Below are 288,358 nucleotides of genomic sequence, written 5' to 3' on the forward strand. Positions count from 1 at the left end.
TTATCCTCTTTTCCTCTTTTCTATCTGTCCTTCCTTCCTCACTTTGATTCCAAAGTTGATACTTCCTTTGTTTACAACCATGAAGCTTTTGTATTTCCTTGATGTTTTTTGATGACTTCTTCTTGAATGCTGCTTAGAATAACAACTTGGAATGTTAAAGGCTTGAAGAATCCCATTAAATGCCAATGTGTTCTGTACCACCTATTTAGACTAAATTGTCAACTTGCATTGTTTCAGGAAACACGTCTTAGTGAAGCAGAAATTAAAAACAAAACAATGGGTAGGTGAACTTTTCCATAATAACGGCGTGGTATAAACATTTAAAGATGCCACCAGTTACCAGGGAGAATGATGAGGAGGGTAGATGGGTTTTAGTTCAACTTAGGACTGATGAAATACTTTTTACAGTTACAAATGTCTATGGCCCTATTCAACCCAATCACACTTTCTGCACCAATATCCTTCATAAAGACACAAAAAGATCCACTGAAAACTTCATTTGGGGAGGTGACTGCAATCAAATCATCAACCCATTCCTCGACTGGCACTCAACCTCTAGGTTTCTCCCCCATAAAACCCATAAATCATTCAAACACACAATCACACACAGCTCCTTTTCTGACTCATGGAGACTAGTACCTCCCACTCTTCAAGAATTTTCCTTCTACTCTGCCTCTTAAGGTTCTCAGACCGGAATTGACTGTGTGTTTCTTAGCAAAAATCAAACCCAAGACTTAGTACATTTGGATCTTGGTCCATGTTTTCCAAGTTACACCACTTAAATCCTGCTGGACGTTTAATAATTACTCATTAACGGATAAAGATTTCCTCTCTTCCTATGAAGGGTTTGTACATGAATATTTTGCAATTAACTACACACGAGAGACATTTTTTCATTTTTTCTGGGATGATTTTAATGCTCCCTCCAGAGGATTTATCATTAACTATGTTTCCATAAAAGGAAAACTATGGTAGAAGAATCTGTTTCCATTTTAATCAATATCAAATCATTAGAACACAAATACTTTGGCCCTGATTTAATAATTTGTTTGCGCCACATCAGCGCCATTTTCTAAAGCAAAAACGGCGCAAACTTACAAAATACAATTGAATTTTGTATGTTTGCACCACTTTGGCATCAAAAAATGACAATAATGTGGCGCAAAAAAAGTATAAATCAGGGCCTTTGGCCCGTATTTATACTTTTTGACGCTAAACTGCGCTAACGCAGTTTAGCGTCAAAAATATTAGCGCCGGCTAACGCCATTCTGAAGCGCCATGCGGGCGCCGTATTTATTGAATGGCGTTAGCCGGCGCTAGCAGACCGGCGCTGCCTCGTGTGCGTGGAAAAAAACCACGTACACCAGGCAGTGCCGGCGTAGGGGAAAATGGCGTTAGGGGGTCTTAAAATGAGGCAAGTCAGGTTGAGGCAAAAAAATCGCCTCAACCCGATTTGCGCCATTTTTTTACGACGCCCAGGCGCCATTTACATGACTCCTGTCTTAGTAAAGACAGGAGTCATGCCCCCTTGCCCAATGGCCATGCCCAGGGGACTTATGTCCACTGGGCATGGTCATTGGGCATTGTGGCATGTAGGGGGCACAAATAAGGCCCCCGTATGCCACAAAAAAAAAATATATATATACTTACCTGAACTTACCTGAATGTCCCTGGGGTGGGTCCCTCCATCCTTGGGGGTCCTCCTGGGGTGGGCAAGGGTGGCAGGGGGGGTCCCTGGGGGCAGGGGAGGGCACCTCTGGGCTCATTCTGAGCCCACAGGTCCCTTAACGCCTGCCCTGACCCAGGCATTAAAAAGAGGCGCAAAAGCGGGTTATTTTAACCCGCCCACTCCCGGGCGTGATTTTTGCGTATAAATACGACGCATATGGGTCGGAGTCATTTTTTAAGACGGGAACGCCTACCTTGCATCTCATTAACGCAAGGAAGGGGTTCACGCCAAAAAATGACGCTAATTCCTCATACTTTGGCGCTAGACGCGTCTAACGCCAAAGTATAAATATGGCGTTAGTTTTGCGTCGAATTTGCGTCGAAAAAAACGACGCAATTTCGGCGCAAACGGAGTATAAATACGGGCCTTTATGTCTAAAAAACAAAGCTGATTTAAACTTCAGGATAGCAACTAAGATTCGATTTAATACATCATCTACAGATAGAGCATGTGGTACACTCCTCAAAATCAATGCTAGATATTATAGGGGTAGAAACAAAACTGGTACCCTGTTAGCTAAACACCTGAAATGCAGAAAAAAATTATCATCTATTAATTCAACCTCCAATGAATCTGGCACTAATCTTTTTCATGAATCGGGCATACACATTGATTTGGCAACTCTTGAGACCCAACTACTAGTGGCATTATTTTTAGAGGTCAAACATCTCCCAACGGGTAAAGCAGCCCTTTCGGATGTGTTCACTGTAGAATTGTTTCTTTATTTTTCAAAATTACTGTTCCCTAAACTATTTAAATTAATGAATAATTTTCTCTAGCTCAATAATTGCTCTGGCTTCTTTACAGAAGCTATGATTTATTTCATTCCGAAAAAAGATTGCAACCTATCCCAGTGCAAAACTTACGATCCCATATCATTGATAAACATACTTAGCCCTGATGACGCAGAAATGAAGGTTTTACATTTATTAGCGCATAAACGTAGTGTTGAAATAATCATGTGTGACTTTAACCGAACTAATAAAGATTGTACGGGGACAAAATGTGCCCTCAGAGTAGTTTGCCAACAATTTATAAGCGTGCTTTATATAACGTGATGTATTAGAATTGCATTAATCCGACATAATCGTAAACGTGTGCTATGATTTGCTTGTTTGAAATGTTTTAACTTAGCCTAACTTTAGTGGAGGCTTCGGCCTAGTTGCCTTGTCTCACGGTTTAGATGCTCGTATTTTTCCAATGTGCTAATAAACGTGTATTCTTGCTTGAAGCTGTACTTTTCCAGTGAGATCGGTTCACATGCTTATCTTAAGGTTTCGTGCCAGCCTGGCATCTTCTTCTTTGCTCCAAGGTCAATCTGCAGGTGCGGACAATGGAAGCTCTGAAAGTGAGTTAATTGGTAAAATATGTTGCAACTTACGTTCCCGACTCCAAGGATAATGTATGCTTAGGTAAAAGCTTGTGAATTGTTGTTTTTGATTGGACAATTTGAAGCCAACCTATGAACCCTCCAATGGAAGCCCCTACTGGATTTGAACTGTTGTCTATTTAAACCAGGTGCACAAGGAGAAAGCAGCCATTACAGCCATTTGCAGCCGTTGCCCGCCATTTGAGAGACATTACGAGAGACATCGCCCATACCCGCCATTTTGCAGGACATTGCAGCCATTATGGCCCATCTTGCAGACATCGTCATTTTGCCGTCTTCTAGAGACTTTTACGTAATTTCTCGCCCTAGAGACTTTAACTTTGATTTGTCCCTTTGCATGAAGTAGTAGTTTTATCTTGCCGCCGTGAGGCAATTGCCCCGTCCACCCTGCCCCTTTGCCCCGTCCCATGCTGATTGAATCCGGTACCTGTGAGACGAAGACTTCCTTGAATGCTGATTGGATTTGGTAAATATGAAAGGAAATTGTACAATTGCATTGTGTTTTCTTTTTAGGTAACCAACTGCTGATTTTTGATAAGAGCCCTAGTTAGGAGTTTTCTAAATTAATGTTGCTAAATTGTTTTTGCATGAAGACCCACATGCTGATGCTAATTTGAGGTTAGATGAGGATTCATTTGATGCACGATGCAATTTGAGACCTTTGTTATGCTGACTAAATGTATGCAATTAGCTCATTACAGATTATAGTTTTAGTGGTTTGTGTTGCTATTATCGAAGGCATTATTATTCAAATGTTGCATAGATTGCATCTGTTTCGCCGTTATGGACAGCTATTAATGTTCATTTACATTTATCATTTGGTGTTGAGACACATTTATATTGTGCTAGCTTTGTTAATATAGGGAAATAAATGCATTAACTTTGAATAAACTGGTGTGGTTATTCATGACCGAAAGGTCATGGTTTCGCCGAAATGTTTTCTGGATTGATTGTTAAGTGTTATGTTGATCAGGGTATTGCTTATGTTCGTTATTGATTATTGATTGTTGATTTGATTGATTATTCTCGGGTGAAGAGTGCCCCACTTGGTCAAAAGATTCATCGACCTAAGAGCGTCCAGATACAGGTAAATTATTAGGTACGGAACGCTCTATCAGTAGATGGTAGCAGAGGACGGTTTCGACTTTTGGGACCCCACTCGAGACATACATGGTGTTGAATTAACGGTTCCGACTTTTGGGACCCCGCTCGAGACATACATGGTGTTGAATTGACGGTTATGACTTTTGAGATTCCACTCGAGAAGTTGGATTAGATTTTTCTTGGGTAAAACAGATTGAGAGAATGATGATGGGCTAAGTCCCCCGCGACTTTCCCGGGATCTCGGAGCTTGCGAATGGAGAGAATGGAGGTGTGGAATCAGCGTTGGTGGTACTAGTGACGGTATGAGTGAAGTTAGGATTTTGCGCTTGCACAGCTTATTGCCGCAGATTGTGTGAAAAGGTTGCGAGGATTATAGAGAATAGCGGAGGTGCGACTCCGAGTGTAGGAGTAGAGAAGTCGTCGAACTTCATAGAAAATAGCGGAGGTGCGACTCCGAGTGTGAGAGTAGGGAAGTCGTCGAACTTCACGTGTATGTGGCGCTTTGTGCAGAAAAAGGTCCACGTGGTTGTTGTTGTTGAGACGGGCCCTGCGAGGTCAAGAGACTCCGGAGTATGTTGAAAAGTGTATGAGACACTTGTTTATGTTGTGGTCTGGTCGGTTTAGTAGGTTGATCGGGCGTGGTCAACGAGTCAGTACGTGTGTCAAGGGAGTGAAAGAAACTTCGACTTCGGGCTTTGACAAATTCTAAGTGCACTAGAATAGATCATTGACAAGTTGAGAGCAGAGTCTGCGGGTCAGATTTGCTTGCGAAAGTGGGGACCGAGAAAGATGGAATAACTGCTGTGGCTAGTGAAAAATCCCTAAGGTCCTGAAGCGATTGTGTTACCCTTCCTGTAGTAAACCGACAGATCTGTTTTATATTTTTGGTTGCTCGCGATACATGCTAGAAGTTGTTACGAGAGGAGCTGAGTGAAGGAGGACAAGCCGCGAGGCTTTGTCAGCCGCAGTGTGTGTGAGTGTGACGTCACTAGGAGCCGCGCTGGGATAGGTTGGTTGCAGGGAAGGGTCGCGCACGGATTGGACGCAGTCCGTGGGGCTCGATTGGAAGGGGAAAGGCAAGCGAAGAGTATTCCGGGAATTAAAGTCACCTATTGATTACAAACTTTGTGAAATAAAAGACGAGAAAATGAAATTTTTTAAAGCGTTAAAGAGTGCGATGAAGGGAGAGTCTTACATTAAAGCGAGCGTAGGAGAGGAGACGCCACCCGAAGGTACACCAGCTTACATTGTAATGGAGGAAAAAGGGGTAGCTCCGTGCCTTTGGCTAAAACAATGGCACAAACTGACAGAGAAACATGGGAGCGTAGCGTTCCCGATCCATGGGACATTCAATATAAGGATCCTAGAGAATTTGAGATTCGCGATGTACGACATGAAGGTACCTCCAAGGCCAGCACAGTTTGAGGCTCTAGCGATTTGGGAACTAATGGCTAGACAGCAACAGCAAAAGAAGTTCGAGACCAGGATGAGAAAGGTAGAAAAGACACTAGCGGACGCTAGGTGGGATAATGCACAGAAGGTGTGGAGGTCAGATGTATTGCAGGGGATAAAATTGTTCCCCGCGATTGCTAAGGAAGAAGAGGAGACAGGCAAGAAAGCTACCTGTAAGACAAACAGGAGGTGTTCCAAAGATAGAGAAGAAGAGTCAGAGGATGAGGAGTTCATCATCCAATTGCTGAACGACCGTCCGCCACCCTATGCAGAGAGTGGACAAGGTCCAAGTACCAGTTCTGCCCCTCCGGCACCGGTACAAAATAATGAAACTCCGAATTCAGAAATGCCATCGGGATCTAAGGACCCGAGTTTACTGTTTACCCCGCAGATACCGCAGGTTAGGAGAATATATCCAGATGTGCCCATATTGAAACCAGCAGAAAATTATCAGCCGCAGGTCCCAAGGTACTACAGCAGTGACAACAGTGCAGGAATGATTCTAGATCCAACCGTAATGGGAGTACAGAATGGTTGCAACCCAACATTGGCACAAGCCGAGTCAACCCAGTTTTTGATGCCTCAGAAGCAGATGCAGGGGGGAAATGCACATGCTCAGATGACGGGGAGTCAGATGGGCATGCCGGCAATGATGACCCATAGTGTGGGAATGAACATGCCTCAGAACCTGGGGAATGGACAGAACCCAGATGCGATAACCCTACCCATTACTGTAGGTCCACCGGTACCTTTGTACACCCAGCCTAACTTAGGTATGAGCGGTCAGGGATCAATGCTGCAGAATGGGACGGAGAGGAGGTGCATAGAAAACACTCCAGAGACAACTCCGATAACGGCTCAGCCAACTGGATCTGGGTCCTTGATGGAGTTTAGTCCCATATGTGCTCAGTCGACAGTGGTGAGGTCGAGTCCCCCACTGATGATACCTCTAACATCGAACACTGAGAGGTTGCCGCAACCATCAATGGCAGTCGATGCGAATGCTACACTGATGGGGTTGAATGCGCAACAGCTAACACAGTGGTTCAACAGTCTGAATTCCACACAAAGCTCAACAAGTGGGAAGGGGGAAGACTACCTGAATAGGGTAAGGTTGAGCATGGAAGCAGAAGAGTTGGTGGAAGGGACTATGGGTGTGAATAGGCTAGAGTCCTACTCGGAAGAAGAGCTGAGGTATCTATGTCCCAGGATTATGAGAGAAGTGAACAAGGTACACAGAAGGTTGCAAGAAATAGCTGACAAAAACGGGATTGAGATAGACAAGACAAAACACTTGAGCAGGAGCTATAGATTGGATTTCGGGACCACAGACTTTGAACACATGAGGTCAGCAGGCATGAAGACGCACCTTAGAGAATTGCTGCAGAGTGCACAAGTGTGGAGGTGCTTAGACAAATGGGAAAGCAGGTGGGCAAAGAAAAAGGAAAAGAAGAAAGACAGTGTCCCAGAGCATAAGGAGAAAAGACCACAGAGTAGTGATGCAGTAACCATGTTACCAATGAGGGAGACAGCAGGGGGAAAATTAATACATGTACCGTGGCACAGAAGCGACATTCAGTCTTTTACGGATGATTTTCCCAAACTGAGAGAGAAACCGATTGAATGGTATCAACAGACTGATAGGTTTGTGAAGCTTGCAAAATGTCTTTGGGAAGACCTGAATACCCTCTTTGAGATTGTGGTTCCGGCAGATTTGTGGGAAGAATGCAAAAGGGCTGTAGGTTGGCCGACAAGTGAACCAGAGAGAGACAGGGATACGGGTGCACCATCACCTATGGTGATGAGCTTGTACTATAAGGTGATTGAGCATTTGAAGACGAAGGTTGCCGCGAAAAATGTGGATTGGCAGAAGATTGATCGGACTGCCCAAGAGGCTAAAGAGTCGATTCATGGTTACTATGAGAGGCTGTTGAAGGCGTTCAAGAACTACAGTGGCACAGAAACAATAGAGGCGAAGGACATGCTTCATTTTGTGTTTAGGTTTGTGGAAGGGCTGAGACCAGAGAAAAGTCAGATGATAAAGACGCATTTGATTTGTTGGCAGTCGAAACCGATTGATGAAGTGTTGAATTATGCGAAATACTGTAGTGACGAGATTGAGGTGAAACAGAAAAGGTTGAAAGAGAAGGTGATGATGATGCAGCTTAAAGCAGCTCAGACAGGTTTGCAAGGGTTGCAAGGGTTTCAACAGCAGATACCGCAGCCGCAGCTGCAGCCGCAGCTGCAGGGAAATATGGTGTTCCAGCCACAGGCGAGAGGCAGAGGCAGAGGAGGTTTTGTGAATAATGGTCCGGATTTGAATACTGTTGTGACTCCGAATGGTATGCAGGCAATGAAAAGGGTGATGCCGTGTCACGCGTGCGGAATTGTCGGACATTGGAAACGTGAGTGCCCGATGGTGGTGCAGGAAGGTGCAGGTGTTGGTCAGCAAAACAATGATGTCAATGCATTCCAGACAATGAGGGGACCGAAAATGAGAGGTCCAAACCCAAATTTTCAGACCATAAATCAGCTGCAGGGATTACAACCTATGCAGCCGCAGCAGATGCAGATGCCTCGTATGCAGATGACGCAAATGCAGCCAATGCAACAGCAGTTTCCCATGGTACCTAATCAGCAAATGCAAATACCTTTGGCACCAATGAATCAGCAGCAAGTGATGGTTCCTCCACAGGTCTCGAGTCAGGTGATGAGTACAAATGGCACAGTACAACAGTTTCCATTACACAGTGAGAATGGAATAAACAATGTATGGGAGAGTGAAAGTTCAGATGAGGAGGGAAATTGTGTGCTTGCAGCATCCTTGGAAGTTGATCAAAAGGGTCCATATGTAGAGGGAAAAGTTATGGGTCATCGTGTTTCATTCTTAGTTGACACAGGAGCCACACGCTCAACTGTTAGGAGCATTGAAGTACCAAATTTGCCCCTCTCAGGGAGAACAGTTCAAGTGGTGGGAGTAGAAAACAGGTACCTGACGAACCCAATCACAGATCCAGTACCAATCAGCATTGGTAACTACCAAGGGTTACATAATTTTGTGGTATGTGACTCAAGCCCGATAGCACTGTTAGGGAGAGACCTATTGTGCAAATTGGGATGTTCGATTATGTGTTCGTACGATGGAATTAGAATTCAGACGAGCAGTGATGGGGAAGAAGAGGACAGTGTAGAAGGGGACGAGATGGAAATTGTCGATGAAAAATATCCTCTGATTAACCTTCTTCCGATGTTAACTGAAGAAGATATTCCAGTTGAATTACGGGAAACGGTCGGAAAAGAAGTGTGGGATATGACAGGAAAGGAAGTGGGATTGGTGAAAGGAGTGGAACCAGTGAAAGTGACAGTAAAACCCAATGCAACCTTTCCCCAGACCCCACAATACCACATGGCACAAGACACCCTCATGAAAGTCGCCCAACTCATTGACGAGTTTGTAAAACAGGGAGTACTGAAAGAAGTGTTGAGCAGTCCATGTAATTCACCAATCATGGGACTGATAAAGCCGAGTGGAAAGGTCCGAATAGTGCAGGACTTGAGGAAAATAAATGACATCATAGTCAAATGCTGCCCTGTAGTACCGAATCCAGCTGTGATAATGTTTCAAATCCCTTGCGATGCCGAGTGGTTCTCAGTCATCGACTTGTCACAAGCATTCTTTTCAGTGCCTCTTCATGAGGACAGCCAATTTCTCTTTTGTTTCAAATTCTTAGACAGAGTTTACAGTTGGTGTTGAATTCCTCAAGGGTTTTCTGAGTCACCGTCAATTTTCAATCAGATTCTAAAGAAAGACTTGGAAGCGTTAGAATTGCCATTCGAGTCAACCCTAGTGCAGTACATTGATGACTTACTGATTGCAGCTAAGACAGAAAGTGGCTGCACAGCCGATACCATTGCCCTACTGAACCATTTGGGAAGGAATGGACACCAGGTGTCTCCTTCAAAGTTGCAGTTCTGCCAGCAGAAGGTGAAATACTTGGGTCATCAAATAGAGAAAGGGTCACGGAGAATAATGAAGGAAAGAATAACAAGTGTACTTCAAATGAGTCCACCAAAGACAAGGAGGGAGGTGAGGAAGTTTTTGGGGATGGTGAGCTACTGTCGCCAGTGGATTCCCAACTTCTCGACTCTAGCAAAGCCTTTACTGAAACTGACCCAGAAGGATGCATTGGATGAAATTGAGCTGAAAGGAGATGAGATGGATGCTTTCATTGAATTGAAGGAATGCATGTGCAGGGCTCCAGCTTTAGGTATGCCTGATTACACAAAGCCTTTCACATTGTTTTGTCATGAACGTGATGCATGTTCTTTGTCTGTCTTGACCCAAGCCCATGGTGGCATAAACAGACCAGTAGCGTATTTTTCTGCTACTTTGGATCCGGTCGCAGCAGCACTGCCAGGGTGTTTGCGCGCCGTAGCAGCAGTTGGTATCAGCCTCACTCAGAGTGAAGGAATAGTGATGGGACATCCAGTAACAGTCATGGTCCCTCACTCAGTTGAGATACTTTTGACCCGCTCCCGAACACAACACATGACTGGAGCAAGACTCACAAGGTATGAAACAATAATTCTGGGCTCACCGAATGTGCAGCTGAAAAGGTGCACTACGTTGAATCCAGCAACCTTGCTTCCCGGAGAAAATGCTGAAATTGAGAACGCTGAAGACGTCGAGCATGACTGCCTTCAGGTGACTGAATTTTGCACAAAACCCCGACCTGACATCAAGGATACTAAACTTGATGAAAATGACCAAATTATTTTTGTTGATGGGTCATGTTTAAGAGATGCAATGGGAATTTTGAAAGCAGGATATGCTGTATGTACTGTAACAGGTGTCTTGGAAGCGTCCTGGCTTCAAGGAGTCTATTCTGCACAAGTAGCAGAGCTTGTAGCCCTTACAAGAGCATGCCAACTGTCCACATTGATGAAGGTTACCATTTACACTGATAGTCAGTACGGGTTTGGAATTGTGCACGACTTTGGGCAACTATGGTCACAGAGAGGTTTCCTGACTTCTTCAGGGTCCCCAGTGAAAAACGGGGAGAGAATAAGGGAATTGTTACACGCCATTCAAATGCCAGCCGAAATTGCAGTGGTAAAGTGTAGTGCTCATACAAAAGGACAGGACTATGTTTCTCTGGGAAATGCATATGCGGATCAAGTCGCAAGATTTTGTGCCTTGAACTGTATACTGCTCAGGGATGAATGGAATTCGATAAGTGAGCCAGAGCTTGAACCAGCTGAAGCATTTGCCTTAAAGGTCGTGGATACAATGGATGAACTAAAAGCATTACAGAATAGTGTCAGGGAGGATGAAAAGGCTTCCTGGATTAAGTCACAATGTATACAGAGACCAGATGAGTTATGGGTTTAAAATGAGGGAAAATATGTTTTACCAAATTGTCTCTTATCGCAGCTAGCGCGGTTCTATCATGGGCAGGCTCACCTAGGGAGAGATGCCATGATAAGATTGTTCAAAACTGATTGGTTTAACCCCAGATTTCGTCAAGCTGCAGAAGCAGTTTGCCATCGTTGTGTCATTTGCCAGCAGATGAACCCAGGAAAGGGAACAGTTGTGAACGCGAGCCACATTGGCAGGGCGAGTGGCCCGTTCAGCAGAATGCAGATGGACTTTATTGAGATGCCTGTGCATGGAGGTCTGAAGTATGTGTTGGTGATTGTGTGCATTTTTAGTCACTGGATTGAAGCATACCCCACACGTAGAAATGACAGCCTTACAGTTGCAAAACTATTGTTGAGGGAGTTGATACCACGTTTCGGATTCCCGATCTCTTTAGAATCAGATAGGGGAAGTCACTTCAATAACGAGGTGATAAAGTTACTTTGCGCAGCGCTGAACATTGAGCAAAAACTGCATTGTAGCTATCGCCCAGAAGCCTCAGGACTGGTGGAGCAAATGAATGGTACACTGAAATCGAGAATGGCGAAAATATGTGCATCAACAAATTTGAAATGGCCTGACGCATTGCCTTTGGTGTTAATGTCAATGAGAAACACCCCTGACAGAAAGACTGGATTGTCTCCGCACGAAATTCTCATGGGCAGGGCCATGAGACTTCCTGCAGTTCCCGCAAACGCGCTTTTGAATATTACAGATGATATGGTGTTAGACTACTGCAAAGGTCTGGCTGACGTGGTTCGCTCTTTCTCTCACCAGGTGGAAGCAACCACCTTGCCACCGATCCAAGGTCCAGGACACACACTGAAAGCAGGTGACTGGGTCGTGGTAAAGAAGCACGTGAGGAAGTCGTGTCTGGAACCCCGTTGGAAAGGCCCTTTCCAAGTGATCCTGACGACAACTACCGCTGTGCAGTGTGCGGGGGTTCCCAACTGGATTCACGCCAGTCACACAAAGAAAGTGTTGTGTCCCACAGATGAGGAAGTTGAAGCGCTGAAACTGCCAGTATCTGATAATAAAGTGCCGGGCGCTGAGACAGAGCAAAACAGAACTGGAAGCGAACAGGCAGACATAGAGGAGAGAGAAATATTCTCTGAGGACGAAGCAACCGATTCACTTGAGGGAGATCAAGGAGAAACCTCAGACAGCGACGAAGCAGCTGAAGGTGACAAAGAGCCTGAAGCAGCTGAAGGTGACAAAGAGCCTGAAGCAGCTGAAGGTGACAAAGAACCTGAAGCAGCTGAAAGTGACACAGAGCCTGAAGAAAGTAACGGTGACAAAGGGCTCGAAAGAGGTGAAAAAGCAGGAGAGCCTGATCAGAGGAGGGCTTTCCCAGAAGCAGACGGTACAGTAAAAGAAAAAGAAAACGTGATTGTCTCTCCAGAACAAGGGGACAAGGCAGAACAGAACGAAACTGCTCAAACTTCTTCAGAAGAGATCGCAGGTCCATCAAGTGGACACAGTGCAAAGAAAAGACAAAGTAGATCGCCAGTAAAAATAGGAACTAGAAAAAAGTTGAATGACGAAGGGCCAAGAGTGAAAGAGAAAAGAAAAGAAGTGTCTGTCGTGGTACCAACCTCAAGTGAAGGAAAAGACTTGACCAAAGAGGAAAGTACCAGTGAGGCAGAGTCAAAGAGAGATGCAAAATTGAAAAGGAAAAGGATACCGAACAGAAGATATTCCGGTCCTGAATGGGCATATGTAGTCCATGACGATTGGACTGACGAATTTGTATCTCTTAGCCTCGAGAACGAAGAAGAAGAGATACCAATAGAAAAGAAAAGTTTTATGGACACCGTTGATTGAAAAGCTGATAAATGACATTGCTTGCTATAATCTAACGTGATACAACCAGCTGAGACATTGCTAAACCGGATGAGACATTTGCTAACCTGATAAGACTTTGATAACCTGATTGACTCTTAAACTCGATAAGTGAACAACATTGCTAACTGAAGAAAAAAAAAAAAAAAAAAAAAGAGAGACTGAGTTCTGAGTTATTGCCGAACTGAGTTATTGCCGAATTGAGACAAATGCTGCTAACCGATAAGTGACTGGGCTTCTGAAGAAAACTGTGTGAACATTGCGCTCGTTCAGCTTTGTAACAAATTGCTAAATCGTTTCTTTTTACAGGTGCTTCTAGCTCTCTGATTCTATACAGATCATGACTAGGCACGCTACACAAAACAGTAGAATGAAATATTGTAAATATGTGTGTATAGGCTTGATAACTGCATGTGTACTAATAATAATGATAATAGTGCTTGCAATGCATGGTAAGAGTGAGAAGGAGAAAATTGATGCTTCTACCTATGCTCCTGTTACTGTCACTGAACTAACCGCACTGAAAAGACTAGAATTAGATGAGAGACACTTGCATGATAAGAAAGAACTTTCGTATAATGTTTTCTATCGCTTGCTAACAGAATATGTTAAGACTATGGATGCGAAAGATTGTTATGTGTGTACACAGATACCGACATCGGTAACGGAAGGGGTGACTTATCATCACATGCCTCTTACATATGGGATTACATGTAGTATAGTAACTTCTAGATTTTATGGTCAAACCAACATACAGTATTTTTACTCAAATTATGATGTTACCTTTGCATATGTTCCTATAATCACGCAGCTAAGCCAGATTGCTAAAGATTGGGATGCAAAAATAATGAGGGAATTTTTCGAGCCAATGCAACCTTTTGAAACAGCTCACGCTCACAGGGAAAATCTTACCTGCTCGCTATCTGCAGTAGAAATAAGCTTTTTAGATCGCACAGATGATAGAAGGGCACAAATAAATGCGAAATTAGAAAAGGAGCTACATAAGAGGACTTCAGTAGATAATTATGCTTTTGCTGCAATAAAGACACAAGGGAGAATAGCTTTAGATGCTTGGCATGTAGGGAAATTTTGTATATATCGAGGTGAATCTTATTATGATAACATTTTTGTAGGAGCGAGTGAATGTAAACATACGTTTATCTTTAAAGCCAAATGGACATTCATGTTGAACGGACTTGATCCTGTCATACCAGGTGTATATTACATTTGTGGGCATAATGCCTATTATCGTCTTCCAAAAGGATGGTGGGGAGATGTTATTTGGGTATAGTGTTCCCAAAGGTTTATCAACTGGATGACCTATCGATGATTCCAAAGACATCTGGATCCCATCGTATCCAGAAAAGAGAGACCGCAGCTGCTGTGGTAGGAGATATATTTGGAGCCATGATTCCTTCATTGGGAGTTGTGTTGAATTCCATCAAAATAAGAAAGTTGTCTACTATAGTGGATAACATGTTGACGAAGTTTTCAGGTGCTATAATCCTGATAGATGCTGAACTTGCAGCGGAAAGAGCTATGACTCTTCAAAATAGGCTTGCCCTAGACATTCTTTTAGCAAAGGATGGCGGCGTTTGCAAAATGCTTCGTGCGCGCCACTGTTGTACGTATATTCCAGACAACAGTGCAAAGATTAAAACAATGCTTGCTAATCTAACAAAAGAGAGTGCAGACTTGAAGGAATTGAAAGAACCAGGAGTGTGGGAGAAGGTCGGAAAGGGACTTGCTTCAGTGGGAAATTGGCTTGGTGGCATTTGGAATGGAATATTGCTAAAAATAATACAGGGAATATTAATAGTACTGATTTGCATCTTTGGAATTTGGGGAATAAAAAGAGGAATATTAATGATCATGGCAAAAATTAAGAGAAGGAAGGAAGAGAAAATGATGAAAAGAATGACAGAAGAATACAAAGCAAGGACAAGGGGAACTAAAAGGCAAAGAGAACTGACAGAATTTTAATGGAATAAAATTTGTGGGATTAGTTTTGTGTGATGACAAGTAGTCATCAGAGGAGGGATTGATGACGCAGAAATGAAGGTTTTACATTTATTAGCGCATAAACGTAGTGTTGAAATAATCATGTGTGACTTTAACCGAACTAATAAAGATTGTACGGGGACAAAATGTGCCCTCAGAGTCGTTTGCCAACAATTTATAAGCGTGCTTTATATAACGTGATGTATTAGAATTGCATTAATCCGACATAATCGTAAACGTGTGCTATGATTTGCTTGTTTGAAATGTTTTAACTTAGCCTAACTTTAGTGGAGGCTTCGGCCTAGTTGCCTTGTCTCACGGTTTAGATGCTCGTATTTTTCCAATGTGCTAATAAACGTGTATTCTTGCTTGAAGCTGTACTTTTCCAGTGAGATCGGTTCACATGCTTATCTTAAGGTTTCGTGCCAGCCTGGCATCTTCTTCTTTGCTCCAAGGTCAATCTGCAGGTGCGGACAATGGAAGCTCTGAAAGTGAGTTAATTGGTAAAATATGTTGCAACTTACGTTCCCGACTCCAAGGATAATGTATGCTTAGGTAAAAGCTTGTGAATTGTTGTTTTTGATTGGACAATTTGAAGCCAACCTATGAACCCTCCAATGGAAGACCCTACTGGATTTGAACTGTTGTCTATTTAAACCAGGTGCACAAGGAGAAAGCAGCCATTACAGCCATTTGCAGCCGTTGCCCGCCATTTGAGAGACATTACGAGAGACATCGCCCATACCCGCCATTTTGCAGGACATTGCAGCCATTATGGCCCATCTTGCAGACATCGTCATTTTGCCGTCTTCTAGAGACTTTTAAGTAATTTCTCGCCCTAGAGACTTTAACTTTGATTTGTCCCTTTGCATGAAGTAGTAGTTTTATCTTGCCGCCGTGAGGCAATTGCCCCGTCCACCCTGCCCCTTTGCCCCGTCCCATGCTGATTGAATCCGGTACCTGTGAGACGAAGACTTCCTTGAATGCTGATTGGATTTGGTAAATATGAAAGGAAATTGTACAATTGCATTGTGTTTTCTTTTTAGGTAACCAACTGCTGATTTTTTATAAGAGCCCTTTTTAGGAGTTTTCTAAATTAATGTTGCTAAATTGTTTTTGCATGAAGACCCACATGCTGATGCTAATTTGAGGTTAGATGAGGATTCATTTGATGCACGATGCAATTTGAGACCTTTGTTATGCTGACTAAATGTATGCAATTAGCTCATTACAGATTATAGTTTTAGTGGTTTGTGTTGCTATTATCGAAGGCATTATTATTCAAATGTTGCATAGATTGCATCTGTTTCACCGTTATGGACAGCTATTAATGTTCATTTACATTTATCATTTGGTGTTGAGACACATTTATATTGTGCTAGCTTTGTTAATATAGGGAAATAAATGCATTAACTTTGAATAAACTGGTGTGGTTATTCATGACCGAAAGGTCATGGTTTAGCCGAAATGTTTTCTGGATTGATTGTTAAGTGTTATGTTGATCAGGGTATTGCTTATGTTCGTTATTGATTATTGATTGTTGATTTGATTGATTATTCTCGGGTGAAGAGTGCCCCACTTGGTCAAAAGATTCATCGACCTAAGAGCGTCCAGATACAGGTAAATTATTAGGTACGGAACGCTCTATCAGCCCTCAGACTCATCAACCATGCCTGATCTAATTGTTAGTGAACAGTCTGGTTTTCTAAAAAACAGAAATATAGTAGATAATTTGTGTGTTTTTCTAAATATTCTCAGTAAAGGCCCTAAAAGTAAACATTCCCTTGTGGCAATAGCTTTGATTGCTGAAAAGGCTTTCAATAGAGTTAATTGGCCATTTCTCACGGATGCCCTTCGGTGGTATGGGTTTGGGCCGAAATTCTTACAACTAATTTCTTCACTATATTCATCGTCCCGTTCTTCTGTTTTGGCCAACAGAGTACAATCTATTGTCCCTTATCGCTCTTGTTATTTATTCTAGCACCTTTCTCTATAGACTAAATCATTCTGATGGCTTTTCTAGTTTCCAACTAAATAAAGTACAATTAAATTCACTGCTTGCACGGATGACATTCTTCTTTAAACCAGATTCCTCCCCTCCATACTTCTTTGAAGAGTTGAATGCATATTGAAAAGTATATAGATATAAATTCAATGTAGAAAAGACTGAAGTGATGCCTTTGAATAAGTTCTGTTTCATAACTCCTTTTGCTGGGTTGGGCCTATCCTGGAACCCTGACAAGATAAAATGTCTAGGGATCTTGTATCGCAACAACCTTAGAGACACACTGCAATCTAACATGGAAGTTCTCCTTTCTAAAATTACAAAACTTAAGCAGTGATGGTCACAATTTTTGTATTGGTAGGGTCCCCTTAAACACAATCAAAATGATGGTACGATGTTATCTAATAAAATACTTTATAACCATTGATAAGGTTTTATCCTGATTTCTCAGGAATGGAAAATCACCTCATATTTCTTTACACTGCCAGAAACTACCCAAGATCTCTGCAGGGGTTTAATTCCTAATTTTTCTCTTTATCATAAAGCCTTTGGTATTAAGCATTTCTCAGGCTGTTTTCTGCTTCCCCAGATTCCCAATCCAAATTGTGGTTCCAATTGGAGCTATCCATGATTTCTCTTTTCTCCTTACACACATCCTCCATATGTCTCATCCCCCTAAATATTGAATAGACTTAGCTATATCCTTCTCCTGTTCCATTTTCAAGTCATTTTTTGTGTCTGGTGTTTCTTTAAATGAACATGTTGCTCAAAGACCCATTTGGCATAACAAATGGCTCTTGAAAAATGGAAAGTTGTTTAAAGAAGGGTCTACTTATCGTCTCTCAATTACTACCCCATAACAACACAGTTCTTTCATTTGCAACACTTTCCTCCTCATTTAATCTTCTACCTAAGTGTCTGAAATAATATCAACTGCTGGAACCTTTGCTTGCTGCCACACTTGTTTCCTTACGAATGTCTTCCGTTCAGGGTCGTGGTCTGCAGATTTCTCCTATCTCCATCATCGCCTCTTCTAAAGCAGCATGTTCATTTAAAACTTTGATAACACCCCAACAGAAAGAACTAAATCCAAAGTCGAAATTGGAGTTACAATCTAGCTGGCCTATACTCTTGAGGGAAATGTGGGAGAAGATTTGTATTACTGCACACCCAGCCAATCTTACTCAAACATTATACTGCTGGCATTGCAACACTAATCCTGGTACCTACATTCATATGTTTTTCCTAAGTTCTAAGCTATCTCAATTTCGGGAGCATGTCTGGACAAGAATATGGGATATCACTGGCATTCACACTCCATTCTCACTAGTTTCTCTATTCCTGGGTGGTTTGAGCAATCTATGATCCTATAATAAAATGACTCGCAAAATTAGTAGACCTATTATTCATGATTGGTTTTCAGGTGATTACTTCTAATTGGAAATATACGGACAATATTACTCTTCCACAGTGGTGGAACTTAGTATGTCACAACCATCAACTGGGTCAGTGTAATTTAGCATTGTTTTTCTCAGTTATTACGTTGTCTTCTTTGACTTTTTATCGTTAGTATGTTTATACACTGTTTCAGAAAGTTTTAATGGTTGTCTAGTTCTCTTTTTCTTTTCCTTCTCTTTTTCTTTTTCTTTTCCTTCTCCTCACTTTATGTTCTTGCAACTTTTTCTTACCAGTACGTTTTAGGATTACCATCTGTTCAGTCTTGTTTTCAGTCAAGCATTATTATCTTTTTAATAGCTGTTAGAAAATGTTGTATTAATAGCCTTCTTTGTTGTATAATATCAAGGTAGTGGATTGATTTCATGTATGCTTTTACTTCCTTTAATAAACATACTAAAATAAAAAAATAAGAGATTAGTGACAGATAAGTATATATATGTGTGTGTGTATATATATATATATATATATCTACATATAAACACACATATATTCATATTCAGTTTTTAGATGGAAAAAATGGGAAAAAATGAACTAAAGGGGGGCATGGGATGCTATGCCCCTCCCCCTAAAAAAAGGAAAAAAGAAAAGAAAATTGAGTGAAGGTGGGGGAACCCCCACCATAAAAATGGATTGACGAAGCAAAACTGCTAGATACTTGGAGACAAAAATAAAGGAACTAATATTGCATTCAAACGATTTTCTGGTGCAATATTTTTTCCAAAATAATGGAAAACATAGGATCCTGAAATTAATTTCTCAGTGGTTAATCCCTGAGATTAATAAATAAGTATTAATGTTGATCTGAATACAAAGTAGAACAACACTATTTTAAAGATTAAAGAATGTGCATACAAGAATGTACCACTGAATAAATAAAAAAGAAAATAAGCCACACGTAATAGTTAAATAGTATTAATAAATGAATGACTTAAAATAACAATGAAGGGGTGTGCTGATCTATTGAAAATCCAGATGTGAACATCACTTCTTAAGCAAACTCATGCGCCATATAAAGGAATTTCCTTGGAGCTTAGTCAGGACAGAGGTAATTAAACAAAACCTGTGCTTGTGTTAAGTAGCCTAAATTGCAGCATCCATGAAAAATGCTTTTTCCTCAATATTTAAATACTCGAATTATCCAGCCTTTTCTGTCCAAATCATTGGTATATTTTCATGTGATTTTCACAGGATAAACATGTTGTCACAAAGTGGCAAGTAGAAATTAAGGGCCTTCTTTACAAGTGATACAGACCTCTCAATCATATCTATGAGGTGGCGCAAAGCCACCCCTGCATGGCTTTGCATGGGCTCATTGATGTAGAGTAAGGAGAGGCAGTGCAAATAGCTGCGGTGCCTTACTCTATGTCAAGGAGGCTTTCCATGGGCACTGCTGTATCTTTTCCCACTCAACACCTATGGGTTTTGACACATTTTCAAATTTACAAGAATCTGTAAACCTGAGAATGCATCAAAACTGTTCGCCTCCCCAGTGGAAGCGTAACAAGGAGAAATAACTTTATTTCTCCTTGTTTTCCCTCTTTCTATGTGTGTTGCATTCTGTTTTTGTGCAGAAAAGAGTCTCTTCAGCACAAAAACGTTCACACCAACAACACAGACACCCTTGCACCATGGCGCAGGGTGCTTGAATTGGCGTTGGGCACCAAGTTGTGTGCCGGCACAGGCAGACAGAATAGGAAGGCACCATATGACACTAATCGAGTGCCTTTCTGCCCTCTCTTGATGCAGGGCAGTGCAGCAAGAAGCCTTGCGGTGCTGCCCTGCGCCAGCAAATAGTAAATGACACCTTAAGGCTATGTTAAGCTAGTGAAAATACCATACATACATGGCACAACAGCAAAGAGTTCCTAAACCCAGGGAGTCAATGAGGGGTGACTTGCCTCTTTTCTTCTCCCTAATTTATTGAAGCACAAAGAGAGACATTCTGAGCTCTTTTTCACAATCTATTTCCTTTCTAACTGACTCACCACCCAGGCAAATCAGGGGTATTCTTCCACTAAGTAATTGCTGGCGTTGTCCTGTTTGGGGCCATGGGGAGAGCTGTGGTGGAATTAGGAAATATAATTTTATGACATCATTGAGTAAGATACCTAGAAAAAATAGAGGTAAGCAAGCAATTGGAGGCTCGTTTCAGGTTCGAACCAGATGCTTGGTACTAGCTGAGATCAAGGTCTTCTTGGATATTAGTAAAGCATTTTCCAGGCATGCTTTTACAAGGCCAATGGGCATTTTCACCTAGCATAAAGGGGTAGAAAAGGTTAGGCATCAAAACTCAAATGACAATTCAAAATGATAGTATGACCTATGTGGCAACCCAAGGAAAACTCCAGTCGTGAATATAGGCTTTTATTGCAGACTCATGCTCAAATTTATGTAAATGATTCTCAAACAAGACTATAAGGATACAGAATCACCATGGTTTGTCCAAGGCATGGAAGAGGTTAAATTAAACTAACATCAAAAGGACTAAGCACTCAACAATAGCAATAAAAACATCAACAGAATTATCTGATGATTTGAAACTAAGCGCTGTGCAGTTCTTTTAAGCATAAAGACAATTCAAAAGTCATCTAAGTTAGCTAGCCAGGGAAAGGGAAAACCCTACCAATTGGCAACTTTCAAGTTAACATGTGTAGAGATACAACACATGAGGGCAAAAAGTAAAAAGAAAAACAGAGGACAAAAAGAATTTGGAACGATACAATGGGTCACATGTTTGTTCGAATTAGAGCTATTAGATTGTAAATTCCTAACTGGACTTTTCTTACCACTTAAATTGAAAATGAAAACTAAAACAGTTGACGTAAGGGAGCTAATTCAAAGTGCCATGGCCGCCATGAGCTTGAGCGTGAAGGAGAAACACAAAAAGAAAAAGAAGTTCACTTGCAGTCAAACGTATCGGCAATCGTGCAATTATCCATGTAACAGGGGCAGTCTGCAAGGAGTTAACAAAACCGTCCCAAAGAGGGACAACTGTAAACCATTTACCAATGATAAGAAAGGCAATCCCACGAACGAGTGAGTGTGATGGGCATGCGGTGGGTGTGGTTAAAAGCCTACAATACTTACAACAGGTCAAAGCGCTTGCGCGTTCAACCTACAAAAGACATCTGAAGCAAAATGTGGATAATCAAAGTTGGTAAAAAGTAGGTAAAAAGGGAAGGTAACAGCATTTCCGAAGCTCAGTCATGAGTCTTCTCCTTGGGTCAGGGAAACATTTCTAACCCTCAGAAAATGGAGGAGTAAGGGCAGAGAAGTCTGTACCTTTCAAAGTTGAAGAGGATCCAGAAACGAATGCCACTGATCCAACTGGGGAATGGTATATTAAAGTTCAAAATGCTCAATGATGTATTACTCCATCACACCACAGGTATTGGAAGGATTAACTGACCAATCACAGCCCATCATACACCAGTCACTTGAAACTTTACCAAAATGGAAAAACATCCATCTTAGCTTATCTGTACAATTTAAAACAATTGTGTTTCGTTCATTTCCACAGTTCCTCAAAGTACTGAGCTGGAGGTTACTTCCTCAGGCTCACTATGGGTAAAACAATGGGACATCTATTTCAAAGCTAAAATTCTATGGGAATGAAGTCTGAAAGAAATGATGTTAACAAGAATGACTAAACATTTTTCTACACATTTTATGAAACAGCCTTGCAGGCCTCACTTAGTCTAACTAAAATGAATTAAAATCACAGATTCAGTTCTGCTACTTAAAGCACATATAACATTCAAATCATTAATTTATCAATAATAATCTTTCTCAGTGTTCATGTTACAGTAGATTTAAAAACAAAATAACTGTTAATAGATTTCAATAAGTATAATATAGAACTACATTTTTCAACCTTTGCATGCAACATGTAAAATGTTTCCTTCTAAAAATTCATTATCATTTTAGTGGAAACTATTAATTGATATGATAGTCAAAAATATTAAATCAAGTAAATTAATTATACATCAGGTTTTAGGGCTATACCACATCACTTAAAATCACTATTCTAGAGTGAATGCATGTTAATATAGGATTTCAGTGCACCACTTTCCAGTTATCTTGTTAGATCTTCAAATAACACAATGTAAAGATTGTCACGTACAGATGATTATTGTGACATCAAAGTAGCAATAACATTTCTGCTACATCAACATGTAAGCCAAAATCCTTTGGTGTCTGCCATTCACCCTCTTACCTCAGTCACCTCAGAGGCCAGCCCCCAACTGCCAGTTCTGCACATTCTGTCCAGCAATGCACTTATGTTAATTTTGCAGATGGGCTAATAGTGAAGACTATATAGAGCGCTATGAATGTTCTCTAGAGAGATATAGTGGTAATGATTTTTCTCTGAGGACCTTCACTGCACTCTACTGGGTCTTGAGGGGACCCATTCTGCAATTTGACGACCACGCCATGGTGAAGGAAAAATACTAAAGCTTGCATTATATGGGCGCCATGTGGAAGTTTATCGGCTGCGAATTGAAAACCAAAAGCTGAGCTCTGCATTTCACTTGTGAATTGTTACCCCCCGTGGGATCTTCAAGACCTTTTTTATGTTAATCTGTGTAATTGCTCTCTTTGAACATGTAGAGACTCTCCTGAAATCAGTGCTGTTGCTAGGTCAGGGGAAGAAGGTACTTCCAACACTGAAATAGATTAATCGTCCTCCCATAAAATTGTATTTTTTTTTCTGGAAAGTCTTCTTTTTTCAACTTTATTTAACATAACATACCTGCATTTATTGAACAAGGTCTTCTCACGTAGCTCCTTAAAGTATTAAAGACAAAGTATTAATGTTTAATGTAAACCAGGAGTGAGAAAAAAATATCCCCATCTAGTAAATGAAGAGCACACTTTAAAACCAGGAAACCTTCTGCAGGGGAGAAGCTTGCTTATTGTTTCTTCCTTGTGGCACTGGCACAGTAGTTCATTTTAAGGATTTGATTAGTTTCTGACAACACACCTTGAGCTTTTTTTTTGTAATTAGGTAATGGACTAATGATGAAATAAACGCAAATGCAATTTTGGCAGCAGTCAGACTGTCTGTTTATTCACAGAACATGACACAACAACAAAGATGTTTTTGGCTGCAGCTCTGTCACTTGACCTTCTTCAAAGTTACGTGGATGCCATTCTTTGACCGCAGGACCAGCTGAGGTAGCTTTTTAGGAGGCTCCATGTTGCTGGGAGAAAGCTCAAAGCGAAGCAGAGTCAGTGCCACGGCCACTTTTATCTCATTCATGGCAAAGGTCTGTCCAATGCAGTTCCTGATTGAAGAAATGTGACATGTTTAGTGGAATGAATTGCAGTCTCTAGTCCATTCACAACCACAGAGATTCCCCTAGATGTGGAAGCAAACAAAGCACTGCAATCATCGCAGTTACGTACCCTCAGAACTGAATAAATAGCTAAATACTTAAATAGGTGCCTATCACTGGTAACTCTGCTCTCTTATTCTACAGACATATGTTTAATTCATCTCATCTTCCGTCAGTAACAGAGCATATTTACGAGCCATCTGCATTGATGTTGCACCACTTTTTGTGACGCAACAGCAACACAAACCTTTAAATCATGTTGATGAGGCCACACAAAGCCACTTTGCGTGGCTTTGAATCCCCCATAAATATGGAGTAATGCAAGGCAGCGCAAATGGCTGCGTTGCCTTACTCTGCGCTAGGGAGGTGTTCCATGGGTGTTGCGGTGGATGTTCCCACACAACACCCACAGATTATGACGCATCCCCATATTTACAAGAACTTACACCTCCCCAGGGGAGGTGCAGTGAGAAGTATAACTATTTCCTCTAGTTGTTATCTTTTTCTATATGTGCTGCATACTGCAGCACAGATAGAAAGAGAACCAAGCGTCACAGGATTGTATTTAAGCAGGGAGTTGTCCCTTCCTGCACAAAAACAATCTTCCATGCAATGCAGGCACCCTTGCACTGTGGTGCAAGGGTGCTTGCATTGGCACTAGGCTGCCAAAATGGCACCAGAGCAGGGGGAAAGGGCCATAATGCACCGTATGCCATAGATCTGGTGCATTTCTGCCCTTTTCTTTTGATGCAGGGCAGCACAGCAAGATGACTTGATGCACTGCCCTGCCCCAATACCCCATAATATGGGCCTAAGTGCCTTGGTGTAGGCTTAGGTTTGAGCTTTACAGGGGTCTTTGTCAGAGGGGTTCATAGGCCCCCTAAGAGTGGCTGTAGGTGAAGTTGTATGGAGTGGTGATCTGTATGTACTTTAAGCATCATTTCTAATGTGCTATATTATTTTGTACATTTTTATAATTACTATGGAGGGGAGGGACTTTGGAACATATTTATGATACCCCTAGTGCCCCCTTGTGCCACATTTGCATCATTTTTTTTTTACAGAAATGTGGGGTTAATGTGGCATTTCTCATTCACCATATTTACAAACTGGCACAATGCATGCATTGTGCCACTTTGTAAACTCTTGCGCCACATTATATAAGCAAGGGGAGGCGTTCCCACAAAGGGAGACCCAGAAAACAGGCACAGTGAAATTTACTAAATTGCACTTTACCATTTGTAACATCTTTATTAATGCCTGCCTAAGGCAAGCGTTAAGATGACCTTCCCATTGAATAAATTTGCCCTCCCTGTGCTTTGCCGCATTAGCACCATAATTTATGGCACTAATCCAACAAATCACCACATCAGCATCATAAATTATGAAGTTAATGTGGAGACGATCACCATGGTGCACCGTACTGTAAATACGGCACACACGTGGTGTTGTTAGGGGACGCAATGGGGCACTACAAACCTGGTGCATCATGAATGATGGGCCACTTTTCCATACATATGCCCCTTTATTTAAAAGAAAAACATAAGCACTGGATTACGGAGAAGTAAACTAAGATTCACATTCATTCACACATACAGGAATATATAAATCTCACAAAACCAAGAAATGCTTGAAGATATCCCAACATCCTGCACAATTGTAATATTTGTATACTTATGTCAACCTTTAAAAGTGACTGATTTGTATGTCCATTTGGGCACTTAACACATTTAACACATACACACACCTTAACATTTATAATCAGGCACATGCTCCCACACTATCCCAAAATTAATGTAAGTAGGAAATGTGATCTGTAGGTGACGCGGACCAGCTCACACACACTGAGGTAGACACAACCTCCAGTATATGCAAATGTAATATCCAAGCAATCAGAGGTAACTTGGAGCAAGAGATGCACATCTGTTGCCAGGAAAACTGAACTCACGTATTCACACTTGTATACATTGACACTATTCTATCATTGACCACTTTGAAATTCAGGTAAATACCCTTGCTTATATTTTCACATGGTACTATTATGAAGATGTCTATAAACACAGCAACTTATATAAAGCACCCATATGCAGAGTGCTGAAGCCCAAAGATAAATATATGTGACCTAACCTATACCTCAACTACACATGACAATCTAGACAGGACCAATCTAACCTCACCCCACTCACACACACCTCACCCCTGCATTCATTAGAATGGGCAGAAACATAAAATGCATGGCTTTTCTGTTATTGTTTCTTACAGGCATGTTGCAGGTTTATACTGTGTTTAAAAGAATAATAAGTGCCCTCATTTATTTATAGGTTAAGATCACCTACAGATATAAAATGATGTCCACCTATGCATACCACATTTCATTGCAATCAAGGGATTTGGGAGATGTATATGAGATTCCACCTAACATTTCCTCTGTGAAGGGCTTAAAGAAATCTATCATGCCTTTGAGATTTCAATAGAAATACACAAGGTCTACTTTTTGCGTGGTCTTGAGTCCAGTCATGAGGAACATTATGATCCCTACCACAAACTGGTCCATTCCTAGTACAGATTCAAAATCTATACATATTTAAGGTACCTGTCCATAGGTCTTATGAGTGGGCATACCTTTGTCCAGCAAGAAAAGGCAGAAACGCATGAGAGTGTCTGTGGGATGAATTCTCAGGTGAAAATCTGAGTGGATCAAACACCTGCAATACAAAACATCAAGGTAAACATGAGGTGTTCATAGATTGCAAGACTCACAGCTGAATGTCCCACAATTAACCACACCTTTCCTCATGGTGGGGACCCTCAGCTTGCCTTCAAGATGTCAAATTTTTAACACCTTCATCATTTTTGTTCATATTCCCTCAAATATGACACACTTTTATGTCCCCATCCTATTCATGCAGTAGGCAAGGGTGCATGTTACCAAAATATGTCACAAAGAATCTTTGCAAGATTAAATAACTACAAATATCAATCAAACAAGCATTTAATAATTTCAAAAGTTACAAACTGCTTGAAGAAAGAATGGTCAGGCATAGGGTACGATACATATTTTGACTTTAAGTACAATTCTGAAAGTGTATTTCTCTGAACAATATTGCAGCTCCACTGTAAAGCAACCCAAGACACAAACAATACCTCAAATCAAACATTTTTCAGATGTTGATTTCAATAACATGCATTATTTTTCTCACAGGTATAATGAAGCAGTAACTATTTCAAGGGAGACAGTATTCGTTGCCATATGAGTCTTCTTATCCCCATCTTTCAATTCATGGATACCGATTACTAACATTTAAATAGAACTGAATCATTTTATTTTCGTCCAAAATATCCAATGTGTGCTCCAAACATCTTACTGTATGGGCTGTGAAAAAAAATAAGGGCACAAAATAATTGACTGTCAGTACAGTTATAACATTGCATTGTGGTTGCAATAGTATCACTATACATAACACTGCGAAAAAAAACTCTTGGGGTATTCTGAATACATTTATTCAGGTTATTGTAAACTTTGAGCTCAACTTGATTATCAAGTAGTATTATCTCTCAAGTCCTCATGTAGATGGCAGTGATGTGAAATGTGTATTCATAATGTTTGTGAGAAATTGGAGTATTAGTTGAGAGGGGTAAGTAACCACTTCAAGTAATAATCACAGTCCTTGACAGGGTAAACCACTAAAGTAACTAAATAAACCTGAGCTCATCTCCCTGGTAGCTATGGCACAGAATAGATAGGCCAAACTTAGAGGCAATGTGTGAAGTATTTATGTAGTACCAAAATAGTAACAAGAAAAATCCCACATGAATTTAGAAATATAGAGAATATTTTAAGAAACAAATTACACCAGAATAACCAAAATCCAATAAGAGAAACCAGAGTTATTAATGTATAAGTTTTAAATAGAAAAAATGCACTATTATATGTTAAGTGCCAATCATGGTCATCTGATTGCACTTGACTGGGCCTAGATGCAAGTTAAGACCGACCGCGATGGATCGCAGGTCGGATTAAGAAACTAGGTTAAATCCAGTCATACGTTTTACCTTGAGACTTAGGGCCTGATTAAGATGTTGGAGGTAACGGTCCCAACATCGGGTTTCCAACTGCAAACCCACCCACTTCCTTGGTGGTCCGCCCTCCAGATTTAGATGTTGGCGGTCCCCTAGACAATAGCCACCCCAGTCCCACCATTTACACCAAAGGATTCCAGTCTGCGTTGATGGTGCCATAGGAAATAGTGGCTGGTGGTGGGACTGCAGCCACCCTTATCACCAATCAGATTTGGGTGCGCCTTACCAACAGGCCAACTCTGGCAGTCCAACCTCCACATCTGAGTTTGGTTTGCAGATTGGGTGGGAAATAAGGTAAAAACATACCTTTTTCCCAATTCCACTTCTGTTTTTGACTGGACAAAACCTTCTGTCACTGCTGCCACTGCTCCAAGGAGGAAACATGCCTCCCCTATCGCCAGACTCAAAGGTAGGGAGCCCGCATTGCCTGTGTCCATTGAGTGGACACTGCACACGAGGTAGGGACCACTGAAGTAATTTACGTGTCACAGTAATTTTTAACATTTACGGTGACTTGCATATATCAGGGAAACAATGGTGTCTGACATGGATGGGGGCACACTGGTACAAGACATGCATTGCACACATACACAACTGTCATTATGGTGTCAGTATTAATTGCCAAATGAATGCTAGCACCACACTGCCTTTACAATTAGACTTGTCAAGTATGTCCATGTATGCCCAGTGCAAGGGGATCTGTACCTGTTATGTTGTGCGTACAGTTGTGTATATGTGAATCAGTATGTGTCTGTGTGTGTGACTGGACTGGTGGATGGAGCTGGAGTGGGTGGTGTGGTTGTGTTAGTATGTGTGCCATTTCCATATGGGCCTGATGTTGTTGTGTATATTGTGTGTTGTGTTGGTTGTTGTGATTGTTTTTGTGTAGGTGTAGTATGAATGTTGTGTGTATGTTGTGTCATGGATGCATGTCAATGTGTGTTTTCAGCATGTGATTGTTGTGTGGTGTTGGAATGGCAATGGAAATAATGTGTATGTGATGTGTTGTGCAGGTGGACACATATGACTAGGGTACAGTGTGTGACTTATCTCTATTCCAAAGCACTACCATTGTCTGATGTCTATTGGGTCTAGAAACAACCTCCCTCCATCAGCAATCTGCCGTCATACACCGCCTGCAGGACTGTAACATCTAAATAGGGTCAGCGGGAACCCGCCAGCTTGATGGCTAGGAAGAGCACTCTGTTGTGGTGGTGTGCGACTCACCTGCAATACATCTAAATACAGTGGGAGGAACAGCATCAACTTGATGGCATTCTCGGGTCCACTTCTGCAGCAGATTGGCGGTAATACCACCAAGATCTAAATCAGGCCCTTAGTCTCTGAAATGGAATTCAAAACACTTCAACAGGACAAGGCAGCTGTCAGGAATAAGGCTGTGCGCGCTCCAGGTCCCGCTCGAACTCCGCTGCGCGTATTTGCGGCGTTTCATGCGCACCACTTGTCATCCCCTCTTGTTCTAGAAGTGGCCATCAGCATCGCCTGCCCTGTGGTAAAGCTCATGTAGCTGCAGGGTCAGGACATTGGTGGACAAGATGCACTTATCAGTGCTTTTCTAAGAATGGACTACAATTCCCAGGTTTCTGGAGGCAGCGGTCATCTTGGGGTGTGGCAGGCCTATAGAGCCCAGCCACATCCAGGCACATTGCTCACTAGTTTGAAGACTTCGATGCAGTCAGACCTCGTGGGGGTTCCTCTGAAGAAGAGCAGATTTCCTGCATGGCAGATTGACCGCAAATCGGAGTATCCTTGTTTCCATGGGGAATTTAGATACGAGTAGGTCGTACTCGTAGCGGTAAGGTCTTGATGATCCCAATCTTGAAAGGAGTTGTTACTTCCAAAAATAATGCGTCCCTTAGCACAACGAGCAAAGCGCTTCCAGTCCAAAGCGTAAAGCGCTCCTGGCACGATGATAAAAGCGCTTCAGGCCAAACGAGTAAAGCGGCCTTGGCGCGACGATCAAAGCGCTTCAGACCACATGAGTAAAGCGCCCCTTAGCACAACGAGCAAAGCGCTTCAGGCCACACGTGTAAAGTGCCCTTGGCACGATAATCAAAGCACTTCAGGCCACACGAGTAAAGCGCCTTTGGCACGACAATCAAAGCGTTTCAGGCCACATGAGTAAATCGGTCTTGGCACGAGGATCAAAAACGCTTCAGTCCACAAGAGTAAAGCGCCCCCTTAGCACAACGAGCAAAGCGTTTCAAGTCACAAGAGTAAAGCGCCCTTGGCACGACAATCAAAGCGTTTCAGACCACAAGGCGCTTCTGCCCAACAAACAAAGCGCTTCAAGTTCAATGAGTAAAACTTTCAGGCTTTAGTAGTAAATGTAAAAACGTTTTGGAGATAAACAAATTATAGTTTCATTGTTTTTGGGAAACATAATAAGTGAGATTATGAGGCAATGGTGGGAAAGCTCCAAGTGGGAGAAATTTGAATTTTACCCCCAGAAAAGGTAGTTCACCAGTGGGATACTTTCGGCATTTTGCTGGGTGAAGATTTCAATATTCACACTTAATCACTTTTTTGGAGCTCGGATTTCTTCAATGGGACAGGGCTGCAAATTTTCGTTGAATAGGTCTCCAAAAGGCAGGATACAATCTCTGTGAGGTACTGGTGAAAAGGATTTGATGCTGCAGAAAAGTGCTGAGTAGGAGCAACCTGAACCTTTAGGCTAGTGGCAAAGCACCTTCGACTGATAGACTTGGATGTTTTTGAAGCCAAAAAAGTTCTAAGCCCCAGGTTCCAGCTGATGATAGAAGTACACTTTCACACCAGCCAAAGGTCAAGGACATTAGGGGCAACACTTGGGGGTCAAGCCTCACTCCAGCAGAGGCCAACAGGAATGTCCAGAGCAGGTCTAGTTGAAGTTGGTTAGCTAGGCAGTTGCAGAAAAAGGCCCTTTGTAGTTGTTATGTCCTGTAGCTTGAACAAGAATTCAGTCTTATGACTCTTGGAGTCCATGTCTTTGTCCTTGGTGCAAAAGGGAGAGCAGGCCCATTCTTCTAGGCTCTTCTCAAGTCACAGACAGCAGGTCTGGCCCACTTGTTTTCTTCCACAGTTCCAGAAGGACTTCTGAGGGGGCATTGGGGCTGCCACCTTTATGCTTGGCACCAGTGGGAGGGTGGGGGAGACCCGTGGCCACCTCCTAAGCAATGGAGTAAAAGTTCCTAGGGGTGAGCCTGCCCACTTTTGCAGTATTTCTTGCAAACAGTCCCACAGTGCCCCCTCTACCTAAAACAAAGATGGCAGAAACTTTCTTCCAATCTGGAGAACTCCTGTGCTCACCCCAGAGGTGTGGTCATGGAAATGAGCATCCCCTGCTCTGTGATCACAAAAACCAATTCTGAGGGCAAACCCTTTCCGTTGGACTAGCTGAGGGGACAAATGAAAGGGGAAAGCTTTGTGTCAGCTAACATTTGCATGTCACATTTGCTTATCACAGTGGATGCTTCTTTGAAGTTAATTAAGTTCCTTGGCCCAGCCCACAGGCCATCCTGTCAAGAGTACACAACACCTCCTCACACCCAAGCACTTTTGTCCCTGCTCTGGGAACAAGGTCGCACCTCATCAAAGGGGCTATTCAAATATGAGGTGACAGTTGCAGTTCATGCAAATGGGCCTCCAGAGGATTTAGGCAGCGAAAAGATAGCTTTCTGAAAGTACCTTTTCCTTCAAAGTTATTACAAATTCAATTTTACCATTACGTTGGATTTGAAATGACTATTAAAAAGAGTCTCTGAACTATATTTATAGCTGCACTGGTAAATGTAATAATCCAGACCAGTGTTTTCATATGAACCAGTCAGCCTTGTAACAGTGAAAATAGCTTTTGTTTTTTTTAGGGTTTTTCACTGTAGGGACATATAGAACATTAAACATTTACACATCCTACTTTTAAATACCATGCACCCCGTCATATGGGCACTAAGGCATACACAGGGGTGACTTCTTAATATTTAAAAGGAAAAGGAAAACTTTGCTTTTACCCACTAATGGGAAATCTGATCTCTTGCTGGACTCTTATTGACCATGTGAAGTGGGAGCTCTTCCTACTCTTTCCTTAACAGTGAAGAGTCTGGGAGTCAGCAACACATTAATACTATCCATGCAGATCTCTTTAGCAGTCTCTTTGTATTTTTTTTAATTTAAGAATCTCAGAAATGACCTCCTTATCACACTGAGGATGGGAGAGACTGCTGTAGCAGCAATTACAGGCTCCAGATTAAATTATGCAAATCTGCTTTATCTTGTTTTACCTACCTATCAATTGAAAAGGCTACAAGTGGTGCAAAAGGAAGCTGCAATACTTATTTCAAGAGCGCTCAGATTGCTTCAAAGGCAGCACAGGCTTACTACTGGGCAAAAAATTCACTTTTCGTTTCTCTGCATCATTTTAAAGTCCTTCATGACGTATCTCCTAAGTCTGCATCTTGGAAAGACATTGTCGTAGCTGCACACTATACTAGCTTTTCTTTTTGTGCTCCAAGACTCTGGAATCTTGTGCCTCAAACTTTAAGCAAAATCATTTTTGTATTGTTTAGACGAGCTTTGGATTCTTTTCATGAAGGAATTTTTCACTTAGCAGTCACCATTCATAATTTCCCACTAGTTAGCGCCAATAAACCATTTGGTTGCACACGATCTACAAACACAATTATCATAACATAACCCAACTTTTGACACACAATGAAAGCTGTGGAAATTGATTTGAGGTACTACTGTTATGCTGTGCACAGTATTTATGAAAATTTATATTGTACCCATGGTTTAAAAACAAGTTTGTTCTTACAGTCGATTGTTTGTATTCCCACTGTTAGAAATGGGGTTTTTGGTTGGCAGTCAGGTTACCCTCTGTCCAAGCAAGAACCCTCACTCTAGTCAGGGTAAGTCACACACAATCCAAAATTAGCCTGTGCCCACCCTCTGGTAGCTTGGCACGAGCAGTCAGGCTTAACTTAGAAGGCATGTGTAAAGTATCTGTGCAATAAATCATACAATACCAACATATAGCACCACAAAAATACACCACACAGTGTTTAGAAAAATATATAATATTTATCAGGATAATTGTAGGTCAAAAAGAATAAAGTTGCAATGGGAAATTGTAGAAATATCACTGAAAAGTGATATAAAGTGTCTTAAGTCTTTAGAATATAAACAAAGTCTCTTTCAAGCACAAGTACCTGGTTGGGAGTGGAAAAATCTCCTCAGAGGGCCACAAGAGAAGAGGTGCGTGGAAAAAGAGTGTGTGCGTCGATTTCTCCCCAGCACACACGGACTTGCGTCGTTATTTTCCACGCGGGGAAGTCGGGCGTCGTTTTCCGGCGCGCGGACAGTCTCTTTCTGTGGATCGCGGGGATTACCAGATGTCCCGGGTCTGTGCGTGGATTTTCCTGCTTGTTCTCCGGCTGCGCGTCGGTCTGCGGGGCTGCGCGTCGAAATTACGATCTCACGGCAGGCGTCGCGTCGATTTCTCCTCTAGTCGTCGATCTGCGGGGCTGCGCGTTGAAATTACGTTCTCACTGCAGGCGTCGCGTCGATTTCTCTTCTAGAGGTCGGGCGGCGTTGTCCTTCCCAAGAGCGTCGCGTCGATCAGCGTCGGTGTGCGTTTTTCTCGCCGCGGAACAAGCTGGGCGTCGAAATTTTCGGCGCACGGAGCGTCCAAGTAAAAGAGAGAAGTCTTTTTGGTCCTGAGACTTCAGGGAACAGGAGGCAAGCTCTATCCAAGCCCTTGGAGAGCACTTTCACAGCCAGACAAGAGTTCAGCAAGGCAGCAGGGCAACAGCAAGGCAGCAGTCCTTTGTAGAAAGCAGACAGGTGAGTCCTTTGAGCAGCCAGGCAGTTCTTCTTGGCAGGATGTAGTTTCTGGTTCAGGTTTCTTCTCCAGCAAGTGTCTGATTAGGTAGGGCAGAGGCCCTGTTTTATACCCAAATGTGCCTTTGAAGTGGGGGAGACTTCAAAGAGTGGCTAAGAAGTGCACCAGGTCCCCTTTCAGTTCAATCCTGTCTGCCAGGGTCCCAGTAGGGGGTGTGGCAGTCCTTTGTGTGAGAGCAGGCCCTCCACCCTCCCAGCCCAGGAAGACCCATTCAAAATGCAGATGTATGCAAGTGAGGCTGAGTACCCTGTGTTTGGGGTGTGTCTGAGTGAATGCACAAGGAGCTGTCAACCAAGCCCAGCCAGACGTGGATTGTAAGGCACAGAAAGATTTAATTGCAAAGAAATTCTCACTTTCTAAAAGTGGCATTTCTAGAATAGTAATATTAAATCCGACTTCACCAGTCAGCAGGATTTTGTATTACCATTCTGGCCACACTAAATATGACCTTCCTGCTCCTTTCAGATCAGCAGCTGCCACTTCAACAGTGTATGAGGGCAGCCCCAATGTTAGCCTATGAAGGGAGCAGGCCTCACAGTAGTGTAAAAACGAATTTAGGAGTTTTACACTACCAGGACATATAACTACACAGGTACATGTCCTGCCTTTTACCTACACAGCACCCTGCTCTAGGGGTTACCTAGGGCACACATTAGGGGTGGCTTATATGTAGAAAAAGGGGGGTTCTAGGCTTGGCAACTACTTTTAAATGCCAAGTCAAGGTGGCAGGGAAACTGCCCACACAGGCCTTGCAATGGCAAGCCTGAGACAAGGTTAAGGGGGCTACTTAAGTGGGTGGCACAACCAGTGCTGCAGGTCCACTAGTAGCAATTAATCTACAGGCCCTAGGCACATGTAGTGCACATTACTAGGGACTTATAAGTAGATTAAATAGTCCAATCAGGTATGATCCAAAGTTACCATGTTTTAAGGGAGAGAGCATATGCACTTTAGCACTGGTTAGCAGTGGTAAAGTGCGTAGAGTCTAAAAACCAGCAAAAATGAGGTCAGAAATGAAAAGGAGGAAGGCAAAAAGTTTGGGGATGACCCTGTCAAAAAGCCAGGTCCAACACCCACGACTTGAAAAAATCCTGTCCAACAAACACATGTTGGCTATTATGCAGTACCAAAGGAATAAACTGATCCCAATGTCAAGGAAATTCATTTTTAAATGTATAAACCGGAAAATAAATGATTTGGCTATATTACTTTGCATATCATTGTGTAGTGCTCTGATATTGTAAATATGGGACACCGAGGTGTGCTACCAAACTGTGTAATATCGGACCTTTATAACACTGAAAAACTATAAAAGTATGCTTCATAGAGTAGCTAAACTAGATAAAACTAATTAGCTGTTTAATTCTCGTACGTGCAAATACCTTGGCAGTTTTGAGGTCGTAAGCATATTTTAAATTAATTCTTTTGAAAAGGTCATTTACAATTCAAGTAGACAACTACATAGGCCAATAGGCTTTTCTTGAATGGGCTGTCCCTGATAACCGTGTAAAATCTCTGTCCTGGCCTGTATACTTTCTTGAATAAAGTTCCAACAGTTAAAAACAAATCGAAACCTTAAATAAATCAAAATGTTGGAAAACTGACAGTTTGAAAGTTACTTTGAAGGTGAATGTGCTACTTTCTTTATGGAAAGTTTCAGCTAAATGTGCAGTAGTCAAAACAAGTAGTCAAAATAAGAATGATCAGAAGTTGTCTTAGCTTTTGTAAAAAAAAAAATGAGTTAGTCAAGTAATATTTACTTTTTGATGAAAAAACACAGTTTTACCACTGTACATTTAATTTGTTAGGAAACAGTTTAGAGGGCAGAGGAAGCCTGTAGTGCCTTTTGAAATCCTTTCTTGTGAAAAGCACAGGTTAAATCAGTCTTTGCCATTTAATCTCCAGGCCTGGAGAATATTTAAATTAAACTGGCGAGATTCACGAAATTCTCAGACTTTGCATTATGCAAAGTTAGTGAAATTTCTTGAAACATTTTCTTCTTTAACTAGTCTTCTGCCAGTCCCTTGTGTGACTTTTTTGCGTATATGTACACAAACTACATTTCACTATAAAAGCATATTTTGGCGTAATTTAACAAAACTTTTGTGAAATTTCGCAAAACATAATTATGCATTTAGGCACATTTGTGGCATCTCCCCACCAATCAATAAACTTGTAACCGTAGTTATGAGCACACGTATTATGCAATATCGCATTCCAAAGAAAATGTTTCTTGAAACATTTTCTTCTTGAACTAGTCTTGTGCCAGTATCTTGTGTGACTTTTTTGCGCATATGATACAGCAAACCACATTTGACTCTAGAATCATATTTTGGCATAAATTGACAAAACTTTCATGACATTTCGCAAAACATAACTATGCAGTCGAGCACACTCGTAGCAGCTCCTCAATAAATCAATAAACGAGCAGCTACAGTTATGAGCACACATATGCAATATCGCATACCAAAGGAAAGGAAGTTTTACAACAAACTATGGCCATCTATGATCTCACAAAGCGAGCCTGACTAAGAAAGAGATCATATGCAAATACAAAAGCAATGACAAACGATTAGACATTATCAATCATCATGGGAATCATAGTAGAGCCTTTTTTAACACTCAAAATTAAAAAAACAAAAATGCATTGGTCATTACTGCTCACAAAGCACCCCAACCGGCCTCAAAAGGCAAAAGTCTACAATCACTGTTAAATAAAAAAAAATAAAACATGCAGTTGTCATTCCCACTCTCAATCAGTTTATTTCGGAAAAAACAAACCCTTAAAACACATTCCACATAAATTCAGTTACACAATAACATGTAACTATAACAAATATTAAATACAGTACAACTTACAGTAATCATATTTCATTATTCAGAATAAAAAACTCAGATAAAAAATAGACAATAAAACTATTAAAAATTATTCCAATAGTTTTCCATAAAGTGCAAAGTTTAATGCCCTAGGCACAATGGCCCATATTTATACTTTTTTAGCATCGCATTTGCGCCGCTTTTTGATGCAAAAGCGGCGAAACGTACAAAATTCAATTGGGCCATATTTATACTTTTTTACGCAAAACTGCGCTGACGCAGTTTTGCGTCAAAAAGTTTAATGCCGGCTAACGCCATTTCTTTGCGCCACCCGGGCGTCAAATGTATACTTTGGAGCTCCATGGCGCAAACCACGGGTGAGAGTCATTTTTTTTTTACTCAAACCATTGCGCCACGTTGTAAAGAAAAACAATGTTAACGCGGCGTAAATGACTTTAATCCGGTTTACGATGTCGCAAACCGGATACGCGCCATTTTTTGCCGTAATAGCATAAAAAAGCGGTGCAAATACAGCAAAATGTGCTTAGGAGCCCTAAAATGGATCACAGAAGCCATGAGAGACCCCAAGAAGACTCCAACCGACCAGGAACCAGCCAGGAGGACCAAGACAAGACCCAGGAGAGGGAGAAGAAGAAAAGGAAGAGTCCGTTCAGTGCAGAGGAGCAGGAAATACTGTTGAAAGAGGTGACAGAACACCAGCATCAACTTTTTGTCACCTCAAAATTGCCAATTGGGAGGAGAGAGGCAATTTGGCATCAAATTGTGGACAAGGTAAACAGTGTGGCAGAAGTACGGAGAACAGTCACTGAATGCAAGAAACGCTGGCATGACTGCAAGCGCAGGACCAAGGAAAAGATGGCAAGGAACAGGAAGGCAGCACTTCAGACTGGAGGTGGGAGTCCAGCCCCACAGGAGGCCCTGGACCACATGGAGGAGTTGGTAGCAGCCGTCATCCCGGAGGAGATCGTCACAAGGATTCAAGGTCAGGACGGCGCAGACTTCCTGAAAACCACACAGATGCAGGGTAAATTGCATGGGGGACAAAAATGGCTAAGTGTCAACTGTAAGCAGGGCGGGGGACATCCTACTACACAACACATGTCAGCCATGAAAATCAGGTAGTGGAAAGGGCAAAGGGGCACGCCATGGGTGCATGAGCTGTGCAGGGGAAACCAGGGGCACAGCACAACACTACACCAACAACCTTTGCATGGGGGTACTCTGCCATGCCAAGGATGTTGGAAAAGCAAAGCCAGTCCAGGAGGGTAGGGTACAACGTAAAACTGGCCTGCTGTCACACAACAGCTGGTATTTGCGCCTCATGAACTAGGGCTCAATTTCCAGTCTCAGGCCATATCCACAAGTGGTATTTACCATTGACAACAGTTGTCACTACCACCTGTGCTGTGTGTTTAGGTCAAGGAGCTAATGGCAGTTACCAGCCCATGGATCAAACACACCCAAAATAGAGGGTTCAGGATGACAACTTTATCAATCCCCTGTAATTCCTAACAAAGTGCAAATCCTATCAAATGCTCATGTCTTTAGGTGCAATAAACATCAGGTATTGTTATTTACATTATGAAGTACACAGCAGTAATGTCATTCCAATGCTGCACATTTCAGGGTCTACCTTTTGCCTGTGTTACAATAGCTGCAATAGCTGCAATGCCACCTTGCAACATCCCAACTGTCATACTGCTAAGACAACAGCATTGAGGGGGAGGACATATGTGTCCAGCTAGTTAAACACACCCGCACAGTCATAAGAGAAAATGGAACACTGCCAGGACCATCACTGCAATCCAATGTAACACACATTCCCCAACATCAACATTACACACTACCAATGCTGACACCTGTATCGTGCCATGCCAATGCTACACATAGTATATGCTAGGTCTCAGCAACATATAGGTGTATGTGAAATATCTGAGACTGTGTCAGTTCCAGATTGCTAAGTGTGGTGCAAGTGGCATCAGAACACCCACAGCCATTGCAAGGCCTCACCATGATAATGGAAGTAGACGGAGGGTCGAGTAGGACAAGAAGGTGGCAACATACAATTTGGACAGAACCTACACCTAGAGGATGTGACGCAGACAAGTCCCCAAACTGCCCACACTACATGTGACATGCAGGTGGGGCATAGGCCTGGGGGAATGCTAATATTAAAGACAGGAACAATGAACACGAACCAAGATTAAAATGTTCCACTAATAGGAAGTCAGTAACGTCACATTACAACTGCCACAACACAGACACACTAATTGTACAATATCTCATTGCAGAGGACGATGACTCCCCTGGGGATATGCCTGTCCTGGACTTCCCTGATGACATGGATGATGAGCTGACAAACATTAGCCAGCAAACCCTCCAAGATGTCCTTGGAACCCTCCAGACCCCAGCTTCAGTCGCAAAGAGGAGCACAGAAGTAACAGCCATCACATAGGACCCCAATAGTGAACCTGCCAGCTCCAACCCAGCTGAGGACTCTGAGGACACTGGTACCACCTTTGAGAGGAAAGTAGTGGGAGTACAGCGGGAGCTGGCCAAGGAGGTGCGGGTGGGGATGCAAAATATGGCAGCCAGTCTTGAGGGGATGCACACATGCATGATGTCATCTGCTGAACAGGCAGCAGCCATGCAAGCGCTACCATCCATCCTGTAAGGACTACAACAATGTGTAAGGGAATTCACCACAGCAGTTAGGGAGTTACCACAACACCTGGCATCCCAAACCTTTCATTGCGTGCACGAATGCAATCATGACCCCCTCAGGGCCGACCTGGCTGCCTACCACAGTGATGTAGCTGCTATACTAAAGAACCAGCAGCTCCTCCTTGCTACAGTAATGCCCTTAATAGCCCCACTGTGGCCAGCTACCGGGAATTCTGACTCCACATCTTCAAGACTGAAGTGTGTGTTGCCCCTTCAAACCCACCACCACCAAGGGCTGAGGAGATGACACACACATTAGAAGATGAAGACGTGGAACAGATCACCTTCACCAGTAGGAGTACCCGGTAGCATCAGTCCATGCCACATGAGCACTGAATTCCTAGGTCCTGTGCTTGTTAACATGCCAGTCTTGCTACAGTTGGTCACATGCACTGTTCTCCAGCACACTGTTTACCTTGACACTATGCTCTGTGATTGTCTCTCACTACCTCATTGGCAATTCATGTTCCTCTGCAGAAGGCGTCACACTAATGGACTCTCAAACCTGGACTATGTAATAATTGCAGTACTGCACTTTAAAATAAATAGAACTTACACAACCACTTTGTCTCTGTGTAATGTGACACATCAACTGTGTAGGAGATTAGTGATGTATGTCACATGTCAATGTCCATAGAATGTCAATACAACTGTGTTGAAGGAATGTGGGCTGATAGCTATGCACTGGGTTCTGGATTGTGTCATCATCTGCGCTTCCTGAGGCTTATTTCTGAAGTGAAATGAAAACAAACAGTATAATGCTGTGCAGGACAGAAAAAGTCTGCTTCAAGGTATGTATAAGCTGAAACTCAATGTGACCAACATTCCCTTCAAGACAATCTTTATGTATGTGATATCTGACTATAAACTTTCATCACACACACACACCATACATCAGGAATGGATGTGCACAAGTGTATGGACAAATATGTAACCTGGGAGTACATTGTAAGAAATTATAGGTGTTAATTCTGTATACAATACTACATAAGATTATACCATCACTCACCTTATCAGGGTTCACATGAACATCAGGCTGCAGGCAGACGTACCACAGTGCCCAAGATTCAAATTCAGGATTCAAACAATGACAGATTTAAAAACACATCCAAACTTCACAACACATTGGGAACCATGGTAACCTTGAGTGGTGGGTGCAATGGATGGCAGATGCATAGAGAAGTAGTTTTGGTGTGGCTTCCAATGTGCCAGCACATTATGAATTGGGAATAACCATGTCAATAATGGGATTCTGATGCAGGATGGAACACAAATGCAAATACTAAATTGACACTATTCACCCATACCAAGGCCCTGATCCCCAAGCATATGACATATACTATAAAGGAGTACCTAAAACTTTATTTAACAGTAATAAATGATACTAAAACTAGGGGAAGCACCTTAACTAACCTAACCTATCCTAACTACACATTACCCAACAACTGGCCCTAACTACCCTAATCTAAACTTACCTATCACATTTAACTAAACACTCTAAACATCAGCCCCCAACCCCCTTATATGAAGGGAAACATGTAGGACAACATATACTAACCTAAACACATACTATCGTATCATAAACAAATGTGTATCTTTTTTGGATTTTTTGTTTATACACATAAACCCCAACATCATCCCCCACCCACCCATCCACTAAAAAACACATTTAATAATATAACCCCCTCCACCCCCAACCCACTTATGCTAACTAAACGAACAGCCTACTCTAACCTAACACTAAGCCCCCTAAACCCACTAAAGATAACAACCAGGAAAGAGGAGGGAGGGGAGTGAATCATGGCTGAGGATCCAAAAGTCACAAATTGGCCCTCTGAGTGATCTTCTTAATATCCCACAGTCTCCTGCTATTGCGGGACACCTCCTGCTGCAGCCTGTCCATTCTGCGCAACATCCGTTGCATGTCACGTCTAATGGATTGAAATTCTGCATTGTCTATCACAGCAGCTGGGGTTGCCTGTGTTCCACTAGTTGATGCCACTGCTGGTGCCGGTGCCGTGCTTGGAGGGGGAGGTGCAGGAGCTGCTGTCTGTGGGCCTGGAGCAGATGAGGTTGACGGACCTGCAACAGTGGCTGTCATCCTTTGTGCGACTGTCGTTGAAGCTGTTGCGCTGGTGGTGGTGGGCAAGGATGGCCCCCCTTGGGCTAATGCCTTCAAGACCCCTGTGGCTCTCTCATGGCGATAACGCTGTGCCATATTGCGGAACCCAGACTCCACATCTAGTATGTGGCGGTAACGCATTGCCCGCCTCTGGAATTCTTTGATCTCATGGGCATTCATGTTGGCAGCTGTAAAAATAAAGAAAGCCAAACATTAGTGACATCATTGTGTGATACATCTACAGATGATATTGTAACACTTCCTCAAAAATAGCTGAAACAGTCTAAATCACAGTACAGATCATAGAATGTTCCTAAGGAATGACAGGCCAATGCAGGCTACACATCTACTTTCTAACAGCACAGCAATGCACAAAAAGATGTGTACCTACTTAAATGATCTGTGCATCATTGTACTGCTATTAGTCACATAACAAATGCTGCAAGTACTCCACATGTGACAGGCCAACTAATGACTATCTTCTGGATGACAATCAAGGCCCACAAGACCTGTGATTTGTAAATGGAATTGCCAGAACGGTATGCAGTTGCTAATCATGAGGGGGTATCCTAGGTTGGAACAAATGAATGTTGGAATTACATGTCTGTCTTCTACACTGGGATCCCCGCACCTAGGTACACATATTTCATAACCCCAACCCTGTGCCTCAGGGGGGATGGACATGCAACACATACTTTCAAACATCAAGGACAGCCAGGAAGCTTTGGGCAGCTGTCCATGAGTTTAGTCAGTCCACCAGGTAAGGAGGGCTGCCAACTAGGATTAACTCAAATATTGGAAAATCACATCTACATTTATGTTTCTAATTGTTGACAATTGTCAACATCATTAGATCTCACTAATACCTTTCCAAAAACAAGCACTTAGATGCAAGCACCCATCTGGGCTTGAGCTGCATGCACACCTATGACATTTCACTCAAGTGCCGCATAAATGGAGCACAACATGTGGAGCTAAATGCTGCTAGGAATTCGAACATACAGTCCTACATTGTAGTGAATCCTAGTTTGTTTTAAAGGGATAACAGGAGTTAGCTTAGCCTTCGGCTTGCAGGCTCGTGCCCCCGTCACCTAGTGATTTTTAACCTACTTAGCTTGCTCTGTCTAAGCCCATTTAATTATTAAATTCATCTAAGATGGCTGCCTTGTTTATGGTTAGGCCACTTATTATGCTTTGCATTATCAGTGTCACTGCACTAAGGCGTCAAGATTAAGTGACAAAGACAAACAAACAGTAGGTGTTCACACTTAGGGACTTTTCCTCGCTATACTTTCGAGGGATTTGTTTATAATAATTGCCATCCCAAGCATGTCTGTTATCTATTGTTTGGGAACACACCTACGTCAGGAGTCCTGGTAGATCTGTATAAATACATCACACTTGAGACAGATAATCAGAGGGATTCCGACCAGAGGGCATCGCCACCATCGCTGATATCGATGCTGCACGTCGTTTTGACGCTGACCCAGTCTTTGTGTCCCTGCGGAGTCTGAGATAGAGACCTCATTCCAAGGTAATGAGGGTTGGGGGCTCCTATCATGGACATGGCATTGGCAGATTAGGATTAACAAACCCAGCTCTCATTTAGGTAGGAGGTTAGGCCTATCATATTAGGGTATTAGGACATATTACACCTCTTATGTCTTTTACATGCTACTGCAAGATAGTGGAGCTCTTTGTAATAATGACTCTTGTCTTCACAATTCTGTTTCTTGCACTGTTCATTATCCTAATCATTGCAGCCCATGCAACATATCATAGATTGCAGTTGTGTTAAATAAAAACTATTGAAACGTTATTGCATCTTCGTTATTGCCTATGTTTGATTGCGACATGACGTATCTGTGAGAAAGGGGTAATCTCCGTTTAACCACAACATTCCCTGAGATGTCTTATTCTCGAGTCCATGCGTAAAGGCTGCCACAAATCACCTTTTACTATTTGTGTTTTTGGTGAGGTGCTGCTAGTGAGCTGGAAGGGTTGGGACGACAGTTGCGACTTGTAGGATAGGCATAGTCTCCTACAAACATAAGTACTGTCATCCTTAAACCATCATTCTTGCTTAGAGCAAGAGTCCAAACTACGACATGGCGCCACCAACAATGGTGTTTAGGCACTAATTTATGGATACCCCGCCTATCACTGTCTCACAGACAACAGGTACCCTAAGTACCACTAAACGGAGACGTCCGTGGTCTTTGGGAAATTCCTCCTCAGCCGAAAAGGTAACACCTGATTAAGCTGTAGGTTGTTCAAGCTCGAACTCATAAAAGGACTTTACTCCCCAGTTTGTGTTCCGTTTTTCTAAACAAATATGGCTAACGCCATTAACATTCCTGAAAATGCTAGACAAGCTCTAATACAACATTTACTAGCGCATGGTCTTGCAGAGGATGGCGAGGATGTTACTCTGATAATAGAAGCTAATGAAGCATACCAAACAGAAACATTTTATTGTTCGGTCACCTTTCCTGAGGTAGACCAAAGAACACATACATTACACAAATATGAAATTGCAAACGTACCTCCACGGTACCGAGCATACCAGTACCATGAAATATCGCTCACATACCAAGAGCATCAGAACTGGTTTGAAGGCGCTCTACCACACATATTACCAAGAGTGAGGTTAGGTCCTTTAAGTAATGACAGACCGACGTGGCCTATTTTCGCCACATACACACCTCACCCAGACATTCTAAATATGCTGATAGCAGATCTGCGAGATGTATATAATGAATTAGTGACATTATATAGACGATTGCTTCAGTTCGTAATGTGAACATTGAACACCACACCAGCGCTTCCAGCACCCCCAGCACCTGGTGGCTACCAATTGGCTATTGGGATTTATCCACAAACAATACATACAATTATGGGAAAGGTACCCATAGAACGAGAAAAAATACGTGGCTTCATCACCTATATGGGGTCCAGAGAGCACTGAATAATCTGCCAAGACGGTCCTTGGGGGGACACACTCCTTATGAGGTTCTCTTTGGGATACCTATGTATATCCCAGATCTTGATGCCTCTGGTTTGGTGGCAGCAGAAACACCATTTGACATAAATGAAAGTCTCACTGTCTTACAGGAGCTTCAGTAATTTCGTGATGATAAATCATTTACCAGTGCTGCCACCTTAGTAATAAGGGATTTCGCGAAAACTTCGACAGGCTGGATTCCTAAAGTTGGGGATCTGGTTCGTGAGAAGATCACTGTGAAGAAGGAATTTAGTCCATCATACAGAGCACCTGTACATTCACAGTAGACCAAGAGGTCCCTTGGGTGGTTCCCGGTCCCCTCTCACTACCCAACAGGACATACATCTACATAGTAGGATGAACAACACTACTACGGACTATGCAACAATGTCCAATGCTGTTCCAGACACCTCCTCGACCATGGGGAGGGCGGAAAATGAACTTTTGCTAGTTCCAGTCACCACTTCAATGACAACTCCTGTCCAAGATTTGGCTGTTTTTTACACGAACACTTCACAGACTGATGACACTGTCTACCAGGAGCCTCCACGCGATGTGGACCGAAGTACAAGTAATGCACCGGCTCCAGTTTTTGAAGAGACTGCCTCTGGCTATTTCGTAGACATTGATGACTTTTCTTCAGACTCATCCAGTACGGTGATTGACAATGTTCCAACAAGAAGTAAGCTGTGTCAATGGCTTAAAAAGAACTATTTAATCTACCTGTGGAACTATTTATGGTTCTGTTTGACATTTTCAGCATTATTTTTTTGGGTTGGTTTTGTGACTGTTTTCTTTTTGCTCATAAATGGTATTATATTCCTGAACGCTCCTCTGTTGAGTCTGTGGATGAAGTCTTAACTCCATATCATAGCATAAGGTCCAAACAGACTTGTCCCTTGTAAATATTACAGCAATACCGATTTCTGATGGGATTGTGTGGGATAAAGTTCCCTTTGATATATACAGGCCTACAGAGGTTATTCAAATACCATACGTGTTCAAAATATCTATGACAGATGTAATTACACCTGATGTTGTATCTGATGATTGGGATGTCCAAACAGTTGATTCCATGCTAACAGAAATGAAGGACTATTCTGTTTTTGAATGTTATGATGTATATGAACATACAATGAATTATGGGGAAATGTTCTGTTACAACAATTGGGGACATTACTACCTACACTATGCTACTAGACACAGGCCTGTATTAAACTACACACAGTGGGAACACTGTTCAACACCACCAGTGGGGAGCCCAAAATACTATACTGATAAATTTATATATTTTTCTGGGCATGACACGAAAAATGCGGAGTCGTATTATTTTAAATTACCTTCAGCTCAAATTAGGAAAATTTTGCTTACTGATACAAAACTGATTTACTCTGATTCCTTTGTTTCCTGGCTCGCAGTTGAAGGTTACGAGTACTGGAAGAGCACTATTGACTTGAAAAGTGTATGGGGAACGCAAGATTGGCAGATACAGGGTAGGGATGCTTTATTTCGAGCATGCCTGATTCCTGTACAAATGATTTTCTTAAATTACACTATTAAGCAGACATCCTGTCTGGTGTTAGCAAAAATTAAAGACATGAATACGCCCAGTATCCCCACTCTGGCAAGGTTTAAAGATTGGCAATATTTCCTTAATATCACCGGGGAAAGACTAGATGCAATGGTTAGGGCTGGTACCTATAATTCTTCACTTTCCAGTCCCGGCGGGTGGTTAATATGGCCAACTGACACTAATGAGTGTCAAGCACGTTTTTGTAACTCTTCAGGTGGTTTTTCAATTAACAGACCAGACCCTCGCTTTGTATCGGGTCAACATACAGGTATAATTACAACATACAGTGTGGGTAAACTGTGCCAACAATGGGTACAGACTAACACGTTAGCCGCAGTTAAGAAACGTCTGAACACTACTTCTGAGGATGTAGACTTGCAGGATTTTCTGCTAGGTCCTAAGAAACAGGGCTCAAAAAGGTTCCTATATGCTATGTATAATGAGATCTGGAAACTTTCACAGATAGAAGCTGCTGCACGTTTGAGGCATTTAGATAAGGAACACTTAGGAAAGGCTTTAGCAGTTGTTGACAACGGCATGAACACTCTGTCCAACAGGATTATTCACTATCAAATATAGTGTCATCTGCTATTGATATCACTCAGACAGACTTGTCCCAGTTATATCGTGGACAAACACAGCTACGTTCCATCATGCAGCTGGGTTGGACATTACAGACGCTGAAAAATGGCCGCATTCCATGAAAGTATATTAACAGGAGTGAATCATTCACTGCTTTTAACGTGGAACAACAGACAATGGCTAAAAGGGAAGCTAGTTTCACCATGCTTCGCATAGAGAAGTTAAACAAGTTGCCCTTCACGGTAGCAGAGAGTCTTTCAACTATTTGGCTCTTGCATGGCATAATTAATTTACCCATTTCGACCTTTCGTTTCTCAAGCTGCCTGAAACATCTTGCAGTGGGAAGGTACAAGCAACCAGACAATAGCTATATTAAGGAAGAGTGGGAGCTGCCCTTTGATTATAAATGTCTGAACGGCAAAACAGATGTCTTTCTTAGCAGAAGCAAATGTGAGACTACTGTTAGTCATTCAATGATATGTAAGCACGTGTCCCTTCACGGCCTGTGCAATGCGGGGGTCGCAAACTTGGCCTGTTTTCTGAAGGGTACTCCCGTCCCTTTGATTCAACCGGTATTTCATGTACTTTCCAATGGAAGTTATGTGGTACTGAACGATCAAAGTTGTTGCACCATGCGACCAGGAATTGCCTATGCAATCTCGGTCTCGAATGTCGTTACGTGTTGCGGACATGTTTTATTCCACCCCACACAAGAGATAAAAGTATCTGACATGTGGCCCCACATAGACACTATTAATGTGAACTATGACAAGCTGAGCAGGCTAAAGGCGCTATTGTTTCAAAAACAGGTCGCCTTGACATTCGCTAGAGAGACGTTTGCTCTCCAGATAGCGAGATCATCAGCCAAGATACAATCCCTATTAAATACCAACTTCCCCAAGCACTGTGGAAAACTGGTATCCAGATATTCAATGCTTCAAGCACTACTGGGATTGTCCATTTCTTTAAGGCTGTCAGGTCTGGTTTTGTGTCCAACTTCCAGACTGTCTTCGGAGTCATCCCTTCGGCCATCCATTCGCTCTTTTCTAGTGTGTTTGGTGGCTTTCCGATTATTTTGCCATTGATTGGCGGACTACTACTGCTATTTCTTCTGATTCGCAGTGGTTGTTTCTTTCCAGCTACGCAGAGCAATGGAGCCGCTCCCACCAACTCCGCTGTGTCCTCAACGTATGGTTCGGATCTTGAGTGCACCTTTGCTGGTGGAATTGGAGCATGACTTGTCATTGTCATTTGGCCCCTTCTCTGGTGCGTACAACCAGTTTTCCGCTGCGTGTGGTGCCTCTTCGAACACCTGCCTACGGTCTGTCTTGCTGTTGCACCGACATCTCCTGTGGACCACGAACTGCTGATGTCCTCGATTAGGGTTCATACACGGTCATGCCCCTTGAGTTGCTCCGCGAGGCCACCTATGAGCCTTCCGTTCTAAGGCCTACCGTGGACGGCACTGCAGGGGATGACTTTTCACTAGAGACTACTGCTCACTACTGCTCTGTGGATCCGTTAAGTCGAGCCCAGCGCTCAACTTAACATCAAATGATGTTGACTCATTTTTGAGGTCCCTGGTTGGTGACTTCTATGACACTCTTCGAGATCATGATTACAGCAAATGATTTGATGAATTGGCTTGTCATTCCTCGATTAAAAATATGCATTCAAATTGACTTTGCTTTCGCACTCTGTGCTTGTCATGGTTGACATTAACATCTCTGTATGTATTTTTACCTGAACTGTTTCCACTCCTTTTTAACACATTTTAAAGAGTTTTTTAGCTAGTTTTTATGCTTTTAGCTTTTTAGTTCAGAGCAATTTTAGCGTTTGGGTTCATGTACCTTCGTCATAACTGTTGCGGCAATGGGGAGGGTGTAGTGAATCCTAGTTTGTTTTAAAGGGATAACAGGAGTTAGATTAGCCCTCGGCTTGCAGACTCGTGCCCCCGTCACTTAGTGACTTTTAACATACTTAGCTTGCTCTGTCTTAGCCCATTTAATTATTTAATTCATCTGATATGGCTGCCTTGTTTCTAGTTAGGCCACTTGTTATGCTTTGCATTATCAGTGCTACTGCGCTAAGGCGTCAAGATCAAGTGACAAAGACAAACAAACAGTAGGTGTGCACACTTAGGGACTTTCCCTCTCTATACTTTTGAGGGATTTGTTTATAATAATTGCCGTCCCAAGCATGCCTGTTATCTATTGTTTGGAAACACACCTATGTCAGGGTCCTGGTAAATCTGTATAAATACACCACACTTTAGACAGATAATCAGAGGGATTCCCACCAGAGGGCATCACCACCATCGGTGATATCGATGCTGCAAGTCGTCTTGACGCTGACCCAGTCTTCATGTCCCTGCAGAGTCTGAGATAGAGACCTCATTCCAAGGTAACGAGGGTTGGGGCTCCTCTCGTGGACATGGTATTGGCAGATTAGGTTTAACAAACCCAGCTCTCCTTTAGGTAGGAGGTTAGGCCTATCATATTAGGGTATTAGGACATATTACACCTCTTATATTTTACATGCTATTGCAAGATGGTGGGGGTCTTTGTAATAATGACTCTTGTCTTCACAATTCTTTTTCTTGCACTGTTCATTATCTTAATCATTGCAGCCCATGCAACATATCGCAGATTGCAGTTGTGTTAAATAAAAACTATTGAAACTTTACTGCATCTTCGTTATTGCCTGTGTTTGATTGAGACATGATGCATCTGTGAGAAAGGGGTCATCTCCGTTTAACCATGACACTCCCTGAGATGTCTTATTCTCAAGTCCATGAGTACAGGCTCCACAAATCACCTTTTACTATTTGTGTTTTTGGTGAGGTGCTGCTAGTGAGCCAGAAGGGTTGGGACGACAGTTGCGACTTGTTGTAGGATAGGCATAGTCGCCTACAAACATAAGTTTTTCATCCTTAAACCAGCAGTCTTGCCTAGAGCAAGAGTCCAAACTACGGCAACATGTTCATTAGTTAACAGGGATGCTCAAGTCTGTGGGTAAATACTTTGGAATCAGTGGTCTGTGTGAATCAGGGTATGACTTGCTGACTAAACCATGAAACTGGCCACCTCAAAATTAATCAATGGAATACATGTAGCAAAGAAATCACCCTGTTCACCTGCCCATGCCTGAAGCACAGCACTCGACTCCCAAAATATTAATCTCCGCCACAGATTGTCCACCTCAAACATGGAACAAAATGTCAACCTCCAGTCAAGTCACATATCAGATCATGTACCAGCACATCATACCTTGCAATGAGTCCAACACACAGGAGTCAATCACACAACAGCTGCAAACACAGCACAGGACAAACATATCAACACTTACTGGATATGTCTTGGTCCGTAAATCGAGGCACTTCACCAATTGTGTAAGGAGCTGGTCCACCTGTAAAACATGGAAGGGTGAAATGTGCTCAATGTCTGCTCTCGGTACAGAACATGGATCAACAAATGACTGTGTTCGAAATTTTATATGATAGAGCAGCACATCAGGCATGTAGACACCCCGACAGACATACTACTGCAAACATGTATTGACCCTGTCACTCCTGTGAGTGATAGACACACATATGCACAAATGCACTAGCCCTAACAATCATGTGGTGCCAAACATGATTACTCAATTTTGTGCAGAATTATTTCTAGAGGGTACTCCATTTCATCATTTGTTATTATGAGAGGCATGCAAAGCCACATTCCTGGTGCACTGCAATACCAGTCACTCAGGTATTGTGGCTTGTGCATCAAGGGACAATGAGTTACTGTGTGATGCTCATGTGGGTTGAGTTTAGTTCTGGAATTATTGTGCTTTCAATGGTACATTATATGTGTGCCTGTGTTGTATTTAGGTTACATATGCCACATTGGCAGTGTACCCAGAGCCGTATATGCCCCCTATGACACCATGATGGCAGGGATTCTGTGTGTTACTTGAGGACAATGTTACGCTAAACATGGATTGGCCATTTTTCTAAATCAAAACAACAAAGAAATATATACTGACAGTGTCTAATTTGATCATCCGTGACAGAATGAATGGGCACAGGTGTAGTCATTGCACCTGAAATGTGTTACTCTGGGCCCTGTGTACCTACATCAGGTATTGTAGATCACAGTTTGCCACATTCATTATCTTACATTTGCCATGTTGGGTGATCTGTGGTTATACATTCAAACTGACACTGTCCCCTAACTGAAACATGGTTTACAAATGTCCTTCTTCTGCAATCTTGATGATGTAGGTCTCTATTTGTAAGCACCTTGGGAATGGCAGCACTCACAGGAATGCTGGCCTGCTGATCTTAGCATACCATCACGTCTGTGATAGCCTTCATACTGAGAAGTTAACAACTGTACATATGCTGCACTAGATCAGCAGGGGTGTACCAAACCTAAACTATCAAACTATTTTGTCACTTTAAATGTATGATGGAAGCAGTCGGTGGTCCCTTGCACAACATCATGCAAATAAATATTTTCTGACCATGCATTCACAAAGTTCAGGGATCCCATTATGACCCATTAACTTTATAAAATCGTTTGGCTATAAAGTGACACAGATGGCAAATGCACCAGCTCTGTACCAGCAGTTGTGCCCAAGCCAAATATGTTGTTGGGCCATGCTACTCAATGATAGGCATTCTATGCCTACTCCGAAAAGCCACAAGAGGAACCTGTGTACTGCTACTGCAAGCTGGTAGAATCCGGGCACAATTACGTTTGGCCATGTGAAAGCTTATCTGTCCAGATGTAAACACACAGAAACAATGAACTTAGGGCCAGATGTAATGTTATTTTTTATGTGTAGCATTTGCTTCATTTGTTTACGCTACAGCTATGGAAAGTGGCACAAAAAACTGATATATTATCAAGTATGCATTACATTGGCATCCATAATTAATTTAAATGCTGAACAAACCAAGTCGAAATATCAGCCTAAGACATTAACAGAGGTTAGGAAGATATTTGTATATAGGGCCATGAATACTGTGCAGACATTTGTTAAAAAATTGGGGGACTACTTTGGTTACTAGCATTAGCATGTGAAATACATCTCATTCCTGGTACACTCACAGGCCCTGAATAATACTTTTGTTTGTGCCACATTACCATCATCTATTGACGTCAAAGCAGCACTTATTAACAAGATAAAGTTTTCTTATGTAAGCTTTTGCAGCTTTTGCTTCAACAAATGTGGATAATGCGTAGCAAAAATAGTATTCATCAGGGCCACAGTTTCTTCAACTTGCATTCCACATGTCCACAAACATTGCATGCAGCATATCACAAAATCTGCTACTGTCACTACAGAGCATTTAACTGTACACATTTGTCAAATTTTTACTCACCAACAGGGCCACCAATCACCAGACCCAGGTGGTCCAGCAGGTCTTGCTCTCTGGCCACCAGGTCGGCCCAGCGATGTTTCAGTTGGTGATTGTTGCGCTGGCTGTTGAACAGTCTTTTGAGGTGGAACAGCATCTTTGACCACCTGAGCCTCCTAGCCTCGGTGTGATACCCCTGTATGACCTTGCCACCAGCCTCCAACATCAGGGGGAGGAAGAGGCACACCAGCCAAAAGAAAGCCCCCAGCTCCTCCTCACCCATTCTCCCCAGATATGACCTTCCCAACATCTCAAAAATAATAGGGATGGGAACGGGTAAAGAGGGAAATACAGGAAAAGGAGGTATGGAAATGAAACCTAAAGAAACCACAAACAGCCCAACAATACCCCAACTAACAATACCCACTAACACACTCCCAACAGTACAAAGACAAATTTAATCTAAAAAAATTACAAAAACACTTACACTGATTCACACAGACACTTAAAAAAACAACAGATGACAATGGAAATGGCACACAGGAGACAAAAGCACAATATTGACAGACACAACTCTCTACACAGCCACACAGTCTAGAAGAATCACAGACTGCAAAGTGAAAGTGAAAGTACACCCACTGTACCATTTCTGTAAACAGAATATCCTATTACATCACTTCCTGTCTCAAATGCGGTGCGTTTTTATTATGATGCGTGAAATTTTATGACGCTTACGGGCTTTGCGTCAATATTTTTGGACGCATATGCATAAAAATTCCCCCGCATTCAAGGATCAATATCTTTTTTAGGATAACCCATTTCATGGGGTGCAGTGTTTAAATTAAGGCTAGGGACAAATCGATGTATAATGGGCGTGAGCGTCATTTTGTAACATATATGCATCATATATTGACACGTATGTGTCTTTTTTGACGCCTTTGCATCAAAATATCTGTCTATAACTATGTTTGTGTCATTTTTCTTTTTTTAACATACATGAAAGCTATAACTATACAAAGATATGATGTTATGGCCTGCTGTGTGTGTTCTAGTGTTTGGGCACATGTGGCAGACCACACTACTGTGGACCATAATACTCATGTTGTTGTGCCGGATTAGCTCTCTTAACTGACGCAACAGCAACACAAACTTTTGGAATTAAATTGGTATTTCCTAGTTTGAGCAGGTATTGCATCAATAGAAGATACCAAGGCTACGCAACTTAAATAATTCACTCATGGCCTGTGAGTTTATGTCTGCGAATTGGCTATTTCAATTGTTGTTGTGCCTCTGTGTGAACATCACAAGAAGTGTTTTGCATAATGTGCTTGTATGCATGTGTTGTAATTGTGGATAACCATCAGATGCTATTCATTGAGGTACATCAGTCAAGATATGTGTTTGTCATATCTGTTGTGTCTTATGCTGTTCGAACTTCCCTGACTTTGGGGACAAAACATCTCCCATGACAAATTATACACAGGATAGATAGAGGACGGTTGATTATGGCAATGTCAAAAATTTAAGCCATCGCATGTAATGAAATGTTGGATACCACTTCATGGTCACTTGTGTGTATACTACCCAGGAGTCAGGCATTTGAACATGCTAGGCAGGTACAGTGTTTATGACACGGAGTCCCAACTCCAATCCTAAAATGTTTTGGTACACCACAGTTTGACTACTGTAAATGACCTATGTTTCTCCTGTGGCTGTGGAGGACCAGTAGACCATGCTGCATGTGTTCACATATTTCCAGTCGTTCATTGCACAAAGGTGTCCAGTTAAAGTGTGTGGCCATGTGTACCTTGTGTCAGTATTGGCCTCCATGTTGTCATAGTTACGTGCAGGTCTAGTCATGAGTCTATGGAGCCATTCCCTCAATTAACAGAGTATCCTTCAAAGCAGATTTGCCCTAAAGCTAAAGACTAACTAACGACACACATGGTGATAGCCCAGCTATGGCACTGCAGAACTTTAAGAAGGCTTGTGACAGGGCAACCTTGGTGTTCTCCAAAACTTAATGGATCAGTAATAGATAACAGGCAGCTTTCATCACAACATGTGTACACAGGGTGGTCTTGAAAATTCCCACTGCAACAGGGAACATCAGTCCCTCTGTGCTAATTAATCTCACAGCTAGTCACCACCAAGCACCATCAAAAGGTGGCGGCAGAAGTGATTCTGTGTGTGGACCGTCAGAGCACAAACATGTTTTGTCCTCACGTACACATTGGCAAGTCTTGTTTGTTGTGCTGGAGGCACCGTACCAAATCCATGCGTTACAGCCATAGCGCACTGTCACTCTTTTGCAAACATATTTACAGGCAATAACTGCGAAGGGATGGGGCTTGATTAGGCCATTTGAATACATGTCCCAGAACTGATTTCGATGAGTAACGTTATTAAAATATACTATCTATTTGAGGATTCATTGTAGACCTACCAGACACAATAACCCATGAGGCAAGAGAAGGCATGGAAAGCAACTATGAGACAAATGTAGCCACAGGGAACCTCTATGTTTAATGCAAAGACTGGAACCAGTCTGGCTAACAGGATGCAGGCTCTGTCAGGAACAAACATGTACAAGGCAAATACACAGTGAGCAGACTCAGACTGGGGCAAGCAGGAACAACACTGTGGGAACTAAAAACCGTTTGTGCTGTGGTCTGCAACGTTACACAATCCCCCAAGGGCTCTGGTACACAAGTGATTTGTATGCCAATGCACAACAAGGAAATTATGAGACTGGCAGCTTCTAAGCAGTTCCAGGCAGCAGCAAGGGCAGGGCAGAGTCAAATGGCTGGTCTGCATGGTAGTGCGCACAGGTGTGTGCAGCTTCAGTCTCTCACAAGTTGTGGAGTTGGGAATCATGTTCAAAGGGCCAAGTGGACACAAGTGATTTGTATGCCAATGCACAACAAGGAAATTATGAGACTGGCAGCTTCTAAGCAGTTCCAGGCAGCAGCAAGGGCAGGGCAGAGTAAAATGGCTAGTCTGCATGGTAGTGCGCACAGGTGTGTGCAGCTTCAGTCTCTCACAAGTTGTGGAGTTGAGAATCATTTTCAAAGGGCCAAATGGACCTTTCACATGGGAAGCAATGGACAGCTGATTACAGGTCTTACCGACTACCAGGTAGTGCATTATTTTACCTGAAGTCCATGCAGACTGATGAACTATTACTATGGCATGCCATCCTGAAATGGGAAGCACACAGGAGTAAGAATGGGAGTCTGGGTGTGTGTAGCTGAGGAATCGCAGGGTACAGATAGTCCATTTACAGGGCCCCCTAGAAAAGTGTGGGGAGAGACTTAAAACATTGCAGTGGAAGGACTTATTACCTGGGATGGACTGTGCAGGGTATGTTTTGTGAGCAATGCTTGTCATACTTGGGGCACTCGCGCTATCCATTTTCAGCTTAGATTAACTTCTTGTCACACATGCTCCTTGCAGAGATAGGTGATGTCACACTTACTGCTGTCAAGGGTCTGGTCATACATTCCTGTTACCAATGCAATAGCACATCCACTGCCTCATGTATGAGACACTTTGTTTGCCTTATGATTGATGGTGTCTTAGTTGTGTGTCATGTGCTGCAATGGACCATGTTGGCAACATGGATGTGTCTCATAGCTGTGGTCCTCTGATATTGCCCTTCACATGTGAAATAGACAGGCTATATGTCATTTACACTGTGTGTGATGTTGGCTGTACATTCATACCCATCAAATGGGATTTGGCTTTTTCAGTATCACAATCTGTATTTCTGCAATGCTCCATGAGGCTAAACTCTGATTATGATTCCTAGGGATCATTTGATGCATAAAGAATTACCCAGAACATGATTGAGTGATGAAGGTAGGTGTTTAATGAAATGATGATAAGAAAGTGGTGATGGTGACTATAGTTAGAAGAAGTTTTGTACAATGTGTTGTCTGCGACGCAATCTTGCAGCAGTGTTTGGATGTTCCCCCTTCAGTGTCACGGACTGCATACTCCTCTTTCTCCTCTTCTGACATTTGTGGGTCTGGTTTATAGAGGGAAATGTTCCTCCTTACACAAATGTTGTGCAGGATGGCACAGGTCAAAATGATCATGCAGACCATTTCAGGTGAATATAGGAGGCTGCCTCCGGTGAAGTCCAGGCACCTGAATCTGGACTTCAGGATGCCAAAATTCCTCTCAACTATGGTGTGTGTCCTACGATGTGCCTCATTATAGGCACGCTCTGCTGCTGGGCTTGGGTTGGCAAATGGGGTCATGATCCATGGCTGGATCCCGTAACCCTGATCAGTTGAAAGAGAAAAAGAGGGTAAATATTTGGTTGTTGGTTGCACCTTGATTATCACTTTGCATGGCAGTTGTTATCTTGTGTCATCTGTGACTTATCTGTTTTTGTGTTATTGTGTGGGATCCTAGGCTTCTAAGATGTTCTTTCTGCATTGGGCTGTTTAACTATCAAAACTGGTGTTTGGCTGACTGACCTGATATCAGCGGTATATTTGTAAACTTGCAGTTCATTGTGTATCCCCCATGCATTATGTCATGTGAAAGAAGTGTCCATGTGCCTTCACTGGAGGTGACATGATACTTCCACACACACAATAGATTCCACTGTGGTGGTAACACGGATGCACTATATGGGCTGAACATCCCATCCAATTCGACAAATGTAATTGCATGTGAAATACAACAGTGAGGCCCTATGATTTGGCTAGGTGACAATGTACAACACATATCCATAAGTTGGCAGCACTGAAATGTTCACAATTGACAATGCACAATTATCCCATGTGTGACAAGTTCTATGCAAACCTATTTTTGTGCCCTCACCATGTTGGCTCATGTGCAAATGTGTACCTACACTACTGAACCTGCTCCAGGCAAGCTGGCTAACTTGGTTGTGGGGGTGAAGGTTTTAGTGTCAGAAGGTCTATGTGCCTGTAAATCTGTTATGTATATGTGGAATTGTCTCAATCTGTATGTGTAGCAGTGTGCACTTTGAATTAGTGTCACATCCACATGTTTTCACAGCACAGTTCACTTCCTTATTGCTAGCGGGCAATGTCACCCCAGGAGTGATGTGAGATGTTGGTACTGACTCAATGATTCCATGTCACCTTCATTAGTGTCAGCATCATCATGCTATGTGTCTCACGGTGTTTGACCTGCAGCGAAACACATTACACACCCCTTACACAGTACGTATTGCTTGGAAGGGTGTGTGATTGAGTGTTATTGATGTGATATTGGAAGATTCATCTTCCAAGTTGTACTGCCAGTTAAGGCCATGTCATTGTCACTGTGTGGTTTTAAATTGGTCCCTTGTGGCTCTGGAGTGGCATCTCTTGTTATTTGCATCTGTCATTTGTCCAGAGGTGTGTATCCCATTGGGTCAGGATATCAAACATGACTACCAGTGTCACAACCTCAGTGTCTTCCTGGCCACGTGTCAATGTAGTAGTGTATGTGTTGTGTGTCCTACAGGGTTGGTGTGCTGTGTGTATATTGCAAGGTTTCTGTACTTATCAACAAGTAGGCCATTGCCATATCATCCATCCTGGAAGTGGTGATTGATGGTGCTGTGGCGGAAGATGAATGAATCATGTACACTCCCAGGATACTTTGCCATGATGTTGGTGACCCGTTGCAGCAGGCGGCACAATCCGTACATGTGTGCAGTCAATGGCACCAAGCACATGCGGGAAGCCATTGATTTGATAGAAGCCCTGTTTTGTCTCCTGCTGCTTCTGCTTTGTGTTGGGGAAGCTGATGTGGCAGGGTGTGAGGGAGATGATGGCATCAAGTACCTTGGGAAGGAAGGCAGAAAATGAGGGCTGCCACATCCCGGCAACCAGGCCACCAGTGGTTTGAAAAGAGCCACTTGCTGACATGTGCAGGACAGCTAGCAGCTTGGTCTCTGGTGGAATGATGTGGGGTGTCTGCAAGCTGGGTGCAACTGTGGCTCAATGTGACGCAGCAGCTGCTGTATGGCTTGCCAGTTTAGTCTGTACCTCTGGAAGATGTCATGTTCCCTGAGGCCATGAAGGGTTGTCCTGGTCCTGAATATCCTCTCCTCTGTTCGGCGTTGCCTTTGGGGTCCCTGTTGATGTGGTGGAAGCTGCTGCTGTTGCTCCTGTGCTCTGCGTCTTCGTGCATGCCGGATGAATAGCACCTCCATGTCTTCCTTTTTGAGCTCTGATGTTGCTTCTGTGGGTTTTCCTTAAGTACTGGTGTGTTTGCCCCATTTAAACGCCTGCCCTGACCCAGGCATTACATTTTGACGCAAATCGGGATTTGTGCCATTTTCCGGCTCCGCCTCCCAGCTGTGTAGCATTTTTGCGCGGTTGGATAAATATGGTGCACAGGTGTTTAAGTCATTTTTTGGACGGGAACACCTACTTTGCATCTCATTAACGCAAGGCGGTTTCACGCATCCAGAAAATTACGCACACTGGGATATTTTGACGTTAGACGGGTCTAGCATCAAAGTATAAATATGGTGTTAGCTTTGCGCTGAATTTGCGTAAAAACAAATGACGCAAATCCGGCGCAAACAGAATATAAATATGGGCCAATTGTATTTTGTAAGTTTGTGCCGCTTTTGCGTAAAAAAATGACACAAATGCAGAGCTAAAACAAGTATAAATATGGGCCTATATTTTCCTCGCTACGGCCTGTTATCAACCAACCGAGCACCAAACATCGTGAGGCATAGTGTAAAACACGTACACGTGTGCCATTACTAAGAATTCTAAGTGTTTCTTTAGTAACAATTGTTCGACACAACGCAGGTATCCACTTCTGCCTTTGTACTGTGTGGGCTCTGCAAAAAAAAAATATGTGGGCTACTGACGCTTCTTCTGCATGGCACATGGGACAGAGTACAGAGGTAGCTCCCAATTTAGAACATTATCTACAGAATATTTTCATATTCAAAGTGCCATATCTGAGCTGTAAGTAGATTGGTTTTGCTAGTAGGGATGAGACTAAATCCACAAATGCTTCAAATGCAAGAAAAGGTTTGAATCCAAGTACATTTTAAGCCAAAACCCCCCTGCTTCCATAATAGAAATCTCTCCTCCATCTGATAACTTGGGAGAGATTCTTTGACGATATGTTTAGAAATGAAGATCAAATCCTCTGGCTAATACCAGTCTTTCAAGGCCCAGTTTTACAAAACACAACCTGGGAATCTTTGTTCCCTGCTCTACAGCAAACAGGTTCTTTACTTGTCCATAATGGATGACAATACAATAGAGGTCGGCTACGTATTTTCAATATATTATTCCTATGGGTCAAATCTATACAGCAAGGGACTAGAGGGGTACTATGTGGTAATGAGATAAGGGATCTCAAAAATCTGTTCTCTGCAACTGATAATAGATTGCAGTGAGCATAACCCCATAGTTATGGCTTCTGAGTGTGTGGCTTTGAACATCTTCACTAACCTAGACAAATAATTAATTAGACTTAGTTGACCTATATGCATCGTGGAAGCCAAGATAGACCATTAGAAAGCTTAATATCCAGAAAATTAAAGTTATTCAACAGTTCAATCTCTGCTTCGCCCACACTCAGCTTAACTCTAGTGGCCTTTGCTGCATTAAAAATCATAAACTTAGGCCTAAATTTAAGAGGGCCTAGTGCCATTCTAACACCACATTAGCATCATTTTTTTTATGCTAATGTGGCGTTAGAAGGCCAAAAACGCTGCACCATATTTGCATGCATTGCGCCACTTTGTAACCCTTTGCACCACATTATGCCTGTGCCAGGCATAATGCATGTAAAGGGGGCCAAAAAAATGGTGCAAGGATATCTAAAGGATTTCCTTGCACCATTTTTTTCTGCACAGTTAACGCCTGCTCAGAGCAGGCGTTAAAAGGAGGCTTCCATTGGTTTCAATGGGCCTCTGGGTGCTTTGCAGGATTAGCATCTACATTTTTTACGGTAATCCTGCAGTTTCCAGATAAACTGATCAAAAACTGCTGTGAAAGCGGCAGAGTTTTCCATTCCTTTCGGTTGGGCAACCTTCGGACTTCAAGCAAATTTCCCTGATGGTAAGAGTGCTGCAGGTAATCATTGGAGGTGCATGAGACAATTGTTGACGTCAGATGCAGTGTAAAATCGCCCTGCTCATCCAGAACAAAACATCCCCCAAAATAAATGTGCGAAGATCCTTTAACACAGCATCCCTGCTATATTCCCCAGGATTTTGTCCTCTTCATGCCCATTCTATTAGTTTTAAAGGGTTTAAAAAGGAATGGAGTTCTGTTGGATGTGTTAATCTTATTCCTATTCAAGATAAATGAAAGCAGTGTTTTCTTCATACATTCATGAAGGTATTCATTTCTAATTCCCTTCTCTTCCTTTCATCAGAAGTTCAACATTTGTCCACTGTCATTGTCATGTCTAATTGGCACACTTTCCTAGGGGAGCCATCTCCCATGCCACCCACACAGAAAACCTAGAACAACCTCCCAAGAAAAATGCAAGGTTCAAGAAGAAACGTAAGTAAATATATTGTTGCCACTTGTTTCCCCTTTTAATTTAATACAACCTGGATGTCCTACAGGATTTGAGATTTGGGTCCGGGCGGAATCGTTAAGTGTATGTGTAGGAATGCACGTTTCACTGACATTTCTCCCTTAACCACAGCATGACTAGCGTATACAGCAAACGTGCCTACGTTGACAGCTGGAAACACTTTATCAGAACAAAGGGAAACCAACAAGTTAACAAATTCTTCTGGAGGAGAACAAATAGCATTTGTCTATTGTTCCACATGCTACCTTACTCAGACCGAGCAGGAATACCAGTGGTTAGCCTGAAATGAAATAGCACAAGAACCACTGACAGAGGTTCGCATCAAAGATCAGAAGCCCTTCATATTTACCAAGCATTGTGCTTGTTCAAAAACACAAATGTCTGGTATATTTCACATAGGCTATACCAGAATTTGTACAGCAAGGAGCAGGATCTCCTAAATACACTGGGAGCACAGTGGGTGTTTCTACTCCTTTTTTTGGCACCTCTGCCATTTCTGTATTACAAGTGGGGTTGAAAACTCCTGCATAGCCCCCTTCTGAACACCTTTTGAAAACAAAAAAAGCCTTCATCTTTCACTACTGTGCTCTCTCCAGCACATGCTCTGTTTAAAGAGGCTGCGCTTTGCCTGCAGAGAGTGTGTTTTCTTTTTATATGTGTCATTCTTGGTCATCATTAGATACACCCAATGAGGACATGGACAAGGACAGACTAGTTTTTAATATTAAGCATATCTGCATTAGAAATTGACCTATAGCATATCTGGGTTTGCAAGACAGAATTTAAACATTATATAGTTTGCTCCTGTGAAGAACTATTCAAAGAGTTCCACAGAAACCAAGATCAGACTATAGGTCAAAGAACAGGTCCCTCTCTTTTTAGGGTATAACCTACACTACGAGAGGAGTTAGTAGTGCCTAGGTACAACTCCTTCTTTAGCACACATTTCATTCATGAGGTTCAGGCCTATTGGCCTAGTATTACAAGGTTAGAGAATCAATCTGAAGCCATACTAAACTCACAAGATACACTAACTATTCCCTTAACACAAAATGGGGCAGATTTATGAAAAAGTGCTAGATCATTCAGCCTTAAGGTGGTCTTCCCCCAAACTCTTTGCCATCTCCCCTCCAGTTTTGCAGAATTCCTTTTTGTTACCCTTAGGACTCTGTGCACCTTACCACTGCTGATCGGTGCTAAAGTACTTGTGCTCATTCCCTAAAACATGGTAAAATTGACTTACACCTGATTGGCATATTTTATTTATGTATTAGCCCCAAATACAGTTGTATACCACATGCCCAGGACCAGTAGGTTAAGTGCCACTAGTGGGCCTACAGCATTTATTGTGCCACCCACATAAGTAGTCCTTTAAACATGTCTCAGGCCTGCCATAGTGTTTTAAATTACCAATTGGACTTGGCAAAGTAAACCCCTTGCCAGGCCTAAAACTCCCCTGTGAATACATATAAGCCACCCCTAGAATAGGCCCTAAACAGCCAATGGTGCAGGGTGCACTGTATTTGAATTTAGTCCATGCGCTTTTAAGTTTTACCTGCCATGAAGTGAAAACCCCCAAAATTAGTTTTTCACTGCTGTGAGGCCTACCCCTCCTATAGAATAACATTGAGTTACTTTATCACAGTTGCTAAGTGATAACATTTGTTTGGGATCAGGTAGAAATATCATGTTTGGTGTCTAAGGAACTGTAATTTAAAACACTCTTTAATTGTAAAGTAAGATTTTAAGTCACAATTCTGAAAAAGTCACTTTTAGAAAGTTGGCATTTTCTGTTCTAACCATTTGGTACCTAAAGGCTGTTTCTGGGTCACATGACTAGGTGTTGTAGGCAGTTGGCCTTTGTGTATTCCTCCCAGATAGCTGCATAATAGAGGTACTGGGTGTTGGCAGGATGGGCCAACCTGGCAGGATGAGGGGGTGGAGCCATGCCCAGTCCCACTTGTACTTCAAAGACACTGTCTTAGCTAACTTCACACTATTTTGTACACCCAGATATCCTAGGACCAGGGCAGGGAGGCAGGAAATTCCTTTGGGAGGACTCTCAGAGGGCTGCCCTGCTGCTATGGCGTGCTGCATACTTCAGAGGGATGCCCTGCTGCATCAAGGGACTGGCTTCCTGCTTGAAGCCTGCCTTGAGCCCTCAGAGGACTGCCCTGCTTCTTGAGACCTACTTTTTTGCTTGAACTCTTACTTCATTGGTGACTTCAACGGCTAGTTGGCTGGCCTCCCGACCAGATCCTCAGGGACAGAAAAGGCTTAAACCATCTTGAACCCACACCTGGACCCAGCCTGAGTGAGCCCTGAGCCTCAAAGTCATGCCCTCCAGTCCTGGACCTTTGGAAGTGGTGCTAAAGGTGCAGATCAAAAACTTGGCAAAATAAGTTTGTCAAAAAGTGCTCTGATAACCAAGAGGACACCGGAACCTACCTGCGTGCCGATCCACTCAAGATGCATCACCGGTCGGCCTGAATTTGAGGTAGATCTCACTATGTTATTGTTTGCAGCAGCAAATACTCTTCAGCAGCTCCTCGTAGATGGGGTATCCTGACACATCGGGCCCTCACCAGCTGCAGCTTACAGCTTTAACCCACAGAATTTCGACCTCCATAAAAGACACTAAGTTTGAATGTAGAAATCTTTAGTGCCACTTCAACCAGCGGCTCCCAGGCGATGTCACCTCCTTCTTGAACACTGCCAGCTGCCTTACCCCTATAATCTTTACCTCCTCAGACGTTTTTCTTCAAAATTTCTTTTTAAGTCCAAATGTAAGCAAAGATCGGGCTCAATCTACTTTGTTTATTTGAAGGTCACTGTAGGAAGCTGGCACTGTATATACTATATCAAAATGAGATATAGCGTGCACAGAGTCCAGGGATTTGCCAAAGGCTTCACAGAGGCTAAAGTAGATATTCTAATGCTCTCTTTGGAGGTAGTGTGGTCGAGCTGTTAGGCTTATCAGAGGGTAGTGCAAAGCATGTGTTGTACACACAAAGACAATAGAAGAAGCACACACTCAGTGACTTAGTTCCAGACCAATGGTTTTTATATAGCAAAAATATATTTTCTTAATTTATTTTTAGAACCACAAGACTCAAGTTGCAGGTAAGTACTTCAATAGATTCGTATTTCACACATAAATCCATAGCACTTTGTTTGAAATCATTAAATTATACAGTTTTTGAAATATTGGCAAAATCTGTTTTAAAAGTTGACACAGTTCAATTTTCTGAAACAGTTCCTTGGTGTAAGAAATGTTAGTTTGATTTGCCGGTAAGTACAAAACTTACAGTTTCAGTCTACGGGTTTTAGGAAGTCCACTGGTCGTGGTTCAAGTTAACCCCAAACACCCACCACCAGCAACATGGGTGCAGAGGTCAAAGTGGAGCAATTTTAACGTGCGCTCCTATTGAGACAGGGGCACTCGGAATCAGATCTGCAGGCAGGGAAGTGCCTGCATCTTTGGAGGGCAGACTTTGGGGGTTTAGAGAAGCATTGGGGTGGGCCACAAGCAGGCACCAAACAAGCACCCTTAGTGGCACGGGGGTGGCCGGGTGCAGGGTGCAAACAAGGTGTCCGATTTCCAATGGTTCAATACAAAGGGAAGCTGGGGGTCACTTAGCTGCTGCAGGCGAGGTCCAGGGGGTCATGCTTGGCAAACGACAGGCTAGACAGGGAGGTGGGCCACCTGCTGAAAGTAGCTGGCCAGAGGTTGGGTTATCCAAGGCCTGGGGGTTGCGGGTGCAGTGGGTCTTTAGGCGTCAGATATCTTTGTCCGGAGCTTTTGCAGTCAGGGGGGTCCTCGGGATTCCCTCTGCAGGCGTCGTGGTGGAGAGATCCACCCAGGGTGGGCACTTGCTTGCAATTGCCTGGGGATCCTCTCTAGCTGGTTGGGCCACCTGGACATGGGCCGTGGGCGTCAGGTGCAGAGTGATCAGGACTCACACATTCGGAGTGGTGCTGGAGTCCTGGGTTGTTGTTTCTTCTTGGACAGGGCCGCTGTCCACGAGAGTTCTTGATCTTTTTGGGTGCAGGGTAGTCCTCTGGAGCTTGGCAGAGGTAGCTGGTCCCGCTGGACGCGTCGCTGTTCTTATGCAGGTTCCTTGAAGCAAGAGACAAGCCGGTAGGGCTGGGGCAAGTTAGTTGTCGTCTTCCTTCTTGTCTGCTGGGTGTTCAGATAAGCAGTCCTTCTTCTTTCTTGTCCGGTCATCAGGAATCTGACGACTTGGGTTCAGGGGAGCTTTTAAATCCTGGATTTAGGGGCATTACAGTGGTCAGAGGGCAGTAGCCAATGGCTACTGTTCCTGAGAATGGCTACACCCTTCCTGTGCCCACTCCCTTTGGGCAGGGGGCACACTCCTAACCCTATTGGTCCCTGTCCTTCAAACCAAGATGGAGGATTCTGCAGGGAGGGGGTCACCTCAGCTCTTGACACCTTAGGGGGGACCCTAGCTGGGTGGTCACTCCTCCCTGGTTTCCCTAATTTTCCTGTTGGACTTGCTGCCGAAAGTGAGGATTTTGTCTGGGGGGGCGGGTACCTCCATTAGCTGGAGTGCCCTGGGGCACTGTAAGTCTAGGCGTGAGCCTTTGAGGCTCACTGCCAGGTGCTACAGGTTCTGGCCACAGAGAGCACAAAGGCTCTCACCCCATGTGGTCAGAAACTTGTCTGGAAGTGGCAGGCTGGCACAGACTGGTCAGTCCTGCACTAGCAGTTTGGCTAACATACAGGGGGCTTCTCTAAGCTGCCCTCTGGGTGCATTTTTCAAGAAATCCCACACTGGCATCAGTGTGGGTTTATTGTGCTGAGAAGTTTGATACCAAACTTCCCAGTATTCAGTGAAGCCATTATGGAGCTGTGGAGTTCATAATGACAAACTCCCAGACCATATACTCAATATGGCTACACTGCACTTACAATGTCCAAGAATGGACTTAGCCCCTGTAGGGGAATATTGCTCATGCAGCTATGCCCTCACCCTCACCTGTGGTATAGGGCACCCTGCATTAGGGCTGTAAGGTCTGCTACGGGGGTGGCTTACCTATGCCACAGGCAGTGGTTTGTGGGCATGGCACCCTGAGAGGGGTGGAATGTCGACTTTGCCTTTTTCTCCCCACCAGCACACACAAGCTGCAGGGGCAGTGTGCATGTGCTTGGTGAGGGTCCCCAAGGATGGCATAATACATGCTGCAGCCCTTTGGGACCTTCCATGGCCACAGGGCTCTTGGTACCAGGGGTACCTTTCACAAGGGACTTAACTGTATGCCAAGGGTGTGCCAATTGTGAAAACAAAGGGACAGATTTGGGGAAAGAACACTTGTGCTGGGGCCTGGTTAGCAGGGTCCCAGCACACTTGCAACCAAACTAAGCATCAACATAAGGCAAAAAGTGTGTGGGGGGTAACCATGCCAACAATGGCACTTTCCTAAAGTCACTCTATCATGGTCGACCACAACTTTCAACTTTGGCCTGGTCATGCACAACTGTATGTCCGTGGTTTCTGCTTTGATCTTTTAGGTGTTATTTTTCACTTTAAACTTTAAAAATTCAGAACTTCAGTTCTACTGATTACATTTTTGTTGTTTTGCTGTCATAACATTTATTAAAATTTACTCTATGGCCCAGATGTATCAAAATTCAATTTTGCTTTTCCTAAATAGCGACTCCACAGAAATCGCTATTTAGGAAAAGCAAAATTATATGTAGGTAATTACTGATTTCCTAATAGTGATTCCTACAATGTGGGAATCGCTATTAGGAAATAGCAATTAGGAAATCCCATTGCATTCGTCCAATCTGCCGGTTTTGCATTTCCCAAATAGCAATTTCCAAACCTAAGGACGTCTATGGGCAAAAGGCCCCCTGTGATGCACTCCAAAAATAGTGGTGCACAAGTTCAGCACACATATGCACTTGGGGCATGTGTGTGCTCATCTTTGGGTGCTTTTTTTAAAATTGCACAAGGCTACCATCAACTTGGAGTCAATGGCAATTGCATTTCCTAAATTACCATTTTGCATTTAGAAAATGCTTTGTACATGTGCTTTGGAAATAGGAAATCCCTATTTGCAATTTCCTTTTTGGGAATTGCAAAAGGTGATTTCTACTTGGTAGAAATCGCAAAGGGCTTTGTACATGTCAAAAGCCCATTTAGCATTTCTTAACAGCCCGAAATAGGGATTCAGACTGTTAAGAAATACTAAAAGGCTATGTACATCTGGCCCTGTTTCTAAATTATTGTGGGGTTTTTCTTGTGTGCATTGTCACTCTTAAACCTGTTTAAGTACTGCATAAATTCTTTAGACATTGCCTCTAAGCTAAGTTTGACTGCTTTTTTGCCAAGCTAAGGGTTAAGTGCAGGTTAGTCTAGTGATTTTATGTGGTTTACTTTGACAAGGATTGTGGCTGTTCTTTGAGGAGGGCTCACACCCCCTTCAAACCCCTCAACCAACAACCCCAAAAAGTAAAACAGTGCAGCAGCCAAAATAAAGCTGGGGGAATGGGAGACATCGCAGAGCCCCCTATACTAAGAAATGCTGCTTTCACCCCTGCGCCGGCACACAAACAGACTGCCTAGTGCCACGCTTACTTTCAGGCCCCAATGCATCTTAAGTCACAACTCAGAGGGCAAAACTATGAAAGCTGTATAGAAGTTTGTTTTTAATCTGCATGCACCCATGGACGTATGGTTTGCAATCCTAATTTCCTCATTATTTGATTGTGATTGTTTGAATGTTGGGGTCTGGTCAAAGAACCTGCTGTGACCTGAGCAGCAGGTCAATTGATGGAGAGACTGTCTTCAAGTAGTGGTTCAAGCTTACATTTTAAGTGGGACAATGTTCCTTGTTTGGTACTAGCTTTGTGATTATTTAAGTACTTGTAGTTGGTTAAAGTGTGAGTAAAGGGCCATGTAACCTGCCTTAGCCCTAGCTGTATGTTGATTGCATAACCTCCTCAACTGAGCTTTTCCCTCAAGGTTTTAATCCTTGAGGGAAAATCTCATTTTAGTAGATTATTGAATCTACTTCCTACCTCGGAGACTGAGGGTTTCAATTTTCAATCCAGTTAAGATGCTCCTGTAAGTTACTGCACACAAAGCTACCTCAAATTCCCCTAACCTTCTGCAGCTCAAAGTCTGGCCCACCTGTCTGGTCCCTAACCACTGACCATAACAAAAGCCCTCTGTTGATATTGCCTAAGGGGCCTTCTAATAGATTTGCCTCTTATCTTCTCACATGTTAATGCTCTAACTTAATATTTTATCCGGATCCAACCCACTTCTTCAACCATTTTTTTCCAAGATAGAATACATCTGCCATTTCTGCCCTTATTTTCATAGTGATTCTTTAATGGATAGATAAATTAGGCTTAGGCAAAAAAGGGCCCTTTGCAGAGAACTGGAGATCATTGGTCTACAAGCCTGATAATTCTTGGTTGTTTGTTTTTTAATACAGGATTACATGCTGTAATCCATACGTATAAAAAGATAAGCATAACAATACATTACCTCTGGATTTTTCCATATGTCGGGGTCTCTGTGAAGTGAGTAAATGCTCACTGATACAATAGAGTCTGTTGGAAACACCATAACAAGTTAAAATATAGCATTCTGGACATAATCGTCTAAAAAGTAGGCTATTTAACAAAGATGTAAATTTCAGTCATATCCCATTGACCAGTTTAGTGTAAAAACCTTAAACTCAGTAATATAACTTTTTAAGATTTGTACTGTATGTTTGCATGTTTAATTATACAAACATCATGGATATTATTAGGCAATATATAGATACATCATTTTTAGTTTCTGAAGAAATAGTGAGCCCGTACATAAAAATATAAACAACAGTATGTGACTTTGACACAGCCTGATCGTTACAAAAAGAGTATAACTCATACACACATAGTAACACATTTGGTGCTAAATGTGAGAAAGTGGATTCTTAGTTAGGGTGTATGGTAGTCCAACACAAGTAATACTGTCACTATTCTTGTTAAGTCCAGTAAAGGTTTCAATAATTTAAGCCTGAACTGGAACCCAGGTAATTAGGGCCCAGGGCAAACAGGCTTAACTTAAGAAAATGTGAAATGCATTTAGAAGTACCAAAACAGGTAAAATGTCAAAAACAAAACAGAATAAAAATCCCTATCCAAATTATGAAATTAAAGAATATTTTAATGAACAAAATGACACTAAACAACAAAAATCTAATAAGGGGAACTAGAGAGATGACTTTTAATGTCTGAAATAAAAATAATGCAAAGAGTGCAAAACAACAACCGCAGGCAACTGTTTGAGCTGGACAGAGACTAGGGTAGTATTTAAGGCTGACAACTATGTAGCCAGGTCGGATTGTTTCCAGTCGAAAAGTTACTCTCACACTTAAAAAAATTTCAATAATATACAGTCTTCAGCAGGGCAGGGCTACAGGCTGGATCTCACTATCGACAGGTTGATGAAGGACAAGATCTTGATGAAGCCGTCAACTAAAGTGGACAAAACTCTGAGCAAGAAAGACCTGACGTTAGCACCCAGGAAGTTGGCAATCTTGATCAAATACTGCTCAGGGTTGGGTCCGGTGAATACTTCTGCCTTCTGACTTAGACTCATTTCTGGAAGTTATATTTCCTCAGTGGGGCAAGGATGTAAGATGTAGCTGAAGAGGGTTTGTTGTTGTCCGATGCCGGTCCACGTTGGACCGGCTAAAAAGGATTTGCAGCTGTGGATGGGAACTGTTAGAAATGGGGTCTATGATTGGCAGTCAGTTTGCACTATGTCCAAGCAGGGACCCTCACTCTAGTCAGGGTAAGGGGGTTACAATCCTACGACAATCCCTGCTCGTCCCCATGGTAACTTGGCACAAGCAGTCAGGCTTACTTCAAAGGCAATGTGTAGAGTATTACTTATATACCAAACACACAGTTGTCACGTAGATTCTCATTATCCTAATGAGGCGAGTGGATTTGGGTGATAGAATCACCTGTACTGCGGGGGACTGAGTCTGATCCCACACCATGTGACACCTGTGGGTCTAATCCAGGTTTATTCCGGCTAACTAGCAGTGCTTCATCTCCACCCAAGAGTAAGGATGATCGGGGCAACCGAGCGCATGACATATATGACTCCTCAGCAAAATTATGGTCACTCAGATCTCATTTGTTTCTCTCAGTTACATTAGTCTCACTATGCGGGGACAATCAGAGGCAGAGTAAAGTTCAATAAGGTTTTATTGAAGTAACTGCATCTTAGATAATAAAGCATGTATTGCAATAACTAGGACGATGAAGCACAATAAGATTGTAATTGTGGCAAGGAGAGTAAAACACAAGAATAATGCTACCATATGGTCACTAAGGTTTGTAGGGATAGTTTCTACCTAAGCTATGTTAGAGCACATCATGTTAAGCTCTATTGCTGCCTTTCAGGTTCCCCCTGGGAAGACATCATCCCTCATACCTGAGCAAGAGGCCTGTAGTCTACATAAGCAACTGTTGCAAAGCAATCAGCAATCAGCATACAGTCATGGTCATCTGGCTGGAATCTCCTGTAACATACTTAGGTCAAAGTAGTGTTTTTATAATAAAACATCTGATGCTCCAGGAAAGGATCACCACGTAAGAGTGCGTATGTTTCTGTGAACATTGGAGACAAAGCATACCACTTTTGCTGGCAACCCATCTTACTACATGTAAAGAAATGGCTCCCTGTTGCAGTTACCCCCCACTTTTTGCCTGATACTGATGCTGACTTGACTGAGAAGTGTGCTGGGACCCTGCTAACCAGGCCCCAGCACCAGTGTTCTTTCACCTAAAATGTACCATTGTTTCCACAATTGGCACAACCCTGGCACCTAGGTAAGTCCCTTGTAACTGGTACCCCTGGTACCAAGGGCCCTGATGCCAGGGAAGGTCTCTAAGGGCTGCAGCATGTCTTATGCCACCCTAGGGACCCCTCACTCAGCACAGACACACTGCTTGCCAGCTTGTGTGTGCTGATGGGGAGAAAATGACTAAGTCGACATGGCACTCCCCTCAGGGTGCCATGCCAACCTCCCACTGCCTGTGGCATAGGTAAGTCACCCCTCTAGTAGGCCTTACAGCCCTAAGGCAGGGTGCACTATACCACAGGTGAGGGCATATGTGCATGAGCACTATGCCCCTACAGTGTCTAAGCAAAACCTTAGACATTGTAAGTGCAGGGTAGCCATAAGAGTATATGGGCTGGGAGTCTGTCAAAAACGAACTCCACAGCTCCATAATGGCTACACTGAATACTGGGAAGTTTAGTATCAAACTTCTCAGAATAATAAACCCACACTGATGCCAGTGTTGGATTTATTAAAAAATGCACACAGAGGGCATCTTAGAGATACCCCCTGTATTTTACCCAATTGTTCAGTGCAGGACTGACTGGTCTGTGCCAGCCTGCTGCTGAGAGACGAGTGTCTGACCTCATGCGGTGAGAGCCTTTGTGCTCTCTGAGGACAGAAACAAAGCCTGCTCTGGGTGGAGGTGCTTCACACCTCCCCCCTGCAGGAACTGTAACACCTAGCAGTGAGCTTCAAAGGCTCAAGCTTCGTGTTACAATGCCCCAGGGCACTCCAGCTAGTGGAGTTGCCCGCCTCCTGGACCCAGCCCCCACTTTTGGCGGCAAGTCCAGGAGAGATAATGAGAAAAACAAGGAGGAGTCACTGGCCAGTCAGGACAGCCCCTAAGGTGTCCTGAGCTGAGGTGACTCTGACTTTTAGAAATCCTCCATCTTGTAGAAGGAGGATTCCCCCAATAGGATTAGGGATGTGACCCCCTCCCCTTGGGAGGAGGCACAAAGAGGGTGTACCCACCCTCAGGGCTAGTAGCCATTGGCTACTAACCCCCCAGACCTAAACACGCCCTTAAATTTAGTATTTAAGGGCTACCCTGAACCCTAGAAAATTAGATTCCTGCAACTACAAGAAGAAGGACTGCCTAGCTGAAAACCCCTGCAGAGGAAGACCAGAAGACAACAACTGCCTTGGCTCCAGAAACTCACCGGCCTGTCTCCTGCCTTCCAAAGAACTCTGCTCCAGCGACGCCTTCCAAGGGACCAGCGACCTCTGACTCCTCTGAGGACTGCCCTGCTTCGAAAAAGACAAGAAACTCCTGAGGACAGCGGACCTGCTCCAAAAAGACTGCAACTTTGTTTCCAGAAGCAGCTTTAAAGAACCCTGCAACTCCCCGCAAGAAGCGTGAGACTTGCAACACTGCACCCGGCGACCCCGACTCGGCTGGTGGAGAACCAACACCTCAGGGAGGACCCCCGGACTACTCTACGACTGTGAGTACCAAAACCTGTCCCCCCTGAGCCCCCACAGCGCCGCCTGCAGAGGGAATCCCGAGGCTTCCCCTGACCGCGACTCTCTGAAACCTAAGTCCCGACGCCTGGAAAAGACCCTGCACCCGCAGCCCCCAGGACCTGAAGGACCGGACTTTCACTGGAGAAGTGACCCCCAGGAGTCCCTCTCCCTTGCCCAAGTGGAGGTTTCCCCGAGGAAGCCCCCCCCTTGCCTGCCTGCAGCGCTAAAGAGATCCCTTGATCTCTCATAGACTAACATTGCGAACCCGACGCTTGTTCTTACACTGCACCCGGCCGCCCCCGCGCTGCTGAGGGTGAAATTTCCGTGTGGGCTTGTGTCCCCCCCGGTGCCCTACAAAACCCCCCTGGTCTGCCCTCCGAAGACGCGGGTACTTACCTGCAAGCAGACCGGAACCGGGGCACCCCCTTCTCTCCATTCTAGCCTATGCGTTTTGGGCACCACTTTGAACTCTGCACCTGACCGGCCCTGAGCTGCTGGTGTGGTGACTTTGGGGTTGCTCTGAACCCCCAACGGTGGGCTACCTTGGACCAAGAACTGAACCCTGTAAGTGTCTTACTTACCTGGTAAAACTAACAAAAACTTACCTCCCCCAGGAACTGTGAAAATTGCAGTGTCCACTTTTAAAGTAGCTATTTGTCAATAACTTGAAAAGTATACATGCAATTGAAATGATTCAAAGTTCCTAATGTACTTACCTGCAATACCTTTCAAACAAGATATTACATGTTAAATTTGAACCTGTGGTTCTTAAAATAAACTAAGAAAATATATTTTTCTATAACAAAACCTATTGGCTGGATTTGTCTCTGAGTGTGTGTACCTCATTTATTGTCTATGTGTATGTACAACAAATGCTTAACACTACTCCTTGGATAAGCCTACTGCTCGACCACACTACCACAAAATAGAGCATTAGTATTATCTATTTTTACCACTATTTTACCTCTAAGGGGAACCCTTGGACTCTGTGCATGCTATTCCTTACTTTGAAATAGCACATACAGAGCCAACTTCCTACACTACAGCCTTGAGAAAAGCACAGAGTGAAAGAAATGTTTTGTTGAAGAACGCAGTGCTGACCTAGGCAAAGAACAGCTAGATAGAGAAAATAAAACAAGACCGCAAATGTGGCTAATGTTAAAATAATATAACGAAGCTAACATAAAACATATCGAGGTTAAAGTGCACAGCGGCAGGGCTAGTTTGCTAAAATAACATGTATAAAACTATAACTAAAAATGGCTACATAGCACAGTAATACAGTGCAAACACTACAAAATGGACACCACACCAGTTTAGAAAGATAGCCAATATGTATCTAAATCAAACAAGACCAAAACGACAAAAATCTGACATACACAAGTCAAGTTATGATTTTTTAAAGGAAAAAGAGTCTTACTCAATAGAAAACAATGGAAACTTTGTTGTTGCACAAAGTACCTGGTTTGCGTCAAAAATAAAGCTGCACGGGTGAGTGTGCGCCGGATAAGTCAGCGATGCGTTGATTCCTTACTCGCAAGTGAGGCCGTGCGTAGTTTCTTCTCCAGTCGGGTAGGCAATGCATAATTTTTCCCCTCCCGCAAGAGAGCGATGCATCAATTTCCGGATGGGGCACCTCGAATCCACACATGTTCACGTTGATTTTGACGCCCAGCAATGCTGCGTGTGAAATCTGCCCACATGGTGATGTAAGACTGCGTTGCGTGGGGTTTGCGCCGATTTTAGCAGCCGCAAGCGGGTGTTGCATTGTTTCTCCAGTCGCGATGCAGGTTGAGTGTCGATTTCAGCCATGAGGAGGGTGGCGCGTTGTATTTACAGCCGCGTTGCAGGTGGTACATCAAAATTTTCCCTGCACGGCTTCCTGTGCATGGATTTCAGTCCTTGTTCTACCAGCTTCACCTTTCAAGGGCCCAGGGACTAGTTAGGGCACCGCTTGGCAGGGTAGGAGTCGCAGCAGAGAGTCCAAGTGTTGGCAGAGGAAGTCTTTTATGGCCCTGAGACTTCAAATCAGGAGGCAAGCTCAGTTCAAGCCCTTGAAGACTCTTCACAAGTAGGAATATACCACAAAGTCCAGCCTTTGTGCTTTTTCAGTTAGAAGCAGCGACTACAGGCCAACCCGGCAAAGCACAGGCCAAGGGGCAGTACTCCTCCTCCAGCTCCTAAGCTATTCTCCTTGGCAGAGGGTCCTCTTGGTTCCAGAAGTAATCTGACAATCTGGGGTTTTGGGTCCACTACTTATACCCCCTTCTGCCTTTGAAGAAGGCAAACTTCAAAGGAAAGTCTCTGTTGTTCATAAGATCCCGCCTGGCCCAGTCCTGGCTCCAGACTCACTCCAGGGTGTTGGAGACAGCATTGTGTGAGGGCAGGCACAGCCCTTTCAGGTGTAAGTGAACACTCCTCCCGCAACTCTAGCCCAGATGGCCCATCAGGATATGAAGCCTACATCCCAGCTCCCTCTGTGTCACTGTCTAGTGGAGATTCACAAACAGCCCTCCTGTCATTCTGACCCGGACAGGTTATACACAAGCTGGCAGAGTCACATAATGGTTTAAGCAAAAAAATGCCAACTTTCTAAAAGCGGCATTTTCAAACTGACAATTTAAAAAACAACTTTACCAAAAGATGTATTTTTAAATTATGAGTTCAGAGACGCCAAACTATAGATCTCCATCAGCTCCCAAAGGGAAACTGCACTTAAAAGGTATTTAAAGGCAGCCTCCATGTTAAACTATGAGAGAGATAGGCCGTGCAACACTGAAAACCGAATTTGGCAGTATTTCACTGTTAGGACAAGTAAAACACATCAGTACATGTTCCACCTTTAACATACACTGCACCCTGCCCATGTGGCCACCTAGGGCCTACCTTAGGGGTGCCTTACATGCATAAAAAGGGAAGGTTTAGGCCTGGCAACTGGATACTCTTGCCAGGTCGAATTGGCAGGTTCATACTGCACACACAGACACTACAGTGGCAGGTCTAATTCATGTTTTCAGGGCTACTCCTGTGCGTGGCACAATCAGTGCTGCAGGCCTACTAGTAGCATTTGATTTACAGGCCCTGGGCACCTCTAGTGCACTTTACCAGGGACTTACTAGTAAATCAAATGTGCCAATCATGGAAAAGCCAATCACACATATATTTTTTCACAGGGAACACCTGCACATTAGCACTGGTCAGTAGTGGTAAAGTGCCCAGAGTATCAAAACCAGCAAAAACAGAGTCCACCACACAGTCAAAACATGTGAAGCAGAGGCAAAAAGACAGGGGAGACTACGCCAAGGATGCCAGGTCCAACAGGAACATAGTCTGAGCTCTGGCAAAGTTAAGTCCACCAGTCATGCTCTTTCAGCAGATCGGTTGGCAGGTTGCTCCTGGTCCCTTGATGGTCCGTTGACGGGTCCAGGCACAAAGTTAGTTTAACATTTCTAAGTCCCAGGTTTCAAGGTTTAAGCAGGAGGAGTACACTCTGACACCAGCCAAGGGCTCCAGGCCTTCAGGCATTTGGAGGTCAGGACTCACTCCAACAGAAATCACCAAGAGGGCACAAGGCAGCTCCATTGGGAACTGGTCAGCTTGAATGAAGGTGGGCTTCTTGCAGCTTTTGAGACCCTGTACCTTAACAGGATGTCAAGCAACTGACCATTGGAGTCCACTTATTTGTCCTGGCTACAGGTGGGAGGAGGTCCAGCCCTTAGGGTTCTCTTCATAGACCTCAACAGCAGATGCAGTCCTTCTCCTGTCCATGGGTTACACATTTATGCCTAGCATTAGCCTGTGGGTGGGGTTGACTCATGGCCCCTCCATAATCAAAAGGAAAAAAAAATCTCAGGTGTAACCCTACTCACATTTGCAGCAGTTCCTTTGTGCCCTATTGCAAACAATGCCATAGTGTCCCTCTCTACTTGAATCCAAGGTGGCAGATCAATTTATCCCTTGTACGGAGCTCCCGTGCCCACCCTAGAGGTTTGTCCACAGAAATGAGCAACTCCTCCTCTGTGTTGACTCAAAACCAGTTCTGGGATTAGCTCCTCTACCACTGGGATTGGTCGCCGGCAGGCTAGCAGGACACAAGAGGCGGCAGGCCAAGGTGTTGATACATCTGCCTGTGACATGGTAGGCATTTTCGAAGATAATTAAGTTCCTGGGCACTGTCCAGATGGTCATTCTGTCAGAGGAACATACCACCTCCTCACACCCCAGGCCTTCATCCCAGCTCTGGGGCAGGTTTATACCTAATCAAGAAGCTCTTGCAAATGTCTGCACCATCTTGGAGCTAATTCTTGTATTGAGGGCTTAGAATAGAAATTAAACAAATGAGGGACAAGGGTAATCCTTGAGAGACCTCACATGTTATCGGCAGATCCAAAAAATGTTTTATCAAGTTCAGTGGGAGTTCCTGGAGTCCAGAAGCCTCCACATGGCAGAGCAAACAATGTGGTAGATCATGTCTAACGCAGCAGACAGATCAAGTATACTAGTGCAGAGACTATCCCCCCGTCAACATCCCAACTCTGATAAGATCACAGATCCTGTACTTTGTATTCAATGGAACCCGTTATGGATGAGGAAGGTAATTGGAGTTCTGCAATGTTTGTGGGTTACCTTGGCCCCATGGGTTTCTAAATTGTTTGCAGGGTATTGAAGCAATGCCTGATATTTTTTATAGAACTGTTGGATCTTGACCTTGCTTCCCTAACAAAGGAACTTCCATAGCATTTTGTAAAATGATCAGGTACTATGCCCCGAGTCAAAGTTTTATTCAGCACGCTCCTTAAAGGGCTTTTTATTGCAGTTAACTTGGTCTTTAAAATTGCTGGATGACAAGGGTCTAGCAGCAAACCAGATTTATCTTTCATCATCAGCTCTACTAACGGATGTTCATCTAACTTGTGAAAAGATGAATGACAAGACGAAGTTCTGTCAAGTACTATTACATTCCTGGTGGTGGAATTAGGGATATTGCTATTTTTGACTAGTTCTAATTTGTTTAAAAAAAAGTCTTTTAATTTTTGTCAGAATTCTTGCATCAAGGATGTACAATGAGTAATTATCTCACCTAATGAGAGCTCATTCATGATTTTGTACATTTTATAAGTTATACATTTTATTGAAGTACAATGCAGTTTTTATTAGAATTAATGTGCTCTTGTATGCTGTTAATTCCGCTTGGAACTTGATTTTACTATCTTCATTGTAATCTTTATTCTATTGACGTTCCAGGCAGCGAAAATAGAATTTCATCTTTCTTAGTTCTGTTGATAATCAAGGGACTGGCTTGACATGGTTAGTTACTTGCTATTACCGGAGGAGCATGTAAAGCACTTGATTTCCTTAAAATCTGAGAAAAACCCTTTTCCTCTAAAGATACAATTTAACTCAGAGGGCCAAGGTTTTATGGAGTTGTCAGCATGTTTCAGTGTTACTAGTGTTTTTATAGTACCTTGTAGGGATGTTGCATTTATTAGCTACAACCAATACACAGAAGCTTGTTTAAATTAAATAAATTCACGTTAAGTGTCCAGATTAAGTCAAAAGAGTGTCATTTTCAGTGCTTTGGGCTAGTTAGGTGTTAATGAAGCTTCAAATAGCCCATAAATTCCACAAATTTATGATCTTTTGATCTGGCAGCTAATTCATTGGTAATTCAGTAATTGAAATCACTGATTATGAGCATTTGGAAGTAGTTACTTGACAATGAGGAAATAAATGATTTCCTAAAATTGGTGGGGGAATGCTGCCATGTACAAAGGGGGTGATAGGATACTTGACAAATTAGCAAGCTGTTAACCAAATCAGTTCTAATTAATAAGAGACTGACCTCATCAATGGGCCTATTTGCAACAAAGAAACTTGGAGGTGTCGATGAATAGTGACCATGAACTCCTTACCCTTTCTTTAAAATACGGAATTCATCAGGTACGGCCGCTAATACATCAGGTGGTGAAGCACCTGTGAACGTGCAGCCCGCCTACTTAAGTATCCCCCTTACTGCAGGCCTACTGGCAGGTACAGCGTCATCCTAAAGATGGCGCCAAAACAGGAAGTGAATTTCTAGGACAATCATCAGGTGAAAATTGAAAATTGTGGAGGTGCAAGTTTTGAAGTAAAAGAAAAACACAGAAACTAATATCTCAGTCTCGGGTTCCGTGCAATTATCCAAAAGGTATGATTGGTCCATGCATTGACCACTGTTAGAAATTGAGTCTTTGGTTGGCAGTCAGGTTACCCCCTGTTCAACCAATGACCCTTACTCTAGTCAGGGTAAGTCACACACAATCCAAATTATACTGTGCCCACCCTCTGGTAGCTTGGCACTGAGCAGTCAAGCTTAACTTAGAAGGCAATGTGTAAAGTATTTGTGCAATAAATCATGCAATAACACAGTGGAAACACCACAAAAAAGACACCACACAGATTTAGAAAAATACATGATTTTTATCTGATTAATTTAAGGTAAAAAACAAGCAAGATTGGATAATCTCAAGTTGAAAATATCACTTTTGATATCAAAGAGAATAGTTTTAAGTTCTTAAAAGCAACAATTGTCTCCTGCAAGCACAAAGTACCTGGTTTGTGTCACAATTACATGAACGGAGACGCAGAGGAGGAGATGCATGGAAAACAAAGGCGTGCATCAGATTTCCAGGCGCATGTAGACAATGAATCGATTCTTTTTTACGTGGCACGCAGGCTTGCATCCTCCTTGCGATACGGGGTATTTTGACACCCAGGGACAATGCAGAGAAATCCTGGGTGTGCAGGATGAAGTCACAGGGGCTGCATCGTTCCAGTGGGCAATGCGTCGGAGTTTCTCTCGCACGGCAGGCGCTGTGTCAATTCCTCACGCAGGAAGTTGGGCTGCGTCATTCTGGTTCGGCGATGCGTCGATCCAGTGGACTGTGCGTTGAAGTTCCGGTCGCAACACTGCCGCTGCGTTGATCTCCACTTGGGGAGCCAGGCTGCGTTGTTCCAGTTTGGCGATGCGAGGATTCTTTCCCCGCTAAGCAGGCTGTGTGTGGTTTCCGGCAGGATGTGCATCGATTTTTCACTGCACAAGGAGTTCTTTGCAGAGATAAAGTCTTTTTGGCCCTTAGACTTCAGGAAACGGGAGGCAAGCTCAATCCAAGCCCTTGGAGAGCACTTCTCAGCAGAGCCAGAGGCCAGCAAGGCAGCAGGGAAACAGCAAGGCAGCAGTCCTTCTCAGAAAAGCAGTCCAGGTGAGTCCTTTGGGCAGCCAGGCAGTTCCAACTGGCAGGTTGCAGGTCCTGGGCCAGGGTGTCTGTCCCTTGAAGTGTCCACAAGTGTCTAAATTGGTAGGGTCAGGGACCCAGCTTATATACCCAAACGTTCCTTTGAAGTGGGGAAGACTTCAAAGAGTGGTTTTGAAGTTCACAAGGTCCCCTTTCAGTACAACCCTGCCTGCCAGGGTCCCAGTAGGGGGTTTGGCACGCCATTGTGTGAGAGCAGGCCACTGTCCTTTGAAATGTAAGTGTCAGGCCCGCCACCCTTCCAGCCCAGGAAGACCCATTCAGTATGCAGATGTGGGCAGGTGTGACTGAACATCCTGTGTTTGTGGCTGTCTGGGTGAAATGCACAAGGGAGCTGTCAACCAGCCCAGCCCAGACATGGATTGTAAGACACAGAAGGATTTAAGTGCAGAGAAGTGCTCACTTTCTAAAAGTGGAATTTCTAAAAGAGTAATATAAAATCCAACCTCATCAGTAACCAGGATTTTGTATTACCATTCTGGCTATACTAAATATGACCTGTCTATCCCTTTCTGATCAGAATCTACCACTCAAACAGTATATGAGGATCTCCCTAGTGTTAGCCTATGAGAGGAGCAGGCCTCACAGCAGTGGAAACAAATGTATGAGTTTTCCACTACCAGGACATATAATACACCCAGGTATAGGTCCTGACTTTTACCTACACAGCACCCTGCCCTATAGGTTACCTAGGGCCTACCTTAGGGGTGACTTATACATAGAAAAAGGGGAGTTTTAAGGCATGGCAAGTACTTTTAAATGCAAAGTCGAAGTGGCAGTGAAACGGCACACCCAGGCCTTGCAATGGCAGGCCTGAGACATGGTTAAGGGGCTACTTATGTGAGTGGTCAAATAGTGCTGCGGTCCCATTAGTAGCATTTACTTTTCAGGCACTGGGCACATGCAGTGCACTTTACTAGGGACTTAAAAGTAAATTAAATATGCCAATTGGGTATGAGCCAATGTTACCATGTTTTAAGGGACAGAGCATATGCACTTTAGCACTGGTTAGCAGTGGTAAAGTGTGCAGAGCCCTAAAACCAGCAAAAACAGTGTCAAAAAGTGGAAGGAGGCAGGCAAAAAGTTGGGGGGTGACCACCCTAAGGCTGTCAGGTCTAACAACCACCTAACATGAAGTGGTGATCAACATGGAACACTGATAATCCTGGCCATCACAGACTCATTAATGAAGAGTATATCCTACCATTTGAGAACTAAGAATGGGCTCTAGGGGAAACAATCTATAAGTAAACCCATTTGACATGCTTTCTGGTGTTGTGTATTTAGTGGATAAAATTGCCAACCAGATTTTTGCATATGATTTTCATGACACCAGAAGTTGCCTTCTAAGTTAGTACTATATGGAAGTTGTGTTGTATGTTCATTTGGATGGTTGAATATTAGCAGATCAGTTAATGTTTTGATACTATAATCAACTGCCAATGAATCAAGAAACTGTGAACTTAATTTATACCTATGTTATAGAGGACTTCATGTGGCACAGGTGTGGTTTGAGATAGGAGATAGTAACCTGTTTGGAATTGATTTAGAACGTACTTGTGATTAATTATAATGATAGTGGTTCGAGGTCTGTTATTTAATTCTTAAAGTAGTTTACCTTCTGCCTCTGATTCCTGAGAAAGTGTTTAAGCCAGCCCAATCCCTGACCTCTATTGGAGATCTCATGTACACTTCCTATCAGGATGCCACGGTTAAAAGCATCAAATTTGTAAATGAATTAGGATGTGGACGTTGGTGACATTGTCCCCCATTCAAAGGTTTACAGCATCTTCATGGATTAGCTTCATAATCTTTGTCAAGGGTTGCAAAGTATGTATCTCTGCCCCCTTACAAAGCTTTGGGATTCTGGGCCTGATTTAGACTTTGGTAGATGGGTTACTCCATCACAAATGTGACGGATATCCCATTCTCCGTATCACGAGTCCATTATTTCCTACGAACATCGTAATACGGCGGATGGGATATCTGTCAAGTTTGTGATGGGGTAACCTGTCCGGCAAACTCAAAATCAGACCCTTTCTCAGTTGTCTTTTTTATGTTTACCCTTCTTGGTGAAACATGAAATAATTGGAATGTTAATGGCAGGAGTTTCCCCTAACATATTCAGGAGTATTGGTTGACGACTTACAGACATATTTCTATTCACCTTGCCCATTGGTTCCCTCACTCCCTGGCTCACAAAGGTCTTAAATATTTATAAAAGGATACCATTCTCTTATCAACGGTGCCTCAAGGTATTGGGATCAGAACAAGGAGAACCAAAAGCATTTATAATAACCTTCTTTTGAGAAACAAATATTGAAATCTAGAGGGTCTTGAGCCCATCAAAATTGCCATCATAATCATCTTAACCTTTAGCCACCATTTGGGTCTGATACAGCAAAATGAGGGACAGTAACTAATATAACCATATAGGACTCCAACACTTGGCAGAATTTAATGGCACCACATTGGCCAGAATACTAAAGCACAGCAAGATTATCATCTTTGATATTTTTAAGTATGAAGGGGAACTACATAAGACCTAGCCGCCACAGTTACATTTCATCTTTAGATTCAACATTTAAGGCAATTCAGGGGAAAGATGGATACCCCTTTTGGCTGCTCTCCAAAACATAACTCCTCACTAGCAACAGGCCATGCAAAAGGGCCAGGAGCACAATTAGAAATATACTTCACAAATTAGTTTCAATGGAGGTACAATTGCTTTTATTTATTGACTACATTGCTGCATTTATGGGGAATTAGATCATATTTTGCACTGCACATTTCACATTAGAATCTGAGTGATTCTGCCAACTCCCAAACATTTACTGCATATCCGCATCTGAAGAATATGGCACAGAGATCCCAGAACCTACTCTAGTTTTCAATGAACTCAACCTCAAACCAGACTTCACTGTCTATGGCAACCCGTTGACATACAATTAGGGCAAAAAACCTGCGTATTACCAAATATCCAGTTAATACAATAGCCAAGTCAGAATCTGCTTAACAATTGTGTTTAGCCGAACTGTTCACAGCCATCTTCATCATTTAAAATTGAAAAAAATATAAACATTCCCTTTTTAGGTCTGTCGCGCCAGATTATTGTTGTTTTTCAACATTCATGCAAAATATACATACGTACGGGGCTTTTGGCTAGCAGGCTCCATCTTCTGGTCTGTTTGATTGCCATTCACATTTTACTTCCACACATCCACAGGCTCCCTACAGTTTGAGAGACTGTACATAGTCCGTGAATTTTGCTCTCATCTGCCTAAAAATAGCTCATTACATTTCCATGGCAAACCTGGTTTAGTGTGTGGTTCTTATGTAATTATTTTTTATCACTCTTAAATACTGGCTATTTAACTGGATGACCAGTTAGATAGTGATTTATTTTCCTTTTCCTTTTTAGGTTTAGCCACCAACAGCTTTAGCTGTCTGTAACTAGAGCTCTTGTGCACAACATTGCAAAAATAAGTATAAAGAAGTCTATAGAGAGAATGGGGTTTGGATCAGCCCTCGCAAGCCACCAGCTTTTGGGTGTTTTTCATTTTTGGCCATAGAGTGTAGGGGCTGTCCATCAAAGCCATGGCATTTACATATAGTAGCCCTTTAATTAAACTGCAGATGCAACATTTTGTGCAGCTTTCCCCACTTCACTGCCTGTTATTTAATGTATTTATTTTGCTGGCACGATGACATTTCAAATGATATTTCATGACTTTGATGCTAGCTGTTTAGATGCCTAAGGCTATCTTAAAATAAAGCCAGAGTGCCATTCACCAGTCACCTTTAAGCGCTCATTTGCTTTGTTTGCTGTCATAATTACATGTTGGATTTACAGCTGTTTTGGTTCACAAAGTAAAGCTGTGCAAATACATATGTTTTCTTAATGAGTAACGTCATGCAGATCTTCTGTCAAATTCAAAAGTATCACATGTGCAATACTTTGCTGTGCTTTTCTTTTACGTTTATCACTTACAATGCAAACTTCAACTTCTGTCTTAATTTCTTAGCCCTCCCATTTGAGGGTATGGCATAACTCTGCTAATTGGTTCAGCAAAGGGGCCCTTTTAAAAACACTATTATTTTGATTAGTATCAAGGGAACATGTCTACAAGCACATAAACCACTGGTCTGTAAGAAACAAAGTGGTTTATTAAAACAGTACATTTGTGCTTCTCATTAAACCTTTCACTGCTAGGCCTTTTCCCCTCAGCCTACCCCCCCACACTGCGGAACCCATTTTTGGCTATTTGAAGTAGTTTACGCTTAGGCCCCAATAATTTCTGTCCACATAAGCTATCCACACCAAATTTGTGTTTTTTTCCCCAACATCGTGTGGATTCTAAAGCTGGCCTGGGTTTTTGGATTCCCCTGGAGGGGACTGAGAAATTAGTCAAAATACAGCTACATTTGTATTTCAGGGACAAAAGGGGAAAAAAGTGCTGCAGAAGAAAGTGTCCGTTTTTTCTCTGCAAATAGCATCAATGAAGGGTTTGCATTTCTGAAATCACTATTTTCCCAGCTTTCAGGAACAGGCAGACTTGAATCAGAGAAACACAAAACTCATGCCACTCAGCAGTGCCTTATCTGTGTCAATTTAAACACTGCCCCACATGTTCGGCTGGTCCTAGTGCCACCACTGGAACGGATCAAACGAAGGACAATGGGAACTCCTGCGTAGAGACTTCTATTGACCTCAGCTGGATCCATTCCTGTTGCTGGCACTAGGCCCAGCCACACAAGTGGAGCACAGTTTTTATCGCCATGGGTGGGGCAATGCTGGATTAGAGGAATTTTGTGGATTCCTGCAGATTCTGGAAGTTTCCACCACAAGAATGTAGGAGAAATGTGTGACTTTAGGCAAAGTTGGAATTTTGCAGGGCACTGTGGGTAAGAAAATGGTGTGGGGTGCCTTTGAAGCACACCTCCCTGGTCTTCCCCAGATGTCCACTTTTCACAAGTGACTGCCTCTTGTTGGTTTTTGCCAGGTAGCAGGTTAACCAAGCCTAACACGTGCAGCCACTCACCATTGCAAGTGGGAAACTATTGGGAGCTAGACAAGCTCTGCTGGCCCATATGTGAAATCAACTCCCAAAAGAGTCACATCTCTTTTTCCTTGCCTTTGGGATGAGATGCTTCAGTCAGCGGGGGCAGAAAGACTGTGCTCATTTTGGAGGGTGAGGGCATTGCCATGCCCATTCTGGGCAGCCCCTGCCCCTAATAGCCCCTGGCCCCTGAGACAGAAAGACTGTATCCATTTGTTTTTTAGGGTGGGTGCACTGCCATGCCCATACTGGGAAGCCCCCACCCCTACACTAATAATAACAAAATATTCCTTGGTGCCTAGTGGTCTTTCTTCCCCCACTGGGAGCAGATTATGGACTATTGCCCATTTTTCAGGGGATCGGGACATTGACAGGGCCATCATGGCCAGCCCCCACCTCCGCACTAATAATAAAAATTATTCCCTGGTGTACTACTGGGCTTTCTGCCTTTCCAGGGGGGCAGATAAGGGGCAATTGCCTAATCTTCCACCCATGGGGGTAGAAAGACTGTGACCATTTTGTTTTGTGGTGGGGGTATTGACAGGGCCATCATGGACAGCCTGCACCCCTATACTAATAATAAAAAATATTCCCTAGAGTGCTAGTGGGCTTTCTACCCCCTCACCCTCCAGGGAGGACAGATATGGGGCTATTGCCCCCATAGGGCATTGACAGGGCCACCATAGCCAGCCCCCACTCCTGGACTAATAATAACAAATATTCCCTGGTGTGCTAGTTGGCTTTCTGCCTCCCCAGGGGGGCAGATCGGGGGCAACGGCCCAGTCTGACGCCCATGGGGGGGTAGAAAGACTGTCCCCATTTTGTTTTGGAGTGGGAGCCTTGACAGGGCCATCATGGACAGCCCTATACAAATAATAAAAAATATTCCCTGGTGTGGGGGGCAAAAAGACTGAATGGTACCACAAAAATTAGGGGGAGCACAAGCCCTTTCACAAGAGGCCACTCCCCCTCCCAGGTGTCTAGTGGAGTGGATCCTCAAGCAGGGATCCACAAGGTGAGGGTACTATTGGAAGGGGGAGATTCTCCCCTTTCTAATGATACTTTTCCTGTATTGATCGCTGCTTGGGGAGCTGAGTTAACCCCATGAGCACCGATGCAGGGAAAGTGAAAAGAGCCAATTGGTTCATTTCACTTCTCTTTTCATTGAAATGACATCAGCGTGCCACGCGCGCTGATCGTCATTTCAACTAAAACAAAGAAACAGCATCTGGAGTTGCAGAAGCTCTCCCCCACCTCCCGAGAATGTTTCTTTGTAAAGAAATACCTCTGGGACCCACACCAGAGGGATTTCAAGTGCCATGTGCGCGGATGGCCAAGAGCCGTCTGATGCACATGAGCACTGCAGCGTCTTATGGCTCCCAGCTCTGCGACGCACCGAACTGGTTAGCAATGCTATAATGTGTAAACAAAAAGTTTTGAAAATAATTCAAGAGGGCAACTTTTATGTAACAGACAAAAAGGTTATGTCCTACCATTACCTACTTACGCCTAAACTGCTATGCTTAACAAACCATACCTATCAAATATAGCTAGCATACTTAACCTCCAAACTTACCATAGCTACCTACTATACCTAACTCACCATACTTATCTACTATACTTATCCTATCCTACCAAACCTATCTTCCATAGCTGTCCATCATACCTGACCTACCTATCTTTCCTACCTACCATAGTCTACTACAACTCGCCTATCATTTCTTTTATGTCTACAGGACCTAACCTAGTATATACAGCATACCAAACCTACCTACCTCCAAACCTATCTACCATGCTTACCTACCATACCAATCCTATCATATCTACTCAACTTAGCATACATAACCTATGACCTGCAACCATCCAAGTCTTAACTATTTCGACCACTGCAGCGCTTACAGTTCATGCAATCCCTGAGGTGGACGTTTTGAGAAAAAGGGATAAGTTATACCGGTGGAATCTCTAGCAAAGGAATAAGATACAGGCACCTGGGTTCTTTATATCTCCACAAAAATGATGAGCTCAAAACATTGACGCAAGACAGCTCCTGTTTGTCGGAAGAAAGTGCATTTGGCTCACACCTTGCAAATGAATGTTGCATAAAGCAAGATAACACAATGTAGGAAATAGGAAATAGTTTGAAAAATTCAAACCATGATACTATGTCAAAATAAATTCTGAAATAAGGAAGACATAATACCCAGTTTTCATCACCTAAAGCAGAAAAAAGATGAAGAACGACAAGCTATTAGTCATCTTTAAGAGTAGCATGCTCAGCAATTGGTTGACATAGAGTTACATCTTTGGAATATCCATTTTGAAATTGTGTTACTTTGCTGATTTACAGTAAAGAAGTAGTGTTATCATTGAACCTCTGTTATTGAAATAAAATAGAAATAGCAATGCGACAGAGCAATGGCATGGTAGTATAGCAGCACAGAAACACAATACACAGCCTTGACAAGGAGACCTGCCTGAGAAACATTTCTATACATCTCAGAGGGTAGCGATACAGACTTAACAGAAGCTGACCTTTTGGTAAAGAGCGTCCATCACAGAATGTAATAGGAGTGGCGAGCTGCCGGCTCACCATAGGAACCGGTGGATAGAGACGGAGGCTCTCTTTGATGCACATGGTGGTGTATGTCATCTGTGAAAGGTCATTCCTAGAAGTACAATAATATGCAATTGAGTTCCAGTCCTTCACGTCATGAACAACAGATTTACCACTATGAAATCTTAGTGAGCTAAGCACATGCCCCAAAGTATACAGTGCTGCTGACCACTTTCACCTGTAAAAGTTTATTCCTAGAAGTACAATAACATACAATTGAGTTCCAGCCCATCAAGGCATGAACAAAAGATTTAACACTGTGAAATCTTATTGTGCTCTGCACAGTCCCCAAAGAATACAGTGCTGCTGACCACCTGCAGATCTATTGGCAGGTGCAAACCATATTTACATGTGGCTGTCTCTGTATTGTGATATATAAGGGAAATGTCAGGTCAATACTATACTCCATTTGTGGACAATCTTGTCTAGTGAGCATAGCGAAAAGGCTAGAAGACTGCAGAAGCAACCAGAATCAGCTTGGGCTATTCCAGCTATACAGAACCAACCAGGGTAGTTGCTTACATACCCTGCAGACATTACTAGGAAATTGTCCAATTCTTCTGCACCATTTGACAAACACCATAAATTCACAATCGCATACAACATTATCAGAAGAGCTTAGGCATGAAACGGAAGGTACAATTACTCAACAGGAAACAAAGAAATCCACTGATGACATGGCCTCTGGAAAAGGATCGGAAGAAATGGTTACTTGACAGAATTTTGTAAAACGAACAAAGCTTAATTGTCTGCCCTTCTTGGCACCGTGCTGAACTCAATCGAGCATGATAAATGAGTCAGGTGCAGAATATGGAGCCAGGGTTGAAGAATTACAAACCTCTGCAGAAACAATCTAAGGATGTCATCTAACCGCTGCACCCCTCACCTTTCCTCCGCACTCTCTGTAATCCGATCTCACCCACTCTCCAGCTATTCATTTCACCCGCCCTCCGCTCTTCGTTCCCAGATCTCGTCCGCTCATTCATCAGTAGCCAGATCTCATTCACGGTCTGCAGCCTTAATGCGCATGATGGAACTTGAGCCGGCGCCTTCGAAGGCTGTGGTGGTTGCAGGCTGCTTGTTGGCCTCGCAAAATGCGGGAGTTGCATCAATTTAAATACTCTCTATTTGCAGCCTTCGCAGCTCTCCAGTGATTTTGTGATGAATATTAGAGTCGGCTCTATAATTTGCCGAAGGGCCGAAGCGGGTTTATCTGACTGGGGCAGTTAGGGGCGTTTGTGTTCCCTCGTGGAAGGAGAGAGGTGTCTGACCAGGATGCTGCACTGTCTCTCTGGGTGCACAAATCCGTACATCAAACGCTGCGCTTTGTACAGTGCATTCACAGAACTGTGTGCACTACACTATTCGAGCACTACGTGATGCTTTGTGTGTTTCGTGGCCACTGCACAGTGTGACCCTATGTATAGTGCGCACTGCTTGTGGGATCGTTTGTATAGTGCGCGCATTGCGCAGTACCATGACTGAGCAATGTATTCTTGTGTATAAAGGGCCTCTGCACGAGACAATCATTTATTAGGATTCACTGGACCACTGCTCGCCTTCAGATAGATAGGGGCAAGGGTGGGGGAGGAGACAAAATCACGTAGAGATCAAAACACCCCAACGTGGCCTACGCACCCCTGAGAAGCCCATAGTGGGAAATACACCCCGCCATGGCTGGAAATGAAAACCCAAAACTTAGATTGGAAATAGAATTTTTCCCAAAAAATGTATCGCTTTAACAGAAAAGACTGACATTTGCGAGGTCAACCATACTACAGTAAATAGGGCCATTAGAAATGGACAACGCACTATTCCGTAAGGGGGAGTACTCAAAAATTAATCTTTGAAACGTCTATAATTGACCCTCTACTTGTTTAACCCAAAATGGGACTCATTTGCCGTATTCAAGTGAAATGCTCTACACTGATTTCAGGTTCACTTCACAGATCCAGCCGCTCCCCCTCCTTCCCACATGCAACTTCTGGATTTTCGCCTGCATGCGCTCGCCATTCCTACGCTGCCTCTGGGCTGCAAAAGCCACAGACATTGTGCCAGGTTCCTGAATCGCGCCCAGATGCATTATCAAAGCCTTGTGACCAGCACCAACCCTGCTCTCGATTAATAGCACGCCAGCACTGGCCATAGGCCATATCATACCTGCGGGTTGTGGGCGGCATACTTGCTGCATTTCACGTTGTCACTACTACACGCCACATGCACAATCACAAAACCAAGCACGTAGAAGAACTGTGAGTCCTTTGCCATGCCTTAACAGGCATATGATGTTTTTTTACCAATAGTGAACTTTGCTTTTTCAAAGTGATAGAGTCCAACTAGCTACCCGTCATAGAAGAAGTACAAAGATGAAACCTCACAGAAGACTATTAAGTAAATAGGGCAGCCATCTCGAAATGTGAAATCAATCATTCAAGAAAATAGTGCTGAACTGCTGATGATTAATTCCGCCAGTGGAGCGGCGGAATTTATTAGTATTTCCGTGTTACAAGAGTAATGCGGAATTGCAAAATTCCTCCAATTCCACCCACCCACCCCTACTTTTGGTTTACTGTGTGGTATAGGACGGCATCTTCATTGCCCTTGACAGGCTGGGCTCTGACCCACTTTTATAGAAAATTCAGACTGCACAGATGTACTGTGATGGATTCCTCTCAGATCCTTCCTCCAGAAGGCAAGGTACTAGACAAGGTTGCCTGTTTCCCCAGTACTGTTTCTTCTGGTGCTAGCATCTGTTGCAGCAGTGACATACCAGTCTGGTTATCAGATAAACTGGACCACAAGTAAGGTGCTGACAGTGAATTAAACCACCAATAGGATGGCATTTGGCATTTTCCCCTTTTAATGGGATGCTCAAAAATTTAGATACCTGAGTATACTGGAATCAGCCTCCATGTGACTACTACTTGACACATCTCAAATGCCATGTCCAACATCTGGAGGAGGTTGTTCTCAAATTCCCTGGTAGTGGCAATGATGTGCATTCTAAGAAACTGAAAGACCCCAAACGTACCCACACATGGCTGAAAATGAACATTTAATATATTTTCTTAATCACCAAATATCCACCAGAAAATATGGACTCACTTCTTGTCACCATCTACTGGGATATTCAAGACTTCAAGATAATACTGACAAAAGACCCTGTTTAAGCTGCAATAACATATATATGTTTACTAAGTTCCCTTATCCTCATATGTATATACTCATCCATGGTGTACCCTATCTTAGATGCCACAGTTAAGACTTTAAGGGATTTGGACCAGAAAAATTCATAAACAGTTCAAAGATCTGTCCAGTAAAATTGCTTACCCCTGTCCCCACCCAATACCTTTGTCCACATCAGCCACTCACAGACTCCCTTTTCACAAATTATTTCTCAGCAGTTGGTAAAAGGGAACAATGATTGCCACACAGTTAGGAATTCAGCATGAAATTGTGCTCAGAGAAACTAGGTTCACTCAGTTATGACCCATTCTGTAGAGGTTACCTTGTAATAGCATTATTTGTGTGTGGGGATACCAGCCAGTCACCTTATTTCTGGCCATGCTATATCTGCAGACATAAATATACATTACTTTTGATTGGGACTAACAATTTACAGAAAATTATGGTATGGTACTAGAATAGCGTTGACAGATATTGTTTAACCTAAATATCGTGGCCCAATAATAATTTTTAAAAATATCACTTATTAGAGTAAATAGTAGAAAATCTGTTCCAAATGGGAGGCTATTTTATTAAATAATATTTTGGACACAATATTTATGTCAGACAATATTTCTCTGTAGAAAGTTTTTACACACAATCCAAAACAACATAGAGTCCATCTCAAGTACAGCCATGCCCTAGGGACATATAAACAAAGTGGTAAAAAATAGAGAAAGGGGGAGAAGAGCTCATTATGAATTGTAGAAGGAAGATTTTTCATACCATTCAATTGTGTCCCTGTCTCCCAGGATCTCTTTAATCTCCTCGCGACACTTTTCTTGGTGTTCAGGATGCTCGGCCATGCAGTAGAGGGTCCATGGTATTGCGCAACCTGTTGTGTCATGGCCTTCAAACATGAAGGTGTCTACCTCAGCACGCAGGTCGGCATCAGATAATCCTTCACCATTTTCATCCTAGAGAGTGGTAAAACTGTTGTGAGCAGTTATTCCTGACTGAAACCTTATCACAGTATGTTTTACCAGAAAATCATTGCTTGAAATGGACATGGATCATCACAGGGAAACACACCACCCTTATTCCTCACAGTGCAAATGTAAGTTCTTTTTACAACATGTAATTGAAGCGCAATTTACTCTTTCCAAATTGTCTTAGGCTATGAAAATAATTTTCTAATCTGAGTTAAGTGAAGCCTGTGTTAGAAATAACCCCAGAGTTCATGCCAGGGTGTATAAAGGGAGTTTTTCTAGATAGGTTGTGTTGGACTTGGCCCTTCCTGCAGGGCCCAATTGTTTTGTCTTCATCCCTCCTATTTTTGCCAAAATTGTTTTTGTTGGCCCTAGGACTCTGTGCACTTTATCACTGCTATCCAGTGCTAAAGTGCTTGAGCTCACTCCCTAAAACATGGTAAAATTAGTTTATACGTAATTGGCATATTTAATTTATTTTTAAGTACCTAGTAAACTGTTATACCATATATCGATGGCCTGTGAATAAAATGCAAGCATTGGGGCTGCAGCCCTTTTTGAGCCACCCACTGAAGTAGCCCATTACATTATGTCTCAGGTCTTTCAGTGCAGCCTTCAGGCAGTTTTAAACTATCAAATTAACTTGGCAGAATAACCCCCTTGCCAAGCCTTAAACTCCCCTTTTATTGCATTTACATCACCCCTAAGGTAAGCCCCAGGTAACCCTTTGGGCAGGATGCATTGTAATTAAAAAGGTTGGGTATGTACATTTAGGTTTTATATGCACTGGTAGTGAAAACCTCACAAATTCTGTGAGGTCTACCTCTCCTATAAAATAACATTGGGTTGCCTTATTACATTTAATAACTGCTAATGTTTGATTATTAATGGGTAGAGATTTGATGTTTGGTGTCCGTGAAGTTGTAATTTAACATCCTCTTTAATGATTAAGTGGGGTTTTGAAAATTCTACTTTTAGAAAGTTGGCATTTTCATGCCCTAACCACTTGGTGTCTGCAGCTTGTTCCTAGGTCACATGACAGGGTGCAGATGGCAGTTGGACATTGTTGATTTTCCCCAGATAGTCACGCAGTAGAGGGTTAGATGTATCTGGATGGGTCACCACTGTCAGGATGGTGGGGTGGAGTTGGTTACAGCCCCATTTGCAACTCATCAAGCTGTGCTTTGTCGTCACACAAAGGACTTACCACTACTGCATTATTAATGCAGCCAGCCTGGAGTCAGGACAGGGGAGGCAATAAACTTCAAGCACTTCAAACTGAATTCTCTAGAAATGTATCCTACTTCAAAGAAGGCACCAAGTATACAAATAGGACCCACTTTTTAATTCACTTGACCTGCGGAACGACTCTCAGAACACTGCCTGCTGAGGTTGCCTACTGTGTACTTCAGAGTACTGCTTTGCTGCAGCTGGAAGGACTGCTGTGTTGCCTCAAGCCTGCCTTGAACCCTCAGAGGTCTGCCATGCTGCTTGGGTCCTGTTCCATCTCCATGAACCCAGGACTACCAGAGTGACTCCTAGGGCTAGTTCGCTGGCCTCCTGATCAGAGCCTCAAGAGCAGAAGAGGCTTCAACTGTCTTGATCCCACACCTGGACCCAGCCTGAGTGAGTCCTAACTGCCCAAGTGGTGCTCATCCAAAGGGGAATCAGAACTCGTGGAATTCTCATCTGCTAACGCCTTCAGCTTCATCCCACTGGAGATATTTGACTTCCAAAAAAAGAGACTAAGGCACATATTTATCAAGATTTTGTGTCTCCCCTGACCCACGCAAGGAGACACAAGGGTGACGCATATCCTAAAATGAGATCTACCAAGCCACGCAATGCCACCTTGCATGGCACTGTGTGGATTGATAAATCTAGATTAATGCAAGGCTGCGCGAATCGCTGCCTATTGTTACTCTGCAGCAGGGAGGCGTGTAATGGATGGAGCTTGGTGTTGCCACGCATCCACCCATGCATTCTAACACATACACTTATTTACCAACACTGGTAGACTTGGGAATGCATCAAAATTGTACGCCTCTCCAGTAGAGTAGCAACGAGGAGAAATATCTTTATTTCTCCTCATTGTTCCTCTTTCTAAGTGTGCTGCATTGTGCAGCACAATCTGTTTGAGGAAAATGCCTTTGAATATTGTTTTTGTGCAGGAAGATACCCCTTCCAGCAGAAAAACAACCCTGCCTAAAAGGTAGACACGCCTGCGTTTGCAGTAGGTGGCATGTAATGTTAATTACAGTGCATTCATGCCCTCTCCCTTTCACCCAGTGCAGCAAGGTGGCTTGCTATGTTGCATAAAATATTGAATAATATGGGCTTATGTCCGAATGCAGAAATCTTCACCATACTCCCATCCAGCAGCTTCCTGATGACATCCTCTCCTCCTTGCCACACTCAGCTTTAATTCTACTTTTTGCTGGAATTTCTTCTAAATCCAAAGGTAAACATAGACCTGGCCCAATCCTCTTTTTGTATCCAACTTGCACTCCATCACGGTCGGCCTCATTTTCCGACTTTGACCAGGTCTAGCATGACTTGATATCCATGGTTGGCACTTTCATCATTTAGGTGCTGTTTTTTACCTTAAACTTTACAAATTCATAACTATAGATCTACTGATTGTTTTCTTGTTGTTTTGGTGTCATGTAAATAATTAAAATGTACTCAATGTTTCTAAATTGATGTGGGATTTTTCTTGGTCTGTGTTTGGACTTTATTACTGGTTGTGTACTTCATAAGAATGCTTTGTGTCATGCTAATAAAGAGTTAAGCACAGGTTAATTGAGTGACCTTAGCGTACATCCTGACAAGAATTGTGGCTGTTGCTTGAGCAGGGTTAACACCCAGCTCAACCAACAACTCAATTTCTCACAGATAGATACTGAGAATGACTTTGCAAGAGAAATCATGTTTAGTGTGTGGCTGGGAGACAGTTTTAAAGGTATCATGAAGCATCACTGGGAATAACCTGGAAGCAGGAAGATGCTGCTTGCAAGCCCTATAGACTGCTTTGCCTAATAAAAAATAAGACTATCTTCCGTTCTTGTTTGTTTTAGTTGATTGGTTTTGAAGCTAATATCAATCACTGTTTATTAACACACAGTAGGCTTGAGTTTTAGGGAACGTAAAATCATATAATGGCCATTATTAGTGGTTAAATATCATGATATCATTTACATGAAATAAGGGTAGCATGGATCATTCCACTGCCCCTATGATGCTGGTGAAATGACAACACACATACATCCCCTAGTGAAATTGAACTTCTCACTTCAGCTCGAAGAATGTAGTGACCCCTGTAGAAAGAGATCAACTTGGGAGTTGGGGGGGGGGCTGAAAGAAGTGCTTAAAACGGGCAGGAAGTGTCAGCTACTGAGAACCTGCACTTCTTTAATTTAATTTGAATGGTAGAGTACCAGCACTTCTCTGCAGGCATTCAGTATATGTTTATTGGGAGAGTACAAGAATATTTCAGCAGCTAACATCTACCAGGCCACCCATATTTCCACATCTAGCAACGTCTGTAAGAGGGCCTCTTAAATCAACTCACTTTAAAGCACTGGCATTTTCTTCTTGATTAATGAGAAGTGATTGATAAGCATTGTGTTTATATGTTATACACTAAAGTTTACTTCGAAATATTCCAAAAAGCATGTGCAACACAAAGCCAACATTGCAAGCCATGGAAACCACCCTTCAATAAATGAAATGGAGTTTTGCAGTCTGAAGACCAACTGCAAGTTGTCACGGGGGTGCTCATTCAGAATCCGGTGGAAGCAGTGGGACGGTAAAACCACCCAGGGCTAACACTGCTACCGCATTGTCATTGTATTACCACGGGTGGTTTCACTGCCTGATCATCCCTCTAGATTATAAATTCCACCGATAAAAATGGGAAACACGGTGCTGTTTTAGAAACTACAAGCATTACCTTCCTCTGACTTGCTGTCCCCGCACAAACTCCACCAGACGACATCTGGAGGGACCTGCACCCACTTCAGAATGTGAAACTGGGGGCAAACATAATTTTCCACTGACACCTCCCGGGGGGGGGGGGGGTTCTGAATGAGCCCACGAGTATGTACTCATAAAAGCCGCTCTAGGTTTCTGACTTCAACCAGAATATAAACAGATTAGTGAGTGCTGCGTCACTGTGTCTCCTTCACTTCGCATCTGCCATGGAACTGAGAATTGCTTCTGGTTCTACAAATCACCAGTGCAGTGTGCCCAGGGAGCTATGGAGCAGTTCTTATACTTCTCTGGCTCCACCGGTATAGAACACGCTACTCACCAATTCTCACACAACCTGCCCACAGACCATTCTGTTAGTGTACTCCACCAAGTGCCTGCCCTGCACTTATAAAGCCACTTGAAGCCTGTGCCTTTTGCGACAATTGAACTGGCTTCAATCAGTGAAGTGAATTCACAATAACTTAATGAATGCCTTAATTGCGGTGACAACCATTGCTTGTTTCTGGGCCCTTTAGGTCCTATTGGAATCTTAAGCAAACAATTTGACTTGAGAAAGATACAAACTGGTCATCAACTGCGACAGTAACAATATAAAGTACCGTAAGAAATGACACGTCCGATGCGGATCTAACTGGAGAAGCCCTGGAGACTGTAACGCACGGGTTTATTCTTGTTTAACAACTGGTAAAAATCATGTACATCCTATAAAGATATAGGGAGGTTGTTCCACCTAAAACCCCTCAAATAAACAGCAAACCATCCCTCAAATACTCACTTTGGCACACAGAAGGATATCCAGAAAATCCAAGTGCCTCTTCTGCTGAATCTTTTCCAGCTCCTTCTCATTCTTAAGCAATTCTTTTCTCTGCTTAATTACTGTATCTGTATCAATAATTAAGAAATATTTTCAGTCCGCTAATTATATTCAGTTAATAATGGCAAGTAATAGCAAGCCCAGGAAACATTTACGAGGACCGCTTTATGTGAACACAACCACTTACTGACACTCATGTGAGGTGTTTAGCTGTCCAGGTGATACAAAAAGAGTAGAGTTAGAGGAGGTTCATGATGATCATATGTCAACCACTACTTTACATACACAAGCCTCCTTAACAAGTTAACGTCATAGACCTAAAAGGTACAACAATGTCCACGAAATCAGCCCTCTGATTGACTTAAAACCACTGGCCATGTGGTTGCAGCTTACAAGTTAAATACCCATCTGCCCCTTCTACATCTGTCTGCAGATCCACTCACTCCCCCGTGTAATGCCAGGAGGCCTCTACGTTCTTATCGCATTCCTAAAGTATAACAGCGTAGAGGCCAATTCAGTCCCCTCCCCAAACTGATGTGGACTTTTACATATGTGGACATTTCTCGGTTTCTATCAACTTTTTAAAAGTTGCCTTTCCAGAGCCTAACGTGGGTCACCAGGAGAATATCATGGCGACGTTTGTTGTTGGGCTAATAATAACGCTGGGTCATAAAACCTACATTTCAATTATTTTCAGGTTCTAACAGCTAGGCTTAGTAGGCAGCTGATAGGGTAGCACACATTTGCTTTCCCAGTGAGCTGCAAAATTAACTTAGTGATCTGCAACCAATAATGTGGTATTGATGGCTATGTCCATAGCATATGTAAAATGCAACATCATCTACATTGCACCATAGGCAACTATTAGTTGCAGCCAGGAAAGTTTGATGGAAACACCCTGGAGTTAGGCATGTGCAGTGCAAAATCATTTTGAATCTATCGTTTCTTGACAATCTCAGATAAATCATCCCCCTTTTCTTCCTCTCAGATTTCAGCAAAGTTTCCAGTGTGACTTTGCCATGTCCAATATACTGTGTACTTCTGGGACATTATCATTTTGCCACTACGTAGGTTTCGAAGGATAGTTAGCACTTTGTGTGTCTTTGGTCCCTATTGTTACAACCTTAGGTCTTCATTAAGAGCTTAGTTGGTGACGTATAGACCAAAAACTACCCCATTGGGATGAAAATTGGATTTTATAAGCACGCAAGTGGGTGCAGTGGCTACCCTTCCAATTGAGCTCCCACTGTTTCAGTACCTGGGTCTACCCATTTTATTAAGTTGATCATTTGAGCAACCTCTTCAAAATCTGATATACATCACTTCAGTAGATCGGGGGCATACACCGCTTCAGTGTTAGTGTGGCATAGGGATGCAACTCCAGCAAAATGTAATTGTGAAGAAATGCATTGCTGTAAGAATCTGAGTAGCCCTGAGGACTAATATAAAGATACATACCAAGCGCCATCATTATTAAAGAAAATACTTTACAGCATATGCCTAAACTGCACTCCTAACTTACTGAAAGGCCTTCAGTGTCCTAATACTAGAAGCTCATTGTACACAGTCCTCAAAGGGAAATATCTCTAGTGAATCCTCTGGACTCTTCTTGATTTATAAGGAGATGGAAGGGGTAGAATTTGTAGCCCAAACTACCTCATGTGGTCAGTGGTCACAAAGTAATCTCTCTCTCTGCATCACATCCATTCAAGCCCTCTTTCCAAAAACACACCACTGAAGGGGTTAGTGAAGTTGAGATTTTTGTGAAATCTCTGAATTTATTTCAACAATATGGCAAAATTATACCTACTAAACAAAACTAACTTGGCTTGTAGTAGACTGGTTCAAAGAAAACATGTCTCATGGGCGAAATTTTAATGTTCCCATGAAACCATTTTTGCTCAATCCAGTCTCTTGAAGTAAAAAGTTATGAGAAATTGTGCAGTCCAAAAATAACAAAATATTTCACAAAAAAAGACTCAAAGCTGTCAAAAGTTTGCCCATAAACACCCCTACCCATGCATTTTTTGTCAAAGCAGAGCAAATAATGTCCCGCGCTATGCCTAACTTTTTTTCTTCCCTCCCATATCCTTGCAATCCCTCCACTGCCACCCAGCACCTGCCCACCAGTACACATTTCTAACCTGCTCAGAGGACACTCAGAGCTCAAGCTGTACACTGTAACCCTCGCCCTAAATAAACATGCTGCCCATTCAAAGGACATTCCTCTGTGACTGACTGACGGGCGATGTGACTGGTGATGTGGTAATGGTCTTTATTAGTGCTACAGAAGTTTCCTTTGTGGTTGAGTTGGCTGCTAGTGCTTCAGTCTCCCCCACATTTTCAAAACATATGGGGGGAACTGAAAGCAGGCTGAGAGTCTACCATTACACCACAACCGCCTAAATGCAGACAACCTGTGGGGCACACATAGTTACTGTTTGTCTTTGATATAAACACTACCTCAAATGGTCCTTTTCTCAATATGTTGCAGGCAAAGCCTGCCAATACACCCCTGTACTTGAACCATAGATCAGTGTTATCTAAGTGAATTGAAACTCAGACCCTGGTCATACTATTAGCTATCAATATTATTCAGAACTCTTTGGAGATAAAAACTGAAGCAGTGGCAACTTTGTCAGAGAGGAACAATGGAAACTGACAGAATGCCTCAGGCAGAGCAAATCCTCCAGAGCCTGCAGCCTCTAGTGCTCGACCTGCAGCAACAGACATGCAACCTCTCTGACTGCATAAGGTTTCTAGAAAGAAAGGAAAAAGACTTGGAGAGGTGATCAAGGAGGGGTAACTTAAGGATGGTGGGACTACCTGAGGGAGTGGAAGGCAAAGATAAGAAGGAATTCCTGGGTAGAGAGAACGCACCAATCCCCTTCAAAGCCATGCCATGACCTACAGTGTTGAAAGTTCTACAATATAAAGATGGGGACACTGTCCTCCAGGGTGCCAGGATAGCAGGTCACAAAAGAGTAGAAGACAAAAGAGTACTACATTTTCTTGATTATAAATTAGCTGGGGGTAAACTGAATTGCATGAGATGAGCATCATACATGTCTTAATATTCCAAGACAGTCTCAAAATAATGACTGAACAGAAAACCTTATTTTTCCCAATTCATGTGCAGCCTGAGATAGGACTGAGCAGCATGGTCAGATAGGGTACCACAAGAGAAATGGAATAAGTGCTGAAAAAACAGGAATCCGTGCTCCCTAATTAGGGCACACGTTCCTCTGCTTCCACGCAGCAGCAAGCCAAGGAATCCAATCATACAACACTTTCTACAACAGCAGTCTTCAAACTTAGATCTCCCAAAATTTCAATTAGCACAACTGAACCAAACAGCAATTGAGAATCCTGGGATTCTCAGAAGACTCGGATGCTGGTGATCTTCCAAAACTCACTCCTCACACAGCACATGACTATTTGTGGTTACTGTCATAAATGTCATTAGAAATTAGGTGAAATGGAGGGGGGGTAAATTTTACGGATAAGTGCAACACTTGATTTTTTGAGTCAATCAATCAATCACAGACATTTATAAAGCGCGCTACTTACCCGTTAGGGTTCCAAGGCGCTGGGGGGAGGGGGGGAGGAGACTGCTACTGCTCAAAGAGCCAGGTCTTGAGGAGTCTCCTGAAGGCGGGTAGGTCCTGAGTCTGTCGGGGGTAGGTAGGGAGCGTGTTCCAGGTCTTGGCGGCGAGGTAGTTGAAGGATCTGCCGCCGGAGGTGGTTCGTTGGATGCGGGGGACCGTGGCGAGGGCGAGGCTCGCGGATCGCAGTTGGCGGGTCGGTGTGTAGAAGTTGAGTCTGTCGTTGAGGTAGGAGGGGCCGGCGTTGTGGAGTGCTTTGTATGCGTGGGTGAGGAGCTTGAAGGTGACCCTTTTGTCGACGGGAAGCCAGTGGAGCTCTTTGAGGTGAGGGGTGATGTGGCTGTGGCGGGGGGCGTTGGTGATGAGTCAGGCTGAGGCATTTTGGATGCATTGGAGTCGTTGGAGGTGTTTTGCTGGGATTCCTGCATAGAGTGCGTTGCTGTAGTCCAGTCTGCTGCTGACGAGGGCGTGGGTCACTGTCTTCCTGGTGTCGGTCGGGATCCACTTGTAGATCCTGCGGAGGGTGTTGTAGCAGGAGGAGGTGACGCCGCTGACTTGTCTGTCCATGGAGAGTGCGGAGTCAAGGATGAATCCCAAGTTGCGGGCGTGGTCGGTGGGCGTCGGAGCCGTTCCAAGGGTGGTGGGCCACCACGAGTCGTCCCAGGTGGAGGGGGATGTCCCGAGGATGAGGATTTCTGTCTTGTCGGTGTTGAGTTTCAGGCGGCTATTTCTCATACAGTCGGCGACTGCTTTCATTCCTTCGTGGAGGTTGGCTTTGGCGGTGGCAGGGTTGTTGGTGAGGGAGAGGATGAGCTGGGTGTCGTCGGCGTAGGTGATGATGTTGAGGTCGTAACGGCGGGCCTCTTGTGCGAGGGGGGCCATGTAAATGTTGAACAGCGTTGGGCTCAGGGAGGAGCCCTGGGGGACGCCGCAGATGATGTTGTTGGCTTCTGAGCGGAAGGGTGGGAGGCGGACGGTCTGTGTTCTGCTGGAGAGGAAGGATGAGGTCCAGGCTAGAGCTTTTTCCTGGATGCCGGCTTCTTGGAGGCGTGATAGTAGGGTGCGGTGGCAGACCGTGTCGAAGGCCGCGGAGAGGTCTAGGAGGATGAGGGCAGAGGTCTTGCCGTGGTCGAGTTGGCGTCTGATGTCATCTGTGGCGGCGATGAGGGTGGTCTCGGTGCTGTGGTTGCGTCTAAATCCGTTTTGTGAGGGGTCGAGGACGTTGTTCGATGTGGCGTGACAGTTGAAGGTTGACGATCTTTTCTGCGACTTTTGCTGGGTAGGGGAGGAGGGAGATGGGGCGGAAGTTCTTGAGGTCTTTGGGGTCGGCTTCGGGTTTCTTGAGGAGGGCGTTGATGTCTGCGTGCTTCCAGCTTTCCGGAAAGGTGCCTGTTTCGAAGGAGGCGTTGATGATCTTGCAGAGTTGGGGAGCGATGATAGAGTCGGCTTTGTTGAAGATGTAGTGGGGGCAGGGGGCAGTCGGTGATCCGGAGTGGATGGAGTTCATGATTTTGCGTGTTGCGTCGTTGTCGACGTTGGACCAGGCGGTGATGGGGTTATCGATGCTTGAGTTCGAGGTGGTGATGGAGGTGGGCGTGGTTGGGGTGTTGAAGCTCCTGTGGATGTCGGCGATCTTGTTGTGGAAAAAAGCGGCAAGGGAGTCGCAGAGTTCCTGAGAGGGCGGGATGTCGTTGACGTTGGCGCTGGGGGTGGATAGTTCCTTTACGATGCGGAAGAGCTCTTTGCTGTAGTGTGCGTTGTTGTCTAGGCGGTCTTTGAAGGAGGACCTCTTGGTGGTCCTGATGAGGTGGTGGTGTCGGTGGGTTGCGTCTTTGATGGTTGCGTGGTTGTCCGGTGTGCGTTCTTGGAGCCATTTCTTTTCCAGTTTCCTGCAGGCGCGCTTGGAGGCCAGGAGTTCGTCGGTGAACCAGGAGGCTTTCTTGCTGGCGAGGTTGCTGGGGGGTTTCTTCAGTGGGGCGAGGATGTTGGCGCAGTTGTTGATCCATTGTCTGAAGTTGCAGGCTGCGGTGTCTGGGTCGGTGGGCTCGTTCGGTGGGTTCTGGGAGAGGGTGCTGAGGAGTTGTTCTTCGGTGACTTTGCCCCAGTTGCGGCGGGGGAGTTGGCGGCTGTGGTGGTGTGCAGTGTTTTTGTTGTGGTGAAATGGATGCAGTGGTGGTCGGTCCAGTAGGGTTCGGTGGTGTCGTTGATCCAACAGTCAATGTTGGATCAGTCTGTAACATAGACACACTTTGCTTACCTAAAAGACAAACACCACTTTCGTGTATAAGGTAGTGGCTTAAAGTTACTCACTAGTACATCCTGATTATGTTCTTACTTGTGATGGCAACAGTCCCTATGGAGGTCCTAGGCTAAATGGTACATACAGCAGCCACAAGGGGGTGTTAGCCATTTGCATTGGCAAGACCAGTGATACCTCAGTTCCTCCCCATATTGACCCTGCTACATTCTTATGATTACAGGGCCAAAGGTGACCACAGATATTTCTCTAAGGCACACTACATAACTCTAAGCATGCTACAGCATTTAGTAGGTTTAGGGCATGAGGTAGGGGAGGGGTACCTATGTTGGGATGGTAACAATTGTTTTTTAATGATGAGAAGCATTTGTAATGCAGACTAAGCATTACGGCTCAATGGTTACCCCAGAAGTGGATGTCTTAAGACAGAACTGACTTTTTCCCCAGTTCAGAAGTGGCATCATTAGATAGAAGGCAGACTCCATCTGAAAGTTGGGAAACCATGGTTCAGAGTTAAACTTTGCTGCAACTACCATCCTAGCTTAGTAATGTGGAACATCCGGGGTTTGTGGATTTTAACCAAAACGTCTAATGTATGCTCATTCCTTAGAAGATGTGTGATTCACTTTGTGATCCTACAACAACCACATTTAACCAAGTCTGAAAGTGTGAGACTCAAATATAGATGTAAAGTTCAGGTTTTTGTATATTAGCTCCATTCGTACCTGTAATTCAACAGATTGATTCTGAAGGACTGTAAGTTTAGGTGTCTGGTCTACTTGACAGTAAGAAAAAAATACCCTCCTTCAGTCTATATAGTCCCAGTACTGGACAAGCATTGTTATTGGACACTACCTCCACCCTACTGGCAACACTCCCTATGATCATCTCTTAGTAGCTGGAGATTTTGAAAGCATTTTAGATGCAGAACTTGACAGATCCTATACCCCTGTGCCAGGTGCATTGACCTGGAAAATTACTGAACATTTAGGCAAATGGGTAACGAGCTATGGACTAATGGAGATCTGGGGGGTGGTTAACTCCACAGCAAAAAAAAAAATGTTCCCATTACTCATGAGTACATGCATTAAATACATATGTGTTGGACTTTGCCTTTTCTGCAGTGTCACCCCCAAACTTTTTGCCTTCACTCTCATGTTTTCTGAACCTGTTTGTGTTTGCTTTTTAGGATGCTGCACAATTTACCACTGTTAACCAATGCTAAAGAGCTTGTGCTCTCTCCTTTAAATATGGTGAAACTGGCTTACACTCAACTGGCACATTTAATTTACTTGTATGTCCCTAGTAAAGTGGTACTACATGTACCCAGGGCCTTTAAATTAAATGCTACTAGTGGGCCTGCAGCACTGATTGTGTCCCCCACTTAAGTAGCCCTTTTAAACATGCCTCAGGCCTGCCATTACACCCTGTGTGTGCAGTATTGAACTGGCATTGCGACCTAGCAAAATAAACCTCTTGCCAGGCATAACCCTTTCTTTTTAATACATATAGGTCACCCACTAGGGTAGGCCTATACATACAAGAGGGCAGGGTGCAGTGTATTTAAAATGTTGAACATGTACTTTTAACTTTACCTGCCCAGTTAGCGAAACACTCTTAATTTTGTTGTTCACTACTGCAAGGCCAGCCTCTTCCATAGGATAACATTGGGTTACCTCATCAAATTCAACATGCTAACTTTTAGTTAGGAGAAGGTAATTTGAAGCCCTCTTGAATAGTAACGTTTAATTACAGAATCACAATTCTAAAAGTCTGGAACACCCCGTGCTAATGCTGTAGTAGCAGCAGTAGCTCTGGTGGAGTGAGCTCGCAAACCTTCAGGGGGTTGCTTTTTAGCCAGCTGTGAGTCCTTATCCCCCCCACAAGTGGTGCCACGCAGGTCATGGATCCTTTGAAGTGTATGCAAAGGTTTTCTACCAGCCCAGTTGTAGTCCTCTGAGCAGAACCAATGCAGCTGGATGCATCTCTTTGCAACCGATTCGGAACCTCTGCAGTGAATCCCAGTCACCGAACCTTATATCGCAGCCGTAATCTTCTAGAAACCACCACTGCACAACACATCCTCAATGCAAGTTTTCGCATTGCAAGCACCTTGTTGAGGGCATCCTTGATGATAAAGCAAGAACCAGGATTTAAGGCACTCTTGTTCAGTGGTCCTAACTGGGTCCCAGTATCCGACCCATGCTTCATCGCAGTCTGCCTGAACTAGTGACTTTGTCCCAGTCCAGTGCGACCAAATAGCCACAGTTGGTGATTTGTGTTTCTAGGTACTATTTTTAATTGACACTAAAATTGCACATCTCTGATTCTACTGATCAGATTTCTGTCATTATGGTGTCAAATCATTTATGAAATTTCACTTGAATTTTTTCAAATTGGTGTGGCATTTTTCCTGTGTTGTGTTTCACCATATTACTGTTTGACTTTCTGTATAAATGCTTCACACATTGCCTCTAAGTTATGTCGGGCTGCTTTGTGCCAAGCTACCAGAGGCAGCAGTATAGGTCAAATTGGGCTTTGCTTGTGACTTCTCCCTTGCGGTTGCTGCTTGACTAGGGTTTCAACCCTCTCATCCAGTGACCCAAATGCCATCAATATGATTTTCTCTACAGTACAGATTTCGGAACTGCTGCCGACTGTGTTACATCATAACCTTTTACTACTGAGGGTATAATGGGATATACACTTGACACAGTTTACAAACGCACAGAAGAAATAACTAATTTATTTGATATGAACTTGTGATCCACTGGAGAAACATTCATTGAATACAAGACCTTGCACCTCTAAATAGGCAGTTATTATGATGTTTCTTAAATCTAATGGGAATTGGTTAGACTATCGCCATAGAAGGCCTTGTCCATTTTAAATCTAGACATTGAGGGTGACTGCAGCTGAGCTCCTTTATGGAGAGCAAATGCCTTACTGACAGATCTCTACCAGATTACACCCAGTCCTCCCACAACTTGTTTATACAGACAAAATGGTTTTGTCACAAAAAGAAATACAGCATCCAATCTCTGTGTGCTATTTTAAGTCATAGACTAGATATGTAGGGGCAAATCCTTTCTGCCCGTAATAACTATGGATATGGAAAAGTGTTCAATGTGGTCCACTGGAATTTCTTGTTTTGGGTCTTAAAGAGATTTGTAGTTGGAGATGAGATCCTTTCATTAATCAAACTCCTCCATGCCATTCCCACTGCACTAATTAAAACAGGGAGAATTATATCTGATCAATTAACAATAGGACGAGGGATGTGGCAGAATTGCCACTTGTCACTATTCTATTTTTCCTTGTCAAAGGAACATTTTGTAAGCCAAACTCTTCAAATAGAGAGGAACTTGGTTTAGTAATACAAGTCCACACCCATGCTATTTTGTTATAATCAAATGATGTATTGTTATACTTCTTGGATGTCCACACTTGCCTCTCAGTGACTTTGCAGGAATTGGAAGAATTTGGCAAGGTTTCAGGCCTAAAATTAAACATAAAATAGTCTTGCATTTTACCCTTAACAGACCTTGGGGTTCAAGCACTTTCCACAATACATACACATGGAGAGAAATTACGACCGTGGCGGTATAAGGCGCTTACCGCCGCGCAGAAGACCGCCAATACACCGCCGCGGCCCTGGTAGACCGCCACAGCTATTATGACACACATCTCGGAATCCGCCGAAATTCAGACACCCACACAACACTGCCACACCAAAGGTCAGCGATAAACATGCGGAAACAAATCCTCCACCTCCACGCCAACAGAAACACGCCCATGCTATTACGACCCACGAATCCACGCAGCGGTCTTTCAACCGCGGTATTCCATTGGCGGTACGCACCGCCGCGCTCAAAATACACACACATCTCCAAAACACCGCCACATTGGACAATTCAAAATACACACACCTGATACACATACAAACACCAGTCCCACACACCCAATACTATATAAAACACACACCCACATCACACACAAACCCTTACAACCACAATTTCTGAGAGAAGGCCAGAGAGACAGCACAGAATAGAGAACCCCATCACACACAGGCACACTACACCATCACCCACACAACACCCACGCACAAAACACCACATACCACTACACTCACCACACTCATCAACACATACACCACCCCACACATCACACACACCCCCCCATGGCACGCCAAAGACACCCCCGCTTCTCCGAGGAGGAGCTCAGGGTCATGGTCGAGGAAATCCTACGGGTAGAGCCACAGCTATTTGGCTCACAGGTACAGCACACATCAATAGCCAGGAAGATGGAGCTATGGCAAAGAATAGTCGACAGGGTCAACGCTGTGGGACAGCACCCAAGAAATAGGGAGGACATCAGGAAGAGGTGGAACGACCTACGGGGGAAGGTGCGTTCCACGGTATCCAGGCACCACATTGCGGTACAGCGGACTGGCGGCGGACCCCCTCCTCCTCCCCCACAACTAACAACATGGGAGGAGCAAGTCTTGTCCATCTTGCATCCTGAGGGCCTCGCAGGAGTCGTTGGAGGAACGGACACTGGTAAGTCAAATTTCAACTATCATATCCCCCACCCTACCTGCATGCCATCACACACCCTCACCCTCACACCCTCCCCTATCACTCCAAATCCTCACCTATCTACCCATGACACCAACCACCCATCCCAACCCCAAAACCTGCATGACCTAACTAAGCATGGATACCCATCACTAAAGCATGTCCACTGCACAGACCCACAACACCCCCCAACTATCACCACACAAGCCCCCACACAGGAATGCCTGCACTGGGGTACACGCACACCAAAACATTGCACATCATGAAACACACACATGCAATAATCATGTACTCATACCCCCGCAGGAACCCAAAGGAACGTCACCACACCAGAGGGTCCAGACAACACCACTCCACCCCCAGAAGAGGCCCACAGTGACGACAGGAGCTCTGCCCCACTGGATCTTGATGACCAGCCCGGACCATCGTGGGCCTCAGGACAGTCGGTTCCCCTTGCCCAGCCACAGCCCAACACCGAACTGCCACCCTCTGGGAACACCAGCACAGCACCCACCCAGCGGGCCCAAACCTCCCTACCCAGGACAGGTCAATCAGCGGTGTGTCCACTACTACAGGGCACCCAGGCTAACCCACCACCCCAACAACAACAGGGACCTGGGGGCAGTGGTAGTGGGCACACGGTCCAGGGGACGGAGGCACAGGAACACAGGGGAACTGGGAGGGCTGCTGTGCGTCAGAGGGAGGACAGGCCAAGGGAACCTACTCTCAACGAGGCCCTCTCCTCCATCATGGGAGCATACCACCACTCCCAGGAGACGATGGCAACGGTACTGGACAAGTTGCAGGAGACCCTGCGTCTGCAGGAGGAACAGTATTTGGGGTTCAGGGAGGAGCTCAGGACCATCGGCTCCGCCCTGGGCACCATTGTAGGGGTGCTGACGGACATTCAAAAGACCTTGAGGGACACCGTGGCACTTCCAGGGGCCCCTGACACTAGCCACGACGATGAAATGCCCATCACCTCTGCCGGCGCTAGTGGACAGGAGGCACCGCCACAGGACCAACACACCAGCACCCCATCCCCTGCAGACGGACCACCACCACGCAAGCGGGCCCTGAGATCCAGGAACAGGACAGAGCAAGATGGCAAGACCCCCGCCAGGAAATAAGACCACCCTGATCGTCCTCCCACTGTCCCACTTTGTTACCCTGTCCAAATCGGAACTGCCCCAGCTCCACTTCCAATGGCCAGATGTGCAATGTACCTGTGAGACTAATAGACTGGACTCTGCCATGGACATTCCTCCACCATCACCCATCCCCATTTCACAACCCCCCTTCATTGTTATGCACTTAAATAAACACCCTTGAAACACTAATAAAACTGGAGTCAGTCAATGATTGTGAACTTTGTATTGTCAATTACAGTGTTAAAAAAGGTTACCCATTGGAAGGCCAACATACCAATGTCACACATCACAAGTCTTTCAAGGGTGCAAGCTGTTGACACGTAGGTTACCACAATAGTGAAACTGAAATGGAAAGGGGACAACTCAGTTAGCAAATAGGGAGTGAAATGTAGGTACAGGATAGAGGTAGACGTGTGAAAGGTAATAATATGTGAAACATGAAAATGTACTCACCTGTGTCTCACTGAAAATATTGCTGTATGACTGACTCCCTGTTGTCGTTTTCATCTTCATCAGCTTCCTCCTCATCACTGTCCACAGGCTCCACAGGCTCCCCCGCTGCAACAACACCGTCATCTGGATCATCCTCCTGCAGAAAAGGCACCTGACTTCGCAATGCCAAGTTATGGAGCATGGAGCAGGCGATGATGATGTCGCACACCTTCTTCGGTAAGTAGAATAGGGATCCACCAGTTATATGGAGGCACCTGAACCTGGCCTTAAGAAGGCCGAAGGTGCGTTTGATTACCCTCCTAGTCCGCCCATGGGCATCATTGTACCATTCCTCTGCCCTGGTCCTGGGATTCCTCACTGGGGTCAATAGCCAGGACAGGTTGGGGTAACCAGAGTCCCCCAATAGCCATACACGGTGCCTCTGGAGTTGACCCATCATATCAGGGATGCTGCTATTCCGCAGGATGTAGGCGTCATGCACAGAGCCAGGGAACATAGCATTTACCTGCGAGATGTACTGGTCTGCCAAACAGACCATCTGTACATTCTTAGAATGATAACTCTTCCTGTTCCTGTACACCTGTTCATTCCTGCGGGGGGGAACCAAAGCTACATGGGTCCCATCAATGGCACCTATGACGTTGGGGATATGTCCAAGGGCATAGAAATCACCTTTCACTGTAGGCAAATCCTCCACCTCAGGGAAAATTATGTATCTCCTTACGTGTTTCAGCAGGGCAGACAACACTCTGGACAAGACGTTGGAAAACATAGGCTGGGACATCCCTGATGCCATGGCCACTGTTGTCTGAAAAGACCCACTTGCAAGGAAATGCAGCACTGACAGCACCTGCACGTCAGGGGGGATTCCAGTCGGATGGCGGATTGGTGACATCAGGTCTGGCTCCAACTGGGTACATAGTTCCTGGATTGTGGCACGGTCAAACTGGTAGGTCACGATGACATGTCGCTCTTCCATTGTCAACAGGTCCACCAGCGGTCGATACACCAGCGGATTCCGCCATCTTCCAATATGTCCCAACTGACGGTGCCTAAGAAGGGCAACAGCGAAGAAACTGTCACCATTCCTCCAGGTATGTACCCACAGTCACACACAAGACTACAACAGACAATTAATCCATCCGGGAAAGGTTTTGAGTGTAGGCCTCGGTATGTGTGACGCAGTAGTAATTGAAGCCATGTGGGCCCCTGAAATGGCGGCTGCCTGACCTCTAAACTGGGACAATGGGATTGTGGGGTAACTGCGCTGGCGTTGGACACCGTCGCGGTAGGCGGTAGTAGAGCGCGACGCAATGCTGCATTGGTTAACATTGGACCCTATGGGTCACAGGAGCCAATGAACAGGTGCGCCGCCGGTGATGATGCGCACCGCCGCGGACGTCACCCCCGCGGACGTCACCACCATTTTCTATCTCTTCAATCACTAGATACCTGACCTTCGACAGGAGAGGACCTACACTGCTAGTGCTGCTGTGACCTCGGTCTGGAAGCGACGATGGCTGCTGCGTCTGGGGAAAAGGCCCCTGCCTTCACTGCACAGGAGTTGGAGAAACTTGTGGATGGGGGCCTCCCCCAGTACACGCTACTCTACGGTCCTCCAGACCAACAGGTTAGTACACAGGGAGCACGTTGGATGGGCTAGGCTTGGGTGGAGAGGGCTGGGTGGATGAGGGAAGGGGGCAGAGTGCATAGAACAGTTATGCATGGGGATGGATGGGCCACAGGGATAGATTTGGGAGGGGGCCAATCACAGCGACGGTGCAGTAGGTAATGACTGTCCTCTTTCCTTGTGCATGTCATGTAGGTCAGCGCCCACCAGAAGAGGGACATTTGGCGTGCCATCGCCAAGGAAGTCCGGACCCTGGGGGCCCACCAGAGACGGGGCCCCCGGTGCCGTAAGAGATGGGAGGACATTCGCCGCTGCAGCAAGAAGACGGCAGAGGCTCAGCTGGGGATGGCCTCCCAACGTGGGAGGGGTGCCAGTCGCACCATGACCCCCCTGATGTTCCGGATCCTGGTGGTGGCCTACCCGGAGTTGGATGGGTGCTTAAGGACATCACAGCAGACACAAGGGGGTGAGTACTACCTCATCATATGGACTTTGCGTGCAGTGGAGGTGTCTGGGTGGGGGTGGTGGGTTGTGGGTGTCCCTAGGCCAGGGCGAGTTAGGTAGGCAAGGCCCCTCCATTATGTAGGCCATGTGGCATCTCTACCCCAGCTCAAAACAGAGGGAAGTTGATGTATAGTTGCCCCTTTGCCATCCATGTGGGCAGATTACTACCATTGCCATGTAGGCCATTTCCCAGAAATAGCATGTGCAGAGGTCCGGAGCACGGCGTAATGCATGGGGCTGCTGCGTCTGTCTTGTCCGCCAACGGTAGCGGTATGCCATGCACTAAAACTCTCTTTCTTCTGTCTCCCCCCTTTTCCTGCTCTCCCTGTCCTTTTGTACATCAGCATCAACAGGCGGAGGTACAGTGGCACCGGAGCACGAGGGAGCTGCATCCCACATGGCCATGGAGGGTCACACCACAGACTCTGAATTCACCAGTGGGATGGAGGGCGAGGGGAGCTTCACGTCGGCCACCAGATCACCATCCAGTGACACAGACTCGTCTGCCGATGGGAGCTCCCCTGTGGTGGTGGCACCATCTGGGCGCCCCACTTCTACAGGTACAGCTGCCACCTCCCCTACCAGCACCGTCCTCCCAGCAGCCCCTCAGCGTGTGTCCCGTGCCCGCTCACCCAGGAGGGTGGGCATCACCTTCGCCCCAGGCACCTCAGGCCCTGCCCCAGTCACCCCTGCTGCCCTCAGTGAGGAGGCCATTGACCTCCTCAGGTCACTCACTGTTGGGCAGTCTACCATTGTGAATGCCATCCATGGTGTAGAACGAGAGTTGAAACACGGTAATGCATTCCTGGAAGGCATTCATTCTGGTCAGGCTGTCCTTCAGCGAACCCTGCAATCTCTGGCTTCAGCACTGATGGCAGCCATTGTCCGTGTCCAGCCTCCCCCCTCCAACCTCCTCCACCCAGACCCAATCCCCTGTACCCCAGCCCATCCCAAGCACACCTACAGACCAGCAGGCACACAAGTCAACACACACAAGTAGGTCAAGCAAACATAGGCACCACACACACCACAGGCACTCACACAAGCATCACACCCATACAGACACAGCAACATCCACTGTCTCCACTGTGTCCCCCTCCTCCTCTTCTCCCTCCTTCCTCCCAGTCTCGTCTACACACACACCTGCATGCACCACATCTACAGGCACTAGGACTTGCACCAGGACACCCAGAACCACAAGCCACTCACCTGCACTCACCACCTCCACTGCCATTTACACGTCCCCTGTGTCCTCTCCCAGTGTGTCTGTGAGGCCCCCTCCCAAAGTACACAAACGCCGGCAATCACTCACCCAACATCCATCCACCTCACAACAGCCGCCAGTACCTGCACCTGCACCCAAAACACCTAAAGTGACACCTCCTACAACCACCTCCTCTACCTCCACTCCCAGACCCCCTCCAACTACCCATCCCAGTGTCCGTCAGAAACTGTCCCTCTGCCAAATTGACCTGTGTGCCCCCCCCTCCAGTTCATCAGTCCCGTCATAGCGCCTCAGCCAAAAAGCCTCCAATACCAGTGGTGAGTGTTCCAGGTTTTTGGAGTGCACCGTCCACCAGGGCAGGCAGTAGGACCCGGAGCCAAGGCACTGTCAGCCCACCCCCTGTAAAGGCACTGAAATTGGAGAGTGGACGACGGGACCGTGTCAAGACTCCTGGTGGGACAACAAGTGAAATGGGATCCAAGGTGATTGGTGAGTCAGCTGTAACTCCAAAGAAGGTGGGGAAGGTTCCGAGGAAGTCTGCCCAGCCTGTTGTGAGTGTCACGGCGGAGAAGTGCGCCATCATTTCCGGCGGTCCAGACACAACCGCCAGCACCGTTGTTACTGGTCAGGAGACCACCGCCAGAGTCAGTGCCCAGGAGGGCCCGAGTATCGTTACTGGTCCGGAGACCACCGCCAGAGTCTGTGCCCAGGAGGGCCCGAGTATCGTTACTGGTCAGGAGACCACCGCCGGAGTCAGTGCCCAGGAGGGACCAGGATCCCACAGCCCCGCTGGGCTATGATGGAACGTCATGCCACACCCCAATGTCCAGTGTGGAGTTCTTCATGCCACACCCCAATGTCCAGTGTGGAGTTCGTCATGCCACACACCAATGTCCAGTGTGGAGTTCGTCATGCCACACCCCAATGTCCAGTGTGGAGTTCGTCATGCCACACCCCAATGTCCAGTGTGGAGTTCGTCATGCCACACACCAATGTCCAGTGTGGAGTTCGTCATGCCACACATCAATGTCAGTATCTGAACCGCCATCTTATGCTACCGCTGAACAGTCCATAGCCAGCCATGGCAAAGCACCGCTGAACAAGGCCAAGACCGCCATGGTGAAGACCGCTGAACAGTCCATAGCCAGCCATGGCAAAGCACCGCTGAACAAGGCCAAGACCGCCATGGTGAAGACCGCTGATCAGGACAAACACCGTGTGGGATGAATATGCCGCCATATCAGGCATCCTTCTCCCATGTGCAGTGGGACAGTGACAGGACAGGAACTTTCACGGGGAGACTCATCCAGTCTGGCCACCAGTCCCACCAAGTACCAGTTGAGAACTGCATCTACTTGCGTCAATGTGGCTTTGCACTCCCCAGGATGGTCCAGTGGGCAACCCACCCACTGTAAATACTTGAGAGACTGTGGCTTTGCACTCCCCAGGATTGAAGAGTGGTCAACCCACCCACTGTAGAGACTTGAGAGACTGTGGCTTTGCACTCCCCAGGATGGCACAGTGGGCAACCCACCCACTGTAGAGACTTGAGAGACTGTGGCTTTGCACTCCCCAGGATACATCAATGGGCATGGAGCCCCGTCGTGGATATGGCTTTGCAGTCATGTGACTGAGGTGCCCCCCCTTCCCTTCCCCCTGAGGTGCCTGTAGTGTTTCAATCTGATGCCCCGGCAGTGTTCTCTCGGATTTTGGTCAGGTATCTATTGTGGGCCTCGCGGACATTGTTGTGTACATATCTGCACTACTTCTTGTATTGTATATATAAATATGACAGATTTCGAGATATGATTCAGTATATTTTTATATGACATGTATATTGGCACATTACAATATTTGAACGGATCTCGCTTTGTCTTTGCATTCTTCCGGGGGGATTGTGGGTTGTTACTGTTCTTTTTGTGACTGCATTGGTGTGTATGTTGTAATATGCGAGGGTGGGGGTGTTTGGTGGGTGTCCCCCTAACTTTTGCATCTCCCCTCCCCCGTGTCGTAGATGCAGTACTCACCGGTATGTTCTGCGCCTACGTCGCTGTTGTTCGTACAGGAGCAGAAAGACAAGGGCAGGTAGTATTTGGAGTTCCAGCTCCATGGAGTCGTCGTTCCTCGTGGAGCGTGTTGAGGTGAGCGTTTTCCCATAGCAAAGGCTGTTTCCGCCGTGTTTTTATCCACGGAGAATCCGCCCCGGAAAAGGTGGCGGATTGGTGTGTTGTTATAGTGTGGGCGGTACTTTGTCTCCCGCCTGTCTGTTGGCGGTGACCGCCACGCTGTTTGTCTGTACCGCCGTGGCGGGCGATGTGTTAAAGTGGCTGTCTATGTTGGCGGTTATCGCCAGGGTCGTAATTCCCTTTTTTTTTTGCCGGCCTGTTTGCGGTATTACCCCACCTTTTACACCGTCCGCCAGGGTTGTAATTACCCCCAGGGTCTTTATTTGCCTACACATACAATGAAATACCTGGGGATCCACATTTATAGGAAGCATTTCAGGTAATTTAGATAAGGTGTTAGCAGGCGCAAAGGCATCTGTGGACTCTTGACTCTGTGAACTCATCATCCTTGGACAGCGATGCCTTTGCCAAATTGATTCTATTACCACGTCTGTTATACTATTTCTCCACCGTACTTATTGTACCCACAAACTGCTATGCCCATCTTGTAAATACAGTGCTAGGGGTCCTGATTTAGGAGAATTGCAGACATAAAGTAGAGTTAACAAATGTATATATTATACTATATTAAGTGGGATGACTAAAGCTGAGTTCCTCTATGGAGGGAGTCTCTATAAGACACATCTTATGAAGAATCCAAAACAAATTGCACTATGCAGATATTCCTGATATGGGGACGTGGTTGTCATGTGATTACCAATTCATACAAGTCCCTCAAGTCCACACAGTGTAAAGACCTAAGTAATCTTAAGTTGTTTGTAAAGGGGCTGGCAGTAGAACTTACAAACACAGAATAGGTGGCCTGGCTCAGATACGTTGGTAAAAGCTCTAGGAATACTCAACTAAAATGTCTAAAATTCAGTTACCTTGGGGAGGGAGCTAAGATGGCGGTGAGAGCAGATGCGTAAGGCAGAGTTCTGATTGAAGCACAAATGATCCTGTAAAAATCTGACACAAATTCGACCGATCCGGGACAAGCTAGAAAGTCACAATGCACTGAGACTGGAACCCGTGATGGAGAAGGTAATGCTGAACACCAGCCCAAACCCTGACCTAACTCGCGGGCCAGCTGAAGACAGGGAACGGCTCCCGCGTGACTAGGCCGCAGCTGAGGAGGTGGATTACTGAGACTGCCGGTCCATGTAAGGAGACTCAAGGGCGACAGTGCCAAGGGAGTGGAGGGCAGCCGTTGAAGACCCACCATTAGCCAGGGTGCCGCAGCAGATTGGGGGGGCCGAGATGGGCCCGAATCAGAGAAGGTGAGCTGGGAGCAAGGCGAGGATCTCTGGCATGGGCGGCGAGCTGACTATTGCATGTCTCGAGGTCGCGGCAGAGTGGCAGGCCATGCTGAAACATAAATTCTGAAAGACTCGGCACAGGAGGTGATGCGGCCGCCAGTGTGGCTGCCGGGGCGCCCGAGAATGGAAGCCTCTGCCACAGGGCTAGTTCATGGCTGATGGGGCCAGAGGTGGTGCACAGCGGCCTGCACAGGGTCCCGCGGGACTGCCAGCAACGGCCATCCTGAAACAGTGCTGACTGAGCAGGTAAGTCACCAGGAGAGACAGGACATGATGGTGGGGCCCCCCCATCCACGCCTCACAGCAAGGCCAGTGGTGGTCTTCAGCGAAGGGGAGGCCGGAGGTTGGAGGAGCGCGGGTGTATAGTCATTGGTGTCCCAGCGTCCTGACCTGATGGCAAGGCAGCGGACACAGGAAGTCCTCAAGGGAGGCATGGAAGAAGACCCACAGAACAAACATCTACCAGGTAGTGGCACTGTCAACGTGGGGCCGGGGAACCCTGTGAAGTGTCAAACCCCTCCCAAGAGAGCAAAGAAACACCTCGCAAAACCTGCCAACCCGAACCAGAATGAAAGGCCCCAGCCCACAAGGGGGCAGATAGCGGCGAGGCAAGGACAGTCACCAGGCATAACAATTATGGTGAGAAGAGCCCAGCCCTAATTCACCCAGGGTAAAGTAACGGGAGCCCCTGGGAAGCAGAGAGACAATAAGCCAGGGGGGACAAACAGGTACAACAACCACATACAAACTCCTTCAAGGTGAAAGAGGACCCCCTCCCAAGGGACTAGGGTCAGAGGAAGCCAGCTACGAGGGTGGGGGCAGCCCGATCTCATCTACACCCAACCTTAGCCTCAGCTACATATATGAGAATCCAAAGGGGTGAGGGGATCAGGACGCACCACATAAGACAAATAGGCCCAGAAGGAATGGACTTGATCCCACATGCCCCATGGCCGGCCGGTGGCTGAGGCGTCCTTTCTGATTCCTTGCTGAACTGATGGTACAACAGCTGCACTATACAGAGTAGTGACAAAACACCGATTCCCTGGCATTAATTCGACGAGGGACACTATACTCCTGGGAAGCCACCTAGCCTCTCCACCACCCCGTTAGTGAATGAGCCAGGAGGACAAGAGAAAAAGATCAACGGACATCCCGCCAGGGAAAATTGGATAAATATGCGATAGCAGTTGCACCTCTCGAGAAGACATCAGGCAGCCCCCTTCACAGACAGGGCCCAATAATGTGACGCTACTGCAGACCATACAATCCTCTCAAGTAGCCCTGGAGGGGGGCTGGGTGAGGTGAAGTCTGAAGTCCCTCCTCACACAGGACCTGAGAAATGTGGCAGAGAGGGTCATGACAGCAGAGACACGTATCTCTGACCTCAAAGACATGGTCCAATCCCTTAGGAAAGAAATGGCAGAGATGCGCATGGCGATGTAGTTTGGTGGCTGGAAGATCCCCAAAACCAGACACGGAGAAATATCCTATGATTTGTGGGTTTTCCAGAGGGCATAGAAGGGCCGAACATGCAGCACTTCTTAAAGGACAGGCTAAAGCAAACATTCCCACAATACAGATTCTCACTCTGTTTTATCATCGAGCGAGCTCACAGAGCACGAAGTAGAAAGCCGCCTCTTGGGGACCCACACGACTAGTTATAGCAAGATTCTTAAATTACCAAGACAGAGATGCTATACTAGCAGAAGTCTAGAAAATGAAAGTGGTCTGACACGATAACTCCCTAATACAAAGGTTTGCAGACTACAATGGTGAAGTCCAGCACCAAAGGCAAACCTTCAACACTGTCAAAGCCAAACTACGAGCCCTCCAGCTTCAATATATGATGATATTTCATGCCAAATTAAAGTTTATGTCGCAAGGCAAGGCTCACTTTTTTCAAACGCCTGCAAAAGCCTAGTGTTGGTTGGAGGAAAGGCCACATCAGCTGCGGGGGGGGAAGAGAGAACACAATCCTGCCAGAAGCCCTCTGACCAGAAGTGAAACGAAGGTCCAAGAGAAAGGATGGCATCTTCAAAGTACCAGAAGGAAGCAAGGGGAAGTGCCTGACCTGGCGGACTGGGGGCACACCCTGTCTACATCGGAGTCAGAGGAGGACCGACCCATCACCACGAAAAATAGCAAACTTTTTACCAAAACCCTGCCACTCTCCAAACAGGTCTCAGAATTGGAGCAGGATGCCACACCAGACTCCCTGCACCCCCTGGTACAGGTCATTGATCAATTGGAGCGACAGCCCACGAGATCGGGGGACCTATGACCAACAGACAAAGCATCAGATTCGATAGCGACACTATAGAACTGAGTATCAAAAGGGGTGCGATGGAACAGACACAACATATCAAGAGCACTTACGTCCTAGAACGGACCTAGTAAGAAGTTGATTGCCTCAGAACCCCGAGCTGGGGCACTCAGGAGGCACGCCATCTTCACTGGTTGATCTAAATCACAAGTCATAAAGGTTTGGGGAGGTGGTGGGTCTACAGACCTCTCTGATCTCTCTAGTGAGTATTTGTAAGTTGGGGGATATGTATGCTCACAGTGGGGAAAGGGAGAGGGTGGGGGAGTTGGGGAAAGGGATTGCATTTTGCTGAGATGGAAGTTGGCACGACACGGGAAAGATCTAAATACATGTGCAAATCTGGCAGCAAGTACACGCAGATCCAGATGGCACAGAAACTCACAGGACTCATGCACATTGGCAGGAAGGGAAATAAGGTTTCATTCACAGTACTATCCTGGAATGTCAAAGGTTTAGGCAGCAAGGTAAAGGGGGGATTGGCGGCATAAAGAGGCACAAACCAGATATCATCATGCTCCAAGAAACCCACCTTCGAGGCACGCAATGCTCATTCCTGGGTAGAGAGGTATACACACTGTTGGCACATGTGGGCTTTACCACGGGCTCCCGAGGGGCATCGTGCTGATGAGGAAAACACACCATTTACTCCAAAGAAAATCTGGAGGCATCCCAACAGAACATACGTAATGGTTCAAGGCAGGTGGGGGAGGAGGGAAGTTACCATTTGGGAGTGTATACGCCCTGTCTCCTGCAACAGACATGCAATAGCCTGGCAGAGATACTTATAGAAACTAATACATCTCTTTGTCTAATAGGTGGAGACTTCAATGACGTGATACACCCTGATATGGATAGATCAGGTACTCCACAGGCACACATGTAGGAATCCCCCACTAGCAGGATGTGCAAGGGTCATGAGTTTGACTGAACTATTTAGAAGCCACCATCCAGACAATAATCATTCTTCTTGGGGTCGCAAAGCGTTTTCTCCCACTTTGATTATATTCTGGCACCGGCAGGTGAAGTGAGACGGATAGAAGAGGCGGAATACCAGGCCAGGGGACTGTCGGACCACTCCCCCCTCTGGGTGGCAGTCGAAGCCAGACCCAGGCAGAGGCAGGTAGACTAGAGAGTGAATGCATGGGACCTGAAAGACAAGAAAGTAGCACAGGAGATGCGGGTAAAGGCCAAACTATATTTTAAGGAGAATAAAGACCCTGTCACAGCAGCGATTACTCTATGGGAGGCTTATAAGGCAGTGCCCAGAGACAGGGCCCAGAACATAATCACCTATAAGAAGAAAAAAGAGCAACAGGACATGGAATCCCTAGAACATCAAATACTGGAACTAAAAGGGAGGCTGGTGCGGAAAGATGACCCCCCTTTCCCTGCGCAAACTCACGATTCTGCGTACGGAGAACCAAGCATTAGCAAATGAAGTAAAAGCCCAGGCACTGGCGACACTACACCGCTTCTATGAGGCAGTTGATAGGGCGGGCAGGCTCCTGGCGTTGTGAAGTCACCACGAGAGAGAAGCGCGCTGGGTGTACAAACTTCAGGAGGTCCACACGGAATGTCATAATATGGACCAGGGAATAGCAGACGGGTTTGTGAGACTCTTTAGGGAGCTATACAGAGAATGGAAGCTTGCAGATACGTCCCAAATTGAAAGATATCTATTAGGAGTGGGAATCCCATTCCTATCCCGAGGGGATTGGGACTCCCTGGAAAGAGAATTGTACCTAACGGAGGACAGGGAGGTTATGGGCAGACTGAAGTTAGGCAGAACGCCTGGGTCCAATGGCATCCCGGCAGGGTTCTTTAGGAAGAATGCCGGCATTCTCTGTCAATACCTACTTAACATGTTCAATGAAGCTATGGCACAGGGTACTCTCCCATGGGACCTGCAGAGGGCAACGTTAATGGTGATCCCAAAAGCCTGGAAACCACCTACTCAATGTGGTCCCTATCGATCGATTTCACTCTTTAACATTGAGGCAAAGATATTGGCAACCATATTGGCGATGAGCCTAATCGCCGTAATAGGCTCCCTGATAAATCAAGACCAATCGGGCTTCATGCCAAAAAGGTCAACAAGACTCAATCTCCACAGACTTCATAACTGGCTGTCTGCAGTACTGTCACTAGACACCGAAAAAGTGTTTGATATGGTCCACTGGCAATTCATGAAACAAACGATGGTGAGGTTTGGATTTGGACCAAACTTGATTGCTTGGATAACCCTACTTTACACAAACTTGATCGCTACAGTCCGAGTGAAAAGGCCACGTCTGCAGAGTTTTCAATAGAGAGAGGGACAAGGCAGGGCTGCCCCCTCACAATACTGCTGTTTGCCCTCACCTTAGAACCCCTGGTCTGCACAGTCCGCATTCACCCGGACATATTGGGATTCCAAATAGAACAGGGAATCCAAATAGAACAGGGAAAGGGGCATTATGAACGCATATCTCACTTTGCAGATAATATTCTTCAATATATTACCTGACCAAGGGAGACACTTCCACAGATCCTGAGATCTTTTGAACATTTCTATTCCATGTCCGTCTATGGAATTAATTGGCCCAAGACAAGTCTCTACAGGGCGGGAGGACACCTGGGACAGTTGACCCTGCTGAAAACCAAGGCAGAGGAAGAGAGATTTAAATACCTGGGGGTTTACGTGACCCAAGACTCAGAGCGGTCTCAGCGTCGTAACCTCCTATCAGTCCTGGAGGAGCTACGTACATGGAGAGGTGGAGGAAGCTGCTGCTGACTATGTTCAGCAGGACGGCATTATATAAGATGATTGCCCTCCACAAATTAATATACATTCTCCAAAATACGTATGTCAGAATTCCGGTGAATATATTCAACAGACTCATGGGGAACATACGGAAGCTGCTCTGGAGTGGGAGACAGTCCCAGGTCTCCCTACAAACACTCCAATGCAACGCATATAATGGGGGGATAGCTATCCCTGACATCAGGGGCTACTACTGGGCAGCGCATCTCATAGTAAATAATGACTTGCTACATGCGCTGGGGGATTACCCTACATACTTACTGGAAAGGAGCCAGTTTGAGTAACAAACCCAGATGCACCATCTGTACGGGGGAAAGGGACAGTGAAGATCTTGGGTCCCATACAATTAGTGATTGAAGCATGGAAGAGAGCAGGGCAAAAAATGGGCTGGTACACAAAGCTCACACGCAGAACCCCGTTGCTGGAGGGCAGTCGTCTAAGGGAGATAGGAAAGCTTCAGGACTTTGGAAGCTGGGACATGATTTGAATTTTCCGGTTGGGAGACTTGATAGAGGAAGGTCAATTCAAGTCATTCAACAGCCTGCAAGCAGAATACCAAATGCCCCAGACACAGTACTACAAATATCTCCAGTTGGCACACACATGGCAGGCAGAGAACTTAGAGTTGACAGAACTCCTCGAATACGCCCCATTAGAAGAGAGGCTACTACTAGGGGAACTGGACCAGAAAGCAATCTCATGAACCTACTGAACAATCAATAACAATATGCCAAACATGCTGGGAGGCCTAAGAGAGAAATTTGGAACGGGAACTGGGGACCATGGAAAATAGTGACTGGAGGCAGCCTTGGTGCACCCACAGGAGGTAGCAATCAGACTCAGTACAAGACCCTACACAGGTTGTACTACAACAGGGCTAGGCTTCATAGCTACGGGAGGGCAGAGTCATCTGACTGTCAAGGGTGCAGGACCCACAGGGGTTTCTATTATCACACACTCTGGGACTGTTCCTCCATCCAGGCATATTGATCCAAGAACCTGGGAGAACTAAGGTGGATGCTGGGGGTGGAGATCCCCATGGAACCCAGGTATGTGCTTTTGGGGATATCCACAGAAGTGGATCTCCCGCATTCAAAGCTCCTCTTCACCAACCTGGGCTTAGTGGTGGCTAAGAGGGATGTGGCATGACACTGGAGGGCACCCACACCACCCACACCACCCACACCGCGGGATGGAGGTACTGGATGGACATGTACATGATGGCAGGAAAAGTAACATATAAGGCCAGATGAGGTCCGAGGAAGTTCCTAAAGAATTGGGGACCATGGATGCAGTACTATGATATTCCAGAGGGGGACACAAGGGGGAGCTTCAATACCACCAACGGGTAAAAATCCTACAGCAGGGGGAGCCCCAAAGACAGAGCATTACCTAGAGGGAGGGACCTCTAGGCCGCTGCAGTTTTGCTACTGTGTTGATGAAACCCTTGGATTAGAAGTTATCTACACCATGGCTGTGCACCCTTATTAAACTCACTTGGGTGTGTTGCTGTGTTTAGAAAATTTTAAAATGACAATAAAAATATTTATTACAAAATTCAGTTATCTGCACCAAACTTACCTCGCCTCAATTAAACTGCAGAACATGATTCCAACAGTCACTGGTACCTCTTCTAAATGTTCCAACCCTGAAGCCACATTTTTTCATATGATATGGCTTTGTCTGGTTACTGGAAAATGTTGAGGTAAGATACAGAACTAATATCGAGCTGGACAGGTAAACAGTGTTTACCGGAACCGAAGATTTGTCTTCCAGGGCTAATACCAATCCCCAAAACAGGTAGAATGAAATGCAGATTTATTGATTTAGCCCTATTGATAACTTAAAGAGCTATCAAAATGCACTGGACATCACCCCTTGCTCCAGAAATCACCAAATGGAGGTCTGAGCTTTATAAATGGGTAGAAGCAGAAGATACTGTATTTAAACTTTTGCAATATTGTGCAAACAAGTCTGTTGAACCACCTGACTGGGACACTATTCGGATAAACATTTGCCCAAAATCAGATGATAAACCATGGTGATCTGTTCATGCTAACCTTAGCTTGATGTTTTCGTTTTTGATATCGTGTTACAACTGAATTCCTCTAATTGTTCCGTATGAAAATGAACCATGCTTTTGGGACTGACATACCTTCTTAGAATTTAGCCTGTGCTTATTGAACATGATGCCAGAACATGCATCCCTGGTATCTGCAATGGCCTTCTCTCTTTGATTGTTAATGGTTTATAGTGCACCATGGCACTTTCAACAATCTTCTTACTTCTACTCAGACACAAGTCATATTGTAAGTGGTACTTGTTAGATTTAAGACCAATACACATATTTAAAATATCTGATGATAAAAAATGAGGAATACATTAGAGTACTGTACATAAAGTATAGAAAGAAATGGAAGATGCTACTGAATATAAATATGAAAAATGTAGGGCTCACTACTAGCTGTAATGTAATATTTGTTTTCTAGAAACAATATAGATACAGAAGAATATGAATGAAATGTGTATTGATAACCCCTGACCGTATAGTGGTAGTCAAGATTCTGAAGATTATATTTTTGTAGGTCGATGCAAAAAACTTGTTGCTATTGGAATGATCAATGACAATGCACACAACAAGACATTTTTATGCACGAACAGTACATTTTCATACACAAACAAAGTTGGATCCCCCCTGTTGGATTCCCTGTCATGAACTCTTCGTCAACCCCAGCACATAGGTACATGGTCAGGCAGGCTCTGAGACCCAGGCCTGAAGGTTAATGACTGAGAGGTCACAGGTGGAGTAACATTTAGCCATCAGCCAAACGCACAAACATGAAAACTTAGATCAGATCCCACAGATGGGCAGCAACACTGCAATGCTCCCAGATACTGGCTCCGGTAAAACACACATGGCCAGAGGGATGTGTGCAGTCCCAACACACCATAAACTTAGGTGCCACTTTGTTGTTAGGTATACTTAGTCAATCAGGACACAGCACACACAGCACACACAGTGACCATGCACCCTCAGGCCAGACATCTGGACACATTCGTTGGCCCACATTGTGTCCAGGCCATTTCAAGGCCCACCTCCATTCCCTATCTGGAATTGCATTTATGACTCCTTGACAACTGTCAGTATTTTTTAACTAAGGAATGAGTGTTTTTTATGACTTTATTGCACTCAGAGAATGTATAAAACTAGCTTCAATTCATGTACAATGAGAGACAGTCCTCAGACCTAGGTTCTGTAACTGCTCTCCAGGCTGTAATGTTTAATTAAACAAATCATTTCATGTTTTGCCATACACCCCTTATCTTTTTTTTTAAGGTAAATTCTTATTTCGACCAGCAAACGTAAAAACATGGTAGAACAACGTTGATTGATTATTGTTTGAGGAAAGGCACAGTACATTGACATATTTTGCTGCACACTTGCATTTTCTTCCATGAAATAAGTTGATAAAATGGTGAAAATTGCTTTCATTAATTTTTTTGCAATGTTAACTGATTTCTCCATTCACTCCGATCCTTGTTTCTATTTTCTGCTGTAATCAGACAGTTCTCCCTTACTTTGCAAATTTGCAACTTTCTTTAACCTTCACTTTTCTCTACTTCTAGGTTTTCAATTATTATTTAAAGTACTTAGATAAAATATTTGAGAAATGCAGTTTGTCCTTCAATTCAAAAAAATTAGACGCAGGGGGGTGATTACGACTGGTGTAACAGGTGCGGTGGTACCAGGACCAAGAGGGCTCCATTGATTCCTGATAATTGCTGTAGCTTACTACCGAACAGTAGCCAAGGAGACATTGTTCTTGCTTATATCAAGGCCCATGGCATTCTGGTTGCACTGCTTATTATAGGCTCAGGATAAAAACATATCTTTAACGTGGTGAGACAGTTTTGAACTGAAAGCAGCAACTCGAGTTGGATTTCACTAAATAAAATTTGTGAGGAGCAAACATTCAGATTGTAGATGAAATGTTTCAGTACCTGTGTGTGCATGAGCTCTTCGGCAGGCCCTGCGGAAAAGGAATCCATGGGGACTGAGGTAGTATACTAGATCATTATGGTATGGAAACCAGCGGAATCTGTGGTCACTCAGGTAGGCCAGGTCATAAACTGCTTGAACGTAAGAATTCTTGCTGCAGGTAAAGAAGGTGAGTTTAGGTCTTCAGATTAGATGCAAATAAATACTTATCATCCATTTTTGTTATATCCCTCATTTATATTAACATCAAGGCCTTGAGTACCTGCACTTTTATGTGTAGACAATATTTTTAAAGCCTGATTTTCTGCATGGGTGTTGACAGTCGATACAACACTAGGAAAAGTGGCATCTATATAGAAAAATCTTATGGAGAAAGAGGTAAAAGCAGGGAGCTAATATTATCATGTTACAATACACACACACACATATATATATATATATATATATATATATTGTTTAAGGCAGTGGTTCCCAACCTGTGGGCCGGGGACCCCTGCGGGTCCGCGAAGCCTCCTCAGCGGGTCCGCGGCTGCTTAAAAAATGTAATAATATTAGGTCACAGCGATCAGTAATGACTCCTTGGGGGTCCCTGTGTTCCGATAATGATTCAGTGGGGGTCCCCGGGCTCCAGAATTGATAAAATGGGGGTCCACAGAAGTCAAAAGGTTGGGAACCACTGGTTTAAGGAATTATGAGAAATTGGGGTTGTTGGTTGATCGTCAGGCAGCAGCCACAATCCGTGTCAGGGAAAGGCACAAGCAAACCCTAAATCAACCTGTGGTCAACCTCCTGGTAGCTTGGCACAAAGCAGTCAGGATTAACCACGAGGCAATGTGTAAAGTATCTGTGCAGCAACACAGTAGAAACACAGTACAAAAGGAGTCCACTACAATATTAGAAAAATAAAATGATTATTAATAACTAAAACAAGACCAAAACTACAAACATCTAATTAGTGAAACCAGAGATATGGAATTTCAAACTTCTTAGAGAAAATAATGCCAAAAGGTGTATAGCGCCAACTGTAGATATCTGGTCACGCCGGACAAGGTCATAGTCAAAAGTTCAGGCTGACTGCGATGGAGCACAGGCTGTCTTCAGGGACCCAGCTGTGCAAAATTAACAAAGTGCCCTAAATCTTGGTTTTCCGAGAGCTGCATAGATCTGCATTGAAGATGCGTTGCGCCGCCGAAGTGATGCATCAGTTCCAAGACGAGGAAAGACTGCGGCGCTAGGTCCTGTTTGCATCGACATCGAGGATTCCATCGACAAGGGCTTGCAATGGGAAGTCTGGAGTCAGGGATGTGTTGTGCAGTCGGGGCAATGCGTCTGTTGTGAGGAGCTGCGAGGCTGTGATGAGGTGTCCTGTGTCATCATCGAGGCAGCTGTCAACGAGATATGCGAGGGCCTGCACCGAGGATGCATTGTGCAGCAACTGTTTCAAAGGCAATGTGGGTTGCGATGGGTCCAATCCACGCAGCAGCTGAGATGCGTCAGTTCTGCTCGGGGCTGAGCAGCAGAGGGTATATTTTGGTTCCACTGGATCTACAGAGGCTGACAAAGCAACTTAATCCCACTTCCAAGGGTCCAGGGATGGAGTGGCACCACATGCAGGGTAGACTCACAGATGGCAGAGTGCAGGTGCAGATGCAACGTTGTCCGAACCCTGTTATGTCCCTGAGGCTTCAGTTCAGGAGGCAAGCCAAGGAGGCAAGCCAACTAGCCCTTGGAGTCACTCTGGCTTCTAGGTTCAAGAGATGCAGGTGCAGTCCGTTTCACTCAGACAAGAGGACAGCAGGCAGCAGGCCAGCACAGGAAAGCAGGATTCCAGCAGAGTGCAGTCTAGCAGAGTGGCAGTCTTTCAGCAGCACAGCAGTCCTTCCTGGCAGTGTATCCACAGTTCCAGAAGTGTACTGAAGAGTTGATGTCTAAGGTCCAATATTTAGATACAGTTGTGACTTTGAAGTGGGGGAGAAACTTCTACAGGCTTCCCTTTGAAGTTTCCAGGTATCCTGCCTTCTCTGCCCTGCTCCAGACTAACTACAGGGGCTATGCAGTCCTTTTGTGTGGAGGCAGGACAGCTTACTCTGAAAAATGGGGCTGTGCCTACCTTCTCCCTCCCATCCTGCCAGTGATGGCCCATCCAGGTACACCTAAGCTCACTACTGTGTGTGGCTGTCTAGGAGTAATACACAAAGCTCAACTGTCACCTACACCCAGTGATGCAACCAGTGTTGGGCTATAGGCACTAAGGGGCATATTTATACTTCGTTTGCGCCGAATTTGCGTCATTTTTTTTACGCAAATTCGGCGCAAAACTAACGCCATATTTATACTTTGGCGTTAGACGCGTCTAGCGCCAAAGTATGAGCAATGAGCGTCATTTTTTTGCGTGAACGCCTTCCTTGCGTTAATGAGATGCAAGGAAGGCGTTCCCGTCTAAAAAAATGACTGCGACGCAAATGTGTCGTATTTATACTCCCGGGCAAAAATCACGCCCGGGAGTGGGCGGGGCAAAAAACCCCGCATTTGCGCCTCTTTTTAACGCCTGGGTCAGGGCAGGCGTTAAGGGGCCTGTGGGCTCAAAATGAGCCCACAGCTGCCCACCCATGCCCCCAGGGACCCCCCCTGCCACCCTTGCCCACCCCAGGAGGACCCCCAAGGATGGAGGGACCCATCCCAGGGACATTCAGGTAAGTTCAGGTAAGTATAATTTAAAAAAAAAAAAAAAATTTGGGGTGGCATAGGGGGGCCTTATTTGTGCCCCCCTACATGCCACTATGCCCAATGACCATGCCCAGGGGACATAAGTCCCCTGGGCATGGCCATTGGGCAAGGGGGCATGACTCCTGTCTTTACTAAGACAGTAGTCATTTAACTGGCATCTTGGCGTCGTTAAAAATGGCGCAAATCGGGTTGAGGCGATTTTTTTGCCTCAACCTGACTTGCCCCATTTTAAGACGCCCTAACGCCATTTTCCCCAACGCCAGCGCTGCCTGGTCTACGTGGTTTTTTTACACGCACACCAGGCAGCGCCGGTCTGCTAGCGCTGGCTAACGCCATTCCATAAATACGGCGCCCGCATGGCGCTTCAGAATGGCGTTAGCCGGCGCTAAACTTTTTGACGCTAAACTGCGTTAGCGCAGTTTAGCGTCAAAAAGTATAAATATGGGCCTAAGTGGCTAAGGCAAGAGAATGCCAACTCTCTAAAAAAGGGCATTTTCATAATTTGTATTTAAAATCCGACTTCACCATAAGTTGGGATTTTAAAGTGTGATTCCAGAGACAACAAACAGGAACTGGGTATCCATTCCCATTTGGAAATTACACTTATAAAATGTAATAAGGCAATGTTATCCTATGGGAGAGATAGGCCTTGCAGTAGAAAGTAATTTAAGAGTTTTCACTAGCAGGGCATGTAAAACGTAAATGCACATGTCCTGCTTTTTAAAAACATTGCACCCTGCCCTCTGGGCTTTCAAGGCCTACTCTAGGGGTAACTTATATATATATTAAAACAAAGTTTTGGGCCTAGTAAAAAGTTTATTTTGCCTGATTGAAATGGCAATTAAGAACTGCACACATAGACTCTGCAATGGCAGGCCTAAGATGTGTTTAAAGAGCTACTTAGGTGAGTGGCACAGCCAGTGCTGCACGCCCACTAGTAGCATTTAATTTGCAAGCCCTGGGCAGATGTAGTATGACTTTACAAGGTACTTATAAGTAAATCAGATATGGGGTTAAGCCAAAATTGCCATGTTTAGTGGAGACAGCACAAGTACTCCAGCGCTGGTTAGCAGCGGTAAAGTGTTTAGAGTCCTAATGCCAGCAATAATTAGATCAGAAAAATGGAGGAGGAAGGCAAAAGGTTTGGGGGAACCCTGACAGGTCTAACAGCAGTTAATGGTGTATCAAAGAAGAGTGCTGAAGGAGCTAGAAAACTGATACTGAAAATCCCAAACAGGTACATATCCATGGGTCAATCATCTACTGTGAGCCTGATCATTTATAGTTGAACTTCAACGTTTATGTATCTAGAGGTCTGCAAAATTATTTTTCACTGATTGTAGTGTGTTACAAAATTCAATTTTGAAGTTTTTTCAAACTGCAATCGGATACAATTTTCAGTTATGGCGAAATTCTTCCAATTTGGCTGGAAAAATCTCATATAAATGGACTAATTGCTGTATTTTGTCCAGAGGTATTTTTCTTTCAATACTTTCAAGAGGACTCCGTATACCAATTCTGAAATTCTTTACAAAAGTCGTTCCATCTACCTTTAGATTTCCCTTTCATTTTTTTGCAAGGACCACTGTGCATCGAAAAACTTGAAGTGATTATTTTAGAGTTATTATTCCAAATATTACATGGAGATACAAAACAAACTCTGTTTGCATTGCTCATTTATCAGTAAGGTAATTACAATTGTTCATTGATTTTCTAAAAACTCTTGCCCTTTTCTATCTTTAGTGTCCAACCCTGGATACTCAGAGGAGATGATGATGAAAATGGCTTGGTTGGTATTGAAGGAGGTGCAAAAAAGATCCCTTTGGTGTTCCCGAGCAAAGTAAATACCCACAGGACTATGGAACATAAACAGATCAAGTGAGGAAGTCAGAGGCTCGTATGGTTGGACAAGAGAGTGAAGGCTACCTTTGATATAATTAGACTTCCGAGATAACTAGACTCAGTTATTCAAATACATTTATGCCCCATATTTCCATTAAGTAGACATTACTAGTGCTAGCGCAGGTGCCTTAATAAAAATTATTCATGAATGTTTCTATATTTTGAAATAAAGTTTATGTAGAAAATTAAATAACAGAGAAAAATAATGCACGCATTTTAAAATGTGATCACGAAGAATGGCCACAAATATTAAAGAAAGGTACTAAACAATGGTTTTAAATAGTATGAAATGTTGAATATATGCTAGACTAATGCAGTGATATGTCATATTGAGAGTTATGAAGTAAGCTTTAGCTTTATTAATTGTAGGCCTTAACTTAGCGAGTGTCTTGGCCTATTTTGCCAGGCCTCATGTAAAACTGTATTTCTTAGCATTTAATAAAAGTGCTGACCAAGAGTATTAAACTGTGAAATGTCTATTGTATTGTTTAAATGTGCTCATAACGGAAGCTTTTCGTGTGAACCGACTGCTAAAAGATGATGTTCCTGCTAATGCAACATTTTATGTGTAATGTGTTTGAGACTGACTTTTCCAGGACAAGAACAATGAAGATACTGACTAGAGTGGAATCTGCAACAATATTGTTACCTGACAAGCCGGATGACGAGGACATCATGAGACAAACCAATCAACAATATGAGAACAGAGAAATATTAGAATTCATAGATTTGGGATATTAGTGGACAGAGTGTGAACATATGATTAACTGACCAATAGGGAATTAGGGGATAGTTAGGTAACTTTAATATAACAACGCTCATTCTCAGAGAAGGCAGCCATTGCCGGTATTCTTTCTGGCTGAGAGGTTATTACTTTCTTATGCGAGGCGTGCTAACTTTAATGCTCAAATGACTTTGCCCTTTTAATTTCTGATGCTGAAGCCGGATGCCTTGCTGATGAAACTGATGTCCTGAGGATGAAGACTGATTCTCCTTTGCTGATCCATACCGAGGATAAGTATATTCTGAAATGTGATTAATATGCATATTTGATTTTCCTTTCTAGGTACCAACCACTATTTTGATAGAGCCATAGTTAGATGTTTTTCCAAATTAGTGTTACTAACATGCTGATGCTAATCCAACGTTCGTTAAGGATCCCGACTTATGATGACAGAGACTAATGCTTGATGAATTTCTCTGCTAAACTTCATGTAATTCATTTCATTGACGCAGCTGACTTTGCTATTGATTTGCACCATAACTTTAGAATGTGTTGTAGTTCAAGCTTTGATTAGATTGCGTTTCTTCCACCGCTTTGGACAAACAATGTTTTTTCTTTATGTGTTTCATTCAATTTTGAGATTAACCCCTAGGGTGCCCCGGATGAGCTGGTCTCGCCCTCGGCACCGAGGGCGAGACCAGCTCGTCCTGCTATGGGCCCCCGGGGGGAGCGCCAGACTACCCCAGATGGCCGAGCACTCCCCTCTCCTGGGCAGAGATGGAAGGGGAATCGCTTCCCCTTCCACCCGCACCCCTCCTTGTCCCCCCATGGCGTCTGATGACGTCAGCGCACTTTCGCGCGCTGACCTCATCAGAAGCCTTCCCCCCGCCGATCGAAGGAGAAATGCAAAAGCATTTCTCCTCTGATCACGTGGAGGGGGCTGAGAGGCATGAAAGGAGAGGAAAGGCCTTTCCTCTCCTTTCATGTCTCTCTGAGCATTTCTGCTGCCCGATCGCAATGCGATCGGGCAGCAGAAATGCCCACTAGACACCAGGGATTTTTTTTTTTTGTTATATGAAATAAGGGGAGCGGCCCCTTGGGCAAGGACCGCTCCTCAGGGGGCAAATTATTTCTAGGCCTTTTCTGCCCCCCCCAGGGGCAGATCGGCCTAAAATTATCAGGCCGATCGGCCCCCGGGGGGGGCAGAAAAACACTTTTTGTTTTGTTTATTTTTATTTTTTTATGTTTGGGGAGCGACCCCTTAGCCAAGGGTCGCTCCCGGGGGGGGGCAAATTATTATTAGCCCATTTCTGCCCACCCCAGGGGCAGATCGACCTTGTGAGGGGCAGAAGCCACTAGACACTAGGGATAATTTTTTTTTGGTTTATTTTTATTTGTTTATGTTTGAGGCGTGACCCTTTAGGCAAGGGTTGCTCCCGGGGGGCCAAAATATTTTTAGCCCATTTCTGCCCACCATCCCCCGGGGGCAGATCAGTAAACCACAAGACACCAGGAAATTTTTATTTTTTTATACTAACGCATAAGGGGAGAGGCCCCTTTGGCAAGGGCCAATCCCCGGGGGGGCAAAATATTTTTTGGCATTTTCTGCCCCCCTGGAGGCAGACCGGCCTAATATAATTAGGTAGATCTGCCACCAGGGGGGGGCAGAAACCTCTAGACACCAGGGATATATATATTTTTTATTTACTTTATGTTTTTATGTATGGGGAGCAACCCCTTAGACCAGGGTCGCTCCCCTGGGGGGCAAATTGTATTTAGGCCATTTCTGCAGATCGGCCCATTTTTGTTAGGCCAATCTGCTCCCAAAGGGGGCAGAAACCTCTAGACACCATGGATTGGTGTGTGTGTATGTCTGTGTTTTGTTTGGGGGTCAGCCCCTTGGGCAAGGGTCGCTCCCTATGGGGGCACATTACTGTTGGCCATAACTGCCCCCCTTGGGGGCAGATTGGCCTATATTTGGAAGGCCCATCTGCCCCCAAGGGGGCAGAAAGCCCACCAGAGACCAGGGCAGACTTTTTTTTTTAAATAAGAGGTTGGGGGTATGGCCATACCTCCACCCCAAATAAATGGGGCCAATGTTGTTCTGACCACCAGTGGGCAGATTGGACAATTACCCCCGATCCACACCCAGGGGGGACAGAAAGTCTATTGGAAGCCAGGGAATAAAAAAATAAAAGAAAATAGTGGGGTGGTGTTTACCAACCAGTATGGGCCTGGTTATGCCCCCACCCAAACTGAAGGGGCTAACAGTCTTTCAGCTCTCCCCCGCACACTAAAACATCTTATGCCATGGCAAGCAAGAGGACATTTGATTATTTTTGTTTTTTGTTTTACATTTGGGCCATGAGAGCTTAGTAACTCTCAAAAACGTCCCACTTGGAATGGTGAGGGCTGACCTTTTTTTACTTTGGGGCGCTGCCATGTAGAAAAATCCACAAGACCTAGACACATCTGAAAACTAAACATCTAGTTGATTCCAGGGTGGTGTGCTTCACATGCACCCCGCACCATTTCCTTACCCACAATGCCCTGCAAACCTGCAACTTTGCTGGAAAGCACACATTTTTCCCACATTTTTGTGATGGAACCTTCCGAAATCTGCAGGAATACACAAAATTCCTACCACCCAGCATTGTCTCATCTATACCGATAAAATTTCTGCTGCACTTGTCAGCCTAAAAATGTGTTATTTCAAACTGCCCTTTTGGACCCACTTTGGTTCCTCCTCAATTCTGACGTGTTTTTGGCTCTTCCCTGTCACAAAGACTTGGCCCACCTACACAAGTGAGGTATCATTTTTACCGGGAGACTGAGGGGACCATTGAGTGGTAGGAAACTTGTCCTGGTGCGGTAATCCCATACAGAATGTGAGAAAAATATGATTTTTTAACAGGTAGTTTTCTATTTGATCATTTTGATGTGTCCAGATAGTGTTTTGGGGCATTTCCTGTCACAGGCACTAGGCCTACCCACACAAGTGAGGTACCATTTTTATCGGGAGACTTGGGGGAAGGAAATTTGTGGCTCCTCTCAGATTCCAGAACTTTCTGTCACCGAAATGTGAGGAAAAGGTGTTTTTGTAGCCAAATGTTGAGGTTTGCAAAGGATTCTGGGGAACAGAACCTGGTGAAAGACCCTCAAGTCACCCCATCTTGTATTCCCCTAGGTCTCTAGTTTTCAAAAATGCACAGGTTTGGTAGGTTTCCCTAGGTGCCGGCTGAGCGAGAGGCCAAAATCCACAGGTAGGCACTTTGAAAAAAACACCTCTGTTTTCTGTAGAAAAATGTGATGTGTCCACATTGTGTTGTGGGCCATTTCCTGTCGCGGGCACTAGGCCTAACCACACAAGTGAGGTGTCATTTTTATTGGGAGACTTGGGGGAACGCTGGGTGGAAGGACATCTGCGTCTCCTCTCAGATTCCAGAACTTTCTGTCACCGAATTGTGAGTAAAAAGTGTTTTTTAAGTCACATTTTGAGGTTGGCAAAGGATTCTGGGTCACAGAACCTGGTGAGAGCCCCACAAGTCACTACGTATTGGATTCCCCTAGGTCTCTAGTTTTCAAAAATGCACAGGTTTGGTAGGTTTCCCTAGATGCCGGCTGAGCTAGAGGCCAAAATCCACAGGTAGGCACTTTGCATAAACACCTCTGTTTTCTTTGGGAAAATGTGATGTGTCCACATTGTGTTTTGGGGCATTTCCTGTAGCGGGTGCTAGGCCTACCCACACAAGTGAGGTACCTTTTTTATCGGTAGACTTGGGGGAACATAGAATAGCAAAACAAGTGTTATTGCCCCTTGTCTTTCTCTACATTTTTTCCTTCCAAATATAAGACAGTGTGTAAAAAAGACGTCTATTTGAAAAATGCCCTGTAATTCACATGCTAGTATGGGCACCCCAGAATTCAGAGATGTGCAAATAACCACTGCTCCTGAACACCTTATCTTGTGCCCATTTTGGAAATACAAAGGTTTTCTTGATACCTATTTTTCACTCTTTATATTTCAGCAAATGAATTGCTGTATACCCAGTATAGAATGAAAACCCACTGCAAGGTGCAGCTAATTTTTTGGCTCTGAGTACCTAGGCTTCCTGATGAACCTACAAGCCCTATATATCTCAGCAACCAGAAGAGTCCAGCAGACATAACGGTAAATTGCTTTAAAAAATCTGACATTGCAGGAAAAAGTTACAGAGTAAAACGTAGAGAAAAAGTGCTGTTTTTTTCACCTCAATTTCAATATTGTTTTATTTCAATTGTTATTTTCTGTAAGAAAACCCTTATAGGATCTACACAAATTACCCATTGCTGAATTCAGAATTCTGTCTACTTTTCAGAAATGTTTAGGTTTCTGAGATCCAGCATTGGTTTCACACCGATTTCTGTCACTGACTGGAAGGAGGCTGAAAGCACAATAAATTGTAAAAATGGGGTATGTCCCAGTAAAATGCCAAAATGATGTTGAAAGATTGGGTTTTCTGATTCAAGTCTGCCTGTTCCTGAAAGCTGGGAGGCTGGTGATTATAGCACTGCAAACCCTTTGTTGATGCCAATTTCAGGGAAAAAACCACAAGCCTTCTTCTGCAGCCCTTTTGTTCCCAATTTTTTGATAAAAAAACGATATTTTCACTTTATTTTGGCTAAATTCTTGGTCTCCTTCGGGGTAACCCACAAGGTCTGGGTACCTCTAGAATCCCTAGGATGTTGGAAAAAAAGGACATTTTTGGCTTGCGTAGCTTATGTGGACAAAAAGTTATGACGGCCTAAGTGCGCCCTGCCCCAAATAGCCACAAAAAGGCCTGGCACCTGAGGGGGTAAAGGCCTGGCAGCGAAGGGGTTAATTTACATTACCTTAGCATTGTTAATATAGGGAAAAAAACATTCAAAACATTTACTAAAAGTGCGGTTATTCATGACTGAAAGGTCATGGTGTGTGACCATTGTTGACTCCTTTGATTATTGATTTTGTTAATTACTTATGATTGTTGATTATCATGTATTGATTATTGATTATGTACTGGAGCTATGGTAAGAACTTCTTAATTGCGAGTCAAAAGGTTAATCGACCTATTTGGGTCAGGCTCGCTCATTTGGGCCAGGCTCGCTATCTCATTAGGGTCAGGGTCACTAACACTGGCTGTTGGTTTCTTTAACCAAGCTCAAGGTTTAACCTTGCACGAGTAATGCCATCTCATGAAACATATTGAAAGCCCTAGATATCGTGAAATGAAAGACACTTGGAGTTGTCTTGGGGGGTGCAGGTGTTAAAATCAATGTGTTAACCGACTTTATCTATTCCAGCTTCTTCAGGAACCATGGCTTCCATAGACCCACAGCTTCTGACTGCCAGTCATCACAGTACTTAATGCACCGACGAGTGCCCACCACATGTTTGTGTGACATTGATTGATTCTGGTTTTACGTTACTCGTTTTATAGGGTTACATCTGAATAAAATAGGACTGTGACTGTCCCTCATGTTACATACATCTTATAATTTCAGGCTTCTGAACAAGCAAGGCTATCTTCATGCTGCAGAAGTCTCGAGCACCATTGACACAGAAAGCTGAGATATCCCTCAGGCATGTAGTCTGAGAAAAGGTCTAGCCTCGTGGCAGATAGATCTTTTAATTGACTGTCTCAAATCTGAGATGCAGAAGTCCACTCCTTATGGTAAGCTTGTAAAGCAAAAACATAATCAGTGCCCAATACATTTGCATTTGCACAAGGAACATATTTACCAAAGAGAACTTTCAGCATTGGGGATTTGGAAAACTGTATTTTTATGAAGTAGATAAACTGAGCGATATATAAACATTTAGTTGTAATAAGGTATATTGTGACGAGGCACTGCATATAGGTCAAAGCATATAATTGTAAGCTTCCATCACACACACAACATGCAGGGCACAGGGAGCTGCTTGGTAAGTTCCATTCACATAAAACAACCCTAGTGCACTTAGCAGCAACCATTTGGCAACCAGAGTGGGTAGCTCCTGAAAATATGGGGTCTTGGGCCAAAATCTCACCTCACATCGCCATTTGATGTAGGGTTTCTTATACTTTTTAGCTCTGCAGCTGTCAAACACACTTGTTGTTAACAATGCGCAATGACAGGAATTTGAGTCTGTCCATTTCAACCACTGGCATAGTTTATTAGTGTCTTTCAGCCATTGGCTTTAGTCTTTGACACATCTTGGATCCCCCTAATGGAATATTAATCTCTCTCATCAGAGTATTGATTGTTTGGGTGTATCCTTCCACCTCCAATCGTGTGTTTGCATTGAACTGCATGGACTACTTTACATATATAGAATCTCTTTGACCTCTCCGCTGGCTCCCTCCTGTGTGCTTTCCTCTAATGTGCTAACACTGCATGTTTTAGCACATTAAACTCAGGACTATTGGTCTGATGATGCTTGTTTTAATTCTGACCATTGCTTCATTTCTAACTCTACTACTTCAGATCTGTACAAGGACTTCCCTTTCCTGTTGACTGAGTTTGCTATTAGAAAGGTTTAAAGTATTAACGCATATTGGTAAGTTTCTCATTGACCCACTCGGGTGTCCATCCCAGTGGAACACACAGTACACCAGAACCTTATTGTGAAGCAAGGCACATGTTTTTTTAATGACGTACAAGGATAAGTGTGAATGTTTTGAGTTTCTTTGTCACTGCTGAAGAAACGGATCTGGGAATTTTGACCCTTGGTACTTTGAATTTCAGTTCCTGCACTATTTCTACCTTCCATCCCATGTGATACTGTGGCGCTGGTTGTGATTCTCTCCATACTGTGGCATGTGGCCCAAGCAGACTCTCTTATCTGGGAAGCCTTATTGCCCACTTAGTATCTAATTCTGTCATGCTCCTATGTGCTTTGGCGTGATGCTATGTTGATAGAATTGACCATGTTCAACGTGTTGCCTTGGGATGAGGTAAACTGACTCACCACGCCCTCTCACTGTTCTCTCATGTGTCTATGTGACCAGAAAAGGGCTTCTTCTACTACTGCAAAAAACCTACCTGTCTGTCTGGCAGTTGCTCTCGTAGCTGAAAGCGCATTTCATGATGCTGTCAAGGGCCATCAGGCTGATGTGCTCGAAAAGTTCCACAGTGTTATTTTTGTTGATGAGCATTTCCCATTTATCCTAGTGCAATAAAGACATGAAATCCATCACTTCAAATCCTCTTTGCATTGGTATCTTATCATATATGTATCAAATCATAGTGGTTCACAAAATGTGAGCATTTGTTAAAATGAATTATTAGCAAAATACCTCAAGGAAACTTGTTCTGGAGCATGAGCCACAAAACATAAAAAAGGAAGTCAAAATAAGATTGGGACATGTCCATACAGAGTTATGTAATTGAGAGGGGATGATGGTCGCCATGAGAGATATATTTCATCACCCCAAAACCTATAAATGATAAAAAACAAAATGTAGTTCTTTTAAAGAATGTATTTTCCGCCTCACCATAACTTCAGCATCAAACTAAAATAAGTATGTGTGACTTGCCCATACTAACATGGCTGCAAGTAATGATGGGGCACTGACACCATGTGCATAATATGGATCCCTATACCTGCTGTGAGCTGTCTTTCAGGCAACAGAATATATGTGTATGTTTTTGTGCGTTTACGCGTGCTTGTGCGTAAAATAGGTTCACATAGGGAAGCATCAGAAAGTGCTGATATACTCTGGTCCACAAAAATTTTCTCTGTGTATGTGCCAATTTTTCTACTTTTTTGACTTCGCAAACTCCTCAAGGAATTTGCATTGAAAAGTTACACTTTACACTGGTTTCCATGTGGATTTCTTGTGAAATCAAATGATTTCGTTATTTGGAACTCTGCAAAGTAGTAAATACATGTTTTTGTTTCTTTTTTTGTACACAGTGAAACAATTTTTTTCCCAGTAGAAAAACTCCCATCCCTCGCACCCGCCACAAATTTAGGTGTGATCCATTTCCCTTGCCACTCACAGAAAAGAAGAATACCTTGTGAATGCTCAAAACTATGTTTGTGGGTGTTTACAAACTTCTAAAGCTACCCACCTTGGAGCACCCAGGAGCACCATCAATCCCACTTTTTGAGTGGCTTTTACAAGTGTAGAAATCTGAGGTGCAGATATCTCCACACCTATCTAAGTAACTGAGGTAAATTTTGTCATATACACGTTTACGGCTGAATTTATGTTTGCAAATAGGCCCTCCAATTTAGCCTACAGTTATTGAGAGAGGCATCAAAACATCCAATTTGCTTCATAGAGCAACTGTTCGAATGCCAAGCATAGTGCTTAATTTGTGCTTGTTGTTTCCGGTGCGGAGCACCGGTACTTATTTTTGAGGGCCGGCACTTATTTTTCTGCCTCAAGCATTTACCGCGTGCAAAAGACACTTATGGGAAAGACGGTGGAAGAGAAAAATGAAAAAGCGTCACAATGGGAGAGAGCAGAAAGCTGCAAGAGTGAGCTAAAGGGGCAGGGAGTGGCTGTAAATGGATTAAAGAGGCCCGAGATGGCTTCAGGATTATTCTGCCTCAGTATTCCATCTTTGCACATTTAATTGCAGCAGCCGCATGTTTAAGAGGAGGGCTTTGGGCCCCGGCATGCTTTTATTTACAAATTAAGCACTTGCCAAGCATGCATAAAACCGATTGCCTTTTTTAATTTTAAATCATGTTAATTGTATTGCTTGAAGTAGAAACTGGAAGGAAATCATATACAAAATGTGATATTTCGTGCCCAGTTTCTTCCTTATTATGAGCAGTACTCCAGCACCCGTTCAATAAACATACTGCTGAGTGCATTACTTACTAGGTGCAACATTGCCTCTGAGGGCCAGATGTAGCAAAATACCAAATTGCGACTTGCAATTTGCGAGTCCCTGCGACTCGCAAATTGCAAGTCGCAATTTGGTATGCAGAAAGGTGTCTCAGACACCTTCTGCGAGTCGCTATGGGGTTGCAAAGACCCACCTCATTAATAATAATGAGGTGGGTCGCAATTTGCGCCCCCATAGCGACTCTGGGCACTCACGGGGATGGAGGCCTGCTGGGAACAGCAGACCTCCATGTCCGTGACTGCTTTTAAATAAAGCAGTTTTTTTTTTCCAAGTGTAGCCCGTTTTCCTTAAAGACGAGCTGCACTTAGAAAAAAAAACCGAAACCTTTTGTTTCTGATTTTTTCAGGGCAGGTAGTGGTCCCTCAAAAAATATTTTTGGATCCAGTCACAAAGGGGAAGGGGTCCGATGGGGACCCCTTCCCGTTTGCGAGTGGTTTACCATCCACTTCAAGTGGATGGTAACTGCGACTCCACTGTGTACGCGGTCGCAAATGGAATTGCATACCATAGTCGGTTATCTGACAAAATGGAACTAAGGAAAATACAGTATTACTGCACAAGTTGTATTTTCCCGTATCCTCAATTCAAGATTACTGAGTGATTACAGTGAGGGCTGTGCTACTGAACTAACCTATGCTCAAGGACACTTGTTTCATTAGCAGGCCCCAAAGAAAATCAATTTCTGAACCTGTCCAAACTTTGGGCCTGATTTGCAAAGTTAAACTTACTGTAAGTCTATGATTGTATGCTATTCACAAAGGTATTTTACAAGGAGTATATTTACAAGTGAGGAGTCTCTGCACATAAAAAGATAGGCCAGCCCCTTTGTGTTTTAGCCAATGTTTTTGCGGTCTTTTAAAAGTATGTTTTGGGTGCTTTAAAGCACTGGTGGTTGGGTGTTTGTGCTTGTTATCAAGGCGATTTTGGAAACCTGCTTCTTCCTCAGGTTTACCATGAACAGTGTGAAATACAGAATTGCCCATATTAAGGGCGGAAAGCGTTAAGATCTGTAAAATCTGAAGAGCAGATCCCTTGCATTTGTACCATGAATATGTGGGTGAAACTCTAAACCCACAAATGCTAGCAGCCCTTTCTGTGGTGTCACAAGGGGTGAAAAGTACCTTGATATCACTCCCACTACCCTATGATTTTTCTAAAAATGTCTCAACTGCTCAAAGTGCTGTGATAATAGTTCAGCGGTCAGAGCCCTGACAGAAAGATTAAAACATATTTTTTCTATGTATGAATTAACTGGAAAATTAGGTGCCTCACTTTGAGGTATTCTGAAGCCCACACATTTACTCTTGTCACCGTAGGTCTCTCACCCAATTTTTTCCCTTGGTGTCATTCTGAACCAGCCTTTCCCTGCTTCTGTGTAATATTAACCTATGGCACATGGATCAGAAGGAAACCCAGGATAATGTATCATACCAGCATCACTTTCGTCGAATCAGACATCAGTTTCACGTAGGGCTTCAAAATGTCATAGTGAAATCCAGGAGTCAACAGTTTACGATGCTGGTACCACTTCGGTCCAGCGAGGATCAACAATCCATTGCCTAAAAGAAGCAAAAAGTACGTCAGCCTGTGCGTATATATATATTTTTAAATTAAGCTCTGGGGCCCAGTTTTTCAAAGATCAAAGCTACTTTTTATTGACTCCACCGCATGCCTCTGTTGTCCATCACCCAGCATTTCTCGCTGGTCTTTTTCACCCCGGCTCTTTCTTGTAGTTTTCATATGTTTTTCTAACTTATTGCTTCTACCATTTTTGCATTTTCTTTGTCTTGTTCTGGGTCAAAGTCTTATGGTAAAATATAGGTCCTTGTTCCCAAAAAGGAGCGCCGGTTCCCACAACCTGCAACAACTGGCACAATGTAAGCACTGCATGTAATCCATAATAGCACAAAGATAGAGATAGGTCTTTGGTTTCATAACAAAACCTTACAGTTTTTTAATGAGTGACAAGAAAAAAATGTAAAAAAGGACATTTAAATACTTGGTCAAATAAATTGTTTTTTGAACAAGCAGAACATCCTGTTGCCTGCTAGTGATTGTACCTTTCACAGCTGGCATGCACTTCTCTCTTCTTTTCTTTTTAATGTGTTACATGGATAAGAAAGAAGGTATTCCAAGCATTTGGGCCAAATGCCTTTTTAGGCTTGACGTGTACTGAGTATGGCATTCATGTTAGACTCTTCATTCATTAAACATGCCTACAGTCTTCGTGATCCCATCAGTAGTACTCTGAAGCACTTATTGCCACCAGAGTTTTGGTTAACTCAGTTTATGATGAGAGGTGGACTGCATGACTAAAAAAGTAAATTTGGGAGTTTTAGATTTGTATTGTTCTCTAGAACTGATAAATAGGTAAATTGGAGGAGGTGGGATAACTTTGAATTGTCATTGTTGTCACATTTGTGATGCTAACAATTGAAATTGTAATTCCATTTGATATATTTGATCTTAAAATAGAATGTGGTAAACTGTTAAAACCACGTTTTCAACAACAAGGTGTGACCTCCTGTTAGAAATGGAGTCTTTGGTTGACAGTCTGGTTACCCCCTGTTCAAGCAAGGACCCTCACTCTAGTCAGGGTAAAAGAGAATCACCCTCAGCTAACCCCTGCTTACCCCCTTGGTAGCTTGGCAAAGCAGTAGGCTTAACTTCAGAGTGCTAGGTGTACAGTATTTGTACCAACACACACAGTAACTTAATGAAAACACTGCAAAATGACACAACACCAGTTTAGAAAAATAGGAAATATGTATCTAAACAAAACAAGACCAAAATGGCAAAAAACCAACATACACAAGTCAAGTTATGAATTTTTAAAGATTAAACACGAAAATAGCGCTTAGAAACACAAAATGCTTCGATGAGGTGTTAACACCGCGTCATGATGGAGTAGTTCCCAACAAGCCGACACCAGTCGATGCGCGAAGTCGGGGATCGCGGCGCTGTGCGAAACTTTGAATCCGCGCACTTTGAGAGGTGTCGTCACAACATGGTGCGGCGACTGCCACAGAGTTGCGGACTTCAGCGGGGCTGCAGCGGCGTCGGGCCTGCGAAGGTCGTCGTGTTCCAGCAAAGATCACGGAGTCGGTTGCAGGCGGCGTCACCGGATTCAGCAGCGGCAGCGGTCCGAAGTCGTAAGAAGTCGTCTGAAGTCGATTTCCTTGAATTTCCACCAGCTTTCCTTACAAGAGCCAGGGACTGGATAGGGCACCACTTGTCAGAGCAGGAGTCTCTCCAGAGACTCCAGGTGCTGGCAGAGAGAAGTCTTTGCTGTCCCTGAGACTTCAAACAACAGAAGGCAAGCTCTAAATCAAGCCCTTGGAGATTTCTTCACAAGATGGAAGGCACACAAAGTCCAGTCTTTACACTCTTGCTCTGGCAGAAGGAGCAACTTCAGGATAGCTCCACAAAGCACAGTCACAGGCAGGGCAGCACTTCTCAGCTCTTCAGCTCTTCTCCAGGCACAGGTTCCTCTTGATGTCCAGAAGTGATCTAAAGTCTGTGGTTTTGGGTGCCCTTTCCCTTACCCAACTTCTCCTTTGAAGTAGGCCTACTTCAAAGTAAAGTTTCTTTTGAATGTGAAATCCTGCCTTTCCCAGGCCAGGCCCCAGACACTCACCAGGGGGTTGGAGATGGCATTGTGTGAGGACATGCACAGCCCTTTCAGGTGTAAGTGACCACTCCTCCCCTCCCTCCTAGCACAGATGGCTCATCAGGAAATGCAGACTACACCCCAGCTCCCTTTGTGTCACTGTCTAGTGTGAGGTGCAACCAGCCCAACTGTCAAACTGACCCAGACAGGGAATCAAAAAAAGGCAGAGTCACAGAAACGGTATAAGCAAGAAAATGCTCAATTTCTAAAAGTGTCATTTTCAAACACACAATCTTAAAATCAACTTTACTAAAAGATATATTTTTAAACTGTGAGATCAGAGACCCCAAACTCCACATGTCCATCCGCTCCCAAAGGGAATCTACATTTCAATCACATTTAAAGGTAGCCCCCATGTTAACCTATGAGAGGGACAGGCCTTGCAACAGTGAAAAACAAATTTAGCAATATTTCACTGTCAGGACATATAAAACACATTACTAAATGTCCCACCTTAACCAAACACTGCACCCTGCCCTTAGGGCTACCTAGGGCCTAACTCAGGGGTGCCTTACATGTACGAAAAGGGAAGGTTTAGGCCTGGCAAGTGGGTACACTTGCCAAGTTGAATTTACAGTTAAAACTGCACACACAGACACTGCAGTGGCAGGTCTGAGACATGATTACAGAGCTACTTATGTGGGTGGCACAACCAGTGCTGCAGGCCCACTAGTAGCATTTGATGTACAGGCCCTGGCACCTCCAGTGCACTTTACTAGGGACTTACTAGTAAATCAAATATGCAAATCATGGATAAGCCAATTTCATTACAATTTACACAGAGAGCATATGCACTTTAGCACTGGTTAGCCGTGGTAAAGTGCTCAGAGTTCAAAAGTCAACAGGAACAGGTCAGAAAAAATAGGAGGCAGGAGGCAAAAAGATTGGGGATGACCCTGCATAAAAAGTCCAACACCTATAATATAGCAAAGTCTGCTTTTGCTAGATTGAACTCATGGGGACATATTCATGTAAGCTGTGCTCAAGTGAATTTGTATTTATAACCTAATTGATTTGATACTATAACTTTACTAATTTTGTAGTACACTTTTATGGTTTGCAAACATACTTCTGTCTGTCATTACTGTGTGGCAAATCTGCTTCACTAGCATCATAATGCTATTAGATTTGTGATTTCAGCCTTTATTCAAGAAAAAGGTCCATCTTCGTAGTCTTAGCCGAAACATGAGTTGCACCGAATTTGTGCAGAGCACATACCATTTATCTATTCTGCTATCTTTCACAAGTTGAAAGTTAAGGTGGAAGGATTACACAATATCTTTTGGCAAAGGGCAGGCAGGGTCCTTGCCCAGAATTGTTATCTGTAAGGTGGTTACATCATTTTATCACTTAAGAAGGGCGATGGAGGCGTGATTAACATTTATTATCTGAGTTATAGGTCAGCCCTTGGCTTTGATCCTTGATCATTGACTTATGATCTTAAATCTTCGAATGATGAATACTAAGGTTTGCAAAGCTATTGTTGAGCAAAATATGATCCAACATTTTTAAAGATGTGGGAAATGTCGTCTTGTTAACTGGTCTTTTTTATGATGAGTGTGGAACTGACTATTTATTGTAATAATTTTAAGTAATTTGCAATAAAATTTGACTGACTATATGAAATTTAGTTTGTGCACATACATCGCACGGTGGTATGTATGCATGTGGTATTTCTATAGCACAAGCCAAGCCTAACCAAAAGGCAGCAAGGCACTGAGCAGAGTAAAAGACAAGCATGACGTCAACAAGCAAGAGTAGAGGAAGGCTGTGGGCTGTTCATGAATTCTGGATGTAGTGTCCTTTAAAGAGGTGAGTCTTCAGCTAATTCCAAAATTAGAGCAACATTGAGGTGGTACTGCCGAATACAGGGATGTTGTTCCAGATCCTGGGAGCATAGATGGGAAAGGCGTGCTGACTTATTTTCTCTTTTTTACACTTTCTTGTCTGAAGTTCGATGCTATCCTGGCTGTGGGTGGGTCCAGATCCACCAGTGATGGTGAGCATGTCTGCATGATAAGCGGGGTGCTGGTCGTGATGGCTTTGTTAATGATGCAGCTGGTTTTGGTGATTCATCAGTTGTACAAGTCAACATATGCAGGGAGTCCCTCTTTCTTTTTTGCTGTTTTCGTCTTTCACTGAAATTAACTAACATCCTTTTATCACTTATGTAAATAGGCCTCCCTGCTAACTCTTAGGATCTTGTTGCTATTGCCTCACAGTAACAAGTCAATATATGTTTTCAAGAACTAGGGCTATTTGCAGAAGGGATGAACGAGCATTCTTGCATTTCAAACAAAGCATTGGATTCCCTTCTCCAAGGAGTCGGTGCCACCTGCAGTTCTTACTAGTGCAAGAGCGTGAATTAATGACAGAGGGCTGGGATTCTGTTTATTTACACATATGGCTCCAATGTAATCTGCTATCCATTGTAGGGTAAGAAAGTCTGACTTGATGTGTGTTTTTGTACTTTTCAGAGGTTCTGTTTTCAGAATTGTTGTTTGCCTTTTGGAGAAGAGGTTTTCGATGTTTTTGCGGTCTCGCTGCAGACAGCTTCAGCTGTCAGGTGCAGACTGTAGTGTAACTAATACTTCTCAGAGTAGGCTTGGCCTGTCCACTGCTCATGACTGAATAGCTTCCTTATCTATGACCGTCTCCTACTCTTGGTTTCTCCACATTCTTTCTCCTTGTCCTGCCCTCGGAGCATTAAGTTTCACCCTCATTTATGATTCATTCAGTGTACCTTTCCACGCCAATTCAAGGCAATTACTTTTTACAGTTTTAAAAAAAAGTTTCTGACCATGGGAGCTCATTTTGTGTTCCTTTCTCTTCCTCTCTCTTTCTTAAATTCATGGGCTCCTTGCATGCTCTCGCTCTTTGTCTCTAGGCCTGGCATTAATATCATGATTCATTTCAGAGCTTTAGCTGAGAAACATAGGGCTAATTCTCAAATGCATCTATGACTACAAAAGGTGCTACAGGAGAGCTCTTCTGCATACTCTTACACGACTTTCTGAATCGACCGAAACAGCCAACTACTTATTAATAAAAGTGCAAAGAGTGCAAAGTTCTTTCTGGTGGTACTATTTGTATATGACCGACCCCCATTTTATTCCCCTTCTAGATGTTTTGAAGCCAAATAATGACAACGTGTAAAACTACATAAAAGTACTCCTGTAGTGCTATGTCCCATACTCATAAAGAGCCTTATCGACTGGCTAAATTAATTCAAAGTACGCAGGACTTGGATGGCCACGGTCTCCACCTGTATGATGGTTATGGTGTGACATTCCTTTTAAAGAGCCCATGAGGAGGCTGTGCAGATTTTAAATAGAAACTTGTATATCTTTGCTACAGAAGAAACTATTATCCTTTTTTATTCTCTTGAAAGGTGTTTATTGGTAAGCATCACTGTATTCACGGTTTGTCTCTTTGTGCTTAAAGAGTAGGTTATGTTATCTTAAATCTCAATGGCACTCATTTGATCAACATCTGAAGGTTGAACCACTGAGTCGGCCTTGGCGGGATTCAAGCCTATTATTTATCAGTTGCATACAAATCATTGGAGCAAGCACTCTACATATTGAACCCACTTACTAGACTTTTTTTGACCAGGGTTCTTTTTAATAGAACAATGTCGGGTTTTATTTTGATGCATGGGTTTGGTGCTTGGCATCTGTTCTGCACACTGTGGATGTGCAGTCTTCTTTGGAAGCCTTTCAATATGTTGCACTTGTCAGCCACCATGTCAGTGTGTGCCTGGATACTCTGTGACTTTCTCATGGCACCGGTCTGCATGCACCATGCAGAGGTCAAACCTTTTGGCTTTGTCAGTGCTTGTTTATGTGAAATGTGTACTAAACACTGGAATTTCGGCATACTGTTGTAGTGATCAACATTAAAAATTATCAGGCCTTACAAATGGGGGCATTTAAGTTTTTTTCTGACATGGTAGGCAGATAATTTCAGTATGGCTGCCTCACATTTTTTTTTATTCTGGTATCAACGTGCTAGCACCCAGAAAAAATGTGTCTGGCTGAACAGTAGCAGGCTGCTATAGCATGGTACCAGAGGGAAATCTTACTGTGCATAGCCCTACATTTTGCTAACCATCCTACGGTTCGCTGGCCATCAGCCTGTGCTTCCTTCCCTTCTGAGGCCCTTATCACTAGTGGACATTTTACTTCCTGTTACTTTCCTTACCAAGGATGTCTAGAATGAGATGACCCTTTCATGTTTATCCTCCTTGAATAAAGTTAATAAGCAAGTAGAAACACATCTAGATTTTACACAACTCCAAGTGCCATGATACTTTGCCCTGCTTTAACTGGGCATTTCCTTTGTATAAGATACCCCCCCCCCCTCCCAGTGATCAATGCTTGCTATTTCAACTTCTTTTTCAAATTAAGAAGACTTGATATTTCAGAATCTTCAGGAACGTGGATTATTATTTTTCTTTCGCAATCATTGTTAGCGTTTCAGTTTTCATTTGGCATTTTTGAACTCAGATCGAAACTTATCATTGACATTACTTAACAAGCGCCGAAGAAACCGCTATTCAAGTGAATTATTTCATTATTAATAAAACGCGATGAGCTGTGGAAAAGTTAATTTGTTTGGATTTTCAATCACACAGTGAAATTACGCTATGAAGTAAGTGCTGTAGTGAAAAAAGATTACAAGACACTTTCATCCCAAGAAGGCTCTCACTGTGTGGTTATTTCCTTTAGAGGGAAACATTGACTTTTCTCTCTGTACATTTCCTGAAAGATAAATAAGAATCTTATTTTTGGAAAGCCTATTTCTCTTTTGGAAGGAAAGATTTTCAATAAATGTATTGAATTTATCAGTGGCATTATATGTACATATTTCTAGATCATTATTGAAGTTAACATACACACACACACTGCGCTAACCTTTCATACATTTATCATTTCAGGCCTCCTTCGCAGCCGTTCCTTTCTCACCTCCTTCCCTTTGGCTGGCATTTCAGGAGTCCTCTGGTGAATTCATCTAGGAAACCAATGGTGCCTGGAGGTGGGTCCATTCTTAGCATTGTGCCATTCCTGAGAAATGTCAGATTATTTCGAGATAAACCTGATACGCCTGACACAGAATTACCATTACCTGGGCCCAGGTAATTCCAGGAAGCACAATTAATGTGGATTATAATTTACTGGGAAATAATATTCAGCACTCACATTTAGTTTGCCCATTTCCTGATTTCCCTGGTATTCCACCCAGAGAGTTTGGGCCCCATTATGAGTTTGGCGGATGGAAAACTCAGTCCGCCAAACTTCCGACAGCTTGGCCGCCGCCAATGCAGAGACCTCCGTGCCAGGGCTATTATGGGTTTCCTGCTAAGTCGGCAGGCAGAAACCTAAGTTTCGGCCCACTGGCCTAGGGGGAAACAGGCTACAGCATTGTCTCTGGTTCGTATTCGAGCCTGTGGCAATGCTGTCGGCTGCAGGGCGCAGCAGCAAAGCTGACAGTGAACATTGCAATGGTGCTGGCCAGGGGGGTCCCTGCACAGCCCATGTCAAGTGCATGGGCAGTGCAGGGGCCCCTCTGTGGCCCCCTGCACCTGTTCTCCACCAGCTGTTTCATGACGGTGCTACTGCCATGAAACCGCTGGCGGCGAACAAGGTGGTAAACCCAAGGGCAGCGCTGCTTACAGCACTGCCCTGGCAGATTAGGATCTCCGCCACCACAAAACTGCTGGGATTCTAGATTCTGGTGGAGCTGGCAGTTCTCTGGAGGTCCAACCACCAGGGTTGTAATGTATATATCTATAGACCTCCACACTCGTAATGTGGCCCTTTGTCTGGTTGCATGCAGCAGGTAAAATACCCAGCTGCAGTATTCATGCAAAATGTATAATTCTGATGAAGCAGGTAAATCCAATTACCAGCCCCTTAGGGATTTATGGGCCACTCATAATCAAGGCCTTGGGGCTGTACTGCCAAGCCAAAAATCTGTGAATTAATGCTGGTCACTCCTCTCACTTTAGCCAAGGTATTTTTCAGCAGTAATGGTGCACAGGAAAGAGCAGACACTTTTATTAGTGTCCTTGGGTGTTTCCACCAATAGCACTAAATATTACTAGACTCACTTCACTTTTCCCATTATTGTAAAGGTGGGGGCTGGGGTCTGTAGAAAGGAGCTGAAACCTAATGGGTCTCAGCAGGAACCAATGTATTCAGACATTTGAAACCCTGCCAGGGTAAATCTTTCTCTGTGTCAGCCTTATGTTGTCACAGCATATGGCACTCAAAGTCTTGACATATGCTACTCTCACAATAGTGACACAATGAATGTAAGATCCACTGAGGATGTAATGGAATAGCAGTAGATTAGCAGTAGATTAGTCAAGCCTTTATGGTAGCATTTCAGTCAAATCCCCACATGGGTTATTCATTACTTCATTAAGGTGTAGAAAAACATCAATTATTAACAATTTTCAGTATCTGCAGTATTTTTTACAGAAATATGTAATCTCCGTGTCAATGATGTACATACCTATCCATGGTGTTAAGAAATTGTAGGTCCAGGCTTTGGGATCTGAAAATGTGAACATTACAAGTCAGCCTCTGAGTGATACAAATCATTCACATTGACTGCAAAATTTGGTTTTGACTTTTTTTTCCCTGTATTTTCTCTCACTCCAGAGTGGGATTTGAAACACTTATCCCCTGGTCTGTCAGTCTCCACTTTTATTACAAAACTCCTGTTTGGCTATATACAAGGATCTATCAGGGAACTCAGAGCCTGATTTAGATGGGATACCAGTCTAAAGCCGAAAGCCAAAAAAACGATGAACAGATTTAAATCACACTTGTCAGGAATGCAAAACTTTACTCCGAAAGTTTGCTTTTTGATGTGGTGTAAATCCATCCAAAAGGTGCAGAACAGGATTTAAAAGGATAACACTTTAAATTTGATTTTGATTTTTTTTTAGACATTTGGCTGGAAGCCCTCAAGGCCACAATCAGGGATTTTAAACAGTGCTGAATGGAAACAAGATGTAACAAGTTAAGTAACATTTTCACATAGCTGTTATATAATTTTCAATTTTTTTTATTACCAAACCTAAGTATGCCTCCCTCTGCTTTGCAAGGCCTTTAGCTGTCCTGGGCATAGGGGGTGATGGCGGGGCATGTGCCTAAACCCCTGCAACAGGCCCATCCCATGCCGCGCAAGGAACCCCAACAGCTGGCCAACCTCCCTTTGCTGGCCAAACCCCCTTGGCTGCACAATAACTCACAGACATGTACCAAAACTTTTTTTTTTGCCCCACATTTATCTAGGAATTTTGTGGTATTCTCCGGAATTTCCACACTGAGTACTGCAAGAGCACAGTGGGTCTGAAGGGTCTGGGGACGGGGAGGATCCCTCAGCTACCTCCCCCACCCCACAAAGACATGGAATCAGGATGCCCCTGCCCTGCTCCCTTGCAGTTTTTTCTTTATTTTCAGGACATGAAGACCAAATCCCTGGGTCCTAAAATGGAAGCTGCAACAATTCCCTTCATGTTGCAGCTAGCCAATCACATCCTTCTATTCCATGAGACCAGTCTTGGTCTTGCGGACCCAGCCAATCAGTATGCTTCATTTGCCATCTTGTACCTCAGCACTGTCTCAGTACTCCCTTGGTAGTATTGCGTTGCTAGACATTTATACATTTGGAAGTTTAAGTCCTGCAACAAGGCTCAAAGGATTTACACTGAATCTAAAAAAAGTGCATGCATGCTTTCTCGGTGAAAATCTAGGTTTCTGCCAAATTTGGTGTAATTCCCTTCACTCGTTTTAGTTATAGCATTTTCTGTCTCTCACTCTCATTCTATCCCTCTCCGTTTCTCTATAGCTACATAGATCGACAGATAGATAATTCTATAGATAAAACATATGACTAGAATTTCTATGATTTTTTAACATAAAGTATTACTGTGTTACCATACAGAAAGCCACTTTCCTGCTACCCATGACAGTCCCTTTGTCCAACCCCCGCCACCCCCCAGGCAGCCCAACACAAGCTACTCACGGCCTTTGGCCTTAAGTGCTGAAGCTCCTTTCCAAGCCTCCCCATGTGCAAAGCCTTTTCTTTGATATTTGTGGCATTTTGCAATTAAGGCCCGTATTTATACTTTTTTTGCGCCGCATTTGCGTCGTTTTTTGACGCAAAAACGGTGCAAACTTGCAAAATGCCATTGTATTTTGTAGGTTTGCGCCGTTTTACGCCAAAAAGCGGCGCAAATGCGGCGCTAAAAAAAGTATAAATACGGGCCTAAGTCTTCATAATTTTTCTTCCCAAAAATAAAATCTGGGTCAAATTTGTGTTCTTTTTCCCTCATGTTGAATTTATTATGTACAAACATGCATCAATTCATAAGGTGAACTCCAATGGCTATGAAGGAAAACTATGCATTTTTTAAATGTGCCACAGAATCTGAGTGCAGGAGTATTGGTTATTCGTACAGCACTCGAGGAAGCCTACCATTTCCAAACATTGCTGAAAACTTGACAGCTAGAAAAGTCCCTGGTGCTGTGTCCTGAATAGCTCCCACCTATTTTCTTACCTATAATTCCCTACAAATGTCAAACTTTAGCAATGATAACAGACTTTCCTGTGAGAGAGAGTTCTGGAATCGGCAAGGATTGACAAAAACACAACCACCCAGCGCTTCCCCACTTCTGATACAAATGTCACCACAACATCTGGGGTTGGTAGGTTTCCATGTGTGCCCTCTGACCCTTTGTCCAAATACCACAGCTACCTGCAATCCCACAAAAGACAGACATTTAAAGGAAAAATATTAATGTCCCAATGTTTCATTTTGGAGTCTTTCCTGTGGTGGGTAATTGACCTGTCCGCGGACAGAAGATTAGAAAAAGCATTAGGTGGCTAAAACTCTAACACCTAATTGCCTTTAGTGACACAAAAAATGTTAGTACCTACATTCAGTTTTCCTAATTAAATTTGAAAATATTTTAAAATAGTGTGCTGTGTTTGGAGTAGCTTGTTCACCAAGGAGGAGTCACTCTGTTAAAGGGTTCCTGGAGACCATGACAGTATGGTGCTTATTTACAAGCGGCCTGTGCCACCGGTGCTCACTTTTTGTGACTCCGCGGCGGCGCAGGCTGCTGACCCATATCTACAAGGCCATGTAAAGCCAATTTGCATGCCTTTTTATGGCCTTGTAGAAATGGAGTAAGGAAATGCAGTGCAAGTCTCTACATTGTCTTACTTTCCATTGGGAGGCGTTTGCATGGGTGTTGCACTGGTGTTCCCATGCAACGTCCATGGAGTTTGATGCATTTGCAGGTTTTCAAGGTTCTGTAAACCTGGGAATGCGTCAAAAGTGATGCAATGGACGGAAATATCTGTATTTCTCCCCGTTCTTTCCTCTTTCTATGTGGACTGCATTTTACAGCACAAATAGAAAGAGGGAACACCTCTTGTGATTGTTTTGTGTGCAGGAAGGTGCCCCTTCCTGCACAAAAACAATCATGCCCGTGTGGCCTAAATTTGTGCGGCAGCTAAGGGGGAAAAGACAGGAATGTGCTGCACCTTGTAGATATGACACATTCCTGTCCTTTTGTTTTGACAGAAGGCAAGCAAGAAGGCTTGAGGCACTGCTCTGCGTCAAAATGTTGTAAATTAGGCCGTAAATGTTATTTTCTAGACCATAAATGTTTATTTCTTACCTCCTCTGCCAAGTAACGTTTTGGCATAGTCAGCCCGGTTGATGAATAGCACAGGTAAAAAGTTCCCAAACCAGATAGGATGTCCGTATGGATATTGTTCTGACCAGAGGATTAATTTATCTAAATCAGCCCCGTCCTGCTGAAACTGCAAAACACAGAAAACAATATTTTAATGATAAGTATTGTTCAAAGATCATCAAATGTTTCAAATTAGTGATGGGGGCACAGAATATTAACTTGCATTCTGCATTAAATGGACAGGAAAATGACTCCAGTTTCATTTCATTTTGCCTTTTCCTGTTTATGATATTTAATTAGTAAAATAATATGCACAGTAAACCAGCAAAGAAGACAAACTTCAAAACAATATATAGTGATTATTTACATGTTATAAAATGTTTTGACTTGTGCAATAACATTTTAAACGTTTAATTTGAAAAATGTTTGGTATCAGCCAGTTAAATTCATTCCCTTCCTTGAAAAGTTGAGAAACAGCCTTTACGTGAGGGCCGAACCACGCGCTGCACTTACAACACGGTCATTACATCGGATGCGTCTTTACCACACATTCCTTTACCATGCATGTCATTACAACGACATTCCCTACTGTTGCGTAGACTGGAGTTGGAATAGTAAATTATTCGGCTCTAAAGTCCAGTGCTTTCCCTAAGGCATGTCATTGTAATGATATGCGTGGTAAAGGAATGCATGTTAAAGACGCATTCATTGTAATGACGGCGGAGTAATGGCATGCGTTGTAATGGCATGCATTCTTTGGACATACAACTGAAAAGTTATAAACCTACATAGGTTTTTCAGAAAATGTTATGATTGATTACCAAATATCAGGATGTTTTAACAGCCAAGGCTAATTTTATTATTTATTATAACATATCTAGACCCTGATTCAAAGTGGGTCAGAAAGGGAGAATGTATTTATCATACCTGGCAAATAACTCTTATTCCAAGTTTTCCTCAGGACAAGTTAGAATTAAATTCAGAATCTTGTTCTTTCAGCAAAAAAGGATGTTTTGGAATTCACTTCAGTTTTTCTCCTGTAAATTTCAGCGACTTGGACTGGATGAAATTTACCAGGGGAAATTGTGAGGGTGCCATGATTACAGCAAATTTCAGAATTCCAAATTAAACACAATTAGGACTTTGGAAAGGATCAGTATTTACTGGCCCACCAGGAATCAGGGTCATTAACATTTTTTCAAATGTTGGTATTAGTTAAAGGTTCTGTACATTTTCTGTACTATTTTACTATGCAATCCCAATGTTCATAAAATGTATTTTAATTGTGTAAGTTTAAAAAGAAATTGATTGGAAGGAGGTTAATACTACTATTTATAACATTTTAGCAGCCAACACTAGCCTTTTTAAGTCTCTGCTATAGTGAGATTCAGATGTCCCCTGATATCCCCTGGATAATCCCAGATGTGTAAGCCAGGTCCTTCGTTTACAATATACATATGTTGCTGTCTATTTCACTGTCTTGTTCTTCATTACATAACTTTTATCCATATTATTGTGTTTGTCTCCCCCAGGAGCTTTACGTCTCACATCATTCTCCTTGGATGAGTTTTAGCCTTCCACTGCTTAATTGAGGGGGTATTTTATATTTTGCTTTCATCACTCCATGAGAGTAAATGTGTATTCTTGCTTTCTTCCACATGTGCTGCTTCATCACATCCCTCCATCTGCTCCCCCTTAAGCTCATATGTTGCTTTCCACAGCCCATCCATCTTGATTTTTTCTTCATTTATTTTAAATATCCATAATGTATCATTTAATTCACTGCATAACACATACCCTATAATTGCTTCCCCACACTTCCCCTTCAAATTTATTTTTTATTTTTTTATAAACAGATATTATTGTTTTTTAAAAGAAAAATGGAAGGGAAAGCAGCTGGTGAAAGAAAACTCAAAACAACTTGCACAGGTAAGTACATTGAGCTCCAGATCCAGTGTACACTGACATTAAACCAGTCCATGTGACAGATGTCATATCTACTTCCAAGCATAGCATCGGGAGGCACCCATCCCCACTGGTCTACAGGAGTAATCCTAGCCACCCTCCCACACCTTCTAATGATTCCGTGGACAGCCCCTTGACTCTTAGACCAGTTTTTCTTGGTTCACGACCAGTCCACCCCGCCCCTCCATTTCTGAACGGACGGGCCTGTAGATGATTTCCAGGCAGCTGCAATGTCTTTTTTGGTGACCAACGGGGCCGTATCCACAAAAGCACGATTTGCTTCCGTGCCCCTCAGTTCTTCCATCATACCCAATAACACTAGTTTGGCAGACAGCTGCTGCTCCTGTCCCAGCACAGCGTTCAGTTCATGTGTTATCTCTCCCCAATAGACCTGCATCACCGGACGGGGACCACATCATGTGAAACAAATTGGGTGGTTCCCCTGCACATTACCGGTACTGAGCGGTGGGGCGAAGACCCGCCCGAGTCAGCCTGTCAGGAGTCAGATAGGCCCTGTGTAGGTAGTAAAACTGCACCGCGTGAAGTCTCGCCGACACCGCCAGTGCTCTAGGCGCCATCAGTGCCTCCACCCATTCAGTCTCCTCAAACGATCCCACCCACGACTCTCACCTGTTCCTATTTGGCTCCAGACTGCCCGGGGCATTATTGACTAGCATTTTATAAATTTGGGAAACACCTTTCCCCCCTAAATTACCCATGAGCAACTTGGCTTCAAGTGGACTTAATTCTGGTATCGGGTCAGCGGGGGTCAAATGAGTGCCCAGGGCATGTCGGAGCTGGAGGTACCTGAAAAAGTGTGCTAGACAGTTGAAAATCAGCCTGTAGCTCCTGAAAGGATTTCATTGTGTCCCCTTTCCATACATCTCCCACTTATGGTATACCGAGCAAACCAGTCCAATGCCGCTGATTCACTCAGCCACTTCCCATTTCACAGCGGGGTCGGTCGGGTGACAGCAGCATTCCACTGGGTATGCCGCAGTGCCACCCACCACGCAAGGAAGACCACTCTAGTTACCGACTCCATGTCCCTGGGGAGCGACGAGCCATATAGGAAATCTAGGATACGGGGGAAGCCCAACGTCTCCAGTTCCACCCGGTAGGCCGGGTCTGCCCACCCTCCAGTAAACCAATCATGCACAACCAGAAGCTGGGTCGCCAGATAGTATACATATAAATCAGCCATGCCCAGTCCCCCATCATACACCCCCCTCCGACAGTGCCGTTCGGCCACCTGATATCTCGCCCCGTTCCAAAGAAATGAGGTGGTGGCTTTCTCCAAGGCCTTGAACCAAGAACTTGGGATTGGAAGTGGAAGTAGAAAGTTTTGGAATACATACAAGAGTTGTGGTAGCACCATCATTTTATATAGGGCAACACGGCCCAGAACATTCAACGGCAGTGTTTGCCATCTTTGCTAGTCTGCCTTCGTGCTAGCTAAGAGCGGGCCAAGTTTCTGGCCCATGTGAGTTCAGGAAGAAGGGCTACCCAAATACCAAGATATTTAAAACTTAGCCTGCGCAAGGGTACCACACGCTGCCAGTCAACGTAGTCTCGCAAAGTCGCTAGAGGCACCAACACAGATTTAGCTGGGTTCATTTTGAGCCCTGACGCCTCTTCATAACATCGTAGAAGATGGAAGCTTTGCAGGCCCATCACACTGGGCTCTTCCATATATAACAGAACGTCGCATACTGGGCCACTCTGTCCTCAGAGGAAGGCCCCCATCTCCAGCCACGGTATAGTGGATCTATCCTAATCAATTGTACCAGGGGCTCGTTAGCCAAAGCAAAAAGGAGAAGGGACAGAGGGCAGCTCTGGTGCGTGCCCCGACGGACAGAGAGGACCGAGGACAGGGTACCATTGACCTGCACACGTGCCGTGGGGTTGGCGTACAATGCTTGGACCAGGCGGCAAAACCTCATCCCAAAGCCCGCTCGCTGAAGCACCAAAAAAGAGACACCCTGAGTCCACCGTATCGAAGACCTTTCTGAAGTCAATAAATAGGAGAGTGAGGTCCTGGGGCAGCCGGTGGCGCTCAGCCAGGGCCACATACAACCGAAGAACATAGTGTTGTGTGCTGCGAGCGGCCATAAAACCACATTGGTCAGGATGTATCAGCAGGGGCAGCACCTTTTTAAGACTGGGGTCTAGGATCGTGGCCTAAATTTTAACTTCACTATTAATCAGAGATATCGGTCTGTAATCAGCACAATGTGACGGCGGCTGGGTTTTGGGAAGCACCACAATAGTGGCTATGTCCAGCCCCTCCGGGAATGAGCTCTGGTGGTCCACCTCCGCATATAATGCCGAGAGACATGGTACCAGGTCCTCCTGTAACACCTTATAGTAATCCGATGGAAATCCATCGGGTCCTGGGGTCTTACCCGTCCCCAGCGTGGAGACGGCTTCCCTGATTTCTTCCTCACTGAAAGGTTCGTCAAGCAGCTTCACCTCCGTCGGAGGCAACCTCGGAGGGGGATATACTCCAAGAACTGACAGGCACGATCGGGAACAATCGTTGCCGAAGCCTGGTATAGCGCCCTGTGATACCGGGCAAAAGCGTCGGCTATGTCTTGTTGTACGGAGACGCGGACCCCCTGTTCGTTATAAATTTTGGGAATAATCCTAGAATGTTTTTTAAAAAAAATTACATTTATGTTTTTGTTGTATTTGCTGCTTCCTCCTTCCTTAAAATATGCTTTCACACACATTGTTTTAGTTTACCACCCTTAGTGTCAGTTTTTCAAACACGTCATGCACCGCATCTACACAAATATGGTGCTGTCTCTCTCTTCCCCTGTGATGGTGCTCATGCACACACTCTTGCACCATCGCACAAGGGTGTGCGCTTTATATATAGCATTGGTTTTGTACTGCAAGGCTACCCTTTCAGTAAAAAGAACCTATGGTTAGACTAATTTTAAAAACGTTTCCAGCATTGGTAGCGTGCAATACAATAAATTCCACATGCAGTGTTGGAAACGTCAGGAGCAGTAAAAACATTTCACCTTCTTAATGCCTGCTTCGAAGAGGCATTATTTTTCAGCATGAAGTGATGTCTACTATTGTTAGTAGACAGTGCATAGAGTGACAAACCAAAGGAAGCCGCATGGGGAGCACCCATGTACCACCCATGCAATGATCCATTTACGTAGTGTAACAAAAGTAGTGCAAAGTGCTATTTGCATCATGTTTTGGCAACTTTTGCACTGGAAAGTAAACAGTTTATCAACACATTGCACAGGTATGTGTCACTTTTTGTGACTTTATACCAGCACAAAACCTTTATAAATCTGTCTGCCATCTTGGAAAATGAAACAAAATGGCGGCTCTGCCATGAAGCTTCTGCATGTATGTGTCATGTTGCAGGCATGAATGTGTCACACCACATGCTTGCATTTGGAAGAGTCATGATACATGCCAGCAAATGGGTTTCCTCACTAGGAAGCCCATTCCAAAATTTCCAAGCATTTGTCATGATGCATACATTTGTATGCCAGTACTAACATGCATTAGCAAAGCCAATAGTTTAGCCATTTAAAGTTCAGACATCTGGCCTTGCCAATGCTTGTTCAAAATCTGTAAACGCTGATTCTAATTTATTATATACTGCATTGTAACATTATTGCTATTATCATAATATTATTGGTATCACTTAAATTATTATTTTTAGCACTGGCAATAGTATTATTTCACCACTTGATTAATAATCGTTTGACCCTCAGCAATACATAACTGTGTAATTTAAAAAAAATAATGGATTGCAAAACCTAAAGTGTACAATGTGCTGCCAATTTACATGTTCCCACACACTTCCCATTGTATCCTGTGATTCATAATCTGATTTCAAGAATATACTACCCCGCATATAATACTGTTCGATGGACAGCACATCCTGTCTGATGTGGTCCGGTTCCAACAATAAAATGTGTCCTCTGTACCTATGAGCATACACCCTTGTATACCTACCACTAAAATGAAATGCCATATGTTATTACTAGTTTAACGTTTTAAAATGATATCACTATTGTCTACTGTGTAATGCATTTAATAATAGCTGTTATGTTATTTATTTATAATAATAGCTGTTATGTAATTTAATTATCATTTTATTATGGTAGATCAATAATTTATACATACATTGAAGATATTTGGCATCATTCAGAAATGAAGAGCCTTTGAATCTGAGTTATTACTAAAGCAGATTCTCCACTGCCTATCTACCTGGTTTGAAGATGTGAATTTTCATGAACTGAGAATGCTCACAAAAGCAGAATCAGAAGGGGAAACAAATTATTTTCTATGTCTAGTCAGAAAGTGTAAATAATTGGGTGACTGACTGAAGTAAGTGAAAACCTTCTCAAGCACCAACCAAAATTATTCTCAGGATGAAGTCAGAAGCAAACATTAAATTAACCTGCGTGCAACCATTGGGTATCTTGGCACATAACAGTCAGGCTTAACTCAGAAGCAATGTGGAAATTATTTGCGCAACACTTCAAACAGTAACACAGTGAAAACAAACCACAAACGGAGCCCACACCAAATTTAGAAAAATGTAGTCATCTTTAATGAATAAAACAAGTCCAAAATGACAAAATCTAATCAGTAGAACCAGAGATATTTGATTTGAAAGGTTTTAGTAAAGATAGCACCAACCGTGGATATTTGGTTGGCTGGACCAGAACAAAGTCACAAGTTGAGGCCGACCGTGATATGTGTTAGGACATTTCATTACAATTCCAAAGACACCAAACATGAACTGCTTACCTGCTCCCATTTGGACATTACAGCTTGTTAGATGTAAGAAGGTACCTCCAATGTCATCCTATGGGAGAGGTAGGCCTTGCAGTAATGAAAAAACAACTTAAGAGTTTTTCACTACCAGCACATATAAAACTTAAAAGTATATGTCCTACCTTTCAAACACATTGCAAATACAGGTTGCAATGGCAAGCTGAGGCTTGTTTAAAGGGCTATTTAAGTGGGTGGCACGAATAGTGCTGCAGGCCCACTAGTAGCATTTAATTTATAGGCTGTGGGCACATGTAGTCACTATACTAGGGACTTATAAGTAAATTAAATATGCCAAATGGGGATAAGCCAATATTACAATGTTTTAAGGAGGGAGCACATGCACTGGTTAGCAGGGATAAAGTGCAGAGTTTTAAGCCAGCAAAAATGAGATCAGCATAAAATAGAGGAGAAAGTCATTGGGGGGAAGACCACTCTAAATCTGACAGATCTAACAGTGAGTATCCACAGCACAACAACACTGGAACTCATAGTCTGATAAGTCTAGTCAGAGGATGTGGGTACCATTAGATAGCATACACTTACATTTGGAATGTGAAGGGTAAATTATCCAACACATGAAACAATCTAAGGACCTGTCTCCCATGCTATAGTATGCACACACTCTGAGCAGGTCGGTGCACACTACTTCAAAGTGCAACACCTCTATATTGCACTCAACACACAGTGTCACTATTTAATCTCACCTGCTCCTTTATTAATGCACATTGACTGGAATCCCCAACCTTTTTTTGGGGGAGGGGGTTGATCTTCTGACTGGAGGTTCAATGTAGTAGCATACATGCATAAGGCATGGTCCGAAGCTTCGGCTATTTATATGTGCACATAGGAATAAACAGTGAATGTATTGATCCATTACACCACTCTGGAAACCCAGGAGGTTTTGGGGAATCCTTTTGGCCAACTAAAAAAATAAAATACTATATTACATGCTTAAAGGGAAGCAGAGATTTCATAATTTTCATGTGCACAGCACCAACAACATCTAGCTTCCATTCTTAGAAAATAATGATAAGAAAGGGAGCCCAATTTCCTGTCCACTTTTCAGTCCCCATCTTAAGAAGATTCTGGCAGGCCTCTGTCACCTTGCCACTCTCATACTCCCCATGACACAATCCTATTAAACTCTAAGGAAATTACCTGATTTCTCTTCTTACCCAAATACCTTTACCAGTTGCTATTTGGCTACCCCAGCATAGAGATTACCACTAGTCACACGACTGCTGAAAAAGCCTTAGTTGAATCCAGTGACCTAGCATCTTCTCAGTTACTAGCCAACTATCCTCTCTGGCAAAACTAGTGCAAAGCAGAGCAACAACTCAAATGCAGAGTCAATCTCCTAACATTTTAGACCACTGTCAAATAGGTTAGTAACCTAAAATGAGCACCAAATTGGTACCAATTTCAGTTCTTGATGAGATGATACTGAAGACAGATTGCAAATGTGTCGATGCACTTATTTTGTCTATCATTTCAGGTGCATTCAACATGGCCTACCACCCACTTTTCCGTCAGTGCTTTTTGGATCGTAGCCTTCACAGCATACACATGAATAATATGATTGCCACCTTTTGGGGGAAAATAATATGTTGCCTTGTCTTTATTTAAAACTTCACCCAAACTGGTTACGTGGATGTGTGGCCATTGCTTTACAAGTGTTTTCAGTGACCATTTGCTAAGCTTCTGCACTCAAATTTACTGTGCCTTTGTTCTTATATACATAGCAAATACAAATCATGGTGACCTTAAAAGATTCTAAAATGCAACTCTGAACTATCAATATTCAATAACGATCAGCAAAGGAGTACACACTCTTACTTTTTAAGCCCTAACAAAGCTGAAATCCTGTGCACCACAGTAAACACTCCCTAGGCTTTATCCTGTAAGATGTTCAACTCTCACCTAACAATATTTGTGGTTCCTCACTCCTACAGGCAATTGCCTAGGATCCCTCTACAGTCTGAACTCTGAGCAGTCTCCTTTTTGACCCTCCAAAAGATGCTGGTCCTGAAAGATATATACTTCAGACCCCTCTGTCTGGTACATTCAGCCTTCTAGGAAACTGTGAAAGCTTTCAGGTCACGTTTAGGCTCTGACCAACTTCACCAAGTGCCAGTAACCTCTAATTACAGACAGTGAGCGGCAAAAACAGCAGCAACTCTTTTATTTTGAAAAGTGGCACATGTTTGGAGTTCTCTTTGGAGAGGTGAATTTAACCATATGACAATAGACAAGGTGCTTAAAAAAGAGACTTTTCTGATGATAATCATTAGGTGCAGCTGTTGGTAGAGTGTTCCACACGTGTAAAGGAGGTAGAACTGATTGATTACAAAATACACGCTCCGTCACTCAAGAGCAGTGACAGCTAGCAACCACGATAACTACTGCTCATGTCCAACTGTCACCACTAGAATCCCCCCAACACTCACACTCTAAGAACACATTCTATCCCTACAGACCCATTACATCACAAACAATACATCCCACACACCTTCCCCAAATATTATAAAAAACATAAATAAATGCCATGGCAAAATATTGCATGAACAGAAGAAACATAATAGATACTTTTTTCCAAACATAGTTAATAAGAACTGAGATTAACACTCTAAAAAATAACATGGAAATGGTATCATCTCCTCTCAAACTCCTTAAGGTGATTCAGTAGTTCTTTCTCCTTCGCACTCCGAAATACGACATATGACCACCCCATAACTTTTGAATTCCACTTCCATCCGCCACATACTCCTGAACGATCTCACATACTCCGGAATTTAATTCAGTTTCTGGACATACATCTTCCCCCATCTTGTATCCACTCACATAATCATGTATACCACACTTAAATTCACTCCCTGTTCTGACATAATTGTACAAACTCAGATGATGCAAATTCAACACCCTTCCATCCTCACCCTTCTCCACAAATCCAAGCTTCCTCACATGCATATACTGAGCAAGGATATATCAGGCATTTTCTTTTCTTTGTTAAACCTGTTTCTAATTTGCGCCTGATAACCTTCCATGTTTTTGTTCAATCTCTGACCTACCACCTACTTCCTTCTTAACTGTAACCACCATGGCATACGTTTTGAGGAGGGCTTCCTTTCCCTTAACACTTCAAATGGCACTCTACCAGTCATTGAATGGGGGGGAATCCTATATGATAGCAACATGCTTTGAAGAGCCTTCTTCCAGGGAAACCCAGATTTTATCGCCAATTGAATAGCCTCACCGACAACCCTACTGAGGTAGTCCACTTGGCCATTTCCATCAGGATGATACAACGATGCCCTCACATGCTTGATACCACACATTTTTCAAAAAGGACTGCATCTTACTAGATGTTAGCTGCATCCCATTATCAGAGACCAATGTTTCTGAGATACCTTCTCTAGAAAAAACATCCTCCAAGAAGTCAATAACCACATAAGTAGTAACACTGCTGACCATACATACTTCTGGTCATTTGGAATAATAGTCAATAAGTGCAATCGCAAATCCCTCCTTGGACGGTAATGTAGCAAAAGGCCCCAAAAAATCAATTGCCAATTTCCACCATGGTCTATCTGGTAATTCTGCAGTTTACAAAGTTACCACCATGGGTTAACCACTTTGTCACTTACTCTAAAAGCATCACATTCTCTTACCCAATGATCCACCATACCATCCATACCATCCATACCTGGCCACCAAAAATGGTACTCTCAATGTCCTTCATGTCACAACTTGACAATACTCTCTTGCATCCCAATGGGAGGTATAATTTCCCTGTCACTGATAGTGCCTACCGCCATGGTTTTCGTGGTGGTAAGAAAGCCACGAAAACCATGGCGGTAGGAGGGGTCATATTCCCGTAGGCAGCCTAGTGACGGTCGCCGGGCTGGAGCCGTGGCGGTCGGTGTGGTACAATGTGGTTTGGCTTTTTGCCAAACTGCCAATGTCATAATATGGCGGTGTGTACCACCAGCCTGTTGGCAGTACTACTGCCAGTATAACACTGACCCCCAGGGTCGTAGTGACCCCCATAGTCTGTTATGGCTAATAGTGCCACATCTTTTTCCAGCTCCTGCATCCATGTCACCTCTGACAACTCCAGGCTTTTTTCTACTTCCATACTCCTGACACACATTACATCTTCATAAGTGAATGCTATATCACATCCATTCTCATCCATTTCATTGTCATTGCATGTTTCTACTAGTAACCGTGATAACCCACCAGCGACACAATTATCCTTGCCTGGAACATATACAGTGTCATGATGATACATTTCCAATTTTGAGGCTAATTGTGCTAACTGTGGAGTGAGGTTTTTGCCACCAAAGATGCCTTGGTGTCAAAATGTTCCACAAAACGAGAATAAAATGCCATCAACCCCAGGAAGAACATCAATTGTTTCTTACACTTGGGTTCTGGAGCATTAACAATGGCTTCAACGTAACTGATTTATGGATGCATACCATCCTCCAATATAACATGCCCCAAATATTCCACTTGCTATTTTCCAAAATTACATTTTTATTCTGCTTAAGAGCATTTAATACTTTTTTCAAGTTCACATCATGCTCATTTTTGTCCTTTCCAAATATCAAGATATCATCCTGAAATACCTTTGCTCCTGCCATCCATCATAGGACCCTAGACATTCCCCTTTGAAGGATAGCAGAAGCAGCTGCCGAATGGCATTCTTGTGTGCTGGAACAGACCTCCAGGTATTTTAAATGCTGTACAATCCGTTGATCCACCATCCAACTGAATCTGGTGAAACACACTGGCCACATCAATTTTTGTAAGCACTGTAGCCTCTCCAATGGATGACACCAGTTCCTCCAAATTAGGTAATGGAAATGTATCCACCCAAATAGCCTCACTGAGACATCTTAGGTCCACACACAATATTAAATCCCCATTGGATTTAATTGAAATTACAAACGTTGATACCCAGTCTGAGCTCTTAATAGGTTCCATAATATCTTTTTGACTTAAATTACAGAGAATGGCCTTCAATTTCTTCCTATAATTCAAAGGCACATTTCTCAACTTCTGTCTTACAGGCACAGCATTCTCAGACAAAATTATTTTCTGCTCTAAATATTCCATTTTGTCAAACTGGCTACTGAACACACTAGGAAGTTCTTCTTTTAACTTTGCATATTCCATGCCACTCATATTGGACACATTTTATACATCAGTTACGGAATACACAGGAGGATTTGCACTCAGGTCCACTATGATATCAAATTTCAAGATATAGGGCCATCTCAGGATCATCGCACCTTTCTCAGCCACATACACCTCTCCGGAATATTTCCTGTGCCAAATTTCAATTCAGCCTGCATAACTCCCACTTTCGGAATTCTATGACCTGAAAAACTACCGGGTTTTACACTGGTAACCTCCAAGTTTCTTCCCGGCCACAACTGGTCAAACAACTTTCTGCCTATTACAGTATACCATGCACAAGAATCCAACATGGCTTCAGCATGCACACAATCAATATTTAGCAGACAACTGTGCAATCTTACTCCTTTCTTCTCACTATCCTCTTTCTGAATAGTTAAAACCACCTCTTGCTTACTATACTGATCCTCCCCCCCATATTCAGCAACAAAATTAACTTTTGTTTCCATACTCTTGCATACCCGACTAAAATACCATTCTTTCTTGCATGTGCTGCAAACCTTGCTCACAGCTGGCATGTTTTGGAATTTGCCAGATGATTACTAGATCCACACCTATAGCACAACATTCCTTTAGAATTGCTGCTCGATCCATTTTTGTTATTTGGTCCATTCATTCTCACGCCTTTTTCCTTTCTATTTCTCCCCACTACCAACAGCACATACAACCCCATCACTCCTAGTCTCCCTTCTCCTGTATACGTTTTTCAGTCACCTCAATACTTTTTGCAACTTCAGCTGCTTTAATCAGCATTTTCCCTGACAACCAAAATTTCTCCTGTATCTTCTTGGATTTGTTTTTCATCAATAATTGATCCCTTAATCTTTAATCATAAGACATCCACTCAAACACACACATCACAGCTAACCACCTTAAAGCGGCCATGTACTGATCAAGTGTTTCTTCTTCTTTCTGTTCTCTGGAATCAAATTTATAGCATTCCATCACCACATTATTCTTCCTACTGTACCTCACATGCAATTGCTTGATCACACGATGGTAAACATCAGCATCCCCCACATTTTCTAGAGGAGGTAAGTTCTTAAACTCCCTTAATCCTATTGTACCCAATCTGTGCTTTAACAAGGACAGACATCTTTCTTGAGTAAATTCACCATCTTCCAGTAACTCAAAATATGCTTTCCACAAGAAAAAACAGTATGCTAGCCATCTCAATTGGTTACTAAGCAAATTTACAATTTACAAAAAAAGATCACAATACTATAAAATGTATACAACAATATTTTGCAGAAAATGTAATTACATTATATGAACACTACTGAATAAAGTTCTTGTAAGAAATGGTGTGCCAAATACCAGTTGAGCAGCACACTAAAGAGTACAGAAATCCCAATGTAAATTTTTTATACCATTCTTTGCCATGAACTGGCTTGCCACACAGCGTCAGTTAGATCAGGCAGAGTACCCTTTTCCCAGCCCATGAACCAGAACAACGCATGCCCAACACTAGGGAAGCATCACTTAGTTAAGATTCGATACGCAATTATAATACTGCTAGATAATGAGGCACTTCAAAAAAATCACTGATGCTAATGCTGAAAGGATGCAAAAAACTTGCACTTACACTTTAGTGCAAATTTGCAGCTGGACCGCTAACATAATACCTCCAAAATGGCTCCCAGTAATCTGATGTAGTCACACAAGGGCGCTGCAATCTCCAAAAATGTGCCAGTAATACCCCCAAAATGGCTGCTAAGCAGTCAATGCAGTGATACACGGCGCGGCCATCAACTAGAAAACGCCCACACAATACCAGAAAATGGTTGCCATTTACCTGATGCAAAGGCGCTGGAGTCTCCAAGAACCCACACCAGCAATAGATGCTACCACACAGATGGCTGTTGGACACAATGACATCACTCACTGCTGGCCATTTGATGATCTTGTAGAGACTGTTGGGTTGGTACAACATCACTCGCTGCAGCACTGCAGATTAATGGAAAACTAGTATACAGGACCATCCACAGATTACCATTCTGACTCCTTCTACCCTCCAGTCAACCACCTTCATATTTAGGAAACTTCTCCACAACCAAATTGCAGGACGCCAGCCAGTGACTAAAACTGTAATCACCATCGACTGCTTCTCACGCTGACACCGCTCTTGAACATCCTCCTCGCTATTGTTATGAACAGGCTCCACACGTGTAAAGGATGTAAAAATGATTTATTACAAAAATACAATGTTTTGTCAATACAGAGCAGTGACAGCTAGCAGCCACATTAATTACTACTTCTGGCCAACTAAAGCCACTAGAATACCCCCAAACGCTCACATTCTAAGAATTCATTCTGGGCGACATTACAACCCTGGCGGTCGCAGTGGCAGTCAGACTGCCGCCAATGTGGCAGTCCGGCAGCCACATTACCACCGTCAAACGTAAAGTGCCAGCACCACCAAATCACGACTTTTCGTCTGTCTTGCGTTGCTGGCGGTCTTAAGCGGTAGATCTGCCATGTAAATTATGAGCCAGCATCAATGTTGTGGGCTGTTTCCCACTAGCCCAGCGGGCAGAAACTCTGTTCCCGACTGCTGAACCTGCGGGAAACTCATAATAGGGCCCCCTGGTAGGGGCCCGCACTGGCAGTAACCTGACCGCGGGAGTTTGACGGATGGCTTTTTCTGTCTGCCAAACTCATAATGACCACCTCTATCCCTATAAACCCATTACATCACAAATATTACATCCACATTGTGTCTTTTTTACGTTCTATGGCAACAGAAAAATCTTACTCAGTTGCGCATTCCATAAATGCATAAGTAGGTGGCATAGGAGGAGTCTCTTTGGTAAATATAACAGAAGATAGTATAACTTTTGTCACTATTAACTTATTCTAAAATGTTCACTGTTACATAATTTTTACATACGTTTTTCATCAAAACCGCTTATGAATCTTTGCTTTCATTTTCTCTTTTTTGTGAGTAAATGTACATTGACTATCCAGAATACCTAATTTATAAAATGTTATCCCATATTTTCTAATGCTTTGTGCTGGACCTAGCATGATGCAAACCAATGCAAAGCAATGAAAAGCTTTGCGTTGCTTGCAAAGCAACGAGGCTCCACTGTTTTACTATCCAGACTAAAAAGTGTTCTGTGCTGCCTAAGGGAGACTTTTCAAAGAGTCAAATCCATTTTGTGCCACTTTACACAATGGGGGCCTTTTGAGATCAGATCACTGCGAACACTTTGATACAAAGTCAGTTTTACTAAGGCTGCCTTGCAAAACTTTGCATCAAAAACTAACACCTAGTGGAAACAGGCCAAAACAAGGAGGAATCAAATGATTCCCACGGAAACTAGCATGTTGCATGTGTGCTGTAATGCTCAGTACACATCCAAGGCACCTGATCCTTCTGTGGATGTCTAGGCCTGGTAAGGAAATGGGTATTCTTCCAGAACAAATGCTACGCCTTCGTGCCATACTGAGAAGCTGTGCGTAGTGCAAAGCAGCATCTTTGTACACCAACGCAAGGGATGATACCAGCAGCGGGCCAGCTATAGTAGATATTGCACTGTGCAGAGTTTACCTTCTTGTGCAAAGCAGTGCAACAAATTAGTATTATCCGCTGAGCTGCGTGAAGTCTAAGTAAATCTGCCTGTTATTTTCGCCTAGCAGTTTTCCTTAACAAAACGTTAGTGCTGTAGCTGAAATCTGTCGTTGACAGACGATTGTACGCCTTATAAATGCCACCTAAATATTTTCCTTTTTTTTTTTTTTATAGCCCCTTTCTAGGGTGTTTTTGCTTATTGCATGTGTCCAGCGTTAGCTACTAAGATTGTCAACCCAAATCTCAAAGAAATGTGAAAATCTGCTTTTGGAGTATGACGGCCTCATACATGTAGAGATTTCTGCATTGGAGTTTGCAAAGGATTCTGTTATAATTAGCTGTAGTATTCAACAATTGTTATGTTATGTTAAACGCTGTATTTAGGGCACTCTAGGTAACAAGGTGGTACAGCCCTTCCACCCCCTCTTACACGTGGGAACGGACTGGCCCTGTACCGAGGGGAGGCTGCATTAGAACGTTGAGGTGGGAAGCCTGTATCAGAACGTTGAGGTGTGGAGAGGAGAAAACGACATGTTGATGGAAGCAGCAGAGTGAGAACAAATAAAGCCACTTGGTATCTACTTCGTGTTCCTGGTCCTGACTACAACAGATTCCCATGGTCTTGGAACATGTTTCTGCATTCGCACTTGGAACAATAGTTTGTAATGCAATGGGCCTTGCGTTTGCTCGAGTTAGAGCTACTGTATTAGCGTTGTAAATTCCTACCCGGACTTTTCATGCCACATAAATTGGAAATTAAAAGTAAAACAGCTGACATAAGCAAGCGGATTCAAAGGGCCATGGCTGCCATGACCATGAGAGTGAAGGAGAGACACAAAAAAAAAAGAACTTCGCTCGCAGTCAAACGTACCAGCAAAAGTGCAACCATCCATGTAACAGGGTCGATGGCCAAGGCGATAACAAAACTGCCCCAAGGAGGGACAAACATAAGGCATTTACCAATGATAATAAAGGATTTTTGAAAGGCGGGCCCATGAAGAAGTGATATTAATGGGCGTGGTTTAAAGCCCACAGATAGATTACAACAGGCCAGAGCGCTTGCACACTCAACCTAAAAATGAGGAGGCATTTCGATATGCTGACATTTTGTGCCTGGGGAAATTCCAGAGAATTTATGCAATTGGATCTGGACCATTGCTTATTCATCCCAAAGGCATGCGGGCTCTCAGGTTTCCTGCCAGTCCTTATCTTATTCCGCTTTAACTATGTCAGGGTATTTTCAGAGCTTCAACTAATAGAAACTATTGTTAATGTCAGGGCCTTGGAACCTATCAGTGACTTATCAGTGAACTTTTCGTGCCCATTATCCATCGGATATTACTGCCATTCCTGATTCCACCCCAGTTCTGGTGATGATCATTCTGACTCTTTCACTACAAATAATGTGCCCTGAAGCAGAGCTTTCTTCTCCCTCAACACTCTTGGCAGCAAGCCCTGGTATTTCACTCACTCTGCTTGACATTCCCTTGTCACCATTCTTCTCCCTGTGACTTCAGGAGACCCAGATATGGACATCAACAATGACGGTGAGCATATAAAATACATTTCCAGGATAAATTGATTTAATGGATCTCACATCTCAATCATGGGATTGTGTAAATAGGTTAAAGTAAGGTCATTCACATTCTCGCCTACCCCCAAAGAGGCTGGGGTGCTCCAGCCCTATGAGAATATCGTGAATGCCCTTGGAGTCTAATAAATTGTCAATCAATCAGGATTTTTAGAGTGCACTTATCACCGTTTGAGGGTATCCAGGCTCTGGGATCGGTGCTTGGGGATTCAGTCGAAGAGCTAGGTATTAAATCTCTTTCTCTGTTCCTGGAGGGAGGGGGATGTCCTGAGGTGGATGTGGAGGGTGTTCCAGGATTTGGTGGTGAGGTAGGAGAAGGAACAGTCTCCACTGTTGCTCGGCAGATGCAGGGTTGTGAGCAAGAGATAGAGAGGCTGAGCGTAGGGGTCGAGAGGGACAGTGGAAGCCCAGGCAGTAGTAGAGGTATGCTGGTCTTTATTTGTGAAGGGCTTTTTTATAGGCGTGCGTCAACAGCTTGAATTGACATCATTTGTGAACGGGGAGCCAGTGGCAATTCCTCAGGTGGGGGTGATGTGGACCTGTCTTGGGAGCTTTAGGATGAGTCTGACTGCTGAGCTCTGTATAATCTGAAGCCTTTTCATGAGGTGTGCTGTGAGTCCAGCGTGCAGAGCGCTGCCATAATCCGGGCGGCTAGTGACGAGGGCTTGCATGACGGTTCATCTGGTAGAGATTTGGCGGGCCACTTGAAAATCTTACAGAGAATGTGCAGGGTGAGGAAGCAGGCAGAAGAGACTGTGTTGATCTGGTTATTCATGTTGAGTTTGTTGTACAGGAGAATACCGATGTTTCGGGCTTGGTCTGTGGGGGCTGGTGAGGCAGTTCTCAGGTCGGTGGGGGAGTCGTCCCATGGTGAGGCAGTGTTCCCGAAGTTCAGAACTTCTGTTCTGTCTGTATTAAGTGTGAGGCATTTGTCCTTCATCCAGCTGGCAACACTGGCCATACAGAGGTGGAAGTTGGCCTTCTCGGTGGCAGGGTCTTTGGATAGCGAGAGGATGAGCTGGGTGTCATCTGCGTAGGAGATTATGTTTAGTCTGTGGCTTCAGATGATGTTGGCCAAGGTGGTCATATAGGTGCTAAAGAGGGTGGGGCCGAGGGATGATCTTAAGGGGATGTTATAGATCATGTCCTTGGGCTTTGAGGTAAAAGGACAGAGGAGGGCTCTCTGAATTCTCCCGGAGATGTAGGATGCAATCCATTCCAGGGCGTTGTCTCAAATGCTGATCTGGTGGAAGTTCTTGAGTAAGGTGTGGTGGGAGACGGTCTTGAAAGCTGCTGAGAGGTGAGAAGGATCAGGGCAGCTGAGTCTCCATAGTTCAGGAGGGTTCTGAAGTCATCAGTGGTGGCGATCAGGGAGGTTTCTGTGCAGTGGTTGGAGTGGAATCTGGATTGGGTTGTGTCCAGAAGATCATTGTTCTTTAGGTGTGCTGCGAGTTGTAGGTTGACAGCTTTCTCGAGTACTTTGGCTGGGAAGGGGAGCTGGGAGACTGGACTGTAGTTTTTGAGTACATTGGGGTCAGCTGAGGGTTTCTTGAGGAGAGGTTTAATTCTGGTGTGTTTGCAATTGTCCAGGTAGGTGGATGAAGTGATGGGCATGTTGAGGATGTTAGTGAGTTTGCTGCTGATGGTGTTGCTGCCAAGGTGAAACATGTGGTGCAGATAAGGGTCCATGAAGGATCCTGAGTGGATGGAGCACATGATTTTGGCGGTGTTTTGAGTGGTGAGCTGGTTCTATCTGGTGATTCTGTTAATAGGGGTGTCAGCGGTGGTGGGTTGGGGTGCGAAGTTTATATAGGTGGTGAATATCTTGTTGTGGAAGTAATCTGAAAGAGAATTGCACAGGTCCTGGGAGGGGGACGGGGAGAGGAAGGGGGAGGTGTTGTTTTCAGTCGCTTAGGGTTTGGAGAACTCCTTGATGGTGCTCAAGAGTTCTTTGCTGTGGTTGGAACTGGCTTGAATGTGGTTGTCGAAGGTGTACCTTCTGGTGTCTTTTAGGAGTTTTTGGTACTGGTTAAGTGAGTTCTTGAAGGTGGTTAGGTCAGTGGGATGCTTGGTAGCGCCCCATCTCCTTTCCAGTTGTTTGCTGATGCATTTAATGGTTCTAAGTTCCGGGATGTACCAGCTGGCTTGTTTGGAGGGTCTGTTGGGTTTGCAGATTTGCTGGGGGTGACTTTGTTGATGCTGTCGGAGATCTAGAAGGTGAAGTTCTTGATGGTTTTTTCGATGTCCAAGGTGGTGTCTGGGGTTGTGGGGGGGAGTTGAGGGTGTCGGTCCACTGGCTCTCGGATGCTCTGCTCCAACTGCGATGAGAGGTGTTTTGAGGTCTGATGGCGTGGCTGGGTGCCATTGTCTCAAATAACTCTCGCCTCTCAGTGAGACTGCTGGAACTGTTTTGTTTGAAGGTGACTGAGTCACTCGTATGCCAGTTAGAAGCTGTCGGCCCAAACCTCCCAGCTCTCTGGCAGTACCTCACCCAAACCCTAGGTAGCAAAGGTGATTTCTGGCACTCGAGCGCATGGACTCTGGAGACCTCAGGGAAGTCATGGTGTAACAAATCTTACCCCTTTCTCTGGTTAGAAATGAGCCTTTTACACACACACAGGCAATGAAGAAGATACAGGGCGGTTTTCAATATATTTATTGAAAAGACTGCAATCTACGATAAAATATGTGTGCTGCAATGATTATGACAATGAGAAATAACAGAAGCAGAATGATGAGGATAAAAGTGGTAAATATGAAAAACCCCAACATATTGCAATAACATGAAATATGCAATTCCTAGTAATAAGGCCTAGCCATACCCTAAAGCAAGAGCTGGGAATGATAAGCCTAATCTGCCAGTAGAGTGTCCATGAGAAACGCCCCTAACCCTGTTACCTTGGGATGAGATCAAGCCCTTAGTATCTAGATCAGGAATCGTAGAGACATGAGGCTGTGATTCGCTGCAAAGCGGCGTGGAGTCTACATGGTGTATTCTGGTGGAACCCTCTCTAATGACCTTGGTCTTGTGAGATGTTTTTGAAGGTTACATGTTATTGTTTGTGCAGTAATCCTGATGCAAGTATGCACCTAAACATCAGATTGTGTATACAAACTTGTGCCTGCAATTACATAACAAATACCTGACATGTTCCCATTCTGTTCTTGTCAACGTAAAACAAAAGGAACATGATAAAACTACCCAAGTACATCACTGATAATTACGCTTTCTCAGAATAACACTGATTAGGAAAATGAAAACATTTCTCTAAAATGCACGCATCTGAAAACAGTGCTAAAAGGAAATAAATAATAATATAGAATAAAACAGAGCATGAAAATAGGTCAAAAGCTAAGCTATCTCCTGTGCCCAAGCAGAGAACTAAAATGGATCCACTACACTGTTATGTAGGTGAAGTGGACAATGGTGTGGTCTGACCAGGTGAACTCAGTGGTGTGGTTGCCTTTGACTCTATTGCTGGCAGTGAAGATGGGGTCTAGCATGTGTCTTGAGATTTGCGTTGGATCAGTGACTATCTGTGTTAGGACGATGTTGTTCATGCTGTCTAGAAGGTTGGTGGTGTTGGCGTTGTTAGGGTTACTGAAGTAGAAATTGAAGTCTTGGGGAAGATGTAGTGTTCGATATCGATGGGTTGGGGGCGATGAATTTGGGGATAGCATCGCAGAAGCTGGGGCAGGGTCCTGGGTGTCTGTAGGCAAGGGTGCTTTGATGGTGGTTTTGCCATCTACACTGAGCTGGAAGTTGAGGTGTTCAATGATGGGTGTGTAATCATCTGTGGTGGATGATGGCAATTCCACTGCCAAGTTTGTTGATGCAGTCGTGGTGGACGATCTTGTATTCGCTGGGTGTGGCTGTGGTGACGTCGGGTGCAAAGGCGGTGTTGAACCAGGTCTCTGTGACGAAGACGATGGTAGGGGCGACGGTGGTGATGCTGTTCCATATCTCGGATGCATCCTTTGAGAGGAAGTGGATGTTGAGGAGAATGCAGCCAAGCTGGCAGGGAGTAGTCATTGATGGAGGTGTGCAGAGGTAGGGCGCACTTGTGACTTGGTGTTGCAAGTGAACAGGCAGTGGGGGCAGGTGAAGGGACCTGCTGTAGAGCAAGAAGAAGTGTGGCAGCAGTTTTAGTTGCAGGATCTGGTGTTCAGGGCTGTGAGCTCTGTTCTGGAGTAGCGGTGGATGGTGGGAGAACCAAAGCCCCTGGTGCTTAGCACGGTCCGGGCACGGACACCCGCAGATGGGCTTGCTTTTGGTGTGCCTTCAGCATGGCAGCAAAGCAAACTCCATAAGTAGTTGTGGGAGGTGGGAGTGGCTGGCAGAGAGGTGGGGGAGTGTGGGAAGCAGGAACCTGCAGAAGTGGGAAAATGGCAGGTGAGTGTGGAGAGGGCTACAAGCTGCACGAGGCAGAGTATAAACCAGGGATACCAAATAGACTGCAAATAACTACCAATAAAACAAAAGATGCCTGTTAGACCTGACAGCCTTAGGGTAGTCACCCCTAACTTTTTGCCTGCCTCCCTCCATTTTTTGGACACTGTTTTTGCTGGTTTATAGACTCTGCGCACTTTACCACTGCTAACCAGTGCTAAAGTGCATATGCTCTCACCCTTAAAACATGGTAACCTTGAATCATACCTGATTGGACTATTAATTTACTTATAAGTCCCTAGTAAGGTGCACTTTATGTGCATAGGGCTGGTAAATTAAATGCTACTAGTGGGCCTGCAGCACTGGTTGTGCCACCCACTTAAGTAGCCCCTTTTCCTTGTCTCAGGCCTGCCATTGCAAGGCCTGTGTGTGCAGTTTCACTGCCACCTCGACTTGGCATTTAAAAGTACTTGCCAAGCCTAGAACTCCCCTTTTTCTACATATAAGTCACCCTTAAGGTGTGCCCTAGGTAACCCCTAGGGCAGGGTGCTGTGTAGGTAAAAGGCAGGACATGTACCTGTGTAGTTATATGTCCTGGTAGTGTAAAACTCCTAAATTCGTTTTCACACTACTGTGAGGCCTGCTCCCTTCATAGGCTAACATTAGGGCTGCTCTCATACACTGATGAAGTGGCAGCTGCTGATCTGAAAGGAGCAGGGAGGTCATATTTAGTATGGCCAGAATGGTAATACAAAGTCCTACTGACTGGTGAAGTCGGATTTAATATTACTATTCTAGAAATGCCACTTTTAGAAAGTGAGCATTTCTTTGCACTTAAATCCTTCTGTGCCTTACAATCCACGTCTGGCTGGGCTTGGTTGACAGCTCCTTGTGCATTCACTCAGACACACCCCAAACACAGGGTACTCAGCCTCACTTGCATACATCTGCATTTTGAATGGGTCTTCCTAGGCTGGGAGGGTGGAGGGCCTGCTCTCACACAAAGGACTGCCACACCCCCTACTGGGACCCTGGCAGACAGGATTAAACTGAAAGGGGACCTGGTGCACTTCTTAGCCACTCTTTGAAGTCTCCCCCACTTCAAAGGCACATTTGGGTATAAAACAGGGCCTCTGCCCTACCTCATCAGACACTTGCTGGAGAAGAAACCTGAACCAGAAACTACATCCTGCCAAGAAGAACTGCCTGGCTGCTCAAAGGACTCACCTGTCTGCTTTCTACAAAGGACTGCTGCCTTGCTGTTGCCCTGCTGCTTTGCTGAACTCTTGTCTGGCTGTGAAAGTGCTCTCCAAGGGCTTGGATAGAGCTTGCCTCCTGTTCCCTGAAGTCTCAGGACCAAAAAGACTTCTCTCTTTTACTTGGACGCTCCGTGCGCCGAAAATTTCGACGCACAGCTTGTTTCGCGGCGAGAAAAACGGCGCACACCGACGCTGATCGACGCGATGCTCTTGGGACGATCGAAGATCCGACGCACGGCCTCGCAAGGACAACGCCGCCCGACCTCTAGAGGAGAAATCGACGCGACGCCTGCCGTGAGATCGTAATTTCAACGCGCAGCCCCGCAGATCGAAGTCTGGAGGAGAAATCGACGCGACGCCTGCCGTGAGTTCGTAAATTCGACGCGCAGCCCCGCATTTCGACGTGCAGCCGGAGAACAAGCAGGAGAATCCACGCACAGACCCGGGACATCTGGTAATCCCCGCGATCCCCAGAAAGAGACTGTCCACGCGCCGGAAAACGACGCCCGACTTTCCCGCGTGGAAAATAACGACGCAAGTCCGTGTGTGCTGGGGAGAAATCGACGCACACACCCTTTTTCCACGCACCTCTTCTCTTGTGGCCCTCTGAGGAGATTTTTCCACTCCTAACCAGGTACTTGTGCTTGAAAGAGACTTTTGTTACATTCTAAAGACTTAAGACACTTTATATCACTTCCCTGTGATATTTCTACAATTTTCCATTGCAACTTTATTCTTTTTGACCTACAATTATCCTGATAAATATTATATATTTTTCTAAACACTGTGTGGTGTATTTTTGTGGTGCTATATGGTGGTATTGTATGATTTATTGCACAAATACTTTACACATTGCCTTCTAAGTTAAGCCTGACTGCTCGTGCCAAGCTACCAGAGGGTGGGCACAGGATAATCTTGGATAGTGTGTGACTTACCCTGACTAGAGTGAGGGCTTTTGCTTGGACAGAGGGTAACCTGACTGCCAACCAAAAACCCCATTTCTAACATTGGTGATCAGCGGTGAGGATAGGACTTGTATTTGTGCAGTGACATACAGTAGCTAAGTATTTCACTACCTACCCACAGTAGTTTTCAAAAACTAAATCCTCACTCAACATGTCTCTGACTGGGTCTCAGACAGGGGACTTTGACCTAGTCCAGTTGGATACATACACGGTCAAACAACTAAGAGGATTCTGCAGGGCATTAAGGGTACCCACCCAAGGGGCCTCCAGAAAGGAGGACTTTCAAGTGGCGCTGAGGGCCTGGGCAGAAGCCCATTTAGAGGATGATGAGGAAGAGGAGCCAGAAAATGGCCCCTCAGAAGGATTTTCACTATCTATGGATGGTGTTACCACTGCAATTGTGCACCCTTCCAGACCAGGGAGCAGTGTCTCCATGCAAAGCCTGACCGCAGAGGAAAGGAGAGAGGAAAGGGAGTTCCAATTGCAAATGGCAAAACTGAAAATGGAGGCGCAACAGGAGGAGAGGAGGGCAGAAAGAGAAGCCAAACAAGCTGAGGCTGAAAGAGCAGCCAAACAGATTGAAGCTGAAAGAACAGCCAAACAGATTCAAGCAGAAGCTGAAAGGGCAGCCAAACAAGCGGAAGCTGAAAGAGCAGCCAAACAAGTGGAAGCTGAAAGAGCTTTGGATGAAAAGAAAATATTGTTGGCTCATGAACTGAGTCTCAAGGAGCTGGAGATCAAGGCAAGACAGTCTGAATCCAGCAATAATGGTGGCAGCATACAGACAGGACCTGCTGGAGAAAAGAAGGTTTGTATACCCAAAAATGTGGTGCCCAGTTTTGTGGTGGGAGATGACATAGATAAATGGTTAGCTGCTTATGAAGTTGCACTAAGGGCTCATAAGGTTCCTGAAGGGCAATGGGGGGTAGCTATGTGGGGTTATGTGCCGCCATTGGGGAGGGACACACTTCTCACATTGGATCCACCGGATCAAAACACATACCCACTCCAGAAAGCCACTTTACTTGCCAAGTTTGGGCTGACCCCTGAGGGATACCGTCAGAGGTTCAGGGACAGCACCAAACAAACCACACAAACATGGGTAGATTTCTTTGATTTCTCTAGTAAGGCACTGAATGGATGGGTGCGGGGCAACAAAGTAGCAGATTATAAAGGTTTATATGACTTGATCCTGAGAGAGCATATGCTTAATGTTACTTATACAGATTTACGCCAGCACCTAGTGGATAGTAAGCTGACTGATCCCAGGAAGCTTGCTGAGGAGGCGGACCTCTGGGTTAGCACCAGAGTGTCCAAAAAGGTACCTGGGGGGGACTCCCACAAAGGTGGTCAGGGTTCCCAACAGAAGAAAGAGGGGGGAGATAAACTTACAGATAAGGAACTCTCTAAAGGCCCCCAAAAGAATTCCCAGGGAGGGGGTGGCAACCCTTCCTTTTCCAAATTTGGGAAAAAGCCAGGGACATTTGACAAGTCAGGGAAATCTAGCCCCAAATGCATGGAGTGTTACCAATATGGTCACTACAAAGGCGATCCACAGTGCCCCAAGAGGGCACCGTCCACTACCGGACAGGCACCTGGGTTGACTAGTGTAGCACTCGGGGGGAGATGGACCCAACTAGCTTTGGGGAGCAGGTAGAGATTTCCCTAGTGTCCCTGGGAGAAGGAGAAATGGTGCCCAAGGCCCACATGCCCAGAAATACTTCCAAGTACCGGCAGTGGGTCACCATTGATGGGCAGAGGGTGGAGGCTCTGCGTGACACAGGAGCCAGTATGACTACTATCAAGAGTCAGCTGGTGTCAGCAGAGCAGATAGTACCTAATACATTCCACCAGGTCAGAGTCGCTGACAATCGCGAGAGTCACCTACCGGTGGCTCTGGTTCCCTTTGAGTGTGGGGGGGTCTCTGGTACTCTGAAAGTAGCTGTGAGTCCTCCCATGCCTGTAGATTGTCTGTTAGGCAATGACATTGAGCACACTGCTTGGAAAGAAGTGGAGCTCAGGTCTCACCTGGAGATGTTAGGGTTACCTGAGTGGGTCTGCATGACCACACGGTTCATGGCTGACCGAGAGGGAAGTCAAGGGCATCTGGAGCCTGGAACGATGGCCCAGAGAGCTGCCAGAAGGAGGGACCAGGGGTGCGGGAAACCGGCCCCAGCTGTTCCCACAGTGGCTGACGGGGCTCCTGAGGAGGAGGCTCCCGAGCCAACTGGGGAAGACATTGCCGCCCTAGGTGACTTACCTGAGCTTGCTGGCTGGCAAGTTGAGGGTGGACCCACCAGGGAGGAATTCTGCAAGGCGCAGAAAGAATGTCCCACTCTGGAAGGTTTGAGGAAACAAGCCTCAAACCAGGCAGCAGGCGACGCCTCTGGCGATCACCACCTATATTGGGAGAATGATCTCCTCTACAGTGAGCCTAAGGTTCCGGGCTTTGGGGCAGCACGTATGCTGGTGGTCCCCCAATGTTACCGAACCTTCCTACTGGGTCTGGCTCACGACATTCCCCTGGCAGGACATTTGGGGCAGGGCAAGACCTTTAACAGGCTTGTCACCCACTTTTATTGGCCCAAAATGAGGACACACTCAGACAAGTTCTGCAGATCCTGTCCTACCTGCCAGGCCAGTGGTAAAGCAGGAAAAAGGGTTAAAACCCCCCTGATTCCACTTCCTGTCGTTGGCACCCCCTTTGAAAGGGTGGGCATCGACATTGTTGGTCCCTTGGACCCCAAAACTGCCTTAGGCAACAGGTTCATCCTGGTTTTGGTGGACCATGCCACCCGTTACCCAGAGGCAATCCCTCTGAGGACAGTAACTGCACAGGTGGTGGCCAGAACCCTGATGGGGATATTTACCCGTGTGGGATTCCCCAAGGAAATAGTGTCTGACAGAGGCACTAACTTCATGTCTGCATACATGAAGTCTCTGTGGGATGCGTGTGGTGTAACTTACAAGTTCACCACACCCTATCACCCCCAGTCGAATGGTCTTGTGGAGAGATTCAACAAGACCCTGAAAGGCATGATTGGTGGCCTCCCTGAGGCCATGAGGCGTAAGTGGGACGTCCTCTTACCATGCCTTCTCTTTGCTTACAGAGAGGTCCCCCAGAGAGGGGTAGGGTTCAGTCCCTTTGAACTTCTCTATGGGTACCCTGTCAGGGGACCCTTAAGCATTGTCCAGGAGGGATTGGAGAAAGCTCCAAAGACACCCCCTCAGGATGTGGTCAGCTATATGTTGGCTCTCGGCAACCAGATGACCCGCTTCTGGAAAGAAGCCCAAGATAACCTTGAGGCCAGTCAAGAGTTGATGAAACAATGGTATGACCAGAAGGCCACCCTGGTAGAGTTTCAACCTGGAGACAAAGTGTGGGTAATGGAGCCAGTAGAGCCCAGAGCTCTCCAGGACCGCTGGTCTGGCCCATTTGAAATAAAGGAGCGGAAAGGGGAGGCCACTTACCTAGTGGACCTCAAAACCCCTAGGAATCCCCTAAGGGTGCTCCATGTGAACCGACTAAAAGCTCATTTTGAGAGGTCGGAGATCAACATGCTTCTGGTCACAGATGAAGGAACGGAAGAGGAGAGTGAACCTCTCCCCGACCTCCTCTCTGCCCAAGAAGGTGATGGGTCAGTAAGCGGGGTCATTCTGTCTGACTCCCTGACTCTAAATCAGAAAGGAGACTGCTATGAGCTGTTGGAGCAGTTCTCCCCCCTGTTCTCCCTTACTCCTGGGCTGACCCACCTCTGTGTTCATGATATTGACACTGGTGACAGTCTCCCTGTGAAAAACAAAATTTACAGGTTGTCGGATAAGGTGAAGGCCAGCATCAAGGAGGAGGTCTCCAAGATGTTGACTCTAGGGGTCATTGAGAAATCCAGTAGTCCCTGGGCCAGCCCAGTGGTATTGGTCCCTAAGGCTACTGCCCCAGGTGCGAAGCCAGAACTCCGGTTCTGTGTGGACTACCGGGGTCTCAACTCAGTCACACGGACTGATGCTCACCCCATCCCCCGAGCTGATGAGCTCGTGGACAGGCTAGGTGCTGCCAAGTTCCTGAGTACGTTTGATCTTACTTCAGGGTACTGGCAGATCGCCCTAACTGAGGGGGCCAAGGAAAGATCCGCATTTTCAACCCCGGATGGCCATTACCAGTTCCGGGTGATGCCGTTTGGGTTGAAAAATGCCCCCGCTACCTTCCAACGGTTGGTTAACGGGGTCCTAGCTGGCAAGGATGCCTTCTGTTTAGCCTACCTGGATGACATAGCTGTCTACAGTTCCAGCTGGGAGGAACACCTGCTTCACCTCAAGGAGGTGCTTCAGGCCCTGCAACAGGCAGGCCTGACCATCAAGGCCAGTAAGTGCCAGATTGGGCAGGGTTCCGTGGTGTACTTCGGACACCTAGTGGGTGGTGGCAAGGTGCAGCCACTCCAGGCCAAGATTGAAACTATCAAGGCCTGGCAACCACCCCGAACGCAGACGGAGGTGAGAGCCTTTCTAGGCCTCACAGGATACTACCGCCGATTTGTCAAGGGCTATGGTACCATTGTAACACCCTTGACAGAACTCACTTCCAAGAAGCAACCTAGGTTGGTGAATTGGACAGAGGCTTGTCAGAAAGCCTTTGACGCCCTGAAGGAAGCCATGTGCACGGCCCCCGTACTCATGGCCCCTGACTACTCCCAGGAATTTATCGTGCAGACAGACGCTTCAGAGCATGGCATAGGGGCAGTCCTAGCACAGCTGAATGAGGAGGGCAGAGATCAACCGGTAGTCTTTATTAGCAGAAGGCTATTACCACGGGAACAGAGGTGGAGTGCTATTGAACGAGAAGCTTTTGCTGTGGTCTGGGCACTGAAGAAGCTAAGACCCTACCTGTTTGGGACTAACTTCCGGGTTCAGACAGACCACAGGCCCCTCAGATGGCTCATGCAGATGAGGGGTGAGAATCCAAAACTCTTGAGGTGGTCCATTTCCCTACAGGGGATGGACTTTACGGTGGAACATCGCCCAGGGGTTGACCACGCCAATGCTGATGGTCTCTCCAGGTACTTCCGCCTTAGCGATGAGAGCTCCCAGGAGGTCGGGTAGCTCTCCCCACTTTCAGCTGGGGGGGACACATGTTAGACCTGACAGCCTTAGGGTAGTCACCCCTAACTTTTTGCCTGCCTCCCTCCATTTTTTGGACACTGTTTTTGCTGGTTTATAGACTCTGCGCACTTTACCACTGCTAACCAGTGCTAAAGTGCATATGCTCTCTCCCTTAAAACATGGTAACCTTGAATCATACCTGATTGGACTATTAATTTACTTATAAGTCCCTAGTAAGGTGCACTTTATGTGCATAGGGCTGGTAAATTAAATGCTACTAGTGGGCCTGCAGCACTGGTTGTGCCACCCACTTAAGTAGCCCCTTTTCCTTGTCTCAGGCCTGCCATTGCAAGGCCTGTGTGTGCAGTTTCACTGCCACCTTGACTTGGCATTTAAAAGTACTTGCCAAGCCTAGAACTCCCCTTTTTCTACATATAAGTCACCCTTAAGGTGTGCCCTAGGTAACCCCTAGGGCAGGGTGCTGTGTAGGTAAAAGGCAGGACATGTACCTGTGTAGTTATATGTCCTGGTAGTGTAAAACTCCTAAATTCGTTTTCACACTACTGTGAGGCCTGCTCCCTTCATAGGCTAACATTAGGGCTGCCCTCATACACTGTTGAAGTGGCAGCTGCTGATCTGAAAGGAGCAGGGAGGTCATATTTAGTATGGCCAGAATGGTAATACAAAGTCCTACTGACTGGTGAAGTCGGATTTAATATTACTATTCTAGAAATGCCACTTTTAGAAAGTGAGCATTTCTTTGCACTTAAATCCTTCTGTGCCTTACAATCCACGTCTGGCTGGGCTTGGTTGACAGCTCCTTGTGCATTCACTCAGACACACCCCAAACACAGGGTACTCAGCCTCACTTGCATACATCTGCATTTTGAATGGGTCTTCCTGGGCTGGGAGGGTGGAGGGCCTTCTCTCACACAACGGACTGCCACACCCCCTACTGGGACCCTGGCAGACAGGATTAAACTGAAAGGGGACCTGGTGCACTTCTTAGCCACTCTTTGAAGTCTCCCCCACTTCAAAGGCACGTTTGGGTATAAAACAGGGCCTCTGCCCTACCTCATCAGACACTTGCTGGAGAAGAAACCTGAACCAGAAACTACATCCTGCCAAGAAGAACTGCCTGGCTGCTCAAAGGACTCACCTGTCTGCTTTCTACAAAGGACTGCTGCCTTGCTGTTGCCCTGCTACCTTGCTGAACTCTTGTCTGGCTGTGAAAGTGCTCTCCAAGGGCTTGGATAGAGCTTGCCTCCTGTTCCCTGAAGTCTCAGGACCAAAAAGACTTCTCTCTTTTACTTGGACGCTCCGTGCGCCGAAATTTCGACGCACAGCTTGTTTCGCGGCGAGAAAAACGGCGCACACCAACGCTGATCGACGCGACGCTCTTGGGACGATCGAAGATCCGACGCACGGCCTCGCAAGGACAACGCCGCCCGACGCACAGACCCGGGACATCTGGTAATCCCCGCGATCCCCAGAAAGAGACTGTCCACGCGCCGGAAAACGACGCCCGACTTTCCCGCGTGGAAAATAACGACGCAAGTCCGTGTGTGCTGGGGAGAAATCGACGCACACACCCTTTTTCCACGCACCTCTTCTCTTGTGGCCCTCTGAGGAGATTTTTCCACTCCTAACCAGGTACTTGTGCTTGAAAGAGACTTTTGTTACATTCTAAAGACTTAAGACACTTTATATCACTTCCCTGTGATATTTCTACAATTTTCCATTGCAACTTTATTCTTTTTGACCTACAATTATCCTGATAAATATTGTATATTTTTCTAAACACTGTGTGGTGTATTTTTGTGGTGCTATATGGTGGTATTGTATGATTTATTGCACAAATACTTTACACATTGCCTTCTAAGTTAAGCCTGACTGCTTGTGCCAAGCTACCAGAGGGTGGGCACAGGATAATCTTGGATAGTGTGTGACTTACCCTGACTAGAGTGAGGGCTTTTGCTTGGACAGAGGGTAACCTGACTGCCAACCAAAAACCCCATTTCTAACAATGCCACATAAAACAAAAGATGCCAAAAACAACAAATTAACCAAATTACCAATAAATCAGATCCAGCAATACTATCTAGCAGCGTACCAGGCAAGCAGTCATCCGACAGCAGGACCAAAGAGGAGGGCCTTGAGGGTTGTGACAGAAGCACAGTCTCGTGGAGCTAGGTAGTTGAGGCAGCAGCAGGGGAGTGGTGCACAAAACCAGGAGGTCAAGGACTATTCAATGGGGCAACAGAGCGGCCTCCATAGGTAGTCCTGGGAGGTGGGAGGGGCTGGCAGGGAGTTGGAAGGATGGGGAGTGGGAACCTGCAGGAGCGGGAGAACAGAGGGAGCGGGTGGGGGGAAGAGGGCTAGAAGTGCATAAAACAAAAGATGGCACATAAAACACGAGGTGCCAAATAAACTATGAATTAACCAAATTACCTGTAAATCAGGTCAGTGGGGAAGGAAAAACAGGAGGTGGCAGCTTTCAACTTCCATTAGGTATGTTATGTGTTCAAAAGGATTACCCAAAGCTTATCTGAAGGTCGAGAAACATTTCCGGAACTCATAGTTTGAACACTGGTTGAGAGGAATGTATTGGTAAAGGATGAGTGAAAACTTCTTCTCTGCCAATGGCAGAGTTTTGTGAAAGAGTGTGGAGTTTTGGGAAAACTCTGAAAACCACTGCGTGACATTGTTTTTTTCAAGTGTAGCATGCCAATGTTAAGCTGGCGAGCGTGAGTGAGAATTTGTGTCCCATAGTGAGATTTTTAGAATGCTTCCCGGATGAGATTTCTCAATGCAGTCAGTCTTTGCAGGTCTCGACCGTATGCATTGAGAAAGTTGCCACTCTAGTAGAAAATCTACATGAGCCGCGGAAAGAAGCAGCACCCTCTGGTGCACTGCATGGTGCCATTTGCATTGACTTTACAGCGCAGAAGAAGCTTCTGGCTCTAAAAATCTAAAAGAGAAGCGCAATATGCCCGATTCTGCCCGCCTGCGGAATCTCGCTGAGTTTTTGTGTATTGATGAAGCAGAAAATGAAGGTTTTGATTTATTAACGCTTAAACGTAGTGCTGAAATAATCATGTGTGACATTAACCGAACTAATTAAGATTGTACGGGGACAAAATGTGCCCTCAGAGTAGTTTGCCATCATTTATACGCGTGCTTTATATAACGTGGTGAATTAGAATTGCACTAATCCGACATAATCATAACCGTGTGCTACGATTTGCTTGTTTGAAATGTTTTAGCTTAGCATTACTTTAGCAGAGGCTTTGGCCTAGTTGTCCGGTCTCACGGTTTGGATGCTCGTATTTTTCCACTGTGCTATTAAACGTGTATTTTTGCTTGAAGCTGTACTTTTCCACAGAAACTGTTCACATGCTTATCTTAAAGTTAGTGCCAGCCTGGCATATTTTCTCTTTAATTCAAGGTCGACTTGCAGGTGCGGACAATGGAGGCTCTGAGAGTAAGCTAATTAGGAGACAATGTTGCGATTTGCGTACCCATCTCCAAGGATAATGTATGCTTAAGTAAAAGCTTGAGAACTGTCGTTTTGATTGGTCAATTTGAAGCTAACCTATGAACCCTCCAATGGAGACCCTACTGGACTTGAACTGTTGTCTATAAAACCCAGGTGCACGAGAGGAACTCTCTCTCTCATCGGACATCCTGCCATTTTGACTTCGTAGCTATTATGGCCCACTTTGCTGCGACGCCATTTTGAGAGACTTTGATTCTTTCTCTAATCGAGAGAAAGAGACTTTAAATGATTCTTGCCCTAGAGACTGTAACTTTGATTTGATCCCTTTGCATGAAGTAATAGTTTTACCTTGCCACCGTGAGGCATTTGCCCCGTCCACCCCTGCCCCTTTGTCCCGTCCCATGCTGATCGAGAAATGGTACCCATGCTGACCGAAGAACGGTACCTGTGAGACGAAAACTTCCTTGTATGCTGATTGTAATTGGTAAATATGAAAGGAAACTGTAAAATTGCATTGTGTTTCTTTTAGGTGACCAACTGCTGATTTTGGTAAGAGCCCTAGTTAGGAGTTTTCTAAATTAATGTTGCTAAATTGTTTTTGCATGAAGTCCCACATGCCGATGCTAATTTGAGGTTAGATGAGGATTCCATCTGTCGCACAATGCAATTTGAGATCTTGTTATGCTGACTAAATGTACGCAATTAGTTCATTACAGATTATTGTATTAGTGCTTTGCATTGCCATTATCGAATGCCTTGTGATTCAGATGCTTCATAGATTACACTTGTTTCGACGTTATGGACAGCTATTAATGTTCATGTATGTTTATCATTTGGTGTTGAGACACATTTATATTGTGCTAGCTTTGTTAATATAGGGAATAAAATACACTAACTTCGCAATAAACTGGTGTGGTTATTCCTGGCTGAGAGGTCAGGGTTCGCCGAAATGTATTCTGGATTAATTGTTAAGTGTTATGTTGTTCAAGGTGTTGCTTATGTTCGTTATTGATTATTGATTTGATGAGATTGACCGGGTAAAGAGTACAGAGAGTTCCCACTAAGTCAAAAGATTCATCGACCTAAAGAGCGTCCAGACGTAGGTAAAATTATTACCACGTTCCGCTCTATCAGTAGATGGTAGCAGAGGACGGTTTCGTCTTTTGGGACCCTGTACTATTAAAGTACATGGTGTTGAATTAAGGGTTACGCATTTTGAGACCCCATTTGAAAAGTTGAATTAGATTTTTTCTTGGATGAAACAGATTGACAAGATGATGATGGGCTAGGTCCACCGCGACTTTCCCGGGATCTCGGAGCTTGCGGATGGAGAGAACGGAGGTGTGGAATCAGCGCTGGGGGTACTAGTGATGGTATGAGTGAAGTTAGGGTTTTGCGCTTGCACAGCTTATTGCCGCAGGGTGTGTGAAAAGGTTGCGAGGATTTTCTTTTGAGGATAGCGGAGGTGCGACTCCGGGTGTAGAAGTAGTGAAGTCGTCGAACTTCGTAGAAATAACGGAGGTGCGGCTCCGGGTGTGAGAGTAGGGAAGTCGTCGAACTTCATGTGAGTGTGGCGCTTTGTGCATAAAAAGGTCCACGTGGTTGTTGTTGTTGAGACGGGCCCTGCGAGGTCAAGAGACTCCGGAGTATGTTGATCCATGTTGTGGCCTGGGCGGTTTAGTAGGTTGATCGGGCGTGGTCAACAAGTCGGGTACGTGTGTTAGGGAGTGAAAGAAACTTCGACTTCGGGCTTTGACAAGATTCTAAGTGCACTAGAACAGATCATTGACAAGTTGAGAGTAGGTCTGCGGGTCAGATTTGCTTGCGAATGTGGGGACTGAGAAAGACCGAATAGCGGCCGAGGCTGGTGAAAGAGTTAGAATAGTGGTCGAGGCTGGTGAAAAGTCCCTAAGGTTCTGAAGCGACTGTGTTACCCTTCCTGTAGTAAACCGACAGATCTGTTTTATTTGTTTGGTAGCTCACAATATATGCAAGAAGTTGTTACGAAAAGAGGTGAATGAAGGAAGACTAGCCGCGAGGCTTTGTCAGCCGCAGTGTGTGAGTGTGACGTCACTAAGAGCCGCGCTGGGATAGGTTGTTTGCAGAGAAGGGTCGCGCACGGATTGGACGCAGTCCGTGGGACTCGATTGGAAGGGGAAAGGCAGGTGAAGAGTATTCCGGGAATTAAAGTCACCTACCGATTACAATTTTTTTTTTGTGCAATCAAAGTTACCTATTGATTAAAGTTTTGTGGAATTGAAGTCAAATATTGGTTATAAACTTTGTGAAATAAAAGACGAGAAAATGAAATTCTTTAAAGCATTCAGGAGCGCGATGAAGGGGGAGTCTTACATTAAAGCGAGCGTAGGAGAAGAGACGCCGCCTGAGGGTACCCCAGCTTACATTGTAATGGAAGAAAAGGGGGTAGCTCCGTGTCTTTGGCTAAAGCAATGGCACAAGTTGACAGAGAAACATGGGAGCGTAGCGTTTCCGATATACGGGACATTCAATATAAAGATTTTAGAGAATTTGAGATTCACGATGTATGACATGAAGGTGCCTCCAAGGCCAGCACAGTTTGAGGCTCTAGCAATTTGGGAACTGATGGCCAGACAGCAACAGCAAAAGAAGTTTGAGACCAGAATGAGGAAGGTAGAAAAGACACTAGCGGACGCTAGGTGGGATAATGCACAGAAGGTGTGGAGGTCAGATGTATTACAGGGGATAAAATTGTTCCCCGCAATTACTAAGGAAGGAGAAGAGACAGGGAAGAAAGCTACCTGTAAGACAGACAGAAAATGTTCCAAGGATAGAGAGGACGAGGAAAAGTTGAGAAGAGAAGAGGAGTTAGAGGATGAGGAGTTGATAATGCAATTGCTGAACGACCGTCCGCCGCCTTATGCAGAGAATGGACAAGGTCCAAGTACCAGTTCTGCCCCTCCGGCACCGGTACAGAGCAATGAAACACAGAGTCCAAGAGTGTCATCGGGATCTAAGGACCCGAGTTTATTGTTCACCCCGCAGATACCGTAGGTTAGGAGAATATATCCAGATGTGCCCGTGTTGAAACCAGCAGAAAATTATCAGCCGCAGATGCCAGGGTACTACAGTAGTGATAACGGTGCAGGAATGATTCTAGATCCAACCGTAAGGGGAGTACAGAATGGTTACAACCAAGCAATGACACAAGCTGAATCAACTCAGTTTATGAGGCCTCAAAAGCAGATGCAGGGAGGAAACGCACATGTTCAAATGACGGGGAGCCAGATGGGCATGCCGGCAATGATGACCCATGGTGTGGGAATGAACATGCCACAGAACATGGGGAATGGACAGAACCCAGACGCGATATCCTTACCCATTACTGTAGGTCCAGTGGTACCTCTGTATAGTCAGCCTAATTCGGGTCTGAACAGTCAGGGATCAATGCTGCAGAATGGGACAGAAAGAAGGTGCATAGAAAACACTCCAGGGATAACTCCGATAGCGGCTCAGCCAACTGGGTCTGGGTCCTTGATGGAGTTTAGTCCCATATGTGCTCAGTCAACACTGGTAAGGTCAAGCCCCCCACTGATAATACCTCTCACATCGAACACTGAAAAACTGCCGCAGCCATCGATGGCAGTCGATGTGAACGCTACCCTGATGGGGGTGAATGCGCAACAGTTGACACATTGGTTCAACAGTCTGAATTCCACACAAAGTCCAGCCAGTGGGAAAGGAGAAGACTACATGAATAGGGTCAGGTTGAACATGGAAGCACAAGAATTGGTGGAAGGGACAATGGGTGTGAACAGGTTAGAGTCCTACACGGAAGAAGAGCTGAGGTATCTATGTCCCAGGATTACGAAGGAAGTGAACAAGATACATAAGAGCTTGCAAGAAGCTGCTGACAGAAACGGGGTTGACATAGACAAGACGAAACACTTGAGCAGGAGCTACAGGTTAGATTTTGGGACCACAGATTTTGAACACATGAGGTCAGCAGGCATGAAGACCCACCTTAGAGAATTGCTGCAGAGTGCCCAAGTGTGGAGGTGCTTGGACAAATGGGAAAGCAGGTGGGTAAAGAGGAAGGATAAGAGGAGGGACAGCGCTACAGAGCACAATGAGAAAAGACCGCAGAGTAGTGATACAGTAACCATGCTACCAATGAGGGAGACAGCAGGAGGAAAATTAGTACATGTACCATGGCACAGAAGCGACATTCAGTCCTTTACGGATGATTTTCCTAAACTGAGAGAGAAACCAATTGAATGGTACCAACAGACTGATAGGTTTGTGAAGCTTGCAAAATGTCTCTGGGAAGACCTGAACACTCTCTTTGAGATTGTGGTTCCGGCAGATTTGTGGGAGGATTGCAAAAGAGCTGTAGGTTGGCCGACAAGTGAACCGGAGAGGGACAGGGAGACAGGTGCACCATCACCTATGGTGATGAGCTTGTACTATAAGGTGATTGAGCATTTGAAAACGAAGGTACCCGCGAAGAATGTGGATTGGCAGAAGATCGACCGAACTGCCCAAGAGACTAAAGAGTCGATTCATAGTTACTATGAGAGGTTGTTGAAGGCGTTCAAGAATTACAGTGGCACGGAAACGATAGAGGCGAAGGACAAGCTCCATTTTGTGTTTAGATTTGTGGAAGGGCTGAGACCAGAAATAAGCCAAATGATAAAGTCGCATTTGATTTGTTGGCAGTCGAAACCGATTGACGAAGTCTTGACTTATGCGAAATATTGTAGCGATGAAATTGAGGTAAAACAGAAAAGGCTGAAAGAGAAGGTGATGATGATGCAGCTTAAGGCAGCTCAAACAGGTTTCCAAGGTTTGCAAGGTCTGCAAGGTTTGCAAGGGATGCAAGGGTTCCAACAGCAGGTACCGCAACAGCAGTTGCAGTTGCAGGGAAACATGGCGTTTCAGCCACAGGCCAGAGGCAGAGGTCGAGGAGGTTTTGTGAATAATGGTCCGGATTTGAACACTGTTGTGACGGGTGTGCAGGCAATGAAGAAGGTGATGCCGTGTCACGTGTGCGGGATCGTCGGTCATTGGAAACGCGAGTGCCCGATGGTGGTGCAGGAAGGTGCAGGTGTAGGTGCGGGTGCAGGTGCAGGTGCAGGTGTTGGTCAGCAAAACAATGATGTCAACGCATTTCAGACAATGAGAGGACCGAAAATGAGAGGTCCAAACGCAAATTTTCAGACTGTAAATCAATTGCAGGGATTACAACCTATGCAGCCGCAGCAGATGCAGATGCCTCGTGTGCAGATGACGCAGATGCAGCCGATGCAACAGCAGTTACCTATGGTACCTAATCAGCAAATGCAAATACCCTTGGCACCAATGAGTCAGCAGCAAGTGATGGTTCCTCCACAGGTAACGGGTCAGGTAATGAGTACCAATGGCACCGTACAACAGTTCCCATTACACAGTGAGAGTGGAATAAACAACGTATGGGAAAGTGAGAGTTCAGGAGAAGAAGGAGATTGTGTGCTTGCGGCATCCTTGGAAGTTGATCAAAGGGGTCCGTACGTAGAGGGAAGAGTAATGGGTCATCGTGTCTCATTCTTGGTTGACACGGGAGCCACACGTTCAACAGTTAAGAGCAGTGAAGTACCAAATTTGCCTCTCTCAGGGAGGACAGTTCAAGTGGTGGGAGTAGCAAACAGACATCTGACGAACCCAATAACAGATCCGGTTCCAGTCAGCATCGGTAACTATCAAGGGGTACATCAGTTTGTGGTGTGTGACTCAAGCCCGATAGCACTGTTAGGGAGGGACCTATTGTGCAAATTGGGTTGTTCGATAATGTGTTCAAACGAAGGAATCACAATAGAAACGAGCAATGATGGGGAAGAAGAGGACAGTGTAGAGGGGGATGAAATGGAAACAGTCGACGAAGAGTATCCTCTGATTTGTCTTTTCCCAATGATAACTGAAGAAGACATCCCAGCAGAATTACGGGAAACAGTTGGAAAGGAAGTGTGGGACATGACAGGGAAAGAGGTGGGATTGATGAAAGGAGTGGAACCAGTAAAAGTGATGGTAAAACCCAATGCGATCTTTCCCCAGACCCCACAATACCACATGCCACAAGACACCCTCATGAAAGTTGCCCAACTCATTGACGAATTTGTAAAGCAGGGGGTACTGAAAGAAGTGCTAAGTAGTCCATGTAATTCACCAATAATGGGACTAATAAAGCCAAGTGGGAAAGTCCGACTCGTGCAGGATTTGAGGAAAATAAATGACATCATAATAAAGTGCTGCCCTGTCGTACCGAATCCAGCTGTGATAATGTTTCAAGTCCCTTGCGATGCTGAATGGTTCTCAGTCATCGATTTGTCACAGGCATTCTTTTCTGTGCCTCTTCATGAGGACAGCCAATTCCTCTTTTGTTTCAAATTCCTAGACAGAGTGTACAGTTGGTGTCGAATCCCTCAAGGGTTTTCTGAGTCACCGTCAATATTCAATCAGATTCTAAAGAAAGATTTGGAAGAATTAGAACTGCCATTCGAGTCAACCCTAGTACAGTACATTGATGACCTACTGGTCGCATCAAAGACAGAGAATGGCTGCACAGCCGATACCATTGCTCTGTTGAACCATTTGGGAAGGAATGGACATAAGGTGTCTCCTTCCAAATTACAGTTCTGTCAGAAGAAAGTGAAATACTTGGGTCACCAAATAGAAAAAGGGTCACGGAGAATAATGAAGGAAAGAGTCACAAGCATACTTCAGATGAGTCCACCAAAGACAAGGAAGGAGGTGAGGAAGTTTTTGGGAATGGTGGGATATTGTCGCCAGTGGATCCCCAACTTTTCGTCTCTAGCGAAGCCCCTACTGAAATTGACCCAGAAGGATGCCTTGGATGAAATTGAGCTGAAAGGAGATGAGATGGATGCTTTTGTTGAACTAAAGGAATGTATGTGTAGGGCTCCAGCTTTAGGTATGCCTGACTACACGAAGCCTTTCACATTGTTTTGCCATGAACGTGATGCATGTTCTTTGTCTGTCTTGACCCAAGCCCATGGTGGCGTGAACAGACCAGTAGCGTATTTTTCAGCTACTTTGGATCCGGTTGCAGCAGCACTCCCAGGGTGTTTGCGCGCCGTAGCAGCAGTTGGTATCAGCCTCACTCAGAGTGAAGGAATAGTGATGGGACACCCAGTAACAGTCATGGTCCCTCACTCAGTTGAGATACTTTTGACCCGCTCCCGAACGCAACACATGACTGGAGCAAGACTCATGAGGTATGAAACGATAATTCTGGGCTCACCGAATGTGCAGCTGAAAAGGTGCACTACGTTGAATCCAGCAACCTTGCTTCCTGGAGAAAATGCTGAAATTGAGAACGCTGAAGACGTCGAGCATGACTGCCTTCAGGTGACTGAATTTTGCACAAAACCCCGACCGGACATCAAGGATACTAAGCTTGATGTAAATGACCAAATTCTTTTTGTTGATGGTTCATGTCTAAGGGATGGGATGGGGATTTTGAAAGCAGGATATGCTGTATGTACTGTAACAGGTGTCTTGGAAGCGGGATGGCTTCAAGGAGTCTATTCTGCACAAGTAGCAGAGCTTGTTGCCCTTACAAGAGCATGTCAACTGTCTGCATTGATGAAAGTCACCATTTACACTGATAGTCAATACGGGTTTGGGATTGTGCATGACTTTGGACAACTATGGTCACAGAGAGGTTTCCTGACTTCTTCAGGATCCCCAGTAAAGAACGGGGAGAGAATAAGGGAATTGTTACACGCCATTCAAGTGCCAGCCGAAGTTGCAGTGGTAAAGTGCAGTGCTCACACGAAAGGACAGGACTATGTGTCTCTGGGAAATGCATATGTGGATCAAGTCGCAAGATTTTGTGCCTTGAACTGTATATTACTAAGAGATGATTGGAATACGATAAATGAGCCAGAACTCGAACCAGCTGAAGCATTTGCCTTGAAGGTCGTAGATACAATAGATGAATTAAAAGCATTACAAAACAATGTCAGGGATGATGAAAGAGATTCCTGGATTAAATCACAATGTATAAAGAGACAGGACGAGTTATGGGTTTCACATGAGGGAAAATTTGTTTTGCCAAATAGTCTCTTATCACAGCTTGCGCGGTTCTATCATGGGCAAGCTCACCTAGGGAGAGATGCCATGATAAGATTGTTCACAACTGATTGGTTTAACCCCAGATTTCGCCAAGCTGCAGAAGCAGTTTGCCATCGATGTGTCACTTGCCAGCAGATGAACCCAGGAAAGGGAACAGTTGTGAGTGCGAGCCACATTGGTAGGGCAAGCGGTCCTTTTAGCCGCATGCAGATGGACTTCATTGAGATGCCTGTGCATGGGGGTCTGAAATATGTGTTGGTGATTGTGTGCATTTTTAGTCACTGGATTGAGGCATACCCCACACGTAGAAATGACAGTCTTACAGTTGCCAAACTATTGTTGAGGGAGTTGATACCACGTTTCGGATTCCCGATCTCTTTAGAATCAGATAGGGGAAGTCACTTCAATAATGAGGTGATGAAGTTACTTTGCGAAGCACTGAACATTGAGCAAAAGCTACACTGTAGCTATCGCCCTGAAGCATCAGGACTGGTGGAGCAGATGAATGGTACGCTGAAATCGAGAATGGCAAAAATATGTGCATCGACAAATTTGAAATGGCCTGACGCATTGCCCTTAGTGCTAATGTCGATGAGAAACACTCCTGATAGAAAGACTGGATTGTCTCCGCATGAAATTTTTATGGGCAGGGCTATGAGACTTCCTGCAGTTCCCGCAAACATGCTTTTGAATATTACAGATGATATGGTGTTAGACTACTGCAAAGGACTGGCTGACGTGGTTCGCTCTTTCTCTCACCAGGTGGAAGCGACCACCTTGCCACCGATCCAAGGTCCAGGACACGCACTGAAAGCAGGTGACTGGGTCGTGGTAAAGAAGCACGTGAGAAAATCGTGTCTGGAACCCCGTTGGAAAGGCCCTTTCCAAGTGATCCTGACGACAACTACCGCTGTGAAGTGTGCGGGGGTTCCCAACTGGATTCACGCCAGTCACACAAAGAAGGTGTTGTGTCCCACAGATGAGGAAGTTGAAGCGCTGAAACTACCAGTGCCTGATAAAGCAGTGCCGAGTGCTGAGACAGAACAAAAGCGAACTGAAAGCGAACAGGCAGAAGTAGGGGAGAAAGAGATATTCTCCGACGACGAAGACACCAACTCACTTGGGGGAGACCAAGGAGAAAGTTCAGATAGCGACGAAGAAGCTGCAGGTGACAAAGAGCCTGAAGCAGCTGAGGGTAGCAAAAAGCCTGAAGCAGCTGAAGGTGACAAGGAGCCTGAAGCAGCTGAAAGTGATAAAGAGCCTGAAGAAAGTAACGGTGACGAAGGGCTCGGAAAAGGTGAAGAGGCAGGAGAGCCTGATCAGAGGAGGGCTTTCCCAGAAGCAGACGATACAGAAAAGAGAAAAGAGAACGTGATTGATTCCCCAGAAGGAGAGAACGAGGCAGAACAGAACAAAAGAGTTCAAGCCTCTACAGAAAAGATCGCAGGTCCCTCAAATGGACATGGTGCAAAGAGAAGACTGAGTATCTCACCAATAAAAGAAAAGGGTAAAGAAAGTTTGAACGAAGGAGGAAGGCCAAAAGTGAAAGAGAAAAGAAAAGAAGTGACTGTTGTGGATCAATCGTCAAGTGAAGAAAAAGACTTGACAAAAGAGGAAAGTACCAGCGAAGCAGAATCGAAAACGGAAGCTAAATTGAAAAGGAAAAGGATACCGAACAGGAGGTATTCCGGTCCTGAATGGGCATATGCAGTCAATGATGATTGGACTGATGAGTTTGTATCTCTAAGCATCGAGAACGAAGAAGAAGAAGAGATACCAATAGAAAAGAAAAGTTTCATAGACTCTGTCGATTGAAAGAGTAAATGATATTGTTCGCTACAATATAACGTGAAAGAAACAACCAGCTGAGACATTGTTAAACCGGATGAGACACTTGCTAACCTGATAAAGACTGAGTTATTGCCGAATTGAGACAAATGCTGCTAACCGATAAGTGACTGGCCTTTTGAAGAAGACGGTGTGAACATTGCGCTTGTTCAGCTTTGTAACTGAATTGCTAAATAGTTTCATTTATAAGTGCTTCTAGCTCTCTGATTCTATACAGATCATGACGCAAAACAATAGAAAGAAATTTTGTAAATATGTGTGTATAGGCTTAGTAATTACATGTGTAATAATAATAATGGCAATTGTGTTTGGAATGCATGGAAAGGGTGAGAATGAGACTATTGCTGCTTCTACTATCGCTCCTGTTACTGTCACTGAACTAACACCATTGAAAAGACTGGCATTGGATGAGAGACTCTTGCATGATAAGAAAGAGCTTTCGTATAACGTTTTCTATCGCTTGCTAACAGAGTATGTTGAGACTATGGATGCGAAGGATTGTTATGTGTGTACCCAGATACCGACATCGGTCAAAGAAGGGGTAACTTATCACCACATGCCTCTTACATATGGGATTACGTGTAGTATAGTAATGTCTAGGTTTTATGGTCAAACTAACATACAGTATTTTTACTCGAATTATGATGTTACCTTTGCTTATGTTCCTATAATAGCGCAGCTAAGCGAAACTGCAAGATATTGGGATTACAAAATTATGAGGGACTTTTTCGAGCCAATGCAACCTTTTGAGACGGCTCATGCTCATAGGGAAAACCTTACTTGCTCAGTCTCTGCTGTAGAAATAAGCTTTTTAGATCGCACAGATGATAGAAGGGCTCAAATGAAAGCGAAATTAGAAAAGGAGCTACATAAGAGGACTTCAGTAGAAAATTATGATTTTGCTGCTATAAAGACACAAGGGAAAATAGCTTTAGACGCTTGGCATGTAGGGAAATTTTGTATATACCGAGGTGAATCTTATTATGACAATATTTTTGTAGGAGCGAGTGAATGCAAACATACGTTTATTTTTAAGGCCAAATGGACATTCATGATGGACGGACTTGACCCTGTCATTCCAGGTGTATATTACATTTGTGGGCATAATGCTTATTATCGTCTTCCCAAGGGATGGTGGGGGAGATGTTATTTGGGTATAGTGTTCCCAAAGGTTTATCAACTGGATGACGTATCGATGATTCAAAAGACATCTGGATCTCATAGTATCCAGAAAAGAGAGACCGCAGCTGCTGTGGTAGGTGATATATTTGGAGCCATGATTCCTTCATTGGGAGTTGTGTTGAATTCCATCAAGATACGAAAGTTGTCTACTATAGTGGATAACATGCTGACAAAGTTTTCAGGTGCTATAATCCTGATAGATGCTGAGCTTGCAGCGGAAAGAGCTATGACTCTTCAAAATAGGCTTGCTTTAGACATTCTTTTAGCAAAGGATGGAGGCGTTTGCAAAATGATTGGTGCACGTCACTGCTGTACCTATATACCGGATAATAGTGTGAAGATTAAAACTATGCTTGCTAATCTAACAAAAGAAAGTGCAGATTTGAAAGAACTGAAAGAACCAGGAGTGTGGGAGAAGGTTGGAAAGGGAATAGCTTCAGTGGGACATTGGATTGGGGGAATTTGGAATGGAATATTATTGAAAATAATAGAAGGAATATTAATAGTAATAATGTGTGTATTTGGAATTTGGGGAATAAAAAGGGGAATAATAATGATTATGGAAAGAATTAAAAGAAGAAAAGAAGAGAAAATTATGAAAAGAATGGCAGAAGAATACAAAGCGCAAACTAGGGGAATTAAAAGGAAAAAGCAACTGACAGAATTTTAATGGAATAAAATTTGTGGGCGTGGTTTGGTGTGATGACTAGTAGTCATCAGAGGAGGGATTGATGAAGCAGAAAATGAAGGTTTTGATTTATTAACGCTTAAACGTAGTGCTGAAATAATCATGTGTGACATTAACCGAACTAATTAAGATTGTACGGGGACAAAATGTGCCCTCAGAGTAGTTTGCCATCATTTATACGCGTGCTTTATATAACGTGGTGAATTAGAATTGCACTAATCCGACATAATCATAACCGTGTGCTACGATTTGCTTGTTTGAAATGTTTTAGCTTAGCATTACTTTAGCAGAGGCTTTGGCCTAGTTGCCCGGTCTCACGGTTTGGATGCTCGTATTTTTCCACTGTGCTATTAAACGTGTATTTTTGCTTGAAGCTGTACTTTTCCACAGAAACTGTTCACATGCTTATCTTAAAGTTAGTGCCAGCCTGGCATATTTTCTCTTTAATTCAAGGTCGACTTGCAGGTGCGGACAATCCGTAAAAATTCATTTGATCAGCCACTTAATACAGTATTGACACTTCTTGAATGTACTAACTGTTTTTTAACACTGATGACGTGGGGTTTATACACACTAGTGCTGAATTTCTGAGATATGAACCCACGGGTGCTTCCTTGCGTGTGGCATTCCTAGGGAAACACTGACAACAATAATTTTCTTGCTCTCCATAGTTGTGCAATGGCATTGTCCCTCACATGACGTTATCATGTTTCCTCGTAAGTGGCGTTGCTAAGGAAATACTGACATCTCCAGATTGCTTGCACTCAGTGGTTAACTCACGTGACATTGCTTAGCAACATGGTGCGACCGCTCTTCCCATGAGACCGAGTGGTGTACATGCACTTAAATCTTAAAATTAAACCAGAGCATTCGGTGCCAATAGCTGAGCAACAGCTTCCCCAAAATTATTAATGAGTGTCTTAATGACAGGCATTTGTCTTTGTAACGACGCTCAGAACTGTAGTCATTCCTTTCAATCCAGCACAAATCGGTCATTCACCATGTTGAAATGCGAGGCAAAAATGCTTGCAAGACTTTCCCTTCTGTTAACATACAAACACTGTCCTTGGCCTGAAGGGTGAAATTCCCTCTCTGTTCACTTTCAGTATATTTTTCACTTTGTTTGCTTCGCCAACATTGTTTTTATTGTCTTCTAGCACTCCTTAAGAGTGCATGTGTGTTCATGCCATCTCCCACCCTCCCCTTTATTTTTGCGTATTGCCCTGCTCCCCTTCCGCCTTTCTCTCACTGTGTCTCTTTGTTGCTTGCCCGTCCCCCCTCCTCCCTCTACCTGTGGTCTTGCTGCCCCCTCCTACTCTCCTTCTGCTCTTCATTGTCTTGCTGTTCCCACCTGCGCTGCCCACATAGTCCGCCTGTTGGGTGCCCCCTCCAGCCACTGTCCGCTTAGGTCCGCCATCGCCTGCTATAACAGAAAAGGCGATATGACACGGCAATCACTAGCAGTGTCATATCACTTTAAACCCTCCCACCTTGTTCCATGTTGCTTGGCCCGCCCACCCCACACAAAGCCTCCAAGAGTTCTTTAATGTTTAGAATCCAATGATCAAGTGTACTTTTACCTAATTATTATGTCACAGAACCACTTCATCAGCATTATCGATGCATAAGACATTACTGCCCGTTATATGCCCCAAGTACCAGAGTGCGTGTGTTAAACCATAACTGCAAAGTTTCACAGTACCATGTGTGCAGTCCATTATTTTTTCCTGTGAAGTCTGGGATGTGTAGTTCTGATTTATAATAAACTAAAGAATAGTACAATTCCAAGAATCCAAAGAAAAAACCTGGGCTGGAGCAGCACATCATGCATGGACCTGGGAAACTTGGTAGGGGCTTATTCATCTCCTCGCTGGTAAATGCATCTGGAATATTTCCTAAAACTAAACTTTTCAGTTTGTAAACACGAGGCACTTGCACGCTGACTAGTGCTAGTTTGCTTTGGTTTCTTATGCACTTGTTTGGTTAATAAATGAGTATAGTAAATAATGCTTGATCCTTTTGTTACAATAACACGCACTCGGTGCCACACATAATGCGCGTTTACATGGAAGCAATCCTGCTGAACTGCATGTTTTCAAATCAATGTTTATTTGTTGAAATACCAGAACTTTACAAATTTAAATTACATACTTATGTCATGAAAACGGCATCCTACTTTAGCCAAAGCAAATGGTCAACGTTACATTTTAGCATTTAAGCAGTGAGACTTATTAGCTTTGTCAATGTTTTTTTAGCCATGTTGTACACCAGCACGTCTGCTATACAGCATGGCTGATTTGTTTGCTACTAAATTTACTGAACCAATCTCTTCATTCCCAACATCTGCATTGGGTTGATTTCTGGATACAAAAGGGCTTGGAATTAAGTGCAAAGGTAACACAAAAACAAGTGACAATAACAAGGACACTTGACAAGATGGTCAGGCCTTTTTGGATGACCCAACAGATGTCTACTTAGCCAATTGACCTATTGGCATGCAAAGAAGGAACAGTGGCTAGAACTTACAGGCTGGCAATAAAGTATCTGGCATGTCCTGTATCCAGTGTATCTTTGGATCGCTTGTTCAGTGCAGCTTGGGCAATTGGCACAATCAGAAGGACCAGTGTTCCTCCTCTGTAGAGGAGTTGATGATGATTAAAATGATTATACAAAAACAGGAGGGAACTACTATAGTGCTTAGCCTATCCCTCCATACCAGCCCAAGGAGATCAACCTACAATATTAAACGGAGTCTTACCCACTGCGATTCCAAGTGCCATGCTTCATCATAGAGTTCTCATCCAGATACCTACTGTATCTGGATGGGCTCAACCTTGGTATCCAAGGGAGCTCTATGGTTATTGGGTGGGATTCTAGATTTAAAATAGTCTAGGGTGTCCTGAGGGTTAATTTTATTTTCACGGGGCACCATGACGGAGTTAAAAATAGGCGTGGATGCATTAAGGATATTAGGGGCATATTGAAGAAAAGTGGCGCTGCACCTTGTGCAGCACCACTTTTCTTGCAACCTTTACCACCCCCCAACACCATGTATGCACCGTATTTAAAATACAGTGCAATCGCATAATTTTTCATGACACTATTGATGTATTCTGCAGTTGTAGTGCCAAAATATTGGTGCTAATCCTGCAGAGTACATAATGGCCCATTAGAAATAATGGAATCCCCATTTTAATGCCTGCTCTGAGCAGGCGTTAAAAGTGCCACAAAAAATGATGCAAGGAAATCTGTTAGATTTGTTTGTGCCATTTTTTCAGCCCCCCCTAACGGGGGAATGCTCCCTTTGCATACTTTGTAAAGGTGGCATGAGGATTTTGGCCTCATTGGACCACATTAGCGTAACAAAATGACGCTAATGTGGCGCAAGTTGGCTCTAGGGGCTTAAAAATATGCCCCTTAACATGCCTGTCTCCCTGGGTCAGCATGTTTCAGCCATTACACCAATGCCTAACCAAGTTAATTGGCTTTTTTCAGGCCCTCACATGGATCCCGTTAGTATCCTATTTGTGGGCATTTAATTGTGAAACTTCTATTCACCATACTCTCATACATGCCATACATATCAACCTATTCATTCTCCATGTTCGCATTTCCTTAGAAGCATCCTTTTAAGAGCTTCACAAGCGTAACGAGGCACGTGGATTTTGTAGAATGCAAACATAAAGACCTAATGGAAGTCCCCACCTGTTTTGGAATCCCAGTGGGTGAGAGTCCTTTAAATACCATACAGTGATCCACTTGGGCTGGTATGGAGCGATAGGCTAAGCATGGTAGAGGTTCCCTTCAATTGTTTTTGTATGGTTAGATATTTGGAAACAAACATTTCATACCCAAAAATTATAAGGCGCCAGAATATACAAATCGGGATGGTGGAACTAACCCTGGCATCACAAATGTGGCAAATGATCATCATCCAGGTGACCTCCATGAAATTTGGGATAAACTCTACCTTCCAGATTAAAACAAAATCAATAACACAACAGAAATGTCTTCTATGAAAAAAAAATGGGGAAGAGTTTTATTTTTAGGTTTGGTGTTTGGCAAATAAACTTCAATGGACAAATGTGCACTGCACTGATAAAACATCACAAAGGATGCAGCCATTTTCCTGGTTACTGAGTGGTGGTTAATAGTGACAAAGAAAGAAATGTAATTCAACCTCAGAATCAACCATAGATTTTATAGTGAGTAATCAATAGAATCTAAGGGTCTCATTACAAGTCTGGGGGGTAGGACAAGCCAACCACCAGACTTGCAGTGAGGAGACCGCCATGGAGCTGCTGGTGTCCCCACCAGCCCCATTCCAAGGTTTCCACTGGGCTGACTGGCAGAAACCAGGGTTTCCGACGGTCAGCCCAGTGCAAACTGTGTGCCGGCATTGGTCTCAGCTCCATATGGACCTGAGGCCAATGCTGCTGCACAAGGGTGACCCCCAGCATCCTCGGAACGCGAACTGTCTGCAAAGCCTCCACTGTGGTCCCAAGCACTGGCTTACCACCAGCCTTTCCATGGCGGTCAGACTGCCAAGGATAGGCTAGCGGTAAGTAGAGTCGTAATCAGCCAGGCGTCACTGCCTATTTTAGTAAATGACTCCACCTTTACAATATCTTGTTTGAATTATGCTGGTCTTTTCTAGGATTTTTTGCTCTCTTTGTTTTATTCTTCTTGCTTCATATTGCAGAATAAGAATTTGTCTATGGTGGTTAGCCTGCTCCAGTCAGAATGAGAATAAACCTATTTTTCCTGTGACATCTTCCCTGTTTGGACCTGTTATTGACATGAACAGTTAGTATCTTTACAAAATCCCATGCACCAACAGCAAGTCTTGGGGAATGTGCAGACAATACTTTTGTGCTCAGGTAAGAAGAAGAGAGACTGAATGGTTGAGTTTGGTATTAAACAGGATTTTGCACAATGCATATTGCATACACATCTCTTGTATTCCTTTGAGTACTGCAAATAGCATTCCCTTAGTGGTATGTGTTGAATAGGTGCAGAGGGCAGAGCAGTACACAGATATTGCTGATACTGACTGATGGGAGGGCGGGTGCTCTCTGGTGCCATCAAGTCCTGAACGGAAGAGGCAAAGTTAATGCAATATCAGTTTTCTGACTGAACATAGGGAGCTGGACAGGAGGCCTGCATAGGGTTTAGCCTGGAGATAAGGGCGCTCAAGTCATGCAAAGAGAATAGACTAGAGAGAGTATGATGAGGATTGGACAATTTCTTTGTGATGGGCCAGGCTCAGACTCAGACAGCTCACAATGTCATGACCAGAATATCAAGGAAGAGAATATTGAAGGGGTAGATGCACGGAGGGAGGTATGGATTTGTGATTCTTAACTCCACATGTATGAATATATATATAAATTGCTGAGGTAGGTGAGAAGTTAGGTTTGGAAAATGAGTACAAACTTATCTTTTGATATTGTGTCCCTTGATATTCTGGTTACAACATTGCGACTTGTCAATATTTTTACTTCAATATTCCTGACCAATACCATCTACAGTTATCCCCTCTTTTAGTACAATACATTGATCCGGGTTGGCACAAACAGGACCTTTTACCTCCTAAATACAGGATACTGCCTAAATTGTTACTCAAAATGCCCAGAGCTAAGATTTACAACTCTGACTAATAACAGTCTGAACTACCCAGACCACAGAGGTCTAAATGGATGGAGACCCTGGGCCTAATTTATGGTTCTGATTGGGATACAGTGTAGATGTCCCCGGGGAAGTGGCATTACATTCTGGGTTGCACCTAGCACTATGTGAAATTAGGTAAATCAGATAAAGATCTATGTCAGAGGGGTTGTAATTGACCAGCCACATTTTATCACATTATTTGGCTACTCTATAAGACAGAAGATGTTAGGGTTGCAATGAGGGACACTTTTGATAGTGGTCACTTAAGTGGTGGAGCCATTAGAGCCCAAAAACATGCTATTCAGATTTTGGGGTGACAATTGCTCACTTAAATGCTCTAGGCTCCTGTGAGATCTAGGACAGATGTAGCTAAAATATAGGGAAAGAAAAAAATGTCAAAAATGCTCATTAAGTGCTCCAACATAGATTGATGCATGGCTGCAGAGAGAAAGATATGTACTGCAAGGGGTAGTCCCAGAAATGTTTGTGAATGTCTTTGGCAGATGGATAAATTCAAACAGGTTAGACTGAAATGACTGATGATTTAAGATGAATGATTTTAAAATACACCCAGAAGCTTCCCACTTTATTAACACAGATGGTTCCATGTAACTTATTACCACTGTAGGAAATTGAAATAATATTTGTGGATGAGTGACTAGCTACTTCAAGGAATAATCACAGCCATGTCCGAGTGAACCCCCAAAGTTGTAAAATAAGCATAAGCTATTAGCATGAGCTGAAACCCTTGACAGCTATGGCTTACAGTGGGTGGGCATAACTTAGAGCAATGTGTAAAATAGTTATGTTGTATCAAAACAGTAATAAAGTCGAAATACAAAACAATGAAAATCCCAAACCGAATTTGAAACACGAAGCAGAATGTAATAAACAAAACGGCACAAAAATCCAATAAGGGGAACCGAAGATTTGAATTTGTAATTTTTTAACTAAAAATAGCACCAAGAAACATGAAGTGACAATTATAGTCAAGTGGTAGATGGGGAGCTAGGCACAATTTAACATTGGTTGCAATGGAGTGCAGGTTGAATGCACCAACCAGGTTTGTACTGGTCAAAGATTTTGCCTTCTGACTTTAGTCGTTTAAGTTCCAATCCACCACAGGAGTACACTTCCAAAGCCCCTCCAGTACCTAAGGGGAGACACTTATAAACTCATAAGCTGTCACACAGAGACCAACAGCAGGCTCTAGTCCAGGTCCATATTCAGTGAGATTCAAAGGAGTCATCTCTGCCCATTCAGGTCAACCTATTGATTGCTCCTGGGAGGCATTCCACATCTTTTTCATTGCTATTCAAGTGCTAAGTAAGTGCTGGCAGAAGTGAAAGATCAAATGCAAATTTAGCCTCCATAAACCTTAGGCAGGGAAAAGTTAACTTTCTAAAATGTACGTTTCCATAATATTTTTAAAACTCTGACTTCACTATTGAATAAGAGTTTGAATAACTTTAAAAAAATAGTTGTTTAATTATTTTTCTAGCTATTCCCATTCCCAAGATATAGTATTAGTATTTTAATCTGTACTTTGGCTTTCTACATAGACAGCAAGGCCTACCACAATAAAAAATAGTGTTTGGGGGCTAGTCGCTGTAACAACATGATAACATTACATTTCTACATGTCCTACTTTTAAATGCCATGCTCCCTACCTTGTGGACTACAGGACCTACTAGGGGTGACTTAATATTTAAAAGGGAGATTTTGATCTGTCAATTTTAGTTTATTTTGGCAGGTTGAATTGCAGATTTTACACTAACCTAGTCAGGCTACACTGGTAGGCCTGAAGCCATGTTTGTACTGCCACTGTAGTGGATGGCAGAATAGATGCTGCGGTCCACTAGTGGAATTTAACTTCTACGCCAAGGCTACACTTGGTACCATATACTAGGGACTTATAGGTAAGTTAACTATATCAATTTGGGATATGCCAATTCAACAATGTTTAAAAGGAAAGCAGAGGCACTTTACCATTGGTTAACAGAGTTAAAGTGTGCAGAGGTCCAACACCAGCAAAAATATAGAGACTAGCAAAAGGCATGACCACGCAGAAAAGACAGATTTCTTACAATGACCAAAGCTGATTGTGTAATACTTCATATTGTGTCATGAGATGTTGGTGGGCATTGGGGGTACTGTCAATGGAACAATTCAGCTTATCTTATAGCCATTGCAGAGTTGAGGTTCTCTTGCTTTGTACTTTTTTTTTTTATTTAGAAATTGGATTTCTTTAAAACAAACTGTCAGTAATTAAGATTTATAACTTAACAGACAGCATACAAGGAGATGTTTATGTAGAAGCAGTTATGTAGCAGTTCAACTTGAGATTGAAAGTCGGCCAAGACAATTATAATATGTGACCTGCTCCCATCTCGCTCCATATCAGCTAGACACCAGGGGCTGCTCCTCTATTGGGCAGCCAGGGCGTTGCCACCCCTCTATTTGTTGGCTCCGGCATGATGTCTAAGTTGTTTTTTTCATGGTGCACTTTCTTCACCTGCCCAAGCCAATCCTAGTGGTTCTTTCCTGCTGTTTTCCAACATAAACAGCAAGAGAGGAGCATCTGGATTGGCCCAGGAAACCTGGGTACTTAGGCCTCTGCTATTTCACACCTACTGACCGTGTACGCATTCCTCCTGCAGTGGATATTACCTGGCTGTCCCGAACGCACTTGTGGAGTTGTGAAAAATAAGAGGTAAAATCCTGACCTCCTGCTGCTGAATGGAGAACATGTTCAATTGCAAAAATGTGTTAAAGATTAAAGAAGGAGGGGATAAAATAATTCAGAAATCCTTATCTGTTGAACATGCCAAATTTGGTGGTCATTTTGACCCTGGCAGTCTTCCGACCGCTACGGTAGTTGTGGCGGTCCCACCCCCAACAGGCTGGCGATGCAGACCGCCACATTATGAGTGCCACATCTCCACTCATACTGCCATGACAGTCGGAACCGCCGGGCCAGAGATGATCATCTCCAGCCCGGCGGTCCACAGAAGACCACCGGCGGTATTAGGAGCCACCCTTCCACCATGGCTTCCACGGCTGTAGCACCGCCACCAAAACCATGGCGAAAAGTCCACCTGTGACAGGGAATTTCTTCACTGCCACCAGTAGAAGATTCCCCCCCAGCAAGCACTAGACCCCACTCCAGCCACATCACCCACACCTCCTTCCGACACAGTATCCCCCTACCCCCACCCCTCTTCTGACACAGCATTCCACCCACCCTCCCTGCATACATGCACATGCACACAGACACCCACACGCACCACGCATAAACTCATTCACCTACACTTACATGCACGCATTCACTCACATGCATCCATACACGCATTCACTTCAACATTTATTCACGCATTCAAGCATGCATACTCACCCATCCAAACATGCATACTCACACACAAACATGCATACTCATATGCAGACAAACACACATACTCACACGCAAACATGCATACACACGCAGTAAAACATGCATTCACCACAACACCCATGCTCACATACACACACACAGACACACTTACATGCATACATACACTCACTTCAAACTTCAGACACGCATACAACCACACATACACATATTCATGCACGCACACAAACACCACACACTCACACACACAAACACACAAAACCCCCCCACCCTCCCACCCTCTCCCCATTCAGACGATCACCATACCTGGTCCGGGGAGAAGGTCATCCAGCAGGGGAAGGGGCGCTTCCACCGCCATCAGCGCACTGCCAGCAGTACACCACCTGGCCGTATTATGGCCCATAATATGGCGGGCGGTGTCCTACTGGCGGGGTGGGCTGGTGGTGGAACCGCAAGAGCGCCTCCGTCCGCCAGCACGACTACTGCTGGATTTCTGCCCAAAGTGTGGTGGAAATCCAGCAGTACCCATGATATGGTGGGCGGAAGACCACCAGCACTGGCGGTCTTCTGGTGCCCGAGCTTTGGTGGTCTTCTGTGAAGACCGCCAAAGTCGTAATGAGGGCCATTGTGTATGTGTGTGACGGAGCAGAGCCTGTGAAAAATGTAGTAGCAATTTAAGGGTTTTTATTATGGAGTGCGCTGTGCCATGGTGCGGTCACCTGGGAGCTGTATTGTTTTTATTCTAGCGTGAACTGCACCTGAAAACCAGTCTACTGTTGGGCGCTGCTGAACAGGAAGAGAGGAGTCAAGAATTTCCATGTCATGCATAGTGAAAAGACAGGGGCAGATGAGGGATGGAGGGAAGTGCAGAGGAGAGACAGTAAACTCCAATGGAAGTTTGGTGGTAGCTGACACACACTCCCTGAAATGTATGACTTATGCTGCACCTGCCTGCCAGCCAGAGGTTGAAATGCTTGGAGTGTTAACGCGCCTGATTTGAAGAACTGAAACAACACATACGTAGTGTGGGTGTTTAGAAGGAAGCCACAGTTACTGTGCTTCTTATGATTTGTGTTAGTCAAATGAAAGGAAATTCATGATTTCAAAATGTTAACCGAAATTTCCTCTCAGTTGTAAATATAAACATATTAACATGTGGTAAGTGGTAAGCGGCCATTGAGTCTGAGTCATGTTTGGAAATGTGAGCGAATACCCTATCGGTCATTTTATTATGTAATATTGTTAGACCTTCCAATATGTGCAGATAAGGGAACTGAGGTACAGGATCACACAACGTGCACATGTGAGCCGGGACTAGATGCACAATACATGATATTTACAGTGTCTATAAACTACAAGGCCTTGTGTAGATTTATTCTTATGCCTGCTCCCCATTTTGATTAGTTAAATGCTTTCCACAGTGTTAATATGTTGTGTTCTTTAAAGAAAACTCATGACTAAAGCATGGTCGATTAATAGCGTCCCTCCCTGATGAGATGAAGTCACCTGATAACCCTGCTCAATCCGCAGACTAATCCTTGCTGTTTCTTTTTCACTGGGAGATTTAGTTACTAAAAATTGTTTAGGGGAAAGGATTCAACTGTTGAATAGTTGAGTTTCATCACAATTGCAGAACCCTCTAGTGACTTGGAACACCTACAGGAATGCCTGGCTTTTAAGTCAGTGGAATTTTGCATCCTCAGAATTTCCAGTCAATGTTTGCAGTTTTAAAACCAGCATAGAATTCCAAGAGGCAACGTGTTGGTGGCAGGAATGTCAGAACTGGCTGAAGGTGTCACACCTGACATGGGGTCACTTGCCCCGATGAGCATAATGAGCTCACACAGCAACTCCAGCAACTAGATTACCGTGGTTTACATTTTGTCATGGGGTGCTGGGAAGAATGATAACAACTTGTGTGCTGCTACTAATTATCATTATAATTAATCTTCGACAAAGAATTCCCTGCCTTGCCTTTGATGTGCATGTTGCTCCTCTGACCACATTTGCATGTGATGCTTCCACTCTGGGAATAAGGGAGCTGTTGGAAATGACAGCACTTACCACCAGCATTCTGAGGCCCAGAATGGAAGTGCTTCAGGTCTATCGAGGGGCGTAGCTTGGCCAGTACAATTGGGGGAAGGGGGTAAGCTTCAGATTTTACAACAATCACGCTGGCATTTCATGTTCATATAAATGATGTGAGAAGCAGCAAATGAGGGTGGCATAAGAGGCATTGGAAATGGACAGGAGTGGGGATAGTTAGGGGTACTTAAAACTCATCATTCTGTAAAATAACCAACATGATTTAAATCTGAAAAACACTTTTGTCTGCACGTGTATGTAAAAAGTCCAGGTGAAATCCAAACAACACTTCGCCATACCTGACTGAAAGCACCTGTACCCAACTTTAGATAAAACACTTATTAGGGGATGTAACGCCCCAAACACCCCAATTGGGCTACACTCCTGGGTCTATCAATCTGGCATGAAATGGAGAATGCAGTGGTATTGGAACAATTTTCAAGGTTGGGGTGATGACATCAATCTTTATTGATTGAAAGCAAAGGGACTGTGAAAAATCCAGAGGGTAGCACAAACATGTGTCACAAGTGAGCTACACCCATTCATCAGGAAAGTGGTAAGGGTGTGATCTCATATGTAGCTGGTGAAGTACCTATTAGGGCTCTCTGTCACAAATATAGTACTAAAGTGTGATACCACAGCACATTGTTATTTATAGATAGCATGAGATATGGGGCAGTTTTTAATGTATGCAAATATTTCAAGACTACACGTTCACAATTGTGTATAAAAATTCTTGCTTCCTCAAACTTGCTTGAAAATGAACCATTTGGCCACTCTGTTTTAGAATTGTTTCTTGGAGTGCAACTACCCTCCCCAATCACTTTTATATTGGCTGGGTCGCTTGCTTTGCTTGTTTGCAACATAACACTCATCCCCAACTTTTACACCCCACCACTTTGAAATGTCACTAGCCGCCACTGCCAGACACCATGGGAACTGATTTAAAAAAACATTTTTGAGTATGGAAAGTAATATTAAAGGAGTACTCTTTTAGGTACTCTTATATATGCGTTTGTGAATCAGTCCTAAAATGTGTAATTCCCTATTAGTAAAAGTGCAAAGAGAGAAAACACTCTATATTTGTACTAAATATGTATGATTGTTCCCTGAATATCCCCTTTTCAGATGTCTAATTCACAAAAGCATGTAAGAGTACGTAAAAAGTACTAAGAGTGCTTGCATACTCCAAAATACCTTTGTGACTAGGTCTCTACGATCTTGGAGTTGCCTTGCATATGTTGAACCAATTCGTCTAACACACCTGATAAAGATTTGTAATTTAAAAAAATCCACTGCTATATTACAGAAACATTTCACAAACCTGGACAAATCAAGTTGTATAATTGTTGCTGTGTATGTAAATATAGAATTAAGCAAACCATAATTTTGAAACATAGCAAAATACGGAGAAAATTGACTACAAGCTTCACTTGTTCGGTTTACACAATAAGAAATGTACGGAGAAAAGGAACGTTCACTACTTTCTTTTACTATACCAACGATGGGACGGGGTTTGAAGCAAAATCAGTTTGTTTCATTTCTTCGTATTATTAGTGCAAAATCAGTTGGCTTTCATGAAAATAATACTGCAAAAGTGATTTACTTGTAATTTTGCACCAATGAAACGTTTCTATAAGGCACGTGCAGAACTTGAAACAGCAGGACCTGTCAACATGAATCAGAGGGGCTTTGGCAAATCTGACCTTTTTTTCAGTGGCGTAACTAAGGCCCATTCAGTCCTGCGGTGGGGGTCCGAGCTTCAAGGGGTCCCGTCAGCACAGTACACTGGCCTGGGAGCTCCTGAGTGAGTGTGGAAGGGACCTCCCTCCATGTGCTTTGCAAATGGCCCCCTCAAGTTTCAATACGCCACTGCTTCTTCTGACTCACTAGCTCTTTTCTCTCCAGGTTTCGTAAATCCCTGACATAGCCCTTTCTCCCTCTGTCTCTCATTTTCATTCTGCCTCTTTGCCATCTCATCCCTTTAATTTAATTGTCTCTTTCTCATTCCCTCCTCAGTTATCTTTCTTTCTTGCACGCTATCTTTCTTCCATGTCTCCTCCTGTCTTCCTGTAGTACCAAGGTGTACACATATCCAAACATGTTTTCACTAAGTTAAGGTTAACATATGTATATACAGAGCTCTGGGTGTGCCATTTATCCACTCCATATTTGTGTTGTTGCTCTTGTAGTTCTGAATGTATTAAGTAATGGACGCGACCACACTTAGCAATACCATAATTACCAACAGACCCTATTCTGGCGGGAGATTCCCGATATTAAAATGAGCTTTGTTTTATCTCAATCCGCCTAAAACTGCCTCTCTTTCAATATAAGCCAATGGGGAAAATACATTTCTCGAATTTTATTTTCAATATGTCCCACTTGTCTGCGCTTAAATGTTGGCATGTAGGCAGAATGCAAAACCTCTGGAGTGGATGATCTACTCATGCATCAACACCCAAAACCGCAGTTTCATCTTTGCAAAACGCTGTCGGTTTGATGTGCCCATCGTGCATGCAAATGTTAAGGGCATGTGGTGTGCCCACTTTCCTGCTGGCTGCACCTCACTGTTGCTGCAGCTGCCCATGCCAAGCACTCCCTGTGCAATGAAGCGACCTTCAACTTGGCCTTGCTCCAGCCTTACCTCATGCATGTTTCCAAACAGCCAGTGCTGAGGGGGGCCAGGGAACGGCTTGTACACTCTGAGCAGTTGTTTCCTTTTGAAATAAAGTGTAATGGCTTTCCACAGCACAGCAGCAAGACATAGCGCCACGAGCAGGTGAGAAACCGGACTTAAATTCAGTGGCAATCCATAGTGCCTGGCCATGTCCTCGCGCCCTGAAGTCGTGTTTCTGTAGCTCCGTGTCTCTGCAAGGCACCGAGTCCTAGTGACCTCTGTTTGCTTGTAGTCACTTGTGGAGAAATGCATGGGTACTCTCCCTCTCCTTTCTTGTGTAAAAAGCACGTGCCGATCCGGGAGTGGTCACCTGCCACTAAGTAGGACTCACGTAAGAGGCAGCACCAGCGGGCTTAGGTGGTGTAATAGCGCCACGCTGCCGCACCGTCGTGAAGGTACACCCGATGAGAGAAATACATCAGCAAACATACATTTTCAAAAGGTGATGCAGTTACATGCAAGATATTAAATGTCATTAAAAATGTATACAAATATACCACAGAGATAAAACTGAATGATTTCCATGGTCTATACTGTTAGAGAGGTATCTTTAAGGGGGGGTGGGGGTGTGTGCATGGGATCGAACACGCCCCCAAACAGGGACGTGGGAGACAATACATTTCTGGGGGGGACAGGGACAGCCTTGCTGACTTTCAATCAACCCTATACAAATCGCTCGTTGTTTACGAATTGCAGGCTCTGATAAATATACACAATCATATATATTGGAAGTGAAAAAGGGAGAAAGGAAGGCATGTTTTCACAGTCTGAAAGTATCTCTTATTGTTATTTACATTCACAAAGTAATTGGCTCAAATGTGAAAATAACATGTTGATTAACCTTGCATCTTCATACACCAAGCAAATAAAGGTAGGAGGGTGAAAAGGAAGAACATACCCTTTGCGCCCCACACCCAGCATGCCCCTAGCCTCATGCCAATTGGAACTGCACTGGAGATATCAAAAGCGATCAGGTACAACAAAATAAAGGTACTTTGTTTTAGTGACACAAATGCCAAAAATACCATAGAAACTATGCTCCCTTAGGAGGTAAGTAATACACCAATTATAGACAGTAGTATGCAGCAATAGCAAAAAAGACAGAAAACAGTGCATTTAGTGAAAATCACAATGGTTAGAAATGGGCCTAGGGGAAACACAAACCATATACTAAGAAAGTGGAATGCGAATGTCGGTTTCCCACCTACGCAAGTGTGGTATGTAGAGGGGCGCTGGGAGTATTAGAAAACACCAAAGGTAAGTAATAAAACCCACCTCAGAGCCCAGGAAAGCAGGAGTAAATCACAGTAACTTTCCTAGAACACATAAGAACACGATAAAGAAGATAATGCAAGAACCAGAAGATACTTCAAGACACAAAGAGTGGATTCCTAGACCTAAAGACCTGTGGAAGAATGGGACTAAGTCCAAGAAGCACAGAAGAGTCCAGGGAGGACAGGAGCCCCTGCTAACCCAAATCAAGGTGCAAAATAAGAACCACTGGTTAAGAACAACAGTCAGTACTGCACCCAAGAAGATGGATGCGAATTCCTGGTTGGTCCAGATGATATCCCACACCAGATGGATGATTGCATTCTGGTTTGCGTTGCTGGATTCCGCCAACAAGCCTTGGCACACGCAAAGCTTACGGTTAGCGGAAAATGGCACTGCCCGGGACCAGGAGGGACCTGTTGGACTCTACCCAGGAGGAGTCAGAGGGGGCTCTCAGCAACTCAGAGAGCCCACAGAAGACCAGCCAGCGCACACAGGAGTCCCCCAGTACTGGGACAAAGGAGTTGTAAAAGGAGGCCCACGCAGCACAAAAAAAAGGATCCCATGCCGCCAGAGAACCACTCAGGAAGCTGTGCATCGCAGGAGGGAGTGCTGGGGGCCAGAGCTACTTTGTGCACAAAGAATGTCATAGAAGGATGCCAACAAGCCTTGGCAACTGAAAAACACGTGGTGCACAGGGGTACTGTCTTGCGTGGGAAGGCACGCTCTTACCTCCACCAAAGTTGGACAGTCGAACGTCAGGACCATCGGGACCACTTCAGTCCACCACCCGTGATGCATGATCCATGCAACTTATCAGGAGAGGGGACCCACGCAGATGGTCGTTGTTGCAGAGAGGTGCCTGCTGAAGCAGGGAGTGATTCCTTCACTCCAAGGGAGATTCGTTCATTCTTCTGGTGCAGACTGAAGACAGGCTGTCCTCTGAGGATGCACGACCGAGAAACAGTTGCATTTGCTGGCAAGAGCTGAAGATAAAATGTTGCAGAAGTCGTCTTTGCTTCGTTGTTGTAGTTTGTGGAGTTCCTGGAGGATCCAAAAGCAGTTTCTTCGGTGAGAAGGTGAAGTAAAGGATGCAGAGGATTTCTGCTGGAGTCTTGCAATCTGAATCTGAAGAACCTCCCAAAGGAGAGACCCTAAATAGCCCTGAAAGGGGGATTGGTCAACTAAACAGGTAAGCACCTATCAGGGGACGGCTCTGACACCACCTGCTGGCACTGGCCACTCAGATGCTCCCAGAGTTCACTGCCAACTTGGAATCCAAGATGGCAAAACCCAGGGACCCTCTGGAGGAGCTCTGAGCACCACACCTAGGGTGGTGATGGACAGGGAGTGGTCACTTCCCTTTCCTTTGTCCAGTTTCATGCCCGAGCAGGGATGGGGGTACCTGAACCGGTGTAGGCTGGATTATGCAAGGAGGGCAACAAATGTGCCCTTCAAAGCATTTCCAGTGGCCTGGGGAAGGAAGCTACCCCTCCCACGCCTGTAACACCTATTTCCCAAGGGAGAGGGTGTAATACCCCTCTCCCAAAGGAAATCCTTTGTTCTGCCTTCCTGGGCTTGAGCTTTTCAAGCAACAGGAGGGCAGAAACCTGTCTGAGAGGAGCAGCAGCTGGGGCTGCCTGGAAAGCCTCAGAAGGCTGGAATGGCAATACTGGGGGTCCTCTAAGGAGCCCCCAGAGTGCGTGAAATCATACAACCAATGCTTGCAAAAGCCTTGGGGTATGATTCAATATGTTTGATACCAAACAGAATAGGTAGTGACCTATTTCCAGTACGTGTGTAAAATGGCGTCCCGGCACTCATGAAGTCTGGGAAATGGTCCTGGAGGTCGTGGGGGCACCTCTGCGAGTGCAGGGGTGCCCTCACACACAGGTACTCTGCACCCTGCCCTCAGGGCTGGAGGGCCTGCTATAGGGGTGACTTATAAGTGACCTGGTGCAGTGTAACTGGCAGTGACAGGGTGCATGCACCTTTTCACGCAGGCTGCAATGGCAGTCCTGCAGAAGCCTTTGCATGGGCTCCCTATGGGTGGCAAATGAAATGCTGCAGCCCATAGGGATCTCCTGGAACCCCAGTGCCCTGGGTACCTAAGTACGATATACTAGGGACTTATAAGGGGGCACCAGTATGCCAATTTTGGGTGAAATACTGGGTTACCAGTAGGCAACAACCATAATTTAAGGGAGCGAGCATAACTACTGGGGTCCTGATTAGCAGGATCCCAGTAGACACACTCAAACACACTAGCAAACAGGCCAAATGTGGGGGTAACCAAGCTAGAAAGAGGCTACTTTCTTACAAGGTTAGCATCAACAATAATGGTTTACAAGCTTTTATACACTGCCTTTTACATGAATGACTCAAATAGTGAATCAAGAAGTCATTAGCTCATAGTACCTATGCTTATGCCAACTTATGTACAAAATCACAAATTCAAGTCAAGGTAGGCCGGTGATATTTCAATCCCCTAGACAAGTATCAGGATCATCCTAAGCCTTCGTTAAGCTTGAGTTAAAAGGGATACAGAGTGCTTGTAACCAACGGCGAAGAAATATCTGACTCACGTCTCATATGAGTGAGAAGGCAATCAATGGAGATCTGAATCTCTAATCAAGCACCAATGCCATAAAGTAGTAGTAGAGTGGAGTAGTGTCACAGTGTAATAGAGTGTCATAGAGTGGAGTGGCAGAGTGTCGTAGAGTGGAAAGGCATAAAGAAGAGTGAACTGGAGTAGAGTGAAGTAAAGTAACGTGAACTGGCATAGAGAAAGTTGGGTAGAATGTTACAATGAGCATAGTACATTGTTGTATAGTGGAGTGGCATAGAGGGTTGTGCAGTGGCGTTGAGTAGAGTATCGTAGATTGAAGTGGCATAGAGTGGTGTGGAGTGGCATAGAGTGGAGTAAAGTGGAATGGAGTGGCGTATAGAGAGTTGTGTAGGGAGTTACAGAGTGGAGAAAGTATTAGAGTTTAATGGAATAGAGTGTCAGAGTCTAGTATCATGGAGTGTAATGTGAGAGTGAAGTGTCATAGAGTGGAGTTCGGTGGTCTAGAGTGAAGTGGCATAGAGTACAGTGGTGCAAAGTAGATTGGTGTAGAGTGTAGTGGTATAGAGTGCATTGGTTTTGAGTAAAGTGGTGTAGAGTACACTGACGAAGACTGCACTGGTTTAGCGTACAGTGCAGTAGCGTAGAGTGGTGAAGAGTAGAGGGGAGCAGAGTGGAGTGTCACAGCATAGATTGCAGTGGTTCAGAGTGCTGTGTCATAGAGTGATGCAGTGCATGGTAGAGTGGAGTGGTGCAAGGTAGAGTAGACTGGTGCAGAGTGCAGTGGTAGAGTGCAGTGATGCAGAGTAGAGTGGCATAGAGTGTGGTGGCATATAGTACATTGGTGTAGAGTGCAGTAGAGTGGCATATAGTTGAGCAGTGCAGAGTAGAGTGCCGTGGTGCTGAGTAGAGAGGAGTATAGTTCAGTGGCAGAGTGCAGTGTTGCAGAGTAGAGTGTCATAAAGGGCAGTGGTGAAGAGTAGAGTGGCATAGAATGCATTGGTGTAGAGTGCAGTGATGTAAAGTGATGAAGAGTAGAGAAGAGTGACTTAGAGTACAGTGGTGCAGAGTAGAATAGCGTTGCATAGAGTGCCGTGGCATAGAGTAGATTGCTGCAGAGTACAGTATAGTGGTGAAGAGTAGATTGTTGCGGAGTGGAGCGTAGTAATGTAAAGTGCAGTAGCATAGAGCAGTGCAAAGCAGATTGGAGTGGCGCAGGGTACATTGGAGGGGTGCAGGGTAGATTAGACTGGCATAGCATAGAGTGGAGTTGCGTAGATTGCAGTGGCATAGAGGAGATGATTTCAAAGTAGAGTGAAGTGCCCTGCAGTGGAGTAGTGCAGTGGTGCAGAAAAGAGTGCAGTGGGACAGAGTACAGTGGCATTGAGTGCAGTGGTGCAGAGTAGAGGGACATGGAGTTCAGTGGCAGAGAGTGCAATGTTGCAGATTAGAGGGTCGCAGAGTACAGTGGTGTATTGTAGAGTGGCATAGAGTGCAGTGGTATAGAGTGCTGTGGCGCAGAGTACAGTGGCATTGAAAGCAGTGGAATAGAGTGCTGTGGTGCAGAGTAGATTGGCATAGAGTGCATTGGTTTTGAGTAAAGTGGTGAAGATTGTACTTGCAGAGTGCAGGGGTGTAGTGTACAATGGTTAGAGTAGATTAGCATAGATTGCAGTGGCGTAGTGTAGTGTGCTGCAGAGTAGAGTGGTGTAGAGTGGAGTGGTACAGCATAGATTGCAGTGGCGTAGAGTAGCACAGAGTGGAGAAAAGTGGTGTATGGTGCAGTGGCATAGGGTAGATTGTTTCAGAGTAGAGTGAAGAAAAGATAGAGAAAAGATAATATACGTCAATATGCTGAAGTGTGTAACGACAACAACAACATAAATAATAACGCTAGGCATAACAGCCCAAAATGAAATATGGCCTTTCCCTGTTAGCCACGCTGTAATCAAGACCTTCATTACCTAGATAACAAAACATTAAACATAAATGTTAGAAAAATATACCCTTCTAATAGCTAAATTGTTGTGTGAAAATGTAAAATCTTGGCTCAATCTCGACTTCACTGTTTCACCAACTGGTGTGATCTTAGGCAAATAAAAATATTGTGTTTCACAGAGTCTTCTTTCTAGCCTGCAGGCATCAGGGTGAGTGGTACTCTGTTTCCTCTTTAAATCTTCCTCATTGTCTTGCAGCTCCACTTGAAGGCATCCTGCAGTGCTCCTCTTCAAGGCGGCAGGTGATGCAGACAGTAATCATCCAAAACTCTTTTCTCCTCCTCGTGCCCTTTGTTCTTATGAGCACCCTTAAGGCCCACAGCTGTGAACAGGACAAACAAAAGGGCAGAGAGCGCAGGGGGCCTCCTGACTCACCTTCATTCTGTTACCATCAGATTGGAGGATGGTCGATAAAGGGCTATTAATAAGTATCGCTTTCGTGCGCTAATGGCCCTCTGAATAATAGATGTGAGAGGGGAAATTATTTTGTCCCCTTGTCACCCCCACCTTCGTCCCCCGACTCAGGTCTATTCTCCCACCACAAATTGCCCTTGTTTCAGTTATCATCAAATGGGGAAAAAATCCCCCGATTTTTTCACCATCCCCCTCTTTCCTGTTTCGAAATGCTGGAGCGCAATGAAGCACAGCTATTCCAGTTTAAGGGGGGGGGGTGGAGGGTTGCTTTTGTTGCAGGCTAGATTGTTTTATGGCTCTTTCTAACTTTCATCTCTGGCTCACAAAGTCATCTCAAGTCAGAAACAAAAAACTAATAAATGCTGCCTTAGTAAACTACAATAACACAGCTATGAGGTGGGAAGCCAAAGATGCAAAAAAGCCTAAAACAGTGACAGACAGAAATAAAGAAAAACTATTAAAATGGCAAAAAATAAGTCAGAACACAAAGGAATCAAAGTAGAATGCAAGTTATGAAAGAAGGAAAGAAAAAAAAACATGATGGTAAGTGGGTGAAAAAACCCCAGAAATAAGCAAACAAGTTACAAAGGAAGAACATAAATGGGAAAACGTAACAAAAAAAATAGAAAGAAAAGAAGGCAGAAAATTATAATGAAATAAGAGAAAAAAGAAATGGTAGATGAAAGGAAGCGGTTGGAAGGAAAGAAGAAAAAGAAATATTTAACAAATGAAAGGTACAAAAAGAAAATATAGAAAGAAGGTGTGAAGGAAGGGCAGGAACATGATAAGAATAAAGGAATAAGACAATTAGAAAGCTAAAAAAATGGACAGATGGAGTAGGGAAGAATGGACAGATCGAAAGAAAACTGGAGAGAAAGAAAGATGAAAATAAATGAAACTGATGGAATGAGAGAAATAAGTCAGTATTGATTAATATGTATTTTGGGGCTAACGCCCTTTAAAATCATGCTGTAATATCCATCATTTTCTGCAATGTTCTTCCAATTTTCTACAGGGGTACAATTCCCATGACACTTCATAGGAAGGGTTTGAATGTCTTACTTTGCTTGGCCATTTAGCATTAAATAGATATTTTATTTTTCTGGCTACCCCCTTGCGGTAGTATGCATGACTTAGCCACCAATTGGGAGGATTTCCAAGCCTGTGAACTGCAGACAGCAGTGCATCACGGTGGACAGGTGAAAACCCACTTTGAAACTCGTCCCCATCTCGCCTTATATTCATGTTCTTAACTTTACTGGAAAACACTCAGACCGATTTCTCAACAATGACTGTAAAAACCCATAGGCCATGTCAGCAATGCAGTCTCTGTACATTTTACTTGTTTTCCTTCATCTTGCATTATCTAAGATTATTTGCCTTTCCAAATATTGTGTTTATTCAGTTTTTCTGATTCAACACATGGCTTGTGCATTGTTACATATTGGGAACTGAAATGCCTCAAGGTGTCAAGATGAGTTAATGTCACTGACGGTCCTTATGGGGAAGCATCTGAGGCATGTGCTGCACATGTTCAAGCAGGTGCTTCACAATAGTGCACCATCCAGTTCTTAATTTCAGTTGGTGGCTGCCGGAGGGGGGCCACAGGTACTTATTTTTGGAGACTGGTACTTAATTCCCACATCAGATATTTACTGAGTGCAAAAAAGGGAAAAATATACACAGATCAGAAAGACAGAGGAAAAGAAAGACGGCAAACCTGTCACCAGGGAGAAAGCAAGAACCCACGAGAGTGAGATAAAGGGGCAGGGAGTGACTAGTAGTGGGATAAAGACTATGGAGGTTTGGTAATCAGCATGTCAACATTTAATTATTTAATTGTGCCAGGCAGAGCTTCGGGCACCAGCACTCTTTCTTAAACAAATTATGCACTGGGACCACGTAAATTCCACCACTTTTGAGGATAAAGAAGAGCCGTGATAGGGCACTACCCAGGGTCACACAGTTTTGGAAAGCTGTGACTGAAACCAGAGTCTCTGGGTCAGATCCCCCCAACAAGGGTTTCCTGTGGGTCCAACAAAAGCTTTTGCCTGGTCGAGTATGGTATGTAAGTGCATTGAAAACATCATTTGTCTCTTAAGATAGGGCTGCAGCACTGGAAACCTTCCTCTTTATAGAAGAGATACACCTTTGGCAGAAGCAGTCAAAGCTTCCCAACTTCAGAGGACAGGTAGAGCGAGGGTTGCATCAGCACCAACCTTTCCCATCACAGAACAGGTAAAACCGGGCAGCAGCCCATGCTTTACTGCCTCACAGAACAGAGACAGTAACAAACCGAGATCCTATCTCTCACAGAACATATACAAATAAGGCATGAGTGACATGTAGGTTACAGATTTCTAAAGTAGGTGCTTTAGTCACAGATGAATGAATAGGCAGATGAATCAGTAAATATGCAAGTTTTTACACCATTCTTGTTTAGATGCTATTCCAAGACGGCATCATACAAGTCCTGCTGCTGTCAGGTGGAGATACGCTGTTTGCACTGATTTTTTGATGTTCCATGTATTGAGAATTAACTGTTAAATTGTAGATCATTGTTATTTGGAGCAGCCACAGCCTAAGTAACTATGCTCTAGATAGGCACACAGTTAACAACCTCTTTGAAAAGATTTTGAATATGTGCTTTCACGGCCTGGTGCTGTACCTGTTCAAAATACTGAGGACCGCCAGCGCTTGAGGTTGTAAGTGGGTGTTTATGTCCAGGGAATATTGCGAATTCTGGACATAAAGCCTAAGGCACAGTGAGTTTCTCTCAAGGCCTGTCAATGGGTCATAAACGTGTTCAGACTTTATGCACATTTAATCTTTGGCCTCTCTGCAAACCGCACAGAGAGTTGGTCATATTTGTGCCAGATGTAACTGTGGGAAACTGTTTGAGGAAGGAGCATAGCAATCAAAATATGATCAGCCGCAAAGGGGAAAAAAATGCAGTGCATACAGGAGAGCGGGTGTTTTGTTTCCTCTTTGGGTGAAGAAGTGGAAACAATGAAAGGAAATATGTGCAGGAGAGAGTAAGAAAATTGTTGAAGAAAACGGATGATGTGTGGGGTATTCATGCGGAGAATTTCAGCAAGATGGAGAAAGAGTGAGAGACTGCAGAAGAAAGGGATCACTGACATAGTATTGATGTAAAAAACATTGATTTACAATAACATTGGACTATAGATATCATTTACAAAAACATCAGCTTCTGATTTGCTGGTTAAAATATACATTTCCACTTATAACTATAAAAAAACATATCACAATCAAAACCTTTCAATAAAAAATAAACAGTAATACAAATATATGACTACATTATTATTGGAAAATATCAACAATTTTCATACAAAAACATTAAAATAACAGCATTTCACTTAAAAATAATTATTTAATCAGAATAATTCTAGGTACAGTGTAACAATCTCAGATTATTAAAATAAACATAAAGACGAGGAAAAATGCACTCCAAAATATCAAATTAGTATACCAACTATATTTACAACAATTAACATTTACATTTTATACAAAAATATTTTGAAATATATATAAATAATAACACATTTAATCTAAAAAAAATACACCAAAATATGTAGGCAACATTATAAAATAAACACTAACTAGGGTTCAACAAAAAAGCAATAACTGAAAAAAATTCAAACTAAAAGAACACTAACAAATTGCATCACACTTCAAACAAAATAAACCAATAACATTATACAGTCAATTAAACTAACAATATAAAAGGCACACAGAATATACCTACTTACTACTTAGAAAACTACAAAAAGCTGCAAGAAGAAGATACGCTGCTAGATCTTGCAGACAGGATCAATAAACAGAAGTGAAAACATATATAACTCTACCTGCCAAAATAAGTAAAATATTAATTTAAACTACCTTATAACTTAATTATTTTCTAAAGAGTAAAATAACAAATATTTCAATAAATACTCCGGTGCTTTTACATTTTGTAAATACTCCAGAGTTGAGAAACTACTAACCTACAGGCAAAATAACATAAATTTAATGCCAGTAAATAGTTAACAAAAATAAGGTATTTAAAACATTTAATGCACAGAAAATAACCCTAAAATGTTATAATCTAGATAAACCCCCGCATCCCCACTCACTACCAATTAATATATATTTAAAATAAAACTAAATGCATTTTTTCTCCAACAGAAAAGGACACATCTGAGTAACATTACAAGAACCCCAATGAAAGCCTTAAAATAAAAACCAGTCTCCACTAAGAATATTTATGTAAGTATAAAATAGGAAAGGACAAACAAAATGTTGCATGTCAATATAAAATGTATTATAAAGTTTTTTACAGTAAATACTGAATATTATTACAATATTTTCAGATATAATGACAGAAGGCGCAAGATACATCATAACAGAGAAAGGGAAACAATTTCTCTCCCACATGGGCTACACTTACAGCGAAGAAACTTACTACACGCACGGAAACTGCCAATTGGAAATGTGTTAAATATTACTCTAATGCTTGGTATGGAGGGTGTTGGACTTTTGCTTTTGCAGGGTCATCCCCAGACTTTTTTGCCTCCTACCTCCAATTTTTTTCTGACATGTTGCTGTTGGCTTTTCAACTCTGAGCACTTTACCACTGCTAACCAGTGCTAAAGTGCATATGCTCTCCTGTTTGAATTGTATGTAAGTGGTTTATCCATGATTGGCATATTTGATTTACTAGTAAGTCCCTAGTAAGGTGCACTAGAGGTGCCAGGGCCTGTAAATCAAATGCTACTAGTGGGCCTGCAGCACTGGTTGTGCCACCCACATAAGTAGCTCTGTAATCATGTCTCAGACCTGCCACTGCAGTGTCTGTATGTGTATTCTTACACTGTAAATTCGACTTGGCAAGTGTACCCACTTGCCAGGCCTAAACCTTCCCTTTTCTTACATGTAAGGCACCCCTAAGGTAGGCCCTAGGTAGCCCCAAGGGCAGGGTGCAGTGTATGGATAAGGTAGGACATATAGTAATGTGGTTTATATGTCCTGACAGTGAAATACTGCCAATTTCGTTTTCACTGTTGCAAGGTCTGTCTCTCTCTCATAGGATAATATGGGGGCTACCTTTAAATATGATTAAAGTGTAGATTCCCCTAGAGAGTAGATGGACATGTGGAGTTTGGGATCCCTGAACTCACAATTTAAAAATACATCTTTTAGTAAAGTTGATTTTAAGATTGTGCGTTTGGAAATGCCACTTTTAGAAAGTGAGCATTTTCTTGCTTAAACCATTCTGTGACTCTGCCTTGTTTGTGGATTCCCTGTCTGGGTCAGTTTGACAGTTGGGTTGTTTTTCACCTCACACCAGACAGTGACACAAAGGGAGCTGGGGTGTAATCTGCATTTCCTGATTAGCCATCTCTGCTAGGAGGGAGGGGTGGAGTGGTCACTCTCATCTGAAAGGACTGTGCCTGCCTCTGACAATGCTGTCTCCAGCCCCCTGGTGTGTGTCTGAGGCCTTGCCTGGGCAAGGCAGGATCTCACAAAAAGGTGTGAGTCCCCTTTGAAGGAAGGTGACTTCAAAGACTAAAATGGGTATAAGAAGGGCACCCAAACTTACAAACTTTAGAAACACTTCTGGAATCAAGGGGAACCTCTGCCTGGAGAAGAGCTGATCGCTGAGGAACAAGTGCTGCCCTGCCTGTGACTGTGCTTTGTGGAGCTTTCCTGCAGTGCTGCTTCTGCCAGAGTAAGAGGGCAAAGACTGGACTTTGTGTGCCTTCCATCTTGAAGAAGAAATCTCCAAGGGCTTGATGTAGAGCTTGCCTCCTGTTATTGAAGTCTCAGGGATAGCAAAGACTTCTTCCTGCCAGCACCTGGAGTCTCTGGAGAGACCCCTACTCTGCTCTGTGGTGCCCTTCCAGTTCCTGGGACCCTGAAAGGAGAGGCTGGCAGCCTAGGGACAAAAATACACACACCGAGCGCCGTGCGGAGAAAAGATCGACGCGAATCCGATCGCGGCTGAGAAAACGACGCGACGCCGGCTCCGCAGCTGAGAAACGACGCCGCAGGAAACGCGACCGGAGAATCGACGCCCGGAGCAGGAGAAACGACGCGCAGCATCGCTGACGAAGGCTGAGAGATCGCAACCTGCGCCGCGGGACTTTCGGACCGTCGCGTGGCTGGCTTTTTCGACGCGCATCGCCGTGCCGAGTTGTTTTCGACGCATATAACCGTGCAGGGTTATTTTCGACGCGCACCGCCCGTGCGGGGTTATTTTTGACGCAAACCAGGTACATTTACACGCTAGCAGCGCTAGTGTGTTGTTACAACTACCTAAAGACTCTTTTTATTTTAAACCTTTAAAAAATCATAACTTGACTTGTGTATGTTGGATTTTTGTCGTTTTGGTCTTGTTTTGTCTAGATAAATATTTCCTATTTTTCTAAACTGGTGTTGTGTCATTTTGTAGTGTTTTCATTAAGTTACTGTGTGTGTTGGTACAAATACTTTACGCCCAGCACTCTGAGGTTAAGCCTACTGCTCTGCCAAGCTACCAAGGGGGTAAGCAGGGGTTAGCTGAGGGTGATTCTCTTTTATCCTAACTAGAGTGAGGGTCCTTGCTTGAACAGGGGGTAACCTGACTGTCAACCAAAGACCCCATTTCTAACATTGGTGACCAGCGGTCGGGATTGGACTTGTATTTGTACTTGACATACAGTAATTAAGTGTACACTACTGTTTTGATCTCAGACCACTACGTGACCACATACTACTTGTCTTGTGATTCTGCTTTTTGTTCTCTGATGTCCTCCTGGAAGTATTGCTAATATTTTTGGACTTTGTTTTTTGGTTGTGAAGCCTTTTGCAGAATGGAAGTCCAGTTCTGGCACCTATTTATGTATAAAAAGTGGCAGCTTAAAGCATTCTGCATGGAAAGGGGACTGGCTGTGAACAAGGAATCCAGAAGGGAGGATCTTGAGTCAGCCCTGTTTCAGGATGAATTGAAACGTTGTCAGGCCACACCACCAAATGAGTCTGAGGAGGATAACTACTCTGAGGAGGAGGACTACTCCAAAGAGGAGGGCAGTGGCCCTGAGGAGGGAACAGAAAGAGATGATAGGCTCCTAGCTCGAATCCGGAGTCTGGAAGAGCTTAAGAGGGCCGAGGAGAAGAGGGCCTTAGTCCTGGCAGAAAGGAGGAGGGACTTAGAGATTAAAAAAATGATTTATGCTTACGAGCTTAAATTGAAAGAGCTGGAAGTCATGAGGGCTGAGTCCAGCTGGAATGGTGGCAGCAACAATTGTATATCCAGTGATGCTGCAGAAGTACACATGCATAGAGAGGTGGTGCCCTACTTGAAGGAGGGAGTTAACACACGCCAGGAGGTTCAGGGGTATGAGGTAGCTCCAGTGATGCACAGGGTCCCTGAGGTGGATTGGGGAACTGGCATGGGGAGTCATATTCCTACTGGTGGGAGGGACACTCTACTGACTCTAGGTGAGAGTGACAGGGAGAGGGGTTCCCCCCAGGTAGAAGTCCTGGTTATGGAGTGTGAAAACATCCCAGAAGAGTGTGGGTTGAGTGTCAGGGACAGTCAGGTACTGTCTCACCAGTCTCAGGAGGGTGATGTGGGGTGCTTTTTCAAAGCAGAGTCACTGGATGGTTGGGTGAAGGGTACTTTGGTTAATTCATGTGAGGGGCTGAGTGATGTAATTGCTGGAGAGCATATGTCTAGTCCTTATTTTCCAGAGCTATGCCAACACCAGGTGGAGTGTGAGTTCTCTGACCCCAGGGAGCTTACAATGGAGGCAGACTGCTGGGTGAGTACCAGAGAGTCTGAAGAGGCATTTGGGGGTGCTCCTGAGAGGAGTGGTCTAGGTAGTTCCCAACCAGGTGAGGTAGGGAAGGATTGTAGTGTCCCAGGTAGGTCCCAGTGTAGTGGGATGGGTGAGGGACCCCATGTCCAGTCTCAGAGGAGAGGGAATGGGGATGGGTTGAGGCCCAAGGTGCCCGAGATCCGGTCCCAGGTCCTGGAGGGTTCCCTGCGGGAACACCAGGAGGGGAGCCTAGCCTGTACCATAGGGCCATCTGTTGAGGGAGACCCCACAGTGTCAGGAGAACTTGGGGGGGCCGCTGTAGCCAGCGTCCCACCAGTTCTGGTGTCTGGCAGTACCACTCCTAGTGAGGGGGTGCAGAAGTCCAGACAGAGGGTTGAGAGGGGGTTGCGGACCCCAGTGGAGAACCTGGAGGGTCAGGGGTCAGCTCTGAGAGCAGAGCCCCCCATGAATGACCTTGGTGAGACCATTTCTGGGTTGGGGGGAATCCAGACTCTGTCAGAGGGGCAGAGGTCAGGAGACCTGCGCCAGCCAGACTCTTGTGTGGCCCTTCGGGACAGTGTGTCCCTTGAGGGGGGTAAGTGTGCCCCCCTGGAAGTCCTGGTGTGCCAGGCAATGGTTCAACCGCAGGGTGGTGACTCTGGGTTGAATGATCAGGTTCAGGGGGTAAACTCTGACCTGATGGGGGGTAAATGTGCTCCCAAGGAAGTCCTGGTGTGCCAGGCAGTGGTTCAACCGCAGGGTGGTGACCCTGGGTTGGATGACCAGGTTCAGAGGGTAAACTCTGACCTGGTAGGGGGTAGGTATGCCCCCCAGGAAGTCCTGGGTTGCCAGGCAGTGATCCAGTCTGTGGGTACAGACCCTGGATTGGGAGGCCAGGTTAAGGGTGTCCCCCCTGACCTGGAGGAAGGGGCTACTGCTAATAGTGCCCCTACCATGTTGTCTTCTGGGGGGGCCGCTCCTAGTTGGGTGGTTCAGGACCCCAGAAGAGAGGGCAGGGGGAGGGAAGCCTCACCCCTGGCCCTGGTCCAACCTGGAGGTACAGACCCCAGGTTGGAGGATCAGTTGCAGGTTAACATCCCTGCACTGATAGAAGAATTGTGCAGGACTGCTTCTACAAGCACCCTGACAGTTTTTGACTCTGGGGGTGCCGCTTCTGCAGGGAGGGTACAGAGCCCCAGAGGGGAGGACCAGGGTCAGGTTGTCATCCCTGACCTGGTGGAAGAGAGAGTGGTCAAAGGGTGCCAGGCACCTGGGGCTACCACCCCCCACTCTCCACAGTCACAGTGGTTAGAGAGGCCTGAGGTCGGGCTCTCATCCCTGACAGTTGTCTGGGGCCACTGTGGCTTGCTGTCCTGGTGGACAGAGTTGCCCCTGGGGGGGGGAGGACGAGAGTCACACCCCGGGGGTGGAGTGGGCAACACCACTGTGTTGGCCCTGGTGGTACTATCTGCCCATTGCAATACATCTGTGAGCAAAGTAAAGTTAGGTGTTGCACAGATGGTGTCTGTAGATGTGGAGAAGGGTTCCCCATGGGTTAGCTTAGTGGGCCCTGAGAGTATGGACAGAGGGATCCAACTGGAGTCAGGAAGGCGTAGAACTGGAACATGCCCCTGCTGTTGTGGGCCTGGGTCCCTGTTCTATCGCCCCAATCAGGGAAGTACATCAAGGTATTGATTGTTCTCCCCTGGCTTTAGGCTGGTAGGGGGTCGTGTTGGACTTTTGCTTTTGCAGGGTCATCCCCAGACTTTTTTTGCCTCCTACCTCCAATTTTTTTCTGACATGTTGCTGTTGGCTTTTCAACTCTGAGCACTTTACCACTGCTAACCAGTGCTAAAGTGCATATGCTCTCCTGTTTGAATTGTATGTAAGTGGTTTATCCATGATTGGCATATTTGATTTACTAGTAAGTCCCTAGTAAGGTGCACTAGAGGTGCCAGGGCCTGTAAATCAAATGCTACTAGTGGGCCTGCAGCACTGGTTGTGCCACCCACATAAGTAGCTCTGTAATCATGTCTCAGACCTGCCACTGCAGTGTCTGTATGTGTATTCTTACACTGTAAATTCGACTTGGCAAGTGTACCCACTTGCCAGGCCTAAACCTTCCCTTTTCTTACATGTAAGGCACCCCTAAGGTAGGCCCTAGGTAGCCCCAAGGGCAGGGTGCAGTGTATGGATAAGGTAGGACATATAGTAATGTGGTTTATATGTCCTGACAGTGAAATACTGCCAATTTCGTTTTCACTGTTGCAAGGTCTGTCTCTCTCTCATAGGATAATATGGGGGCTACCTTTAAATATGATTAAAGTGTAGATTCCCCTAGAGAGTAGATGGACATGTGGAGTTTGGGATCCCTGAACTCACAATTTAAAAATACATCTTTTAGTAAAGTTGATTTTAAGATTGTGCGTTTGGAAATGCCACTTTTAGAAAGTGAGCATTTTCTTGCTTAAACCATTCTGTGACTCTGCCTTGTTTGTGGATTCCCTGTCTGGGTCAGTTTGACAGTTGGGTTGTTTTTCACCTCACACCAGACAGTGACACAAAGGGAGCTGGGGTGTAATCTGCATTTCCTGATTAGCCATCTCTGCTAGGAGGGAGGGGTGGAGTGGTCACTCTCATCTGAAAGGACTGTGCCTGCCTCTGACAATGCTGTCTCCAGCCCCCTGGTGTGTGTCTGAGGCCTTGCCTGGGCATGGCAGGATCTCACAAAAAGGTGTGAGTCCCCTTTGAAGGAAGGTGACTTCAAAGACTAAAATGGGTATAAGAAGGGCACCCAAACTTACAAACTTTAGAAACACTTCTGGAATCAAGGGGAACCTCTGCCTGGAGAAGAGCTGATCGCTGAGGAACAAGTGCTGCCCTGCCTGTGACTGTGCTTTGTGGAGCTTTCCTGCAGTGCTGCTTCTGCCAGAGTAAGAGGGCAAAGACTGGACTTTGTGTGCCTTCCATCTTGAAGAAGAAATCTCCAAGGGCTTGATGTAGAGCTTGCCTCCTGTTATTGAAGTCTCAGGGATAGCAAAGACTTCTTCCTGCCAGCACCTGGAGTCTCTGGAGAGACCCCTACTCTGCTCTGTGGTGCCCTTCCAGTTCCTGGGACCCTGAAAGGAGAGGCTGGCAGCCTAGGGACAAAAATACACGCACCGAGCGCCGTGCGGAGAAAAGATCGACGCGAATCCGATCGCGGCTGAGAAAACGACGCGACGCCGGCTCCGCAGCTGAGAAACGACGCCGCAGGAAACGCGACCGGAGAATCGACGCCCGGAGCAGGAGAAACGACGCGCAGCATCGCTGACGAAGGCTGAGAGATCGCAACCTGCGCCGCGGGACTTTCGGACCGTCGCGTGGCTGGCTTTTTCGACGCGCATCGCCGTGCCGAGTTGTTTTCGACGCATATAACCGTGCAGGGTTATTTTCGACGCGCACCGCCCGTGCGGGGTTATTTTTGACGCAAACCAGGTACATTTACACGCTAGCAGCGCTAGTGTGTTGTTACAACTACCTAAAGACTCTTTTTATTTTAAACCTTTAAAAAATCATAACTTGACTTGTGTATGTTGGATTTTTGTCGTTTTGGTCTTGTTTTGTCTAGATAAATATTTCCTATTTTTCTAAACTGGTGTTGTGTCATTTTGTAGTGTTTTCATTAAGTTACTGTGTGTGTTGGTACAAATACTTTACGCCCAGCACTCTGAGGTTAAGCCTACTGCTCTGCCAAGCTACCAAGGGGGTAAGCAGGGGTTAGCTGAGGGTGATTCTCTTTTATCCTAACTAGAGTGAGGGTCCTTGCTTGAACAGGGGGTAACCTGACTGTCAACCAAAGACCCCATTTCTAACAGAGGGCCACTACAACATTTTACATTGTCATTAATAAAAGGGAACACAACCATCTCCAAAATGTAACCGAAATTGAAGTAAGGTTTGTACTACAGGATTTAAAAGAAGCTAGCACCAATTCCCAAAACCCCACAGCTACAATAATAAAATATGTCCTTTCCAAAGTCCCTTAACACATCAGACGCCAGCTACAACCCATACCCCCCGTAAAATACTTAGTAGCAAGAACTAAAAAAGTCAACAGTGCTACTCCTCCTGCCCCTAGAGGATATCAAGATATCCAAATTGCTGAACATTTAACCATCACACATAGGGGGTTATTCTAACTTTGGAGGGGGTGTTAATCCGTCCCAAAAGTGACGGAAAAGTGACGGATTTACCACCAGCCGTATTACGAGTCCATTATATCCTATGGAACTCGTAATACGGCTGGTGGTATATCCGTCACTTTACCGTCACTTTTGGGACGGATTAACACTCCTCCAAAGTTAGAATAACCCCCATAGTGAGTAACCCTTCCTTGTACATTATAACCTTAACAATGATAAACAAATCATAATATTGTCTAACACATACAACTTCCTAAAACAAACTCAATGTCAAAAATGAATGATTAATGGAACGTTCAAAATGTGCCCAAAACCAATCATTCAGAGATGCACCATACTTGTTGAATATCAAAACACTAATATACCACGCCTATATGCCCTATTACCTAATAAACAAAGTAGCACTTACTGCGCGCTGCTAAACAACATTAAAATTAACACAAACAACTACTTCCCGCATAAAATATTAATAGATTTTGCTGTGTTTTCCCTGGGGAAGTGTAATGAGGACATATCTTTAGTTCTACTCATTTTTTCCTCTTTATGCATTCTGCAGTACACATAGAAAAAGGAAAATGCCTCACAGGATTGATTTTGTGCATGGAGGTGTCACTTCCTGCCCCCCCAAAAAACAATTCTGCCCGCAATGCAAGCACCCTTGCACCGTAACGCAAGGGTGCCTGCATTCGCGCTAGGCATCCAAAAGGGCGCCAGCACAAGGAGAGGGCAGAAATGCGCCATACAATGTTAAATATTGTGTATTTATGTCCCTTTCCCTTTCATTCAGAGCAGTGCAGCCAGGTGAATTGACGAGTTGTGTTGGGTGAAATATGGATAAATCTGATAAATCTGCCCGAAGGTATAGAATATGCCACAAACAGCTAATTTGTCTTCAAAGTTAGAAAAAAATGATTGCACTAGCCTATGTCTCCATCAATGAAGGAGCTAACCACTACAACGCACTTATAGAAAATACTTTCTTCCAACTACACAACCACAAACTAAGGGCCTGTCCGATGAGTGGACGGCCAAAGCTGTGGTTAAGAGGACGCCATCCAGTCAGCGACCTCACCCTGTTGTTTTACGATGTTCCCACCGGGCTGACCGACGGAAACATTGTATGGCAATGTTTCCGCCGGTTAGCTCGGTGGGAAAAGTTCAGCGGCATTGGCCTCGGCTCCCTAAGATAGCCGAGGTCAATGCCGTCACACAGAAGGTGCCCCCAGCACCCTTGTAATGCGTGCTGTCTTCCGTAGCAGACAGTGTGCATTCCGAGGGTGCTGGAAGGGGCCCCTGCATTGCCCATGACATGGTTGTGGGCATTGCAGGGCCCCTCCTTCTGGTCCCTAGCACTGCCTTTCTGCCAGCCTTTCCATGGTGGGAGCCTGCCATGAAAAGGCTAGTGATAAGCAAAGTTGTGATTAGCACAGCGGGGCCCCATAATGAATTACTTCGAGGGCACCTGGGTTAGCATTCTACACTGCTCAACTCAAACTCCAAAATGCCATGGTATGATGTCTTTGAAAGCAACATGGCTCAGGAAGCTAAAACAAACAACGCAGTGGAAGGATAACACAATGCCTTCCAATTCATACTAGGCAGAAACCAACCTACAGTGTACAAATTCTTAGAAGCGCTACAAAAAGAACAAAGCTACCACGAACTGTGAATGGACCAATCAGTTGCCCAAATTAAACTTAATATAACCAAACAAGCTAATAGAATATATGAGATGCTACAATGTAAAGCACAACTCTTTGTTAACAACAAAGGAGTACACTACTTAGAAACAATACTCTAGTCTATTATAAAAATCAATCTTCCTGCATAACAGCAAATAAACCAGCAACAAAAAAAATGCTTTTAGCTAATTACGAAACAAATTATTTGTATAAATCAGTGAACTTGAATGTTCTACTCAAATTAAAAATTCAACTGATTAAAATAATATCATTATTTGTTATTTAAAAAATGACAGGATAACTAACTAGACCAGTGGTCCCCAATCTTTTTCGATCCGTGGCTCCCTTGACCTATTGGCAGTTGGCTGCGGCTCCCTACTGTGTTATTTTTGTTTTAGCGAGTAGGGGAGAGGGGCGGGGGGCTTATAAGCCCGGCCTCTGGAGTTCTTCCATTTTGTTCCCTCAAAAATACTTGGTAGGAACTATGAAGGTATTATAATCATAGATGCAGCAAAATAAAAACAATATAACAGTTGTTTAATAAAAAATAAAAAAACTTTCATTGGTTAAGACAGAAACAATGCTCTTCAGCACTGTGGTCTGCATAATGATTTTCTTTAAAACTTGTTCCTTAAAAATTGCCTCCAGCACAGGGAGCTCTCCTTCAAGTCATTCTAGTTGTCAAGGAGCCACTTTTGATATATAAGAATGCAGCTCCACTAATCAGCTCTACTATATTTCACTTTCAAATACTTTACTAAAGTACTTGTCTAAATGTTCCAGCAGCCACCATTATCTTAACTCTGCTTCTGTCTCTTCTAGAGTCTTTGCACTCTCCTGCCTCAGACCTCAGCATTTGTCTGCAGTCTCTGATTCCTTTTCACTACAGTTGTGTGTCACAGTCCGTGTCAATTCAGTTCTTATTATGGTACACAACTCCAATGGAGGTCCAAATAACACCATATAAAAAAAAAGTAAAACCACATTTATGCATTAAACATGTTGCATACTAACATAGTTATAAGAACTTATTCATACACTACAAAAAATGTTAAAAAGGCTTCCCACCAACTAACATTAACAAGACTAAAAACAGTGCCCTTCAGGATTAAATAAAATATATTATTAAAACAATACCACAATTTCCTTAAAAGTGATACTGTAAACATATTTAAGTCCAACACGTGCCTCTGTTTTTATTTCTGCATTGCTCATAGTTTGTTTTAACTGTTCTGACAGAAAGGAGCAATTCCTGTGCTATTTTTGCATGTCACACTGCATTCTAGTGGTAGTAGAGGGAGTTTCATCTTAGCAAAACATGTTTGAAAGCCAGCTTGAAAAACGAAAGAAATTACACTCCGAATATTGAGGCTTTACGTCGTGGCGCCACTGGGTAGTTTTGGAGGCGCACCAGGGTGCCACGGCACACAGATTGGGAACCTCTGAACTAGACAAATCTAAAATATAAGAAAAATCAAATAGATACAATTAAATAACTCACATAAAATAAATCACAAACACATATAATATTGCCTACCCTACAATAAATAACTAAAGTATAACTTACTGTACCGTAGCTGCAGATCTGCCTCCGTACCGACGTAGTAAAAAATATAATCCATCAAAAAGAAAAAAAGAAATGTACAAAATCAAACAGGTCCACTATAGATCTCTAAAAGCAATCTGAAATCCCAAGTAACAATAAAAAGCCTGAAAATGAAGAAAAAGAAAAATTGCTCCAGGAAAACCAATAAATGAAAATGAATTTAAAAAAATTGGTTTATTAGAAACCAAAGTATTCCCTTTTAAAAGAAAAAGGCAAAACCCAAACATCCATATAATACCTTTGGATCTGTCAACCTGTAAAATAAGACACCCTCAAAAAACAGAATATTTAAACATAACATTAATATAATAATTATTATAAACAAACATCATACCATATCAAACTGTTAATGAAATAATAATATAATAGTAACAAACACAACCTAAGCCTAATGCAAACTAGTAGTAAATCAAACTACAAAAACTACCAATAAACCTTTAAAAACCACAAAACAACACTATAACTACCATTTACCACTACTACTTGCACCTCTCCGACTCCCAAATTATACATCGTAAATATTAACCATCTCAATCATATGATTTTATATTCTTATAACAATCCAGAAAAATAAGTTCCTTCCATCCAGCATATATCACTAAACCAAATTAATGTTTCATCCATTTTCACAAATTATGACAGAGGACCTCGCGTAAAAAACACCCCAAATTAATAAGTAAATAACCATGAACATATGTTAACATATTTTAAGTACCCTGATCAGTTACTTGTCATAATTAATATTCAAAATATATTACACAAAAGTGCCATTAATGATCAATACTTAGTTCACAAGAAGTATTCATGTTACGTATCCTCTATTTGTTAAGTACTGCCCTTTCCATATCTCACAGAAATATGTGTCCTCCTGAAAATAAAAATGCACAGTCACATTAATCTCTATTGTCTTATCCATACTAAGCAGAATTAATTTAAGCCAATATGATTCTGCATATTAGTATGCCCATTCCAGAAAACCCACTTGTGGCTCTTATAAGTAACCATCCATATACATAATGGGTGTGTGGAGCAAACCACACGCGCTGCAGAACCACACAACTGCATTGAGTCACACATCTAACAAATCATAAAACAACATTCTCAGTGCACTTGTACATACAACACACAACCCGCTTCCAAATATACAAAATATATTTATGTACCCATTATCAACGTTGACACTAGCCATTCATAAATTCATACAAAAACATCCAAATTGAAATCTTCAACACAATTACCAAAACCTCCAACTCTTACGTTTCAATCATATCTCTTCCTGTTTTTTAACTAAAATTCTGTTAGAAAGTGGATTATTGGTAGGGGCAGGTAAGTACCTTCACCTAGCAATAGGCCACTAACCCCCACTTAGGTCCAGTTAAGTCTCAATAAATTAAACACAGCTCAACCCTTGGTAGCTTGGCAATGAGCAAACAATGTTTAACTTAGGAGACAAGTGTGTAAAGCATTTAAAAATCATAAAACAGTAAATAAGTAAAACACAAAACACAATAAAAATCCAACACCAATTCATAAAAATAGATTATATTTTTATCTTTAAAATGACACCAAACTGATTTAAACGGATTAGGGGAACCGCCTCCGCCAGATGAAAGGCGATGGGTACTAACCTACACCCTGGTAGTCCTCATCAGCTAAGTGGAAAAATCTGGAAAGGCCATCTGCATTGGCATGGGTGCTCCTCCATCTATGTTCCATTTTGAAGTCCATCCCCTGTAGGGAAATGGGCCACCTTAGCAGTTTTGGGTTCTCCCCCCTCATTTGCATTAGCCATTTGAGGGGTCTGTGATCAGTTTGAACACGGAAGTGAGTGCCAAACAGGTATGGCTTCAACTTCTTCAGGGACAGACCACAGCAAAGACCTCCCTCTAAATGGCACTCCATCTCTTCTTTCTGGGGAGTAGTCACCTGCTGATGAAGGCTACTGGCTAATCTTGGCCTTCTTCATTAACGTGTGCTAACACTGCCCCAATCTCTTCCTCTGAAGCATCTGTTTGCACTATAAACTCTTTGATATAGTCAGGGGCCAGGACACTGGTGCTGAACACATAGCCGGTTTCAGAGCGTCAAAGGCTTTGTGACACTCTGGGGTCCAAATTACTTTCTTGGGCTGTTTCTTTGGGGTGAATTCTGTCAGAGGGGCCACTATGGTCCCATAATTTTGAACAAACCTCCTGTAATACCCAGTCAGGCCAAGAAAGGCCCTGACCTGAGTCTGGGTTTTAGGAGCCTCCTAATCCAGGACGGTTTGGATTTTGGGCTGGGGAGGCTGTACATGGCCTACACCAACAAGGTGACCCAGGTACACCACTGAACTCTGCCTTATCTGGCACTTGCTTACCTTGATAGTCAGGCCTGCTTGAAGCAGGGCCTGAAGCACTTCCTTCAGGTGAACCAGGTGGTCCTCCCAGGTGGAACTGAATACAGCTATATCACCCAGATATGCTGCACTGAAAGATGTCAACCCAGACAGGACTGGAAGGTAACAGGAAAATTTTTCAGGCCAAAGGGCATCACTTTGAACGGAAAGTGGCGGTCTGGAGTGGAAAATGCTGACCTTTCTTAGCTCCTGGACTTAAGGCAATCTGCCAGTATCCTGAGGTCAGGTCAAATGTACTCAGGAACTTGGCAGCCCCCAACCTATCAATGAGCTCATCAGCTCTAGATATGGGGTAAGCATCAGTCGTGGTGGCTACATGTATACCTCTGTAGCCTATACAGAATCTTAATTCTTTTTTCCCACCTTCGGGATTGGGTTTAGGTAACCGTACCACTGGACTGGCCCAAGGACTATCAATTACCTTGAGATCCAACATCTTAGCCACCTCAGCTTTGATGTTGGCCTTGACCTGGTCAGACAACCTGTACAGCTAGTTCTTGACAGGTAAGCTGTCACCAGAGTCAATATCGTGGACACACCAGTTGGTGAGTCCAGGGGTCAAAGAAAACAGACCAGCAAACTGCTCCAAAACTTGTCTGCAGTCTTTTTTGCTGCTGGGCTGTCAACTTGGGACAGAGTACCACTCCCTTGACAGACCCATCCTGTGCATTTGTAGAAAGGGGGTCTGGCAGAGGTTCACTCTCCTCCTCCTTCCCTTCATCAGTGACCATAAGCATGGTCATGTCTGCCCTGTCCTGGTGGGGTTTCAGTCTGTTTACATACAGGTTCCTATGAGGATTCCTGGGAGTGCCAAGCTCTACCAGGCAGGTGACATCACCCTTGTTTTCCAAAATTGGGTAGGGTCCAGTTAATTTGCTCTATAGTGCCCTGGGAGCCAAAGGCTCCAAACCCCACACCAGATGACCTGGGTGATACTAAGGCATGGTAGCCTTCTGGTCATGCCAGAGCTTCATGAGCTTTTGGCTGGCCTCCAGGTTGCTGCTTGCCTTCTTCATATACTCAGCCATGCATGACCGCAGGCCCAGCACATAATCCAGCACATTCTGCTTTGACTCTTTGAGAGGCTTCTCCTAAGACTGTCTCACCAAGTACAATGGGCCTCTTACAGGTTGCTCAAACAGTAACTCAAAGGGGTGCAATCCAAGCCCTTTTTGTGGCACCTCCCTGTATGCAAACAGAAGGCATCGGGGGAGAACATCCCACCTCCTCCTGAGTTTGTCAGGCAAACCCATGATTATGCCCTTCGGGGTCTTGTTAAATCTCTCCATCAGACCATTGGTCTGGGGATTATAGGGGGTGGTCAACTTATATGTAACACCACACCCATCCCACATTGCTTTCAGATAGGCTAACATAAAATGTGTGCCCCTATCTGAGACCACCTCCTTTGGGAATCCCACTCTGGTGAACACACCAAGTAGGGCCCTAGCCATTTGACTGTTCAGAGGGGAATGACCTCAGGCTACCTGGTGGCACGGTCCACAACCACCAAAATGTACCTGTTGCCTGAGGCAGTTGGTGGGTGTAGGGGGCCAACAATGTCAATCCCCACCCTCTCAAAGAGATTCCCAACCACTGGCAGTGGTATCAAGAGAGACTTTGGCTTGTCCCTTCCTTGCCACTAGCCTGGAAGGTGACACAGGAGCTACAAAACTCCTTAGCTTTCTCTGACATGTGGGGCCAATAGAAATGGTTTTCCAACCTGTTCCAGGTCTAGGTCTGCCCCAAATGTCCAACTAAGGGAATATCATGGCTTAATGTCAGGAGGAACTCTCCATACTTCTGGGGGACCACCACGCTCCTGGTTGCCCCTTGTTTGGGGTCCCTTGCCTCCGTGTAGAGAGCTCCATCCTTCCAATAAACCACGTGGGACCCACTGGTATCCCCTTGTTCTTGCCTGGGGGCAGTCTGCCTCAGGCCCTCAAGAGTGGGACACTCTCTCTGTCCCTGGCACAATTTCTCTCTGGTGGGTCCACCTGCCCCTGGCGGTTTTGCCAAGTCAGTCAGAGCATGCAGGGGAAGGGTCCCTCCCTCAAAGGTCAGATCCTCCTTTCAGTTCTGGATTCCTCCTGACTCTCTGTACTTGGTGGGGCTGGCAAGCCAGACCCAGTGCCTTTTCTCTTCTTCTTGGAAGCTTGGCCCATTGTTCCATGGTCCAAGTGTCCAGCATTTCCCTGCTGTGATGCCTGTTACCTGGTCACAGCACACACCCATTCAGGGAGGTCCAACATCTGCACATGGATCCTTCTTTCCACCTCAGTCCAGTCAGATGCTTCCAGATCATTTCCCAGCAAACACTCTACTGGGAGGGCAGAAGCTACTGCTACTTTCTTGGAGCCAATCACACCTCCCTATTCCAGGCTCACCATGGCCATGGAATGGAGTTTGGTTCTGCTATCTGCATAAGCCACTTGATGGAAGACACCAGGTAAGACCCGCTCTGGTGAAACCAGCTTTTCTGTGACCACTGTCACACTGGCTCTTGTTTCTCTCAGAGCTTCTACCTCAGTCCCATTGACTTTAGGTCTCTACCTATACCTCCCCATGCTGGGAGGAAAGGTGGCCATAGTTGCAATGTCCATCCCACCCACGGACACTAAGGTGACCTCTGTGTACCCTGATCCCAGCCCTGAGCCAACTTCCACCCCCACACCTGCACTAGCAATCCCATGGGACTGCCCACCAGTGGGGGGCTTCTTGGAGCAGATAGCATCCCCTCTTTTTAGTCCAGGTTGATGACACTCAAAACACTTGCCGGCCTTAGCAGGTGCCTGAAACTTTCCTGCCTTAACAAAATCATAATGCTTCCTCTGGTATCCCTTCCCCTTAGAAGTGGCATGGCTTGGACTCCCCCCTGAGAAGCTTTTGGGGACTCTTTTGAGGACTCCTTGGATTTTTTATCATCTTTCCCCTGAGAAGAACCATGTCCTCCCTTTCTCTGGTCACCCCGTAGGGGTTTCTGGTTAACTCTGGTTCTGAATCAGTCATCTGCTGCCTCCCCCCGCTCTCTGGGCTTGGTCAACTTAGAGTCAACTAGATACTGGCGGAGCTTCTTTTGGGCACAATTAGTCAGAAGGTGCTGAGTCATAATCAAATTGTAAAGCCCCCTCAAAGGTACTTACCTTGTTGCCCTGTATCCAGCCCTCTAGTGCCTTAGCTGAGCTGTCCACAAAATCCACCCATGACTGGGTAGCTGTCTTCTGGGGGTCCCTAAACTTAAGCCTATATTGTTCTGAGGTCAGAACAAACGTTTTAGTCAGGCACGTCTTCATACTCGGGTATGAATCTGCCTCCTCCCCCTTAAGGTCAGAAGCCTATCCCTCCCAGAATTGGGGACCAACTCCCATTGGTGTGAACCCCAGTATTGAGGCTTAACTCAGCTCATCTGGAGGGCCCTCTCAAAGGCTCCCAGCCAATTATATATATCATCCCCTTCTACAATAGGCAGGAACCACCCCCTTGGGTAGTCTGGGACAAAACCCTCCACCCATGGACATCTCAGCTTCTCTGTCGCTGCCACCATCTCTTTTCTCTTCCCTTGCCCACCTTTTCTTTTCCAGGGCCAGCTTCACAACCCCCTAAGCTGGACTACAGTGATTGCGGGTAGGCTAGCCAGATCAAGCTCCATGGTTCCCTAGTTTTGTATCAACAAACGTTTTTGCAAAAATTGGAATAAAGAATTTAGAAAAAATGCAAAAATGCAAAAATTAAAAATCAAAAAAATGTTTTGCACTAGGACAATTTAAAGGATTTTTAATTAGCTTAACTTAAAACTGTAGTGTGATACTGAACACAAGTACTGGATCCCACCACTGCACACAAAAAATGGTGGAAAGTTGATTATTGGTAAGGGCAGGTAAGTACCTTCACCTAGCAATAGGCCACTAACCCCCACTTAGGTGCAGTTAGGTCTCAGTAAATTAAACCCAGCTCAACCTTGGTAGCTTGGCAACGAGCAACAAAGCTTAACTTAGGAGACAAGTGTGTAAAGCATTTAAAAAACACAAAACAGTAAATAAGTAAAACACAAAAAATACAATAACAATCCAACACCAATTTCTAAAAGTAGATTTGATTTTTATTTTTAAAATGACACCAAAATGATTACAATCGGATAAGGGAAACCAGAGATATGAGTTTTTAAAGAATTAATGTTTTCTAGCGCACAGAAGCAACTAGCCCTCAAAGGGTTAAAAAAAAAAAGGTCACACTGGACAGGGACAAAGTCCAGAGTTCAGGCTATCCACGAGGTTACACTGTTACACTTACTTTCAGAAGTGTTTCTTGATTCAGGAAAGTGGTCCACAGCACCAGCCACGGGTTCAGAGGCTCTGGTTTGCCTCTTGGGGTCTGGGACTACGACTCCCACAATGCACCTCTTCCACTTATGGAGTTGCTCCAAACATCTCCAAACATCTGCATCTTCTTCCAGAGGTCCTTTTTGGGTCCTTGAAGTTTCCATAACTTGATCCAAGGTTCCAGAAGCTCTGAGTTGCTCCTTGGGAGTAGGGACTACAATTCCCAGAATGCACCAGGTCAGAATCCTCAAATTGACACGGACGCTGCTCATCTGGGCTCTGCTTGCAGGACTTGATGCAGGAGACTCTGGGCAGCTCCTTTCTACCTGTAGCAAACAGGGAGTCCTTTCGTGAAGCAGTAGAAGACAGGCAAAGTCCTTTTAGTGGTGAAGCCCAAGTGTGCAGCTGGTGCAGTCCTTCAGAGTGCAGTGTCCATGTGCATGTCAGGGGTCCAGCAGGGCCGTCCTTCTTCTTCTTTGTCTTGTTCCTTGCATGGATCCGAGGTGTGGGCGCAGCTCTGCCATATTTATCCTTGCTCCTGGGGAGGAAAGCAGGGGGGTCCTGGTTGTCTGATCACAGGCAGGCTTCTTCCTCCTTTGATGGCCACTTCCTGGGAAGTGTGGCAAAAATCAATCCCAGGAAACAACATTCTTCAAAAATCCAACATGGCTGAAAGTGATTTTTGGAGGTTAGATCTGGCTGAGCCCACCCACTGGTGTGGCTAAAAATCCTAAACACACCCCTTTCCTGCCCTCTCCTAATCTAATCAAGAGGGCACTTAATTGTCTGCGGTTGCAGGAAATTGGGGAGGTCCTGAGCTGATCCTAATGTCCTTCCCTGCCTTTGAAGACCAGTTTGGCTGCTCTCTCCCCACCTTGTTTCACTATCTGCTGAGGCACATCCTTTGTGTTCAGCCCAGGCCACTTCACACCTCATTAAGGCAGCTTGGCCAGGCTGCCAGAGGCTGGCCAATCAGAGAAGGGCACTACAGAGCTGAAGTTGGCAACTTTCAGGTAGAGTTTTAAAACTCTTTACCTGAACTACTTATATTAAATCGAACAATGACAATTTGTAGGATTTATTATAACAATTAATTTGATACCAAACTCAAGTCATCTGTCTCTTATGGGGACTTTGTTAATTAAAATAAAGTCTCCTCATGTTATCCTATATGTAAAAATATGGTAGTGTAAGACTCTTGAAGTACTTTTAATTGCAAAGTCGAATTTGCATATAACTTTAGTTTAAAAGCAGCCAGCAAGGCAGACCTGCCTTTAAAATGACACTGGGCACCTCAGCAGTGCACCTATGGGCGTACTACCTGTGCTGGGGTCCCTAAACCTACATGCCCTACCATATTCTAGGGACATATAAGTAGGTTGATACTGCCAATTATAATTAGCCTAATTTGCATATCCACTTTACACAGAGCACTGGCCCTGGGACTGGTAAGCAGTACCCAGGGAACAGCCAAGAATCAGCAAACACCAGTATCTGTCCAAAAAGCTTGAAGTGACCAGGGCAAGAAAGAGGACTTTACTGAAAATATCTATTAGCCACGCCCTCTGTATTCAATCACAGCACATAGACCGCAACATTGGCCATCTTTAAAAGGCCACCGTAGTGGTTACAAACATTTAAGAAGCATTTGCAGTGCAATACAGCACACATTTGTGAGAGTTAGAGCTATAGGCGTTGTAAATGACAATGGGGGTCATTACAACATTGGCGGTAAAATCCGCTTACCGCCGTGCAGAAGACCACCAACACACCGCCGCGGCCGCAGAAATCCGCCACGGTCATTATGACCCACAGCTCGGAATCCGCAAAAATTCAGACACCCACACAAGTCCGCCACACCAAAGGTCAGTGATAAACTGGCGAAAACAAATCCTCCACTGTCATGCCAACAGAAATACGCCCACACTATCACGACACACGAATCCACGCAGCGGTCCTTCAACCGCGGTATTCCATTGGCGGTACACACCGCTGCGCTCAAAATACACACACATCTACAAAACACAGACACATTGGACAATTCGAAATACACACACCTGATACGCATACACACACCACACCCACACACTAAATACAATATAAAACACACACCCACATCACCCACAAACCCTTACGTCAACAATTGCGACAGAAGGCCAGAGAGAGACACCACAAACAACTACCAAGCATCCACAGGCACAAAATACCATCACCAACAGAACGTCCACGCACCTCACACAACACACCACTACATATCAGCACACCTATCACTACACACACCACCCCACACATCACCCACACCACCCCATGGCACAGCAAAGACACCCCAGGTTCTCTGAGGAGGAGCTCAGGGTCATGGTGGAGGAAATCGTCCGGGTAGAGCCACAGCTATTCGGAGAACAGGCGCAGCACACCCCCATAGCTAGGACGATGGAGCTATGGCGAAGAATAGTGGACAGGGTCAACGCAGTGGGACAGCACCCAAGAAATAGGGATAACATCAGGAAGAGGTGGAACGACCTACGGGGGAAGGTGCGTTCCGTGGTCTCAAGACACCACCTTGCGGTTCAGCGGACTGGCGGCGGACCCCCACCTTCTCCCCCACAACTAACAACATGGGAGGAGCAGGTCTTGGCGATTCTGCATCCTGAGGGCCTCACAGTAGTAGACAGAGGAATGGACTCTGGTAAGTCAAATCTTAACTATTACATCCCCCACCCTACCTGCATGCCATCACATACCCCCACCCTCACCCTCACCCCCATCACTCCAACTCCTCACAAATGTCCCAATATCATAAACCACACATCCCAACACCAAGCCCTGCATGCAACACCAAAGCATGGACACCCATCACCAAAGCTTGGCCACTGCACATACCCATACAACCCCCTAAACCACCATCACACAAGGTCCCACACAAGAATGCAAGCACTGGGGTACACGGTCACCCACCCATTGCACACCATGGCACACACAGATGTAATAAACATCCTTTTATTCCCCTGCAGGACCCCTACCCAACGTCACCGGACAGGAGGGTCCACACATGTCCACACTGCCAACAGAAGAGGCCCACAGTGATGACAGCAGCTCTGTCCAACTGGATCTAGATGACCAGCCCGGCCCATCGGGTACCTCTGGACAGTCGGTTCCCCTCACACAGTCACAGGCCACTACAGACCTTCCTCCCTCTGGAAACACCAGCACAGCACCCACCCAGCGGGCCCATACCTCTGTTCCCCGGACACGTCAATCAGCAGTGTGTCCACCACTACAGGGAACCCAGGCTAACCCACCACCCCAACAACAACAGGGACCTGGGGGCAGTGGTAGTGGGCACACGGTCCAGGGGACGGAGGCCCAGGAACACAGGTGAACTGGGAGGGCTGCTGTGCGACAGGGGGAGTACAGGCCAAGGGAACCCACTCTGCACGAGGCCCTCTCCTCCATCATGGGAGCCTACCACCACTCCTAGGAGACGATGGCAACGGTACTGGCCAAGTTTCAGGAGACCCAGCGGCTGCAGGAGGCACAGTATTTGGCCTTCAGGGAGGAACTCAGAACCATAATTTCCACCCTGGGCACCATCGTAGGGGTGCTGAAGGAAGTACTCAACACCAGGAGGGACACTGTGGCACAACAAGGGGCCCCTGACACTAGCATGGACGATGAACTGCCCACAACCTCTGCCGGCGCTAGTGGACAGGACGCACTGCCACAGGACCACCACACCAGCACCCTACCCCCTGCAGAGGGAGAACCACCCCGCAAACGGTCCCTGAGATCCAGGACAAAGACAGAGAACGATGCCAAGACCCCCGCCAAGAAATGAGACCACCCTGAATGTCATCTTTCTTTCATTTGGGCAATGTACCTGTGAGACTAATAGACTGGACTCTGCCATGGACATTCCTCCACCATCCCCCCTCACCATTTTACAACCCCCTCCAATATTGAGCACTTAAATAAATACCCTTGAAGCACAAAACAATCTGGAGTCAGTCTGTGATTTCGAAATTGTGTATTAGCAATTACAGTGACAAAATGCTTTTTCAAATGTAATGTCAACATACCTGTGTCACACAGCTCTAGTAAATGAGGAAACAAAGCAGATGTCACACAGTGGGACGCACATCTGTGAAATCGTAAGGGAAAGTGACAACTCAGTGACCATACACTGGGTGAAAACGACAGACAGTACAGAGGTAGTAGTGTGAAAGTACATGTAGTAGGCAGGTCTGTACTCTTACCTGTGTCTCAATGGAAATATTGCAGGATCACTGAGTTCCTGTTGTCCATGTCTTCTTCTTCTGCTTCCTCATCTTCACTGTCCACAGGCTCCACAGCTGCAACAACACCACCATCTGGACCATCCTCCTGCAGAAAAGGCACCTGTCATCGCAAAGCTAAGTTGTGAAGGACAGCAGGCCACGATGATCTGGCACACCTTTGGTGAGTAGAATAGGGATCCACCTGTCATATGGAGGCACCGGAACCTGGCCTTCAGGAGACCGAAGGTCCGTTCTATAATCCGCCGAGTTCGCCCATGGGCCTCATTGTAGCGTTCCTCTGCCCTTGTCCTGGGATTCCTTACTGGGGTCAGTAGCCATGACAGGTTGAGGTAACCAGAGTCACCTGCAAATGGGGAGGGACAACTGTTAGACACACACTAACCTGTAGGGCTATCCCCAGACCCCGACAACCATTCCCACTGTCTTGCTTCCAGGTGCTCACCTAATAGCCACACACGGTGCCTCTGGAGTTGACCCATCACATAAGGGATGCTGCTATTCCGCAGGATGTATGCGTCATGCACTGAGCCAGGGAACTTGGCATTCACATGGGAGATGTACTGGTCTGCCAAACACACCATCTGCACATTCATGGAATGATAACTCTTCCGGTTTCTGTACACCTGTTCTCTCCTGCGGGGGGGACCAAGACCACATGTGTCCCATCAATGGCACCTATGATGTTGGGGATATGTCCCAGGGCATAGAAATCACCTTTCACTGTAGGCAAATCCTCCACCTGAGGGAAAACGATGTAGCTCCGCATGTGTTTCAGCAGGGCGGACAACGCTCTGGACAACACGTTGGAGAACATAGCCTGGGACATCCCTGATGCTATGGCCACTGTTGTTTGAAATGACCCACTTGCAAGGAAATGGAGTACTGACAGCACCTGCACTTGAGGGGGGATTCCTGTGGGATGGCAGATAGCTGACATCAGGTCTGGCTCCAGCTGGGTACACAGTTCCAGGATTGTGGCACGGTCAAGCCTGTAGGTGATGATCACATGTCTTTCCTCCATTGTCGACAGGTCCACCAGTCGTCTGTACACTGGAGGATGCCGCAATCTCCTCACATGTCCTAGTGGACGGTGCCTATGAATGACAACAGCGAGCACAGAGTCAACCAACTTAGAGGTACTTACACACAGCTTACACAGAATACGAATCATAATCCGAAAAGTGGCCTGTATGTGTGTTGAGGCTAGGCCTAGGTATGTGAGACGCAGTTCAAAGTTAACCCATGTGGGCCCCTGAAATGGCGGCTGCCTGACCTCTAAAGTGGGACAATGGGATGTGAGGTAACTGCGCTGGCGTTGTACACCGTCGCGGTAGGCGGTTGAAGACCGCGGAGCAATGCTGCATTGGTTAATATTGGACCCTATGGGTCCCAGGAGCCAATGACGATGTACGCCGGCGGTGACGGTACGCACCGCCGCGGACGTGACCGCCATTTTCTATCTGTTCAATCACTCGATACCTGATCTTCGACAGGAGAGGACCTACACTACAAGTGCTGCTGTGACCTCGGTCTGGAAGAGACAATGGCTTGAGTGTCTGGGGAAAGGGCCCCTGCCTTCACATCGGAGGAGTTGGAGAGACTCGTGGATGGGGTCCTCCCCCAGTACACGCTACTCTACGGTCCCTCCAGACAAACAGGTAAGTACACTGGGAGCATGCTGTATGGGCTATGCCTGTGTGGAGTGGGGTGGATGAAAGATGGGGGGGGAGAATGAGGCGTGCATGAAACGACGATGAATGCATGTGCCACATGGCAAGGGTAGGGATGGGGGCCAATAACTGTGACGGTGCAGTTGGTAATAACATTTTTCTTCTCCCTGTACAAATCATGTAGGTCAGCGCCCACCAGAAAAAAGATATTTGGTGTGCCATCGCCAAGGACGTCCGGACCCTAGGGGTCTACCACAGATGGAGCACCCACTGCCGGAAAAGATGGGAGGACATTCGCCACTGGAGCAAGAAGATGGCGGACTCAGCTGGGGATGGCCTCCCAACGTGGGAGGGGTGCCCGTCGCACAATGACCCCCCTGATGTTCAGGATCCTGGCAGTGGCGTACCCAGAGTTGGATGGGCGCTTGAGGGCATCACAGCAGCCACAAGGGGGTGAGTACACTCTCATCCTGCTGATTTTGCGTGCAGTGGAAGTGTCTGGATGGGTGAGGTGGGCTGTGGGTTTCCCTAGTCCAGGGTGAGTTTAGTAGGCAAGGTCCATCTGAAAGGCAAGCCATGTGGCACCCCACCTCTGTAGAGTGCCAAGTACACCTAGTAATGCCCCTGTGTCATCCATGTGTGCAGATGTCGTCCATAGCCTTGTAGGCCATGTCCCAGGGATTGAACAGTGGAGCCCAAGAGCGCCGCGCAGTGCAGGGGGCTTCTGTGTCTGTCGTGTCCGCCAACGGTAGCAGTAATGCATGCACTCAACATGTTTTTCTTCTGCTGTCCCCCCCTTTTTGTGGTCTCCCTGTTTTTGTGTGTATTAGCATCATCAGGCGGAGGAGCAGTGGCACCGGAGCAGGAGGGAGCTGCATCCCACATGGCCCTGGAGGGCGACACTACGGAGTCTGATTTCACCAGTGGGACGGAGGGCGAGGGGAGCTCCACGGCGGGGACAGGAGCTGACACCAGTGACACGGACTCGTCATCTGATGGGAGCTCCCTTGTGGTGGCGGCACCATCTGTGCCCCCCGTTTCTACAGGTACAGCCGCCACCCCCCCTACCAGCACTGCCCTCCCAGCAGCCCCTAAGCCTTTGCTCCGTGCCCGCTCTGCCACGAGGGTGGGCATCACCTTCGCCTCAGGCACCTCAGGCCCTGCCCCTGTCACCCCTGCTGCCCTCAGTGAGGAGGCCATTGACCTCCTCAGATCCCTCACTGTTGGGCAGTCTACCATTTTGAATGCCATCCAGGGTGTAGAAAGGCAGTTGCAATAAACAAATGCATTCCTGGAGGGCATTCATTCTGGTCAGGTGGACCTTCAGCAAGCTTTTCAGACTCTGGCCTCAGCACTGATGGCAGCCATTGTCCCCGTCTCTAGCCTCCCCCCTCCAACTTCCTCCATCCAGACCCAATCCCCTGTACCCCAGCCTATCCCAAGCAAACCTTCAGACCAGCATGCACACACGTCAACCCACAAGGGAAGCTCAGGCAAACATAAGCACCACACATCCCATAGGCACTCACACAAGCATCACACACATGCAGACACACCAGCATCCACTGCCTCCACTGTGTCCCCCTCCTCCTCATCTCCCTCCTCCATCCCAGTCTCATCTACACTCACACCTGTCTGCACTACATCTACAGCCACTACTGCCATCACCAGCACACACACCACCACACCCCGCTCACGTGCAGTCACCACCCCCACTACCATTCACATGTCCGCTGTGTCCTCTCCCAATGTGTCTGTGACGCCACCTCCCAAGATACACAAACGCAGGCACACACCCACCCAACAGCCATCCACCTCAAGACAGCCTACAGCGCATGCACCTTCACCCAAAGTCACCAAACGAACACCTCCTACAACCACAACCTCTTCCTCCACTCCCAAACCCCCTCCAGCTACCCGTCCCAGTGTGTCCAAAAAACTTTTCCTGTCCAACCTTGACCTCTTTCCCACACCTCCCCCACCCCGTCCGTCTCCTAGGTCCCGAACCAGCACCTCAGCCACAACATCTCCGGGACCAGTGGTGCCTGTAGTCATTGGAATATGGAGTGCACCGGCCAGGAGAGGGGGAAGACTCCAGCCACCAAAGCGACTCCCAGGGGTCCCGGTGGGAGTATGGAGTCAGCTGCAACACCTTCCAAGGTGGGGAAGGGCCACAAGAAACCAGGCAAGTCTGGGAAGAGCAGCACGACAGAGAAGACCGCCATCATCCCCGCTGTCCTGGAGGCCACCGCCATCATCCCCGCTGCCCAGGAGGCCACTGCCAGCACCTGCCCTGCTGCACTGCTGCCCTGTAGGCCACCGCGATCATCCCCGCTGCCCTGGAGGCCACCGCCATCATCCCCGCTGCCCAGGAGGCCACCGCCAGCACCTGGCCTGCTGCCCTGGAGTCCCACCGCAATCATCCCCGCTGCCCAAGAGGCCACCATCAGCACCTCCCCTGCTGCCCTGGAGGCCACCGCCATCATCCCCGCTGCCCTGGAGGCCACCGCCAGCACCTGCCCTGCTGCCCAGGAGGACACAGCCAGCACAAGCCCCGCTGGGCTAAAGAGGTCCGCCAGCACAAGCCCCACTGGGCTAGAGAGGACTGCCAGTACAAGCCCCGCTGGGCTAGAGAGGACCACCAGCACAAGCCCCGCTGGGCTAGAGAGGACCGCCAGCACAAGACCCGCTGGGCTAGAGAGGACCGCCAGCAGATGAGTCATTGCAGAGGAACCCGCCGCCACAAGCACCACTGAACAGGGCACCGCCGCCTCAAGCACCGCTGAACAGGGCACCGCCGCCTCAAGCACCGCTGAACAGGGAACTGCTGCATCAAGCACCGCTGAACAGGGCACCGCCGCATCAAGCACCGCTGAACAGGGCACCGCCGCATCAAGCACCGCTGGCCCATGAGCACCAAGGGCACTACCGCTACTGAGTCCGTCAAGAGCAGGATGAAGCACTCTGGGCACAAAGCCTCCTCCAGAACCAGTGGAGACTGTCATCCACTACCTCTGTCCTTAGCAGGATAAAGCACTCTGGGCACAAAGCCCCCTCCAGAACCAGTGGAGACTGTCATCCACTACCTCTGTCCTTAGCAGGATGAAGCACTCTGGGCACAAAGCCCCCTCCAGAACCAGTGGAGACTGTCATCCACTACCTCTGTCCTTAGCAGGATGAAGCACTCTGGGCACAAAGCCCCCTCCAGAACCAGTGGAGACTGTCATCCACTACCTCTGTCCTTATCAGGATGAAGCACTCTGGGCACAAAGCCCCCTCCAGAACCAGTGAAGACTGTTAACCACTTGAGAGACTGTGGCTTTGCACTCCTCAGGATATAGCAGTGGGCAACCCACCCACTGTAGAGACTTGAGAGACTGTGGCTTTGCACTCCCCAGGATATAGCAGTGGGCAACTCACCCACTGTGGAGACTTAAGAGACTGTGGCTTTGCACTCCCCAGGATATAGCAGTGGGCAACCCACCCACTGTAGAGACTTGAGAGACTGTGGCTTTGCACTCCCCAGGATATAGCAGTGGGCAACCCACCCACTGTAGAGACTTGAGAGACTGTGGCTTTGCACTCCCCAGGTTGGAACAGTGGGCAACCCACCCACTGTAGAGACTTGAGAGACTGTGGCTTTGCACTCCCCAGGATTGAGCAGTGGGCATTTGGCCCCCTCGTGGATTTGGCGTTGTGCACTCAACCGGCTGAGGTGCCCCCCTTTTCCCTCCCCCTGAGGTGCCTGTTTTATTGGTATCTGATGCCCCTGCAGTGTTCTCTCCGTCATGGTCAGGGATCTTGTGTGGGCCTCGCCCATACCGTGTGGGCCCTGTGTTCCACGGACTTCATTGGAGCACTACCTGGACTACTAGGCCTGGTGTATATTTTGTTTATAGTGCATATATATATTTTTGCGTACTTGATTTTAATATATTACAATGGTTATACTCATTTGCTTTTGTCTTTGCATTCCTCCGGGGGGGTTGGGGGTGTAACTGTAATGTATCATGGTGTATTGGTGTGTTTGTTGTAGTGGGTGAGGGTGGAGGTGTTGCGTGTTACGTGTTTGTTTCCCTGTTTTTTCCCTCCCGCCTCCCCTGTGTCGTAGGTGCAATACTCACTGTTGTCTTCACCGCCGGCGTTCGTTCTCCTGGTAGAGGAGCAGGAAGATTATTGCTGGCAGGATGTGCAGCTCTGGTTCCATGGCGTCCGGATTCCTCGTGGGGTGTGTAGAGGTGAGCATTTTCCCTTCGAAGTCCTGTTTCCGCCGTGTTTTTGTCCGCGGTGAATCCGCCCCGGAAAAGGTTAAAGGTGGCGGATTGGTAGGTTGTGATACTGTGGGCGGTACTTTGTCTTCCGCCTGTCTGTTGGCAGTGACTGCCGCGGTGTTTGTTTGTACCGCCGTGGCGGTCGGAGTGTTAAATTGGCTGTCTTTGTTGGCGGTTTCCGCCATGGTCGTAATTCCAATTTTTACCGCCGGCCTGTTGGCGGTCTTACCGCCGCTTTAACACCGTCCGCCAGGGTTGTAATAACCACCAATGTCTTTAACCTATCTGTTTTGGTTTGGAATGTAGTGGATATATGCTGGGTGCCACAGCAACCCTCCCAGGCATGTTGATCCAGGATAAAGGACACAACAAGGCTGCCATCTTGGGAGTGTTTGTGCCTCATTCCTACAGACTGGCTGTGATACTCTAGAGATGCAACCCTTTCTTGTGTGTTTACCTAACGTTTACAGCACCAAACAAGCCATAAATAGGCACCTTTGTGGTATTTAACCCGGAGAATGAGGGGGTCAAAAGAGTTAGGAGCAAAGAAAAGGGACCAGCCATATATTTCTGTGTGTTAAACTTTTAAAGGAATTATTCCTCTACATTGGCAATACCAGCCTAACTTTTAAAATCATTGACTGCATATAACGAGAATATTAGAAGAGACAGTCTAACTGAACAGGAGGCTTCAAATGTGTGCAGATTGGTGAAACAGAGCTTCTGTGGTAGATGGGCCGACAGGATAGGTTCCAGAGGTGCAACATCTGTGACCTTGGGTCAGTGTTTTCAATGGAAATTGTACTCTGTGTTCATTTGAAGCACTGCCTTGGGTTCATATTCTTATGTCGGCCCTCTGCTCAAGACTGGACACTGTGGAACAGATACGTGTACGTGAATCTCTTGGGCCTTGACGGTGCCTTTTTGGTGCATACATTTGTGCACTGGCTGATGGTTTTGAAGTCAGAATTACCTCTTTTGAGGTAGATACTCAAAAGTTGAAGTCTTGACCTTGCCATCTAGACCACTCAGAGTAGAGCGGGAAGCCTGGATTTGGATGGTAGACTGTTTTTTTGCCTATACCGGTGGTGCCCAGTGAGGTTCCTACAGGGCTGGTTCATTGGCATTTTTTCGGTTATGAAAAGGATTTAAATGTATGTTGTTTTTGGGATTCCAAGGTAGGTCCAGGACCATGTCAGAGTTTCTTGATACCCACATAAGATAAATTACGTTAAACTATTTTATATGGAACTGATTTACACAGTTGTTACCCTGAAAGCCTGTCATGGATCCTGCCTGTTTGTTGTCTTATGCAAAAAAATAATTCACTCACAACGACACATTTGGGTTACATAAGTACAAGAAGTGGCTGGTCCTGGCTTACCACAGTTTGTGAAACAACAGTTCTCCTGTTTGAAACATCTCCTGCCCATGGAGACTTTACTGTTACTGTCCAGGACTGACTTTGAGATGTAGCCCTTAGGGTGTGTACTCATATAAACAAACACACGTATATTCCTATAGACACAGGGAGGCATGGTGAAGCACTGACTGGAGCACCAGTAGAAGCAGGAGTGAGAAAAGGGCCACTTGATAGGGTCAGAAAGATATTTTCTTGACATTGATTTTCCATTTACTAGGTAACCACGGCAATCAGAGATAATGAATAGAGTTTACATAAAATGATGCATGGGAACTTAGTGGAGTGGTTACATGAAGCCTGGGGTTGGAGGGTGATGGGGAAGCATTCTGCTTCTGTGACAGAGACTGTGGGGGGTATTCGAGGTGGTGTCTCTTCAAACAGGAAGCAGTGCTATTCGAGTGCTGTTCTAGACAGCGCTTCTGGAAGTGGCATTTGGAGGGTTACAGTAGCTGTGAAGGGACTGTCATCAAAGCCATGACACCAGTAAGTTCTGAGAGGAGGAACTGATGGAGGTTGCTCCTCTTGTGTGCCCTATGATACGCTACTCCTCTCACTGTGGCACTCTTGTATTAGCTTTGTTCTGCTACAGGGTTAGAAAAATGGCTGCCTCTACTAAATGAACTCTATTTGAAGAGGCCCAATTTACATCCAAAGGCTAGATGTTTTTTGCTATCAAGCTGGAGGCTGTGAAGTGTTTGGGTCTGGAGTCACAACTCCTTTTCCACCATTCGGAGACAACACCTTTTGCCATCTTCTTGCCTAGAACTAACCTATGTGCTTGGTCGGTGACCCTACATAGGCTATCAAGAGCATGCGCTATTACCTAGTGTTAAGCTCTACCCAAGTCAGTTGGTTAATGAACCCACTGTAGAAGTCTTGACAGAATGAGAATGTCACAGATAACAATCCTGACATCACTTTTTCACTTCTTTATCTCTGCAAGGTCGATGTAAATGAATTATAGCTATTTTGTTAAGAATGGCACCTGCTTTGTAGTGCTATCAAATGGTAGAACCTTTATCACCAAGCGCTATATAAAAAAAAGAATTATTCCCAGACTGCCTCAACACGCATTAGACAAAGAACCCTAGGGGAAAGAATGTGATGTAGGGGCCAGAGCTGCTGACTTTGGAGCTGGGGAACACGGTTCGAGTCTTGGTGCCTGCTCAACATCCTATAATTCTGGGCAAATCACTTAGGGCCAGATGTAGGTAGAAACCAATCTTGAGGACACGGCCATCCACATCCATCACACACATTCAAACAATCATGACACCATAATATTCATAACTCACACATAACATTAACTCATTCATATCACCCCTTTTAGTGGACTTCCAGAGTGAGCATTATACTTCACGTATAAATAGCCTCACCTTCCATATCAGGCCACAGCAAATATACTGCAGCATTGTCTGTATGTAAAAGCCACCATAATGGTTTTAAATGCTTGAAAAGAGTTCACCCACCAATCCAGTCCAAAACACTCATGCCACACCTCTAAATTCCATAAAAATATTGCTCATGAGCATTCCTTGTAATGTTATGTCAAAAACTGGTATTTCAAGTAAGATAGCTCAAAGGGTAAATTTTTTTGTTGCAGAGATCTTTGTGTAATCTGTGAGTCACAAGTTACTGTCCTTGTAAAATGCCTTTGAGTTACGCACCTAGTTCAAAAAGCTGTGTGCAGCAGACAAGGCATCCTTAGGCTCCTTAAAGGTTTTTCTGAGGTTTATAAATCTGGCTCTATTGGGTGGTAATGAAGCTCCACGAAGTGCTAAAAAAATGTTTTTGTGCTATAAAAAAGGTTATTAGTAAAATCAAACATTGACAAGTTTCTAATGCCAGCAGATAAGGGCCCTTGCCCAGCCCGCATCTGCCTTTTATCGTAAACTCCCTCTGTTCTTTCCTACGCAGGGTGGCAGAGAAGCACTTGATTGTGCTGCGGTGGCATTCAGTGCAAGCCTTCCCCGTGTGTAGCCATGGGGAGAGTGAAGCTTACCTACATATTTGAGCAGTGGAGTAGGATTTCGTCGTCCAGTTCTCATGGAATATATCATCCTGTTGGAGTGTGGAAAAGGGTGCAGTTCTCATCCACAAGTCACAGATAGTCATAGATAGATTGATGACCTTCTTGATAGTTCCTACCTGTGCTTTCCCCTTTTGACTCACTTTGTGTGCACCTAGGGGTTATTTATCATCTGCTGCGTGGAGGGCAGTGAGGGTGGGTGTTTTTCACTTTGACTCTGCTTCTCCCATCCGCCTGCCTGCGCCCGGTCCCATATTTGGTTCCATTCCCTTCAAGCCATGCTCCTATAAGGAATTGAGGTTTCTTATCAAATCACTGCTCCAGTGTCAGTGGGTAAGGATATTAAATCATGCATTCGTGGTTTGGGTACACTGTTAAAAAGTATTCGTTAGTATGTGTTAGAGAAGGACAGTTGTAAACGTATTTGTGTACATACTTGCCAAAAGTATAAGAAAAAAGAGGTAGATTCTCTTTTTTAGCTTAAAGGAAAAACAACCAGCATAATATTTATACACCTGTAATAGAATGTTGTGACCTCTTTACCAGTGATTTCGTCGCAGCCAGATCACAACACCTGTCACTGACCAGATCAGAGGAAATGATGCTATGACCTATCCAAAAACACTCTCGGAAATAAACATGAAATAAATGAGTGATTCTGAGCAACTGACTATCCTCAGCGAACGCCTCACTTCTGCATCTATTCAGTAACATAAGCTGACCAATAACTGTCAAGGGAGGAATGCTTTTAAAAATATTAGGTGGTTTTCAGAAGAATTTTGAAAATATTATTTTCTGTCAGGTATGTGACTGTATGATCTTAGCATGTTTCGTCACAGCCTTCATTAAACAGTAGGATGCCTCCATAAATTTAAATCTTGCTTGATGGCCATTTGTGTTTTGCTTTTGCCGGTGACATTGGCATGAAAGTTGTAGACAGTGGGTGTTAGTCTGTAATGTGGGATGGTGAGATCCCGAGATGGTACTGGGGTCAGGCTAGTAGCCGTCTCCCAACAGGAAGACAAGTTCAGGAAACTCATATCAGACCCTGCTATTCCCACCTCTCTACACTGTATGTGAAACATTTTATACCTATCAATCTTCCTGGAAGCTTACCAGTGCTGCTCTGGAGGTAGAAGGGGTGAAGAGCTATGGACTAGCTGTGCTCCCAGAGGCAGGGTGGCCCATGTGTATAGGTTTCATTGACTTGATGTTCTATGATCTAGGCATTTATGCCTACAGAAATTGCATTCTTCTCCTTTTGGTTTTCTGCCACAGTTTAACTAAGCATCTTTCAGATTCTCATTGGTAGAACACCCACAGCCACAGTGATCTTTAAACACCCCTCCTGCACCATCCTTCACACAATAGGACTTAAAGCGCTCTAGCTGGCTTACTATTTGCTACCTCAACAGCAGATCCAGGTTAGCCTACAACAACAGTGCATTTTAAACCACCGCCTTGTGCCATCATGTCATAGTTTACTACATTTTGTGTAGAAACAGAAGACAATAAGAGTACTGGAACAACTTGTGTTGTGGTTTACGCTAACTGTATATATTTATAATACCAAGAATGTTGCCCTTAACTCCTCTAAGTATCGCCCATTGCCTCGGCCTGCCCACTATCCTATGTCGTTGGGTTCACAACATTGATTGTTGGGGAATCTCAGACCCGTAGCCCCTTAACATTTCAGAGTAAGGTACACCTCTGATAAACCTATTAATTGCAAGCCCTGGTGGAGGACATTTATACAGATCACTAATAAGCCCTGTAAGCTGTAATTGTAATTAGGAGGTAATTTACCATGCACTGTCCTCCTGTATACTCCAACCAATGCACCTGGAGCCCAAGTGAAAAGATTTAGGAATAATGGCACTGTCAAGACTTAAGACCACGGAAGCACGCAATAGTCAGTACTTTTAAATTGTATACAGAGTCAACCAACCAACAGAAAACACAGAATCTACCTTCCATTGAACACTGAACGCAGGAAACACTGTCTAAAACAATAGTTAGGCTTTAATTAGCATAAGCAATAAGTAAGGATGTCATTTGATCTCATGAAATTATGTTAGAACACTGTAACACCCTCCCCTTTATAGGGAAAGGGGTGCAGACAGTCTGCTAAAGGATATTAGACTCATCCCATGTTAGAAGAAATAATAACAAGTGGTTTTGCTGCATCAAATGCCACTTCTACTCCAGGGATAATAACATCTGTCCATTAATTGGGAACTTCAAATTCTAAATCAAATATGAAGCACTGTCAGTCCAATTATTTGTCTCTACATTTGAGAGTATCTAATGCATCAGCCATAAGCCATGCCAGATATCACCAATAGTAGGTTGAAGCAGAAGATCTCTCTCAGCCACCGTATTATAGGTCCTGCTCACCATGTCTGTTCAAACTCATTTACCAGGGTGAAAATTACATGAAATCAAGTAATGGGATTTTGTGTACAAACACTTTCTGTAGTTTTGCCCACCGTGTGCTACATTTCCTGAGCAGAGTGTGGAATTATGTTCATGAGAATTGAGGTGCAGTATTGGAATAGAGTTAAATGTTGCAGGTAAGAACAGTAGTAGATCTCTGTGAGTTCCTGGTCTGACATAACAAGGAAGCTACAGATGATAATGGATTAGCAAAGATTTTGTGGCCATACATAGCAACTACGTGTCACGTGGGCCGAGCGAGCAATGGCTGATGCTTCATAAGGCCATTTTAGATAGCTGCCTTATGACACTATCACGACCTGCCACCAGAGGGGACCACATTTGAAAAAATGGCCTAAAGCAAACTTGTTTCTTTGGGGAGGGAGAACCCATACGGCATAATATAGATTCCCTGAAGTTATAACTGTAGTAGTTAGTGCTTGTGACTTTGCTGTCTATGACTTCTATTGTGTTCCCGAGTGAGTTGGGGATAGTCATTCAAGTGTATCGGGCAACAAATGCCTGACATTTGGCCTGCGCATAGGGTAGGAAGTTAAATAGAGAGACAAGAGGTAAACCAGTGAAGGGGAAATGCAAAGAAGGGAAGAAATGTGTGTGGAAGAGAGGAAGGGTGTGTAGAAGAGACAGAGAGAAAAGTGCACGAAAATACTGAAGTGAAGGTGAGTGGTGAACGTTCAGGGAAGGAGGAGTGCATAGGGATATAGGAACTGTGGACAAGGAAGCTAAAATGGGCAAACCCTAGGTTCATCCCTATTACCACAACATGTTCCTTATAATCCCCAAAATGACCAGACATCCATCCTGACCATCATATAAATATCTCTTTTTCGCAGAACAGGACTACCAGGATATAAGTTTGTTTACAGCTATCCGGACCTCGCTGGAAGTACAGGTGATCAGGTGGGGGTGAAGGAAGGCTGCTGCAGCACCCCCAAAATAAACATGCTGCAGTTCAGAAGGTGAATGACAATAAAGATATCTTTAAATTTTGTTTTTATCTTGTCAAAGTTGCTATGCGTTCAAACACACAAGTCATATGTCAGGCAATGTTTCCTGACAAATTGCTCATAATAGTGCTGGGGTACATAGAGTGTGAAAGGAAAGGCAGTAGGATGTAATTTTTGTAGCACACAACAAAATGTAAATGCCTGTTAAATGAACCATACAAATATATCTAAACATAACAGCAGTTAGAAAAGCACAAATGAACCACTCATTTGTAATGTGGAAGTGTGATGAAAACATAAATTTTAATAGGATCAAAACAAATCAAGATACTTAGGGCCTGATTACAACCTTGGCGGTTGGGATACTCTGTCACAAATGTGACGGATATCCCGTCCGCCATATTAAAAGTTCTGTTATAGTCAATGGAACTTGTAAAATGGCAGGTGGGATATCCCTCACATCCTCCAAGGTCATAATCAAGAAGTTGGTGATTTGCAAATGATAAATATTTTGTAAAATCTGATTTCCACACATTACCATGCATGCTGTACACGGTGTTATCAGTAAAACTGCAAGTCAGTGCGAATTTTCCTGCCATTTCATCTGCAAATGCACTCTCTGTAAATGACAGTGTGCTCCCACACCATGCTTTTGTAATATATTTAGTGACTGTGTGCTCCACAATGTATTCCGCCTACATTGCACACACTCATCCTGCTGAACTGGAGTGGCTTATTTGCCATGCTTGTTCTTTGTGTGACGCTTGGATTTTTTTGCAATCCTTATGACTTCAGTGATGTAACATTGATGGCAGCACCGCCACTTTGAACATTGTTCCAGCACTGCTATGCATGTAGAAAAGGTCCAGGTACTCACCTACAGGGTAAAGTATGAGCATTTATCAATAGAAGAGCTGACTAAAGCCTTGAACTGCGGTATCACTACTCTGCCTTCTAACAGTGTTTACCTTGTGCCGTCCGCTCAGTATAGGTGCAAAGTCCTTGCAAGGGATGGGCGTCCGTGCGCTTTATCTCGGACCTGTGTTTTTTAGCTCCTGTGACAAAGATAGAAGGGTGCGCCGCAAGCTGGTCTTTTGAGGCCTTCACAGGGACACGGTGCAGAACTCACTGGATTAATGTGCCAAAGGATTGTGTGTGACTAAAACCTGTGAACCCTGCTTGGAGGTGAAAGCCTCCAGGGGAGCAGCTCCACCTTCTGCTCTCACAAGAAGGATTAGTTTTGCCTTTGTCCCTCACGAGTGCAAAAGGGCTCACACACTAAAGCTGGAGGCTGGAACCGAGGTGTGGGAGCCTGAATGCGAGGTAGGGAGCACAATAGTAAGTGAGCATGCAGCAGGCTAATGTGCTGTGATAGCGCTTCGGGACACTCCTTATGGTGTAAAAGGTCATTTATTTTAGAACAGGGTTTAAACACAACATTACTTAAACTTTTAACTGTATATCTTCTTTTAAAAGCAGATCTTAACTTTTAAAATTCCTTTGCCTTCATTCTCTCCTCCAATATCTCCCTTCAATTTTCCTACCTTATATGCTCCCCTATTCCTCCCCTGCCTTCCCTGCTTGTAGCCTACCCCTCCCGCTCTGATCCTTCACCTCCTTGTTTTTGCCCCTGGAAGGGTGGACAAGCCCGCATCTGGCTCTCCAGCTTCCCCCCTCTCCTGTTACCTTTCTAAACTCACCTGTCCTAAATGACTGTTAACCGTCCCTACCTGCCTACCTCCCTGTCTAAATATCCTCTCCTCCCCCTGCCTTCCTATGCTGGGTGGGTGGGTGGTCACTGACAAACCCTCCCTCTCTACTGTCGGCGCGGAGAAGAGGCCGACCCCACCCTCCACCCCCCTTATAAACCCTTAACCTAAACCCCACCCCAACTTACCTTCCACCAATAAGGTGCCTTCCGCGCCACTTCCTCCGTCCCGAATACACCCGCGGAGAGACTAGACTACGTCTCTCTCTCCGCGGGCCCCTTCATCGGGACATACATACGTGACACTCTTTATGGTGTAAAAGGTCATTTATTTTAGAACAGGGTTTAAACACAACATTACTTAAACTTTTAACTGTATATCTTCTTTTAAAAGCAGATCTTAACTTTTACAATTCCTTTGCCTTCATTCTCTCCTCCAATATCTCCCTTCAATTTTCCTACCTTATATGCTCCTCTATTCCTCCCCTGCCTTCCCTGCTTGTAGCCTACCCCTCCCCGCTCTGATCCTTCACTTCCTTGTTTTTCCCCCTGGAAGGGTGGACAAGCCCGCATCTGGCTCTCCACCCTCCCCCATCTCCTGCCATCCAGCGAAACCCACGAGGCGTTTCGCTGCCCCACCATCCTCTTTATATTTTCGTATCCACAAATTTGTTCCCCATACGCTTTCCAGCATTAACCTCAGTTCTGTTATATAATATGCGTTGCCTATCTGTGATAAATGGACCCGTCATCTCGAAACAAGACTTTTTCTTGATCTTTTATGTCCCCGTGTCTTAAAACCTTGATCCCTTGAGCCCAACAGAAAACTCTCATGGCACTGTTCAGCTTTTTCCGAGCCCGCTCAATGGCTCCATGATTGATAGCCCCTCTCCATGCCCTTCTTGGCACAAATTCCTTCCATGCCAGGCATGTCCCGCATAGTTTTTGTTTCAAAAGTTCCAAATACCTCTGCATCAGTTGTATCAAAGTGAGCCCCGATAGCTTCACTAAATCGTTTTCCCCAAAATGGATCAACAACAGATCTGGGCATCCCCACTGAGGCAAGTTACCCGTGATAAATGGGAACAGGCTCCCCCACCTCATACCACTCTTGCCCCACCAACGCACTTCATGGTGTCTGCTGGGCAGTCCCAATGATCTGCCGTAGATTTGCTTCTCTGCAAATTTCGGCGCCCAATGAACGAACGAATGGCCGACCAACCACGTCATCATCTTTCCCTTTTCCGGCCCGGCCACACAGCCTGTAAAGAAAAAACGTTGTAAAAAACTGTATTGATGAGCTAACAAACCCCCCGATCCCTTTTCATTTTGTTCACTTCAAGGTCTGACATACCGCTCGCAGCACCTAGACTTCCATCTCCCTATGGACTTGATTTTAGCCCAATCCCAACCTAAATGAGCTGCCTCTGTCGCCGCGCCAGTTCTAAATGAGTGCGTCCCGTAGTCGCCTGCGGACCGTCCTATCCTTCCAAGGGCCATTCTCATAACTTGCAACAGTTGATAACTAGTTAGCTTCTTCCCTAATGCATGCATAAAAACACCTGCTTCACCTGCCCCTGTCCACCTAGCTTTCAAAGTGCCCCATTCTGTTACCGGGCAGGCTACATCTACGTCGCCTTTTTCCAACCATATCCACTTGCCCTTTCCCAGCTGGTCAGTTTTTGACCGTCTTAGCCATATCCCTAACATGTCCCTATGCATGCATACCTCTTTTCTCCTTACCCCGGTTTCTTTTCCCACCCCTAACAACTCGGATACTCCAAATGCGCCAAAAAACATCCACAACATACATAAACGAAATAAACCCACCCCGTATTCATCCCTACAACAAACTGGTAACACCTGTATCATCTCTATCAACATTTCAAACGTAATGGGTTCTCTTGCTGGTTTATCTCCGCTCGCACTAACCCTGCTCCATCCTTTCAGCATTTTGCCCAATAAATCATTGTGTGCCGGGTCATAACCAAAGAACAGTTTCCCGTAAAAGGAAACGCCAGCCAGTTTCCCCCCAATTGTAGCCGGAGATAAACCTTCCCTGATCAGAAAAAGCACAAAACGTCTGGTCCGCACCTCAAGCGTTCGCAGGCTTTGAGCCCAAAAATTGCCCCCAAACTATTCAAAAGATTGAGGGGGTCATGGAGACACTGAAATACGCAACGGGTGCCACTGCACCCGTCGCACATACCCACTCCGCCGGCTCCATTCGGAGCCGGCTTCCTCGTGGGGAGGGGTTTCCCGCTGGGCTGGCGGGCGGCCTTCTGGCGGTCGCCCGCCAGCCCAGCGGGAAAGCCAGAATGGCCTCCGCGGTCTTTCGACCGCGGAGCGGCCATATGGCGGCTCCCTCCACGCGGGCGGCGACCGCCGCCCGCGGGGGTCAGAATGACCCCCTGAAACTCCAACCATGCCAGTCTGTAATTGCGCCGAGTGGATACTGCTAATGACATCTCCACCAGCCCCGTGATCGTCATGCCCCCCATTCCCAGATGTCTGCCGGGACCAATGTCTTTTTCTGCTCCGCTCCAGGTGCCAATTCGCGAAAACGGCGCCACTGTGATCGAGATAGGGAGTCTGCAATCTCGTTGTGAACCCCCGGTATATGTGCAGCTTTAAATATAACATTCAAAGATAAACATAAAAGCATGAACTGCCGCAACAGGCGCAAAACTCTGAGGTCCCTTGCTCTCTGTCTGTTTACTAGCTCTACCACTGCCATGTTGTCTATTTGAAAAATCACTGTCCTGCTGGCTAACTCTTGTCCACACACTGCCAGTGCCACTAAGAGGGGAAAAAACTCCAGAAACGCAATGCTTCTCCCTTGCTGCATCCAAGATGCCGGTCATGTCTCCGCACACCACCTCCCATCCCAATATATACCAAAACCCGCCGCTCCTGCCGCGTCTGAGAAAATTTGGACCTGCCATACCGTGTCTGACTCACCAAACGACATCGGTACTCCATTGAAGTTTCTCAAAAAGATCTCCCATATTCTAATGTCTTCTCGTAATGTCAATGACACTCGTATCCTATGGTGCGGAAGTACGGCACCTGACATGGAAAGTCCCAAACGCCTACAAAAAGTCCTACCTCCCCTAACTACTCTGCACGCAAAACTGAGGTAACCTAACAGCTTTTGAGCCGTCCGCAGATCCATCTTGCGCAAAGTGCGCACCACTGCTAAGAATTCTAACATCTCTCTCACTTTTGCTGCTGGCAACCTAGCGACCAACTCTCTCGCATCTAGTTCGATGCCCAAAAATGTTAAAATCAGAATGGGACCTTCTGTTTTCTCCGGGGCCAAGGGTACACATGCCTGTTGCGCCAGCTTCTGAAACGTGTCCAGAGCCTGCCCGCACGCCCCCGATGCCGTTGTCCCTACGAATAAGAAATCATCCAAATAATGCGTCACCCACCTATGCCCACTCGTTCTCACAAAAACCCACTGCAAAAAGGTGCTGAACATCTCAAAAAGAGCACATGATATCGAGCAACCCATGGTCAGCACCCTGTCCACATAAATTTTGCCGTCCAACTGCATGCCCAAGAGGTCGAAGTCTGCTGGATGAATAGGGAATAATCTAAAAGCCGATTGAATATCGCATTTTGCCATTTCCGCCATCTTACCGCACCTTAGGACTAACTTTATTGCATCATGGACTGACGCATAGATTACTTTGGAGTCCTCTTGGGCTATGAAATCATTGACCGACGTGCCTTCCGGCCATGACAAATGGTGAATCAGCCAAAATTCTCCCTACGCTTTTTTGCGTACCACTCCCAAAGGGGATATCATCAGAGCCTCACTTGGCCACCTGGAGAATGGGCCTGCTATTCTGCCTAGGCCTACCTCCTTCGCTAGTTTGTTGCGCATTATCTGTGGACGCTCCTTGGCTGACCGCAAACTGTCAGCCCTTCTCCTTTGCCAAGGGCCTTGGTAACCTATTCTAAAACCTTCTCTAAATCCCCATTCCAGTAGACGAGCCTTATCAGTATCTGGGTATATGTGTAACCATGGCAGCAGAAACTCCAGCTTAACTGGTGTAGGACCCTTTTGGCGCAGAAGCGCTATGCGCCCCTCTCCCTCTAGCAGCCCTCCACTGTTCAGCTGGGCTGGACAGGGAGAAACATTGGGTGACTGGATGATGGCCCCCGCACTTGGAGCAGTCATGTTTAAACCTGCATTGTGCTCTGGAACAAAATCCCTTGTTAAAATTCCAACAGGCCCCTGAAGTTGCCCCCGTTGTTTTTGTGGTGGCGCCCGCCCCTCCATGGGTGGGCGAGCCTAAAAGGGCTTATAAGTCACTGGCAGGCCACTTGCCGTGTGAGTGGATGCCGCTGTCTGCGCCGATGCCATCCATTGCATCCACAGTTCGGGATCCACGTCACCCCACGGTTTCTCCGGATTCACACTCACCCGAGCCCTAAATTCCTCGTCATAACTGAGCCATGCAAAACCCCCAAAATGCATTTGTGCCTTCCTAATTATGTCCATGTACTTAAAAAGTGCAATGGCCCTGTCCTAGTATTTCTCGCAGTATATACTGGCGAATATCAAAAAAGCCGATGTTCAGTTATCCATTGTGATAGGTACCCGGGGCCTGCGCGCCAGTTCCCACTCCTCCTCCTTGGAACCTTCCTTCGCCTTTATGTCCCTATGCAATAGTTTAAAGACATCTACATATTCGTGTTTCCATATTCTAGCTTTTGTTTTTTCCGCTATGTGTGAGCCTAGTGGCATAGCTAAACCCATATACGGAATCCTCTTCCTGTGTCCACCCCCTTCCTTGTCCTCTACTGTCTTCTCCCCGCGTCCGCCTTTCCCGTTGTGACTGTGTCTAGCGTGGCGGTGCCTTCTTTTTCCTTGTTCTCGACTGTCTTTTGTATGGCGCTACTCCCTGATACATCTAAAACTGACCCGTCTCCTACCCCAATGGACCTACTTGTGTTAGCCTCCCTTATTGTTTCTCCCCCTTCGCCCCACACTGACCACCATTTCTTACCTCAAGCGTTGTCTCCCAAACTCCTTGGCACTCGCCTCAAACTTCTGCTGCGCGGCATGGCTTGCCGGCCACCTGTGGGCCCTTCCATTGGAGCTGCAACCTGTAATACAGAGCACGAAGAAGAGGTTGCGCTGCTCTTGCGCCCTCGCCCTCCCCCTTTTTTCACAGCGCTCACCTCCCAATCCCGGATTTCGCCATCTTCCCATTCCTCCCCTTCCTCCTCATAGTCCAGCTCCAACTCATCCTCTCCTTCCCACTGGCCCTTATGTTGGCCAAAATCTCTTGCAAGGGTTGATGTATTTTCACTCGTTTCCGTACCCGCATGACGCGTGCCATCGGGACGGTATCCGTGGTCCCCCGGTGTGGAGAAGGCCGCCGCAGACCCCTCCAGTGCTTCGTACTAACGCGTTTGGGCCGTGTTGCGTCCAGTCGGCGAAATCCGTCTCTTGCCAACCTCTGCCGTTGGCATTGCTGCCTTGTTGCCCCGGTGACCGTCTGCGTCACCGGGCTTCCCCGCGCCCACTAACCCTTCGGCCGCACGAGCCTCTTGTCTCTGTTCTCCCCTTGCCTGTGGGACCCATACCCAGGTTCCGCTTCCCGGCCCTGGCTGCTGCGTTCCTACGTGTGCTCTGGCCTCTCTAGTTCTTGGGGTTGTTTCGCTGCAGGCGTTCGCCTCTTCCCTGTCCTTGCACAGCTGTGCCCACCTAACCTCCGTCTCGCGAACGGCCCTATGCTGTTCCCGGATTCTGGCCTCCAAGTCCCAGGTATCTGCCTGTTCCCAATTCCCTTGTGTGTGTGGGGTCTGACCCTTAGAAGTCCCTGGTTCTTGTGCGGGCATGACTTTCGCCCCCCTGGCCTGCCAGGGCGTTGTCATGGCCCTCCCCGCCCCCCCCTGTTCTTTCCCGCATACTTGCCTCTTTTCTTAGCCGGCGCCCCAAAAAACCCTGGGCTGGGGCCCTCCTCTCTATGGTATGACAAATCTAATGGTGCGAAGTCCCCGCTGGGCCCCGCTGGAGGCTGCTCTGCCACCCCGCCCTGCCCTGCGGACCCCCCCCCCCCATCAGCTGACTCAACGTGCCTGCGGGGTCTGCCCCTGCCTCTCCGCTGTCAGTTCTCGCATCCTGGGTGGCTTGTGTCTCCCCTGCAAACATCAGCGGGCTCTGCACCCCGGGGAGAACCTGTTGCGCAGTTGCGCCCTGCCCAGGGGCCACAGTCCTGTGACTCGCACGCGGCTATTGCCGCCGCGACCCGCCCCGATGCCGCCCTCGTGGGTCGTGAGATCCCCACCCAGGCCTGATCTAGGACCCCTGGTCTCAGTAAGTCCGTCCTGCCTGCCTCACCTAACACGCGGAACGCGTCCCTCACTGCGTCCGCATCGTGGCTTATTGCCATGCTACCGAATCTGTTAGCTGTCAAATGCTCTCCTTGTTATAGTATTATTTATTTTATTATATATATATATATTTTTTTTAATATCTCTTTTCTTTTTTTTTTTTTTTTTTTACATGCCCTTGTGGGCCTGTCCTGGCTGCCTGCTGGGTTCTGCTGGGTTCCCCTTTGTGGGGGTGGCGGCTTACTGCCTGTCCTCAATGCTGCACAATTTTTCCCTTATTATTATTATTATTATTATTATTATTTTTTTTTATAATATAGATGTTTTTTTTTTTTTTGGGCCTATTTATTTTTGCCCGAGGGGCCCTCCCCGCCTCCTTTGTGTTGCTCGCTATTTGGGCCGCAGTTGGGCCTGTGCGCGCTGCCTTGCCTACAACGCGCGGGCTCCGCACCAATAAATGCCCAAGATGTTAAAATTAGTTAACACGCACGGTCTCCACGCGCCGGGGAATGCCTGGTATTGATTTCAGTTAAACGCGCGATTACCGCGCACCGGGAGATGCCCAAGGGGCCGACCTCCCCTTCGCCCGGTGCCCTTAGAGAAAACCCCCCTGCTGGCTCCGGGACCGGGATACTAAATAAATCTCCTCCCCAATCTAACCTGGCCTACCCTGCGGATACAAAAACCCTGCCTCCTTACCTAACGTGGAAAACCCTCACTCCTCCTCACTGACAAACCCTCCCTCTCTACTGTCGGCGCGGAGAAGAGGACCACCCCACCCTCCACCCCCCTTATAAACCCTTAACCTAAACCCCACCCCAACTTACCTTCCACCAATGAGGCGCCTTCCGCGCCACTTCCTCCGTCCCGAATACACCCGCCGAGAGACTAGACTGCGTCTCTCGCTCCGCGGGCCCCTTCATTGGAGTCTCCTTTTGGTGACAACTGGCGCTAAATGTATCAAGTGTAAACAAAGAAAGGAGGAGCACAGTACCGAAGCAAGGCTAAAACAACTTAAGGAAATTAAAAGAAAGAATGTAGGGGAGGAGGAGGATGGCTGAGAGTGAGAAAAATATAGGCAGTAGAGAAAGTACTCCAACTCTAGTATGGGCAGACGCACAGGCACAGATGGGATTTTATTTTTTACAAGTGGATAACATTTTTATCTAATGCAAAAAATGTGGTATTGTAATCATTCATATATTTACTCACGAGAAGGTATTTTTGTGGGAGTAAATCTACACACATGATAAGCGGGGTGAGCAGGGAGTTGGCGTTACAGTCCAGGAAAGGTTCACGATGTTGTGAACATGCACATATTACGTTCTTGTGGGCATTCCCAAACTACGTTCAGCCTCTTCCCACCATGGAAACGTTCAAACATCTACTCCTGACCATAACAGAAGTAAATCACTATGCTGGGCGGCAAGGGGAAGGCCCTGGCCGGGAGGGGGCAAAGGGGATAGTGAACGGGGCTAGTTAGGTGTCAGACCTGACAGCCTTAGGGTGGTCACCTCTAACTTTTTGCCTGCCTCCCTCCACTTTTTGGACACTGTTTCTGCTTGTTTTTGGACTCTGCGCACTTTACCACTGCTAACCAGTGCTAAAGTGCATATGCTCTCTCCCTTTAAACATGGTAACCCTGGATCATACCAAATTGGACTATTTAATTTACTTATAAGTCCCTAGTAGAGTGTACTATATGAGGGCCTGTAGATTAAATGCTACTAGTGGGCCTGCAGCACTGATTGTGCCACCCACTTAAGTAACCCCTTAACCTTGTCTCAGGCCTGCCCTTGCAAGGCCTGTGTGTGCAGTTTTAAATGCCAAGTCGAATTGGCAGTGAAAGTGCTTGCCAAGCCTAAAACTCCCCTTTTTCTACATATAAGTAACCCCTAAGGTGTGTCCTAGGTAACCCCTAGAGCACGGTGCTTTGTAGGTAAAAGGCAGGACATGTACTTGTGTAGTTTACATGTCCTGGTAGTGTAACCCCTAAATTCGTTTTTACACTACTGTGAGGCCTGCTCCCTTCATAGGCTAACATTGGGGCTGCCCTCCTACATTGTTTTAGTGGTAGCTGCTGATCTGAAAGGAGTAGGAAGGTCATATTCAGTATGTCCAGAATGGTGGTACACAATCCTGCTGACTGGTGAAGTTGGATTTAATATTACTATTTGAGAAATGCCACTTTTAGAAAGTGAGCAGCATTTCCTTGCACTTAAATCTTTCTGTGCCTTACAATCCACGTCTGGCTGGGTTTAGTTGACAGCTCCTTGTGCATTCACTCAGACACACCCCACGCACAGGATACTCAGCCTCACTTGCATACATCTGCATTTTGAATGGGTCTTCCTGGGCTGGGAGGGTGGAGAGCCTGCTCTCACACAAAGGACTGCCACACACCAACTGGGACCCTGGCAGACAGGATTGAACTGAAAGGGGACCTGGTGCACTTCTAAGCCACTCTTTGAAGCCTCCCCCACTTCAAAGGCACATTTGGGTATAAAAGCAGGGCCTCTGCCCTACCACTGCAGATACTTCCTAGAGAAGAAACCTGAACCAGAACCTGCACCCTGACAAGACGAACTGCTTGGCTGCCTAAAGGACTCACCTGACTGCTTTCTGAAGAGGACTGCTGCCTTGCTGTTGCCCTGCTGTCTAGCTGTCTAGCTGCTCTCTTGCTTTGCTGCAGAAGTGCTCTCCAAGGGCTTGGATAGAGCTTGCCTCCTGTTCCCTGAAGTCTCAGGACCAAAAAGACTTCTCTCCTGCAGCTGAAATCCCCGTGCAGCAAAAATTAGACACACCACCTGCCAAGAACAACGCACAGCCTGCTCGCGGTGAAAATTTCACTGCACACCGAGTCCGGAACGACGCAGCCTGACTTCACAACAGAAGATCAACGCGGCGCCAGCGTTGCGACCGGAACTTCAACGCACAGCCCTACTGGATCGACGCAAGCCGACTCAGAACGACAACGTCCGACAGAATCAACGCAGCGCCTGCCGTGTGGTAGAAAATTCCACGCATCGCCTACCGGAATCGACGCAGCTGCTGTGACTTCGCTCCGCAAGCCCAGGATTCCACGCATCGTCCCCGGGGTGCCTGAAAACCCCACAACCCGAAGAAGATCCAAGTCCGCGCACCAGAAATTGACGCAACGTCTTCCCCCACGTGGAAACTAACGACGCAAGTCTGTGTGCGAAGGGGTGAAACCGACGCACACTTACCGTTTTCCATGCATCTCCTCCTCTGCGGTCCCTTGCAAGGATTTCTCAACGCAAACCATGTACTTTGCCCTGCAAGAGACACTTGTTGTTTCTATGAGAACTTAAGACACTGTTTATTGCTTCTAAAGTAATATTTGAACTCTAAAGATACTTGATATCACTTTCAGTAATATCCCTACATTTGCTTATTTCAACTTTAATCATTTTGACCGGCATTTATTCAGATAAATATTATATATTTTTCTAAACAATGTGTGGTGTATTTTTGTGGTGCTATATTGTGTTATTGTATGATTTATTGCCCAAATACTTTACACATTGCCTTCTAAGTTAAGTGTGACTGCTCAGTGCCAAGCTACTAGAGGGTGGGCACAGGATAATTTGGATTGTGTGTGACTTACCCTGACTAGAGTGAGGGTCCTTGCTTGGACAGGGGGTAACCTGACTGCTAACCAGAGACCCCATTTCTAACATTAGGTGTCAATGTGTTCTTCACATGCTTACTGCTTTAGTCCATACATATCACATACATCAGGCCTACTTATACATGTAGGTGCTGTTTTTCTCTGGAGAAACCTGGAAATGTTGGATGATTATGCTTTTGTCACTGCCTGCAAGACAAGGAGATTCCTGTCATAAAGTTGGGTACTTTTGTGTTTTTGGGCCCATATATATATATGTATGTATTTATCAATATAGATATATATGAGCATATATTAATATTTGCATGGCACTCTGTAGGAAAATGTGTTGGACTCCATGCACACCACATTACACTGGATTTCACAAAGTCTTTAATTCAGAAATGTCCAGTAGTGGAAGGGTGCTCTTGATGCCAGCCAGCCCAGAACATCTGCAGAGGTCCTTCAAGGCCTGAGAGGGGACCCACTATTTTTAGGCATAGTTTTGGCCTTCCCAGGGCATTCTAGGGAAGGAAATGTGTGGAAGCCATGAGAGCCATATCACCCTGGATGTTTTTGGTCTCTAACTTTAACAAATCTCAAGGATTGGTACAGATCATTCCTGCAGCCAATCCAGAGTCCAAATATTAAAGTGATTCGCTATGACAAGTAAAAGAAAAAGTGCATTTTTAGGCATGGCATAGCAGTAAAAACACGAGCAGGGATCAGTGGAAGGTAAACTAACTTTCATTCTACTGGGTGTTTAGTTTTAACAAATGTTCAGGTTTGATAGGGGTTACCTAGATGGCTGTTGACCCAAAACCTGAATACTGCAGTAATTCCAATTGTAAGTGAGAAGAAATTGTGTGTTTACTGAGGAAAGCTTTCGCAGATAGGCAGACAGAGAGGGTATAAACCCTCCATTCTGTCTTCTCTGGGAAGCTGAATGTCTGTCTGTCTGGTGAGGCCAAATGCTAAGACAGGATAGCACTTGTTAGAAATGGTGTCTTTGGTTGGCAGTCAGGTTACCCCCTGTCCAAGCAAGGACCCTCACTCCAATCAAGTAAAAGAGAATCACCTTCAGCTAACCCCCGCTCATCTCCTTGGTAGCTTGGCACGAGCAGGCAGGCTTAACTTCAGAGTGCTAGGTGTAAAGTATTTGTACCAACACACACAGTAACTTCATGAAGACACTACAACATGACACAACACCGGTTTACAAAAATAGAAAATATTTATCTAAACAAAACAAGACCAAAATGACAAAAATCCACCATACTCATGTCAAGTTATTAATTAAAATGCAAAAAGAGTCTTCATGTCCTTTCAAACACAAGGCTAATGCTTTTAGCATGAAAATAACCCGCACGGGCGAGTGTGCTCCGAAAAAGGTAAGCAGTGCGTCGATTTCTCACCTGCAAGCAAGGTCATGCGCCGTTTCTCCTTCTCCGGTCCGATCGGCGTACGTCGTTTCTTTCACCCCACGACAGAGATGCATTGATCCGGACAAAGCACCTCGGGTCCAGGCAGGCTTGCGTTTATTTTCCGCGCCCAGCGATGTTGCGTCGTTGCAGCCTCCATCAGCGATGCTGAGCGTCGTTTCTCCAGCCACATGTTTCAATTTCACAGCCACACTGCAAGCACTGCATCGATTTCAGCTGCGGAGCCAGCGGCGCGTCGTTTTTTTAGCCGCTCTCGAAGATTGCGTCAGAAATTTCCCTGCGCGGCGATCTGTGCTTGGATTTCCAAACTTAGTCAGGCCCCAGGAACTGGATAGGGCACCACTTGGCAGGGTAGGAGTCTCAGCAGAGGCTCCAGGTGCTGACAGAGCGAAGTCTTTGCTGTCCCTGAGAGTTCAACAACAGGAGGCAAGCTCAGTTTCAAGCCCTTGGAGAGTTCTTCACAAGCAGGAAGGCACACAAAGTCCAGTCTTTGTCCTCTTGCACAGGCAGAAACAGCAACTGCAGGATAGCTCCACAAAGCACAGTCACAAGCAGGGCAGCTCTTCTTCCTCAGCTCTCCAGGCAGAGGTTCTTCTTGGTTTCCAGAAGTGATCTAAAGTCTGTGGTTTTGGGTGCCCTTCTTATACACATTTTGCCCTTTGAGGTGGGCTTACTTCAAAGAAAAGTCTCTCTTGTTTGTGAAATCCTGCCTTGCCCAGGCCAGGCCCCAGACACACCCCAGGGGTTTGGAGACTGCATTGTGTGAGGGCAGGCACTGCCCTTTCGGGTGTGAGTGACCACTCCTCCTCTCCCGCCTAGCACAGATGGCTCATCAGGATATGCAGGCTACACCCCAGCTCCCTTTGTGTCACTGTCTAGAGAAAGGTGCAAACACCCAACTGTCAAACTGACCAAGACAGGGAATCCACAAAAAGGCAGAGTCACAGAATGGTTTAAGCAAGAAAATGCTTACTTTCTAAAAGTGGCATTTTCAAACACACAATCTTAAAATCAACTTTACTAAAATATGTATTTTTAAATTGTGAGCTCAGAGACCCCAAATCCCACATGTCTATCAGCTCCCAAACGGAATCTACACTTTAATTATATTTAAAGGCAAACCCCATGGTAACCTATGAGAGGGATAGACCTTGCAACAGTGAAAAACAAATTTAGCAGTATTTCACTGTTAGGACATATAAAACACATTAGTACATGTCCTACCTTAAACATACACTGCACCCTGCTTATGGAGCTACCTAGAGCCTACCTTAGGGTTGCCTTACATGTAAGAAAAGGGAAGGTTTAGGCCTGGCAAATGGGTACACTTGCCAAGTCGAACTGGCAGATTAAAACTGCACACACAGACACTGCAGTGGCAGGTCTGAGCCATGTTTACAGAGCTACTGATGTGGGTGGCACAACCAGTGCTGCAGGCCCACTAGTAGCGTTTGATTTACAGGCCCTGGGTACCTCTAGTGTACTGTACTAGGGACTTACCAGTAAATCAAATATGCCAATCATGGATGAACCAATTACATACACATTTTGTATAGGAGCATTTGCACTTTAGCACTGGATAACAGTGGTAAAGTGTCCAGAGTAACACAAACAGCAAAAACAGAGTCCAGCACACATCAACAACCTGGGAAACAGAAGCAAAAAGTTAAGGGAGACAACACCAAGGATGAAAAGTCTAACAGCACCCAACCCCATTTCTTTTCAAAATATTTTCCACAGTGGTCTGGTGGGCTTCCTACCCACCACCTGGGATGGGCCTACTAGTGGTAAACATTCCAATCTTCACCAAAAAGGGAGGCAGAATGACTTACTGGGACATAAGGAATTGGTGAGGCCCCCAACTTGGCCTGCGCCCTGTACATATTTACTTTTGTTTTACCCATCAGGGTGAGGAGATTAATGCGTTGTGGGATGTAAGAAATTGTTGCATTAGCTGAGGGGGGCTGAGGACCCACCTCAAATAAAGAACACAGTCCTTGTCAGGGTGAGTAACTAAATTACCATGAGCTCACACCTTGATAACTATGGCACATAGCAGACAGGCGTAATGTAGAGGCAATAGGTAAAGTACTTATGTAATATTCAAACAGTTATTAAGCACCACACAAGAAAAATCCACTACAATTTAGGAAAATAGAGCATATTCTATTAAATACAATGAAACAATAATGACTAAAAATCAATAAGAGCAACTGGATTTGTGAGTTTTGAAAGTTTAATGTTAAAATAGCACCAAAAAGCATTAAGCAGGTTGTGCCCGAACCTGGGTTGGGTGACAACAGGAATCCAAAGTAGGAGGTCTTGGTGAAGCCAATGATAAAGGTAAAAAAGCTCAGAGCAGGAAAATGTCAGGTTACACACTCAGACAGCCCTCTATGATTATTGGATAGGGACGTCAGCTTGTTCTGGTATAGCTTTCTGTGTTCAAACTTAAAAACGTCTCTGGAGCTCTGATTTCCTCAGGGTGGCAAGGCTGCAGGCTCTGGCCGAAGAGGGATCACCATTGTTGAATGCTGGTCAACCTCGGTCTTTCTGAATTGGATTTGGTGCTGCAGAGAAGAACATAACAGGACTGGAGCAAACTCAATCCCATCAGTGATCCACCCTGGGCAGATAGACTAGGCAGGTTTGTCTAGGTCTCACGACGGTTCTCAGGGCAACAAGTTGCCAAAAAAGTCCCAGGAAACTTTAGGAGAAGTACACTTTGACACCACCCAAGGTTCCAGGACCTTGGTAACAGCACTGGGATTGGGGGTCATCAAGATTTACCCTAGCAGAGGCCAGCAGCAAGGCCCACAGCAACGTCTAGTTAGAACTGGTATTCTGTGAATGCAGAAAAGGCATCTTGAAGCTTGTTGTGTCCCTGAACCACAAACAGAAGGTCTGCCTTATGACCCTTAAAGACCACTTCTTTCTCCTGGGTACAAGAGGGAGAGCAGGTCCAGTCCTCAAAGCACTTCCCAGGTCACAGACAGCAGATCCAGTCCTGTTCTGTTCCTCCATAGATCCAGAACTGATGTAAGAAGGGTACTGTAAGTAGCACATTTATGCCCTGCGCCACCCTGTCGGTATGGGAAACTCCTGGTAACTCCCTAACCAATGCAAAAAAGGTCCCAGGAGTGACCCTACCCATATTTACAGCACTTCCTGCCTGTTTCATTGTATTCAATCACGCAGTGCCACTCTCTGCCCAAAAACAATATGGCAGAGAAATGAGTAACCGCTCCTCCATTCTCACTCAGATCTGGTGAGGCTCCTCTTCCACTGGGCCTGATGCCTAAATGCCTAGATAGATAAAGGAAAGGACAGGCCTAGATGTTAGCTACATCTTCCTGTGAAAGGGCATGGGCCTTTGAAGGTACTTAAATTCTTGGGCACTGCACAGATGGTTATTCTGCCAGAGAAACAGAGCACCTCCCCACCATGTCTCAGCTCTTAGAGCAGGTATATACCTCATCATTGGACCTATTCAGTTCCTAGATAACAGTTGGAAGCTTGTGCAAAAGGGGTTATGAAGGTTTTAGGCTAACAACAGATATTTTTTCACAGTACCTGTTAAAAAATAGTTATTACAAATCCGACTTTACCAATGAATTGGGCTTGCAATATATTTGTTAAAAACTCCAAATATGAAATCTGTAGCTGTTTCCTAATTGGAGATAGCATCTATTACATTTAATATTATATCCCAATATTAATTCCCTATTGAACCTGCTACACTGAAAATAGCTCTTAGGACTTTTTCTCTGCAAGGAAATATTTAATAATAAACCTTTAAGTGCCCTACTTTTAAATGCCATGTACCCTGCTTATGAGCATGAAAGGCCAACTTAGGGGTGACTTATTAATACTTAAAAGGAGGGTTTTGGCTTGTCAAAAGGGGTTGTTTTAATGGGTCGGATTTACAGTTTAAACCTGCACAGTCAGGCTACTGACGGCAGAGCTACAATCATGTTTACATTGCCACTATATTGTATGGCACAATGAGTGCTGCAGTCCCTGGTGACACTTAGCTCACAGGCCCAGGGTAGACTGTAGTACCATATACTAGGGACTTATAGATAAATTAAGTATGTCAATCAGGGCAATTCCTGTATTATCAGGTTGAAAGGAAGGGCATAGTCATTTTACCTCCTGTTAATATGGTTAAAGTGCACAGAGTTATACACCCACCAAAAATAGTCAGAGTAACAATCTGGGGTACACCACACAAAAGACGGACCTTTCCGACATGGGGCTTGCCAGTCGCCAGAGGCACTCATCGCCCCTGAGCAACACGCTGTCTGTTACCCAGGGGAAGGCCTAATGTGAAGCACGGCCACTACTCCATTGCATTTTTAGCAAAAAAAACCCTGGTGTCTAGTGGGCTTTCTGGCATGGTGGATTTACATAACCCCTCCATTCTGCCCCCAAGTGGAGCAGAAGGACTATCTGCTGCCTGGCGGTGCAGAGGGGATGGCTGTATATCAGGACAAGTCAGCCACTCATCTATTTTTTCTGGTCACCAAGTCTTAATTTCTAATGGGCTTTCTTCCCTACTAGGGTGAGTAAATGGGAAGTCTCTCTCTAAAATGACCATTAGGAAGCAGAAAGACTGTGTATGACATGAGAGTAGGGGGAAAGCTTGATGTCAAAACGGGCTAGCCGCCCACCCATATCTTTTTTTCCATATATTCCCTAGTGTCTAGTGGGATTTTTTTCCAGGGGTAAGAAGACTGCCATGACACAGACTGGGGGAATAGACCCCCCATTCTATTCTTTTATTATTTTTCTTGGCATCTACTGCGTTTTTCACCTGTTAAGTGCAGATTGAAGAAAAGGCCCTATGTCTTCATCATTTTGGTGGCAGAAAGACTTCATAGGGCATGCAGGAGGGACCGCCTGAATCCAGGATGGAGTAACTTCCATGCTTTCTTTTTTGTTTTAAAAGTAGTATTCATTGCAACTAGTGGGCTTTCTCTCTCCATGGGATGGGCAGATTGGGGTAAATGTCCCAATCCATCCCCAGGGGAGATGGATTGGGACTTGGAAGGAAGACCAATACCACAATGGACTGTCCCTGCCCTACCCAATACTGCTTTCCTCAAAAACAGAAATCTCTGGTGTCCAGAGGTGCTTTCTGCACCATGGAGTGGGCATATTGGGGTAAAGTCCACAATCTGTCCACTCAAGTGGCCCAAAGATTGTCTAGGCATGGGGCAGGAGAGGCGGCCCATGGCTCATAAATTTGCCAGCACCCAATCATTGGCTTTACAATTTCTTTTTTGTATTGAGAACATTAGATACAAAGTACAATATATTTCAAGAACTGTAATCATGTACACAAATTACACATTGATCATTATGTCATAAAATAACAATACTACAACCGTAATAATGTGCACAACTTGCTAGTGGAATCCATGCACTGTATCATCAGTAGTCCACAAACCCAAATAATCATTACTCCCCAATGTCTCCTTGTCACTTTTGGGTGCAAGGTAAGCCATACTGCCTTCTCCTAGTCCATAAACCTGTATGGACACCCTTATATATATGAAAGGCCATAGGTATATTGCAAACTCAGCATCTGCACCAAGGACATAGCAAATAAAGAAGGGAGAAAAAGATGACTCTTCAAAACATATCCCCTGATGAAGGGGCCAGATAGGATGGGTGTACATGGGAGAAAAATGTTTATCTGTAATAGAAGTGTTGTCTGCACGCATGCTGCAAAATGTTGAAGATAAACCCTTGAAGACCATTGTGATTGTAACGAGTGATGGCGTGTTCAGTTGTCTGTCAAAAGACTTGTGGTATTCAGTTTTTGTAACTGATGATCTGTCATTGTCTGATAATTGGGGACCAAATGTCACAGAATAAATCTAAACTTCCTTGTATTTTCTATACGAGAGGCTCATAGGAGGCTGTCCTGTATATTTCCTGTATCCATTAGTCAAATATAGGTAGCTGTAGAGTTCTCTAGTGCCATGGATGCAGATCTTGCTGAGGATAGCAAATGTCAAATATATCCAATCAGCGTTGGTATGTCTGTAGTGTGATGCAATAACATCAATTTTCCAGTCATGGGTAAAGGAATTAGAGCGTCTTACTAAGTGTAGTTCCCATTCGAGACCAGAGGAGTCAGATATCGGATCAACTATGTAGAATGTGTGCTCTAGCCCACCCTGACCAATCACATCTCCAGCAGTGGAAGTGGGGGAGTAGACTGCCAGTCCACAATTAAGGTGGCATCCAACACCAATCTTTGTGTGACTTTTGGACATACTCTCTTATCCATATTCTCCAAAAGGTTTTCCCATTCACAGTCTGTGTACTCTGTGTGTCGGATTCGCTGGCATGTACTGCGGAAAGAGGATGAGCTGTGTTTGAAGTATAGTTGTTGTACTATTGTATTGTAGAGACCTGCCATCACCCTCCTTTAATATCCCCATTGTTTCAGATATTGCTAGATGGAAAAGTCCAGGATATCCCACTATTGAGTCCCCAATACACCACCTAAGCAGCGTTTGAGTTGTAGGTAGTGTCATGCTTGATTAGAAGGAATTCAGAATTCCTCAAGTAAAGCTGCAAAGATTTCCACTGACTGCAGTTATAGCCTATCTCTATACTGACATTGGTCCAGATAAGTGTCTGTGCATGTAGTCTGGCATTAACGTGTAGTTTCTTATGGATCTGTGGCTGTGGTGTCTGGGGGTATGGTGGGGGTGGTAGATGGGTCTGCGGGTATGGGGGGTGATGGATGAGTCTGTAGATGTGGTGTCTGGGGGTATGGTGGGGTGGTGGTGGTTGTGAGTGGGGTGAGTGTCTGGTGAGTGGTTGTATGCCTGTGTGTTTTGTGGTGTTTCTGTTTATGTGTGCTGCTTGAGGCTGTTGTGTGTGTGTGTGCTTACGTGGGAGTGTGCTTGTGACAGGTATGGAAATAGGGAAATTGGATGTGGAAGAGGCAGGTGGTAGGGCGTAAGTATGGGATGGGTGGAAGCCTGCCATGAGGGAGGAGACCAGAGCCTGAAAAGATCCTGTAGGGCAGAAATAAAACTGTGGATGCCTTCCAGGTAGGCAACCATCTGTTGCAGATGGCTGCCCTGCACCTGGATGGCATTCAGTAGTGCCGTCTGACCCACAGAGATGTTTCTCAGGAGGTCAACAGACTCCTTATTCAGGCAGCAGGGGGAACAGGAGCAGGGAGTGAGGTATCTGGAGCAAAGGAGGCACCTCCCCTCTTGAGTGAGAGGGCACGGCCAACTGAGTGGGGAGCAACAGAGAGGGTGGAGATGGTAGTGGGGGTGGCAGAAAAGGATGGTGTAGGAGCTGGTCCTGTATGTCCCACCACTACTAGGGAGTGTCCATTGAGTTGGACTCGGATTACAATGATGTAGAGCCTGTGTTCTCAGTGGCACTCCCTTTACCTTCTGGTTCAGTGGGTCCCTCCTTGTCTGTAGTGTCACAACTGGAGGTACCGTGGCCAGCTGCTTCCCCACAGATATCGGCCCTGCCTCCTCCACTTACCCCCGTTGATGCTGAAGTGACAAATAGGGCCATTGCATGTGCCAGAACACACTTGACCAACAGTTTGGATCACAGAACATTACTATAATGTACAATAGACCCCAGCTACAAGGTCCACTAAAGTGGCCCTAACATTTTCAAGGCCACATGCATGCATACTACATGAACTGTAAACAGTTGCCCACAGTAAAGTCAGAATCACAGACAACTCCAATTGCATTAGTGAAGTTGTGCACTCACAATACCCAGGTATCAAGCAGGAAACCTTGTCAGCTTGAAGGGTTTGGCTCTTGTAGCATACCTCAGTAACTTGTCATCACATAGGGGGTGATTCTGATGCAGGCGGGCGGCGGTCGCCGCCCGCCTGGCGGGAACCGCCATATGGCCGCTCCGCGGTCGAAAGACCGCGGAGGCCATTCTGGCTTTCCCGCTGGGCTGGCGGGCGACCGCCAGAAGGCCGCCCGCCAGCCCAGCGGGAAACCCCCTTCCCACGAGGAAGCCGGCTCCGAATGGAGCCGGCGGAGTGGGAAGGTGCGACGGGTGCAGTTGCACCCATCGCGAATTTCACTGTCTGCAATGCAGACAGTGAAATTCTTTGTGGGGCCCCATACCGCCATCCTGTTCCTGGCGGGCGAACCGCCAGGAACAGGATGGCGGTATGGGGTGTCTGAATCCTGCGCCGCCATGGAGGATTCAGAAGGGCAGCGGAAAACCGGCGGGAGACCGCCGGTTTTCCTGTTCTGACCGCGGCCAAACCGCCGTGGTCAGAATGCCCTGCGGGGCACCGCCAGCCTGTTGGCAGTGCTCCCGCCGACCCTGGCCCCGGCGGTCTAGTACCGCCGGGGTCAGAATCACCCCCATAGTATGGTAATGCCAAATGTATTCCTACAGATTCCACACAAGACTGTCTAATCAGCAAATGTTCATATACCTAATACCACATCATGATGAAATGATGGTCAACTAATACAGCTATGTTGCAGAAAAATGTACAGTAGCCGGAAGAAGGTGACATTGAAAATCTCATGTCACACTGTATAAACCTCCCAATGGTAACTTCTCAATATGCCAATTGTCAAAATAGTCTCATGAAAGTTGTACTAATGGAGCTTCGCTATATAACACATGTCGCACAGAAAGGACACGAGACAATCTGGTTAAAATGTCTGGGAGATTTCTCTACATATATCAACAGCACAATGAATCAGCTAGGCCTAGGCAAATTACCAGTACAGATTGCTACTGGTGACAACACCTTTCTAACATTGCATAGCTAAAGATCAATAGTCCATTGAATGTTGTTGAGACTCAGGGAATCTCCATTACCTGAAGAGGATGTTTAATCCGTTTCTCAATGGGAAGGTACATCACTGGACCTTTTTTCATGCAAACACACATTCCATTGTATTACTGAGAGTACACACTCACATATGATTCCCACATTTCTGCATTTCACTCCTAGATGCAGGTCAACAGTAAGTTGATGAACCTTCAACAATAAATATAAGCAAATCACTAAGCTTAATACTTCCACATCAATGGCATGGAAATGCACATTGTGAATAATTATTGTAGGTTTACCTGTTATGTCCATCATTACTTCAGCAATTGGACATGACAATTGACATTGAGTAATGGATTATGGTATATTTCACCCAACAACCAATGTTTACACACTCCTGTCTGTGGTAACACATGAACTGTATTCCCATCACACATAACTATTTTCCAATACATTTCTGTATGCACACATACACGATGGGATCAGACATCATCCCATGAAGACAGGTTGATCATGTGTGAAACATTAGTGTAAATGATACTACAAAAATAAAAGGTATACATACCAACATGTAGGCACAGATACTGTTGGCAACAGTGATGTTAGCCAACTCATGTAATTGTACATTCCTCACTTACCAAAAGGAAGTATTGCTCTAAAAGTGCACTATACACTATGGTGGTCATTACAACCCTGGCGGACGGTGTTAAAGCAGCGGAAATACCGCAAACAGGCCGGCGGACAAAAAAAGGGAATTATGACCCTGGCGGAAACCGCCAATAAAGACAGCCACTTTAACACTTTGCCCGCCACAGCGGTACAGACAAGCAGCGCGGCGGTCACCGCCAACAGACAGGCAGAAGACAATGTACCGCCCACAGCATTACAACCCGCCAATCCGCCACCTTTTCCGGGGCGGATTCACCGTGAATAAAAACATGGCGGAAACAGCTTTTGCTATGGGAAAACGCTCACCTGAACATATCCCACGAGGAACGAGGAATCCATGGACCCGGAACTCCAAATACTCCCTGCCCTTGTGTTTCTGCTCCTCTACGACCAACAGCTATGTAGGCGCCGCAGACAACGGTGAGTACTGCACCTACGACATGGGGGAGGAGGGAGGCAAAAGTTAGGGGGACACACACCAAACACCCCCACCCTCGCATATTACAACATGCACACCAATGCATTCACAAAAATCACAGTAACAACCCACAATCCCCCCGGAAGAATGAATACACAAAGCGAAAATCGGTCAAACAATGTAATGTGCCAATATACATGTCATACAAAAATATACAGATATATATTTGAAAATCAGTCATAATTATATACAATACGAGAAGTAGTGTAGATATGTACATAACAATGTCCGTGCACCATCAGCCCAAAAATGCATGGGCGAGGCCCACAAACGATACCTGACCACAATCGGAGAGAACACTGCCGGGGCATCAGATAGAAATACTACAGGCACCTCAGGGGGAAGGGAAGGGGGGGCACCTCAGCCGGATGACTGCAAAGCCAGATCCACGACGGTGCTCCATGCCCATTTATGCCCTCCTGGGGAGTGCAAAGCCACAGTCTCTCAAGTCTATACAGTGGGTGGCTTGCCCACTGTGCCATCCTGGGGAGTGCAAAGCCACAGTCTCTCAAGTCTCTACAGTGGGTGGTTTGCCCACTGTGCCATCCTGGGGAGTGCAAAGCCACATCAAGTCTCTACAGTGGGTGGTTTGCCCACTGTGCCCTCCTGGGTAGTGCAAAGCCACAGTCTCTCAAGTCTATACAGTGGGTGGTTTGCCCACTGTGCCATCCTGGGGAGTGCAAAGCCACAGTCTCTCAAATCTCTACATTGGGTGGGTTGCCCACTGTTCCATTCTGGGGAGTGAAAAGCCACAGTCTCTCAAGTCTCTACAGTGGGTGGGTTGCCCACTGTTCCATCCTGGGGAGTGCAAAGCCACAGTCTCTCAAGTCTCTACAGTGGGTGGGTTGCCCACTGTTCCATCCTGGGGAGTGCAAAGCCACAGTCTCTCAAGTCTCTACAGTGGGTGGGTAGCCCACTGTTCCATCCTGGGGAGTGCAAAGCCACAGTCTCTACAGTGGGTGGGTTGCCCACTGTTCCATCCTGGGGAGTGCAAAGCCACAGTCTCTCAAGTCTCTACAGTGGGTGGGTAGCCCACTGTTCCATCCTGGGGAGTGCAAAGCCACAGTCTCTCAAGTTGATGCAGGTCTCTACTGGTACTGGGGGACTTGTGCCCAGACTGGATGAGTCTCCCCGTGAAAGGTCATGTCCTGTCACTGCCCCAGCTGCACATGGGATAAGGATGCCTGATGTGGCGGGCCATTCATTCCTACCCGGTGCATTGCCCTGTTCAGCGGTGCTTTGCCATGGCGGTCTTTGCCCTGTTCAGCGGTGCTTTGCAGTGGCGGTTTCAGTACTGTTCAGTTGTGCTTTGCCATGGCGGTCTTTGCCCTGTTCAGCAGTGCTTTGTCATAACGGTTCAGGACTGTTCAGAGGTGCTTTGCCATGGCGGTCTTTGCCCCGTTCAGCGGTGCTTTGACATGGCGGTCTTTGCCCTGTTCAGCAGTGCTTTGCCATGGCGGTCTTTGCCCTGTTCAGCGGTGCTTTGTCATGGCGGTTCAGGACTGTTCAGCAGTGCTTTGCCATGGCGGTCTTTGCCCTGTACAGCGGTGCTTTGACATGGCGGTCTTTGCCCTGTTCAGCGGTGCTTTGCCATGGTGGTCTTTGCACTGTTCAGCGGTGCTTTGACATGGCGGTCTTTGCCCTGTTCAGTGGTGCTTTGACATGGCGGTCTTTGCCCTGTTCAGCGGTGCTTTGCCATGGCGGTCTTTGCCCTGTTCAGCGGTGCTTTGACATGGCAGTCTTTGCCCTGTTCAGCGGTGCTTTGACATGGCGGTCTTTGCCCTGTTCAGCGGTGCTTTGTCATGGCGGTTCAGGACTGTTCAGCGGTGCTTTCCCATGGCGGTCTTTGCCCTGTTCAGCGGTGCTTTGACATGGCGGTCTTTGCCCTGTTCAGCGGTGCTTTGCCATGGCGGTCTTTGCCCTGTTCAGCGGTGCTTTGACATAGCGGTTCAGGACTGTTCAGAGGTGCTTTGCCATGGCGGTTCTGATAAGGACATTGGTGTGTGGCATGACGTTCTCTACACTGGACATTGGTGTGTGCCATGATGTCTTCTACACTGGACATTGGTGTGTGGCATGACGTTTCATCATTGCCCAGCGGGGCTGTGGCAGCCGGGGCCCTCCAGGGCACTGACTCCGGCGGTGGTCTCTGGACCAGTGACGATACTTGGGCCCTCCTGGGCTGTGACTGTGGTGGTGGTCTTTGCCCTGTTCAGCGGTGCTTTGCCATGGCGGTCTTTGCCCTGTTCAGCGGTGCTTTGACATGGCGGTCTTTGCCCTGTTCAGCGGTGCTTTGACATGGCGGTCTTTGCCCTGTTCAGCGGTGCTTTGTCATGGCGGTTTAGGACTGTTCAGCGGTGCTTTGCCATGATGGTCTTTGCCCTGTTCAGCAGTGCTTTTCCATGGCGGTCTTTGCCCTGTTCAGCGGTGCTTTGACATGGCGGTCTTTGCCCTGTTCAGCGGTGCTTTGTCATGGCGGTTCAGGACTGTTCAGCGGTGCTTTGCCATGGCGGTCTTTGCCCTGTTCAGCGGTGCTTTGACATGGCGGTCTTTGCCCTGTTCAGCTGTGCTTTGCCATGGCGGTCTTTGCCCTGTTCAGCGGTGCTTTGACATAGCGGTTCAGGACTGTTCAGAGGTGCTTTGCCATGGCGGTTCTGATAAGGACATTGGTGTGTGGCATGACATTCTCTACACTGGACATTGGTGTGTGCCATGATGTCTTCTACACTGGACATTGGTGTGTGGCATGACGTTTCATCATTGCCCAGCGGGGCTGTGGCACCCGGGGCCCTCCAGGGCACTGACTCCGGCGGTGGTCTCTGGACCAGTGACGATACTTGGGCCCTCCTGGGCTGTGACTGTGGTGGTGGTCTCTGGACCAGTGACGATACTTGGGCCCTCCCGGGCACTTACTCCGGTGGTGGTCTCCTGACCAGTGATGATACTTGGGCCCTCCTGGGCTGTGACTCTGGCGGTGGTCTCTGGACCAGTAATGACGGTGCTGACGGTTGTGTCTCGACCGCCGGAAATGATGGTGCACTTCTCCGCCGTGACACTCACAACAGGCTGGGGAGACTTCCTCTGGCCCTTCCCCACCTTTGGTGAAGTCACAGCTGACTCTCCAATCCCCTTGGAACCCATGTCAGTTGTTTTCCCACCAGGAGTCTTAACACGGTCCCGTCGTCCACTCTCCAATTTTAGAGCCTTTACAGGGGGTGGGCTGCCAGTGCCTTGGCTCCGGGTCCTACTGCCTGCCCTGGTGGCCGGTGCACTCCAAAAACCTTGAACAGGCACCACTGGTATTGGAGGCTTTTTGGCTGAGGCGCCAAGACGGGACTGATGAATTGGAGGGGGTGGGGAGGGGGCAAAAAGGTCAACTTTACAGAGGGACAGTTTCTGACGAACACTGGGATGGGTAGCTGGAGGGGGTCAGGGAGTGGAGGAAGAGGAGGTGGTTGTCGGAGGTGTCACTTTAGGTGTTTTGGGTGCAGGTACTGGAGGCTGTCGTGAGGTGGATGGATGTTGGGTGAGTGATTGCCGGCGTTTGTGTACTTTGGGAGGGGGCGTCACAGACACACTGGGAGAGGACACAGGGGACGTGTAAATGGCAGTGGAGGTGGTGAGTGCAGGTGAGCGGCTTGTGGTGCTGGGTGTCCTGGTGTGATTCATGGTGCCTGTAGATGTGGTGCATGCAGGTGTGTGTGTAGACGACACTGAGAGGGAGGAGGGAGAAGAGGAGGAGGGGGACACAGTGGAGGCAGTGGATGTTGTTGTGTCTGTATGTGGGTGAGGCTTGCGTGAGTGCTTGTGGTGTGTGTGGTGCCTATGTTTGCTTGAGCTACTTGTGTGTGTTGACTTGTGTGCATGCTGGTCTGTAGGTGTGCTTGGGATGGGCTGGGGTACAGGTGATTGGGTCTGGGTGGAGGAAGTTGGAGGGGGAGGCTAGACACAGGGACAATTGCTGCCATCAGTGCTGAGGCCAAAGATTGCAGGGTTCGCTGAAGGACAGCCTGACCAGAATGAATGCCCTCCAGGAATGCATTACCGTGTTGCAACTCTCGTTCTACACCCTGGATGGCATTCACAATGGTAGACTGCCCAACAGTGAGTGACCTGAGGAGGTCAATGGCCTCCTCACTGAGGGCAGCAGGGGTGTCTGGGACAGGGCCTGAGGTGCCTGGGACGAAGGTGATGCCCATCCTCCTGGGTGAGTGGGCACGGGGCGAACGCTAAGGGGCTGCTGGGAGGGCGGTGCTGGTAGGGGAGGTGGCGGCTGTACCTGTAGAGGTAGGGGGCACAGATGGTGCCGCCACCACAAGGGAGCCCACATCGTTAAACGAGTCCGTGTCGCTGCTTGGTGATCCGGTGGCCAACGTGAAGCTCCCCTCGCCCTCCGTCCCACTGGTGCATTCAGAGTCCGTGGTGTGGCCCTCCATGGTCATGTGGGATACAGCTCCCTCGTGCTCCGGTGCCACTCTACCTCCGCCTGTTGATGCTGATGTACAAAAGGACAGGGAGAGCAGAAAAAGGGAGGGAGACAGAAGAAAGAGGGTTTTAGTGCATGGCATACCACTACCGTTGGCGGACAAGACAAACGCAGATGCCCCCTGCATTACGCTGTGCTCCTGCCCTCTGCACATGCAATTTCTGGGATATGCCCTATATGGCAATGGTGGACATCGGCGCACATGGATGCCACAGGGGCAACTATACCTCGACTTGGCACTCTGCTGAGGTGGGGTAGAGTGCCACATGGCCTACATTACGGAGGGGCCTTGCCTACCGAACTCGCCCTGGCCTAGGGACACCCACAGCCCACCTCCACCACCCAGACACCTCCACTGCACGCAAAGTCCGCAGAATGAGGATGTACTCACCCCCTTGTGTCTGCTGTGATGCCCTCAAGCGCCCATCCAACTCTGGGTAGGCCACCGCCAGGATCCGGAACATCAGGGGGGTCATAGTGCGACGGGCACCCCTCCCACGTTGGGAGGCCATTCCCAGCTGAGCCTCCGCCGTCTTCTTGCTGCAGCGGCGAATGTCCTCCCATCTCTTACGGCAGTGGGTGCCCCGCCTCTGGTGGGCCCCCAGGGTCCGGACCTCCTTGGCGATGGCACGCCAAATGTCCCTCTTCTGGTGGGCACTGACCTACATGACATGCACAAGAAAAGAGGAACAGTCATTACCAACTGCACCGTCGTTGTGAGTGGCCCCCTCCCTACTCTGGCCATATGGCCCATTCATTCCCATGCATTAATGTTCTATGAACTCTGCCCCCTTCCCTCTTCCAACCAGCCCTCTCCACCCAGGCCTAGCCCATACAATGTGCTCCCTGTGTACTAACCTGTTGGTCTGGAGGACCGTAGAGTAGCGTGTACTGGGGGAGGACCCCGTCTACCAGTTTCTCCAACTCCTGTGCAGTGAAGGCAGGGGCCCTTTCCCCAGACGCAGCAGCCATTGTCGCTTCCAGACCGAGGTCACAGCAGAACTTGCAGTGTAGGTCCTCTCCTGTCGAAGGTCAGGTATCTAGTGATTGAACAGATAGAAAATGGTGGTGATGTCCGCGGCGGTGACGTCCGCGGCGGTGCGCATCATCACCGCCAACGCACCTGTTCATTGGCTCCTGGGACCCATAGGGTCCGATGTTAACCAATGCAGCATTGCGCAGCGGTCTACGACTGCCTACCGCAACGGTGTGTAACGCCAGCGCTCTTACCCCACAATCCCATTGTCCCAGTTTAGAGGTCAGGCAGCCGCCATTTCAGGGGCCCACGTGGCTTCATTTACTACTGCGTCAGACATAGCTAGGCCTACACTCAACACACATACAGGAAGGGTTTTGTGAGTGGTGCAGTCTTGTGTGTGACTGTGGGTACATACCTGGATGAATAATGACTGGTTCTTTGCTGTTGTCCTTCGTAGGCACCGTCTGCTGGGACATAGGAGAAGAGGGCGGAATCCTCTGGTGTACCGACCGCTGGTGGACCTGTTGACAATGGAAGAGCGACATGTCATCGTAACCTAAAAGTTTGCACCGTGCCACAATCCAGTAACTATGTACCCAGTTGGAGCCAGACCTGATGTCACCAATCCGCCATCCGACTGGAATCCCCCCTGACGTGCAGGTGCTGTCAGTGCTCCATTTCTTTGCAAGTGGGTCTTTTCATACAACTGTGGCCATGGTATCAGGGATGTCCCAGCCTATGTTTTCCAACGTGTTGTCCAGAGTGTTGTCTGCCCTGCTGAAACACGTAAGGAGATACATAATTTTCCCTGAGGTGGAGGATTTGCCTACAGTGAAAGGTGACTTCTATTCCCTTGGACATATCCCCAACGTCATAGGTGCTATTGATGGTACCCATGTAGCTCTGGTCCCCCCCCACAGGAGTGAACAGGTGTACAGGAACAGGAAGAGTTATCATTCCATGAATGTCCAGATGGTCTGTTTGGCAGACCAGTACATCTCGCAGGTAAATGCTATGTTCCCTGGCACAGTGCATGACACCTACATCCTGCGGAATAGCAGCATTCCTGATATGATGGGTCAACTCCAGAGGCACCGTGTATGGCTATTGGGGGACTCTGGTTACCCCAACCTTTCATGGCTATTGACCCCAGTGAGGAATCCCAGGACCAGGGAAGAGGAACGCTACAATGAGGCCCATGGGCGGACTAGGAGGGTGATCGAACGCAGCTTCGGCCTCCTGAAGGCCAGGTTCAGGTGCCTCCATATGGCAGGTGGATCCCTATTCTACTCACTGAAGAAGGTGTGCGACATCATCATCGCCTGCTCCATGCTCCATAATTTGGCTTTGTGACGCCAGGTGCCTTTTCTGCAGGAGGATGATCCAGATGGCGGTGTTGTAGCAGCTGTGGAGCCTGTTGAGCCTGTGGACCGTGATGAGGATGAAGCTGATGAAGAAGACAACGACAACTGGGAGTCAGTCATACAGCAATATTTCCAGTGAGACACAGGTGAGAACATTTTCAATTTTAGCATTACATTAACTTTCACAGGTCTACCTCTATCCTGTTTTTCGATTTAAGTCACTATTTGGTAACCCTTCCATTACGGTTTCACAGGTGTGGTTACCTACGTGTCAACTGCTTGCATCCTTCAAGGGCTTGTGATGTGTGACATAGGTATGCTAGCTTTAGAATGGTACACCCATTATGTCATTGTCATTGATAATACATTTTTACTAAATCACAGACTGACTCCAGATTGTTTTGTGTTTCAAGGGTGTTTATTGAAATGCTCAGAAATGGGAGGGGGTTGTAAAATGAGGATGGGTGATGGCGGAGGAATGTCCATGGCAGAGTCCAGTCTATTAGTCTCACAGGTGCACTGCCCATCTGGGCATAGGAAGTGGAGCTGGGGCAGTTTAAGTATGGACAGGGTAACAAAGTGGGACAGTGGGAGGACAATCAGGGTGGTCTCATTTCCTGGCGGGGTCTTGACATCTTGCTCCGTCCTGTTCCTGGATCTCAGGGACCGCTTGCGTGGTGGTTGTCCGTCTGCAGGGGGTGGGGTGCTGCTGTGTTGGTCCTGTGGCGGGGTGTCCTGTCCACTAGCGCCGGCGGAGGTGGTGGGCATTTCATCGTCCTGGCTAGTGTCAGGGTGTCCCTCAAGGTCTGCTGTATGTCCTTCAGCACCCCTACGATGGTGCCCAGGGCGGAGCTGATGGTCCTGAGCTCCTCCCTGAACCCCAAATACAGTTCGTACTGCAGGCGCAGGGTCTCCTGCAACTTGTCCAGTACCGTTGCCATCGTCTCCTGGGAGTGGTGGTATGCTCCCATGATGGAGGAGAGGGCCTCGTGGAGAGTGGGTTCCCTTGGCCTGTCCGCACCCTGTCGCACATCAGCCCTCCCAGTTCCCCAGTGTTCCTGTGCCTCTGTCCCCTGGACCGTGTGCCCACTACCACTGCCCCCAGGTCCATGTTGTTGTTGGGGTGGTGGGTTACCCTGGGTGCCTTGTAGTGATGGACACACCGCTGATTGACCTGTCCTGGGTAGGGAGGTTTGAGCCCGCTGGGTGGGTGCTGTGCTGGTGTTACCAGAGGGTGGAAGGTCGGTGTTGGGCTGTGCCTGTGCAAGGGGAACCGACTGTCCCGAGGCCCACGATGGTCCGGGCTGGTCATCAGGATCCAGTAGGGCAGAGCTGCTCTCGTGACTGTGGGCCTCTTCTGGGGGTGGAGTGGTGTTGTCTGGACCCTCTGGTGTGGTGACGGTCCTTCGGGTTCCTGCAGGGGCATAAGAGCATGATTATTGCATGTGTGTGTGTAATGGTGTGCAATGGGTGGGTGTTTGTGTACCCCAGTGCAAACATTCCTGTGTGTGGGTTTGTGTGGTGATAGTTGGGGGGTTGTACTGGGTATGTGCAGTGGGCATGCTTTAGTGAGGGGTGTCCATGCTTAGTTATGTCATGCAGGGCTTGGTGTTGGGATGGGTGGTTTGTGTCATGGGTACATTAGTGAGGAGTTGTAGTGATAGGGGAGGGGGTGAGGGAGGTGGTGTGTGATAGCATGCAGGTAGGGTGGGGGATATGATAGTTAAGAATTGACTTACCAGTGTCCCATCCTCCACCGACTTCTGCGAGGCCCTCAGGATGCAAGATGGTCAAGACTTGCTCCTCCCATGTTGTTAGTTGTGGGGGAGGAGGTGGGGATCCGCCGCCAGTCCGCTGTACCGCGATGTTGTGCCTGGAGAACGTTGAACGCACCTTCCCCTGTAGGTCATTCCACCTCTTCCTGATGTCCTCCCTATTTCTTGGGTGCTGTCCCACGGCGTTGACCCTGTCCACTATTCTGCACCATAACTCCATCTTCCTGGCTATTGGTGTGTGCTGTACCTGTGAGCCAAATAGCTGTGGCTCTACCCGTAGGATTTCCTCCACCATGACCCTTAGCTCCTCCTAGGAGAAACGGGGGTGTCTTTGGCGTGCCATGGGGTGGTGTGGGTGATGTGTGGGGTGGTGTATGTGGTGATGGTTGTGGTGAGTGTAGTGGTGTGTGGTGTTTTGTGCGTAGATGTTGTGTGGGTGATGGTGTTGTGTGCCTCTGTGTAGTGGGGTTGTCTATTCTGTGCTCTCTCTCTGTTGCCTTTGTGTCTAATTTGTGGTCGTAGGGGTTTGTGGGTGATGTAGGTGTGTGTTTTATATTGTATTGGGTGTGTGGGAGTGTTGTTTGTATGTGTATCAGGTGTGTGTATTTTGAATTGTCCAATGTGGCGGTGTTTTGTATATGTGTGTGTATTTTGAGCGCAGCGGTGTGTACCGCCAATGGAATACCGCGGTTGAAAGACCGGCGCGTGGATTCGTGGGTCGTAATAGCATGGGCGTGTTTCTGTTGGCGTGGAGGTGGCGGATTTGTTTCCGGCAGTTTATCACGGACCTTTGGTGTGGCGGTGTTGTGTGGGTATCTGAATTTCGGCGGATTCCAAGATGTGTGTCATAATAGCTGTGGCGGAACGCCGCCGCCGCCGCGGTGTATTGGCGGTCTTCTGCACGGCGTTAAGCGCCTTTTACCGCCAATGTTGTAATGACCCCCTATGTCACATGTATGAGGACCATCAAAACATGAGACACAGCAGTGCGGTACAAGTACGCTTAACACACTGAACACAAGCGGCCTGTTGGTTACAAATGCAAATATACCTCTTGAGCAGACATGGTTGAGTACAGTGATCAATCAGCTCATGTGGTTTGATGTTGTGGGTAACACATTGAAGACAAGTCGGGTGTGGGGTCAAATGTCACCGACAACATCAAACAACATTAGCTGATTGATCACTGTACTCAGCCATGTGTCTGCTTAAGAGAGTATACTGTACTCTGTTGTGTTTCTGGTAATTTAGACAATAGGCAAGGCACATCAGCATGCATCTACTGCTAGACCTACACAAACAATAACTCTTCTTGTGCATTGCACATGGGCCACTTCCAATATTCAGGAGGAGATGGCTGCTTCTAACACATAAAGCTGGCAATATAACATGTATGAATCTGCCCAGGGCTCACTCCCTTGTACCTGCTGTGACTCCCTCAATCACCCATCAAGCTCCAGGCAGGCCACCTCCAGTATGCAGGCCATTAGGTGGGTCAAGTTCCAGCGCACACCTTGTCCACAATAGGAGGACAGCCTAAGCTGGACCTCCGTGATCTTCCGGGCCCAGCATCTCAGGTCCTCCCACCTTTTCCAACAATGGACACTGCATCAGCAAAAGACCCCCCAGGTCTGCACCTTCCGGGCGGTAGCTCTCTAAATGGCTTGCTTCTGATGGGCGTTGACCTATATGGATACAATTGACGAATGATAAGGTCATAATTGCATAAGTTAGGATATCTGTTTGGTCAGCACACCTTTTGTAGACACTGCTGGCACATGTACAGGGACATATGTACACACATTTGTAGTCATCCACTGACTATCCACAACCCTGATCATGATCTACACTGACTAAGCAAGCCTACTAACATCATGTAGCCCAGGACCAACAGACATGTACTGTGATGTGAGCCACTATGAAACATAACACACCATTGTTACCTTTTGAAGGGTAAAC

At 45.2% G+C, this 288,358-nt stretch overlaps 1 protein-coding gene across 1 annotated transcript; it reads right to left on the reverse strand.

Moving 5' to 3' along the window:
* Positions 1–23,450: 23,450 nt before the first annotated feature.
* Positions 23,451–209,659, reverse strand: LOC138293484 (cytochrome P450 4B1-like). The gene is made up of 12 exons (XM_069232723.1): positions 209,340–209,659; positions 151,342–151,486; positions 148,157–148,198; positions 139,399–139,526; positions 136,147–136,271; positions 123,752–123,903; positions 95,696–95,802; positions 90,725–90,915; positions 86,692–86,825; positions 67,985–68,049; positions 26,362–26,444; positions 23,451–23,688 (listed from the first exon to the last, which is right to left on the reverse strand). Exons 1-12 carry the CDS (start codon positions 209,622–209,624, stop codon positions 23,520–23,522), a joined length of 1,626 nt encoding a protein of 541 aa, XP_069088824.1. The 5' UTR covers positions 209,625–209,659; the 3' UTR covers positions 23,451–23,519.
* Positions 209,660–288,358: the final 78,699 nt, after the last annotated feature.

The sequence above is a fragment of the Pleurodeles waltl genome, chromosome 4_2 (assembly GCF_031143425.1).
Source record: "Pleurodeles waltl isolate 20211129_DDA chromosome 4_2, aPleWal1.hap1.20221129, whole genome shotgun sequence".
Lineage (NCBI taxonomy): Eukaryota > Metazoa > Chordata > Amphibia > Caudata > Salamandridae > Pleurodeles > Pleurodeles waltl.

Excerpts from the sequence above, each read along its gene's own strand:
- LOC138293484 (XM_069232723.1), bottom strand. The coding sequence starts at position 209,624 with ATGCATTTCTCCACAAGTGACTACAAGCAAACAGAGGTCACTAGGACT. Across the intron at positions 151,487-209,339 it reads TGTTTGGAAACATGCATGAG|TTTCAGCAGGACGGGGCTGA; the intron begins GTAAGGCTGGAG and ends TGTGTTTTGCAG. Across the intron at positions 26,445-67,984 it reads ACATATGGAAAAATCCAGAG|GTGTTTGATCCACTCAGATT; the intron begins GTAATGTATTGT and ends TTTGTATTGCAG.